Source organism: Macaca fascicularis, chromosome 20 (genome assembly GCF_037993035.2).
Source record: "Macaca fascicularis isolate 582-1 chromosome 20, T2T-MFA8v1.1".
NCBI classification, from domain to species: domain Eukaryota; kingdom Metazoa; phylum Chordata; class Mammalia; order Primates; family Cercopithecidae; genus Macaca; species Macaca fascicularis.
In genome coordinates, this window is record NC_088394.1 from 84,243,749 (window position 1) to 84,457,181 (window position 213,433).

A 213,433-nucleotide genomic window follows, 5' to 3' on the forward strand; every position below is an offset into this window, starting at 1 on the left:
TAGTGGGATCAAAGAACCAGATTTTTAATGGTACCTAATTTCAGTTAACTTAAATTTAAGTAGCTCCGTGTGGCCCAGGGCTTCCACATGGGACAGCACAGTCGTGATGGCCACACACACAAACGCTGGGTAGGTGACACCAGGAGCATGGGATCCGCACCAGGGCCCCTCTGCGGTCACTCACCATGAGACTCGGGCACGTCACTGCCCTCTGTAAGATGAGAGGCCTCTGCAGGCTGGCATGGCAGAACCCACACGTGGGCAGCTGTCCCCTTGGCCTGTGGGGTCACTCCAGGGTCCATTTCACATAAGCCCAGAGGGAGCCTCTGGCTCACCATGCAGGGAAGGGCCCTTCCCAAAGCCTTGCCTGCTTCCACCAAAACACTGGCTCCAGCTCTCCTCACGTGGATGGAACTCCCCCCGCCTGGAAGGAGGGTTTTATGAGAGTCAGCTTTTCAGAGGGGAGAATGCTCGCCAGCCCACCCGCCAGGCCCCACTGAGGCTGCCAGAGGTGACCTTCAGGCTTCAGCAACTCTGCCCTTCATCCAGAAGGATCTAGACCTGCTCCCTCGTCGAATATCACTATAATGACCTGGCATCGCATCGCCCTGGAAGGACCAGAGGAAAATGGCGCCATCTGTTCCCATTATTCTTGGCTGGGGCAGGAGCGTGAGAGGCGGGACTCTGGACTGGGTCAGGCTGTGAGCACACCACTCAGACTTCTGGCTAAAGAGTTGAACTTCGCAGCCGAGAGCATTACAAAAGAATTTTTATTCCTTTCCTACTCTTCCTCCGTGGGTGCCCGACAGATATCTCCCGGGATGGGAGTTCTCGGCTCCATCCCAGGCCCGATTCTCCAATGGTCTCCAGGACACGGGCACAGCCAGCGCGGGCTGTTGGGCGAGGGAGAAGCGTGGTCTCTGGCCCGTTCATTTCAGGAGAACCTCTGCCGACCATGAGGCCCTGCGAGTGCTCTGAGGACCCAGCTACGCTTGTCCACTAATCACCAAAACAGACCCTGGGTCCTGGCAGGGCTCGCTGGGAAACTCCAGGTCGGCTGCCCAGAGCCCCTCCCTCCCAGCCCTGGCCTGGACCTGCACATGCAGCTCCCGGGTCACCTCAAAGCCACAGAGCAAACCCCACAGCAGGACCCTTGCTCCTACTTTTATTTATTTTTATTTTTTAGAGACAGGGTCTCACTCTGTTGCCCAGGCTGGAGTGCAGTGGCGTGATCTTGGCTCACTGCAGCCTGAACATCCTGGGCTCAAGCAATCCTCCTGCCTCCACCTCCCAAGTAGCTGGTGCACACCACTACAGGTGCGCACCACCACACCTGGCTAATTTTTTAATTTTTGTAGTGACGGGGTCTCACTATGTTGCCCAGGCTGGACCTGTTCCTTCCTTTAAGAGGAAATGAGGAGATGAACGGCCCTGTGTGTGCGTCCCAAGCTGCTCAGGCAGCGAGCTGGCCCTGGACCCGCCCACTGCTGGACTTTCAGGCTCCCCTTGTGTCCACGCTGCCACATCCTCCCTCAGATGCTCTTCAGAACCATAGAACGAAAATCGGCGGCCGGGAAGAAACCGGCCCGCCTGGCCGTCTTCAGGAGGATGCCCTCGTTCCCAGGAGAGGCACACTGAGGTATTTAGCAAGAAATGTCATTCCTGCTGGTTCTGGGGGGAAATGTAAGATAAATTCACAGGGAAAGAGCAGAAATGTGGCAACGTGTGAACAGGCTGTACGGCTGAGCTTCGGTGGTCTCAGCGTGGTTGCACCTGAGTTGGTTTTGCTTTCCTGGGAGCAGGGCGCCGGCACTACCTCCTTCCCACCAAGCTGTGGGACCCAAACCCAGGAGGCAATGCAGGAGGCCCCTGAACGTTTGGACAAGTGAGACCCCATGTTCTGGTTACATTTGATCCCCTAAGAGATGTCAGGGCCCCACCCCCACACCTGTGCACGGGGCCTTCTTTGGAAATAGGGCTTTGCCGATGATCAAGTGAAGACATGGTCATTGGGCCGGGTCCTAATTCACTAGCACCATTATTCAAAGGTGAGATTTCCACTGAGCCGCGGGCACACCCAGAGAGACGGTCACACGATGACACCCGGAGAAGACAGCGTCGCCAAGCCCAGGAGAGAGGTCCAGAGCAGACCCTCCCTCCCAACATCCGCAGGAACCGGCCCCACCATCCCTTCACTTTGGACTTCCAGCCTCCAGAACTGCGAGAAGATAAACTGTTTTAACCACCCCATCTGTGGTACTTGGTTACGATGGTCCCAGTAAACCCATCCGCCCCACATCCACCCCATGTTAAGAACTGTGGGGAAGGCGGGGCCCGTCTCCTCCAATCACAGTGAAGAACCTGTGCTTCACGCCCACCCCTGGGCCTCCCATCTTCGCCTTTCCGGCCTTGGCTCAAATTCACCCCAAAGGCGTCTCAAGCCCTGGGCCACGCCCAGCACCCACCCACCTCCCGGTACCATTAGATGTGTTTGGGCCTCCCAGGACGACAGCAGAGTCCTGTGAGGGGTGTGCGGGGCACAGCTGGAGCAGGGGGGCCCCATGACCCCTGGGAAGGAGGATCTCAGACCAGGCAGGGCAGGGCCCGTCCCAGAGAGCTCCGCCAGGTGTCAGGTGCCCAGAGGCCCAAACAGCCTACCCTGCACCCCTACGTCCTCCCCACTGTGGGAGGCTGACGGGCAGAGCATGGCCGTGGTGGCCCAAGGGGCAGCAGCGGGCCGGTCACGGCTGCTCCCAGCAGAGGACAGAGCTGAGTCTTCTTGCCTGGCCCACCTGCCCCTCTGCATCTGTGTGCGTCCCCTGGGGCCTCCGTGACAGCAGCAGCAGAAGCGATCCTTTCAGAGCTCTGGGGCCGGAAGTGCAAAGTCAAGGTGGCTCAGGGCCACCTTCCTGCCTCCTATGGCTCCTGGTGGCTGCGGGAGCTCCCTGGCTGTGGCTGCATCGCTGCTGTCACTGCCTCTGGCTTCACACCACTGTCTCCCTGTCCTTACAGGGATGCCCGTCAGGATTCAGAGCCCCACCCACTCCTGTGCAATCCTACCTCCATCACACTAGCAAAGACTCTGGCTCCAAATGAGGCCACACCCACAGGTCCCCAGGGTTGGGACTTGGGCATATCCCTCAGGGGCCACCGTTGCACCTGCCTCAAGGCCCTGCCACCCTCAGCCCCAGAGCTGGGATGACCTGCTGATTTGCCCACAATGTCGGGGGCTGTACAGGGAGTGGGGGGCCAACAGTATCCCAATGGACCAGGTCAAACAGGTGAGGGACGGCACTGACCAGGGCCAGCCCAGGCCCTGCCCAGACCCCTGCCGTGAGATCTGGGGACCTCCTGAGGTGCCATTTGGGGTCTGGGACCTGGGGTGGATCCAGGGAGCCTGCCTCAGCCGACTCACTGCCCTGGGACGCCCACTGCCCTGGGACCACAACTCCCCAGGTGAAGAGTTGAAGACCTGTCGTCCGCTTCCAGAGACCCCGGGGGCTGTCGGGGGAATGGCCACGCAGGACCTCACAGGCTCAGCATCACGTGTGGGCATGTGTGTGTGCGTGCGTGTGTGTGGTGCACACAGCCACTCTCCCAGGACAGGGTAGGGCTCGCCACAGCCCCCACAGCCAGCCCTGAGCTGGGGGCAGCATACCAGCTCTCAGCCCCTGCCTCCCGCGCAGGCCCCAGGCAGACCGCGGCCTCTCTTACCCTTTCCATCACTTCACTCAGAAAGATCCGCAGGCCAGCGTGGCTCTGGGTAGGAAGCAGGAGGCTTCCAGCAACCTGGAAAAAGAAGCAAGAAGCCACTCGTCCCCCGTCACCAGCACCTCGGTTCCAGACGCCCAGGCCGGTGCAGCCTCCCCCGACAGAGCAGGAAACTGAGGCCATGAGAGACAGATGGAGGCTTCACAGCCGAGAGGGCTGAGCGAGGCTCAACGCGTCCACGTGACCTTCCGGTAGCAGCAAACACCACACATGCTGTGTGTGACATACACATGAGCACCACACACGCCACACACAAGTACACACACACCCTGCGCAATGCACACCACACACAAGTGCACATACACCCTGCACAATACACACCACACACAAGTGCACACACACGAGGCCCACACACACCACATACAAGTGCACACACATCTCACACACACACACAAGTGCACACACACCATGCACAATACACACTGAGACAAGTGCACACACACCAGGTGCCACACACACCACACCCAAGTGCACACACACCAGGAGCAATACACACCAACACAAGTGCACACACACGAGGTACCACACACACCACATACAAGTGCACACACATCACACATACACAAGTGCACATACACCAGGCACAATACACACCACACACAAGTGCACACACACCATGCACAATACACACCACACACAAGTGCACACACACCAGGCACAATACACACACAAGTGCACACACACCAGGCACCACACACACCACACCCAAGTGCACACACACGAGGCACCACACACACCACACACAAGTGCACACACAGGCACAATACACACACCACACAAGTACACACCCTGCACAATACACACCACACACAAGTGCACACACACCAGGTACCACACACACCACATACAAGTGCACACACATCACACACACACATACAAGTGCACACACACACTAGGCACAATACACACCAACACAAGTGCACACACACCCTGCACAACACACACCAACACAATTGCACACACACCCTGCACAATACACACCACACACAAGTACACACATACCCTGCACAATACATACCACACACAAGTACACAAGCACCATGCACAATACACACCAACATAAGTGCACACACACGAGTCACCACACACACCACATACAAGTGCACACACATCACACACACACACACACAAGTGCACACACACCAGGCACAATGCACACCAACACAAGTGCACACACACCATGCACAATACACACCACACACAAGTGCACACACTCCATACACAATATACACCAACACAAGTGCACACATACCAGGCACAGTACACACCACTCACGAATGCACATGCACACCCTACCCAGACCACACACCACATACTACACACACACCACACTACGCACAAACGCGCACTGCACACTACAAACCACACACTATACACACCTCACACCCCACACACACCACACAGAAGTACACACACATGACACTACACACAAACATGTGCTGCACAATACATATCACACACTACACACACCACACCCCATACATACACATTACATACTAACATGCACTGCAGACTACACACCACACACTACACACACCACACACCACACAGAGCACACACCACACACCCACCACACACACACCACATACTACACACAAATATGCACCGTGCACAATACACACTTGCACACATATCACACACAATACACACTACACACCACATACCACACAACACACATGAGACACAAACACGCACCATGAGCGATACATACCACACAATACATACCACACACACCACCATCACATGCAGTGTGCACAACACACAGACTGTGTGCACCCACACCACACACAGACACCCCCAGCTTCTGCGATGGCCCAGCCCAGCAGGCACAAGCAGGGCAGTTCCTCCTGCCCCCCTCAGGGCTGACGGTGCCATCACAGAGCTGCTTTAGTGGCCGAAGGTCAAACACTATCCACGTTTAAACACAAGGCAGCCATAGCAGCCACTCCAGGCTGATCTCCAAAGCTGTCACAGGGAGCAGCCTCCCGCAGCACTGCCCTCCTGTCCCAAGGGCCCCTCCGCTCCCCTCTCTTTGGCAAGATCCATGCAGGGACCTGGATGGTACCCACACCCAGGCTCCAGCACAAACGCCACATCCCAGCACAAGGCCATGGGCACCGCCTGGCACACCTGCCTCCCTTGGCCAGAAGCGGCTCGGGGAGGGCGGGACAGCCCCACCACCAGCTCACGCCTGGACTGGGCCACTCACCAGCACATGACCAGGCAGGTCACCTCCCTCTCAGAGCCTCACTTTCCCCTCCGGAAGATGGCCAGGACCTGAATTAACTGGGGAGGCCAAGCAGCCTGGACTCAACGCTCCACCTCCCTGGGGTGGGCAGAATAAGATCCTGATTCTAGAACCTCACGTGGTGAAAGGGGGATGTTCAAGACCCTGAAATGGGAGAAGATCCCAGGGCTCCTGATGTCATCACCAAGCTCCTCAACACTGAGCCAACCTCCCTCTCGGCCAGAAGGAGATGTTGATTATGGCAGCAGAGGTTAGAGACACGCGCTGCTGGCTCTGAAGGCGGAGGACTCTGAGCCCAGCAATGCAGGCCTCTAGAATTTGGAAAAGGCAAGAAACAGAATCTCCCCTGTAGCTTCTGGAAGGACCCAGCCCCGCCAATAGCCTGACATTCAGGGAAGCTTCCAGAAGGACCCAGCCCCGCCAACACCTGATGTTCGTGGAAGCAGTAAGAGTGATTTTGGACCCTGACTTCCAGAACTGTGCAGGAATAGATGGATGTTCCAAGCCTCCAAGTGTGTGTGGCCCATTGCAGCAGCAAGGCGACCTGCCATGCTCCCCCAGTGTGGCCCTGTGACCCCGGACACGTGCTGTGACCTTGTGACCTTGCTGGGCCAGTTTCCTGGTTGTCAGCAGGTCGGGGGCAATCACTCCAGGTGCTCAGGAGGGGGTGACAGGTGACAGGCAGTGTGGCCTGTCCCTGACCTCGACACACACCCAGCCCTCGGTGGCACAGCCAAAGGCTGGACGGCTGCTCCCTTGTACTGCTGGTCCTGGGCGCCCACCTGCAGGTCACTGGGCTGTACGGGCCTCCGTTGCCCCAGCCATACGATGAGGACGTTAAATGCCGGGAGTTTCTGAGACCTTCCTCTGCCCCACAGACCTCCGTGCAGGCCTCCATCACCCCAGCCATGTGATGGGGATATTAAATTCAGGGGGTCTGAGACCTTCCTCGGCCCCACAGGCCTCCGTGCAGGCCTCCATCACCCCAGCCATGTGATGGGGACATTAAATTCAGGGGGTCTGAGACCTTCCTCGGCCCCACAGGCCTCACATGGCCCGCCCTGGGCTTTTGGGATTGTTGTCTGACAAAACCGAAATCAAAGCACAGGCCCCAGAAAGGCCCTGACCCTCAGGAGCAAGAGCATCCCGGGCTCCCCAGGCGGCCTGTGATGTCCCCGTGTCCTCCAAGAAAGGGCAAAGAGGCCGCCAACGCTCTGACGACGCCCACCGAGCCCTGTGCTGTGGCAGCTGCCCTGGGCTGTGGATCTGTGGAGGCCCCCACCCCCGCCACTGGCAGCAGGCCCCAGCCGGAGCTCCTCCCCCACCAGCAGAATGCAAGGGGCTGTGTGGGGCCCCAGGGCTTGAGGCTGGGCCACACTTTGCCACCACCCACCACCCTCTCCCCACCCTTGCTTGTCTCCACTGGGAAATGACAAGTGAGGCCGTCCTCGCTCCAGCATCTCATTTGATGTCTACAGTGGGTTTCGAAACTGGGTCACCGGCTGCTGGAGAAACACGATGTGTCCCGTGTGAAGACAGGATGCTCCCCCACTCAGAGAAATACGACGCCGATGCTCACCACAACACAGATGAACCTGCAAGTGACGACACAGATGAACCCGCAGGTGACAACGAACCTGCAGGTGGTGCAGCCACAACAGGCCACACATGGTGGGATTCCATTTCTAGGAAACACCAGAACAGGCACGCACAGACAGCAGGTCCGTGGGTGTCGGGGGCTGGGAGAGGGGGATGGAGAGTGACCGCACAAAGGAACAGGTTTCTTTCTGGGGTGATGAAAAAGCTCCAGAACCAGCGAGCGGGGATGGGTACACAACGCCGTGGACAACTCACTGCCACTGAACTGCCACCGAACTGCCACCAAACTGCCACCGAACTGCCACCGAACTGCCACCAAACTGTGCTCTTTCAGATGGTGGCAGCGGTGACTTTTAGGAGTGTGTATTTTGTTGCACTAGAGAAGCTTCATACCAACCCAGAGGAATGACAAATTTGCACGGCGTCCTCGTGACTCATCTGAGAGAATTTCACTAATAAACCCGATGACAGAGGCAGGGCCTTTTGGAGGGCGCTACAGGTGCACAGAGGGAGGGGCTGCCTGTGCGGGGGCTGAGCACGATGCTGACGGGCACGGCAGGGCACTCCGGGAACCGTGGCTCAGCACCGGACCGCTGGGCTGCTGGGCAGGTTCCTGAAGCCCTCGGGCCTGTGACTTTGTCGTCCTTGTCTGTACAACCACAACAGGTGTGGGGCCAACTTCCTGGAGCTGGTGGAAGCAGCGGATGGTGGGCACTTTGGTACCAAACCTGCTGTGGGAATGAGCCCTTCGCCTCCCTGGCTGGTAGCAGCAGCCCCTGGGGACGTGGCGTGGAAGATTTCGAGGCTACAACCCCAAGGGCCTTCTCTCCACTCTTCTCCCTCCCTAGGCAGGTCCACATCACAGGGAGATGAGGGCACCTGGCTGCCCCGGCCTCACAGCTCTGACCCCATCCTGCTGCATGGGCCTGACCCCTGGGCACTGCCCCAGAGCCCACCGAGTGAGGCAGCTCCTCGTGGTTCCCGTCCACTGGAGAGGCCTAGGAGGTGGGGGCAGAGGGCCAGGCCCAGCCTGGGGTGGTGACCAGCCAGAGAGATGTGGCTCTCAGACCCAGCAAGCTGAGGTTGCCCAGACAGGCCCCGGTGAGGCTGCAGGGTGTGGGCAGGGAGAGACCAGGCTCAGGCTCAGGGTGGTGCCGAGCAGGAGGGAAACCCCCTGGGTGGGCTGACGTCCCAGGGTGGGATGGTCCAGAGAATGCTGGTCGCCTAACAGTCCTGCTGACAGTGCACCTCCGAGGCCATAAGTCTCACCGCAGAGAGAGCACTCCCAGGCCCGCCCCTCTCATCGAGACGTCACAGTGCCCTCCCCGTCATGCAGCTGGAGGGATCCTGACTTTATAATGTGAGTCAGCCGTGTCTTCCTCCACACGGGGACCACCGATGGCTTCTGCCCACCTCACGCAGAGGGCGGGCCAGCGTCACTCCTCCCATGCCAATGACGAGAAGCCCGTGACCCGGCACCCACCTCCCCTTGGAGCTCAGTCCCACCCAGCTTCCCCAGCCCCACCCTGGCCGCCTTCAAGCTGCTCGAAGCCACCGGCGGCTTCCTGCCCCAGGGCCTTTGCGCACCGCGCCCTCTGCCAGCCTCTCGCCCCGCCTCACTAAGGCCTCGGCTCACTGCTGCCTGCCCAGAGAGGCTTCCAGAGCCCATCGGGTGCCCTAGGCCTTCCCTGCTCCGTGTTGCTTGAGAGCATGCATGCGTGTCGTGGTGAGCCGTTCTCCCAGCAACTCAGTCCACACGAATCCTCAGAATGCGACCTCTGGAAACAGGGGCCTTGCGGGTGTAATTTACTAAGGATTGAAATGAGGTCATACACAGATGCAGGGAAGATAAGCCCAGGATGATGGAGGCAGAGATTCTGGAGCTGCGGCCACTCGCTAAGGACCACCTGGGGCCTCCGGCAGCTGGAAGGGCCAGGAAGGAAGCTTCCCTGGAGCCTCCGGAGGGAACGCGGCCCTCCCCTCCCTGCTGTTGGCCTCCAGGCAGCCAGAGGGTAAAGCCAGTTGTCTCAGCCCCTCTTCACAGCAGCCATGAGGGATGAATGCGCCCCTGCCTGCGCCATATCTACCTGCTCATGGCTGCCCTGGCTGGAATACAAGGACACAGGGCCAGGGACCGTGTTGCCAGGCTGTGGCTGCCACCTCAGCATTGGGGACAGTTTCACAAAGAGTGGGCACTCAGTGAACACCTGTGGACTCAGCGGCTGGGTGACAGCTCCTTGCAACCCAAGGGGTTCCCTTCTATGAGCAGAAAGTCTGCTGCGGGAGCTGCCAGCGTTTCAATCCAGGCCTGCAGCTCCCCAGGGGGACCAGGGAGAAGCAAGGGATGGTGCCTCGCGTCCTGGGGCCGGCTGCCTGCCAGCCCAGTGCCAGGCTCGGGGTCGGGGGTGGTGTGATATCTCAGCTCCTGGCAGCCAGGTCCTCAGCTCCCTGGATATTCTCTGGAACCCGGGGTGCGGGCAGCGGGAGTGGAGAGGGCTGTCTGCAGAGTGGTTACCAGCTCGTGTTCAGAATTGGATGCAGCCGGGATCAAGTCTGTGTTTTGCCACTGACCAGTCCTGTGACCTGGGGTGAGCCACAGGAGCTGACCGCACCCCCGTTTCCCTGCCTGTCCAGTAGGGATAGTGGGACGAAGTCGCAGCAATGACTTAAGGATGAAATAAGAGGGTGCTTGCAAAGGCACTTTTCAGCGTGCCCGGCTCCCTAGCTCAAATGGAATGGAGGCTGCTACCGTGATATGCTGATGTATCTAAACACTCCTAGAATTTAATTTCCATTCTCCGCCCAAGCAGCCTCCTGAGCAGACCAGGTTCCCAAGCCTCCTCGCTGCGGATAAACAGGGCTTCCTTTTGTTCACACTAGACCCACCTTGGTCAGCTTCAAAAGAGGCCTGTCAGCAGTAAGGCTCCAGGGTTTGATGGGCAGCCGAGATCAGAGCAGGGTGCTGGGAGGGAGGCCTGAGCTGGGTCAAGTCCAGGGTCTCCAGTGGGGGAAGGGGGCTGAGAAGAGACTTGTCCTTATCCAGCCCAGCTCATCTCTGGGCCCTTGTCCCCACTGGGGGAAGAACACGGCACTGTCCCACCTGATACGTAGGGAATGTGGACTCACAGCCCTGTCTCCCATGGGCCTTGGGCCTAGGGAGGGTGGGCAGGGGCACAGAACACTGGGCAGAACGCTGGCGGCCTGCCCACCTTCAGACACTCAGCTCCGCCAGCCTCGGCCTCCCAACTCTAAAACGAGACTATCACGCCCCCTCCCAGAGTCCACCGTGCAGACGGCTGAACACCCGTGGCTGGAGATGCTTAGGGGCTGGGCTATTTTCTCATCCTGACTCCAGCAGCGTGACCTTGAGTAGTCCCCTAACCTTCTCGGGCCTCGGTTTCCGCTGCTGCAAAACAAAGAAGCTAAACTGGGGGCCCCTGAAAGCACCCTCTGTTTCCTATCCTCCGTGTCCCGCCACCACGGCGCTCAAGGACGAATCGGTCCATGTTCATCTTCCCGCTGGACCCTTACCTGATCTGAAGGACGGGGAGAAACGTGAGCGTGGCATGGGTGACCTGGGCTCCCGCACCCTGCAGCAGCTGCTGCCAAGCCTGGGGACGGGTGAGGAGTCCAGGCCAGGCCCTCAGATCTCGGTGCTGGTCGTCAGATCAGCCTGACTGTGAGTCCACAGGCAGCCGTCGGCTCCGTGAGCGGGCAGGTGTTTCCGGGACCCACAGGAAGCCCAGGAACCCAGACAGGCCTGCCCTCCAGGTGCTTGGAGTCTTGCAGGGAGAGTCCTCTAGGCCACATGCTCAGATCCAGCGTGGTGACAGCTCTGCAGAGCTGTGAGTGGGGCCAGGGGACACGCAGGAAGCAGGATGGACCTGGACCCGAAGGAGGTGTGGGACTCCCAGGGGAGGACCAAGACCACACTTTGGGGTGCAGACGTGCCCTCAGTGGCCGCCTCTTGAGTCAGCCTCTGGGGCGTGCTGTGGGGGTCCTGCACAGACCCACACAGAAGGGGATTTTAAAGCCTCCAGCCTGGCGGGCGTCCCACGTGTGGCCACATCCCCCGAGCCTCTCTGAGGAGGAGAGGGCCCTAGAAGCTGGCACCACCAGCCATCATCATCACTTTCAAATGTCAGCCAATCAGACCGCATGCCCTGCCCTCTGCCACATCACTTCAGATCTATGTGTGTACCCCAAAATCAGACCTGTACCCTCCATCCCTCGTGCCCCTTCCACACAACTGGTGGGGACCTCCTCGGCTCTGGGCACAGAGAGTTCAACGTGGGAGCTGTGGGTCTAAGGTTGGAGATCAAAGGGGACTGGTCAGGGTCCAAGACTCCATGATGAAATCTCAGTCCTGCCACTGCCCAGCTCTGAGCCACCTGGTTTCAGCTCTCGAAGCCCTGGGGGCCTTCTCGGGAAACCTCTGCCCCAATGCACAGGGAGGGGGCAGGGCTCCTGGAGCCCCCGGGGAGGGCTGTGTTTTAGTATAAACAAATGCGTGTGTCACTGTGTGTTGATGTGTGCCTGTGTGTGTGTACATGTGCCTCTGTGTGTGTATTACTGTGTGCCTGTTTGTGTATTGCCGTGTGCCTGTGTGTGTTGACATGTGTGTGTGCACATGTGCCTGTGTGTATATTGCCCTGTGTGTGTGTTGATGTGTGCCTGTGTGTGTTGACGTGTGTCTGTGTGTGTGTACATGTGCCTGTGTGTGTATTGCCCTGTGTCTGTGTGTGTTGACATGTGTCTGTGTGTGCTGATGTGTCTGTATGTGTGTACATGTGCCTGTGTGTGTTGATGTGTGCCTGTGTATGTTGATGTGTGCCTGTGCGTGTGTGTACCTGTGCCTGTGTGTGTGTTGATGTGTGCCTGTGTGTGTGTTGACGTGTGCCTGTGTGTGTTGACATGTGTCTGTGTGTGTGTATACATGTGCCTGTGTACATATTGCCCTGTGCCTGTGTGTGTTGACGTGTGTCTGTGTGTGTTGACGTGTGCCTGTGTGTGTGTATATGTGTCTGTGTGTGTGTTGCCCTGTGTATGTGTATTGCCCTGTGCCTGTGTGTGTTGACGGGTGCCTGTGTGTGTGCACACCTATACCTATCATCACTGTTAACATCATCACCATCTGCCCGCTCCCAGTGGACTGGGCTCAGAACGTCCTCCAAGGCCGTGTCAGGGAGAGGCCGGATCAATGAACAAGGCACCACAGAGAAAACCTCCAGCCATGGTCTCCATTGTTCCCTGACCTTGATGCAGCCCCACGTGCAGAGGGGCCCGTCCTGGCACAGCCCACAGACTCGCCCATCTCTGCTGTTGGTCTGGAAGCTCCCCCGGGCAGGAGCCGCATCAGCTCGTGGAGATGGGGCGAGAGGCACCAGGCCAGGGTCTGCAGACTCGTGCTGAATCCCGGCTCTCCGGTTAGCTGTGCAGGGTTAGGCAGTGACAGAGAACCTTCTGGAAGCTGGACTTGCCCTGCTATGACACAGAGGTACAGCTATGGTGGCACATGGTGGGTGCCCAGGCAATGCTTGTGGGGGAGCTGCAGGGTACCCGGCCAGCCCCCCTCACAGGTCCCCTCCCAGCCCTCGGTGGTCCCCACCTGTACCCTCTGACCTGGGCCGGGCTGGCCCTTGGCTGGAGGTGTGGGGGCTGGTGGTCTTCCTGGCAGCAGGGACAGAACAGGGCTCCTTCTGGGGTGACGACAGAGCACTGGGCCTGGGTTTGAATCCCCACTCCCCACTTACTATCCCTTCAAGCCGCACTCATGGCCTCAGTTTCTCACCTGTACGGGGGAATGACAACCTCTCTGCAGAGGTGTGGGGACCAGCTGTCACTGCAGCATGGTGCCACCTCTCCACAGGTCCAGACACTGCCCCTAGCCGCCTGCAGATATCCGGTCCTCAACCGCGTTGACCCCCAGACCCTGGAATGAAGACTTCCTAATGGACGTGGGAAGTATAGGTTCGAGTCTCAGCCCGGCCCTGATCCTGGGAGGCCACCTCCCCTCCCTGGGCCTCGGTGGCATCAGCGGGGAAGTAGCAGGTCAACCCCAAGGCCTCTTTCCGAGCCAGCATCTCAGTGCACTGGGCGCTAGTGGGCAGGGGAGGCCTGGGCAGGGAGGCGATGGCTGAGACAGAGGTGAGGAGAGGGGCCCGGGCTTGGTTTGAGTTAGCTGTGGCTGGGCTCTGAGGCGCGCCAAGTCTATTTTGAGGCGGTGCAGGGTTATTTTATTTCCCATCGCGTTTACGGGAGATCATGATTCAATTAATCCTTTTGTTGCCCATGCAATGAAAAAATGTGCAGCATGTCCTAACTGCCTCCCAAACTGTGGTTCTTATTAAGCGAGTGACTCAGGCCGCGAGGTGTAGACAAGGGAGGCCTGAGGGAGCCGGTGGTGGGGCCCGTCGGGAGGACGGGGCGGAAACAAGAAACGCCTCTTCTGCAGGCGCCTTCCGCACCCACAGCGCAGACGCCTGGGACGGCGTTTGGCCCGAAACGTCCACTTGTCCTGGGAGGAAACAGGCACAGAGAGAGGGAACGAGTGGTCACAGGGACACGCGGGCGGCTGGGGCAGGTGGCCTCAAGATCCAGGCTCCTTGCAGGGCAAGCTCCGCTCCAGTGTGGGCTGCTTGAGGGCCCACCTCCCCCAGGCCCCCAGCCGGCCGCACTGCAGCGTGGGCGTCAGGCCCCGGGAAGAACAGAGGCGGGCATTGTAAAGAGGCCCAGCTAAGCAAACAGACTCAGCTCGGACCCCCAACGCCCAGGGGCTTGGACCTCAGACCCCCACCACGGCCCCACAGCTGGAAGGTCCACACCCGGGCGGGGCTGGTCTTCCCACCCGGCCTCCAGGGACCATCTTGGGCAGAGTGTCATCACGCGAGACCTCTGGGGGCTGGGTGCATTTCCTGTGTTGCGGGATCATTTATGTACAGAAAACCACACAACTTGAATGTCTGCAAAATGAACCTGCCCACCCATGTAACAACGACCGAGATCCGAACATTCCAGGATCCAGGAATCCTCCCTGGAGGCAGCCACGAGCCTGCCCACTCCCACCCAGGTCAGGCCCTGATGCTGAATTTTATTTCCATCAATGACATGGAGCAGGCTCTTTTGTGTCTGCCTCTCTTGCAGAGAACACCAGGTCTCTTGAGAGTCACCCCATCCTGGGGTGCATAGCATTCCACTGTGTGAAGGCACCACTTTTCTTTTGTTTTAATTAATTCATTTTAATTTTATTTTTTTATTTTTATTTTTTGAGACTGTGTCTCACTCTGTCTCCCAGGCTGGAGTGCAGTGGTGTGATCTCGGCTCACTGCAACCTCCACCTCCCAGGTTCAAGCTATTCTCCTGCCTCAGCCTCCTGAGTAGCTGGGACTACAGACACGTGCCACCGTGCCAGGCTAGCCTCACCTTTTCTTGTCCTTTCTGCCGTTGGTGGACACCTGGGATGCTTCCAGTCTCGAGCTCTTCTGACTTGCAGGCTGTGGGCTTTCTTGGACAGCTCTTGGGAGCATAAATGTTCACTCACTTCTACGGGGACTCACCGAGTCATGGGCCTTGCAGACGCTCTGCCCCAAAGATGCTGTCACACAGATATTCAGAGGATCTGTGGCAAGTTACGCACCCACCAGCAGCACGTGAGTGTCCCGGGGGCTCGGTATCCTAGCCCACATTTGCTATTGTCTGGTTTTGTGCTTTGTTTTGCTGTGTTTTCATCTGAGTCATTCGGTTTGTGTGGAAAGGATTTTGATTTACATTTTGCCGCTGCCTAAAGACGTTGCGAACTTTCTTAAACCTCATTGGCCATCGGGATAGCCTTGTGAGGTATCTGCTCAAGGTTTAGTCCACTTACCTAAGATCGCCTCTGTCTTTTTCGTATTGATTTTAGAAGTATTGAAAAACACTGTCTGGATACCAGTCTTTTGTTGGAAGAAAAACAAGGCGTTGCAAATATACTCTTTTACTCTGGGGCTTACATCATTTCTTCTTTTTTCCCCCAACATTGGATCTGAAAATGTTCAAATATCTAGAAAGCTTGAAAGAATTCTGCATTGATGATCCATATACCTGGATTGTAGAACTAACATTGAATAGACTTTATCATGTCTCTGTCCATCTTTCTATCCATTCGTCTTGTTTTTTGATGCATTTCAAAGTAAGTTGCAGACATTAATACACATTGCTCAAAATGCTTCCACATGTACATCATTAACAGAGAGGTCAATATTTGTATATTGGTTCTTGAGGGTTTTTTTAAGTAGAGATGGGGTTTCGCCATGTTAGCCAAGCTAGTCTCAAACTCCTGACCTCAGGTGATCCACCCGCCTCGGCCTCCCAAAGTGCTGGGATTACAGGCCTGAGCCACTGTGTCTGGCCTTGACTTTCTTTTCAGGTGAACTGTACATGCAATGAAATGCACAACTCGAGCGCCATTCAGTGAAGTCCAACAAATACAGCCTAAAATCTGCCAATGTACAGGAGAACCTCATCTCTCCAGACAGTGCCCGCAAGCCCCTCAAAGGCAGCCCACCCCCAGACGATGCCCACATGTCCCCCCAAAGGCAGTCCACCCCAGACAGTGCCCGCATGCCCCTCAAAGGCAATTCACCCCCAGACAGTGCCCGCATGCCCCTCAAAGGCAATTCACCCCCAGACAGTGCCCGTATGCCCCTCAAAGGCAGTCCACCCCCAGACAGTGCCCGCATGCCCCTCAAAGGCAGTCCACCCCCAGACAGTGCCCGCATGCCCCTCAAAGGCAGTCCACCCCCAGACAGTGCCCGCATGCCCCTCAAAGGCAGTCCACCCCCAGACAGTGCCCGCATGCCCCTCAAAGGCAGTCCACCCCCAGACAGTGCCCGCATGCCCCTCAAAGGCAGTCCACCCCCAGACAGTGCCTGCATGCTCCCACAAAGGCAGCCCACCCCCAGACAGTGCCCGCATGCTCCCACAAAGGCAGCCCACCCCCAGACAGTGCCCGCATGCCCCCTCAAAGGCAGCCCACCCCCAGACAGTGCCCGCATGCTCCCACAAAGGCAGTCCACCCCCAGACAGTGCCCGCATGCCCCTCAAAGGCAGTCCACCCCCAGACAGTGCCCGCATGCCCCTCAGAGGCAGTCCACCCCCAGACAGTGCCCGCATGCCCCTCAAAGGCAGTCCACCCCCAGACAGTGCCCGCATGCCCCCTCAAAGGCAGCCCACCCCCAGACAGTGCCCGCATGCTCCCACAAAGGCAGCCCACCCCCAGACAGTGCCCGCATGCCCCTCAAAGGCAGCCCACCCCCAGACAGTGCCCGCATGCCCCTCAAAGGCAGTCCACCCCCAGACAGTGCCCGCATGCCCCTCAAAGGCAGTCCACCCCCAGACAGTGCCCGCATGCCCCCTCAAAGGCAGCCCACCCCCAGACAGTGCCCGCATGCTCCCACAAAGGCAGCCCACCCCCAGACAGTGCCCGCATGCCCCTCAAAGGCAGCCCACCCCCAGACAGTGCCCGCATGCCCCTCAAAGGCAGTCCACCCCCAGACAGTGCCCGCATGCCCCTCAAAGGCAGTCCACCCCCAGACAGTGCCCGCATGCCCCCTCAAAGGCAGCCCACCCCCAGACAGTGCCCGCATGCTCCCACAAAGGCAGCCCACCCCCAGACAGTGCCCGCATGCCCCTCAAAGGCAGCCCACCCCCAGACAGTGCCCGCATGCCCCTCAAAGGCAGCCCACCCCTGCCCGACACCCCCTAGAGCAGCGATCCCCAACCTTTTTAGCATCAGGGACCAGTTTCGTGGAAGATAATTTTTTCACAGACAAGGGGCGAGGAGGATGGTTTTGGGATGATTCAAGCACATTACTTTTATTGTGCACATTATTTCTATTATTATTACATTGCAATATATAATAAGTAATTATGCAACTCACCATAATGTAGAATCAGTGGGAGCCCTGAGCTTCCTGCAACTAGATGGTCTCATCTAGGGGTTATGGGAGACAGTGACAGATCATCAGGCATTGGATTCTCAAAAGGAGCACACAGCCTCGATCCCTCACATACACAGTTCACAATAGGGCTCACACTCCTGTGAGAATCTAATGCTGCTGATCTGACAGGAGGTGGAGCTCAGGTGGCAACGCGAGCCATGGGGAGTGGCTGTAAATACAGAGCCACGGGGAGTGGCTGTAAATACAGATGAAGCTTCCCTCACTCATCTCCTGCTGTGTGGCCCGTTCCTCATAGGCTTGGGGGTTGAGGACCCATGCCCTAGGGGAAGCACACATTGTATGATTCTATTTCCATATCTATAGGAAAATCTAGAACAGGTGAAACTAACCTACCATGGAAAAATGAAAACACCAAATCAGATAGACTTTGCATTTCCCAGAAGACTGATGATGTTGACACCTTTCCATGTGCTTATTGGCCATCTGGATATCTTCCTTTTGTGAAGGTCTCTTTAAATTATTTGCCCATTTAAGAAATTTTCTGTTCTAATTCTTTATATGCCCTGGATACCAGTGCTTTGTCAGATACATGTTTTGAAAATACTTTCTCCCAGTCTGTGTCTTGCCTATTCGTTTTCTCAATGGTGACTTTTCATGAGCACTAGTTTCTTTTTTGTTGTTGTTGAAATCTAACTTATAAATAATTTTCTCGTATGTTCTTGCTTTTCATGTCCTAAGAAACTTTCTCCAATCCCTAAGGTGTGAAGATATTCATCTAAATTTCTTTCTTTTAAGCATGATTGGTTTAGCCTTTAGGTCTGCGGTTCATCCTGACTGAGTCTGGAGTGTGCAGATACTCAGTGGTGCCTGTGCCATTGGTTAGAAGATTCCCCATTGGATTGCATTGACACTTCTGTTGAAAAACAAATCATCATGTAAGTGTGCGTCTGTTCCTGAATTGTCAGTTCTGCTCATTGATCCGTTTATTGACTGCTCTGTCAGTTCCTGCTATCTGGCTTCTATAACTTTAAATTAATTATTAAATTCAGCTAGTATCAATTCTTCAACTTTGTTCTTTTCAATGTTGCTTTGGATATTCTTGGTCCTTTACATTTCCCTATCATTTTAGAATCAGTTTGTCGATTTCTACCGAAAAATTCTGGTAAGATTATCATTGGAATCGTATACCAATTCCAATGGTATGCAATCGTAAGATCTATTTATGGCTCCTGGTTTTTGCATAGAATGTCAAAATTTGGAAAGAGTTTTGCTCCCATCCTCACACTATTCACCCATATAGTTACCATTTCTGATGTTCTCCATTTCCTCCAAAAGACCTGAATTTCTCTCTAAATTCCTATCTCTTCAGCCTTGAGAAGTTTGTTTAGTATTTTCTTATAACCTAGGTCAGCTGCTGATGAATTCTGTAGTTTGCTTTTATCCAAAAATATTTCACCTTCATTCTTGAAGGGTGTTTTTACTGGATATAAAATTCTGGGTTGACATTTTTTTCCCCTCATCACTTTGAAGATGTTGGCCTACTGTCTTCTGACTTCTGGTGTTTTTAATGAGGATTTCAGGGTAATTTGGATCATTATTCCCCTGGATTTGTGGTGCCAATTATCTTCGGTTTTCAGAAGTTTGACTATAATATGCCTGAGTATAGCTTCTTTATATTCTTCTTTCTTCTTGTTGACTTTCTTATAGCTGTACATTTATCTTTCACCAAATTTGAGAAAAACTTAACTGCTGTTTGTCCAAATAATTTTTGACCCATTCTCACCCTCCTTTGTTTCTGAGGCTCCAATTACACACATAGCAGACCTTTTGATATTGTCCTGTAGATCTCTGAGGCTCTGTTAATTTTGACTTTCATCTTTATCTAGGGTTAAATCACGTCCATTAATCTATGTTCAAACATACGAATTTTTTTTTCTTTGTTATCTCCATTCTACCATAGAGCCCATCCAGCAAATTTCTCATTTCACATATTGTATATTTTAGTTCTAGATTTTTACTTGTTTCCTTTTTATCATTTCTATTTTTTGTTGAGGCTTTCTGTCTTTTTTATTTATGACAAGCATAATTTCCTTTACAACCTTGAGCCTAGTAAAAGAACTGCTTTAAAAATCTTTGTTGATTCTAGCCCCTAGGTCATATCAGACTTGGTCTCTGTTGATTGTCTTTGCACTTCAGAAAGTATCACATTCTTCTGGTTTTGTTTTTTGTTGTTGTTGCTGTTGGTTTTGTTTTTACATGTCAGGTAATTTCAGATTATATTCTGGACATTGTGAGTGACGTGTTTTAGAATCTCTAGATTCGGCTGTGTGCCTCCGAAGAGTGATGCCTCCAGACAGGAAGCATTTAAGTTGGATAAACTCAAAGTGAAAGAAAACTCTGTCTCCTCTGTTGTGGATGACAGCTCAAATCTTGATTCCAATTTTTTTTAGCCCCAGCCAGATTGCTTGGGGTCTACCCCATGCATGTGTGGCTTGGGGGAGTCAGCCAGATGTTCTGGCAAAGTTTAAATACAGGATCTTTCCCATGTTGTTCTCTCCGATTTAAGATCTCCCCTCCTCAGTTTTCGGTGTCTGTAGCTACCCTCAACTCTGTCTTCTGGTTCTTCCACCCAGCAAGACCACAGGTTTTGCATCAGAGTTTTAGCTGTCCCATGTGGCAGAGACTAGAGTTGTCTCTCAGACCAAAAGCTGTAAAACCCAGGAAACACCACAAATACTCATCCTTTTTCCCATGTGCAGATACCCCTCCAACATCAGCCTACCTTTATTCCCTCTCCGGCACCTCTGAGTGGTTGTTTTCTCATATTTTGTCTGCAGTTTATAGTTATTACCTGCCTGCAGGCTGTCTGGAAGGGGCTAGTTGGCCATTAGCAGGAGCAGAACTTGTGGTTTGCATCTCACTCTCTAATGATGTCTACTGGTGAACCAATTATTTTAATTTTAATGCACTTTTATCAGTTTTTTCCTTTATAACTAGTGTTTTGTGTCATGTTTAAGAAATCACTGCCTATTCCAAGACCACAAATATATTTTTATATTACCTTCTAGAAGCTTTGTTATTTTACCTTTCATACTTAGAGCTAAGATTCTGAAATTGAGTTTTTGGTATGATGTTAAGCAGGGCTCACCATTCAGTATTCAGTTGATCCAGCAGTGTTTACTGAAAATACTATCATTTCTCCTGTAATATTTCATTGGCACCTTTGTAATCAACCAGGTGACTGCATATGTGTGGATTTATTTCTGAACTCCAACTCCAAATTTTGTTACTTTAGCCTATCTATTTCTGTGCCAATATCACTGTTTTCATTACTTTAACCTCACAGGAAGTCACGATATCTTGTGGTGGAAGCCTTCCAGCATGTTCTTCCTTTATTTTGTCTGGCTATTATTGTTCCTTGCTTTTCCATACAAATTCTAGAATCAGCTTGTTGATTTCCAAAATAAAATAAAATAAAATAAAAAAGCTGCTGGGATTTAGATCGAAATTGTGTTTAATGCAGAGATCAATTTGAAAAGAATCAACATCTTTCCATTGTCATCTTGCAGTCCATGAATATGGCATCACCCTACACTTACTTGGGTCTTAATTTCACTCAGTGATGTCGTGTCATTTTCTGTATAAAAGTCTTGTATAGGCTGGGCGCAGTGGCTCACGCCGGTAATCCCAGCACTTTGGGAGGCCTAAGCAGTCAGATCACTGGAGGTCAGGAGCTCAAGACCAGCCTGGCCCATGTGGTGAAACCCCGTTGCTACTAAAAATACAAAAATAAACTGGGTGTGGTTGCAGGAGCCTGTAATCCTATCTACTCAGGAGGCTGAGACAGGAGAATCACTTGAACCCAAGGGGCGGGGGTTACAGCAAGCCAAGATCGCGCCACTGCACTCCAGCCTGGGCAACAGAGTGAGACTCTATCTCAAAAATAAATAAATAAATGAATAAAAAGGTTTGCACATGTTTCATGAGCTTATTCCTGGATATTTGGTGTTTTACGATGTTATTTCAAATGGTATCAATTTTTAAATTTCATTTTCCGATTGCATGTGGGGAAAATGAAATAGCATTATTTTGGGATCCCTGAGTCGAGTCTCAGCCCAGTTAATCATTAGCTGAGTAATCTCGAGCAGACCTCCAGGCATCAATTTTCCTATCTGCAGGATGGAAGCTAGGCCTATGTGCCAGATATTAGTTGTGTTTAACTCCCAACATCCACCCTTTTCTGGTTGATGTTGCTCTACTTGTCTTCTGGGGATTGGCCTGGTGTTGGCTCCCGGGGTGGCCCACAGCTAAGCCCATCCAATCAGAGCTCTACATTCCTGGCCACTGGGATGGACATGGGACCCACTGGAGCTGGTGGTCAGTCATGTCTTCTGGGACTGTCAGAAGGGGCCAAGCACCCGTCTGCTGCTGGACCAGGAGGTGGCGGGCATGAAGCTAGCATTGGGGGGCTGTCTTCCTGCTGCCAGGGGCAGGGCTCTGCTGGAAAAGAACGCTGGAGCTGGCCAGCAGAAACCCTCAGCTGTGCCTGGGCTTTCCAGTTATGTGAGCCAAGCACTGCCTTTTCTCAGCTGGTTCATTTGGGCCAGGGTTTCTGCCACTTGCTGCCAGAGGGCCCTGACCAGGAGCAGGTCCACTCCATGGCACTGGTATGGCTTCAGGGCTGAGTGTAGTTGCAGGTGTCCCCACCAACCTCGGAGTCCTTTGCAATTACATCTGTGGTCAGGGTAAGTGAGGGAGTCCCAGGGTTCCATTTACCTTAGCATGGCAGAGGCGATGCCGCCACACAAGCTACCAGACAGAGACTGTCAAACCCTGCCCAGATTGAGTTCTGCCTCCTCACTAAAGCCTCCTCCAATCAGCCATACACACATGGTGACAGCGCCCCCTGCAGAAATCTGGTGTTCCCCCACAGTCTACTATGTGTTGCAATTAAGATAATGTAGGCCCGGTGCGGTGGCTCACGCCTGTAATCCCAGCACTTTGGGAGGCCGAGACGGGCAGATCACGAGGTCAGGAGATCGAAACCGTCCTGGCTAACATGGTGAAACCCCGTCTGTACTAAAAATGCAAAAAAAAAAAAATTAGCCAGGTGTGGTGGTGGGCACCTGTAGTCCCAGCTACTCGGGAGGCTGAGGCAGGAGAATGGCTTGAACCCGGGAGGCGGAACTTGCAGTGAGCTGAGATCGTGCCACTGCACTACAGCCTGGGTGACAGAGCAAGAGTCCGTCAAAAAAAAAAAAAAAAGATAATGTAGACAATAAGTTTACAAGCCCTGGTATAAAGTGCTGATAAATGTGAGGTCACCATCATCACCACCACCATCATCATCACTATACCCATTATCATCATCGTTATCATCACCACCATCATCATCGTCACCACAACCACCATCACCACCACCATTATCATCACCATCATCACCTTCACCACTACCACCGTCATCACCATCATTATCACTGTCACCATCACCATCACCACCATCAGCATCACCTCCATCATCACCTTCACCATGACCATCATCACCTACCACCATCATCATCATTGTCACCACAACCACTATCATCACCACTATCATCACCATCACCATCACCATCATCATCATCACCACCACCATCACCATGATTGTCATCACTATCACCACCATCATCACCACCATCATCATCACTATCACCTCCATCATCACCTCCACCACTATCACCTTTACCACCATCATGATCACCACCACCATCACCATCATTATCATCACCATCACCATCATCCTCATCACCACCACCGTCATCACCATCACTATCACCTCCATCATCACCTTCACCACCATCATCATTGTCACCACAACCACCATCATCACCACTATCATCACCATCATCACCATCGCCATCATCATCATCACTATCACCATCATCATCATCACCATCATCACATCACCATCATTATCATCATCACTATCACCATCACCATAACCATTATCATCATTACCATCATCACCACCACACCATCAACACCATCACCATCATCATCACCAAGACCATCATTATCACCAAGACCAGCATCATCACCATCATCATTATGAGCAATAACAGTGCTAACATGATCTCTGTCATTAACACCATCATTGACACCTCCATCCTCATTACCAGCATCTTCGCCACCACCATCAACAACATCATCATTGTCTTCATCACCATCATCATCTTCACTTGAGGGCAAGATCCATGTCTTCCCCCTCTTTGTGTCCCCTCAGTGCCTGTCACAGACTCTGATTCCTCTGGGTACTCAGCAAATGTTTGCTAAGTAAATGAAAGAAAATAGCCTATTGAGCTCCAACTGTATACCAAGTTCTTAGTTTTAACGATAGCAGCAGCATATGTTGAGTTAGATGTTGGTCCCCGAGGTCTCATCTCAATGGTCATAGGCGAGACTCAATCCTTCAAGGCAAGTATTCCAAGCCCACTTTGCAGATGAGGAAATTAAGGCACAAGAGGTGTTAAGCTCAAAGTCCCAGAACTTGTGAGTGATGGAGCTGTGATTCGCATGTGGTGTGACTGGCTCCAAAGCCTTGCTTCCCCTACCCCAGGATAGCTGATGAAGGTCATCCTCCACCTTCTTCTCCCAGGGCACGGGGCACCGGAGCACTTGCCACAACAGCAGACACAGAGACAACTTTGAGGGCTTTGGAAGGAAGTGCAAATCCCAGCGCCTGTAATGAACTAAAGCAGGAATTTAGAAATCAAAGCAAAGCGACCATGGCCACAAAAAGGTGTTTGTGTGAGCGTTCTGTGTGCTGGAGCCAAGCCCAAGCATGCAGTGACCTCCACTATGCACCAGGCCCTGCACCCTTGGGCACCATCCTGAACCTGACTGGCAGCTGCTCATCGACTGGTCACTGGCTCCGGTCCCTGGGGTCCCGGGCTCATGGCCCCATCTGGAATTCTGAACAATTCCATGAAGAGACCAGCTTTCCAAGAGACATATTTATCAAAAAGCAAAAACATGCCTGTCCAAAGCAGCCCCCACGCTGCTGAACTGGTGAATCTGAGCCAGCATCAGCATCAACGCCAGCTCCACGGCAAACACAGAGACCCGCATTCTTATCCCGGTGCCCGCAGACGAAAGCACGCCCGATCCCAACTCCACTCCAGATGAGTGTCTTCCCTGCACAGGATGAGAGAGGAAATCCAATATTATTTTAGGATTTGCCTTCGCATAATAGCGGCGAGGGCAGAGAACAATCCCGCACTTATATCAAACACAAACAAGCCTGCTCCCTCAGCTGACACTGGGCCTCACTACTGCCCAGGGGTGAGCTTGGCATCAGATGCTGTGTCCTTCTGGACAGTGACCGGGTCTCTGGGTTGGAGTCCGGAGCCAGTCATAGCCTCCATGGAACCCAGGGGCAGGTACCGAGGAGGGGCAAGAGCTGCACATACGGGACAGGGTACAGGTGACCTCCTGGGGCCTGGACGCCATCCCTGAGCTGGCAGCAGAGAACTCAGCTCTGATGGGAGGCCGAGCTCCTTGCAGGGACTCTGTGAGGTGGGAGGTCTGTGAGGTGGGGGCCTCCATCCTTTCTCTTCGGAGGCTTCCTGAAACCATCTGGCTTCTTGGTCTTGAGAACAGAGTTTGGTTGTTGGCTGGGAGCAGCCTCTGGGGAGAGTGCAACCTTGGAGAGAAGGTGGCCTGGAGAGAGTGGCCAGGAGAGCATGGCCCTGGGAGAGTTTGTAGCCTGGAGAGAGAGTTGCCTGGGAGAATGTGGCCTAAGTGGGTATGGCTGGTAGGACGTAGCCTGGAGAGAGAGTGGCCCAGGAGAATGTGGCCTGAGAGGGTGTAGCTGGGAGGACGTAGCCTGGAGAGAGAGTGGCCTGGGAGAGCATGGCCCTGGAAGAGAGATTGGCTCAGAAGAGCATGGCCTGGGAGACTGTGGCCTGGGAAAGTATGGCCTGGGAAAGTGTGGCCTGGGAGAGTGTGGCCTCTGCAGTGCCACCAGCTCACTCAGCTCCTTGTTCTCCTTCTCAAAGGCCAGGGCAGGCCACGCACAGTGGCTCACACCTGTAATCTCAGCACTTTGGGAGGCCGAGACAGGCAGATGATTTGAGGTCAGGAGTTCGAGACCAGCCTGGCCAACGTGGTGAAACCCTATCTCTACTAAAAACATAAAAATTAGCCATGTGTGATGGCAGTCACCTGTAGTCCCAGCTACTCAGGAGGCTGAGGCAGGAGAATTGCTTGAATCCGGGAGGCGGAGGTTGCAGTGAGCTGAGATCGCACCACTGCACTCCAGCCTGGGCAACGGAGCAAGATTCTATCTCAAAAAAAAAAAAAGACCTGGGTAGCAGGTCTCCACAGCTGCCACCTTCTCTTCCTTGGGGGATCATAGGGAGTGGCCCAGCTTTATGGCAGGAAGTGGCCCTGCAGGCTTTCCAGAAAGTTCTGGGCCATGGTTTTTTCCCGCCACTCCCCCACCCCACCCTTGGGAATAAACCCCTCCCTCCGAGGTAGGCAGAACACCCAGCACATGCATCACTGCCCTTGGAATGCCACATGCAAATAAATGCAAATGACATGCAAATCCACCTGTTGCTCCTTCCCGGGGTTGCTTGGCATTGCCTGGCTTGCAGAATGGAGGCAACCCAGTAGGCTGGGGTCTGTGTGGCCTCCTCTCCCCACTTCTCCATTGCAGGGGGCACCCAAGCCACATGAGGAGAACATGGGAATTGAAGTAGGACACAGCAGGGCGTCATGTCAGCCCATGGCCCATTGCTGTGTGACCCTAGGCAAGTCACTTCACCTCTCTGAGCCCAGCTCCCTCAACTTGAGGCAGAATACTAATTTCATAAGCCAGGTTCATAAGCAGTCCCTGGGTGTGATGGCATTCTCACAGTGACTCTGAAGGGTGACACTGTTTCTCAGAGCAGAGCAGGCTCTCGCAGGGCTAGATGGAGAGGAGCAGGAATAAAGAGGGGCCCACAGTGAGGTGGGGCCCGCCCTGCGCTCCTCATGCCACAGAAGCCACCCCCGCGACCCCCGGCCCCAGCTTCCGGGGACAGTCACACAGTCTCAACAATCCGTCCCCACCGCGCCCTCAGAAACCACAGTGTCCGCTCCTTCCCTCCTGGGGACCCACCTCCCTGAGCGCAGCTTTGACCACTTGGGCCGAGGCCACTGCTTTTAATTGCATTGTTTTCCTGTTTCAAAAATAATACCTGTTCTTTACACAAAGTTTGGACACTCCAGCAAAACCCAAACAGGGAAATTTCAATGTTCCCCTTGATCCCGGGGCCGGGATGTCGCCGCAGCCTTTCTGACTGCTGTCTGTCTTCCCACTGTTCCCGGGAACATCAGCTTCTTTTTGTTGCCTTTTAACAAAATGAGTGCAGACGTCTCTTATAACCAGCTTTTTACACACACCTATTCGGCACAATTTCCAGTATCAATAAGAACAAGCCTTTTGCAGCATCTTCTAGTGAAAGCGTATGTATTTAAACCGTTTGCCTGTTGTGGGCATTTGTGCAGATTGTTGCCAACTCTGATACTATGAAGAGCGTGGGGTGGGCTCCACCTCATGGTGGGCCCCTCGTTATTCCTCAGGGAAAAGTCATGACAGAGTTGCCAGAACAGAGGAAGGTTCCAGAATTCAGTAGCATGTGCGTGCTCACTGTCCCCCGACTCACTAGCCCTGGGATCCACGTGCCCTGGACCGTGGACAATCGGCTAAGGAATAATATCTTGTCGTGTCACCCACGTCTAGGTTCCTCACAGGGGTGGATGTTCCGTGCAACTGGGCTGTATGTTCCATACGGCTGGGCTGGACATTCTGTGCAACTGGGCTGCTGTGTGTCTCACGTGTATCACATGTTTGTATCCAGGGCCCACTCCTGAGTCCTGAAGCATGTGAGTCTCCTGGGACTGCTGTCACAAATGACCGCAAACTGGGCGAGTGAACACAGCAGCACTCTGTCCCCTCAGCATGGAGACCGGAAGTCTGAGGCCGAGCTGTGGGCAGGGCGGGTGACTCTGTGGCTCCTGCCTTCAAGATTGGAGTCTTTCTCTCCATCCCTTGAAGTTGGCTTTGGTGACGGGGCAGTAGCAAGTGTGATGCAAGTAGAAAAAGCTTGGAAAGTTTTGCTTATGGGGGTTACGCTCTTCCTGAGCTTGGGAACCCTGCAATCTCTGCCATGTGAGTGAGCCAGGCTACCTGCTGGAGGATGGGAGATGCGCGGCCCAGTCATTCCTGCCGCCCAGCTCACAGCAAGTCAACCATTAGACCATCCAGCCCCAGCCAAGTGGCCGGCTGAATGCAGATATCAGCCAAGCTGGCCTAGGCCAGAAAATGGCCCACATGCTCCTCTGTATCTTGGGAAATAATCTAGTTACTGTTTAAGCCGCTAACTTTGGGACTGGCTGTTACACAGCAAAGGCTCACCGAGAGGGCATCCCACAGACATGGCAGCCTCCTCAGTCTGAGAAACCGACCTGATCTCTTCTGAGACAGGAAGAGGAGTTAGTCAATACTAAGTGCACACAATTCTCTGATAGATAAACGATTAGGAGAATCCAGGATGGAAGATGCTCATTTATCCTAAAACCCATGTACAGCCATATACATGAGCAATCAGCTTCTCACATTTACACAGGATGTGACAATTGACAAAGGGTGTGACACGTGTCCCCAGTTCAGTCCTCATAGTAACCGCCTGATACAGGCCAGGCAGGTCTGATCATCCCCATGTGACAGACAGGAAAACCAAAGCTCAGGGAGGTGAAGGGATTTGCCCAAAGCTTCCAGTCATGCTTTGTAGAGGCAGAGCTCCAATCTGGCTCTAGATCTCAGCCAGAAAGTCATGCTGTGGACAAAATGCATTCATGCTCATGCTCAGAGCAGGCTTGGTTTTGAGAATTTAGCATTCCTTGTTCCATCTCTTCCTCAGTGATGTAACCATTGAGCGAGCCTAGCCAGCCACCAACACCACAGCTTGGTTGTTTGTTCTCAGTGACATCAACACATTTGCGATGCTTAATTTGGTGTTTTCAGTGTACTACTCTGTGAGATCATCATCACCACCATCACCATCATCTCCACCATTATCACCACCATCACCATCACCATCATCACCATCATCACCGTCATCACCATCATCACCACCATTATCACCACCATCACCATCATCACCATCGCCACCATCACCATCATCACCACATCACCATCATCACCATCACTATCATCACCACCATTATCACCATCATCACCACCATCACCATCATCACCACCATTATCGCCACCACCATCACCATCACTACCATCACCATCATCACCACCATTAACACCACCATCACCATCATCACCATCATCACCATCACTACCATCACCATCATCACCATCATCACCATCATCATCATCACCATCATCACCATCATCACCATCATCATCATCACCATCATCACCATCACCATCATCACCATCATCATCACCATCACCATCACTACCATCACCATCATCACCACCATTAACACCACCATCACCATCATCACCATCATCACCATCACTACCATCACCATCATCACCATCATCATCACCATCACAATCATCACCATCATCACCACCATTAACACCACCATCATCACCATCATCATCATCACTATCATCACCATCACCATCATCATCACCATCACCATCACTACCATCACCATCATCACCACCATTATCATCATCATCCCCGTCATCATCCCCATCATCATCACTATCACCATCATCACCACCATCACCATGATCATCACTATCACCACCATCATCATCACCATCTTTACTATCTTCACCATCATCACCACCATCATTACCACCATCATCATGATCTTTACCATCTTGACCATCACCATCATCATCGCCATCTTTACCATCATCACCATCACCACCATCACCACTATACCAGCATCATCATCACCACCATTACAATGTCATCATGATCTTTACCATCTTCACCATCATCAGCACCATCATCACCATCACCACCGTCATCACCACCATCATGATGATCTCCACCATCATCGTCTCCATCATTACCATCTTCACCACCATCACCATCATCATCTTCATCCCTTCCTAACGCTGACAGAATCCCCTGGCTTGGTGCCAGGCACTCTTTTAAGTACTTTACATTGTTTCGTTGCATCATCATGACAATGTTTGAGGTGTCAATCTCTATTCTGTCACCTCTGTTTTCCAAAAAAGAAGACTGGGGCTCTAAGAGGAAACAAGACTTGCCCAAAGTCACCCAGCTGGCAACTGACAGGGCCCCTCCTGCAGTGGCCACAGACACCCAGTGCCAGCGATGCCCGGCTCCCTGGTGTATGGCTTGCAGGAGTCTCATTGTGTGATGGGATGTGTTAGGTGGCTTGGTGGGGGAGTGGAATGAAGCCAGGGTGCCTGGAGAGCCAGCATCTCAGGATGGGGTGTTGAGCTATCAACAGGATGAGGCGGCTGGGCTGCCCCTATGTGGAGGCAGATGGGGAGGCCACGTAGAGCAGAAAGTCCCCTGGGAAGAGCTGGTCCCGCCCTGCCTGTGCCCCACGTGGCCTCTCTCTCTCTCTCCGGGCCTCAGTTTTCATCTGTAAAGTGAAAAGCCTGGACTAGACCACCCCAAGAGGCTTTCTAGTGCCGACATTCTCCGATGTTCCGTAGACTTGCTCACATCACACAGTCACATTGGGTTAAGCACAGAGTGCTCCCTGCAGGGGAAGAATCTTGAACAGGTTTTGGAAGAGAGAAGAGACAGCAGGGAGCAGTGGCTCACACCTATAACCCAGCACTTTAGGAGGCTGAGGTGGGCAGATCACTTGAGGCCAGGAGTTTGAGACCAACCTGACCAACATGGCAAACCTCCGTCAATACTAAACATACAAAAATTAACTGAGCGTGGTAGCGCATGCCTGTAATCCCAGACACTTGGGAGGCCGAGGCAGGATAATCACTTGAACCCAGGAGGCAGAGGCAGAGGTTGCAGTGAGCAGAGATTGCACCACTGCAGAGCCTGGGCAACAGAGTGAGACTCTGTCTTTAAAAAAAAAAAAAAAAAGAGGCTTTAAGTGTCAGAGATATGAGCCATTCCAGGCTGAGGAATGAACATAGTGTGTGGTGAGGAATGAAAGAACAGACTCAGCCCGTCACAGATGCACATAGCCCTGCATGGGGTTAAGCACTATCTGAAGTGTAGGGTGGACAGAAATGAGTAAGGCCTGGCACCCTGTGGTCCAGCAAGGGAGAGCCAGTGCACAGCCAGACACAGGACACAGTATGACATATGTGTGTCAAAATACAAGGAAGTGGCATAGAGGAGCTGACTTCTGAATGGGTCTTGAAGGATGAATAGGAGTTTGCTAGGCTGGCAAAGCTGGCAGCAAGGGAGGGGATTCTAGGAAGGAGAAACATCACATACAGAATGAGTGAGGTGCGGGAGACTGAGGAGCAGCAGCTCAGGGTGGCCTGAGTCAGAGTTGGGGAGGCAGGGAAGAAGGGGCACTGAGACCAGGAACATAGCTGGGGGCCCCGACAGGGAAAGGCTGGGAGTCTAGAACTGAGTGAACATTTATGCTGTGGGCACCAGGGTGCCATGTGAGGCTTCTGAGCAGGGGCATGACACGACGAAGTCCATGTTTATTCCTAACCCCTTGGTGTTCAGGGACATTCTTGTGATGGGTAAGACATTGTTTTCTTATTCACACTAACCCAGAGTTTCATGAACAAAGAGCTGCGTGTGCAGTGGGCTGAGCTCAGCGCCGTGTGCCAAGTGGGCTGAGGTCGACACTGCTGAGCTGTGAGCAGCTGCATCTGCACTGAGACGTGCTGGTTTTGCCAGCAGCTTGGGCAGTGATACAGGCCCCAGCACAACTCACAGTTCGCAGCAGACGTAAAGGTTTTACCTGCTCTGAGGAAACGCCTGGCAGCGGTCAGCGTGGTGGAGTCCACGCACAGGGCTCCCGGAAAACACACGCCCCCGCTGCATTGGCAGAAACCGCCCAGGCACCAAAGCACCCGGACGGTGCACACAGCTGGGGCAGGGCCCTGGAAGGACAGGCCCGAAGGCTGCAGCAGGCACAGGGCGGGGTGGGTGATGGTCTCTCAGGCTTTTTCTGGTTATGAAATAGAATTCATGACCGGCGTGGAAATTGAAGGAGAAAATGAAGTCACCCAGAAAAGATTCCGAGAGGAGCCACAGAGTTCACCTCCATCCGGACCCAGGCCGGGCCGCCCTGAGGGCCTGGTGCAGGCCGCCATTCATCTCTCTCAGCACAAGGATGGGGAAACTGAGACACAGAGGGGCCAAGGCCACCAGCCCAAGGCTGCCAGTAAGAGGCAGAGCTGGGAGTGAACCCGGACGTCTGCTGCACTCACTACCTCTTAGCAAGCATCTGGGCCACTTAGCAGTGAGTTGGGTGAGTTACCAGAATGAAATACATTAGCACCTGTGACATCTTTGCACAGAGTACCACCAGGGACACAGGCCCGGCTGGCTACTGGTACCATTGCCATGAATGGTGCCACAGCATGGCCCCTGGTGTACCCAGACATCACCCCTACCGGTGCCTCTGCTCATGCTTCCCACGTTTCCTTCCAGCCGTTGAAGAATCTCTCTGTTCATTCATTTATTCAACAAAGACGAGTGCTCCTGGGTGCCGGGCGCCGTTGCAGGCTCGAGGCGCACTGTCCTCTGGCGCCCGGCCTGGTCACATCCGGCCACAGTGGGAGTATGCTGAGCCACACAGCCAGCCCGTGCAAGTCTCTCCAAAGACCAAACGAAGGAAATCGTCTGACTGCCGAACTTCGCCCCCCGGGAAATCAAACGGAATGATTGTTTGGGCTCCAGCAGCAGGTGGCAAAAACGGAAGCACGATTTTTCTTTAATGTCACTAAAGGGAAGAAGAGCTGGCTGACGTGTGGGCCGGACTGGAGTGGATAAGCCATTTGGAGAGGAAAAGCTCCCAGGGAAACTTGCCACATTTTTTCTAGAAGAATGTTGGAAGATTCAGTGGCCAGGTATGGAAAAGAAAACCCGCATACACTGAGGCCATTCATGGCAGGTTCAGGGCGGGCGGCACGCAGGCCCAGGTGCTGGGAGAAGGACGCCGCTGTTCACCGCGCGCCCGGGCCACAAGGGCCAGTTGTCCACACGCCTTCGCCAGTCGCCCCAGCAACACAAAAACACACATCAATGCGCCTTTTACTGCAGGCCTTTCTCGCAGGCTCCGGATAAATGACTGAGCTGAGCAAAATGTAAATGCGTAGTTATCCCCTGGAGACATAATTATAGGAAAAAAATGAGGACAGTGGCGAATCGGACTGCGGACGTCTGACTCCCTCACACAGCCCGGCCGGTGTGAGGGGGCGTCCAGGGTAAGAGGGGGAGGGAAGCTGCAGCCGACGCTGAAGGCAGCTGTCCCTCTCCTCGCCTGCCCTGGGCCTGCCCCAAGCACTGCCATTCCTTGGGCCCAGCCCGGGTGCCTCCTCCCGGGCTCTCGCTCTGCAGCCGCCCATGAACAGGCCCATTCATGCGCCAGCCGCTGGCTGGGGTTCCCGCAGCGGGCCGGTCTCCGCCGCCTCTGTTTTCTTTTCATTAGAAGGATTCCCATTTTGAAGGTCTGCGAGGACTTAGTCAGGGATGCTGTGGCTGAGCTTGTCTGGAGAGAGCAGCTGCCCAAGGCCCCAGCACATTCACTGGATCACCACGGCAGATGGGGAAACTGAGGCTCGCGGGGTGTCCCGGCCACACGGCTGGCAGACAGCAGAGCTGGGGCTTGGACCCAGGCCACCAGCTGCCTGCTGTGCCTCAGATTCCCAGAGGGGCTCCCAGGGCAGCCAGGAGGTGCAGGGCACGGGTGTGGTGTGTGCCCAGCCCAGGCGCCCGGCCTCCCCTGAGCATGCCTCAAGGCCCCTGAGGGCCCGGCCTCCTGCTGGGTAAAGGGGGAGGATGGCTCTGCCTGCTCAGGCCACCAGGAGGGCCAGAGGCACCAGACGGCCAGGCCGCAGCGTAGGCTGGCTCTCAGCTGGGTCACTTCAGCTCTGGCAAGTCCCTCTGTGCTCCCAGGAGGGACCTGCCAGAGCTGGAGGCAGAGCTGGGACTCGACCCAGAGCCCACTGTTAGCCGCCAGTCCTGTGTCTTATGCACGCCGGGCAGGCCACAGAAGTCTTCCCAGTGGGGCAGGAGCACAGACCATGTGCCCAAAAGCAGCCCTGCTCAGAAGGCAGGAGCCGGGGTTGTGCAGGGCAGGGGGGCTTCCCGGGGGAGGGGCGTTGCTGCTCAGAACCTCACAGGGTGGGCAAGGTGGGTCCTGCATGCCCAGACCCTCTGCCAGCCCGTGGGCCTGGTGCGTTCCAGCTACTCTCCTGCTGGGCCCATCACACACAGCAGCACGTGCGCGTGTGAGCCAGTGTGTGTGGCCTGCAGTGTGTGCCCGTGTCCCTGTGCAGGACACCCTCGAGGTCACTCCTGTCCACCCCAGCTTCTTGCTCTCGACTGGGGCCATTCAGATGATGGGGTAGAAACGCTTGGGCCGTGGGCATCTGAGTCACGCGCCACCATCTGTCTGGAATGTCTCCTTGGACCGGGCTCAGCCAGGCTCCAGGCCCTGACACTCCCTCCCTCGAGCTTCCCTCCATCCTTCCTCCCTTCCACACTCCCCACTCTCCCTCCCCTGTCACCCTCCTCCAGCCCTCCCTTCCCCCTCCCCTCTCACTTTCCAAAGCCTTCCCACTGTCCCAGCTGGTGTCCTGCACCCACACAGGTCCTTGGGGCAGGGCCCACACCACCCCTCAAGTGCTGACCTGCAGGTGCCGTGCTTTGCAGATGAAGATTGATTCATCCCCACTTTTGTATTCTAGAGCTTGTTTTTTGTTTTGTTTTGTTTTGTTTTGTTTGATGCCAGGAAAAAAAAAACAGTTTTTGAGCTCAGCCCTGGCCGGGTGCCTAGGGAAGCATGGGGAGCACCACAGCACAAGAGGAAGCCTGCCCCAGGGACGGGCACCTGCATCCTCAAAGGCTCCAAGTCCGAAGAACCACCTGCTCCTCCTACCTTGCACATACCTGTTATGTCCAACTGCCCCAGATGCCCAAGACCCCCTAGTTCCCTGCCAGGGAGTGGGGAGACCACAGCACCATAGCCTCTGGGGGCCAGCTCTGCCCCCCTGATAGGTGGGTGCCATGATGTCATCTCTCAGATGAGCAAGCGGAAACTCAGAGAGGCTACTGACTCACCCAGGCACACAGAGTGGGCAGGGAGCAGGGGGCACTGGGGGCCAGGCCCGTTTGTGCCCTTTTCTCTGCAGCACCCAGACCCAAATTCAGGGTCTACTCAGCAAAGTCCACAGGTATTGATCGTGTTCCAGAAATTCCAGGCTGGTAAAATAATTAGCGCCATATCAGCCAGGTTGCACGTTCTTGGAGAGGCCCCGTGATCGCTGTCCTCTGTGCTTGCACACATCGTAATGGGGAGAGGACACATGAGCCCCCACTCACCTCCTGCTGCACCCAGGAGCCGTCCTCGGGGAGGCAGGAGCTCATCAGAGGCCATCCAGGTGGGCTTCCTGCCCCATAGGGAGTGCCGAGTCTGCACCTCTGCCCAGCTGCTCACTCTGTATGTCGTGCAGATCCCAATGTTCAGGGGCCCCCAAAGCTGCTCTCCCCTCCACTCCCTCCCTGGACTAGGGAGAAGGTGGCAGCAGTCAGCACCTGGGACAGGCTCGACCACTAACTGCCACATCTTCGGGATGGGCTCTTTGCATCCAGCCTGAGTTTCCCCTATCTAGCAAATGGGATTAAGGAACCCATGAGATCACAGGTGAAACTTGCTTTGAAAACTCCCAGAGTATTTAAACATCCCACATGCCACATCTCGGTCACAGGTCAGGTCCTTGCTCAGAGGTCTCCTCTCTAGAGAGCCCGTCTGTGGCAGGTGTGGGGCCCACACATGGCAGGGATGCGGCCTTGTTCTCAAGGTGCATGGTTGTCGGGATGAACGGGTGTCCACGCACCCAGGCCATCAGCGTTGAGCTCGAGCGCCAATGACAATCGCCCCTGGAATCTGTCGGAGGCTTCTCGTGCCTCCCCCTGCACTGGCGCTGGTTACTCGGTTTCATTTTTACATCAGGCAGAAGTCCAGGGGGTGACTCGTGTGGACTGGCCCTCCTGACCGTCCACTGGGACCCAGGAAACCTCACCCCCTGAGGTTGATCAGTAGTAGGCCTGGAGCTCTGGGCAGCATGGGGGCTTGGCCAGGGCAGGAGACCTGGGCTCAGTGGCTGTGGCTGAGGGTAAGTCGAGTCAGTACCCTGCTGGGCCAGTTTCCTCCTGGAAAGCAGGGGCTCAGACCACCTGGGGGTCTTCCAGCTCTGCTGAGTTCACAGACACAGGGGACCCTTCCCAGCCCCTGGTCCCAGCAGAGCACCCCATCAAGCAACTCCCTCCAGGAGGGGTGGACGCGGCCCTCCTTTTTGGCTCTCTGATGGCTTTGAGGGCTATGAAGAGGGGGAAGAGGCGCTGCCAGGGCCAGGCCAGGGGAGTGACGGGAATCAGGAGGCCAAGCCTGGAGCAAAGCCACCCCTAGGAGGGCGTTGATACCAGGATTCTCACCTCCCACCATGGACAACTGGGGCAGGATGATTCCTGTGCACTGGTGAGGTGTGGCAGCAGTCCCTGCCCCCCAACTAGATGCCAGAGGTAGCCCCCAGTCTTAACAGTCCAAAGTGGCTCCTGACGCTGCCACTGGGTTAGTCAAAGCAGGAGGGTGTGAAACATGGGGACAGGGCGAGGGGTGGACGGTGGCTCTGGGGCAGGGGAGGTGTGCTGTGGACCTTGGCCATGTTGCTAGTCCTCCCTGTGAAAGGGAGGAGGCAGTCCCACCTCGCAGGGTTGTCAGAGTCCTTCACACAGTGACCCAGGTTGGGCACAGGGTCATCCCCTGTTGTCGCCATGCTTGTGAGCATGGGCTCGAGCGAGGGCTTCTGTCATTTCTCACGCCCAGGCAGCATTCAGGTGCCCCAGGGCTGGGGAAAGAACTTGTGTGCATGCACACACATGCACTCACACACACACACGTACTCACACACAGACGTGCACTCACACACACAAGCGCACTCATACACTCACAACTCACACGCACGTTCACACACAGACACGCACACACGCACTCACACAAATGCACTCACACACACATGCACTCACACAGACATGCACCCACACGCACGCACTCACACAGACATGCACCCACACAGACATGCACTCACACACACACGCACTCACACAGACATGCACCCACACAGACATGCACTCTCACACACACACGCACTCACACAGACATGCACCCACACAGACATGCGCTCTCACACACACACGCACTCACACAGACATGCACCCACACAGACATGCGCTCTCACACACACACGCACTCACACAGACATGCACTCACACACACATGCACTCACACAGACATGTACACACACGCACCCACACACACACAGACATGCACTTATGCACACACACACACACAAACATGCACTCACACACATGCACTCAGTCATGCACACACGCACCCACACACTCTCACACAGACATGCACTCACACACGCACACACACGCACCCACACACACATGCACTCACAGACATGCACTCACATGCACTCACATGCATACATGCACACATACTCACACAGACATGCACACATGCACACACAGAGAGACATGCAGTCACATGCATTCACATGCATACATGCGCACACACGCACACTCAAACGCACACAGACATGCACTCACACACACGCATGCACACACACGCACCCACACACACACAGACATGCACTCACACGCATGCACACAGACATGCACACACACGCACCCACACACAGACATGCACTCACACACACATGGACTCACACACACACACACGTGCACACACATACACATGCACTCACACAGACATGCACTCACATGCATACATGCACACACGCACACTCACACACACTCACAGACATGCACTCATAGACATGGACTCACGTACTCACATGCACACACACATGCATCCCACACGCACTCACACACAGACATGCACTCACACATGCACTCACATGCATACATGCACACACACACGCATGCACTCACACAGACATGCAGACACACATGCACTTACACACATACACTCACGCACTCACACAGGCACTCACACATGCACTCACATGCACACACACACACAGACATGCACTCACACACACACAGACACACACACAGACATGTACTCACACACACGTACTCACACACATACAGACATGCACTCACACACAGACATGCACTCACACACACACAGACACACATGAGTTTGGAAATTGAATTTCTTGGAAACAAGAACAGACCCAGTAGAAACGACAAGGAAGGAAACGCCCTCTGGGGTCTTTGTCCAGAGCCAGGGGACCCCTGGCCCTTGAAACTTTAGGAAACTCGCTTGATTGAAATCCTGATTAACTCGAGAGGGTTTCTTAGTTCTTCCCCATTTTCCATGGAAAGGGAGATCCCAGGACCTGGAGGCCCCAGGTGATGCCACGGAAATGTGAGCCAAGCCTCGAGCCTCTGGGGCCTCTCAGCCCCTGCCCCTTCTTCAATTTGCGTTTTCGCGTCTACTGGCAGGAATGCCGTGTGCTGCGATGCCCAGCACAGAAACCCCATTGCCATGTGCAGTTCCTTTTAGTTTATTCTATACCGTGCGTGCAGAGTCCGAAAACAGCTTCAGGAGGCAGACCAGATTGGGGGAGGGGGCAGGCCCACTCACTGGCCCCACAGGAAGGCCCATGGTTGGGTCACACCTTGCTTTACATAATAAAGGTGTCCCTTAAAGGGTGTGCAACTTGAACTTGTGTAAGTAAAGCATGCCTGACTTGCTCCCAGGGGAGCGTTGTCTGAAGGACTGATTCTGAAAGCGTTCCTTTCTGCGAAGGCCCCCCACCGCCACCCTATTTCTTAGAAGGCCACCAAGTTCATGACCTGGGATCCTCTGAAGTGGGAGAGGGCGATCCGTCCCCAGACGCTGCCCCTAACGCTGTACCCCTGCCCTTGGAGGAGGCCCACACGCCCCTGTCTGGGACAGCCAGGGACGGGCACACACTGGGCCGGGGGGCTCTGCCTGGAGCCATCTCTGCCATGTGGCCTTGGGCAGGTTCCTTGGCTTCTCCAGGCGTTGGTTTCCTTGGCTGGGAATGGAGATGTCGGACAAATGACCCGTAAGGGCCTCTCCCTTTCTAGGGGCCTGGATGGCTCCTAGCGCCCCACCAGCAATGCCACAGAACTCATGGGCCAGTCTGGGGCGGTCCCAAGGCTGGACAAGGGACCCAGGTCTGGGGTCAATGTTAACTCCCACCTACGAGAAAGCGTCCCACGGGAACCTCCTTATGGTGCCTTCGAGGGCCAACCTGAGCCACTCAAACCGAACTTGCCCAGGCAGGTGCCAGGTGCCAGTTGGGACATCCCCCAACCCCCAGACAGAGGCACAGGGGCAAGCGTGTCATGTGTGGGCACCTGGGGGCTGAAGTGGAGGCCAGGGATGGAGATAGTGCAGCCAGTGGAAGCCACATGGGTAGAATTATGGCAGGCGTTTTTTAAGTTGTGCTAAATCCAGTGTTTCCATCTGAGCAGCAAGGCCTGCCAGTCTGGGGTGGGCTGTCCGGGGAGTGTGGAGAGGGTGTTCAGGGAGCAATGCCTCAGGGCCCCCCATCTCCGGGGTGGGTCCCATGAAACAAACACCTAGGAAAAGCGGCGCTAAAAATAGCTGGGGGGAGGGTGCGGGGGTGGCGGAGTCTGTAACCTAAGCCGCCCCAGCCTCCGGGGGGCAGACCCCGCGGCCGCCGGCCGGCGTCCGGCCTTCCCAGCACCCGGCCCAGGGCTGGAGCTGGCTGCAGGGCTGGCCCGCGGCGACCTGGGCAGGGTGGCGGCTGCTCCCTCTCCTCCCACCCCGCCCCGAGGCGCAGCGCGCGGCAGAGCGGCTCGGTGCCCGGCGGGCGGGCGGCCCGGGCGGGCCTGCGGTCGGGATGAGGACGGCGCCTCCGCTGCAGAGCGCTGGGGCGGCGCGGGCCGGGAGCTCGTTGGCGGCGGCCGGCGTGGCGGGCGGAGAGGGCCTCGGAGCGGAGGTGAGTGCGGATGCGCCACCCGGGCGCGCGCGGTGCCTGGGGACCCAGGGCTGGAACGCGGGGCGGGGGTGTCACCGGGCTGCGCGGGGGTCCCCGGCCCGGCTCCCGCTCCTGCGCCCTCGGGGGCCGCTCCCCGGCGGGGCCGGACCCTCCCAGCGCTCGCGGCGCCCGGCCCGGCTCCCCGGACCTCCTCCGCCCGGGCCCGGACGTGCGGGGCTGCGAGCGCTGGGGCCCGGCGGGGGCCGCAGCCTTGCCCGGAGCGGAGCGTTGGCAGCGCGGGGTCCGGCTCCGCGGACAGTTTGGGAAGCGCCCGGGCTAAGTGCTGGCGGGGGCCGCGGAGCGGGGGGCTCGGGGAGCGGGGCCTCCGGGCGGGGCTGCGGGGAGCGGGGCCCGGGCCGCTCCATTCATCGCGGATCGGAGCGGGGGTGCCCCAGCCGCCTCCTCCGGGCCGCCCCCCGGGCGTGCTGGCCCCGCGGCGCTCCGAGCGCGGCACAGGCTTGCGGGTCGGCGGTGTCAGCGCCCCGGACGGGGGTGGGAGCTTTGGAGCCGACCCTGGGGGAGACCACACCGCGCCCCCCGCCCAGCCCCGCGCACCCCCAGAGGCTTTTGCAGAGCCGGGAAGTTGGCTGGACGTCTAGACCCGTGGGGACGCGGCGCCCCGCGTGGCGGCGGCCGGAAGGGAAGGCCAGTGGGGCTCGGGGGACTCCCGCGGCCACCCAGACCTTGTCCCTGCACCCTGGGCCGAGGGCGGAGGGGCCGCGAAGGCTGTGGGGCAGCTCGGCTGCCAAGTCCGCTCCTGCGGCGGAGGCGGTTAACTGCTTCATCCCCAGCCGTGAGCCATACTGGGCAAAGGGAGTGTGCCACGTGTTATTACGTTTAATCCTTACGTCCTGAGATCCGTGTTAACCCACATCTTAGATGAAGAAACTGATGGTCAGAGTGGGCTGATGCTGGGAAGTGAGCACAGCACGCGGTAGTGTCGTTGACAGCCCCTGCCCATTCTGCCAAGAGCAAGTCTAGCTCCCTTCTGCCGGTCGGTGGACAAAGGTGTCTTGAGGCTCTCTCAGTGCCCAGCCTGTCCTAGGTGCCCCCAGCACAGCCTAGAGCCCTGCATTCCTGAAAATAAACGAGATAAACAGGTAAATGCCTGGACAGCGTCGGGCGTGAGGGCTGAGCAGGGAGCTCAGAAGCGGGGCGGAGCTGCAGTTTTAGGAAGGGCAGCCAGGCACCCTCGGAGGAGGTGGCCTGGGAGAGACGTGCCTTCCATGCCATGTGCCTGGCAGGTCCCAGACCACAGGACAGAGCTAACCAGGAGCTGGTCATTCTGCCCTGCAAATAGAAAAGAGGGAGAAGGCCTGGCAAAGAGGAAGGCCGGGGCCTTCTGGAAGGGAACCCAGGGGCTCTGCAGAGTCTCAGCTTGGGAAGCGTAGGTGAAGGGTGTGTGGCTGTAATGCCCCGAGGCTGGCAGCCCTGGGCAGGCTGGCAGCCCTGGGCAGTGTGCAAACCAGGAAGTCCCAGGATTTCAGGGTCAAGGGAAATTTTGGGGTCACGAACTTCAACATCCTCATCAGTGCTTCGGTCTCCACCAGACCGTGCCTCCAGGTTACTGACTCTGCTTGAATACCTCCGGTGACAGGGAACTCACTCCCCATCACAGCAGCTTGTTCCAGCCATTCCAGCAGTCCTACCAGCTGGAATGCACTTAAGCTGGAACATGATGAGAAACTCTGCTTCAGGTTGCACCAACAGCCTCTCACCTGTTCTTTCTGCTGATTCTGGTCCATCATCCTGGGGCAGCAGGCAGCACATCAGCTCAGCTCGTCCACATGGCTGCCTTTGGAGAATTGTAATAGAGATGATCTCCCCCTGTATGCCTAATCTCTTCAGGTCATTTCTGACTTGACATTCCAGGTCAGGCCCCATCCTGCCACCTTCCCCTGGGAGAAATTCAGTGGGTTTCTGCCCTTTCCTCATGTTTGTTGAACAGAAGTAAACCTGAACATCAGGGTGACCTGGAAGCAGAGATGCCCTCCCCTTTCTCCTGGAGTCTTGCCACCACCTATGGTGTCCTAGATATCAGGCCATGGTAGATTCATCTGGAGCCCAGATGCTTTCAAGACAAGCCCTCCACCCTCCCTTCTGGTTCTGACTCCTACTAAGAATTTGGTTACCAGCCGGGGGTGGTGGCTCACACCTGTAATCCCTACACTTTGGGAGGCTGAGACGGGTGGATCACTTGAGCCCAGGAGTTTGAAGCCAGTCTGGGCAACATAGCAAGACCCCATCTCTACTAAAAAACAAATTAAAGTAAGTTAGGCAAGCATGGTGGTGTGCACCTGTACTCTCAGCTACTAGGGAGGCTGAGGAGAAAGGATTGCTTAAACTCAGGAGTTCAAGGCTGCAGTGAACGATGATCGTGCCGCCGCATTCCAGCCTGAGTGATAGAGTGAGCCTCTGTCTCAAAAAAAAAAAAAAAAATTCTGTTACATTGCCTGCCTCCTTGTCCAAACATGGGGCTGACGACATGGGGAATGGCTGTGTAGTGGTTGAGAGTCCAGGCTCTGGAAACAGCTATTAGCCAGGCATGGTGGTGTGCACCTGTACTCTCAGCTACTAGAGAGGCTGAGGAGAAAGGATTGCTTAAACTCAGGAGTTCAAGGCTGCAGTGAACGATGATCGTGCCGCCGCATTCCAGCCTGAGTGATAGAGTGAGCCTCTGTCTCAAAAAAAAAAAAAAAAATTCTGTTACATTGCCTGCCTCCTTGTCCAAACATGGGGCTGACGACATGGGGAATGGCTGTGTAGTGGTTGAGAGTCCAGGCTCTGGAAACAGCTATTAGCCAGGCATGGTGGTGTGCACCTGTACTCTCAGCTACTAGAGAGGCTGAGGAGAAAGGATTGCTTAAACTCAGGAGTTCAAGGCTGCAGTGAACGATGATCGTGCCGCCGCATTCCAGCCTGGGTGATACAGTGAGCCTCTGTCTCAAAAAAAAAAAAATTCTGTTACCTTGCCTGCCTCCTTGTCCAAACATGGGGCTGACGACGTGGGGAATGGCTGTGTAGTGGTTAAGAGTCCAGGCTCTGGAAACAGCTACTAGGGGCTGTGTGGCCTTGACTGAGTGACCAAACCCCTCTAGGACTTGATTTCTCATCAGAAAAATGGGGAGCCCTCACAAGGGTTCGTGGGACGGGCTGGTGTGTGGAGCATCCTGGCATAGGCCTGGCACACCACAAGTGCTTGGTAGGTGCCAGCTGCTGTGGTCACATCCCATGGGTTTCAGGAGACTCCATGGGACCTGTGGAGAAGGTTCTGAGGATAAGAAAGACCTGAGTGGTGCAATGTGCCAACTAAAAGTCCAGATGGAGGCTGCCATAAGGAGCAGTGATGCTGGCAAGACACATGCAGCCCAGTCCTGTGGACGCTGCCTTCCCCATCTTCCCAGCGCCTTCTCCATCTTCCCTCCTGGCCGGCCAGCCCACCATTGCTTTGGTTCATTCTCGACTTGCAGGGCAGGGAGTAGACCTGAGAGAGTGTGACCAGCCCATCCTCCTGCTCACTGTGGACAGTGGCCACACTCGGTGTCCTGCATTCCAGGCCACAGTCCAGGCCTGTTCTCCTCCCTGACAAGGGTCTTCATGGGTCCATCTCAGGATGCACGTTCTCTCTTCCCACCTCCTGCCTGGGACCCCACCGTCCTGCCCCATCTCCACTGGCAACTGTCTGCCTTACTCCCCCAGACGTCACCCCACCCTCGTGGAAACACCCCTCCTCTCCCTGCTGCCCTCACCCATCCTGCATCCCACCTCCCATTGTTGGTGTCCCATCTACCCTGCAAGGCCGTCCGCCTTGATGAAGGTGCCCTGTTCAGGCTGGATCCCTTCTCCCCAGGCTCAGCAGGAGCTGGCTGGTGACTCAGAGGGTCCTGTCACATCCAGGGCCCTCTAGTGATTCCTTTCCAGACACAGCTCCATCCACCCACCTAGAGAGACCAGCCGCTCCCAGGTCGAGCCTGTCTCCAAGTGGCTTTAAGCTCCCGGGCCTCTCAACTGACCCCCATGAGCCAGCCTCGTTCTCTGATGGAGCTGACCTGCTACGTGCTGGGGGCTGGACGGAGCATGGTGGAAGGCAGGGGGTGGTCCCGTAAGGATGGGGCTCTGTGAGGTGGCCTTGGAGTTGCTCAGGGCCTGTTTCTTTGGCCACTTCCTCCCCATGCTCATCATTTGCTGATGGTCATGGTGGGGGTGGCAGATGCTGTCCTTAGGGACTGGCTGCAATCTTATACTTCGGAGCTAAGGACTTCCATTTCCCTGGGTAGAAAGAAAGATGGGCCAGTACAGTTGGGCAGGTTGTTCACTGCACATGGGCATCCAGTCCATACTCTGCTTGTCAGGCCTCCCCACCCTCCAAGACTGTGTCCACCCAGAGGAGCGCCTTGTGCTAGACCCCCAGAGCCCCCGCGGCAGCCCTGGGTTAGGTGTGGACCGCTGTCCGTACCCCTGAGGACCTTCCATCCTGCGTGCCTGCAGAAGCGGCCCCCAGTGGTCAGAGGGTCGCGGTCTTGGCCCTCATCAGGTGCTATCAGCCGTCCAGCCCTCTCATTCCTGTGAGTCCACGTCACTCCCAGTTCTGCCCCCTTGGTCTGGGTTCACCAGGCCAGCTTTGGGGCGGGGTGGGAGCGGCGGGCAGGACCCACCCCCGGGTGCCGGGGGACTCAGGCCGCAGTCAGCACGGCCTCCAGATGTTCTTCAAAGCGCGCCCCACCCCCTCGGCTGCTTGCGGTTGCTGGTCCTGAGTTCAGAGGACCAGAAAGTGAGACCAGCGATGACACCGGGGGCAGCTTGGGGACTGTAACCCGGCGTCAAACTGTAGGCTTCCTGCTCGTCACTCACCCCAGCCCTGCCGGGAGTGAAGTGAGAATCACCCTGTTGTTGAAAGGGAGCTGGCCTTGGGGAGGAGAATTCCAAATATAAGCTGCTTTTGACCCAGCGAGGAGAGTCCGAAGGCCAGGCTGAGGAGGCCCAGCGTGTCTGGGGAATGCTGGGTGCTCACCTGGCCCACCCTGGTATGGTGGACCTGGGGCTCCCACCACCCCGTCCCCCCAACACCCAGCTCTTGAAGCAAGAGGAGCTCTGCCCCCTGCTGTGGAGGAACTGCGAGCAAAGGCCTGTCTTCTCCCCCGCCCTTGCTCCTCCAATCAGGGTGGGTGGCCCCTCAAGTGGAAAGAACATGGGCTTGGGGGCCTCAGAGCTCTGGGGCCAAGCTTCACTCAGCCCTCCCAGTCACACCGCCAGGACAGGGCAGCCACGGCTCCCAGCCTCAGTTTGTATTACCAAGTGGGGTGCATGGTACCTGGAGTCTCTTTACAACCCCAAAGTGGCTGCAGAGGGGCTCCCCAGAGAGGAGAGCAGCCGAGCAGGCGCAAGGGTATGGATAGTGGATAGGCAGGTGAGTGGAGGGATGAGTGGGCAGTGAGTGTGAACTCAGCGGCCCCGGCCGAGGGAGCTGTGCCCAGGGCTGCTCCTAACACTCCCCATCCTCAGCCCCTCCTGGTCAGCGGGCCAGAGCCAGAGGCAGGATGGGGGACATTCCGTCCCTGGCTGCCTGCTAACAGCGCCTGTCCTGTCTCTGGGCTGTTCGCAGGGCCAGCGTCCCAGCCAGCGGCCAAACAGAGTCCGTATTCATGAGCAGCCATTGAGACTTCCCTACCGGCCGGGCACGGCAGCTGCCTGCAGAATGTGACCATTGGGAGCGTCCCTGAGCGGGGTTTTCCGCATTCCTCCGGGGCTGCCGGGCCAAGGTGGCTGTGTGTAAACAGAGCCTGCATCGCCAGGCCTGGATGTGGCCAGCCGGGCACTGCCCACTGGGAGGCTACAGAATGGAGCTTCTCTGCATTCCGGGCAGGGGCAGGAATGTGACTTGCTAAGATCCCAGCCAGAGGGGGCGTGGGAGCCAGGACACCCAGGTCTCCATACTGGAGGAAGCCGCCCCATCTGTAGAAGCCGGGGAGCCGGGTGCCAGGGCCGTCCTCTGTGCCTTACACCAACCCTTCGCTGTAGACATCTTTTATATAGAGAGCGGTAGAGCGCTCGAGTCACATAACCAACCGGTCTTCTACGGTGCATGCTTCAGTGGTTTTCAGGATACTCACAAGGTTGTACAAACATCACCACCATCTAGTTCTAGAACGTTTTTATCACCCCCAAAAAAACCCTGTGCCCATGAAAAAGTCACTCCCTGTTCCCCTCCCCCAGCCCTCAGCAGCTGCTCCTTCCTGCCTGTGAATTTAAGCGTTCTGGACACTTCTAGTACATGGTTCCTACACCCTGCTCTTTTGTGACTGGCTCTGTCACTCAGCGTCACATCTTTAGGGTCCATCCTTGCCATGGCGGGAGTCGGCGCTTCCTTCCTCTTTGCGGCTGAGCGCTGTTCTGCCACGTGGATGGAGCTAGTTTTGTGCACGCGCCCCTCCTCCGTTGGACACCTGGCTTGTCTCCACTGCCTGGCTGTTGTGAATCGAGGTGCCGTGAGCATTTGTGTACCGCTTCTGTGTGGGCACCCGTTTTCATCTCTCCTGGGCGGGTTCCTGGGGGTGCAAGTGGTTCGTCCCGTGGCCACCTTGGCCTTCAAGGAGCTGCGCCACTGTTTCCCACCATTCGGCTCCCACCACTGTGTTCTGTTCCGTTCAGCACCGTTCCGTTCCCACCAGCGTGTCAGTGGTGGGAACCTGTTACCCCGTCTCTGTGCATGAAGCAACCAGGCCCGGGGAGGGTGAAGTGCTGGCTCAGGACCACACGACTGGGAATGGGGCCGGGGTTCAAACTCTGCCCTGAGTAGGGAAATCAAGGCGAGGGAGTGAGTGGCTGTCGGGACCCCAAGGCCATGTCTTTGAATGACAGTGCAGTCCCCCAGGAGGCTCCCCTACTGTGCCTCCTTGGTCCCCTGAGTACAGCACAGCCCTCACCTCCTGAGCACTTACCTGTCCACTCTCCACTTTCCACACGCAGGGCCAGGTGCTTCCTCACAGTGAGCCTGCTGAAGCCCTGAGCGAGGCCGGGTCGGCCTGGGGAGGGCCCCGCTGCACTGCCAGAGATGACGCTGTTTGTCCTTGCACAGGCTCCTCCCAAGGGAACCACAGCCTTTTTCCAGGGTGGCTATGTGTCAAGGAAAAAGAAATAATCAGACTCTTGGGGGCCACTAGACACTGGCTCTGAACTGACACTGGTTCTGGGAAACCCAGGACATCCCTGTGCTCTCCCGGCAGAGGGGCTCACGGAGGTCAGGTGGTCACGGGGTTCAACTCAGGCCTGTCTCACAGTGGGCCCAGCAGGTCCTGGGATCTGTCCTGTGGCACCTTCCCCAGTTCTGGATACACATGGGAGTAGGGGCACCCACCAACTGGCAGGGGCCCCATGGCTTCAACCCCACAGAGGTCAGGGCACCTGTCCAGAGCCCACCCAGCAGGGAGCAGTCAGAGGAGCTGGGGGAGGAGGCCGGACTGCGTAACCCCACGTGGGGTCCATGAGTACTGTGTGTCTTCTCCAACCAAACAGGAGGCGGCTGCTCTGCCTGGGAACCCCACTGCTCCTCCTGACCCACGTCTCACTTGGATACAACCTCGAGGGCCCTCAGTTTCCCCTTCCTAGGCAAGCTGACTTTTCCTGTGCTGTCAGCTACTCAGCTGGAGGAAACAGGAAGCAGGTACGGCCACAGTTCTAACATTCAGACGCCGCCGGGCACTGCCCCCAAGCAGCCCCTCCAGAAAGCAGAAGCCGGCAGATAGACTAAGGAGACAGGCCAGTGTGTGAGGATCCCACAGAGGCTCCCTGGGGGAAGGCATCTCTGATCTGGGTGGCTTTTCAAGGGTGACTGGGAGTTCTCTAAGCACGCCAGATGGGAGAGGGTATCCCCAGCAAAGGAAGCAGCGTAGGCAAAGGCACAGAGACACATTCCTCTTGGCAGAACTGAAACCTCTGGCAACTCATGGTCAGCAGTTCCGAAAGACCCGACCCAGGCAGCCGCCGCACCACAGGCCCAGGTGAATGGCCTGCGTCGTCCTCTCCAAACCAGGCTGCTGTCCTGGCAGTGGTACCACCTCCGGCTGCCGGCTGCCCACGTCATGCAGTCGCAGTTGGGAGGTGTGCTGTAGAATCCCACTGTGCCAGCTGCTGCCCGTGAGACTGTGGGGAAGTCCCCCACAGCCTCAGTTTCCCCACCTGTACAGTGGAGTGATAAGGTGTGGAGAGCACCCCAGTGGTGCTGAGGCGGCACAGGGTACCATGTGCAGGGTCTGGATGCCAGCCTCCAGTGGAGCGTGGAAAGAGCTGGGCAGCACACAGGGCTGGGATTCGAAGCTGCCACCTCTCGCTTGGCAGGAGGGGCAGAGCCAGGACAGTTGCTCCATGTGACTGCACTTAACTGGCTGCATTCCCCAGGTCCCAGCATCTAGAGGATCAAGTCTGACCCTGGGCAAAGCCCTGGGGAACGGCAAATTCAGGGCCATCATTTTGGATGGACTGTAAGGGTTCGCTGTCTCTGCCACCCAAGGCAAGGGGCATCCCTCTCTAGCTTTGGGGTCCTCTTCATCAGGTGAAGGGCTGAGTGGTCCCCAGCGGCATGGGCCCAGTGCCTTGGGATCGGGAGCCTCTGACCTGTGCAGGTGGGAAGGCTCCTGGGACAGGTAGGGTTGGGGGACAGGAGGCAGCAGGGAGCAGTGCGGTCTGTGGCCCACCGCGAGCACCTGACACATCTTCAGAAGATGCAAGGAGACAGGCTCATGGCAGCCACATCTCATCGGCTTTCAAGAGAAGCCTAACTGAACTTTTCTGTAACATCTCTTGGCTGGAAATTTTTACGAGCATTTTGAACCCTGTGCAGGCTGGGTTTGCAGCCTGTGGGTCAGAATTCACCAATAGAAATAGCTAGAAAGATATAGTATAATATGATATACAACATAATGTAATAAAGTATATATAATATAATCTAAAGATATGATGTATGACAACCTGTCATATAATACAGAACATGATACAGTATCATATTATGATACAGATACATTATATAACATGATACAATATCTTATGCAGGCTACAAACTCCAGCTATACAAGTGATTTTATAGCCACATTAAAAAATACATAAAGAAACAGGTGAAATTAATTGTACTGTATCTACAACATATCCTCATTCCACCATGTGATTGATACAAAGATCAGTGAGTTCACGTTCTCCTTGCTGCGCTCTCAGAAATCACCTGCGTTCTGCACTTGCATCGCGTCTTGATTCTGGCCAGCCATGTGCAAACACTCCGTGGCCACGTGTGCCCACAGCTGCTGCATGAGCAGCTCAGCCCTGCACCCAAGGTCTCTGAGTGCCCTTGTACCTTGCAATCCTGATGCCAGACGCCTAGAATAGGTGCCTCCTCCCCGGCCCAGCCTTCTCACACCTGACAGCCTTCTCTGTTTTCTCCGGGAAGCCGCACTCGACTTTTGTGTCCATCATGGACCTCTTTCTTCTCAGAGAGTTAGTTTCTTAAAATAGGGTCGGTGGGCCTGGATCAGACCCCCTCGGGGGCTGGTTAAACCACACATTCCCAGCTAAGTTGAAATCACTGGGGCAGGGCCTGGGGTCTGCATCTTAGGCTGCTCTGGTGATTTTTACCTATGTTGAGCTTTGAGATCCTTGTAAAGCCTCATCTCTCTGTCCCTAGATGCTGTTTCAGGCACCTGATGGCAGCTGCTGTCCCCAGACACCCCACTTCCTTGCTCACCACCAGACCGTTTTGCTCTTGCTATTCATCCCCACCTGGAATTCTTGGAAGACTCCTATTCATCCTTCAAAATCCATCTCCAACATTGCCCTGCCTTTCCTCCCAGAAGGCCTCCCTTCTCCGGCAGATTTCCTCCACAACCTCCCTTGCTCCTTGTAGATGTGTGGTTTGCATGCTGGTCCTGAGCCCCTTCCCAGGCAGGTTCCCTCCCCAACCTCCCTTGCTCCTTGTAGATCTGCAGTTTGCGTGCTGGTCCTGAGTCCCTTCCCAGGCAGGTTCCCTCCGAAACCTCCCTTGCTCCTTATAGATATGTGGTTTGCGTGCTGGTCCTGGGTCCCAAGTCCCTGAAGCACTGACACCTGCTGAGGGTCATTGACTGTCACCAGCTGAGTCCCGGAGTCCGCCAGGTCCTGGCCCAGACGGGCCTCAGAGTGTGGATGTGGGATAAATCCAGGCGTGTGTGGGTGGGTTGGTCTCTGCAATCTCAGTAAACATCTGGCTGCAGGGCCTGGCAGGAAGCTGACCTCGTGGGTACCACGCGGCTGGCAGCTGTGGTTGGTCTATAAATACATTCTAAACGCGGACCAGCCCGTGTGCATTCCTGCCTCGCCCGCCCTGGAGTGCCCTCCCAGCGGAAGAAAGGCCGCCAGCGGCCCTCCGCGCCCGGCCAAGCGGTCACTCCCGGTGAGTGGGAGCAAGCCCACAGCAGGGTCAGCCCAGGGCCCGCGGCATCCGATTGTTAGCTGAGTGCTCAGGGCCGGCCTAGAGATGGGAGCTGCATTTAGCTCTGGGAAAGGCTGTCCACACCAGCAGCCTGCTTTGCTTGGATGTCTGGGCTGTGTTTATGCCGCACCGGTGCCTGGGGAATAATTAGAGTCTCCAGAGGGCACCCGCGGGGGCCTCCCGTAGTCGGGAGGTGCCTGGGACCCAAAGCCCTGCTGTGCCCTGTGGCCCAGGAGCCCATGGAGGAAAGAGCGGGAGTGGGAGTTGGCTCGCCCCAGTGCTGAGCTGCCTGGGCAGGAGGAGGGGCTCAGGTGGGGGTCAGCCCTGGAGCTGTGGGCTTTGTCAAGGTATTTTACACCCTCAGCCCCAGTTTCCCCACCTGTTCCCTGGTGTCACAAGTCCTGCCTCCAGGACACAGGTGACAACCAGCAAGGCTGGCAATTGGTCTGAAAGCCAGAGGCCAGGGCTGGTGTGTGGCGACCGTCGCGGTTCCAACCGCAAGTAGGGCGGACACTGCCTCACCAGTCTCCGGCCAGCAGCTTGGAGGGCATATATCCAGGAGAGGTCACTGGGGACCCCCAAAGGGCGAGCCATGCTGGGGCCTCAGGAAGGAGCGACTCATGCTACACCTGCGCTGTCCGAGAGGGGCGGGGTTTGACACGTCTACACCTGCGCAGTCCGAGAGGGGCGGGGTTTGACACGTCTACACCTGCACGGTCCGAGAGGGGCGGGGTTTGAGCCACACTCAAGTTTCAGGTGGTCAGTGGCTTCAGATGAGAAAAGAGGTGAAATGAACTGTAATGATACATTTCATTTAGCCCAGCATAACCACAATAGTTTCATGTTAACATGTGGTCTGGATTTTTAAAAATTATCCGTGAAGCATTCTGTGTTCTCTTGGACTCAGTCTTTGAAGGTGCCTCCTGGTCGCATCGTGAGCACAGGAGGTGCACATGGCCAGGCGCCCTGAAGGACAGGCCTGTGGGGTGTGAGGTGCAGCTGACACTCCTGGCCCCTCCCCAGGTCAGGCCTGGCATCTCCGCTGCCACCTGGTGAGCTTGTCAAATGCTGGGGGTACCTTGTCATTTTTTTGGCCCTGGAGGCCAGGAGACATCCAGGTGTTCAGAGAGTGAAACATGCAGCGCCTGAGGGAACAGGGGGCTCAGGGCCTCTCAGAGCGTGACAACAGCATGTGGAGTCCCCTGGACACATCAGAGCCCTGTCACCATGGCTTTCATGTGGTCCTTGTGGTCCCCACAGATACCTGGGCCCACCACTGGGTGGGCACCCAATCCTCTTTCCCAACCTGTACTCACCCCCATCCCTCCCTGCTCTGCGGGACAACTTTGCTGTGTCTTGGCCCCAACAACAGCTTTGCCCGCATCAGCCTCTCCACTCTGGGATCTGGGCTTTGCTGTCATGTCTTGGCCCGTACAGTCTTAGGTTGGCTCAGGTGCCCCCCCGCCACAAGCAGTGAATCAGCCCCAGGGACCCTTCTACTTTGAGGTGAACTCTGTAGGCAGAACTTCAGAAAGTTGAAGCCAGGAGGAACTTTCTCTTGTAGCCATTGACAGCCAGCCAGGGAGCTCTGTAGGTTGGTGGGTATGTGGATGGATAGGTGGATGGGTGGGTGGGTGGATGGATGGGTGGATGGATGGGTTGGGTGGGTGGGTGGGTGGATGGATGGGTGGATGGATGGGTTGGGTGGGTAGGTGGGTGGATGGACGGATGGATGGATGGATGGATGGATGGATAGGTGGATGGATGGGTGGGTGGATGGATGGATGGATGGATGGATGGATGGATGGATGGATGGGTGGATGGATGGATGGATGGTTGGATAGGTGGATGGATGGGTGGGTGGATGGATGGATGGATGGATGGATAGATGGATGGATGGATGGATGGATGGATGGATGGATGGATGGGTGGATAGGTGGGTGGATGGATTGATGGGTTGGATAGGTGGATGGGTGGATGGATGGATAGATGGATAAATGGATGGGTGGGTGGATGGATGGATAGATGGATGGATGGATGGATGGATGGATGGATGGATGGATGGATGGATAGATGGATAGGTGGATGGGTGGGTGGATGGATGGATAGATGGATGGATGGATGGATGGATGGATGGATGGATGGATGGATAGATAGGTGGATGAGTGGATGGATGGGTGGATGGGTGGGTGGATGGATTGATGGGTTGGATAGGTGGATGGGTGGATGGATGGATAGATGGATAGGTGGATGGGTGGGTGGATGGATGGATGGATGGATGGATGGATGGATGGATAAGTGGATGAGTGGATGGATGGATGGATGGATGGATGGATAGATGGATGGATGGATGGATAGGTGAATGGGTGGATGGATGGATGGGTGGATGGGTGGGTGGATGGACTGATGGGTTGGATAGGTGGATGGGTGGATGGGTGGATGGATGGATGGGTGGACGGATGGATAGGTGAATGGGTGGATGGATGGATGGGTGGATGAATGGGTGGATGGATGGATGGGTGGACGGATGGATGGATGGATGGATGGATGGATGGATGGATGGATGGTTGGATGGTTGGGTGGGTGGATGGCTGGATGGCTGGATGGGTAGGTAGGTAGAAAGATACACACATATATACAGATATTATTGTGTGTATACCTAGGTAACATATGTTACACATATTGTATAAATATATAATTGCATATATGTACAAATGTAAATTATATAACTGGTATGTTATTGAGTTTGGGTGTGCCACTCTTGGGTATGACATACCAGGCACCTTGCTCTGACCTGCCCAGGTTCGTTGGTGTCGGGGATCCTCATGGAAACCCTCTGGGTAGATAACGTTATAATGTTATAATTCCCACCTGAGGCTCACAAGCTAAATGCCTCACTCAGAGCTGTATGACCAGCAAGGAGAAGGGATCAAAACCTGGAGGCAGAAGCTCTAGAGTCTGATCTTCACTCTATGCTGAGCCATTCCAATGCCAGTAAGAGCTGCCACCATGCGGGGTGCACATGGCACAGGATGTTGACACGCATCAGGCAGGCCACACATCTGGCCTGGATGGATCAAAAGCCCATGCTGTGTTCAGACAGGCCCCATGCCCGTCCTCTGCACTTGTCCCAAGGGTCCTGACCCTGGGCCACCCAAGTGAACTGTGGAGTTATCCCCACTGCAGGTGACAGCCTCCAGCCATGTGCCCACAGGCAGCAGAGTTTAGGTCTGAGGGCAGACCCAGGACCATCTGTCACGTGTCCACTCCACGTCCCTTCTCCCTGTTATCCTACCCTCAGTGTGACAGTCAAGCTGTGTTTTTCAGGTGCTTGTACTTCGGGTCTGTCAAGTGTGAGTGATAGAAACACAACTCATAGAACACAATAGAGAATTTCTTGGCTTGTGAGACTGAAAGGTCCATGGAATGATGGACTTCAGGCAAAGCTAAATCCAGGTTCTCAGACAGTGCCGGTGGGGGTCCACCTCTCTTCATCTCCTGGCTCTGCTTTTCTGCACATCAGTTCCAAACTCAAGAGACCCTCCTGCAGGGAGGCCAGGCAGAGACTCCCCTGAAGGGAGGCCAGGTGGTGACCCTCCTACATGGAGATCAAGTAGAGACCCTCCTGAAGAGAGGCTAAGCAGAGACTCTCCTGAAAGGAGGCCAGGCGGAGACCCTCCTACAGGGAGGCCAAGAAGAGACCCCCCTGCAGAGAGGCCAAGCGGAGACCCTCCTGAAGGGAGGCTAAGTGGTCCCCAGGGCTCAGGCCTCCATCTGACCTGCACAGCAAAAGTACCTCCTCCTATGAGTTCCAGCGAAGGACCCAGGGAAGCCTCTCATTGGCGGACCCGGTGCCCACCCTCAAGCGATCACCATGGCCCTGGGATGAACGTGGTGCCCTGGCTTGTGAGACTGGGCGATGCACCCACCCTGGGACCTGGGACAGGGTCAGCCCCACTCAGGGCTTGTGGCCTGGGAGTGCCTTTCCTTCATCATCTCCCTCCCTCTGCCACGCAGGTCTGCCTGCCCCCGTCCCAGCTAAGAAGACTGCTGGGGAAGGTCGGCTAAAGGAGATCGATGGAGCTGGCAAATTTCAGGATTCTCAGGGGGTTAAAGGACAAGGTCGTGTATCTCAATGTTAGCAGTCTTTGCCCCACCATATAAATCCAAATCTGAATATTTATAGAGGCATATATGTATGTGGTGTGTGTGTATATGTGCAATGGATGGATGGATGGATATAAATAAGAGATAGATAGATAGATAGAGAATGATAGAGACACATAGATATATATATAGATATATACGCGAGGAGAAAGAGAGAGAGATTCTCCTCTGTAAGATCTCTTCTTCTGGTCATTTGAACGACGGTGTCAGTGTCAAAGAATGTTGGATATCCCCGCCCTGGACAGCCTCTGACTCCCTGCATCCCAGACACTTTGGAGACTGTGCCTGGGAGTGAGAGTCAAGGTCAAGAGAGGAACTCAGCTTTTGCTTCATGGCCTGTCATCAAGCCCCTGGTGTCAGGGGCCTGGCTGTCAGGTCCAGGGTCAGAGGTTCTGCCCTGCCCAGAGCTGGGCACAGGAGATGGTGCAGCTCCTCCTCAGCCTGGCAGGGCCAGGCCTCCATTAACCTCTGGACAGGGCCAGGTCAGAGAAAGCGAAACAAAGCACCAGAAAGTGCTGGAGGAGGTGATCTCTCAACAGCCTCTGATCCCTGCCCCCTGCTGTGGTGTCAGACGTCCTGGCTGCGATGTGCAGCTCTTTAGAGTGACGGGTGGGGCTGTGCTCCCTCCACCACCCTCCTCACTACTGGTCCTGTGTTCAGGTCACACACGCAAGACACCACGAGCCACAGACTAAGGAAAACACATGAGCCACGGACAAAGGGAACACGTGAACCACGGATGGAGGGCCACATGAGCTGCAGATGAAGGGACACATGAGACACAGATGAAGGGACACGTGAGACATGGATGAAGGGACACGTGAGACACGGATGAAGGGACATGTGAGACACAGATGAAGGGACATGTGAAACATGGATGAAGGGGAACCCATGAGCCACGGATGAAGGGACATGTGAGACATGGATGAAGGGACATATGAGACACTGATGAAGGGACACGTGAGACACGGATGAAGGGACATGTGAGACACAGATGAAGGGACATGTGAAACATGGATGAAGGGGAACCCATGAGCCACAGATGAAGGGACATGTGAGACATGGATGAAGGGACACGTGAGACACAGATGAAGGGACATGTGAGACATGGATGAAGGGACACGTGAGACACGGATGAAGGGACATGTGAGACACAGATGAAGGGACATGTGAAACATGGATGAAGGGGAACCCATGAGCCACGGATGAAGGGACATGTGAGACATGGATGAAGGGACATGTGAGACACGGATGAAGGGACATGTGAGACATGGATGAAGGGGGAACCCATGAGCCACGGATGAAGGGAACATGCGAGCCACGGATGAAGGAACATGTGAACCAAGGATGAAGGGACATGTGAGCCACAGATGAAGGGACACCTGAGCCACGGATGAAGGGACATGTGAGACATGGATGAAGGGGGACCGATGAGCCACCGATGAAGGGGGGTATGTGAGCCATGGACAAGAGGACATGTGAGCCACAGATGAGGGGTGTGTGAGACACGGATAAAGAGAACGTGTGAGCCACAGACAAAGGGAAATGTGCCACAGATGAAGGGGGCATGTGAGCCACAGATGAAGGGACATATGAGCCACAGATGAAGGGCTGGTGTGAGCCACAGATGAGAGGACACGTGAACCACGGCTGAAAAGGGCATGTGAGCCACAGATGAAGGGAACACGTGAGTCCCAGACGAAGGGACCTATGGGCCAGCAGGATGGACTTGGACTTGGATCCTTCGCAGTAGCCGAGGGCGTCTGGGCTGGGATTCGTGACCAAAGGTCAGGGCAGATCTGAGGAAAGTGTCGCTTTCATGGGTCAGGGACAAAGCAAACGATGACAGTCACTTGTCTGCACTCACGGTGACCTGCACCACCTCATTTCATCCCCACAGCAAACCACCACCCCCACACACAGGGGTCTGTTTTTCACGTTGTTTAACAGATAAGAAAACACAGCATAGAGACGTTAACCACTTTCAACTGCTGCGTAACAAGCAGCCCCACCGCTGAGGTTCACACGGCAATGGCTTCCCATGTTCCAAGAGTCTGAGGTTGACTGTGGTGCTTCTGCAGGTCTCACCTGGCCACCCAGGGGCTGCATGTGGCTGGCAGTTTGGGAAGCAGCCCAATGGCCCAAGAGCCTCTGTGTGTTTGCCTGGCAGTCATCTGAGGCTGGGCCTGGGCCCCTCGCTCCCCTCTGCTCCCTCATGTGATGGCAAAGTCTCCAGACTCACATGACATCTGCCGCATCCCAATGATCAAAGCAAGTCTGGGGCCAGCCAAGTTCTGGGGACAAGGATACACTCCATGTCTGGATGGGACACAATGCAGAGACTAGGACCACATTCAATTACTTGCCCAGAGTCACAGGTACCAGATGGCAGTGTTGGAATTTAAACTGGGCCTGTGGGCCCACAGGTCACGCAGGCAGATGCCCGTGGGCCAGGCAGGAGGGGGCTGCGTGAGAAGCCCAGGTGTGGGTGGCAGGGGCAGACAGAGCCACCCTCATGGGACAGCCAGGCCAGAGCAGGGACAACCTTCTCACAAGAACCAGAAACGAGTGTCTGTGGTGCCTCCCGGCAGCTCAGAATCACCTAAAACCAAACACTTTCGATGGCAGAACACACTTGCTGGGGACAGGTATGAGCTGAGGCCCCACATATGTGAGCTGCCCCCAGCCTCACTCCTGCAGCCTGAGCCAGCTGTGCGCCCCTCTCTGCTCCGGATGGAGTTCCCAGTCTCCCAGTCTTTCCTTCTCACCCGAGGCCCAATCTCGCAGGAGTGCACAGGAGGCGTGGAACCTGGGACAGCAGCCAGGGTGGCAGCCCCTCTGCCCGCTGCTCCTCCCCAGGGCTCTACCCAGGGCTGGGGCCACCTCAGGAGAAGCAGATCCCTAGAGCGGCAGACTCCAGGAGCTCTGGGATCCCATGCGGGTCACTCCACCTCCCTGGGCCCGGACTCCTCGTTGGGAAAATAGGAGCCACCATCGTGCCTGCCTCACAGGATGAGTGAGGGCCGGCTGAAGCGTGGCAGGGACATGGGGTGAAGGGAGGCAGTGTTCGGGCCAGCCGTTCATCAGCAGCAACTGCCATCATGCCATCACTGGGGAGATGCAGAGCCGACAGCCCTCATGGCAAGTGAGGACGGGCACCCAGCAAGGAGGCTGGCATCTGGGTCAGCAGGCCCAAGTGCGAGCTCCGGTTCTGCCCTAGCTCACACAGGACCCCTTCTGCCCTCCTTGGAGCCTCAGCGTCCTGTGGCCCCACCCACGAGAGCCCAGCAAAATGTGCCCAGGCCTGGCAGCTTGAAGCCCTGCTGCAAAATTGGCCTGCTGCAAAAACGGCTCCATTTTCCAGATGGGGAGACTGAGGCCCTGCCAGTTCACACCTGTCAGAGCTCCCAGTGCTGCTCGCAGGAGCTGGCCAGACCAGGAAGGAGCACAATCCCAGAGCTGCTGTGGGTCTTGGAAGCAGTTTGCTCGTCCCTGCTTTCCGGAACCTCTAAGCCAGGCGAGCCCAAAGGCCTTCCTGGGACCAGGGACCCAACTGCTCCACATCAGTCCCTCCTCTCAGCTGTGAAAACAAAGCAGCAGCAACGGCTGGACCCAGAGCTAGCTCTGTCCCCATAGCCATGTGGTCGGCAGTGCAAGGCCCCATTCCAGAGGCTGAGGGCAAGCTGGGATGGCACCCAACGGCCGCCTGTGGGTCGACAAACAGTCTGTCTCTGGGCAGGTCACCCCACCTCTGGATAAAATGGGGAGAATCTCTTCAGATCCTGTTCACAGGATTACCTGGGAGCATCTTCGTAACACCAGGACAGTGGTTACCACAACTAGTGACCAAGCAGAGGGCCGGGGGGTGGCCAGGGGCAGGAGATGTAGGGGCCCAGAAACAGTCCTGCTGAACAACAGGCCAGGGGTTGCTTCTGTGGACTGGAGGGGGATAGAGGGGTATCCACAGAAGTAAAAAGAAGAGGTCATTGTCCCCCACCAAGCCTGGTCCCTCCACCCCAGCCCCTCCCTGACCCTGGCTGATGAGGCCCTTGGACACTCAGTAGTCTCAAGCAGAAAAGTACGTTCAGACCCCCGAAGGCTGGGTACAGTTTCTCTCTCCCATGGGACCCAGAGATGACCAAGGGTAAATGCAAGAGAGGGGCAGCTTATCTCTTCTCCCAGCATTGGGGCATGCAAAGCAGTAGAAGACAGTGCCACGGGAGCCATGCTGTCCAGCCTAACAATGTCAGGGCCTCTCTGGTTGAGGCTGGGCAGTGGGGAACAGTAGGGCAGTGGCTTACTCCAGGATGCCACCGCACCTTCAGCCCTGCAGTAAGCCAAGGGCTAGAATAGAGTACTTGTAGGCCCAAGATCCAGATTCTAGTCCTGATGATGGACAGATGGATAGAGGGATGAATGGATGGATACGTGGGTGGGCAGATGGATGGATGGATGCTGGGGTAGGTGGATGGGTCAGTGGATGAATGGATGGATGAATGCATGGGTGGATGGATGGGTGGATGGATGGATGGTGGATGGATGGATACATGGGTGGATGAATAGGTAGATGGACAGGTGGGCAAGTGGATACATGGATGGATGGATGCTGGGGTGGGTGGATGGGTGAGTGGATGGATGGATACTTGGGTGGATAGGTAGATGGATGGATAGATGGATAAATGGATGGATAGATGGGTGAATGGATGGATGGATGGATGGATGGATGGGTAGATGGATGGATGCATGGGTGGATGGATGGTGGATGGATGGATAGATGGGTGAGTGGATGGATAGATGGGTGAGTGGATGGATGGATAGATGGATGGATAGATAGATATGTGGGTGGATGGGTAGATGGATGGGTGAGTGCATGGATGGATGGATGGTAGATGGACAGGTGGGTGGATGGATGGTGGGTGGATGGATGGATACGTGAGTGGATGGGTAGGTGGATGGGTGAGTGCATGGATGGATGGATAGAGAGATGGTAGATGGATGGGTGGGTGAATGGATGGATGGAAGGGGGAATGAGTGGGTGGCAGATGCTGGATGGTGACTGCAGTCTGCCAGGCATTGTGCCAGGCACCAGAAACACAGTGGTGACCCTGTCCTACTCTACCGTCTCCTTCCGGAGTGTCCTGTCTAGTGGAGGAAGCAGATTCACCAGGTGAACAGGTGGATCGAGAACTCGACCCCAGTTATGCTGAGGATGCTGAGTGCTGTGAGCGGCACCATGGCTGGACCGTGAAGGCACAGGAGTGCAGTGGAAGGGAGGATGGTGAGGAGACAGTCTGGGGGTACCAGCATGGGGAGAGGATGCTACCTAGGCCATGTTGTGTTCAAAGGCCCCTGTGGAGAGGGACAGTGTGTCCCTGCAGGGGCCTTGGTTTCCCTCTGTGAGTAGAGACTTTCCCCAGATGCTGGTTTCAGCCCAGACCCCTTTGCTGTTGACCTGGGTCTGCCCCCATGGTCAGGGCTTCCACCATCACCTGCTTTCTCAGGGCCCTCTCTCATGCCAGGCCAGCCCTGCCAGGATCTGAGGGCACAGAATGGGGCCCGGCCCCCGCCCACCTCTGGACATTATTCCTCCGGCTCCAGGGCCTCTGCTGAGCTGGGCTCATCTCCCACTAAACTCCCTTATGCACTTCATCTTACCAGTGGGGAAAACTGAGGCAGGCCAGGCTGGGGCAGCGGCTGACCCAGGGTCACTCCACCAGTCAGGCTTTCCCTGGGCTCTGCTGATTCTTCCAGCTGAGAACCACCCCCCCGGAAGAGGAACACCCCATCAAAAGGCCGACCCGCCCTGGGAAAATGAAGCAGCAAATGGCAGCACCTGCCCTGCATACCAGATGCCGTGCACCTGCAGAGTGCAGATGCGAGGGAGACACGGTGCATCCAGGCACTTTTAACTTTACAAGGCCCAGACACTTAAGAAGGAGAGGCACGGGAGGGATCAGGGAGTCCAGGAGAGAACCTTGGGTGGAGGCCGAGTGCGGTTGGGAGCCCGCGGCCAGTGGCCGTGCCGGACGCTCCTGTCCGTCCATTGCCAGGGCTCTGTTCCGCAGGGTGGCCATGCATCCTGGTTGCCCAGAACAGTCCCTGCTGTCTCACACCTGTTCTGGGTGAGCATTTACCCTGGACTTCTCATTTTTTAACACAGTGTTATTAATGGTTATGTTAAAATCCTCTGCGTGGGTTTGGTGGCTCTGGGTTCCATCTCGCACTTGTTGAATGGGGTGAACACGGGCTCTCATTTGGACAGTGGTGGGATCGGGCAGGTCACTGCTCTCACAGGCACCACAGAGCTCACACCGCCGTCTCGGGAGCAGCTGCTGAAACACAGGGCAGAGGGCTCCAGGTCTCGGGGTCAGCAGCCGGGCCTGTGAGCTGCCATCCAGGCCTCAGTTTCCAGAGGACAGGGAGGGTGGAACCAGGGGCAGGTGAGGGTGGCAGAGCAGCTGCTGGGACAGGGCACAGGGCCTCCTGCCCTCGGCCCCCACAGTTTGTACCGTTTGTTTGTCTGGATCGTTGACCCTTTCCATTCTGCAATTGTTACAAACTTATAACTTGAATTGTTTTAGTCTCAGAAGTAGCCTGGTGCAGACAAAGCATTCTCCATCCTCCCTAGGGGCCAAGCCCTGGGTCTGTCTAGACGCCCCCGACCCCCTTTCAGTTCAGGTGCCCCCTCCCCTCAGTACCAGGACACTCCTCAGCCTGGTTCAAAAGCAAATTCAGGGGTTCCTGGTGGGCAAGGAGGGACCGCGCTCTTCCCACCCGCTCAGCTCTGTGGGTTGGGACGGTGCTGCAGAGCATCCCAGAGGCCTCTCCGCCCCCACACTGACAGTGCAGACAGAGCCTATGCACTGCCAGGGGGCCCAAAGCCCCCCAACTTAGCTCCCCTGCCATTCTGGGATTCTTAGAAAAGCAGTTGGGATGTTTCTGGTGATTGTTGTGTTACAGGACCTTTGTGTTTACACTTTTATTGTGGACCTTTTTAAACATACACAAAAGCAGCAAGTGACACGTCACAGCCCTACACCCCCAGCACCCGGCTGCAATAGGTGCTGAGCCTTGGGCAGCCTGGCGTCATCTGTCTCTGCCCCCATGCTTATCCTTGCTGTACTTTTTAAAGCAGATTCTAGATACCAGGTCATTTCGCCTGTAGGGACTTCAACAAGAACCGCAGCCAGCCCTTGAGAGGCACCACAGACTGGCCCTGGGCGGCGCTGGTGGTGCATGCGCTGTTTGTGACTCACCAGCACGAGTGAGTTGCTCACCTGTGTGATTTAAACTGGAGCTGGTTTGAGGTTGTCCACCCATATATCCCTTTGGCCGTGTTCCTTAGGCCCTCGTGGTGGGGAGAGGAAAGGGCAGCCGTCATGCCTGAGCCACGGTGGGGATGTCATCTGTGCTCAGGTTGCAGGGGAAGAACTGGGAGGCCTTGGAACAGGTGGAAGGCTCTAGTGCAGGGTGGTTGCCCGCGACCTGCTGCTATGCAAATGAGTGCATGTGCTGGCAGGGGCGGGCACAGAGGGACGCTGCAGGAAGGAGGCACAGACCACCCAGAGGGGTGAATGTGAGTGGCACTATGAAGAGAAAGGTAGCTAGGGCCACAGGGCTGAGTCAGGCCCTCAGGACAGCCAGTGCAGATGCACAGCAGACCCAGGACAAAATCGGCACCCAACTGGGTCACATGTGAGTCCCCATGTGGGGTCCTGTTGGTCAGGACACCTTTCAGCTTCAGGAGGACAGAACCCAACTCCAAATAGGCTTAGCAGAAAGAGGACTCTATTGGCTTACATAACCAGGCTGTGCAGGGGGACTTCAGGCATAGCTGGATCCAGGTGTTCAAACATCAGCATGAGGATCCAGTCTAACAGGGCGGGGAGGGGTCAGCCCCCCCGGAACCACAGGAACACGGGGCAGGGGAGGTTCGCTCCACACAGCATGCTTGAGGTGCTGTTGCCAACAATGGGAGATTGGTGGTGGGCACGCAAGGAACAGATGTCCGCACGGAGGGGACATTTGCAGCCACAGGATGGGCCAGGGCTAGAAAGGAGGATGAGGAGAGCAGAGCAAGAGCATCTGAGACCTGAGCCTTGGGTGTGGCCTCATACAGGACGAGGCTGGCACACTGGTAGCCCCTGGGCTACCGCTGTGGTTTGGCCACCGCTGTTTTTAAAATATTAGAAGTGCACAAGAATATCCAAGCTTCTGTTGGAAACCAGAGAGGAGTGGCCACATGGGCCCGTGGTACCTTCGGCAGCAGTCAGGTGGGGCTGGGCACTGCCGCCCCTTGGGATGGGCCGTGAGTTTCCCCAGCGTGCCCTGTGGTCCATCTGCCTCCCTGGCGTCCTCACCCAGCCGCTGGGGCATTTGCATCTGGGCCTCAGGGGCTGGAGGGGATTCCGGTGGGAAGGGCTGGGGAGAGAGTGGACACAGGTCCCCAGGGAAGTGAACACCAATGAGATTTCACCAAACACTCGTGAGAGCAGAGCAGAGGGTGCAGCTGGGCCCTGTGGACCCTGTGGGTGCTCAGAGTACCCCCAGGAAGTGCATGCGGGTGTGCAGGCTCCCGGCACTCCGAGCCACCTCGGTGGGGCCACAGCGTCCGTCCCGGTCGTAGCCCGCCCTGCCAAGCCCTGCCCAGCCCGCCCCACAGCCCAGGCCAGAAACGCCTCCAGCCCTGCAGCTCTTGGCCTCAGAAGCGGAAAAGCCTCTGCAGTTAGCAACGCAAGATGGTTTCTGCGTCCTCCCGACCCCCGCCCCCAAAACACACACACACATCGGAGCGTCTTGGCAGCTGGTGAGCGCTAACGTGGCTGAATTGCTTTTGGGGACTTTGAAGGAAACTAATTAAAACCAGCTGAGATGGGAAAGCTGGAAGGTGGCGGGAGCCAGGGACAACTTTCCACAGGGCCCGGGAGGGAGCAGCCCGGAGCCGACCACGCCACCACGAGCCACAGTGTCCAGCCAGGCCCGACGACCTGCCCAGCCTCGCCAAAGGTGGGACTGCCCAGGAAACCGCCCTTCCGTGGGGCCCAGAGCTGAGTACGGGAAATAGGGCGGGAGGGCAGAAACGTGGGTGTGTCTCAGGGTGGCCGTGTATGTGCGCACGTGTGTGTTCATCCGTGTACACATGTGTGTGTTCCAAGGCAGCTTTGTGTGTAGTATGTGTCTCAGGATGGCCCTGTGTGTTTGTGCCTCAGTTTACCTGCCTATCCAAGTGCCCTGCAGTGCCCCCCACGCTGGGAAGCCCCCGCTGCCCCCTGTGGCCATCCTGTCTTCCTCCCTGCCTCGGGGGCTGCCCATGGCCAGGGTCCAGGTAGCCTGCGCCAGCCGCCTGCAGCTCAGCAGACGATTTCCAGGTTATCAGAAGGACCCATGCTTTGGTTCTTCTCATTGCAAAAGCTGTCCCTGCCCAGGATGAGGGACTGAGACGCAGAGGGTTCAACAGGGAGAGGAGAGGGGCAGCCGCCCCCACGCGCCTGCAGTCCCTGCCTCCTCCGAGACCCACACAGTCTGCTTCGTGTGTGCACCTGGGCATGGAGGTGCCTTTTCTTTGCCTTTTTACAAAGATGGGGTTGTGCCTGGAGTACTGTTAGTGTTTTGCTTTCTTGATTGGGGATGACACAGGGTTGGTGCCACAGCTGCCCCCGTCAGCCCCCGGGTCTCCCGATTCGCGATAGCGGCTGCTCAGGGCCCCTCAGGTCACCCAGTGCCTCGTGGGTCCCCCTCAGTGGACATTTTCTCTCATTTTCTACAATCTTTCTGCCTTAAAAATCAGCGAAAACATGTGTTTTAAAAGACCAGGAGTCGCACCTGTGATATTGGGGACAGTGCTTATCTGAGAAGCCCGCCCTGACCGCTGTGACCGCCATGCCTGCGCCGTTGCTCTCTCTCTACCCCCTGTGGCCCCAGGACTGAGGCGTGTGCCCAGCACTCTGCGGCTAGCTGTCCCTGAGCGGGCGGCTGCGACTCGGAGCTCCCAAAGGGGTGAGGTTGGGCTGGGCCCCCAGAGTGGGAGCTCCTGAGTCACTGGGAACTGTCTCAGCTGCGTTCACACTTCCAGGGATCCGTCCGGAACCTGTGGCCAGCACCTGTATGCAGCTCTGAGCTGGGAGCCGGCATCATGGCAGGGCTCATGATCCCCTCTTCCCAATGTTACTCGAAGGAAGGAGCGAGGCTGGACGGGGATGGGGCGGACCCACATCGGCATTTCTCTCTATCTGTAGCATGGCCAATAACGCACTAATTCAGAATCCTGACTGATCATTTTTAGTGAGGAATCACCAAGTGCCCAACACCGAACAAGGCCCTGTGCATCGGACGTCTGATCTCATCTTCATTTCAACCCTGTGTGGCTGTGTCCTTGTCCCCATTTTTTGCAGGGGAAACTGAGGCATGGGTAGAGGCGAGTCATTTGCCCAGATGGCTGGCATGTGGCAGAGCCTGGGTTCCAGGCCTGGCATGCATTTCAAGATGGTTTCGAGCCCCCAAGTCCCACCTGTGGGCCCAGGTTTAAATTACTCCCCCCAGGGTGGTCACACCACAGGCCCTGCTGCTACTCAGACGTTGCCATCTGTGAATTGAGGGCGTGGGCATCTCCTGCGGAGCCCTGCTGGTGCCCACTCTCTCTGAGTACGGGTTTGTGCAAATTAAGACAATATCACAGGTAGGACATAGAAACCACGTGCACACGCCCAGCCATCCCTGCACATATGTGCCTGTGGCGTCACCCGAGTGCATGCATCTGAGCATCTGACACACGGGCACTCACTCCCCTTGCTCAGGTCATAGAACAGACAAGCTCACTGTGTGTTGTTCCCTTTTTGCCTTGGTGGCCAGGAAGCTCAGAGCTTAGACTTCCTGTAAGCTTTTTGGTTTGTGGTTTGTGTCTCAACCTCTTAAGGTGTTGGCCTCATTTTCCCTGAGCACCCTTTAGTACTTTCTTTTGTTTTTGTGTGTGTGTTTTTTTGCAAAGGAGTCTCACTCTGTTGCCCAGGCTGGAGTGCAATGGTGCAATCTCAGCTCACTACAATCTCCGCCTCCCAGGTTTGAGCAATTCTCCTACCTCAGCCTCCCAGTAACTGGGACTACAGGCGCACACCACCTCGCCCGGCTAATTTTTGTATTTTTAGTAAAGATGGGGTTTCACCATGTTGATCAGGCTGGTCTTGAACTCCTGACCTCAGGTGATCCGCCTGCCTCGTTCTCCCAAAGTGCTGGGATTACAGGCGTGAGTCACCGTGCCCGGCCCCCTTAGTACTATTTGGAACAAAGGGAGTGCAAGTTTTCAAGAAACAAAGTTGGAAGGAGAAAAAGATTGAGGAATGAGAGGGAGGGGCTGTCACTGTGGAACCCTCACCGAAGCAGGGTCAGCACGAGGCTCAGGAATGCCCGCCCAGACTGCCAACGCCCCGCCAGCACTCACTGCTCAGGACTGAACTGGTGTCTCCCCGCTTTTCTTCCGGAATCGTCTCTCCCTTCCAAGCTTACTGCCGGGGCCACATGGGCTTCCCAGGCCGGCCCTGACCCTCCCGCCCGGCCGCCGTCCCTGCAGACCCCAGCTGGCCCGAGAGAGGGGCCGCCTGTGCCCAGCACCCAATGCACCATTGAAGGAAAACATGGTCCCAGTGCCTTTTCCAGCCACTGGCAGATATCCCTCTTTCTTCATTTCTTCCCTACTTTTTCTCCAAATGATGAAAGAAAAACACTCCCAGGGAAGCGGGCAGGGAGGGGTTTTCTGTTGTATCCTATCCAGCCTCACTGAAGCCAGCAGCTGGGGCTTGTGTGGGCTGAAGGTCAGCCCAGCAGGGGGCCCTCCCTAGCTGCAGGGGAGATGGGGTTGGGGCTGGGCCTGCAAGGAAGCTTCTCCCTGGGGTCCCCTCTGCTGTGGGGAGGGTCATGGGACCAGAGACCCCGGGAGTGTGGCCTGGAGTTGGGGGCTCTCCCACCTGTGATGTGATGTGTCCAGGCTCAGGTCAGCATTCAGGGAGGGCCAGTTCCTGACCGCATGGTGACTCAGTTTCCCCACCTGCAAAGAGGCGATGATGATGGGGTCTCTTTGGGCCAGCTGTGAAATGGAGGTAGAGGCAGGATGTCCATCCTTCCCTCAGAGACACTCAAGAACTGGAGGATGAACAGAGACTGAGCACGGCTGGACAAACGTGAAAGCGGGAGGGCAGCAGCTGGGACAGAGGCTGGTCACTCGAGTCCTCAGGGCAGCAGCCAGGACACAGGCCAGTCACCTGTGTCCTCGGGGCAGCAACCAGGACACAGGCGGGTCACCCACGTGCGCAGGGCAGCAGTTGGGAGTGTGGGAGGAAGAGACCCTCACCAGGGGCAGGGGCCAGCCGGGGAGGGGTCCTGGGTGTTCAGGGTGGAGGACACTCTCCTCATAGGCCATGTGCACCCCATGGAGATGCACACCTTTTGAATGGAGATGCAAAATGCATGTGTTCACACGTATGCAGCACTGCGTGAGGAAAATGCAAACAAAGCTCAGAAAAGCAGGCCGGGGCCCACATGTGCGGGCAGGGCGTCCAGGCAGCTTGGGCAGGGTGATCAGAGGTCCTCACTCAGTGGCCTGTGAGTGGAGGCCTGAGTGCAACAGGTGCGGTGGCCATCTGGCAGGGGCAGGGCAGGGCAGGGCGTTCGAGGGCTCTGGGGGGTGGGCCCAGCGCAGGTCTTCCAGGCCGGCTCTGGCTGCTGGATGATGGTGAAGCAGGGTGTGCGGGCAGGGCGTCCAGGCAGCTTGGGCAGGGTGATCAGAGGTCTTCACTCAGTGGCCTGTGAGTGGAGGCCTGAGTGCAACAGGTGCGGTGGCCATCTGGCAGGGGCAGGGCAGGGCAGGGCGTTCGAGGGCTCTGGGGGGTGGGCCCAGCGCAGGTCTTCCAGGCCGGCTCTGGCTGCTGGATGATGGTGAAGCAGGGTGTGCAGCAGAGCCCAGGAAGGGGATGCCAGGTGTCCAGTGGGAGATGAGAGTCAGGGGGTTCAGAACAGATACTAGAAAAGGCTGGGTTCTAGAAGGCAGAGCTGCTGATGGATTGGATGTGGGGGTGGGGAAAGGAAGGCGACTTAGCAGATCAGGGAAGCCCAACTGTTCACGGTGAAGTTCACGGGGCAGGTCACACAGTTCACAGTGGCGTCTATGATGCCGTTGACAGTGCAGGTCACGTGGTCACGGTGAAGTTCACGGTGCAGTTCGTGGTGAAGTTTGCAGTGAAGCGATGACCTGACAGGTGTGGGCAAGGCCACCTCCTGCTCAGGCCCCTGGAGAAGGTCCCTCCCACCTCCTCCTCCTCCAGCCCCTGGAGGTCCCAGGCATTCCTGGCTCGTGGCCACCTTACTCCGTCTTCGCGTGGCCTCCTCCTGTGTCTGTCTTCTCTTCACGGGCCTCTCCTAAGGACACATGTCTTTGGATGTAGAGCCCCCGTAATCCAGTGTGACTCCTCTTAGCTAACCGCATCTGCAAAGACCCTGTTTTTAGGTAAAGTCACATTCACAGGTGCTGGGGTTAGGACTTGCTTTTGGGGGACACACCTCGGTCCACACCTCACTATTCCCCACCCGCCACCCAACCTCGGCAACGACAACTTCAGAGGGTGAAAGTGCCACACAGACAATGACACAGGGACGCAGGTGGGCGGCTCCGTGGGGGTGGCTCAGACCCCAGCGAGCCAGCATCTGGGCCGAGGGCTCCAGAGCCCAACGCAGCCCCGGCGGGTGGTCCAGGGGGAGCGGCGAGCAAGAGTGGTGGGGCAGCAGGGGCAAGGACAGGAGATGTGTATGCTTGGGCTCAGGCAGGCAGGTGAGCAGCCAGGGGTGCGAGCGGGCAGGGGTGCGAGCGGGCAGTGGTGCCAGTGGGCAGGGGTGTGAGCAGGCAGGGGTGTGAGTGGGCAGGGGTGTGAATGGGCAGGGGTGCAAGTAAGCAGGGGTGGGTGTGAGCATGGCACTCGCGCATGGGTGCAGCCTCAGGTGTGTTTGGAAGGACCCCTCGGCCTGCCTCAGGTAAAATGGGGTGTAGGAAGCCCCAGGAAGCTGGAGACAGGTGTCAAAATCTTCTGGGCAGGAGACAGCAGTGGCCTGAGGTGGCGCAGGGTGGATGCCAGCCCAAGTGCTCTGGGGCCTGGGGCCTCTCACTCTGTGTCCATGGTGAGTGTCTCACCCTCTCTGAGCTTGGTTTCTTTATCTGTAAGGTGTGCATGAGGCCCCCACCTGGTTTCCCTTTCGGTCACAGCTGAACAGGGCCATAGGGGACCCCACACCTGGGGTCCCCTTCTTCCCTTCAGCATCCTGGGGGCCTCACAGGGCCCCCACCAGCCTGCCCTGCCTTCTCAGAAGAGACGAAACCCTGGTATTCATGGAGCCCTGGTGCAGTGTGGGACAGCAAGGCCAGGTCCAGCTGCTGGCTGTGGACGTCCAGGGCCCTGGGAGGGGAGGCCAAAGGCTCTGGGAAGGAGCTGGGGGCCACTGCCCCACTGGGCAGACCTGAGGTCCCAAGTCCCTGCTGGTCTCGCCTCGGTCTCCTGACAGAGCCAAGTCAGCCTCAGGCCAGGGAGGTGCGGGGGGCGGTGGGGGAGGCAGGAGACAGCATAGAGCCCCACCCTCCATCAGGAGCCCACCAGGCCCCTGCCCCAGGCCCACCCTGCTCTGCCAGCCCCTCTCCAGTCCCAGGCCCACCCTGCTCTGCCAGCCCCTCTCCAGTCCCAGGCCCGAGGTAACACACGTCCGCCAGCCCCACTTGGCCATGCAGGCCTCTGCGCAGCCTGGTGCCCACCTTCCCTTCCCAGTGCCCTCTCCACAGCCTGCTGTGTGACTGTAGGCACCTCGCTTAACCTCTCTGAGCTGCTGCATCGGAGCTCATGAGGTCTTTGCCAGTGAAGGCTTTTCCTGCTTCGATGGCAGTTCCAGAAACCCTTGACGTTTCCTGGGCACAGCAGCCCAGACCCAGCCAGAGTCAGGGACCTTTGTTCCGTCCTAGAATTGCCCCAGACTGGGCCCCCGGGATGTCAGCATGCGGCCGGAGTGGGGAGCAGGAAGGGCTGTCTGTCAGTCTGTCTCATCCACAGCAATGTCTCCATGCTCGGTTAATCCACCGGAAAGAGCGAGTGGGTGAATGGGGGACCTCGTCGGGGCGGGGACGCTTGGAAAATGTGCAGCCCAGAGAGAACGCTCACATGCCATAAGCCACGCCCACGGCTTTGGCCCACATAGTAGTTCCTTGTTTTACATGAATTCTTGCCAAAGTTTTAAAATGGGGAGATTTCACTTTATAACCTGGATTTCTGGCTTTTCCTGAAAAATCAGAAAGCCTGCCACTGTGCTCTGTGTCCTGGCAGCCACAGCCACAGCCACAGCCACAGCTGGGGTCCGGGCAGCAGTGGCCGCTTATCCAACTGCGGGCATGGGAGCCCTGTGACCCCCACCTGAGTGGGAGGGTCACCGAGAGACCCAGGGCCCACCACGGTGTCACCAGGCCAGGTGTCAGCGGTGTGGCATCCCCATTGCTCCCTCCTTGAACAAATCTGGGTCATTATCTCTGCCTTATCCAAGGCACGGGGGCCATAGTCGTGCCTAAAGCTAATTAAAATCTGGGTCCCCGCACGCACCTGATAAATGGGACAGCTGCAATCCAGTGTGCATGAGAGGCCGGGACCGAGGAGGCAGAGCAGCTGGAGATGGCTGGGTGCTGAGACTGGCGGCCTGGGCAGTGACACTCCAGGAGACCAGCTCTGTCTCTCCCCTCAGCCCCTCCCTTCCCTTCACCCCCAAAACACCCGCCTGTGGGCCCTGGAGGTGGTAGAAGGAGCACGGGAGTGAGGAGACCGCAAAGGAGAGGCCAGCGGGCACCCTGGCAGACCGAGGCCCGGGGCACCCTGGCAGACCGAGGCCTGGGGCACCCTGGCAGACCGAGGCCCGGGGCACCACGGCTTTCCCGGCACAGATGTGTTTTCTGAGTTTTTCTGAAATTGGGGAGCCCTGGGCTCTGTGGCAGCCCTGCTCAGCCCCACTGGGTCCCGCTATCCTGCCTGCCAGTGAACTCAGGCCTCTGGAGAAGCAATTCTGTCCGGAGCGAGCCTCGGAGGGTGTCCTGCAGAACTGGAGGCAGAGTTATAGACGGGGTTCAGTCAGTCCCACCACTGCCTCTAGCTGGGCATTGAGCTTAGTCTTCTCAGCTCTGAAATGCGGTGATTGTGGCAGTGCTGACGGCAGCTGTGGTCCAGAGGGTGCAGCACCCAGGGAGATCCCAGCTCCTGGGCTCCATACCTCAGCGCCTGGACAGTGCCACAGAGGCCTCCACAGGCTCTGCAACAGTGGGGAGAGCGACTGGGCCAGCCCCCAGGGCTGTGTGCATGCGGTGGCCGGTGCGGTAGAGGCAGGTGCCGTGGAAGCAGGCGCTGTGGTGGCACTTAGAGACAGTGACCCTGAGCCTCTGCCGAGAGCGGTGAGGAGAAGGGCCCTGCCACCACCTGGCCAGTGACACCCCCAAGACTGTGCAGCGGAGCCGCCTGGGACCCTCAGCATCCAGGCGTTCCCTACACCCTTGGGTCTGGGACTCCCTGAGGATAGCTGGAGGCTGCAGGCGCTCAGGGCTGGCTCCCTGCGGTGGGTCCACACCCTGTCACCCTCAGGGCCTAGATCCTGAGTCCCCGGGAAGACAGAGTAGAGTCCAACCTTGGAAGCCCAAAGCCCCCACCTGGGTTCAGGCTGCTCCCCACAGGCCACGGGCCTCCAGGTCGGACATGGCCACGGATCCCATCACGCCCGGGCTTCAGTTCCCAACACAAACGCCTGCTGGGCATCGGGAAATGGGAGCAAACGTGGGTGCGGGGTGAAGGCATCTGGCCTCGGGGGCGCCTGGAGGAGGCCACGGTCTCCTTACTTCCACCCTGAAGAGCCCTGGGGACCACAGACTCGAGTCGCCGGAGGCCCAGGGATGCTGCGGAGCCGGGATTTGAAAGGTGGCAGCCTCCCGGGAGAGAGCCGTGAGGGCAGAGGCCCCCAGACCCAGCAGAGCTGCCTTGGATTGGGAGCAAGCTGTGGCCTGGGAGCGGGCCCAAAGCAGGAGGGTCTGAGGGAGAGGCAGGCCCTGTGGCCTCAGGTTGGCACCATAGAGGCCTCCTCTGTCCTGGCTGTGGCCTCCTGCTCTCGAGAACAGGCCAAACCCAGGAGGATGTCCCAGTTGGGGGATAGCTTCCCCCACCCCAGGGAACAGGGCTTTTCAGTGCCCAGGCGGCACAGGGCCGCCCCTCGCCAGGCCACTGTGGCCAGAGGTCCACGCGCAGGACAGCCCCGTCCAGATGTCCACCACCACCCAGCCTGGCCTTCCCAGAGCCATGGGTCAGCCAGTTAGGGCGGGGCCGAAGGGAGCACAGCCAGGCCTCCGGTTTCCAGCTGCCCAGAGACAAGCTGAGGCCACACAGCGAGTGGGGACAGCAGGGTCAGCCACACCAGGACCCAGGTAGCCTCGAGGAGACACTTGCAACAGGGAAGGGCTCTGCCTCGGCCTTGCAGAGACTCCGGTCCCGGGTGCCACTTCCCACTGTGTGGCCTTGGAAAAGTCCCTTCCCCTCTCTGAGCCTCAGTTTCTCATCTGAGCAATGGGGAGGAACAGAGCCACCTCGTGGGGCCTTGAGAGGATTCAGGAGGCAGTGCTGGCCCGGTGACCACCCAGAACATCAGGGGCCCTCTGGGATCTCAGGGTCGGTCAGGCCAGTGCCAGTCACAGCTAAGCAAGGGTCCTGGAGAGGGGCCAGGAGCCCCCACCGCAGCCTGCCACCCAGGGCCTTGAACAGCCCATCGCTCACTGCACTGCCACAGGACCTCAGGAGCCAAGGCCCTTCCCCCAAGCCCCTCCTCAAACCTCAGCAAGACTCCACCCCTGGCTGGAGGAGGGAGGAAGGCTCTGTGTCCTAGGAACCCAGGGGCCTGTGCAGCGGGGGCAGTGCTGTGCCCATTTTACAGCTGAACACACTGAGACTGAGCCCCCAGCGTGGGAATGGCAGGGCAGTGACAATCCCCATCGCTCAGGCCCCCTTTGTGAAGTGTCTGGAAAATCACAGATGGCACTCCAGGTGGCCACCCAGCAGGATGTCTTCCAGGGGCAGGAGGACACCGACCCAGCTTGTCCAGGAGCAGCAAGAGAGCCCGGAAGTGGCCAGAGTTGGGTGCACATCCCAGCCCCACGTCTAAGCCATGTGCCCTGGAACCCAGCACTAACACTTGAGCCCCATTTCCTCATCTGCAAACCGGCACCGACAGCTTCTTCCAGGCGTGTAGCTCCCAAGCCCGGCATGATCATTGGACCGATTGCCTGGAAGGCCACGCCCGGCACACAGTCGGTGCTCATGGCGCCCTTCCTCGAGCCGGGGCAGCAGGCACACAGCCCAGCCCCTCCCAGGACGGCTCACTTGCCAGCGCTGCAGAGCCAGAGTGCGGACACCCCATCCCCACCCAGCTCCCACCCCGGGCACTCCACTAATCCTCTTGTCCTTAGGAGGTAAAATTATAATCACTTTTAATTGAAAAAGAGGCTGATATGATTCCGAACCCCACAGCGGCAGGAGAGTAATTAACACAGCCACCAGGCCTCGGAGAAGCCCATTAATCATGTCACTCAGGAGACAGCTCATTAAACCTCTGCTGGGGCACTGGGAGGACCAGGTGACCCCACGTGGGCCTCATCGGTCCCAGTTTCTCATGCGGAAACCTCACTCGAGGCGGGATGGACTCCGTTCCCAAAAACCAGAGGCCGTGACCTTCTCAGGAGGCCACTTGACGGCAGGGAGGAGTCCAGGCGGCTGCTCGAAGTTCACTTGCGCTCTGGCAGCCTGGGCGTCCTCATCTGTGAGATGGGCCTGCTGGGCCTTCCCCACGCTGGAAGACAGAAGACACTCCCAGGCCTCCCGTCCGACCGCCCACAGACCAGCTTCGCAGTGTCACACCGGAATCTCAGCCGTGTGTGACTTCGGCAGGATCTCCAAGGCAAGCTCTGGACCTAGCCCGAAGCTTCTGACCCAGAGGGTCTAGGTAGGCCCCAGAAAAGGCCACTGAAAGAAGCCACTTCCGACGGCACCACCATTACCGAGAGAAACGGCACACAGGGCTTCACCGGGAAAGAGTAATGGAGAATAACGACGGTTTCTATCTTCAACAAGCAGTCAGGTGGTGATCAGTGGTTTTAGGGGAGGGACCGTGACAACCTTGCCCATAAAATCAAAGCCCCGCAGGGCCACACATCCTTCACCCTTCCAGGGCTCCCTCCACAGGGCCCAGCCTGCAGAGGGTCCTGCAGGGAAACGGCGCACTCACTCCCTGGGAGGAGATCCAGGGCTCCTCTTGGGGGACCAGAGCCTGAGCAGGCGCCTGTCCTGGGGTCGGGTCTACCTCAGGGCCTGGGGACTGTCAGGTCAAGGTCAGCCACCCACCCACACAGGGCATCCTCCTGGGGTCCCATGGAGTCTCCCTGGTCCTCGGCTTCCTTCTCTGTGGTACGGGGTGAGGGCTGCAGCTCCGAGAGAAAGGCAGACCTGGGCGCCGCCTGCCCTTTTCCAGAGCTGCTGCTTGGCACCTGGAGGGCTGCTTGTCTTCTCTGCCTTCCCCGGGAGGCCGAGAGCAAGGCCCCCAACCACCCTGCCCTGAGCGTGTCTTCTCTGCCTTCCCCGGGAGGCCGAGAGCAAGGCCCCCAACCACCCTGCCTGAGCATCACTGAGAGGGAGCTCAAAGCCAGGGGCGAGAGAACCCAGGCTCCGCCACTGTGTGGCCCGGGGCAGGCCCGCACCCTTTCTGAGCCACTGTTCCCCTCTGTGAAGTGGGCACACCGAGATACCCTCAAAGATCCTCGTTCTAGAAATCCAAGGCTCGAGCGGCCAATGAGAGAAAGGCACCCCCTTCTTTAGTTTTTAAAGTGGGTTCTGGGGCTGTGGGCACCGTCGCCCGTTCTAACCACCTGCCGCCTCCACGCCCTGGACGAGCCGTCTCAGCCTTGGGACACCCGCCTGGCTTTATTCACCTTGGCTCCGCCAGAAGGTTCCTGAGGCCAATGAATCCCAATCCAGTCCCCACAAGCCAGATGCCTGGCAGGGCGGCCCCCAGACAGTTCTCACTCCCCCCACATGGTCCTTCTTCCTACACCCTTTGGGCAGGGGAGAAGGACCCTCAGACAAATGTGCTGATGGAGGCAGCTGGCATTTGCTGGGCTCTGGTACGGCATTTACATTTAGAGGGTAGGCTGTGTCTCCAAAGTCATTTCTGGACAGACTGCTACGGTCGCACGCCCACCTCTACTGGACAGTGCCTCCACCTCCCGGCGCTGGGGAGCTCTCAGAGTCTCCTGTAGAAATGAGGCCCCAAAGCCCCCCACGGCCCGGCAGGGGAGTGTGTGTGAGCCCACTTGTGCATATGCATGTGCAGCTGTATACATATATTAGCGTGTGTTCAGGCGTGTGCATGGAAGAGCATGCATAACTGTGCACACACCTGTACATGTGTGCATGAGTGTGTCCACGTGTGCGCTCACAGGGGAGGCCTGTCCCCACCCTGCACCCCACCTGAATTGGTCCCTTGCCCTAACCTAGAGCCCCAGGTTAGAGGAGCAGCTCCCAGAGACCCCAGGAATAACAGCTGCCCCAGCTGGACCCCCCGCCCCCGGGCTCCTGAGCACCAACTCTCTGCCAGGCCCAGGATGGGGGCGAGCAGAAGACCTGCGGCCCTGACCGGTGTGATGCCAATAGTGAGGACAGGGGACAGTACAGCAGCAAATGGACACCATCTACAGAGCCAGGACCAACAGCAACAGCTCTGTGGTCAGGGAGGGCTTCCTGGAGGAGGCGGCATTGGAGCTAGAGCTGAAGGCCCATCTTGATGAGGCTGTGGAGGGTTGTCTAGGAGACTGGGCAGAGCTGGGTTGGGGCCTGGCCACTGGTGAGGTCCTGGTGTCCTTCTGGGTAATGACCCCCTGAATATTGGCCTTTGTGGCACGGAGCGGCACAGAAGGGGGGATTGCCGTTCTCGCCTGCCTCTTGCCGTGTGCCAGCTCTCAGCAATTTCAGTGGGTGGCAGGGCTCCGTCTTTAAGCACAAATCCCCACCGCCCCCAGCCACCTCCCTGTCATTTTCGAAGACATCATTTTCTTTCCATGTGCCCCCTTATCTCCCTCCTGTTAAAGGATCTCAAATAGGCACCCCGATAAGGTAGGACGAACACCATTCCCCAGCCCCTCCAACACCGGCCTCTACTTTCCCCCAAAGTAATTAAGATAAATGCAGCTGATAATTTGCACCGTATTCTTAAACGTACCCTCCGGGCCATATCTCAGATATAATTTTACCTGCAAAGGTTTATCTGAGCACTCAGGTAACAGATAGTTTTTAAGCAAAGCAGCAGCGTTTGAAGCAAAAGGAAAGGAGAATGTTTGTGAAATAAATGTCAGAAGGCAGCAGCGCTGCGGCCCCGTATGGCGAGGACTGCAGACGGGAGGCCCCCGTGCTTTTCTCCTGGGCTGCTCGTCTCCGCCAGGGTTTGGGGTGATCCTGGCTGCCTGCCCACGCTGTGAATGGGGCCAGATGGGTGTGATGGGCAGACACGATGCTCAGGATGAAGGCCGGGGCACAGAGGCTGTGGACACAGCCGAACTCCTCCCTTTCCCCAGCCTTGCTGTCTCGGGTGACCTGGGACCGGAGGCCCCTGCCCAGCGGCGCTGGCACACATGGCGTCTGACTTTGTGCTCCACACCCATCAGGGTGAGGCCAGCTGGCTGCAGGGGCCGTGCCAGGCCATGGAAGGGGATGCAGACAGCAGGGGATGGTGCCCAGGGTGACACAGCTCGGGCAGGCTCAGCCCTGGTGGGCAGCCAGAGGCCGGAGAGAACCGACAGAGTGGACCGAGCTGCTCCCAGGACGGGCTGGTGCCTCCCAAACAGACAGGGAGAGCTCAGCGCGGGAGGCCAACATCCTGACCCCAGCTTTGCTCTCCAGACTTGCGGTGTGACCTTGGGCAGATTCTGTGAGCCTCAGTTTCCCTCATTTGGCCTGGAAGCCCAGCTGCTCTTCCCAGCCTGGTCCCACCCCATGGCACATATTTCTTGGCCCTTGTTCGTGTCCAGGGTAGGACAGGTGGGGCCCTGGGATTGGGTGTGGACAACCTCCCTAACCCCAGCAGCCTCCCACTCCCTGCCCCCGAAGTCCATGCTGACCCCACCCCTTGAAGCCATGTGCCCCTCAGTAGCACTCCGCCCCTCCTCAACGTTCCTCCAACAGCCAGGAATGCCCCCAACGCCATGCCTGAGAGACCCTCACCCAAGGCCAGGCCTCAGCTGAGGGTCATGTCATCAGAGCAGCCGCTCAGGTCACCCAGAAGGCCCTAAGTGCCCACCCTTCTCTCTCAGGCCAGGGCCTTGGAGCTGGGATTGAGCCAGGCAGGACTCGGGGGCCTGTGGGGCTCACCCAGTGCCCTCCTCTGCCAAAGGGCAGAAGGCACAGAGAGGGATGGAGGCCGGCCTGAGGTCACACAGGACACAGTGGCAGACCCTGACCACAGGTGGGAGCCAGATCCCGACTGCAGGTTCAGCTCTCAGCCATGCCGTCCTTCCCCAGTGCCATGTCCAGAAAGCAGGGGCCACACGCAGGTACCATGTGTGGGGAAGACAGGGCGTGTGCACCAGGCTCCATTCACACGGATGGGGACAGGGGAAGAAGGGCAGCTCTCCCACAGCTCCCCCTCGCCAGGAACCCCACACTTCCCGCTCTTCCCACAGAGGGGTCGAGAAGAAAGGGAGAGCCAGTGCCTGCTGTTTGGGAGGGCATGGGCCAGCCCTGACGACAGCAGAAACAACCAGGGGAATACAGCCTACCCCAAGCCAGGGACGGCTGCAGCTGAAAGGGCCGGGACCGTTCGCAAGGAGGAGGAGCGGGTTGCTCGGGATGCCTGGCTGCGAGTGGGATTTCATGAGCATTGATATCAGGGTGTCACAGACAGGCCCAAGGACCCATCAGATTCAACCTCCATCTACAGTTGGGGAAACTGAGGCCAGAAGACCCGATTGGACAGTGGCACTCAGTTGGGCAGTGCAGCCGAGTGTGCAGGGCTCCCGGTCCCCAGGGGATGGCCACCAGGATGTGGAAGGGCAGGCGCCCTTTGAGAATTGCGGGATCATGGAGACACATGCCCAAGGAGTTCATACCACACGCAATCCAGGAGGGCTTCCTGGAAGAGGGATGCCATGCTTCTGAGCAAACGTCTGCGGGGCACTCACTGTGTGCTGGTTTGTGTGCTCCATAAGGTGGTTTGCGTTGTTCTGTTTAACCCTCTGACCACATCCTGTGAGGTCAAGACTCTGATCATCCCCATTTTACAGGTGGGAAAACGGGCTTAGAGAGGCTGGGACAAGGCCTGGATCCCACAGTCAGGGAGTGCCGGAGCTGAGAGTCAAGCCCAGGTCGAGCCAGCCCCAAAGCCCCCTGCATGGTCGGCCAGGAGCGAGTGGGGGTCGGGAAGAAGGGAAAGGGGAGGGGCAACCCAAGGGATCTTCTCCAGCAGAGCAAGGGGCTGGGGAGGAAGAGCCAGGGGTGGGGCCGGGGCGAATCGGGAGAACCTGACCCTCAAGGGTGGAGAGGCTTAAACTGAGCAGGTTGAAAGAGGAGGTGAGGAGAAGAGGGTTGGGAGCAGCGGCCAGGTGTGGGGCAGAGGCATGGGGGCAGGAGCCCAGGTGGGGGCACCCCTCCTCTCAGGCACTGACGTTCCCCACACCCCCAGCCAGAGCCACCCCGACCCGCTCTTGAGTTACCAGAGCACTTGGCCGGCTAAAGAGGGGCCAGTTCCTGTTTCTGAGAGAAAAGGAGCCGCTCACACTCCTCCGGGGTCTCCCTGGGGCCAGCCCTGGATCTGGGGGATAGGATCTCCCGACTTCAAAGGGGTCCGGCCTCCTGTAACCCACACCGACGGGCTGGCACCAAGGGGCTTTGCCAAGAGCCTGGGCAGGGCCAGAACCCAAGGCCTGGAGCACACGCCACCCCCATGCCCACCCACCCCAGGTCCGAGGACTGGGACACGACCGCAAGCTCCTGGAGGGAGAGCTGGCAACTGGCCCTCGAGTGCCCCAGGGTGCTGCAGGCAAATGTCCCTGCTGTCGTGGGACAGAGGAAAGGGGATGGTATGGCCAAGTTCTGCTTGCAAGCTGGGCAGGCAGAGGCAGGGCCACCCCAGGGGATAGGAAGGACAGAGGGACAGGCTGTGGAGGCAGTGGGGCAGGGCCACCCTTTGTTCAGCACAGAAGCAGCACAGTTACAGGCAGTCCTGCCTTCAAATCTGAGCTTGGCTGTGTGGGCTGTGTGACCTTGGACCCATCACACCACCTCTCTGGGCTGTAACTTCCTCATTTGCAGCAATTTCTTGACTCACTGACTTTCTGGTCAGCCCAAGGTTGTGAATCTGTCACATCACTGTGTGCCCAGTGCCTGACACAGCATCCGACACAAATTCAAAGACTCGTGGATGGATGGGTGGATGGGTGGGTGAATGAGTGGGTAGATTAGGGGGGATGGGCAGGTGGATGGATGAATGGGTGAGTGGGTGGATGGGTGGATGAATGGGTAGAAAGGTGGATGGGTGGGTGGGTGGATGGGTGAGTGATGGATGGATGGGTGAGTGATGGATGGATGGATGGATGGATGGGTGAATGAGTGGGTAGATTAGGGGATGGGCAGGTGGATGGATGAATGGGTGAGTGGGTGGATGGGTGGGTGGGTGGATGGATGGGTGAGTGATAGATGGATGGATGGGTGGATAGGTGGGTGGATGGGCAGGTGGATGGATGAATGGGTGAGTGGGTGGATAAACGGGTAGGTGAATGGTAGAAGGGTGGATGGGTGGGTGGATGGATAGGTGGGTAATGGATGGATGAATGGATGAATGAGTGGGTGGACAGATGGGTGAGTGATGGATGGATGGGTGGATGGGCAGGTGGATGGGAGGATGGACAGGTGGATGGATGAATGGGTGAGTGGGTGGGTGGATAGATGGGTGGATGGATGGGTGGGCGGATGGATGGATAGGTGGGTGGATAGATGGGTGAGTGTTTGATGGATGGATGGGTAGATGAATGTGTGGATGGGCAGGTGGATGGGGGGATAGGGGGATGGGCAGGTGGATGGGGGGATGGGGGATGGGCAGGTGGATGGATGAATGGGTGAGTGGGTGGATAGATGGGTGGATGAATGGGTGGAAGGGTGGATAGGTGGGTGGGTAAATGGATGGGTGGGTGGATGATGGATGAGTGGGTGGATGGATGGGTGGGTAGATGGATAGATGGGTGGGTGACGGATGGATGGGTGGGTAGATGGATGGGTGGGTGGGTGATGGATGAGTGGGTGGATGGATGGGTGGGTAGATGGATAGATGGGTGGGTGACAGATGGATGGGTGGGTGGGTGGATGGATGGATGGATTAATGGATGGGTGGATGAATGGATGGGTGGATAGATGGATGAATGGGTGAGTAGGTGGGTATCTGGATGGATGAGTAGGTGGGTGGATGGATGGGTAGGTGATAGATGGATGGGTGGATAGATGGATGATGATGGATGGATGGATGGATGGGTGGATGGATGGATGAATGGATGGATACATGAACAGATGGATAGGACAGTGTGGCAAAGGCTTTACTGCTGAGTCCCAGTGGCTTCCTACAGTTCTTCACCCTCCCTGAGCCTCAGTCTATCCATCTCTTGGTAAGGTCACGCTTCCTCTTGTGACACAGGGACTCACATTAGGGCCTTTGCATTCTCTACATTGCTAGGAGGGGCATGAGCTGGTTGTCTATTCCCGTATAATAAAGAACAGACTGGAACAACAAACCTTTACTATCTCTTAGTTTCCAAAGGTCAGGATGCAGGTACAGCCTAGCAGGTGGTTCTGGCTCGGGTTCCCTCACAAGGTTGTGGTCAGAATGTCAGCATGGGCTGCAGCATCATCCAAAGGCCCAACTGAGGCTGGGGAAGCCACTTCCAAGGTGGCTACCTCACACAGCTACAGGCAGGAGGCCTCTGTTCCTCACCTCATGGCCTCTCCACGGGGCTGCTTGAGTGCCCTGAAAGCATGGCAGCTGCTTCCCCACATGTGTGATCTAAGTGTGCAAGGAGGTAGCTGCAATGCCTTTTAGAGCCCAGTCTTGAAGTCCAGCACCCCCTCTTCCAGCATATTCTGTTCATTAGCGGTGAGGCAGTAAAAAAAGCTCAGCTGTGTTCAAGTGGGGAGAATGAGGCTCCACCTCTTGAAGGGAGGAGGGTTAAAGAATGTGTGGCCATATTTTAAAACCATCACAGAGATTGACAATTGGACAATCTCCCTCCAAATGTCAAACGCAGGTGCCCTTTGATGCAGCTAGGCCCGCAGTGTTTGCAGCACAGGCTGTCACCACATGAAGACCATTGCTGTGTTGTTTCTAAGGGCCGAATGCAGGCTGCAGCCCAGTGTCCATCCAGACAGGTCTAGGTGCTCTGCAGCCTGGATGGGAGGACAAGTGGACAGAGAGTGAGAAAGCTCTTCATGGAATATTGTGGAATTATCTCCAGGATATATTGTTAAATGAAAAAAGTCAGGAGCGCAACAGTGAGTGTAGCCGATGATCTTCTGATCAAGGAAGGAGGAAAGGGAGTGTGTGTTCCTGTGTGCTGGTGTTTGCATCAAGGGACTCTGGGAGGAAACACCGGAAGCTCCTCTAGTCTTCCCAGTGGGGCTGGGGAGGGATCGTGGCAGGGATGGGAGGGGCAGCGTTCTCACTGACTTGTAATAGAGTCTTGAGCTTTGGAGCCACGTGAATACACAATCTGTGCATACAAAAGACCCAACAAAAAGAAATGTAAGATAGCCATCAAACCTGCGGCTGAGGCAGCCAGGTGACCCCCAAACCCTTCGGGGTCCCCCAGACCGGCTGAGCTGCCCGCTGACCTCTGGGAGGAGCTCACCCATCTCCCGGTGGCCCTTGGTGGCTTCCTGGTGCCCTGAGGTTGCAGCCGGCTCTGCCCGGGAGCTGCTCCCTCCCACCTGCTCCTCCCGGGGCTCTTGGCCCACAGTCAGGCACCACATCAGTCCTGACATGCTTTCCATTTTCTTTGCAGCCAAGAAATTCTCATTCCTCAGGAAGTTGTGCGGTGACCCAGCTGAGGGGCCCCCGACTCCCCAGGTATGTAGAGGCAGCAGCCTGCGCCGAGGCTGGCCGGAGATGCTCTGGTCTTGATGGTCCTGAGGCCCCCTCCAGCCCCACCCGCCCGGCCTTCCTCTCCCTCTCAGGACAGTAATCGGGCCTGCCCACTGCCTCCCGAGAGCCATCTCCTGGGGCCTGCTGGGCAGGGCTTCCAGCCACAGCTCTGAGCCAGCAGGTGGGCGTGTCACCTGATGTTCCACATGGCAGCCGCTGAGCCAGCAGGCCTCACTCCTTCCCTTGATAAATCAGACCAACTCCTTTCCTTGACAAAGGCCACTGGGCACAGCTGTGTTCTCAACACTCCTCTCCACATCCAGGACTCAGTAAAAGCCACCTCCTCCAGGAAGCCTTTCTGATGTTCCATCTGGGCTGAGGCCCCCGCTCTGAGCCCCCTCCTCCTCCATCACCTCCTGGAGGACTCTGGCCATGGGTAGGAGGTCTGACATGTGGGACTGGGCTTCATGTGGGGCCTGGCTGTTGCTGTTCCTACCCCCTGCAGCCTGGCCCCAGTGGGTGTCTGAGCCGTGCAGGACACGGCTAAGCCCAGTGCAGGGCAGGAGATGTGCAGGGCTAGGAGCCAGCCCTCCCAGGAGGACCCCGCCTACACTGGCTGAGGCCTTGAGTGGGTTCCCCACCTCTCTGTGCCTGGATTCCTCACCCATAAATCCAGGGCGACAATCACAGATCACCTCTGAGCCACCATGAGCACAAGGGAGGCAGTTCAGGAAGGTGCTCAGACGCCCAGCGTCATTTATTCACTCAACAAACCTCACCTGTGAATCCTGGCCCCAAGGACTCCCAGGCCTTTGCCCCCTGGCAGTGAAGCCCAGAAGAGGGAAAGGGACACTCCTCCTGGGGTCATGGGACAGGAGGTACCTCAGTGGTGGTGGCAGAGGAGGAAGGGGCACCCAGGCCCCCCCACCCGGCATGACTCTTCTTGGTGCTGTGATGTGGAGCTTGCAGGCTGGGACCTTGCCCACCCTGGAGACCTTGGCCCAAATTGGGCAGGACCCTCCTCCCCCGGTGCAGGCAGTCCCTGGGCACAGCAGGAAGAGCCGGCTGGAAGCGCAGGTACCAGTCTCGTGCTGGGGACAGAGGGCCTGCGAGCCTCTGCATTAGGAGTTCCCAGGCAGCTGTAGTGTGGGAACTTCTGGAGGGGCGTGAGATACCACCAGCTCAAGCTGGTGGGAGGGTCCTGTGACCGCAGGAGGCAGCCCCCCGACTCCACAGAGGCAGCAGGGTCTCTGAGAGCGCTCCAGGCCTGAGGCCTGTCCCTTCAGCTCCCAGCTGCTCTGCTGTTGGCTGTGTGACCCTGGCCAAGTCATCTGCCTCTCTGGGCCTGCCATGAGGACCCAGGGGTCAGTGGCAAGGATGATGCCCACAAGGGCTGAGTCCTTCCTCGCTTTCCTGTGTAAAGGATGCCCAGTCCCTGCTGGGCAGATCAGAAGGGGCCCCCACACCTAGCGGCCTGCGCACCGCGTGGCCACAGCCCATGGCTCGGGTCTGAGTCCTGTCCGCACAGAGGACAGTCCTGTATATCCTGACATGAGAACAGACATGATCAGCGTGAAGCCAGCCCTGGGTGAGCAAGGGGCCAGGCTCCTCTGGGTGGGCGGCCCCTGCTACATCTGGCATGTGCCAGAATGGGAGCCAGAACCGTCCAGAGGCTGGGGGCTTCCCAGAGCAGGGTCTGGAGGTTACCCTGTGAGACCTGGTGGCAGGGAAACCCTGGCTGACAGCAGGGGAGGCTCCGCTCAGAACCAGCCACCCAGGCCTGGAGAAGGTTCAGGTTGAGCCTCTGCTACCTCAGTTCCCTACGTCCTGCAACGCAGCCTCCTGCCGCAAGGCCCTCCCCATGGCAGGTGTAGGCATCTGCCTGGGCCCTCCTGGACGCTCCCAGGATCCTGCCCTGGGGCAGTTCCTGCAGGCCCGGAGCTTGTGCCCCACACAGGGGCCTGTCCTCTCCACAGCCTGGCAGGTGGGGCCTGTCCTCTCCACAGCCTGGCCAAGGACTGCTCTGAGGCTGTAAGCGGCCTTCTCACACCCCAGAAAGCTCCCCACTGCCTCCCCCCTCCACTCGCTCTCTACGCTCCACCGCCCCTCTTCTCCCTGAGATGGGGAAGGATCCCTGCTCCATCTGGCGGGACGCCCTCTCCCTTCCTGCTTCTCCTAGGGGCCAAGCCGAGCATCCCTGCTAAGCTCGGAGTTTCTGCGATGGCTGCACGTAGCATCTTCTGCTTCCGGCCCAGCCACGCTCGCATGGAGAGCCTGGAAGCTCCCCGCCTAGGCGAGGGCCGCCCAGCCCCTCCCCCCCACTCACCCCTGACCTTTCCTTCCAGGCTCCACTCAGGACCATGAGCGCAGGCTTCCCTGGGGCCCACCGAGGGCTGAGGATGGCCGTCCAGCCCACTACCCGGGGCCCCACTCGGACAGCTGCATCGTCCTAGCGCCAGGACGGAGGGGCCATGCCTGGTGAGCGCCCCCGAGGAGCGCCACCCCCCACCATGACTGGAGACCTGCAGCCCTGCCAAGTTGCCAGCAGCCTGGGGCGCCCCTCCCAGCCCCCACTGGAGGACAACACCCCAGCCAGCAGGACCACCAAGGATGCCAGGGAGGCTGGCGGCCGGGCCCAGGCCATGGAGCTCCCCGAGGTCCAGCCAAGGCAGGCCAGGGATGGGGAGCCCAAGCCCCCACCCCTGAGAGGCCAGGCCCTGAGCAGCACCCCTGGGAATGGGGGCAGCCCCCAGACCCCACCGGGGAGAAGCCCCTTGCAGGCTCCCTCAAGGCTGGCGGGCAGGGCAGAGGGCAGCCCCCCGCAGTGCTACAGTCTGAGCATCGCCAGCTCGAGGACCAAGCCCATCCTGGACGAGACACCAGAGAACCCACAGCTGGAGGCTGCCCAGCTCCCTGAGGCGGAGGCCCCCCGGGCCCTTGGGACTGGAACTCCACTCAGGCCGGGCCTCCCAAGGACTGAGGCCCAGTCCACCGCCGAAGAGCTTGGCTTCCACAGGTGCTTCCAGGAGACACCCTCCAGCTTTACCTCCACCAACTATACCTCACCAAGCGCCACCCCCAGACCCCCAGCCCCGGGGCCCCCCCAGAGCAGGGGCACCAGCCCCCTCCGGCCCGGTTCCTATCCCGAATTCCAGGCCAGTGGGGCCGACTCCTGGCCTCCCGCTGCTGAGAATAGCTTCCCAGGTGCTAATTTCGGGGTTCCCCCCGCCGAGCCGGAGCCCATTCCCAAAGGCAGCAGGCCCGGCGGCAGCCCCAGGGGAGTTTCCTTCCAGTTCCCCTTCCCGGCACTGCATGGGGCCAGCACAAAACCCTTCCCTGCGGATGTGGCTGGGCACGCATTCACCGATGGGCCACTGGTGTTTGCCTTCCACCAGCCCCAGGGAGCGTGGCCGGAGGAGGCCGTGGGCACGGGCCCTGCCTACCCGCTGCCCACCCAGCCTGCGCCCTCACCCCTACCCTGCTACCAGGGCCAGGCAGGTGGCCTCAACCCCCACAGCAACCTCAGTGGTGCCCTCTCTCCCCCTGGAGCTGCTCACTCGGCCCCGAGACCCTTCTCCGACAGTTTGCACAAGAGCCTGACCAAAATCCTTCCCGAAAGACCACCTTCAGCCCAGGATGGGCTGGGGAGTACCAGAGGGCCCCCTAGCTCCCTACCCCAGAGGCACTTTCCAGGGCAGGCATACGGAGCCAGCGGGGTGGACACCAGCCCGGGGCCTCTGGACACTGAGCTGGCTGCCCCAGGGCCCCCACCTGCCAGGCTGCCCCAGCTGTGGGATCCCACAGCAGCCCCCTACCCCACACCTCCCAGGGGCCCCCTGGCTGCCACCAGGAGTGTGTTCTTTAACAGCCAGCCCAGCCCAGGCCAGCGGCTCTGCCTGCCCCAGAGTGCCCCCCTGCCTTGGTCCCAGGTGCTCCCGACCACTGGGCCAAGCCCCCATGGAATGGAGATGCTGAGCCGGCTGCCTTTCCCCGCGGGGGCCCCCGAGTGGCAGGGGAGCAGCCAAGGAGCCCTGGGCACTGCTGGCAAGACACCGGGACCCGGGGAGAAGCTGCCAGCCGTGAGAAGCAGCCCAGGCGGCTCCCCAGTGCTGTTCACCTACAACGGAATGACAGACCCTGGAGCCCAGCCCCTGTTCTTCGGGGTGGCCCAGCCCCAGGTTTCACCCCACGGGACACCCAGCCTGCCCCCACCCAGGGTGGTGGGAGCCTCCCCCAGCGAGTCCCCGCTGCCGTCACCGGCCACCAACACGGCCGGCAGCACCTGCTCTTCCCTGTCGCCGATGTCCAGCAGCCCCGCCAACCCCAGCTCAGAGGAAAGCCAGCTCCCCAGCTCACTGGGGCCCCCGGCCTTCTTCCACCCACCCACTCACCCCCAGGAGACGGGCAGCCCCTTCCCGTCCCCGGAGCCCCCCCACTCCCTCCCCACCCACTACCAGCCAGAGCCAGCCAAGGCCTTTCCTTTTCCCGCAGATGGGCTGGGAGCCGAGGGTGCCTTCCAGTGCCTGGAGGAGACCCCATTCCCCCACGAGGGCCCCGAGGTGGGCCGGGGAGGGCTGCAGGACTTCCCCCGCGTGCCGCCCCCGTACCCCACACACCACTTCTCCCTCAGCAGTGCCAGCCTGGACCAGCTGGACGTGCTGCTGACCTGCAGGCAGTGCGACCGCAACTACAGCAGCCTGGCGGCCTTCCTGGCACACCGGCAGTTCTGCGGCCTGCTCCTGGCCAGGGCCAAGGATGGCCACCAGCGGTCCCCAGGCCCCCCTGGGCTCCCCTCGCCCACCGCTGCCCCCAAAGTCCCCGCCGACGCACATCCGGTCCTGCTCAACCACACGAAGACCTTCCTGTTGGCCGGGGACGCCCAGGCGGAGGGTAAAGACGACCCACTGAGGACGGGCTTCTTGCCCAGCCTGGCCGCCACCCCCTTCCCGCTCCCCGCCTCGGACCTGGATATGGAAGACGACGCCAAGCTGGACAGCCTCATCACCGAGGCGCTCAACGGCATGGAGTACCAGTCGGACAACCCCGAGATCGACAGCAGCTTCATCGACGTCTTTGCGGACGAGGAGCCTTCCGGGCCCAGAGGTCCCAGCACTGGACAGCCCCCCAAGACCAAGGCGGGGGTGACTCCGGAGAACAAAGCTCCGCCCCCGCTCCCAGCAGCCACACCGGACCCCCAAGCCCCCCGCCCTGGGGACAGGGGCGGCCCAGCCTGGGGCAGGCCCAAAACGCGTTCCCTGGGTCTGGCCCCCATCGAGGCGGATGCGCCCAGCCAGGGCAGGCAGCAGAGGAGAGGGAAGCAGTTGAAGCTGTTCCGGAAGGATCTGGGCACGGCCAGCGCAGCAGAGGGGTCGGGCGGGGGCAGCAGAGCCTCCGGCCTGAGGCCCAGGAGGAAGGGCAGTCTCGGGGAGCGGCCCCCACCCCGCCCCCGGGGCCTTAGAACTCAGGGCCCCGAAGGCCGTGCAGACCCCGCCCGCCAGTCTCGGGGAGCCGCCGCCCTCCCCGAGGAGACCCGGAGCTCCCAGCGCCTCCGGCTGCCCCCCAAGAAGGACCCCAGGAAGAGGAAGGCTCGGGGCGGCACCTGGGGCAAGGAGCTCATCCTGAAAATCGTGCAGCAGAAGAACAAGCGCTACCGGCGGCTGGGGCTGGGGCGGCAGACGGGCAGGCGCAGCTCGCTGGCGGCGGAGAGGCCCCAGCCCGGTGCCGAGGACCGCAGGCTCCGCGAGTACGACTACGCCTCGGAGTCCGAGGAGGACGAGCCGCCTCCGCAGCGGGGCCCCGGCTTCAGAGGCCGGCGGTGCCGAGGCGAGAAGAGGAAGGAAGTGGACTCGACCCCGGGTCCCAGAGAGGATGGAGAGCAGCAGATACCCCGGAAGGCAGTGAGGCAGGAAGCCGGCGGGGACAGAGCCCCCCCGAACCCCGAGGAGCCAGGCAGGCCTCGCCCAGGCCCGGGCAGGAGCCCTCAGGCCCATGGCCCATCTCGAAGCCTGGAGCCGGGAGTGGCCGCCAGGGAGAGAGGCCCCAAGTGTGCTGATCGCCCCTCAGTGGCCCCCAAGGATCCCCTGCAGGTCCCCACCAACACCGAGACCCCAGAGGAAACCCCCCCATCGCTGGACTTGCCCCAGGAGGCCAAGGAGCCTGAAATTGCCAAAGAGTCACCCCCAGACACCGCAGAATTCACAGAGCCTTTGCGTTCTCCTCCAGCCGCCTGTGTGGGAGAAAGCCGCCGTCTCCTGACGCCAGAGCAGCCACAGCCCAGCAGACATGACGCCGGCACCCCCGAGTTATCCGGAAGCCTCGCCAACACAGCGCCCCACGGAAGCTCACCAACGCCAGGTGTGGGCAGCCTGCTGGGTGGTCCTGGGTGCACACAGGCCCCTGTCTCCCACAACAGCAAGGACCCCCCTGCCCACCAGCCTGGAGAATTTCTGGCACCCATGGCTAACCCCTCAAGTACCGCCTGCCCCAAACCCAGTGTTCTGTCTTCAAAGATCTCCAGTTTGGGCTGTGACCCTGCTGGTTTTAACGAAGACCCCTTGGGGGTTCCGGTTGCCAAAAAGGGGCCTCAGTCCTACAGCAGCCCCCACAGTGAGTTGTTCCTTGGACCCAAAGACCTGGCTGGCTGTTTCCTGGAAGAACTGCACCCCAAGCCCTCAGCCACAGATGCCTCGCCGGCCAGCAGCTCCTGCCTTTGCCAGGATGGCGAGGATGCCGGTTCCCTCGAGCCACAGCTGCCTAAGAGGCCACCTGGCATGGCTGAAACGGACCCAGGCAGAGCTGCATCGCCACTGACCTTGGAGTCCACATCCCTTTTCCCGGACCTGCCGGTGGACAGATTCAACCCACCCCTCTATGGCAGCCTGTCTGCAAACAGGGACCCCCAGCTGCCATTTGCATGTGCCGACCCTCCCCAGAAGACGCCACCGTTAGATCCACCGTACCCCTCTTTTTTGCTGCTTGAGGAAGTATCCCCGATGCTGCCTAGCCATTTTCCTGATCTCTCGGGGGGAAAGGTGCTCAGTAAGATGTGTCCCCCTGAACGGAGAGTGGCTCCCAATGCCCCGCCTTTGCCTGGGAAGGGGAGCGGATGTAATGTCACTGTTATGAGTCACCTGTCCGAGGACGAACTGGAGATCCAGAAATTGGTCACCGAGTTAGAAAGTCAGCTGCAAAGAAGCAAAGAAACCCATGGGGCCCCGAGAGAACTTGGAGAAGCTGAGTCTGTGGGCCGGGTGGAGCTGGACACAGGCACAGAGCCACCCTCCCAACCGCACACGTGCCAGGCCACTGTGCCCCACAAGGACACGTTCTCAGCAGCTGACCTCACGGGCGTTGGGGAATCTACCGCACATCGAGAGGGTGCGGAAACGGCTGTGGCCACCGTGGAAGGGGTTCAGGGGAGGCCCGGGGGGACGTGGCCCTGCCCAGCCTCCTTCCATTCGGGAGAGGCAGCCCTTCTCCCCTGTGCCCAGGAAGACCTGGTTTCTGGGGCTCCTTTCAGCCCCAGGGGAGCCAACTTCCATTTTCAGCCGGTGCAAAAAGCCAGAGCCTCCGAGACTGGACTCTCCCAGGCAGAAGGAAACAGCGGGGTCCCCCCAGATATCTGCCTGCCTGACCCCAGCAAACAGCCGGGGCCACAGCTGGATGCCGGGAGCTTAGCAAAGTGCAGCCCCAACCAGGAACTTTCATTTCCTAAGAATAAGGAGGCCGCCGGCTCACAAGAAAGTAAAGACTCCCTGTGGCCGCTTCCCTGTGAACAGAGAGGAGGGTTCCTGCCAGAACCCGGCGCAGCAGACCGGCCCCACCGAGAGACTCCTGCTCCAGAAGCTTTTGGCAGCCCTGCTGTCCATCTGGCCCCTGACTTGGCATTTCAGGGTGACGGGGCTCCACCTCTGGATGCCACCTGGCCTTTTGGTGCCAGTCACAGCCATACTGCCCAGGGACATTCTGCAGGCAAAGCAGGTGGGCGCTGCTACCCGACGGCAGGGAGGCCTGACTTTGAGGATAGTGAGTTTGCACCGGCAGGGGCCTCCTCACTGACTGCCCCCCGGGGCAGGGAGGCTTGGTTGGTCCCTGTACCAAGTCCTGCTTGTGTGTCCAACACCCACCCCAGCAGGAGGTCCCAGGACCCAGCTTCGAGCCCCCTACGTCAGCTCCCGCTCCCAGAGCCCGGAGCAGCTGAGAGTGCAGATGGCATCCTGGGCTTGCAGGAGCCGACACCTGCTGCCCAGAGCCCTCGGCGAGTGAACCTCTCAGGTCACAAAGGGGGCACTGTAGAAGGAGGGAAGGTGGCCTGTGGCCCTGCCCAGGGCTCCCCAGGGGGTGTGCAGGTGACAACTCTCCCTGCAGTGACCAGACGTCAGCTGGGGCTGGAGGCAGATGGACATCAAGGCTTGCTTGGCCAGGCTGAGAAAACCCAGGGCCAAGGCAGAGGCAACCAGCTTCAGCCAGAGAACGGGGTGAGCCCAGGGGGGATGGATAACCACGCCTCAGTCAATGCCAGTCCCAAAACAGTGCTGGCCAGCCCCGCCGAGGGTGCAGTCCTGCTGGAGAAGCACAAGGGAAGCAGGGCAGCCACGAGCCTTCAGGAGGACGCCCAGCCCACCCCGAGCCCCCCATCCCCTGATAGGGAGTCCCTAGCGCTAGTCTTAACAGCAGCCTACACCCAAAATGGATCTGAGGGCCGGAATCCAGAGAGGGCGTCCAGCGCTGGCCTGAACAAGCCACTGCTGGCCGAAGGGGATAACCCAACACCCTCTGTTGGGGACCTGACCGCCTGCGCCCCCTCACCCACTTCAGCCACCCCCATGCCCTGCAGCCTCGGGCCCCTCCCCCGTGAAGACCCACCCACCTCGCCTTCCAGTGCCACCAAGGCCCGAGGTGGGCTGGGGGGGCAGCTGCCAGTATCTCCATCCTGCAGGGACCCTCCCGGCCCCCAGCACCTGCTGGCCTGTTCTCCGGCCTGGGCACCTCTGGAAGAGGCAGATGGTGTTCAAGCCACGACAGATACTGGAGCTGGGGATCCCCCAGTGGTTCCCCTGTCTTTGACAACAAGCCCCTGTGATCCCAAGGAAGCCCTGGCTCATTGCCTTCTCCAGGGTGAGGGCAGCCCCCTGGAAGACCGTTCCTCCTGGCATCCTGGCTCCGTCAGCGCCATAACCTGCAGTCGCGGCAGGGACAGCCCCAAAGACAGCACTTTAAGAATTCCAGAGGATTCCAGAAAAGAGAAGCTGCAGGGGTCTCCTGGCCAAGCCACCTCTCCTCCTCTGGCGGGGGCTGTCTCCCCCTGCGTGGCCATCAGGGCTGCTGGCCTGTCGAGCACTCCCACCGAAGATGAGGCACAGGCAGGCAGGGGGCTCCCAGGGCCAGACCCCCAGAACAGGGGAGCCCCGCCCCACACCAACCCTGACAGGATGCCCAGGGGCCACTCCTCGTATTCTCCAAGCAATACTGCCCACCTCAGCCACAGGGAGGACCAGGTTGTCACAGCTGTGCCCACTGAGCCTCCCATGCTACAGGGTACAGGGCCAGACTCCCCCACCTGCCTGGAAGCTGAGGTGGGGAGCAGCAGCAAGGAGCCAGAGGACCCAGGGACCCCTGAGGCCGGGCGCTCTGGCGTTACCAAGATGCCCAGGGTCACCTGCCCTTCCACAGGACTCTCCTTGGGCAGAACCACAGCTCCAAGCAGCACAGCCAGTGACTTCCAGTCTGACTCCCCCCAAAGTCACAGAAATGCCTCCCACCAGACTCCCCAGGGGGACCCCCTCAGCCCCCAAGACCTCAAACAGAGGCCTCGTGGCTATAAAAAGAAGCCTGCGTCTACAGAGAATGGCCACTGGAAGGGCCAAGCTCCACACGGACCTGTGACCTGTGAGGTCTGCGCAGCCTCCTTCCGCTCCGGGCCGGGCCTGAGCCGGCACAAGGCCAGGAAGCACCGGCCACACCCGGGAGCCCCTGCAGAGGCAAGCCCAGCGGCCTTACCTGCTCAGCAGCCTCTGGAGCCCCTAGCCCAAAAGTGCCAGTCCCCCAGGAAGAAAAGCCGCAAGGTGCCTGGGAAGGAGAGACCAAATCACTCACGAGGAGACCCCAGCCACGTGGCCCAGCCACCGCCTGCCCAGAGCCCAAAGGAGGTTCTCAGAACACAGGGGAACACGGGCTCCCCACATAGCCAACAGCTGCAGCCTCCAAGCCCTACTGAGCATGGGGTGAATGTGAAGGCTCCGGCCTCCAAGCCCAGATCAGACCAGGCCAGGGAAGATGAGCTCCATCCCAAACAGGTAGAGAAAAGAGAAGGCCGGAGGTGGCGCCGAGAACCCACCGTGGACTCCCCCAGCCACTCAGAGGGGAAGTCAAATAAGAAAAGGGGAAAGCCAAGAGGTAGAAGGCTCCGGGAGGAGAGCGCTCGTCCAGCCTCTTCTGATGCGATTTCAGATGGACGTGGCTCCAGACCATCCCCTGCAACGGCCAGTTACGCAGCCCCTCTGAGCCACTGCCTCTCTGTGGAAGGAGGGCCTGAGACTGACAGGGAGCAGCCACCTCGCTTGGCCACGCCGGGGCCTGTGGTGATGGAGGGTGCAGCGGAGACCGACCTGGAGGCTCTGTGTGCAGGGGAGACTGGGGTCCAGAAGCCACCTGGAGATCAGATGCTGTGTCCAGGGAGGATGGATGGTGCAGCTCTGGGGGAACAGCCAGCTGGGCAGAAGGGAGCCTCAGCAAGGGGGCTCTGGGGACCGAGAGAGACCAAGGCGTTGGGTGTGTGCAAAGAGTCTGGGAGCGAGCCTGCGGAGGACAGCAGTGGGGCCCACAGCAGATCAGAGGAAGGCGTCTGGGAGGAGCACACGCCCGCCTTGGGCCCCCTGGGTTTTCCTGAGACTTCCGGTTCTCCAGCGGATGGCACTACCAGCAGCTGCCTCCAGGGCCTCCCGGACAACCCAGATGCCCAGGGTGGAGTCCAGGGGCCTGAGGGCCCCACTCCTGATGCCTCCGGCTCCAGTGCTGAGGATCCTCCAAGCTTGTTTGATGATGAGACCTCTTTCTCCCAGCTCTTCCCTCCGGGTGGCCGCTTGACTCGGAAGAGGAACCCACGTGTCTATGGGAAGCGCTGTGAGAAGCCGGAGCGCCCGCTGCCAACCCAGCCCAGCTTCGAGGAGGGCGGCGGCCCCACGCTGGGCCCAGCCGGCCTGCCCACGGACCTCAGCGACTCTGGTTCCCTCTGCCTCTGCCATGAGGACCCGTGGGAGGATGAGGATCCCGCAGGTCTGCCCGAGTCCTTCCTCCTGGATGGGTTCCTCAGCAGCAGGGTGCCTGGCATTGACCCCTGGGCTCCCGGCCTCAGCCTGTGGGCCCTGGAGTCCAGCAGGGAAGCCGGTGCAGAGAAGCTGCCCTCTCACTGCCCCAAGGATGATCAGCCCGAGTCCATTCCTGAACTGCACATGGTCCCAGCGGCTTGGCGAGGCCTGGAGCTGCCCGCCCCTGCCGATGACTCCTCCTCTTCTCTCGGAGACGTGAGCCCCGAGCCCCCCAGCCTGGAAAGAGAACGCTGTGACAGTGGGCTTCCCGGGAACGCCCACCTGCTGCAGCTCGGGGCGGCGGACTTTGAGGTGCTCAGCACCAAGTTTGAGATGCAAGACCTGTGCTTTCCGGGACCCTTTGAAGACCCAGTGGGTCTCCCCGGCACCAGCTTCTTAGACTTGGAGGCCACGGCGAGCTCCCAGGGGCCACAGAGCCTAAGGACAGAGGAGGCTGCAGGGGCAGGGAGGGCCCAAGGCAGAGGCCGGCCGGCCAAGGGCAAGCGGGCCTCCTACAAATGCAGGGTGTGCTTCCAGCGCTTCCGCGGCCTGGGCGAACTGGACCTGCACAAGCTGGCCCACATGCCCGCGCCGCCGCCCACCTGCTACATGTGCGTGGAGCGCAGGTTCGGCTCGCGGGAACTGCTGCGGGGGCACCTGCAGGAGAGGCACGCGCAGAGCAAGGCGGGGCCCTGGGCCTGCGGCATGTGTCTGAAGGAGGTGGCCGACGTCTGGATGTACAACGAGCACCTGCGTGAGCACGCCGTGCGCTTCGCCCGCAAGGGGCAGGCGCGGAGGTCCTTGGGGGAGCTGCCCAGAGACCTGGAGGGCAGCAGCGCCATTGCCCACCTTCTGAACAGCATCATGGAACCCGTGCCCAAACCCCACAGGGGCAAGCGCTCCGTGGGCAAGGCCGCCAGGAGCCCGGGAGACCCGTCGGGGAAAGAGGGAGAAGCCGGGAAAGAGAGCCCCGGAGAGAGGGCGAAACCCCGAGCGCGCAGCACCCCCAGCAACCCCGAGGGGGCGGCGGCACCAGACAGCGCCTCTGCCAACGCCCTGGCTGACGCCGGCAGCCCTGCGGCCTGCGAGAAGCCCGCTCCGGCCGGCAGCCTGGGCCTCCCCAAGACGACCCCCAGCCCGTCCCCCGACCCCGGGGCCGGCGGGGAGCCCCTCCTGCAAGCCGCCCCGGTGCACGAGGCCTGCAAGGACCCGTCCCGCGACTGCCACCACTGCGGGAAGCGCTTCCCCAAGCCCTTCAAGCTGCAGCGCCACCTGGCGGTGCACAGCCCGCAGCGCGTCTACCTGTGTCCGCGGTGCCCCCGGGTCTACCCCGAGCACGGGGAGCTGCTGGCACACCTGGGCGGGGCGCACGGGCTGCGGGAGCGGCCGGAGCTGCAGCACACACCGCTGTACGCCTGCGAGCTCTGCGCCACGGTTATGCGCATCATCAAGAAGTCGTTCGCCTGCAGCTCCTGCAACTACACCTTCGCTAAGAAGGAGCAGTTCGACCGCCACATGGACAAGCACCTCAGGAGAGGGCGGCAGCCCTTCACGTTCCGCGGCGTGCGGAGGCCGGGAGCGCCAGGGCAGAAGGCCCGGGCCCTCGAGGGCACACTGCCCAGCAAACGGCGCAAGGTGGCCATGCCCGGCAGTGCCCCCGGGCCCAGCGAGGACCGGCCTCTTCCCCGGGGAGGCAGCCCCATCCTGACAGAGGGCTCCTTCCCAGCCCTGCTCCACCTCTGCCCGGAGGTGGCTCCCAGCACCACGAAGGGATGGCCTGAGACCCCAGAGAGGCCTGTAGACCCCGTGACCCACATGATCAGTGGTTGCGATCTGCCATCCGACTGCCGGGAGTGTCCTCCGCCATCTCTGTCTCCCTTCCCAGCTGCCTTGGCTGATGGCAGAGGGGAGTGTGCGCTGGACAGAGCCCTGAAGAGGTCAGAGAACGAGGCTTCCCCAGGCAGCCCCAGGCCTCTTCTCCAGCAAGCTCTCCCTCTGGGGGCATCTCTGCCGCGGCCGGGGGCCAGAGGCCAAGATGCGGAGGGAAAGAGGGCTCCTCTCCTGTTCTCAGGGAAACGCAGGGCCCCGGGTGCCCATGGCAGATGTGCCCCTGACCATTTCCAGGAAGATCACACCCTGCTTCAGAAAGAGAAGGAGGTGTCCTCAAGCCACATGGTGTCTGAGTGGGGGCCCGGAGGCCCCTTCCACAAGGGCAGCACCACCAAGCCTGCGGGCTGTCAGAGCTCGTCAAAGGACAGGTCGGCAGCGTCCACCCCCAGCAAAGCACCCAAGTTCCCAGTGCACCCAAGGAAAGCAGTGGGGAGCCTGGCACCCGGAGAGCTGGCCCGTGGCACAGAGAATGGGACGAAGCCCGCCACCCCCAAAGCCAAACCAGGCCCCAGCTCCCAGGGCAGTGGAAGCCCTCGCCCCAGCACGAAGACGGGAGGTGGCAGCCAGCCCCAGCCAGCCAGCGGGCAGCTCCAGAGCGAGACAGCCACCACCCCAGCCAAGCCCAGCTTCCCCAGCCGGAGCCCTGCACCAGACAGGCTCCCCCCTCGAGCCCAAGCCAAGAGCTGCACCAAGGGGCCAAGGGAAGCTGGTGAGCAGGTGCCCCGCGGGAGCCCAGGTCCCAAGGAGAAGGGAGAAAGCAGTATGAAGAGGAAAAAGGGCCAGGTTCCAGGGCCAGCCAGGAGTGAAAGTGTGGGGGGCTTCGGGAGAGCCCCCTCGGCCCCTGACAAGCCCCCCCGTACCCCTCGGAAGCAGGCAACTCCCAGCAGAGTGCTCCCGACCAAGACCAAGCCCAACAGCCAGAACAAACCCAGGCCACCACCCTCAGAGCAGCAGAAGGCAGAGCCAGGCCACACACACAGGAAGGACAGACTGGGCAAGGCCTTCCCCCAGGGGAGACCCCTGCTCAGGACCCCCAAGAGGGGCAGAGCTGTCCACGGTGCTGAACCTGCCGAGCCGCACACCCACCGGACGGCCGAGGCCCAGAGTGACCTCCTCAGCCAGCTCTTTGGGCAGAGACTAACTGGCTTCAAAATCCCTTTAAAGAAAGATGCTTCTGAGTAATTTTTAGGAGCAAGAGCCTGGGAGCGGAGCTGGGGGTTCCTGTCTGGGCCTGCCTCCTTGGCCAGCTCCAGCTCCCTGAGATGGTTCACTCTGTGGCCACTTGACTTCTTGTGCGACTGCTCAGTTCTTGATGTCAGAGCTGAGGCTGTGACGCTTTGAACAGGGCCCAGGGTAGGCAGCATTCCCTTTCTTGCTGGAAGGCTGCGGGTGAAAGACGGGGCCACTGCAGCCCCTTTGAGATCATACAGCTGTTTTCTTGGTACCAAGTACTTGAAGAGACAGCAGCCCATCCCCCTACCCCCACCCCTGCGCCCTGTTGGCACCGACACCATAGAAGCCAATGTTTGGAGATTTGCACACCCTCCCGTTCCCCATATGGAGAAGGGAAGTAAGTTGAGGCAGCCGTGGGATGGTGGCAGGTTCCCTCTTAGTCTTGCTGCTGTTGCTGGAATTCCAAAGTGACCTTAGAAACCACGTTGGGGAAGGCAGTGCTCACTACTTAGAAGAGCTGCTTCTGAGCCGCCTGGTCCCCCAAGAGCACAACATGCCTCCTCCCTCTGACCACAGGGTCATGCCTCCTCCCTCTGACTATAGGGTCATGCCTCCTCCCTCTGACCACAGGGTCATGCCAGCCTCCATTTGCGCTGCCAGAGAAAAGCCCATCTCTAGCGCACCTTGACCCCGGGAACTGGGTTCCCATATGGAACTGGGAAGAAACTGGCCCTGTGCCAGCTCCTGCGGGCCCTCCCCATTCTCACCCCCCACACCCCAGCCTCCATGGCCGCCCTGTAGAGCCTCCCTGCTGTACGGAGTTCTGGGCTCCACCTATCTGCAATGTTACTCTGAAGTTTCTGGTGCTATTTTCATGTTGTAATGTGAATACAGGCTTCCTTGATTTTTTTTTTAATGGGGGTATTGGGTGGAACAGACGGGGTCAGGGAGGCCCCACCACGGCTGCATTGAGGGCACGGGCACCCACGTGGTGGCGCTCTCCCTGCCTCCCCTGCCAGGCTGCAAGCCCGAGGTCCGTGCTGCCAGACGGGGATGCTCAGGGCTGGCGCCGCAGAGCCGCTGCCCCAGCCAGGGCAGCCTCGTGCACTGACCTGACCCAGGCCCAGGACGCACGTGTCCTCTCAGAGTTGTGCCTGTGAAGGTGGGTCAAAGGGTGGGAGGGCTTCCTTCTCTCCGTAAGTATCTTGAAGATCCATGGTTTGTTTTGCTCTATTGTTTAGTTTTTACCTTGGGTGCAATGTGTATGACAAAAGTTTTTATTTTGATATTTGAAAGAGACCAAATCAGGCCCAGACTGCCTCTCTGGAAGGTGTTGTGGGCCGTTCAAAATGCCTCCTGCCTCCGGAGTGTCGTAAACCAAGCACGGAGGGGCCCTGAGGTTGTACTGTAAACATCATAGTGACTTGTCTTTTCAAATATATTCCCACTATTTTCGCAGAAAACCTCCAGCTGTGTGATGTCTGTCCTCCCGCCAGTCGCCCACCCCTCGCCTGCACCTCCCTGAGCCTCAGAACTTGGTTCCCAGGGTGTCTGCACCGGCTGCCACTCTCAGGCCACCGTGGGCCAAGTGCCCGGCCAGGGCTGTGGGGCCTCGTGCGGGACCCAGTGATGCAGCCATGGCTGTGTCCTAAGCACACCCCTTCAGCAGTGGGGGCTGGCCCAGGTTTTCCAGAAAGGGGCAAGCCCACCCCAGCCATCCTCGCTGACGCCCCCCCTCACCCTGAGGAAGAACAGAGGGGAGGCTGAGGTGCCCTGGCGCCCCTCCCCTACGTCAGAAGCCCAGGGAGTGATGGGGCTGGGCTGAGGGAGGGCGGGTGTGGGGCGTGGTCTCTGCCACCCTTGGGCCTCCCCACTGGCACCCGTCTGGTATGAGTTTTCCAGCCTTCACATGCCAGGATGCAGCCCTCCCAAACTGGGGAGCTAGGCCCCCTCACCCACACAGAGACAGCCTTGTCCCCTCCTCTCTCCCACACGCTGGTCCCTGCAAGTGTTCACATGTCCCTGCCTCAAAGCCTGCTCCCTCGTGTGCCCTTCCAGGTTTCTCCCGAGACTGTCTTCTGGAATGTTCTGTGGAAGCACCTGCCACTGACCATCACAGCATTCTCTCATCTTCTTGGCCGCTGGACTTGGTCAGCTTTCACCCCTCCCCCAGGTGGGCGCTGGGCCTCCCCTGCCTTCCACTTGTTGCTGGTGGAACTCACACCGTGAGGGCGTCTGCGAAGGGACCCGGTGTGGGGAGGGCAGTGCCTGACCTCGAAGCCCTGCTCTCGGGTGGATGGCGGATGCGTCATGCCAGCTGCAGGGCTGGGAATATGGGGAGCTCCAGACCCCAGCAGGACCTGGGCGGGATCTTACAAATGATTCCCAGCAGGGCAGCGACACCTTCCCTCTTGTTAACACAGGAAGATCATGAGGCCGCCGGCAGCAATGCGTCAGTCTTCCCCTCTGTTTCCAAAGCTTCTTGGCTCTGGGATGGGGTCCTCAGGGAGCAGAGTGGCTCCACTGAGGGGGGCAACGCAGGGAAGGGGCCAGGGCCGCAGGAGGAGTGGAACCAGGAGACCCTCCCCACCCAGCCTCCTGTGTCCTATAGAGCCCCTCAAAGATCCCAGTGTCTGGGGAACAAGTGACCCTCCCCAGTGAGGGTGGGTCACAGTAGGCCTCTGACTGGGCAGATGAGGAGGCTGCTCAGAGGAGTCCCCAGCCCTCCTTGCCTCACCAGGCTCTCTTTCCTCCCCTCTTCCATGGGAAGCGGAACTCCTAAATGAGATACTTACCAGGGTCTCACCACTTCTGTCCAAGCACACGGTGCCCCTCTTCCCTGATAGACGGCAACTTCACCTGCGGTCTGTGGCTGTGGCCCACCCACCCCCGCCGCCTCCCCACCCGCCAGGCCCCTGCCTGCAGGGTTCCCTTGGCCAGGAGCACTGTTTCCAGGCCCTCACAAGGCCCCTTCCCTCCTTTCGGGCCCCTCCCCTCACACCTGCTGTCCTCTGCCCAGGTGGCTCTCTGCTTGGACCCTGGTTTTTGGGTCTTCCAGGCCCTGATGGTGGCAGAAGCCACAAGGCAGCCTGGGCCAGGCCTGCCTGCGGGAGGGGCTGGTGAGTGGGGGTGAGGCCATCTGCCCTCCCTCTTTGCTCACATTGTCCACCCACTGTGCAAGGAGCCCGGCTCAGGGAAACGCAGACGCAGCCCCCAGGCGGGGCCTTCTGAACAGGTGCTGGTCTGGCACGGAGACGATGCCTGGCGGGTGAGCGGGTGGCTTCCTCTCCAGTGAGGAGGCCCCGCAGGAGGGCTGTAGACGGGTGTTGGAGGGAAGGGCGTGGAAAGGACCTTGCGCCCCGCACAGGGCTCTGAGTTGGTGTTTTGGGGCAGCGGTGGGTCACGGGGCTGCCTGTCTGGGCTCGGTATGTGAAACGGTCCCATGGACTTCATGGGTGAAGACCCTTGAGATCCCGCCAGGTCTGCAGTCTGGGACACTTGCTCCTGTTCAGTGCAGCGTGTCTCAGGCAGGGCCCCGGCCAGCAGCATCCAGGGTGCCCCACTTGGGTCAGCGGCTCTGGGACGGGGCTGGGCACTCGCTCCCACCAGCCTCGGGGGCTGACATTGGAGGGCCGCTGCTCTGAGCCATCTGAGGCCCTGCTCAGGGACTGCCAGGAGTGAGCCCTGCCCCTAGACACTCACCTCTTCTGCTATGGGGCCTGAGACCACCGTGTGGCCGGAGACCTAAGGCGTGGATGGCCCCCGCCTGGCCACCAGGTGGCAGCATTCGCCTGGCCAGGGGGCCTGGCCTCCACCTGGGCAGGGCGGCCGCCTGCAGCCTCCAGAGGCACCGCACCTGCCGGCCCCACACCCACCCGACCTGCCCACCATCCACGTGCACACCGGGACCTCCACACACTAAAGGGGACAGACAGGCAGGAAGCTCTCGACTGCACATGTGCACACAGCACAGCCTCACCTATGCGGACACCTGGGGCACTCAGACGCACGCCCACAGACACACACGCCTGCTCAGCCCCAGGGTACACTCAGGTGCCTGCCAGTCCACTCTCACAGCCACAGGAGCGAGTGCTGCAGAGTTCCTGCAGGGTTCCCTGAAGGACAGGTGTTTGAGCTGGGAGCAGAGGACCACTGGGCGTGAGCTGTGCAGGCCCCACAAGGACCTCTGCAGTGGGAGTGGACACTGAGGCCCGGCCTTGTGCACAGCCAGGGCCACTCTCCATACCAGTCCTCCCCCTGGTCACAGTCAGGGCCACCGTCCACACCAACCCTCCCCCTGGGGACCGTGTCTCTCCCACCCAGGATTCTGAGGCCCAGTTCACCCCAAGAGTGCAGAGTCCCTCTGTGGCCAGCACCCCCGATGGGCTGCCCCAAAGCAGCAGGGGGAGGCGGGGAGGCCATGAATATGCAGAGAGCTCCCATAGAAAGCAGCATTATTTCCCAACATCCACGGCTAGATTCCAAGGCCTGACCCCAAAGCCGCTGGGGAGGTGGGGTAGAAGAGAAGTGGGTGCCCTGGGCCAGGCTGAGGAGACAGAGCGAGTGGGCAGCCGTGGAGGAGACGCAGGCAGGGGAGCACGTGCCAGGTGCCTGCCCCTGGGTCTCAGCCTGTGGGGTGAGGAAGCGGAGGGAGGGCAGGAGGGTGCCAGTGGTGAGCGGCAGGCCCGGCTTCATCCCCTCACCCCGCCACACAGAGAGGAGGTGTGCAGGGCAGGGTCGGGGGTTCTGCGGGATGGGGGCACACCCTCCTCAGGGAACAGATGCAGGGACGGTTTACCGGGAAACTCATTATTGAAAGCAGGCTCTCCAACACGCTCCTACACCTTGAAGCATCTGGTCTCCTAAGAAGACATGTGGATGGCCAGGCTCACACAGTGAGGAGAGGGGGATGGAGAGGGTCGGCCCCAGGGAAGGGGCTGTGTCCTGGTAACTGTGTGGATGGCCTGGTAACTGTGTGGATGGCCTGGTAACTGTGTGGATAGCCCGGTGACTGTGTGGATGGCCTGGTAACTGTGTGGATAGCCCGGTGACTGTGTGGATGGCCTGGTAACTGTGTGGATAGCCCGGTGACTGTGTGGATGGCCTGGTAACTGTGTGGATAGCCCGGTGACTGTGTGGATGGCCTGGTAACTGTGTGGATAGCCCGGTGACTGTGTGGATGGCCTGGTAACTGTGTGGATAGCTCGGTGACTGTGTGGATGGCCTGGTAACTGTGTGGATAGCCCGGTGACTGTGTGGATGGCCGGGCTCACACAGTGGGAAGAGGAGGATGGAGAGGGTCAGCCCCGGGGAAGGGGCTGTGTCCCGGTAACTGTGTGGATGGCTGATGTGGCAATTCCTTGAAGCGCCTCTGAGGTGATGGGACTTGGAGGCCCTGGAGCCTGTGGGGAGCTCAGTCCTGCCCACGTGCCACATATGGGCCACAGAGATGCAGCTGAAGCTGGGGGCTCCAGCCCCAGTGTCTCCCCCTCCCAGCGCAAGGACAGCAAGCAAGTCATACCAGGTTCCAGCTGGGAAGCAGCGGGAGGCAGTCCCCACTTCTGGGTAAATCGCAGCCCTGGGACAGCCACACTGAGGCCCAGGGGTGTCTGTCTTTCCAGGTCTGCCCTGGCCTGGCTCCCAAGGCCACGGCCCCTTTCCCCAATGCAGTGTCTGTCTCACTAACCAGCTGGCGTGGCCTTGAGGAGAGGAGGCAGAGCCCTTTCCCCAGTGCAGTGTCTGTCTCACTGACCAGCTGCATGGCCATGAGGAGAGGAGGCAGAACTGGTCCTCCCCGAGGCCCGGGGCACGACAGGGAGGTGAACACACTACCCCTTGGCCTGCACTGCCCGAGAGAACCCCAGGGCTGCTTCTGGCCCCAAGGAGGGGGCAGATGTGTTCTGCCAGCACAAGGAGGTACCCAGGAGCAGCAGAGCCCTGAGCTGGGGGCCAGAGGCCTCAGGCTGGTCACCAGCAACCCCCCTCCGGGCCTCAGTTCTTCGATCCATTAAATGGACAAAGTGACCACCAAGACCCTTTCCAGCCCTGGCTCCCAGCAGCTCCCTCAGAGGGTCAATTCCAGGCAAGGAGCTGTGGTTCCCTGCGCCCAACTGGATTTCACAGATGCAGGCTCAGTTTCCCCTGTCTGTGAAATGGGCTCAGTGAGAGCTCCCAGGACTGTGATGAGAAGTGAGATGGCGTTTGTGAACTGCTGGCCTCGCGCCAGGCAGCGGCGCTCTCTCTGTGAGGAGAGAAGCGCACACCGCGGCTGGCGCCTTCCACACTGACCTGGGCCCCTGTTGAGAGGCTTGCGGAGTCAAAGTCACACGGTGGTGCTTCCTCGCCCCCCAGGGCCTGGCGAGGCTGGGGCCCTGCCTCTCTCTGACTCCATCTCCCACCCTTCCCACCCTTCTGTCTCAGTCATCTCTGGCTGCATGCAAAACCACCCCAGCCTTCAGTGGCTCAGAACAACAATCATGTCTTTTGCTCACAGACCTACAGTTTGGGCAGGGCTGGTTGGGCACAGCTCGTCTGCTGCCCGTGGCATCTGATGGGGCTGGCGTCTCCAAGTGAGCTTCCACCCAACATGGTGATTGAGTTCCAACATCGAAGGCCCCAAAAGATGAGACCCAGACGCCACCGGACTCTCGAGGACTGGGCTGGGAGCCAAAATGGTGTGGCTCCCTGCACATCCTTCCGGCCAAGCAGTCCCAGAGCCAAAATCCAAGACAGGGCCTGGGTCTCCCCGCCCACGTGGAGGTGTGTCACAGATCCGGGGCCATGTTTTAAAACCATCACCGTTGCCCTCTGGCCACAAATTATTTATATTCCACCCAGATGCAGGGCACACTCCCTCCTCCGAAAGTCTCCCCAAAAGTCTCACTGTGTCTCAGCGTCAGGCTCAGGCCCAGGGCCCTGACATTTAGATAGGGCCAGGCGTGCCTGAGGCCCTCGAGTCATTCCTCCAGTGAAGCATGCCCATGCCTCGGGGTGCAGGGCACGGGACATAGGACAAACGCCACCGATGCCCCTGTCGGGAACTGGGAGGAGACAGGTGGTTCCAAACCCTGGGTCCTGCCCCTGACAGTGACTGCGCTGTTAGCCCAGCTGCCTGGGGCCTGGTTCCACACTAATGTGTCCTCTCCTCGAGGTGGCTGAGTCCACCATTCAGGGACCTCCCGTCGCTCCCCAGCCTGGTGTCCTCTCCTCGAGGAGGCTGAGTCCACCGTTCAGGGACCTCCCGTCGCTCCCCAGCCTGGTGAAGGTCATGGGGTCCCGGGCCTCTTCACACTGTGTTGTCTCCACCTCCTTCCATCTCATCTCATGGCACATCCACCAGAGCAAGGCCCCTTCAACCTTCACAGACAGACCCTTCTCCATGGCTGCTGTGTGGCCGAGCTCTTCAGATTCCGGAGGCCGATGTCCAGATGAAGCAACAGGGTCTTCCTGGGGCCAGACACGCGGTCTTGCAACCACACCTTGGACCAGCTCCTCACTCTGAGGCCAGGGCTCCCTTGGGGCATCTTTCTCTGATGAGACAGAGTGGAAACCTGCAGCAGTTTTATTTCCAGCCTGGCATATCCACGCTCTCACATACTGCTCCTAAGTTCTGCTTGAAAACCAAAGAGGTCTTCCTGCAGTATCGCCAAGGACGAACCACACAGGCCACGGCCGCTTTCAAGGTCCTGCCGGGCCGAGCTTGCTGCGGCGCACAGGTTTCCTGGCTCCTCGTCGTGCCTCAGGTCCTATGCCAAGAGCTTCCCCGGCGGTGCCAGATGCACGGCCACTGCATCCCGCAGCTGTGTGCAGCCCCCACCTCCACTCACCCGCGTTCGTCTGCACCATCCACGCCCGTGTCACTAACAGCCCCCAAGCTGGTATCTGAAAACAGAAGGGCTGACGACAGGCCAAGCTTCCACAGGTCGGCTGGGCAGCCTTTCTTCTGGCCTCACCTGGGCTCATTCTGGCAGCTGCCACCCACCAGCGGGTCAGCAGGGGCAGGGCGGCACGCCCCCTGCCTCCAGGCAGTTTTTCATCTTCAAGGCCCCAGGTCAGGCGTCCTCAGGAAGCCGTGCACACACCTGCTCCGTGAGCCTCTGCTTGCCTCCGATTTGCTGGAGCTCCACTGACCGAAGTGGGTCACAGGGCCACGGGGTCAGGCTCAAGGTGGACAGAGACGGGCGAACTGAGCTGCAGCCCACAGCCTGCCTCGGCCACGCGCTGGCTCTGCCCTCCTCCCGAAACCCTCCCCAAGCATTACAGGGTCTCCCCTAGACACCTGGTCAGATGGCAACTCCCACCCCACCTGATTTATAGCACATGGGAGCCCCTGTCGTCCGCTGTCCACTCACTGCTGTTAGCCACCACCTCAACCTGGCACAGTCCATCACACACAGTGACGAATTGTGTGTGTTCACTGCCTAATTTCAGTACCTGGGTTGGGAGCTCCAGACATATTTGTGGATGGAAAGAAGGAAAGGAGGCTGGGTGCAGTGGCTCACGCCTGTAATCCCAGCACTTGGGAGGTGAGCTGATCACCTGAGGTCAGTAGTTCAAGACCAGCCTGTACAACAAGGTGAAACCCTGTCTACTAAAAATACAAAAAGTAGCTGGACATGGTGGCAGGTGCCTGTAATCCCAGCTACTTGGGAGGCTGAGGCAGGGAGAATTACTTAAACCCAGGAGGTGGAGGTTGCAGTGAGCCGAGATCGCACCATTGCACTCCAGCCTGGGGGGCGGAGTGAGACTCCTGAAGGAGGAGGAGGAGGAGGAGGGAAGGAAGGAAGGAAAGGAGGGAGAGGAGAGAGAGAGGAAGGAAGCGAGTCCTATCTGTGATGTACGTGACCCACACTCTCAGAGATTAAGAAATGTCCAGATAAGATTTCCTGTCTGCACTGGTATCACCTTGCCCCACCGGATAAATGGGACGGATGGGCAGTTGTGTGAAAAGGTCACTCCCGGCTGATATCCAAGGACGGTCTCCAGGCAGAAGCCTGGCCATTGGCTCTTGGAGGGCAAAGCTTGTGAGACCCACAGGAGAGGGGCTTGTCCAGTGTGGTCCCGGGCCAAGCCCGCTTTCTGCTGTCCTTGGATGTCTGATAGATCAGATGGGTCCCTGGCTGAGGGTGGGACTGCCGGAGCCGCGTCTCCAAAGCCAGAGTCAGCTCCAGTGACGACAGGGCCACAGCAGCAGCCCCCGCCCAGGGTGGCCCAGCATCCCAGAGCCGGCCAGACCACCCCCCACGGCGGGTGGCCTCCCGATTCCTAACTTAATTTATTTTGACATCTTTGCTGCCGCCTGACCTCCTTATGGAGTCACGTGGTGTTTAAAACTCATTATCCCCCCACTGAAACAGGAAGTTAATTAAACCCTTCACAGAGCCAGCGTTGACAAATGTCAGAATGGGCCCCTGGCACGGCTGCCCGGCGGCACCAAGGCCTGGGGATGACTGGCAGTGGGGGAAGTGAGTCCTGGCCCAGGCAGGGACCACAGGACAGGTCCTGGGCTCCCTTCCCCTAACTCGGCCGCCCCTGTGCATTTCAGAGCATGCACGTCCCCGGGAGAGCCCTGCTCTGCACTTCCCTGCTTTGCAGCTTCAGGCAAGTGACTTCCCCTCTCTGAACCTCTGTTTACAAATCTGGCAAATGGGAATTCTGACAGCTCCTTCTGCAGAGAGCTGCTGTGAGCAGAGTGTGCTGACGTAGGCAATGTGCAGCCTGGCTCAGAAGGGCCCTCGGCAGTGTCTGCTATGGCTGCTGCTGTAGGAGGGCAGGACTGACTGTGGAAGAGGAGACAGCTAGGCCTGCCCTGCGTGCTGGGACAGAGAGGCCTGAGCCTGCCTGGGGCACTCAGGGGATTCCCTCAGGAGGGGTGGTCAGGCCAGTCTAGGCAACAGAGGGAAGGGTGCACCCAGCAGCCCAATAGCTTGTGCCAAAGGGGACCCCTGGACCCACATAGAGGGAGGCTCCAGGATGAAGGAAGGGCAGAGCCTGAGGCTATCACACATGGCTCTTAGGAGGCCCCACTGGCTTCAGCCTTCCATCAGGGACCAGCCAGGGTTGGGGAGAGTGGGCAAGATTAGGCTGATGAAGGTTTGGAGCAGGGTGGGAGGGGCCTTTCAGAGCCATAAGGAAGTGAAGTCACCGATCCTGGTGATGGGCCGGCTGTGGGGAGTGGTGGGGAGCAGACAGAGGAGTTGGGTACAGCCTGGTTCCGAGGCCCTCACATGGCCTGACCTCCAGGTGCACCAGCCCTGCAGCTGCTGGGGCCCCGGGTCCACCTTCCCCGGCCTCCAGCTTCTGCCCCTGCACCCTCTCTGCCAGAAATGCCCTTCTCTCTCCCATCACTCTTTTTTGAGCATCCTCCTCATCCTCATCCTTCAAGGTCCAGCTTAAGTTTCTAGAACATTCTGTGGCTCCTTGAGTCACAGCTTAACAGTCGGCCTGGCACATAGGTGGTGCCACAATTAGCCCCTCACCCATCCACAGCTGCTGCCCAGCCCCGGCGGCCCTCTTGGGCTGGGGCAGCTAGGCACTGGCCTGTCAGAGGAGCCAGGTCCACAGCCGATAGCCCACAGGTCGGAGGGAAAGTGGCAGAACCAGGACTCAAACCCAGTTTTCCCAACGTCCCATTCAGGGTGAAGAACATGGGCTCTGGAGTGAGAGTTCCTGGGCTCCCTCCCAGCTCCAGCACTTCCAAGCCGTAGGACCCCGGAAAAGCAGCTGGCCCACTCCAAGCCTCAGTTTCTGCATCTGTAATATGGGGATAACTTGAGCCCCCACCCCAGCCAGTTGTGCAAAGGTGGCACGGACCTGGCACAGCCTGGAAGCACAAAGGCAGTGCAGTGCTGGTGATGCTGACACAGGTCCCAGAAAGGAGAGGGGAGGCTGGGAGGTGGGGATCCCTTAGGTCACCTCAGAGTGCCTCCTCCCTGACCTCCAAATGTACAGGGTCAGCAACGCACAGGAAAACCCCCCCACCCCCCCACCCCCTGCTGAAAACCAACCGAGCATCAGGGGCAGGGCTGAGGCAGAGTAGAGGCATAGTAAGGTATATACCCCTCACACCCCTCTACCACAATGGAAGGCTGGACTTCCATGTCCACTGGCCCAGCCCACCCCTGCACACCCTCACTGCTCAAACCCCAAAAATGTCTTCTTTGGGCTGAGGTTGTTTTCGGAGGAGAGGTGGTCTCCAGGCCACTGCCAGACAGCACTTCCTATGTGTTCCAGGCCCTGCTCTCCCTGGGAGCCAGCAGGGGAGAACCCCATGCGGGCTGAATGCAGTTCCAATTTCCCCACCAGTGACTGGATGTGAATCTCAACACACCCCGAGAACACGCAGAGGCAGATGGAAACTAGGGTTCACAATGGGCAGCAGGTGGGGGGCGGAGGTCCCAGGTGGGCTCAGCCTAGACAGTCTCAGCAACCCCACACCCTGTTCCTCTCCCACCTGATCAGGGACCCCTGAAAGCCCCACTTGGATGTCACCTCCTCCAGAAAGCCTTCCCTGATTTCCCCAGGCAGAGATGGCCGCTCCTGCTCTGGGCTCCCCCAGGCCATCATCTAGACAGCATGCCTTGTTTCTCTTCCTCAGTGTATGGCTATCGTCATGACCTCCCTGAGGGTTTAGTGGTGTGTGCAAGGTCCTGCGGCTTTACCACTCAACATCAGCAGGCAGCCTCCCCTCTCGGCCGCAGTTTTCTCATCTGTAATAATGCCTCCCTCCGGGACAGGTAGAGGGACAGCGTGTAGAAGGAACGTGCTACAAAAGCAGCCCTGGCAGGGGTAGGGGGCCTGTGACCGATGCACCACCACAGGGCCTGAGCTGTGAAGGGGACTACACTGGGCTCAACATCCTGCCCTTGATGCCCTGGGGTTTTGGGGTTTTGATCCAGGCGGCACCACATTTTCATATTTTCATTTTGCATGGGGCCTTGCTAGTGACGAGCTAGGGCAGCAGGCTGTGGTCTGGACCTACCGCCGGCCCCCTTCGCTGGCTGCCCTGGGAGTGTCCCTCCATGTTTTCATCTATATACGGGCTCATAGAAATCTCAGCTCAGGCAAAGAAGCATCCAAAATGATCCCATCATCTCCTCCTGCAGCCTAGACAGACATCAGTCATGGATGATCATGGCTATCTCCTGCTGACCTTCAGAATCCACCCCAACACAGATCTCCACCCGTTCCAGCAGCACCAGCCCGGGTGCCACTTGCTGTGCGTGGACCCAGCTGAGCTTCAGACCCAGCCCAGGTGCCAGCCCATGGCCACCTCCTCCAGGAACTCCCCTAACTCCCAGGTCCACATACTCTAAATTGGCCTCCTTTTGGGAAGGAGGTGAGGTCCAATGGGAAACCCATACGGGTAGGGGCTCCATCCAGTTGACAAACATTGGGTGGGGTGGGGGCGTGGGCAGAGGTCCTGGGTTGAGTGAACCAATCAGACATGGGCCCCACCCCTTCCAGAGAGCAGCTGTGGGAAGGCTGTGCCCACTGGACCCTGGCAGAGAGCAGGAAGGGCTGGAGGACCCGTATGCCCCTGGGCAGCTCTCTTGGCCTCCTGGTCGCAGTGTTCCTGTCTGTCTATGGTGGTGGAGCAGGGGAGAGGGGGCGCGGCGTGTATCCAGTGACGTACCCTTGTCTTTCCTACCCACTCACCACTCTCCTGTGCCAGGGAGAGAGACCACTACTCCAGTTCCTTGGAGCCAGGGAATAGGTCACAGGAGTCGGCATGAGATGGGGTCTCAGGAGCTCCCAGCAGGCTGGCAGGTGGTGTGACAGACCTGCTGTGCCATGGTCTCGTCGCCACATGGGAGGGGTCCTTCCTGTCTGCCCCTGGGCCCACTCACCCCCGTTTCTAATGAGTATGGGGATGGGGAAGCAGGCAGCAAGTGCAGGCCGAGAACATTAAAAGGAAATGATACAACTCAGCTGGGAGTGGGGGACACCCCCCAGTGCGTGACCTTGAGCAAGTCCCCGAGCCTCCATCAGGTGGGGCTCTTGGGCGCCATTAACACACCCCAGAGGGCAACAGCCCGGTTCTCCATTTCCAGGCCTGAGCTGACAGCACAGCGCCCACAAATCTCGCTGACCTCTGACTGCCCCGAGAGGGGGCTGTGGCCCGGGCGCTGTGGGCACCTCCTTCGTGGGTCTCCTGCGGGGCGCCCTGGAGAGGCTCGGTGAGGAAAGAGGCCCCAAGGGGCAACGCCCAGGGCTGCCGGCTCCCGCACCCCCTCCTCGATTTCCAGCCTGGTCTGAGCTCACAGGGGAAGACCCGAGATCCCGCTCTCCTGGCTGTCCTGAAGGTGCGGACTAACACCATTTGGGGGCCATGGCAGGTGGCGGACCCCGTGCTGCTTTCACCGCAGTCTGGGACGGAAGCCCCCTTCCCGACCCGAATCCGCTCCACACCCCAAGTCTGGCCCAAGACAAACGTGGGCGTCAAGGCCTCGGGCTTCCTGAGCCGGTCATCACTGCCCCCACCGCGCACGTGGAGCGGGCGGCGGAGCCCAAGGGTCTGGGAAGGAACCACGGGATGGGGGCGGAGTTACAGGGCGGGGGCGGAGCCTCGGCGTCTCAGGGCCCAACCAGGTCGGGTCAGGTTTGGGGGCGGAGCTGGCACCAAGAGGCGGGGCGCGGGATGCCGTGCCGCGGGGCAGAAGAACAGAACAGAACCGAATAGGTCTCAGAGTCCCAGCCGGGCCTGGGACGTGGCCTCCGGGCAAAGGAGGAGTCGGGGAGGGAGGCTAGAGGTCTCCCCGGGACTGGGGCAGGGCCGAACCAGGAAGGGGCGGGGCATAGAGCGGGGCGGGGCCAGTGCCTTGAAGGCCCAGACGGACAGGGGCGGGGCCGTAGCGCTGGGGGCGGAGACAGCGCCGTGAAGAGCCGGCGGCCTGGGGCGTGGTCGCGGCGCTGGGGGCGGAACCTGAGCGGTGTAGGGCCCAGCAGGCGGAGCGGGGCGGGGCCGGAGCTCGGGGGCGTGGCGGGGCGGGAGGCGCGGCGGCCGACAACGCTCAGGCCCCGCCCCGCCCCGCGCCTCCTGCGCCTCGGAGCGCCCTCGCAGTGGCCGCCTGCTCCGCCGCTCGCCGCCCGCGGGTTCCATTGAGAAAAGCTGAGCGGCGGCGGCGGCGAGTGCGCGGAAGCGGAGGAGCCGGCACCCGCCCGCCGGGCAGTCCGCGCACCCGCAGCGCAGGACCGTGGCCTCTCAGGCCTCCGCGGCGGCGCCAGCGGCTCCGGGGCTGGACGTGCGGGCTGGGGGCGCGGGCCGGGGCGGCCGCGGAAACCGGGGGCCGGGGGCATGAGCGGCCCCGCGGCCCCGCCGCGCCCCCGCCGCCCGCCGCCGCCCGCCCGGGGCTAGAGGCGGCCGCCGGGAGGGCGCGCGGCGCCGGAGACATGTCCAGGAGGAAACAGAGCAACCCCCGGCAGATCAAGCGTGAGTCAAACTTTGCCCGTCGTCCCCGCCGTCCCCGCCGCGCGCCCGACCCCCGCTGGGGCCCTGCCGCCAGCGCCGCCCCCGCCTGTCCCCGCTCTGCCCCGGGCGCAGGCGACCTTCACCCCGCGCCGCGCCCCCCGCGCTGTGCCAAGCGCGCCGTAATCTAATCTCCGCCGGCGGCCTGGGCCCCCGCGTCTCGGCTTGGGCACCAGGGGGTCCAGCCCAGGAGGGGGCCGCCCGGAGGCCGGGAGGAGGGTGGTTGGGGGCGCGGCCCGGGCAGCGCTTGGCCCCTCGCGGCCTGCCCCTCCCCCGCATCTGCGAGATGGTGCGGCGATAGGGCGGCCCCGATCTGGGCTCAGATAAAGTTTAAAATATTCCATTCTGCAAGTCCCGTCCTGATAAGATCGTTCTGTCGGGACGGGCTGAAATTGTGATCTTATCTCGCGCGGTTGACTCTCCCAGGCTTTGTATCTAGAAGCGGAGAGAGACCTGGGAGGGAGAGGGGACACCCGGGGCCGCGTGGAGATGCCTGGCCAAGTGGCAAGGACCCGCCCGCGCCCACCCCCACCGGTGCCGTCGCAGAGCGCAAGGCAGGGGAGGGGGGAGCGCGCAGCTGCTGCAGTCTAGGCACTTGGCTCCAGCCCCCCAGACATCTCCACCCCGTGCCCTAGTGCTGGGGTCCTGAACCCAGGCCCTGCCTGCCTGGTGACACCTCCTGGACCCTGCAAATGTCCCAGCCAAGGCGGCATGGGCAACGAATGGTGCCCTCGGATGCCCGCGGGTACCCCCTGGCATCCCAGGGGGCTGCTCTGAGTCAGAGAAGGGCCTCCCAGGACGTAGCCCCAGGCCAGGGTCGCCCCTGCACGCAACCAAGTTTCTTGCTGGTCCGGCTCCCTGCGGGGTCAGAGGTTGCGGCCCCACCGCCACATTGCCAGTGCCCCCACGATGAGAACTGCGCTCTCGGGACCACTGTCTGGCCTGGGCCTCTGGGCTGTGCCAGGAGGGAGCAAGAGCACAGGAAGCTCCCCTCCCCACCCTAGGCCAATAATAACTTTGCGCCTCATGGTTAGGGCCCAGGCACAGGTCTTCCTCCCTGGGGCGCCTCCCCGGAGCCTGACGGGCAGGTCGTCTGAGCCCTGCCAGGAGGCCACGACGGAAACCGGCCCGCTGCCCAGCCGCAGGCGCCCGGGCACTGCCTCCTTTGTCCACACGACCACTGCCACCAGGACCCCTTGCGCGGGGCCTGTGGGAGCTTCCCTACTCAGGAGGTCTCCTGAGGCGGGGGTCACCGGCATGAACCGGTTCCCGTAACCCAACTCCCTCAGTGCAAACGGGACCTGTTTCCCGAAAGTCGCCGTCTATCATGTCAACTCAAGTATTAAAAACCACCCACAGGTCCCGATCCGCGCTTATGCTCTGGTTTCTTTTTCCTTCCTCCCCTGAGCGCCTGTGTTCGGTTCTGGGGTGTGTGTGTGTGTGTGTGTGTGTGTGTGTGTGTGTTTCGCTGTGATGAGAAATGCAGATAGCTCGGGCAGGGAGATCGCAGGTTGGGAACCGATTTCCAGCGCCGATAAGGCAGCCAGCGCCTACGAGAGCCCGTAGCCCAGCCCAGCGGGGCGGGCAGAGCGCGCGCACTTTGGGAACTGGGACCGCGGCGGGTGCACGGTGAGCCCTAGCGGCCCATCCTCGTTGTGGCCTGGGACCGGGGCAGAGGAAGGGCCCGGACGAGGGAGGCGGGGCCGCGGACCCTCCCTGTCGCTCGCGGCCCGGGGCTCCTCCTCCCCCTGGCAGATCTCAGCACGTTAAGATGCGAAGGCTGATTGTCACCAAGCGGAGGCGCCCGCCCGCCCTCTGCCAGCGCCTGTGCGTGCCCGCTGCCCTGGCCTCACCTGCTGCCCGGCCGCGAGTGCAGAGCGGAGGGGGCCGAGCGCTTCGGGCCGCCCACCCCCCACCCGCGCCCCCATCAAAGCCCTGGCGCAGCTGCCCGCGCCTCTGTGCGCCTTTTGTTCCGTGCGGAGATAGATGTGCCGCGCTGATAAGGCGCGCAACCGATGGTGGCTGCGATAGGCGCTTCCATTTATTAACTTCAAACGTGGGAGCGGGGGCAGGGCGAGGCGGGAGCGCGGCCTTGGCCGGCCAGATGGCGGAGGCGATAGGCCGGGCCGCCGGCGGGGAGCGCGGGGCCGGGGCAGCTCGGGACCCCCGGCGCCCCCAGCCCGCTGGGCTTTCCTCCCGCCCGAGTCGATGTGAGCTCTGATAAGCGCCTGGCGGGTCGGCCCGATGGCGATTGCCAAGAGCGATAAGGGGCCTTATCTTTGGCCACCAGGCCCGGCCGGGTTGGAGAACAGCGCGGGGGCGTCGCGACCGGGGCGAGTGGGGGCTTGGAACGGGCCTGGTTGGGGCCAGGGAGCCGGCGTCCCTGCGCTGTCTGTCTGGGGGAGTTTTCTCCCCAAACACACTTAATTGCCAAGAAGTTGATCCTCCCCTGTGGCCGGTGGTACAGTCCGTCAAAATGAAAGAAAACTGACTTCGCCTGGCCAGGAGGGGGAAGGGGGAGGACACCCCGCCCCGATTCCTCATAGACGGTACAGAGGTGGGTTTGACACCTCCAGAGGGAGAGAGGCTGTTTCCCCCTTGAATCCTGCTGGCGTTGCTGGTAGTTCCTGGCAAGAACCAAGTGTACACTGCTTGGAGTTTTCTTGAAAAAAAAAAAATATCAGGGTGGTTTCCATGGCCCAGGCTGCTTTGGGGGAGGCCAGTGTGCCCTGGTGAGGAGGCACCACAGACCTGCCTGGGCTGAGCACTGTTTGCCGAGCACTACTGCATACAGGCCCTGGGTCCCAGTGGCAAATGAGAGGGGCAGAGGGGGCAGCCAAGGGGAGCAGGGGGCACGTCCGGTGGTCAGGGACACTTCTTGGAAGGGGGTGACCTTTGGCGTTGTAGGGCTGGCCTCAATTTTCCGCTGCTGTCAGGGGAGCAAGGGCTGAGAGGCGCCTGGGGCTAGGGGGCCAGCATGTGCCAGCAGGTGTGAGTGAGGTCGGGAGTGGTGGAGTCAGGCAGGTCCTTGGCCTCCCGCTCTGAAAAATGGAGTCAAGAATAGGTCCCCAGGGCTGTGGGGGTCCCTGGGTCAGTCTGGAGATATTGAGGGTCCACAGGGGCATTTTGCAGTGGAAGGGCTCATGGATCCCACAGACCAGACAGAACCCCAGGCTGGCTGGTTAGGGCCTTCCGGAAGGAGCCCGGGTGCGGGGCGGGGCAGGGTGTCCCTGAGCCCCTCCTGTCCCAGCCCAGGCAGCTGCCGCAGCTCAGAGGAAGGTGCTTTTCACACACTCTCAGACTTTGATTAAACAAATTATTGGTAGCCACAGGATGACTAATTCACTCCAAGCTTCAAAGTCACCCACCTGCTCTCCCCAGCAGCCCAACGCCCACCCGTGGGGCTGGCAGTGCCATCTGGCAAGGGCCAGTTCCAGTTCCAGAGAGGGCTGGGCTGGGCCCAGAGGGCGATAGGGTGGTTTCTGTGATGTGTTATGAACATGAGTGGGATGTCTGCACAGAGCCATCCACAGTGGCCTTCCATGCGTGGGAGGCGCCTGGGTGTCGAGGCTCTCAGAGGCCACCTTACCATGCCCACGACCCAGGGTGGTAGCAGAGCATCCAGGAAAGAAGGAGCTTTGGCAGCCTGGCTGATCCTGGTGCCAAACCACGGGAGACAAGTTACTGTGACTTCCATAGCTCTCAGTTTCCCCCTGCTGGAAAAACGGGTATGATAGTGTCTGCCATCCAGGGGCTGCAGGTCCTGCCCTCAGCTTACTTGGTCCTTGGCCCAGTTGCCCCATTGCCAGTCACCACCCTGAGGGAAATGGTGCCTGCAGCTGGCTTGGTGCTTAGGCTGCAAAGCCATCACTGTCATCTCAGAGTCCTGATCCCAGCTACGTTTTTCTCCCTTTCTCTCTTTCTTTTTAGTTAATTTTTAAAAAAAAAAATAGACATGGAGTCTCACTATGTTGCCCAGGCTGGTCTTGAACTCCTGGGTACAAGCTATACTCCCAGCTCAGTCTCCCAAAGCACTGGGGTGCCAGACATGAGGCACCACACCTGCCCTCAAGCCACATTTAGCAGAGGGAATTAGAGATCGGGAGGTACTCTTGAGGCCCCCCACCCCTAAACCTGGATTCCAGCAGGATCTGCCGGACCCCGGAGCCCACGCCGTCACCCAGCTCTGGGCCAGTTGTGGTTTGCCTGCTTTCCTGGGCCTCAGGGAAGGCAGACAGCTGGTGTTTATTTGATGGTAAGAATAATATTCATAACAGCCAATGCTTAAGAGCCCTCTCTGTGCCAGGCTGTGTATTAACTTAAAGCAGGTCCTCTTCTGATCACTATTTTACATCTGGGGAAACTGAAGCACAGAGAAGTTTCTTGCCCAAGCAAGTGATGGAGCCAGAGTTGGAACCCAGGTGGCTGGGCGTGCGCTCCTTAAGGGTGTGTCTGTGAACACCACGCTGCCCCCTCTCCATCCTCTGGCTTCTGTCTGCCCCGCCACCTGGGCCTCTCTCAGCCTCAGTCTCCACATCTGTGAAATGGGCCTTTGGGACCAGAGGCCCTCTGAGGTCTTTCCCCAGCCCCTCCCTGGCTGACCCCCAGACGGCCTCCTTCCTAAGACATTACTGCACGGAGGGGGAGTCCCCTGGGAGGCTTATCCGGGCCCTCCCTGGGCCTGGGACTGCCGTCAGCCCTGCCAGTCCCTCCCCGGAGGTCACCAGGAACCCAGCGTGGCATCCAGCACCGCTGGGGATTTAAATGGGTCAGTTGGGGAAGAAAGGAGGAGGGAATGTGATGCCATTAATTGTGCCCCTTATCTCCTGTTTCTATGCCAACCAGACGTTCCTGGGCTTGACGGGCTTGTGAATAATACTCCCGCTAGCCTATCTGCCATCGACAGCCTCCTCCTGGAGGCAGCTGTTGCCTGGCCGATTGGTATCGCCAACCCCATGGACCTGGCCCGGCCACACTTGGGGCCCTGGTGGGGCTCCTGCCCACCCGGCCACCATACCCCTGGGTATTCCTGGAGGTACCCAGTGGCTCCTGACCCCACTTCACAGAGGGGGAAACTGAGGCTACAGCCACAGGTCTGCTCTTCACACCTCGTCTGCCACCCTAAACTCAGGCAGGAGTGGCCCAGACTGAAGGGAAGGGGGTTCGAGAACCTGCAGAGGGGGTCGCCTGCGCCCCGCCTGGCTGCGCAATCTTCATGAGTCCCACTGCTCTGGATGCGCTGTCCTTGGTTGTGTCATTAGGAGGCAGATGACCCCATGGGTGAGGGATCAGCCACCTACAAGCTGCAGGCAACGCATGTGGCCTTATGGACCAGGGGAGAGCTGGTGCCCGTCAGGGGTGAGCCCCTCGTTAGGGCCTGTGTGCAAGTCGAGACTTGGGTGGCTCCTCTCTGGCTCCTTTTGGCCCCTGGAATTCGCCTGTATGCAGGCGGCCCCCATGCAGCTCAGTGCTCCTTCGGAGGCCCCGTCCACACCTGCCTGATGGCCTTGCCAGCCCGTCCCATCACCCGCTCCCCGCTCAGGCCCGCAAGCTCCCTGAGAGCAGGACTGGGTCAGTCCTGTCCCCACAGAGTGGGCCTGCCGGAACTCTCTGTCAGATAAATGACCAGATGGACGCTCAGCTCAAAATAGACATGGCCTGCTCACACCACAGCTCTGCCACTTACTGGCCATAGAACTATGGGCAAGGCCTGCCCATGTGAGCCTCCGTTTTCCCATCTGCAAAGTGAGTGTAATGATAGTACCTGCCCCCTGAGCATTGTTGTGAGAATGGAAGGAAAACACCTGTTATCCGAGACAGCTGCTACTAACCCTCTCCCCCTCCTCCCCTTCCTCTTCCTCCCCTTCCTCCTCCCCTTCATTCTCCCGCCCGCTCCTCTTCTTCCTCCTCTCCCTCCTCCTCTTTCTACTCCCCCTCCTCTCCCTCCTCCCCAGCAGCCTAATGCCCACCCATGGGACTGGCAGTGCCATCTGGCAAGGGCCTTCCTCCTCCCCCTTCCCCCCTTCCCCTTCCTCCTCCTCCTCCTCTTTGCCTTCCTCCTCCCCCTCCCCCTCCTCCTCCCCTTCTTCCCCTTCATGGTCAATCACTTGGGTCAGATCTGTGGTTTCCAGCTTATCTGAGATGGAGAAATCCCTCTTCCCAGGCTGTCTCCCAGGACAGTCCAGCATGTGAAACACACAGGGTCCCTGCTGCTCATGGAGCTCACCGCGCCACCCCAGGTCGGGGCAGCCCCTGACACCCACCCTCTAGCTGGCTGGCCTTTCCCTCCAGCGCAGCCCGACTCCCCAGGCTGTGTGGCCCTCTCTGGGCTGGGGCTTCCCTTTGGCGAGGGCAGCACGGAGGGGCCGAGATGATGCTCCTGCGCGTGCCTCTCCACCTCCCCACCCGGCTCTGGGAGGGCCTGGACCAAGCCAAGCCAGAAGGGCTGTGGGGCCAGGCAGCCAAGTGAGAGGCCCAGGGCTTATCGAGGGTCCCCAGCCCGCTGTTGGCAGGGCCAGGAGAGAAGGTGGGTCGGGAGGAGTGGGGGTCCTCGCAGGAAGGCACACTGGCAGTTCCTGGGGAGCGGCCATCTTTCTGGGCCCAGGCGACGTCATGGTGGCGGCCCTCCCTGCCTCAGTGGGTTCATTGGGCACACCCATTTTTCAAACCAGGATGAGAAGGTCCTACGAGTTCAGCCCCTGTACGAGGAGGAAGCGGGGGTGGTCTGGTCCTGCCCTCTGCCTAACACCAGCTTTCATGTTTAGCATGTGGCCCTGACTTACGGACCCCAGAGTGAGGACAGGGGGTGTGGCTCTCAGCCAGGTGGCCTCAGCCAGTGTCTCCCAGATGCCCGCCTTGGAGACTCCTCTTTAGAGTGGGAGTAACAGGGTCCCTCCTATCCGAGCTGCGTTGAGTAGTCTAACAGGGCTGGTATACAGTGGGTGCTTAATAGCAGCTGTTTGGAGCAGACCCAGGGTCCCGGGTCAGGAAGGCGACCTGAGTTGTTCATGCCAAGTGACATGGTGCTCCCTGTTCATGGGGTCACGGGGTGGGCTGAGGACAGAGGGGTGGGAGGCCCGGTGAGGACCAGGATGCTCAATGGGGAGGCCCCAGGTTCCCACCCCATCCCCACTGCAGGGGCTTTGCCCCACCACCTGGGCTGCACCCTCAGGGCTCCGGGCTGATGCCGGACTCTGGAGAGGGAGGTGACCAGTCTGGGGACCACTTCCGACAACAGTGCAACCTCACGTCCTGGCCTGGCCTTGCTATGACCCTGTGGACAGTGGCTGTGTCTGGGGCCTCTGTTTCTCTGTTGATGGAGGAGCTTTTTAAGAACACCTCCTGCCTGGCTGCTGTGTGGGGCGCGGGCTAGGAAGGGCTGTCCTACGGGCACGTCTATGAGGGACTTTGCTGCCTCTGGAGCTGCTGGTTGCATCACTGATATTTTGCCAAAAGCCCTGAGGGCTGGACATTTAGCAGAGTGCCACTGCCCTCCCCTCCTTCAGTGTTAGGTTTTGAAGGGAGGAGGGACTCTGCCTGAGTGTGCCACACCCCGGGCTGGGCCGGCCTAACATCCCAGCCCCAGCCGTCCTCTTCTTGCCCGCTGCTAAGATCATCATTGGCATTGGCCAACCCATTTTACCGGCAAGGAACGGAGGCCCTGGAGGCGTGACATGAGTGAGGTTACGTGACATGGGACGTGTCACATGTGACATGAGTGAGGTTACGTGACATGGGAGCTGGGGCCGTGGACCCCGGGGGTGGGCCCAGCTGTCTCTGGGCAGTGCCCACTCAGCCCCCTCAGGCCACCAGCCCCAGTGCAGCCTGCAGCCCAGAGAGGCCCAGGTTCCTCCCCATCTCCTCCTCCCTCCCCAGCTGCCTCGTGTTTTGGGAGAAGGCAGTGGCCCTGCTGGGGCAGGAATGTGGCGGCTGACCTTGGGCAGAGCCGGGTTAGCAGATAAGCAGGCCCCTCCCCTCAGCCTCCTGTGCCTCCGTCTGCTTCCCCAGCTTCCCCTGGGCCACTGGCTGTGGTCTTGGGAGCCTCGGCTTCCCCACCTCTGAAATGGGTGTTGGGGGCTGGAGGGCAGCTTCCGAGAGCCCAGGCCCTGGCTCTCCTGGTTCCCTCAGTTCCCCACCTGGGGCTGGAGTGAGCCTGGTGTGCTGAGGGCTCCTGTCTGCTAAGCGCCTATGGGCATCCCCGTCCTGCCCTTCTCCAGACCACTTAGCTTTGGGTTCTCCACCCATTTCGCACATGAGAACCTCGGGGGTCAGAGAGGGTGGGTGGCTGTACTAGAGTCTCGCAGCACACAGTGGTGCTCTGGCTGTGGAGGCAGCGGCAGGGCAGCGTGGCCCTGCCCTAGCTCCTGGGCGGGCTGCCTGTGCCTAGGACCTGCTGGACTGTCAGGGGTGTGGCTTCCTGAGAAGGAGGGGCGGCCACTGCGGGCTTCCGGGTTCCTCCGGGAGTGTCCCTGTGAGCAGCCATGGTTGGAATCCTGGAGTGGAGAGTCCTAGATTCTCTGTCATTCTAGGCAGGTTACCTTGCTTCTCCAAGCCTCAGTCTCCATCTCTGCAAAATGGGGGTATCGTGGGGCACCAGGCTGGGTTCCAGGGTTGCCCGGTCCTCGTGCAAGTCACTCAGCCACCCTCAGTTTCCCCACTATAAAATGGAGCAGTGATGCTCACCTCACCGGGCTGTGAGGAGGGATGCCACCCAACACGAGAGGCGCGGCCTGGGCCAGGGCCCGTGTGGTCTGTGCTGTGTAACAAAATCCACACACACAGGGCAGGGGCCCCCTCCCCTCCCCAGGTTGCTGACGTCCCTCAGGTGTCTCTGTCACAGCCGGCCTCCCGTGGGCCCGCTCCTTCCCACTTCCTCCTGGGCACTTGTGCTCATCACTGCCTCCTGCCTCAACTTCCCTTTCTTCCATCAAGCCCCAGCTCCCCAAGTCAGATCGAGGGAGCAGGAGCAGAGGAGGCCCTGGGCTGGCTGGTCGTGGCTCCTTCCTGAAGTGGTGCATGAGGAAAGACCTGCTGGGGAGTCCTCCAGGGACAGGGGACGGGGCCTCACGGTTGATCGTGCGTCTGTCCTGGACATTGTCAGCCCCCAGTGAGGGACCAGGTGCCTGCAGCTGCTCCCTCAGCCTCTCTTGGGGTTCCTCTGGCATCAGGCGCCCAGACCCTGGTGATGGGAGGGGAAACCGAGACTCAGAGCCATCAATGGCCACAGGGCCCTCCCCCCGCTGTGATCCCAGGGCCTAAGCCCCTCTCCACACTCAGCCCCCAGGCTCACCGGCGTCACAGCACTTACTGGGCATTTACTAGGCCCCTGACTCGCACTCGGCCACCGCACCCAGGATTTGATAGATGTGGCTGCACGTCCTCCCGGCAGCCGTTGAGGGAGGCCCAGTGTGCAGATGGCGAAACTGAGACAGAGAGTTTCAAGGTCAGCCCCAGCCCTGGAGCTTGAGCTCCTAGATCTGGGCGGAGAAACCACCCAGCAAATATTTTGAGGAGGGAGCGAGAGGAGGGCAGCAGTGGTGGTTTTTACAGGAGAACTTTCCCTGCTCCCTCTGGGCCAGGGGACGCCCGTCTTCAGGCTGAGGAAACTGAGGCCTTCCTGTGTCTCCAGGCAGATCCAGCTGTGGCCTCAATACTGTGTCCTCTGGCTGTGTGACCCTGAGCAAGTCCCTTCCCCGCTCTGGGCCAAAGTGGCCACTGCAGAGCCTTAGAGATGTAGGAAAGAGATCAGAGCCACGACTAGACCTGGCCCACGTAGGGCAGGGCCAGCCCTGGGCATTTCCAGCCAGCCAGGAGCCCTTGATCAAGGCTGCTGTTCTGCGCCCTGTGGTCCGTCAGTCAATCCTTGGGGGCTGGAAGGAGTGGATTGGAGGCGCCTTCTTCCCAATGGACAGAGGTGCTCTGTTTAGGGCCTGGGTGCCCCGTCTCGAGGAGGGGCCCTGAGGACAGGCGAGCAACCCCTCAACATTTAGGGGTTCGCTGAGCACACCTGGGCCCGAGGGGCCGAAGCATGTGAGCCATGTCTCAGGTTGGGACCCACAGGGGCAGGGCCCCCAGGTGCCCCCAGGCTGCCTGTTTATGATTGATAGTTCCTGAACCCGGGCCTGGGCCCTGGATATGCTCCCGGAGGGGACGGGACACCCTGCAAGTCCCAAGGCAGGAGGATGGGGTGTTTGCACCTCAGTCCTGCTGCTGTCCCCAACACCACCTACCCTCTTTCCACTTCATGGGCCTGGAACAGCTCAGGAAGGCTTGGGACTACCCCAGCCTTCTTGGGTCCCTGAGGCAGTCGGCCTCAGTTCCCCCATTGCTCATAGGCCCACACCCAGCTCTACCCAAACATTTTCCCAGAGAGCAGAGAGACCCCCTTCCCCCGCCGTGGCAATGGTCGGTGGGCACCCAGGCCCTCTGGGGCCTGGGCTCAAGCTGACCATCTCCATACCCTTCCAGCTCTGCAGGCTGTGGCCTGGTCCGCCCTGCACTGTCTCCTGGTCCGGGCCCCTGGCGGGCACAGGTTTCAGCTCCTGTGATAACTGGGAAAGTTGAACTGGCCCCATTACTGCGCCAAGATGGTGGGTGAGATACAGCCTTGATAATGGAGGAGATACCAGCTTCTCGGTGGCCAATAGCCCAGCCTCTCCACCCATTAACATTCCCCACCAGCGATCCGCCGCCTATCTCCTCCATTTCCACTCCTCCCGAAGATAAGAATGGAAATTCTGACTTCATAGCTCACTGATTAAAGTGTCTGGATTTCTTGATAATACACAGATAAATTATGTTTTTGAAAAAGAAGGTAGGGAGGAGGGTGAGGAGGATGGGGGCCTGGGGTGGGTGGGAGCCCTTGGCTGTCTCTCCCAGTCTTTTTTGGCCTCTGGGCCGGGCCGTGAACCACAGAGTGTCCGGCCTACACCGCCGCGGCCTCTGCACAGACCCTGTGTCCAGCGGTGCAGAGTTAGCTCACAGCAGGGCCCAGGCTGGGGAGGCACAGGCAGGGCGCAGCGTCTGCTCAGAAGAGAAACAGCAGGAACACGTCGTAATGCTGGAAACTCGGGAAAGTTGGGAGCTCGTAACCGTGGGCCACAGGACTGTGAGGAAGCCCTCTGTCGGGGAAGTGCTCCTCCCAGCAGCCTGGCGGTGGGCAAAAGGTGGAGGAAAAGCCAGAAGTCTGGGCCTGGCTGGGCTGCGCCTGTCTTGGGCCATGTCTCCGTGCCTCAGTTTCTCCACCTGTCAAATGAGTGGGAGCACGGGGCCCTCCTCACAGCCTTGCGGGTCATGCAATGCCCCAGAGCGGGCATTTCGCCTGTTTGGATCCCTGGTGTCCCCCTGGTGCCTAGAACAGTGCCCGGTTATACAGTAGGTACTTAATAAATGTGAAGGGCCCAGGCAGAGCCCCATTGGCCAGCTGGGGAGGGGGAGGGGCTTGCCTGCATTGAGAAGCCCTGTGTGCTCCCCAGATGGGCTCCCACCCTGTCCCCAGCCATCTCTGGCCCTGCTGCTGCACCTGACAGCTGCGCCCAGATGGGACTCAGGTGCCATCGCAGCGTCTGTCTGGATAAAGCCGCCTCCTTCAGCTGATCCGAGATCCGGCGCTGATGGAGCGATTAGCGGCGATTAGAGCCCGGCGTGCAGCTAATCCTCCTGCTGAGGGACAGGTGAGGCAGCCATAGGGGTGGAGGAGGGACAGGTGAGGCAGCCATAGGGGTGGAGGAGGGACAGGTGAGGCAGCCATAGGGGTGGAGGGGGCCAAGGGGCCCGCTGTGCAGGGGGGAAACCGAGGCCCCGCAGCTACGATGTCTCCTTGAGGCAGTGGCCCAGCCGTTCTCTCGCCTTCCTGTGGAGCCGCCTGGGGTCCCAGTGGGTACAGGCCGGTTTGCCATTTCCCGCTTCCTGGATTTTATTTTTTAAGTGACTCTTGAGAAATGAGATCCTCTGGGATCCCAAAGGCAGGATCCCTGGGGCGGTGTGGATGGCGGCTGTTCTGGCGGTTCTGGGACCCCCAGTTGTAATAATCCTGATGGTGGCCGTGGTTAGGCAACAGCTCCGTTACCCAGCCCTGGCAGTTCTGGCATGGAGTACTCTGCAGCCCTGGGAGGGGTGCCTATGACCTCATTCTCCTTGGAGAACTGAAGGCTCAGCGAGGTTGAGTAACTCACCAGAGATCACACAGCATGAGGAGAACAGAAGGGACCCTGGCTTCTGGCTTAGAGTCTAGCCGAAGTGAGAGTCTCCATCCTGGCCGGAGGTTCTGGGGTGTTTGCAGTGGGGGAGCCAGCCCACGAGCCTCCCAGGGGGCTTATCCCTCCCCTTCAGGGAGAAAGGCCAAGCACAGAGAGGACAGGACAGGGGAAGGCTGAGGGCCACACAGCCTGTCCTGGCAGTGGGAGGGGATGGGTGGAGGCTGGCCTGCCTCTATTCTTGTTTCTTGGGTTCATCTGTTCCCAGAAAATAAGCTCCTCTGGTGAGAAAGTTGGTTTCTTTCTAACTTTTGAGTTTTGTTTTGTTTCAATATTCTAAAAGGAAGTCAGCTATTTCCAGTACAGTGGGGTGTGTATGCGGGGGAAGGGGGTAAACGTCAGCTCCAGTGACCAGCGTTTAAATCCTGCCCCCTGGCCGGCAGCCTCTCAGTTTCCCCACCTGTATCACGGGCATGATCATAGTTTCAGCCTCCTTGGCCTTTGAGGAATTAGACAGGGCAGAACTGGGAAAGCATCTGGGGCCCTTGTGCAGCGGGTCTCAGTAAACCCTGAAACAGCGGTGGTATTAATGGGGGACACATGCCAGGGCAAGGGTCCCTGGGGTTGGGCCACCTCTCCAAATCCCTCTCTGCCCGCAGCCCCCCCTCTCTGAATCCTGCTGGCATTCTTCCTGCACGGTTTTCGGCCAGTGGCTCCAGTGTGCAGATGACCTCAGTGATGTCACCTAGGGCCTCGTCACATCACACAGCGGCCAGAATGGCTCCAGAACATTTGTCCCTGTGATCCAAGAGTCCACCCCTTATCAATCCCCCATAGTTGCCACAGTCACCCAGACCGGGGACCACAGCAAACAAGCAGGGGGTACAGCATTTGCCCCCATGGCCCTTGTTCTCACACACATCCCAGAGGCTCAGGCCTCAGTTTCCACATCTGTCAAATAGGGCCAATGCCACTAAGCCTGCCCTGCAGGCCATGGCCAACCCCCCTGAGGTCTCCCCGCCCCTCCCAGCTGTTCCCACCAGGGCTTCTCGAGGAAGGAGCTCAGCACCCCCCCCAGTGACACTTCACTTCTCTGGGCCTTGCTGTCCTTTTCTAAAAAATGGGAGGCCGGTCCCCCTCTCGGAGTCCTTCCTTTTTTTTTTTTTTTTTTTTTTTTGAGACAGAGTCTCGCTCTGTCGCCCAGGCTGGAGTGCAGTGGCTGGATCTCAGCTCACTGTAAGCTGCACCTCCCAGGTTCACGCCATTCTCCTGCCTCGCCTCCCGAGTAGCTGGGACTACAGGCACCCGCCACCTCGCCCGGCTAGTTTTTTGTATTTTTTTAGTAGAGACGGGGTTTCACCGTGTTAGCCAGGATGGTCTCGATCTCCTGACCTCGTGATCTGCCCATCTTGGCCTCCCAAAGTGCTGGGATTACAGGCTTGAGCCACCGTGCCCGGCCTCGGAGTCCTTTCAAGGAGCTGATGGTGTAGACCGTGAGACCTGCCCTACAGGGCACACGTGCGGCTGTTCCTGTCTTCCTGTGCCCTCCAGACCCCGGGCCTCGCAGCCGCCTGGGATCCCCTCCCTCCTCCCATCGTGGGCTCTGGGCTGGCTGCTGGTGTGTTGGGCACAGCAGGCCCTAAGCTGACCCGCGCTCTTTGTGGCCGGGGCCTGAGAGGGAGAGGTCCCCATCCCTAGTTCCATGGCTGTGGGAGGTGGGGATGGGGTGTTTTCTACCCTACCACCCCCCAGCGAAAAAGAAAAAAGGGGGCCGGGCGCGGTGGCTCAAGCCTGTAATCCCAGCACTTTGGGAGGCCGAGACGGGCGGATCATGAGGTCAGGAGATCGAGACCATCCTGGCTAACCCGGTGAAACCCCGTCTCTACTAAAAAATACAAAAAACTAGCCGGGCGAGGTGGCGGGCGCCTGTAGTCCCAGCTACTCGGGAGGCTGAGGCAGGAGAATGGCGTGAACCCGGGAGGCGGAGCTTGCAGTGAGCTGAGATCCGGCCACTGCACTCCAGCCTGGGCGACAGAGCGAGACTCCGTCTCAAAAAAAAAAAAAAAAAGAAAAAAGGGAACTTGATGAAAAGGGCGATGCGTGCTGTGTGGTGGAGGAGGTGCTATCGCCGTTATCTATCTGCCTGCTCGAGCTGAGTGGCCCCCCTTCCCCTTATCTCACCCCACCCAAATGCCAGGAACAAAATCGAGAACACACTTTCACCCGCACACACACCCGCGAGCCCACCTCCCCTGACGCACCCGCGAGCCCACTGCCTACAACACACACAGCCTAGAGGGAGAGCTGAGCACTTGGGGTGCTCCGAAAGTATCATCATCATCGTTTTGCAAAGAAAGCCCCCAAATAGCCCTCCCTGAGACAAGGCAGCCAAAAATAAGAAGTTGCCCTAAACAGACCCCCCCAGGAGAAAAGAGGCCAGCCTTGGAGAGGGGCCGGGACTCGGGGCCAGGTCCCAGCTATGCCGGCCTGTTGGCTGTACGACTTTGGGCCAGTATCTTTCCTGCTCTGAGTCATCCCTGAATGGATGTCAGGGAGCCTTCGAGGAAAGGGGAGAGCCTACACTGTAACTAAAGCCCCCCAACACCGCCATGCAGCTTTCTGACCCTAGACTTGGGGCTGGGAGGAGTCACCCAGAATCTGATACCCCCAGGGCCCCGTCCCCCAGAGCCCCACCCCCATGGCCAGGGCACCACTGTCCTAATCAATGGACAGCTGGCAGCCAATGGAAATGGAGTATGCAAATGACCAGGGGTGAGGCTCAAGGATTGGCTGAGCTGCTGTGTGGGGGTGGGGCCTCCTCCAGAGGCTGGCCTTGACCTGGGGGAGTAGTTCCCACCCCGGACCCTGCCCCAGGAGGGGAGACCTCTGCCGCCACCACCACCGGCTCTGGAAGGACCCGCCTTTTAGGGGCCTCGCTGCCTGGGCACAGGTGGATGGACAGGCTGGCCTCTGGAGGACCTGCCAACCCTCAAAGCCCAGACCCACATGGCCTGAGTTGGGGGCCAGGACCCAGGAGTTCCCCAGAGGAGTGCAGCCAGCAGCCACTCCCAGATGGGAATAGCAAGTTTCACAAACCGGCAGGGACGGCCCGGGGCCAGCCAGCCTCCCTCCCGCCCCCATGTCTGGGCCCACTGCAGACCCTCCTGCAGGCTGCCCACCACCACTCCACCCTCTCCCCGCCCTGACTTCCGTCCTGAACCTCATTCTGCCAGACTTCTGAAGTGCCGGCCGGGCTGGGAACGTGGCACCATCTTAATGAATGACAGTCCCAACCCCTTTGCCCACCTCAGCTTCCCCCTCTGTAAAATTGGAAGGCGGTCTAGTAGGTTTGCCTCCCAGGATAGTTTCTGAGCTCTTCGGCAAGTCCCTTGCCAGCCTGGGCCTCAGTTTCCCCTTCCACACCGTGAGGCTGAGGTGGCAGTTTCTCTGGGGGTCCTCCTTCTGTCTGTGGCTGTGGCATAGCCTGGAAACCTGGGGTCTTCCAGATTTCGCATTGTCAGAAATTCACATGCCAGGAGACCATGTCTACAGGGGGGCTCAGGACACCTTGGGGGCGTGCGCCTGTGTTCTGAAACCACCCATACTGCACAGTGGGTCTTGTTGGCAAGACCAGGCTGAGGTAGGCTCTACCGGCCTGAGACCGACCTGGCTGGAGGCCCAGTCAGCTCCCACAGCACCTGAAAATCAGCCACAGTTGTGGGTGTTTGTGAAAAATGTGTAAGTGGAAAATAGTGGCAGGGCGAGGAGGGAAAGAGTCTGGGCTGAGATCTGAGGAGAGGAAGTAGGGAGGGGTTGTCCGACCAGAACCAGACATCACCTTGGCCAGGGCCCCACCCCCTAATATGGGGTGTGGTGCCTCTCACGTGGTGAGGGTCAGAGGTACGTGCCCAGCCCCGAGGATCTTCCCATCAGCCCTCCCAGTCTGCAGGGGGGTCTCCACGCATACGGGCAGCTCTGTCCTCCCCAAGGACAGTTTGGGGCATACAGTAGGTGCTCCATAAATACTTCCCCGCTGATTTCTGGATCTGCTCCCTGTGCCTGGCCCTGTCCCCAGAGGCAGAGTAAGCAGAAGGAAAAAGGAAATGGAGAAAAAGCCAGGGCTTCCAGAGCCAGCGTTGTGGGCAAAGGCCCCTCCAGTGTGGGGGCATCACCTGCGGAGAGCCAGGGTCCTTGTCCCTGTGCCGGGGCTGTGACTCACTCCTGCGGGGTCCTTGCTGTCAGGGCCACCCCACCCGTCCTGGGGACGGGGCTGCTGGACAGGCTGGGGCGGGCAGCCTCTGGATGCTCACGGGTGTCCCCTGTACTCTCCAAACCTGTACTGAGTGCCTGCTGTGTACTGGGCACGGACCAGGGACCCCAGGTGACCTCATGGAGCCCCAGCCTGATGGGACAGAGTGAACACAGGGGTCTGTGTGCTCTGTGGCAGAGCCACTGGGGAGGCTGTTGGGGGACTGGTGGTATGGAGGACCGGGTGGTGACACTGAGTGACGGGTGAGGATGTGGCATGGGGAACACGTCCTCGCCAAGCACACGGTAGGAGCTCCAAGCAGGGAATGAGGTCACCCAGGAAAGGGCGGGAGACGCAGCGCGACGCACTGACCCAGGGCCCAGCTCAGATGCCAGCACCTCTCCCGGCGGGGTCCAGCCTCTGCGACAGGCATTCCCTTCCCCGTGTGCCCTTGCCAACTACATAGTGGGCTGCCCAGAGGCTGCCTTCTGAAGGAGCAGAGTTGGGGGCCGGGAAGAGGAAAGTCCAGCTCCCCTGCAGCCATGGTAGACCAGACTTTTCCTCTGTACTTACTCCACCCTGACTGCAATGGGTGCTGAGAATTCAGACAAGAACCGGACTCCCGGAGCTCCCAACCAGCTGACCCTCCAGGGCTCCAGCTGTGTGTGGCCTCCTCGCTCGCAAAGGCCAGCGGCCACAGGGTCTGACTCGGGCTGTAGCATCTAGGCTCTGAGATGACAGTGGCCGCAGTGGCTCCCGCTCACAGTTCAGGACCCTGAGATGACAGTGGCCGCTGTGGCTCCCGCTCACAGTTCAGGACCCTGAGATGACCGTGGCTGAGGTGACTCCCGCTCACAGTTCAGGACCCTGAGATGACCGTGGCTGAGGTGACTCCCGCTCACAGTTCAGGACCCTGAGATGACCGTGGCCGAGGTGACTCCCGCTCATAGTTCAGGACCCTGAGATGACCGTGGCTGTGGTGGCTCCTGCTCACGGTTCAGGACCCTGAGAAGACCGTGGCCGAGGTGACTCCCGCTCATAGTTCAGGACCCTGAGATGACAGTGGCCGCGGTGGCTCCTACTCACGGTTCAGGACCCTGAGATGACTGTGGCTGCAGTGGCTCCCGCTCACAGCTCGGGGCATCAGGACCCCGAGATGATCGTGGCTGTAGCGGCTCCCACTCACGGAGGTGGGGTCAGGGCCCCAAGATGACCGTGGTCGTGATGGCTCCTGCACACAGTGGAGGGGTCGGGATCCCCAAGATGGCCGTGGCCATGGTGGCTCCAGCACACAGTGGAGGGGTCAGGGCTCACGGCTCTGAAGCCAAGTGGCCTGGGCATGAATCTCTGCCTACCACTTACTCACAGTCAGATCTGCCACAGACACCTGAGCCTGTGACTACGACTAAGGCTGCGTCTCCATCTCTGTGAATGGGGGTGCGCACGGGCTGGGAGGGCTCTGAGCCTTGGGCTGGCTCCGCACCCCGTTCCAGTGGGTTATTCTTTTTTTTTTTTTTTTTTTTTTTTTTTGAGACGGAGTCTCATGCTGTTGCCCAGGCTGGAGTGCAGTGGCGCGATCTCGGCTCACTGCAAGCTCCGCCTCCCGGGTTCCCGCCATTCTCCTGCCTCAGCCTCCTGAGTAGCTGGGACTACAGGCGCCCGCCACCGCGCCCGGCTAATTTTTTGTATTTTTAGTAGAGACGGGGTTTCACTGTGGTCTCGATCTCCTGACCTTGTGATCCGCCCGCCTCGGCCTCCCAAAGTGCTGGGATTACAGGCTTGAGCCACCGCGCCCGGCCTCCAGTGGGTTATTCTTGAAGGGACCTGCAGGTCCACAAGAGCCTTGGGTGGGCTGGGGCAGGGGCCGTGTGGGCTGCAGGGGGTGGAGCCAGAAGCTAGGGCCTCCCTGGTAGGAGCCCGGCAGGGCCAAACCCTGATGGGTATCGGAAGTTTGTTGGGACCACTCTCGGGACAGGTCACCTTATCTGGGCTCCCACCACGCATGGCCACCGGCAACCCCACCCTATCTGCGGACCCACAGTTCACGGAGGGGGGTGCAGGGCTGAACCCCAGCGAGCCCCAGCCTCAGTGTCCACACCCACAGTGGCTGGAGGCACGGTGGTGGGCAGGGCAGGTGCCCGCAGGGTGGGGCGCACAGGCAGGGATGTGCCAGCTCTGTGCTTCGGTCCCAGGAGAAAGGGAAGAGGCACCCGGAGCGCCTGCTGCGCCCACAGCACAGAGAGGGCGGCATTTCCTGCTTTTTTGTTTGAATTTTCTTTTTTTTTTTTTTTTTTTTTGAGACAGAGTCTCTCTGTGTCGCCAGGCTGGAGTACAGTGGTGCGATCTGGGCTCACTGCAACCTCTGCATCCTGGGTTCAAGCGATTCTCCTGCCTCAGCCTCCCAAGTAGCTGAGACTACAGGCGCCCGCCACCACGCACAGCTAATTTTTGTATTTTTAATAGAGACGGGGTTTCACCATGTTGGCCAGGATGGTCTCCATCTCCTGACCTCGTGATCCGCCCGCCTCAGCCTCCCGAAGTGCTGGGATTACAGGCGTGAGCCACCGCGCCCGGCCTGAATTTTCTGTTTTTTATTGTGGTAACGTGTACATCACATTTGCCATATTAACCATTTCCAGTGTGCATTCGGTGCTGAGAACCCGGCAGCAGTGGGTCCCCAGAACTCCACGCGCTCCCGGCACAGGCTCCGCCTGATGGTGACTCCCACCCTTGCCACAGCCCCACTCCGGCATCCTAGGCTCCGCCTCTGTGGGTTGGAGGCTGATGTGTTAACTCCTGGTTTCAGGCGGGAAGCAGGCCCAGGGCAGGCATCACAGAGCTCAGAGCTCTAGTGTCCCACAAGCTTCCAGGACGCCGCAGCCCTGGGCCCCACCGGGACGAGGGGTCAGCTGGGCAGGAGGTCTGGACGCAGGCCCTGCAACTCTGCCGTCCCCCCATGGGACCGGGAAACCTCTGTTTCTGCAGCTGTGCGGTGGGAGCGGTTGATTTGCTGCCGGGGACCCTGGAACGAGGAAAAGGCTGAACCGAGTCAGAGGGCGTGACTTCCTCCTTTCTGAAAGGCATCTGAGGGTCTGGACGTTAGGGTCCCTGGGTCTGGGGTGAATCCTGCTCCTGGCCCCTGGGAATCTCCGGGATGGCCCACCGGGAAGAGGATGGCAGCTGTGGTTCCCCATCCTCGGGCTGTGGTTCAATTCTGTGAATGAAACCTGAAGTCTCCTGGGCTCACGAGCTCACCCGCTGCCCCTCAGGCCTCAGCCCAGCTGTACAGCCGTTGATGAGGGGCCCCTCTCACCATGGCCTTGAAGGCGGAGTGAGGTGACCCCACAGGCATGGCCTTGAGGACCCCAGGGCAGGAGGAGGGTTGGCTGCTGGGAAGGTCCGTAACCCCCCGCTGCCCCGGGGTCTGGGCGCTGCGCCCACCTCTCCCATGGCCGGGCCGTCCTGCTGGAGCCCTGCCCCCTTCCAGGGAGCCAGCTGCCTCCACCCGTCTGACACAGGCTGCGCGGCGACAGCTCCGTGAGCCGCGGCCCCCCCGTCTGTCAGCCCTTATCACCCATCCGAGGATGGGGTCGCTCCCCAGCCCAGATACTCGGGGCCCTGCTGGGACCTCTCCTCCTCCCTGGGCCTCCAGCGGGCTTGCGGCCGTGTGCAAGGCCTCAGCCACCCTGCCACATATATGGCCTGACCCCACCCTCACCTTCACCCTGGGCCGTGGTCTTTGCCCCCCACGGCCCCACGCGGCCTCGCCCCCACATCCCATCCCTGGGCACCCCCTCGGCTCTTCCCCAAGGGGGTTAGGAATCAGTTCTCCGGAGTGAAGCAATCTCATGTAATCTATCAGTGGCTATCGGGCCCATCGGAGGGCCGGGAGTGGCCGGGCCCAGAGATGGCGCCAACCTTCAGCGTCGATAAAGTTTCCGAGTTCAGCGGTGATGAATGTTGAGTAAACGCAGGCCGCACCGATAGGATGTGGACTTGGCAGGCCGCGGCTCCGGCTGAAACCAATCTCTCCCCTATCAGCCGGGCTGGGCTTTCTCAGGCCCCGGCTCTTTCTTCCCTCCTCCTCCACCTCCCTTTCTCTCTGCCTTGCCCCGCCCGGGCCCCTGCCCCTGGGGACACGGGTGGGGGACAAGCCCACTGGCCCTGGCACCAGAGAAGGGGCAGGCTCAGGGCAGGGGGAGGATCCAAGGGAGCCCAAAGAGATGGCCAGAAGCTGGGGGGCTGCCTGGAGGTGGTGGCAGATACAGCAGCTGCCGGGCCAGGGTTCCCCCCAGCAGCCCGGTGACCCTAACACAGTCTGACAGATTTTGGCATTCTGCTCAGCGTCTGATGGTGGCTTCCCACGGTGCCCAGAATAAAACGCCAGCTCCCTCTGACGCCTCCAGCCCCCTGCCTCCCCGCCACCCGCCTCCTCCCATTCCTGGGCTGTGCGGGGCTCCTTCCCACTTCGGGGTGGGGGACTCTGTCTTCAGCGCCCTCTGCCCAGGGCTGTTCTCAGCCGCAGGTAAAGGTCACCTTCTGAGAAGCCCTGGTGACCACCTCGTCTGAAGCCAGCCCCCTACGCCAGCCCACTCTTCTCTGTCCCGAACACTGTTCGAGCCTCCTCGGCATCCTCCGTCCCCACACACAGGACGTTCATTCGCTCCCCTCTTACCGCCCCTGCTGCAGAACCCCCAGGGCTGTTGGGAACCCGCATCTGGGGCCCCTCTGCCTCCTGCAGAGCCTCCCATCCTCTGTTCACTGCAGCTCTTCGAGACTGATGAGTCCATCCCCATCGGCCAGATGTGTAAACCAGGACCTGGGCAGCCCTTACGCCCAGAGCCAGGCACCGGCTGGATTCCACTTGTCCCTGAATGGCAGCTGGCCTGAGGCCCGTGTTGGGACCATGCTGCTCTCTGCCTCAGTTTCCCTACAGGCCTGTGCTTGATCCTGGCAGAGCTTCATAAACTGTGAAGAGCTGTGCACCCGTGTTGATGGGGATCTGGTCAGAGGGAGTCACAGCTCTGGGAGGAGACGTGCCCGGTGCCAGCCCTGCACCACAGCAGGCGAGGCAGGTGGACGCTCCCATGGGGTGTTGAGGGTGCCCTGGCTTCAGCCACGCAGCGGGCGCCTGGCAGGGCCCAGGCCTTGGGGAGCTGTCAGAGGGGAGGGTGGACAGTTGCACAGGGACCATGGTGAGGGCAGGAACGCACGTGATGGGAGGGAAGGTGTGGGACCGGGGAGGGCCTTGCTGAGCTGTGATCTGCCTATGACACGGAGCCAGGAGGGGAAACTGAGGCCAGCAAGGGGAGAGACCAGACTTCGGGCCTGGGAGCTGCACAGACCTGTGTCCCAGTTCCACCCAAGTAACCCTGAGCAGGGGCAGGAGTCTGGGGGGCACGGCCAAGAAAAAGGGAGGTGGAGGAGGAGGAGAGAGCGAGTTGAGGCCTGAGAAAGTCCAGGTTCTCTCTCCTGTCTGTGAGGACCCCAAGGACAACGCCAGGTACAGGGCAGGGCTCGGGAAAAGGTGCAGGCAGTCTGCTGGGTCTGGACACCTGGATCTGTGCTATCTGTGTGGCCACTCCAAGGCTTGCTGGCCACTGCCTACTGTCCGCTGCCCACCACTGTTACTTCCTCTGCCCAGGGAGGGGCCGGGCTCGGAGGAGCCCCATCAGCCTGCAGCCGATGCTGCCTGGGACACACAGGTGCAGGAGTGCCTGGGCCCACCCTTGGCCCTGCGGACGGCTGCTCAGCCTGGACACCATGCGGCCAGAGGTTGGGCGTGGCTGTGGGCCCAGGGCAATTAAGCCCACCAGGTCCACCCCTCAGTTACTGGGTCGGCCACAGGAGGAAGTAGTGGGGCTGAGGGGGGTGCAGGACCCCCTCCCAATGTTGGTGCCCCATGACCCTGAGTCTCATCCCTCTCCTTGTAGTGCCCCCACACCCACCCAGGCCTCAGACCCCACAGGGGCAGGCAGCCAGGTGGGACTCAGTCTGGGCTCACCCACCCCAGGATGAGCAGGCTGAGACCCGAAAGCCCCTCGCTGGAACCAACCAAGCCCCCATCCCTCTGCACAGCCTCCCTGCTCGGGGAGCCCAGGATGACCTAGCCACACCCCGCTCCAAGCCAGCCACACCCCACCAGCCTGTTTCCAGCCCTGACCCTTCCCGTGTCCATCAGCATTTGCTGGGTACCTACTGTGTGCCAGGCACCGTTCTAGATGCTGGGGGTGCGGCTGTGAGCAGAGGTGAAGGGAGGGAAGGAGGGCCGCCAAGTGGCAGGGCAGCCATCGTGGGAATTGGGGAGGGCTGAGGGAGGGGGAGGGCCGAGCAGGTGCCTGCTGGAAGTTCTGGCAGAGGGGGCAGCCAGGGCAGGGCCATTTTCAGAAACCAGGCGGGAGCTGGGTAGGGGTTTGGCTTTTGCTCTGAGATCCCTGGGGGCCCATGGGAGGCGTTTGAGCAGAGCAGGTGAGGGGTTGGGGGCTGCTTAGTGAGCATGACCACATGGCCAAGCGTGGCTGGGAAGACAGGGTGATAGTCCTTCACACAGCAAGTGTGTCGTGGAATCCAGGCTGTTGGCACCGAGGGAGGGAGCTGGACTCGACTCGAACATACGATGGGCCAGGGAGGGCTTCCCAGAGGGGCAGGGAAAGGCAGGGCGTTTGAGGGCCCGAGATGGTCAGAAGCTAAGCCGGTGGCCTGAGGGCTCCCAACTCCTGGCCGGGGACCGCTTTTGGCTGCAAGACCCCAGCCCCCCAAGGCTGTGCTTACGCTAAACACACAGCGTGAAAGGGATGGAGAGAAGATTTGGACATGCGCACGCCCACATGCCGGGTCCCTTCTCCACACCATCTGCAGACCGGGGCCACGCAGAGCTTCCCCACAGCCCTGAAAGTGAGTTCTGGTCTCTGCCAGCCCGGCACCCCTACCTTCCATGAGGGAGTCGGAACATGGACATAGAGGGAACCACAGGAGAGGAGAGGAGGGAGAGAAGTGGGCACAGTTCACATGAGTGCCGGGAAGGGAGAGCTGAGCAGCCACATGGGCTGGGCGTGTGAGCTTCAGCCAGTGAGGGCCCCGGGTCAGCGAAGAAGGGCACGGGAAGGTGGCTGATATTAGAAAGAGTAAGATTTTCAGTGACTCCTTTAATACTCTTGAGAAACAAGCACAGATTTGGGTCATTTCGGTGTGTTTCTTTGCATGAGACTGGGCCAGGTGGGGCCTGGTTTGTATTTAGGTTGCATGTTACCACCATACCCATTTTCCAGCACACTTTCCTGCCTTTAAAAGCCAAACACGGCTGGGTGCAGTGGCTCATGCCTGCAATCCCAACACTTTGGGAGGCTGAGGTAGAAGGATTGCTACAGTCCAGCATGGTGGCGTGCATGCATCTGTGGTCCCAGCTCCTCAGGAGGCTTAGGCCGGAGGATCGCTTGAGTCTAGGGGTTTGAGGATACAGTGAACTGTGATTGCACAGGCGTACTGTAGCCAGGGCAACAAAGCAAGACCCTAACTCAAAGAAGAAAAGAAAAGAAAAGCCAAGAGGATGCTTTTGGGGGTGCAGTTGATTGTATGTGAATTCCATCTCAATGGAAAATTTGAGCCACAAATTTGGGCTCAAATTTATGTGGCCACATAGCAATGTGGCTCAAATTTGGGCTCAAATTTATGTGGCCACATAGCAATGGCGGCTCCAGGCCACACCGGGGTGATGTGTTGGACGTGAATGAAGCAGGAGGGTCCAGGGGTGTGTGCTGAGCCTGGGCTCCCTGGTGAGTAGGTAGGTAGGCACAGAAGGCGCCGTCTGCTCTGGGCTCTCCCAGGCTCTGCCGCCCGCTCCCTCAGCTGCCCTTGTGCCTGGAAGTCAGCCTGGCTGCTCGATGGATTGCGTGTGAGGTAATGGCCACTTTTCCTGAGGGTGTGGGCGGTGAGTCCTGAGTCCCTGCCGCGGGGCTGGGCTCCCCACGCAGGTGGTGATGGGTTGGCGTTGCCAGCAGACCCCACTTTGACGGTGTGGCTGGGCTGCTGCTACTGCTGCTCTCTGTGCCTCGGTTTCCCTGCTTGGCGAGATTCACGGGATGAGAGATGCTCCTAGATGGGCTGGGGGATGTGGAAAGCATCAGCCACTCACCAGGGACCCGGGAGGGGGCCATTCGGCCAGAGGTCATGCTGCCTGCCGGCCAAGAGGTCAAGCTGTAGACTCAACTCGGGTCAGCTTGGGGGACCCAGGCCCTCTGTGATGGCTCACCACGGCCCCCAGACCCGGCCTGGGCCCCAGTCACCCTGCACTCCCATAGCGTGGCCTCCACAGAGCGAGTGGGACTGTCCCTGTCTCCTCTCTGTCCCCACCGTGGCCCGAGCTGCCCGCTGCCCAGCTGGTGGGAAAGTCTGAATCTGTTGCTGTTTTCTCTCCGTTATCAGGGCCTTATCTGGCCGCTGTGCCGCCAGAGGCCAGGGTCTCTCTCCTGGCAATGCTGTGACCCCCCCACCGCCCGCCGACCTGCTGCCCAGGGCCAGCAAGACCAGGAGGCCAGCCCTGGGGGTCTTTCTCTTCCGCCTCCCCAGCCCCACCCGTCTTCCATCTCCCCATCCCATCCTCTGCCCCGACCTGTGCCCCTCGCCGCTCCCCTCCCCTTCCCTCCCTCCCCCACGCTGCCCCCCTACAGCACTCCCTCCCCCAGCCCTGGCCTTCACCCACTCACACCCACTGCCGCAGGGGGAAGATGCGGCACGTCCCTGTGGAGTAGAAACAGTAACAGCAGCTGTGGTGACAACCTCACATCTGCGCCCAGCGCCCGCTGCCAACACCTGTCTGAGTCCCGACACCAGCCTTTGGCAAGACAGTTTCATCCCCTGAAACCAGGCTCAGGGAGAAGCTGCTTGCCCTGTGCCAGCCTCAGCTCCTGCTGCTCCCTCCTCCTAGAGTGCTTTTCCCTGGACCTGGTGCTGGCAGCCTCCTCCTCTCCCCATCCAGATTGCCACCCACTTGCTACTTCCTCCAGGAAGCCTTCCTGGATGGCACCTCTGACTCTTTCCTGTGGTGCCCACACTGGCATCTTCCACTTTTTTGGGGGGGTGGGGCTGGTCACTGCAGGATCTCCAGCACCTCATGAGGGTGGGGCACACCAAGGGCTCAGGAAGGGGAAAGGAGCCAGCAAAAGCGAAGGAGGAAGAATTGAGTGCGTGAGGGGGCGGGCGAGGGAGGGAGCCGATGAATGAGTGAAGGAAAGAGCCATGGTTCTGGTGGGGGAGGAGCGGGGCCATGTGGCCGCCAGTGGCCACCCACCCCACCAGCTGCTCACATGGGGCCTGGGCAGGCACCTATACTTCCACTTCCTCCCCTCTAGACCGAGAATGAGAGGACCCCCAAGAGAGGCCAGCATAGGCACCTGTGTCCCCTGCAGGCACCCACTGGGGACTTAGGCTGGTCTCGAACCCTGAGCTGGGGCAGGGTGCTCCCTGGGCCAGGGCTCTGGTTTTCAGGAGGCTTGCCCAAGGCCACAGAGCCAGGGGCACCTCAGGGGCCTCCCCAGGGGCCTCAGACTCCTCATCCACAGCCCCCATCTGCGCCCCACCTGGCATGGCCACCTTGGGGCCCACATTCTGAGGGATGTCCCCCCTCTCCTCAGCGACTGGCTCTGGCTTTCTGCAAGGCATTCGTTCAAAGGAGCCCCCCAGTGCCTTGCCATCAAAGCTGGGAGGGGCCACCTTAATCGTCAGCACCGGGAGTTGGAAGGGAGCTGGGATCATCCCACTGCACAGAGCCAGCTCCGTAATTCAGTTTTAAAGCATGAAAAAAGGGAGTTGATGAAATTCCGCTATCAGCGCCAAGCCAATATGCAAAATATCTCACCCCCAATCAAATAGCTATTATGTTTTCATTTCCATTTTGGCGTCCGGCTTAATGAGCAGGAGACGGATGGGCGCGCGGGTGTCTGCTAGCTGTGATAACCAAGGGGCTCCGGGCACCGCAGGGGCTGAGCCCAGCACTGCCCTGGCCACCGGTGACCACCACCATGGCCTGTGGACACCCCCAGGCAGGTGCGGCCTTGGCCACTGACCTCTCCCGGGCCAGGCCATGGGACTAGCATCACCCTCACTGCAGGTGGGCCCGGGGCGAGGGAGGTGTGGGGGCTGTGTCTGGCCTGGGGAAGGGCTGTGTGCTGGGTGCAGGTCTGAAATCCAGCCCCAAGTTCCTATCCCACCGCCCCCACCTCTGCCTCCTCGCCAGGGGCCCTGGACAGGGCAGCTCACAAGTCGGCCTTGCTGGGCCTTGGTTTACTCACCTGTAAAGTGGGCATGACTCGGCTTCCTGCTGTGGGTATTGGGATGTGGCTGGAGAGTGGGATTTCCACGATGGCTGCCCCCAAGGTCCTGCTTACCCCACTCCACTCCACTCTGCCACAGCCATCACCAAGTCCCTGTCCTGGTCCCCCCTCCTCCATGCACCCTGTCCCCATGAACTTTCCTGACCGCCCCTACCTGCTGAGGTCTGAGTGGGCCGCCACCCTCCACACCCCAGGTTCCCCATCCGAAATGGAATTGGAAGACCACCTCGCTGGGCTACGTGGGTGGGGGCAGTTACGGGTGGGCATTTGTAAAGTGCTGAGCGCCGCCCGTCCGGTCTTAACCATTCACACCCTCGCCCATTTCCCAAAATCTGTGCTAGCCACAGTTCATGTTCACTGCGCACCTGCCCCGTGTCGGGCTCTGAGGATGCGGGCAGGCTGCACGTTTCATCTCCTGAGATGGGAGCTGCTGTGGCTTCATCTGTAGACCAGGAAACAGCACAGAGAGTGGAGTGACTTGCTCAAGGTCACACTGCAAGGACGCAGCAGCTGTCAGCCTGCCTGGCCATGGGTTGGCCTGGTCCGGCTGTTGGCACAGAGAGAGGGTCCCCAAAAAGGCTCGGAGGAGTCTTTGCTAGCCCAGGGGGAAAGCGACAGAGAGGAGATGTGGCTCACAGATGCCCCCAGCCAGCAGGGGCCCAAGTGCTCTGTCGCCCATCTGGACAGTCCCCACGGACCCCCGGTGGACCACAGATGGGACCGGTGCTGACTCGGGCTCGGCGGGGACCGGGCAGCTGCTCTCAGACGCAGAGGCAGGCCCAGGGCAGCATCCGCCTCGACACACCCTATTTGTGGGCTGACAATTGTCTCCCGCATTATCAGAGCTGTTTTAATTGTGCTGGAACTGAAATTACCCTGGCAGCCTCTTTTCCACGCTCGTCGTCACGGCTTTGTGTAGAGCAGGCGCCTTTGTTCTCCTGTAAATAGGAGAACCCATCGCCAGCCCAGCGCCCCCCTGGGTGTCTGAGGCCCACCTGGGTGGGGCATGGAGAGCCAGCCTGCCTTCCTGGGGCTGCGGCAGCTATGCACAGGGCTGCATCTCCTGTGGACCCCAACCCCAGTGCTCTGGTCCCCAAAGTCCCTGAAAGCAGGTGGCCTCGAGCCCATTTGCCAGAGCAGGCGACTGAGGCCCTGAGGCCCTACAGCTGCTCAGCAGGAGGGACCTCAGCTCCTGGGCAGCCCCTCCGAGCTCCATGACAGCCATGGAAAGCACAGGCCTCTGGAATGGGGAGGAGCCGGGCTGAGCTGAGTGTTTCACGTGCTGCCGCCAAGGCGGGACGGCTGAGCACCTCCTGGCCTTGTGGATGGCATTGCCCAGAGGTAGGGGGGTGGAGCCACCATGGCTGCTTTTCTGCCCTGGCGTGTGCTGAGGGAGGGCACTCGGGTTGGGCCTCCTGTCCCAGGGGCAGGAGTTGGACCGGTCAGGCGTGTGCCCAGCCCGCCCTGGAGCCTGCCCGTGTGGGCGCTTTGATGGGAAGCTGCGAGCCCTTGCCTGGGGCTGGCTCCTGTGTGGTCTGAGCCCAGCCCCCTCCTGTAATTACAGCTCTGAGGTGCTCTGAGGAGGCCTGGACTCATGGGTCCCAGGTAGAACCCCGAAGGCAGCAGTTGGGAAAGTCCAGCCTGTCCCTCCTGTCCAGGACCCCCCATGGCTCCCCGGTGGCCCCAGGATGAGGGTCGCCTCCTCCCCTGGCCTCCCCGTGGCCAGGACCCTGCCTGCCCTCAGCCTTGGCTGCCAGCACACCCTGGCCCCCAACCTCCCCTTCCTCCACCACCTCTGTCCCCACCCGGGGCCTTTGCCCATGTGGCCCCCTCTGCCGGAGCTGTCTTCTCAGGGGCTGGTCTCGAAACAACCACACTGTTCCCTCCAAGATCTGCTGGTGGCAGCCCCTCCCCTCCCCGTGTTTTTTTCTCTTTCTCTCATGGCTCCTTCCCTCACTGCACTTCTAGAACTTGCCATTGTTTTTGGTCAGGGCCCATCTGTTGTTCTCTGACTGTCCCCACAGTGGCCTGGACGCCCCGGGCAGTGTTCAGCGATCTGGTGCACCCCTGCATCCTGGAGGGGCACCTGGCCCTCAGGTGTCAGCAGAAGGCAGAAAAGGCGTCTGCCCCTCTAGGAGCAGTTTGGTTTGATGGCATCAGCCAGCCACAGCCTGCTGATGATCAGAGAGGGGGCTGGAGTCCAAACACAGAAAATCCACCTTCCCACCTCCCTGCTTCGTGGAACGGTGGGGTCAGCCTCGGACATCAGCCTGAAACTCAGTCACAGCATTTCTCATTCTCTCGCATCTTTGGGGGTCTCTGACATGAGGCAGCCTCTGAACCCGGCGTTGGACGCTGGCGGGTGGCACGTTTGTTACTGGCTGGGCAGGTGTTTCAGGCGTCAGCAGGCTCCAGCTCTGACCTGCCCTTCTCCCTCCCATCTTCTGCCTTTCCCTGGAGACATGGAGCAAAGCAGGGAGCATGAGGGGCTGTGAAGGAGGACGGCGGGGATTTGGAGAGAAGCTCCTGAAGCTGGGCACATGTGGGCGCCTCGGCGTGTTTTTCTGGGGAGGAGTCACCGGGTTTCATCAGATTCCCAGAGGGGCCGTGAGGCAAGAAAAGCCAGAACCACCAAGCCAGAGGCACACACCGCGAACAGTTCTCCATCCGTGCGGCTTGCTCGCCTCCAGGGATGGGGAGCTCAGCCCTCAGGAGGTGGTGGTTCCAGCCTGCAACGCTTAAGCCTTCCTTCTGGTGTCTTTTGTTCTGCCCCACCCCCCCCCCGGCCAGAGAAGCCCACTCTGCCCCTTCAGCTCCCCTGACACATGAACTCACAGACACTGACGCAGTTTCTAGACTTTTCTTGTTCGTATTATTCTGTGACTTGGGAGCTGCAGGACCTGGGGCCTGGGCTCAGGAGGGCCTCGGCCCCTCCCACTCCTGAGTGGGTCTGGAGGCTCTGCCCCCATCGTGCCTCACACGGGACAGTAGAAGGCTGGGCAGGGCAGGCCAGGCCTTGTGGAGGATGGGTGTGGAGGGGGCAGTCCCAGCATGCCGACTGAGTCAGGGCCTGGGGGCCCAGGGAGCAGTCGGGCAGGATACAGAAGGACACCTCTGTCCTCTGTTCACACTGGACACCATCACCCATCACCAGCCCCCCGGGCAGACATCAGCACGCACGCCTGCACTCGGCGCCACTCCACAGCCACTGTGGGGTCCGGGGCAGCTGCCCCCACACTTGGGCCACATGGCCTTGTCTCAGTCTGCCTCGTCACCTGTAAGGTGGGCCCCTGGAGTCCCCCACCCCGATGTGTGAGTCTCTGAGGGGCCCAGGCCCTGAGGCACTCCACCCACCGGTGCTGCAGACACCTGTGCCCTGCTTGGTTTGTTCGCTCAACAAGTCTGTGAGCGTCTGCTTTGTGCAGGGCCTGTGCTGGGCGAGGGCGTCACCCCAGGGAATTCCCAGACCGAGGGAATGAGTGTGAGGGAAGCGCACGGGGACTGGGCCCCTGGGCAGGGCATTGGAGGATGATGCCGGGCGGAGGCCGTGGTGATGGCGACCCTCGGGGCCTGGATGGACACTGGGCCTACAGGACAGGGAGGGCCCCCTCGCTGCTCCACGGCTGCCAGAGTGGGTGGGGACCTGTCCCCTGGTGCTGGGGGGAGTAGGTGGGAGACAGACACAGGGGTTGTGACTCTTCTCTGGCAAGAGTGAAATCCGTGGGCACAGCGGAGGCCAGGGGTCAGGGCAGGTAAGGGTGGGTGGAGGCGATCCTGCAGCTTTGGAATTGTTGCAGAGGATGGGGGTTCGTCAAGGATCATCAGGTCGTTTCTTTTTTTTTTGAGACAGAAGTCTCATTCTGTCATCCAGGCTGGAGTGCAGTGGTGCAATCGCGGCTCACTGCAGCTCCAATTCTCAGGCTCAAGCGATCCTCCCACCTCAGCCCTCCTAGTAGCTGGGACTACAGGCGTGCGCCACCACACCCAGCTAATTTTTGTATTTTTTGTAGAGACAGGGTCTTGCCATGTTGCCCAGGCTGCTTTCAAACTCCTGGACTCAAAGCAATCCTCCCACCTCGGTCTCCCAAACTGCTGGGATCACAGGTGTGAGCCACCATGCCCAAATGTCAAGTCTTGAGGGACCCAGAAGGAGCCCTCGGCTAACAGCTACCTGGTCTCTGACCTCGTAGGGGTGGATGACCTCACCCCTGCCCAGCTGCCAACTCCACCTGGGCACCAGGGCTGTGCCTATGCCAGGAGGGGTCAGGAGGCAAGAGGCAGACACCGTCTTCCCAGAGCTCCTCCCGAACCGCCTTCGTCTTGTGTCCACAGGTTCCCTTGGAGACATGGAGGCCGGAGAGGAGATGCAATTGGTGGGCACCAGCCACACGGAGCAAAAGGCCACAGCGCCTGAAGCCCTGAGCCCTCCCAGCACAGGTGAGTCAGACTGAGCCCTCTCACCATGCCTCCAGCTGGGGCCTCCTGCTTCCCCGTACCATGCACTCAGAGTTCAGTGGTGTCTGAGCGGTGTGGGCCAGCCATATGCGAGAGTCCAGGACAGGCGTCTTCCAGCCGGAGGCCTGTTGCCCAGAGGCCCTGGGTGGGGCTGGGGGGTCTCTGGGGAAAGGGAGATGTGCACACCTACCGCATGTGCGGCCTGAAATCTGGCCCTCATACAGATGAGCAGACCGAGGCCCAGGTGGGGCAGGTCTGGCCCAGGGTTGGACAGGAATCCATGCCCCTCCCAGCCTCAGTAAACCCTCTGTGAAGTGGGGACCACAAGGCCTCCTCCCTGGGGCTTGGTGAGCTGAGGCCCCTGCTGGCATGCTGCTTGGGCTGAGTGCACAGTGGGTGCTGGGTGCAAGTGAGTGCTGGGTGCACAGTGGTTGCTAGGTGCACAGTGGATGGGTGCTGGGTGCACAGTGGATGGGTGCTGGGTGCACAGTGGTTACTGGGTACAAGTGGATGCTGGGTGCACAGCAGATGGGTGCTGGATGCACAGTGGATGCTGGGTGCAAGTGGGTGCTCGGTGCACAGTGGTGTCTCCTGCTAAGGCAGCACACCCCACTCACAGACCAGAGAAGTTTGGTGACTTGCCAGGGTCATTCAGCTGGCAAGTGCCCCAGTGGGGGTCCCACCCAGGTCTGGGTTTAGCCTGATTTCCTCCACCCTCGTCAGCACCTCCATACTCCCTGGGCCCTCCTGGTGGCCAATTCCATGGGGCAGGGCATTTTGCAAGCCGAGAAGAGGGCCTGCCCTCCCAGGAGAGAGTTAACCTGCCATAAGGAGGTCTGCTAGAGACAGCTGTACCCCAGACACACCCAGAGACCCTGGGAGAAGGGGCCTCCCTGGGACAGAGGTGCCAGGAGAGGTCAGCATGCTCACCCCCTTTTTCCAAGGTCTGAGAGAGACAGCAGCAGGTTGTGGGGTGGGCTCTGCCCAGCTCCCCCACACTCCACTTGCAGCCCCAGGCACCAATCTCATACCCGTGCCATGAAACCCTTTGCACACAGACTGTGAATTACCCTCACTCCAACGTGGAGGAGATGTGGCCATACCCGGACCGTTTGGGAGGGTGCTAGGTGGGTGACGTGAGCTGGGGTGGAGGAGAGATGGGTGCGTGGGACTGTCCCTGATGGGCGGAGGGATGCCAGGAGGCAGTGACAGCAGGTCCAAAGGCTCCAAGGCCAACGGGGGTGGGGGAGAGGTTACAGAGGGGTCTGTAGCCGAGGGGCTGGGGTGGAGATCCCAGGCAGACCTTGGTCCCTCGCTTGGGAGGGGGGCTTCTCAGTGGGGACCCCCACCCTAGCATTTCCCAGTCTGAGTGTCAGAGTCCCCTCTGGGTGGGCCACAGCCCCAGGAGCCCAGCAGGCCTCATCACCCCATCTGCACACACCCAGCCTGCTACGCCTGGGCCCCTTTTTCTGGCAGCAGGCCCCGGGGTCACCAGAGCCAGTGGGACTTGACCCCAGGACTGGGTCCACCATCTCCCCCAGCTCACCCAGGGACATCCCTGCCCCAGGACGGCCAGGCTGGGTGCAGGTGTCCAGCCCAGCCTCTGGTGAGGCCTGGGACCCGCTGGCTGCCACTCCTCCCTGCCCTTGCTGCCATCACCATTGGCACACACTGCTTGTGGTGCAGTCAGAACTCTGCCTGGCCGGTCCCGGGGCCGGGCTCTTAACCCTTGCGGAGCCTCAGTTCCCGCACATGTGAGCCGGGTGCCAGTCCCTCAGTGGCTATGGGGAGTGAGCACGTGTGGCACATGTGGACCCCGAGGCCCTTGGCTGTCACCGCCGCCAGCCTTAGTGCCGCACACAGGTGCTGCCAGCCAGCGGCAGGAGCCCTGATGGAGGGGCCACAGCAAAGGGCAAGTGGTGGACTTTGGCCCAGGCCGGCTTCCCGGGGAGCCAGGCTCCTTATCTGATCTAGGAGCCAGGGCTGCATGGGGGTGGGGGTGGGGCCCGGGAAGGAGCTGGAAAAAACAACCAGGGCTGCACCTGGCACAGGCCTGAGTGATAGCGTGGCGATGGGTGCGATAAGACAGCAGCGCGGGAGCTGTGTCTGCCGCTTGGCGGGTCCAGTGAGGCTCCCTCGCAGTGGCTGGAGCTCAGATGCCAGCCACTTTGATTTATAGCCAAAAATAATAGGACTTTTATACTGTGTGATTGACTTATTTGATGTTAATCACAGCCCTTATCGCGGGTATTAATAATCTGTGGGCATGTGACGTCACGGGGTGGGGGGGCTTTATGGGATCGCATCGATCGGGGCCGAGGTGGTTATCAGGCCAGCTGGGAAGGCAAACATGCCCTTTGGGCTGGAATCGGTGCAGGACCTGGTGGAGGGGCCCCCAGCTGCCAGCAGAGGGGACCGGGGAGCTGGCGGCCGCGTGTGTGCCTGCTGGCCGGGGCAGGCCGGTCGGGTCGGCCATCCTGTGCCCTAATTATCAACAGCAGCTGGAATAACAATTATCATTGCAACAATTAATGAGGGATGAGGGGTTTTACAAGACCAAGAGGAAAACTTGGATGTCTGTCTCACCCCAGTGAGAGTGAGCCAGGAGGTGGGGGTGGCTCTGGGCCCGAGCTCCCCAACCCGGTGCCCAGTGCCTCAGCATCCCTCCCAGCCACAGGGAGGGGCAGCTCAGTGCCTGGCACTCAGCAGGGATGTGACGGTGTTTTCCTCTCTGCAGATGTTAGCTCACCCCCACCGCCACCGACCCCCACATCCCCGGGAGGCCCCAAGGAGCTGGAAGGACAGGAACCGGAACCCAGGCCCACGGAGGAAGAGCCGGGCAGTCCCTGGAGCGGGCCAGGTAACCATGTGGGCAGTGGAGGCAGCAACATCGCCTCCCGGGCAGCCTGGCCCGGCCCCCGGGAACAGGGCCACGTGGGTGCTGGGGCAGGTGTGTAGGTTGCTGGAGACCCACCAGGCCCAGGCCTGTGCCTAGTCCAAAGCTCAGCTAACCTGTGCAGCTGGTGGTATCGCTGCAGCTTGGCACCCTCGGGCCAATCCCGGGCCTCACGTGGTGTACAAGGAAGCTCTGGGGGGTTCCCTGGATCAGAGCCTGGTCTGGGCCGCAGAAGAGGAGCTAGTGTGATGGCCAGGAAGGAGTCCTCAGCGGTGGGAAAGGCAGGGAGGTGGGAACAGGAGGCTGCATCTCAGCGGCCTGGGCCCGCGGCCTTCCCAGCTGGGCCGGGATTCAGAGCTGTGCTGAGGTGCCCAGGCAGGCACTCAGGCCTGAAGGGCAGGAGAGGACCCCACCCCACTCCAGAGTGGCTGCAGGCTGTGGGGGACGGAGTCCGAGCCACACTGCCCCGCGGGGCCTGGGCCACAGGGTGTGTCCTAGAGGGTGATTTGGTGACTCTGCTCCGTGATTTGTAGCTAGAGTTCTGACCCCAGAAGTCCCACAAACGTGTTCTCCCTGTGGCCCTTTCGGGGACTGTGAATTCCATTCATTTATGAACGCAGGGAACACTGGTAGTCAGATTGTTTCTGTTGTTCCTAATAAATCCCGCGGCCTGAGGAACCAGAGTAGCGTCTGGGGTGGCTTCCCAGGGTTGCCCGACCGAGGCCGTCCTGAGAGCTGGTGGGTGAGGGAGGGAGGAGGCCCAGCAGAGGCGGAGTGGGGGTCGCAAGGTCCCCGTGGAGGAGGGACGGCGTGAGGAGGGGCAGGTGCTCGAGCCAGACGCATGTGCAGATGCAGCAAACATTTATTGAGTGCCTGCTGTGTGCCAGGCATACAGCCGGGAGCAGATGGCCGTCGCAGAGCACGCAAGCGGCCGTAATGACACCAGCAGGGCCCCCATCTGTGGAGAGAAGACGTGTGGTGAGGCGCTCGCCGTCCTGGGGAGCAGGGAAGGCTTCGCTGAGGCAGAGGGACCCCATTCCTTCCCGGGGGCCAAGATAGAAAGGGGTCAGCGAGGTCCCAGCAGCAAGGGAGAGTGAGAGATGGGTCCACGGGCCCGCTGGTGCAAGTAAGCAGCGGCACGTGCGTGGAGAGGCCTCTCGTTCAATACAGCCCCTTCCCGCAACGGGACAGCCGGGACCACAGAGAGAGGGGTGGGCCTGGGCAGCCACAGCCAGGAGGATGACCCGGCCCCAAGGGGAGGCCGAGTCACACCTGCACGGGCTGCGGGGCTGCCCAAGGCAATGCTGGGGCCTCGTGGCCACCGGTCCTCATGGGCTCCTCCTGCTGTTCCCCAGGAAGGGGGGACCGGGCATCCAGCACAGCAGACGATGTGGCTTACCCACCTGGGACCCAAAGATGGTGGGGGGCCCAGGCGCCGTGGCAGAAACGTGCTGGCTGCGTGCCTTCTCCTCAGGGACACCAGGTGGGGGGAGGCCCAGGACACACCTGTCGGGGGTCGGTCAGACGCTGGTGTCTTTGGGGGTCTTGGTCAGGTGCTGGTGCCTCAGGCCCTCACTGCGGGGTCAGCCTGACAGGCCTTTTCACGTGCAGGGCAGCGCTGTGGGGTTGGGAGGGGCCGCCCTGACTGCCTCAGTGTCCCCAGCTGTAGAACAGGGTAGCAGGGAAGGTGCACATAGGCCCCCCTCAGGCCCTCAGAGCTCCCACACTCTATCAGTGGAGACCACCCACACAGTGGCAGGGACCATTGTGTACCTGTGGGACCCAGTTGGCCACTGGGCAGACAGGGGGTGCTGGGCGGTCCTCACACCAGCCCCAAGAGGGGCCGAGATGGTGACCCCAGTCTCTGGAGGAGGAGGCCCAGCCCGGGGATGCAGCACATGTCCACCATCATGCGGCTGGGAGGTGGTGGAGCTGGGTTTGGGCCTGGAGTTCATAGACAGTGGTTTGATCGTCACCCCACGGGTCCCTGTCCACCCCTGCAGTGTTGAGAGGGGTTAGATCATCCTCCTGTTCTCCAGACGAAGGAGGCCCTGGGGGATGGAGCCTGGCGCCGGGAAGGGCTGGGCCCCTGAGGCCGGCCGTGGTTTGGGGCTGGGGCGCACCCCCGAGCTTCCTGTGCTGTGTGCATCCTCTGGACCGGGCGGTGCCCTATCGGCTCCCGCAGATATGAATTTCTGTGCAGTGGGCGGTGATGGGCTGATACGCGGCTGCTGGCCAACCGCTGCAGTGGCCACGGCCTATCAGGCCCACACAGACCGAGCTATCACCCACGGGGAAGCCAAGGAGGTTCTGTGGGCTCTTATCTCTCAGGGCGGCCCGTGCGTCGATGGCCAGCAGGGTCAGTGGCCCCAAAGGCAGTGCCTGGCCAGGTGACCAGTCCAGTGGTTGGGATGCAATAGGGGATTGGCCACATTTGCCCTGCTGGGCCTGAGTGTCTCTCCCTTCTGTCTCCAGACCCTCTCTCTGATGCTCTGTCTTGTGTGAGCGCCTCTCTCTCCCCTCTCCCTCCCCGCCTTCTCCCTCTCTCCCTTCCTCTCTCCCTCTCTCTTTGCCGTTCTCCTTCTCTCTTCCTCCATCCCTGCCTCTCTCTCTCTCTCTCTCTCTCTCCATGCCTCTCTCCCTCACCCCTGTCTCTGCCCCTGTCTCTCCCAATTTCTGTTTCATGGTCTCTGGCCCACAGCTGCTCCCCACCCCACCCATCCCCAAGTGTGGGAAACAGTGCAGGCCCCAGCCCCTCTGAACCTGCCCCAGCCCCTCTGAACCTGGCCTGGGGCCCTGTTCTCGAGGCGGCCTGGGAGGCGCCATCCTCCTTTCCTATCTGGGGTGGAGGGAGCGCCAACTTGGACCAAGGTGCACTCTGCACCCTGTGGCTTTGGGGAAGTGACTGGGCCCTGAACCTGTTTCCCATCTGTCCTGCATGTGGGTGGAACCCGGTCACGCTGCAGAGCCTGGAGCCCAGGGCCCTCATCTGCTGGCTGGACCCGGGCTCACAGGTGTCCTGGGAAACCCCCCAACCCCAACCCCGGTTAGACCCATTTCCCAGGGACACCCAGAAGGTAGACAGGGTTAGCCTGGTGGAGAGACCCGGCCTTGGCGCCTCCCCCAACAGCTCCACCATGGGTCCAGCCAGGCTGCCCTATCCCTGGTGGTCAGGGACTCCCTGGAGGCACCATGTAACACTAGGCAGAGGGGAGGCCTCCCAGCCCCTCCCCTCCTCCCAGGGGACACCGAAGAAGTCCCCAACACCTACTGCAAACGTAAGTGAGGTCCTGGGCACACAATGACTTTGTAAGCACCGGAGAGCTGTCCCAAGCTGTGGGGAGCTGTCCCAGGGTATAGAGAGCTGTGTCGGGGTGCGGGGAGCTGTCCTGGCGTGTGGGGAGCTGTCCCGGGGTGCAGGGAGCTGTTCTGGCGTGTGGGGAGCCGTCCTGGGGTGCGGAGAACTGTCCCCGGGTGGGGAGAGCTGTCCCGGTGTGCACGTGGCCATTGTCTTGACTTCCTATGATCTCCTGGCCCTGTTACTGCCCCCACCTCAGCCCCCTCCTGGCCCTACCTGATACCTGGTGCTCCCAGAGCCCTAAAAAGAGATCAGGGAGGCACTCAGTGGGTGCTGGTTTTTGTTCAAAAGTTCTGAGCTCTGTATGCTGCAAGCGGCTTTGCTCTGGAGCGCCACGACTTCAAATGGGGGCGCCTGGAGCTGTTCTGAGACGGGAGCACAGACTCTACAGCCCAGCCTCGCTGAGTGACAGCAGGCAGGCCGCCTGACCTCTCCAGGTCCCAGTTTCCCAATCTACAAAATGGATGTAAGGAGAGCCACAGCCACAGCAGGAAGCCTCCATGAGGAGGGGGACTGAGGAGTGTGTAGTGCAGTGTGGCTGGAGCCGCTTCCCAGACCTCAGCTGTGGGCCTTGAGCTTGTCGGCCACCCCAGGGCGGCCTAGGTTCTCTCGGATTAGGGGGTGCAGGTAGGTTTTGCCGGGAGAAGCCACCATCTGCAGCCTGGAACTCCCCTTTTCGCGGCCAAGAGAGGTGACCAAGCAGGGGCCTGGAGCAGCCACCTTGCGCTTCCCTGTCAGTGGCGGTCATCATGGCCTCATGGCAGGAAAAGCTCACCCCCCAAACCCCGTTACCCGCCCAGCACCAGGGAGGCTTCCAGGCGGGAGCCGGGACCCACCAGTGAGGTCGTTGCCTCGATGTCCAAAGCAGGACACCCGCCAGGGTGAGAGGCTGCCATGGGCAGAGCCTCCCATCACAGGGACCAGTCACACCTCACCAAACCCTGCCATCACCACCCAAACCAAACCCGGAAGCAATGGGGAAGTGGGGAAAGGAGCTGATTCCAGGAGGGGTGTCCGCAGGCCTCCAGGGTGAGTCGGGGCCCTGCAGTAGGGAGCAGAGGGAGTGGGAGAGGGCACAGCCCTGCATGGGAAGGATGCCGCAGGGCCTGAGTGGGGGGCGAGGCAGACGTGGACGCGCAGGAGTGCGGCCTGGTCACTGGGCCTGTGGCCTTGGATTCCAGTGAGGCAGCAGGAGGCGCCGGCAGGAGGAGAGAAGGACCAGGGTCTGAGCATGATCCCAGGAGTGGCCACAGAGAAGGGACCTCGGCTGGAGGCAGAGCTGGGGCCGCCAGGGCCTGGACTCCGTCTTCCTCCCTGGAGCCACCAGTCCGGATGTGAAGGGAAGGATGGGCGGCAGGAGGTGGAGAGCTCCTATTTTATCTTTGAAATGACCTTGTTTGCCTGAGGGGCAGCTGCTTAAGATTTCGCTATGCAAATGGCTAAGCCATAATCTATAATCCCTGCACGTGCTCGGGAGCAGCTCGGCCGTGGCGCGTCCTGCAGGCCTGTCCCATTGTGGGATGTGGAGCCGAGTCCTGGAACTCCTGGGCATCCCACTCCTGCCTTGGAAAATGGAGTCGCTCAGACATGCCGTCCTACTAGGACTTGGAGGGGTGGAGCTGGGGTCCCATTCGACTCCCTGGGTCCTGTGCTGGCCCATTTCACGGGCCCTGTGTGGTCGTCTGCCCTGAGAGTAATCGTGCAGCCTGGGCCACAAGGAAACAGGTGCAGGAAGAAGCTGAAGAGCATGGGGGCTGGACCTGGGAGTGTGGAGTCCCCTCCCCCTGGAACAGGCCTCCCCCACCTCCCTCTGTGAGGCTGGGCGGAACTGAGGGGAACTGGGCTGGGAGGAAAGCTTCTTGCCCAGAGCCGCCTGCAGCACCAAGGAGGCCTCACTTCTCCATCCTGGGGGCTTCAGGCTGTGGAACAAAAGTCCCCACCTGCCCTGGCCCAGGGTCAGCCACAGGGGAGAGAAAGCAACAGAGAGGGGGCTTGGGGTGGGGATGGGGACGCTCACCCACATACTGCTGGGCATAAGAGCACATCAGCACGGGTCATGTACACCGGACTTGAGGAGATCGCCTCTCACTGGGCATTTCCTGTGAGGGGAGCTCTCGAGTCCTGGTACATAGGGTCCTGCAGGGGAGGTCTGAGTTGGGTCCCACTCTACAGTTAAGGAAACAGAGGCTCAGCGAGGTGAGGTGGCTTGGCCACAGTGGTCCAACCCTGAGTGGACATGGGGCTGGGACTTGAGCAGTGCTGCCTGTGGGCAGGGGGCTGGCAGGCCTGCTCTTGCTTGCCCAGGATCCGCAAACACCTGCTCCTGGCTTGCTTCACCTGTAAGTGCCTCAGGGCCTGGAGCTCTTTCCTGGAACCACTATGGACAAGGTGAATTCCAGCTGATCACACAAGTCATGACTTTTCCATCCCCGCTCTGTCCTGGGCCCTGGTGGCAGAGATGGGAAGGCTGGCCATGTCTCCAGGGCACTGCTGGCCAGCAGAAGGGACACTCAAGTGTCAGGCTGGGTGTGAGAGATGGGAGGGGCAGCAGGTGGACAGCCCCGGCCCCAGCCCCACGCTGAGCCGTGACGGACACGGTAGAATGGGTTTGGGTGTACACAGGCAGCTAGCTCAGGGCCTGAGGTTCAAGTGGTCAGTCGTAGCTGGAGCATTCCGGCCCAGGTGTGGATGGGGTTCAGAGGGGTCAGGGCGGGGCTCAGTGCCAGGGACTGCAAGGAGCCGTCTCGGTTTTCTTGGCTGTAAAATGGGTATCCTGAAGGGTTTTGGGGGGGCTGTTCGTCCAGATGCTGTGCCGTGAGTGATCTGGTGCAGCGTCCCGGCGCTGGGAGCAGGCGGCTGCTGTGAGTCCGGAGGAGGGCTCTGTCCGCTATTTCCTGCCTGAGGCCCACAAAGGGCCCCCACCCAAGGGTCCTGACGGGGCCTGCCTGAGGCTGGGAATCCTCACCCAAGTGTGTGAGGGCGTCGGGCTGGTTATCTGGGCCGAGCTCCATCTGACTAATCTCGCCGGCCGAGCGTCTACGCAAACCTCAAGGCCTGCTATCGGGAGGAGGCTGAGGCGGGGGCCCGGCCTGATGGACAGCGGGGAGATGGGCCGATAGGCGGCGGCGCTCCCTCCCCACCCGGCGTGCGTGGGTGGGAAATCATTCCAGCTATTCTGCCTTATCAGCAGCCCGGCGCTGCCCCCGATAGCACTATTAGTCTTAGATTAACGGGGGGGAGGGGACCCTGGCGGATGGCAGGGGTCAGCCTGGGGTCACCTCCATAGACCAGACCCAGTGCTGGGTCAGGAGCTACCACCTCTGGCTGTCCTAGGGAACAGGAGCCCACCTGAGGGGTCCCCAGAGGGAGCCCCAGACCCCACCCCACTTCACAGCGGGGCAGAGGGGGCCATGGGGAGCTGGAGCCAGAACCCGAGGAGGGGCTGTGTGTCTCGCAGCCACACCCTTCCCTGGAGGTTTGCTGAGCACATTGGGGCCAGGCGTGTATCAGGTGCTGGGAATAGACAGGGATGGGCCTGCCCTGGACGTGTGTGGTGGAGGGACATGGGCCCTGGAACCAGAAAGAACATGGGTGTCCCGCCCGGGAGCGGTCAAGAGAAGGAGGTGGTGTGTTCATTCAACCAGCGTGTGTATGAGGGACATGCTCAGGCCAGCACAGCCCAGGCCCTCCAGGATCTGCTCTCTGGTGAGGGAGACACCCCAAATCATGACGAGGTAGGAACGCCACGTATCCGAGGGGCAGGCAGAGCTGGCCTCGCTGAGCCAATGTTTGAGTCCCAAACGAGTGAGGGGCGTCTGGAAACGGTGTCCCAGGCTGAGGGCGCAGTCCCTGAGCCGGGGGCACCCCGCCCATCTGGAGTGAGCGCAGAGGTGAGGCAGCAGCGAACTCAGAGCCTGAGGCCCCAGCACGTCCGGCCTGCGGTGGCAGAGGGTAGTTATCTTGGAAACTGAGTTCAGAGGTCGCAGGCTCTGGCCGGCGTGACCCTGGGTGGTTGGCATGGACACCTTGGCTGCCCCTGGCCCTGAGCCTTCCCATGACACCCTTCCCTCCCCTCTCCCAAGCACTGGCCCCAGGCTTGGGTGGGGGCCGCACCCGGGTCCTGCCTGCACCACCAGACCCCAGGCCTGCCTCTCCATGCAAGGCCCTGTGGGCAGAGCCCCTGGTCAGGGTTGAGGTTGGGGCCAGAGCCATCTGCAGCCCCTGAGACCGGCTCCTCTTCCTTCATCCCCAGCTCCCCCATGGCCCTTGTGGCTTCCCCATGGCCAGGCTGCCAGCACCCCGGGGCCTGGCTGACCTCCCACACCCACCCCAGCCCTGGCCATACAGAAGCTGCCTCCTGAGCCTGGCCCTGACTTCAGCCTCCACCCCAGGAAAGTCACCTGGGCCTCGAGGTCCCGAAACTGCAGGCAGAGCCGGCATTCACTCACTCTCTTGTACTTCCATTTATTGAGCACCAACTGTGTGCCAGCCCTGCCACAGACAGGGGGATGCAGCGTGAGCAAAACAGACCCTGATGCGGCCTCCAGAGCAGCCGCCGAGGAGGAGAGAGCAGTCGTGGGGGTGACGCTGGAGATGCGGGCTGGTGCAGAGGAAGCCCGGTGCAGAGGCCTGGGGTGGGGCCGGCCCAGCTGACTTTGGGAGCAGCAAAGGAGCCAAGGGGCAGGCAGGACTGGGCACGTGGACAGGGGGGAGCCTGGTGCCTAGCAGGCTGGGCACGGGGCAGGTCTGTGCACAGTGTGGGGGACCCCACCTGGGTGGCCCCTGAATCCCGCTGGCTGGGTGGAGGACAGCTCAGGGGCAGACGGAGGGAGATCCAGGAAAGTGCTTGGCTGAAGTGGGCACTGTGTCCCCTTCACAGATGGGAAACTGAGGCCAGGAGAGGTCAGGTAGCCACCGCACCCCCATGCTGGGGAGGGTCCGAGTGGGCACAGAGTCCCCAGGCCTGCCTCCCAGGGAAGGGCCCAGGCCCACCCATCCAGTCTCTCCAGGCCCAGCCCCCAGGGTCCTGTGGGCTCCCCGGGCCCCTCCTCGGCCCCATGGCAGCAGAGGGTGAGGGACACTGGATGCCCCATGAGGAGTGCAGCTGGAGCCCTGGGTCTCTAGCCGTCCCCATGGTTGGGGGGCAGGGGCCGGGCCTGGCTGCCTGCCGTGCTGCCCACTGGCCTCACCACCTTCCGGGAGCGGCTATCTGTGGCCAGGGCAGCCTATCTCAGCCGCAGGCGCTAATCAAGCTGGCTTCCTCCTCCGCCCTCCCACCCGGCTTCCTGCCCCGGCCATCCCCCACCACCAGCCCCCACCCGGGCCCCCGCTGTTGCCCTACCGGCCCCTCCCAGACATCTCGGGGGCAGGCCCACCAGTATCACCTGGGCGAGCCCCTGGAGCCCCGGCTGCTGCCCAGAAGCTTCCCTCCCTGCCCCTCCTGGGCCTGCCGCATGGCCGGGGACACAGTCAGCTCCCCGCCTGAGCTGGTGGCCTCCTCAGGAAGATGGCCACAAGGCGCTCTTGGGAGGACCCTTGGGACAGTGGGCAGGCGCTGGGCAGGCCACAAGCGTGTCGCTGGCAGCTGCTGCCCCAGCTGCCCTCGTTCCCACCACTACGCCCCATGTTGCCACCAGTGTGGGCACCGTGACCATCACTAGCACAGGAACAGTGCTGTTAGAGAGAGCTGCTGCTGGCCTGGCCGCTGTCACCTTGCTGGTGCTGTCACTGTCACTCTGGGTCGTGCTGTCACCTCGCGAGGACTGTTGCTGTTACTGGCACCAGCCCTCCCGCTGGTACAACGGCAGACCCAGCTTCCAGGTGTCACCTCTCTCACCACAGACCTGGGGCCTGTTGCACCCTGTTCTGGGCTCAGGGTCCCTCATCTGTGAGACGGGGACAGGACAGTTCAGGCTGCCTGGAGCTGCTGGGGCAGGGCAGGGCCCACAGTTTCTCTTTCCCAGCATGTCTGCATGGTCAGCTCAGATCTTGGCCACCCTGGGCTAAGCTGGGTCCTGGGCACAGTGCTGGGTCCCTAGACCTTGGTGTCCTCACGTCACCAACAGGTACAGCAGGCCCTCCCTGTGGGGTACAGCCTCAGCTGGGGGACATGTCAGGGTCTCTAAGGCCGGCCCCTCCCCACACTGGCCTGACTTCTCCACCTCCTCCTGCCCAGGAGGGAAACTGAGACACCACTGCTGGTGATGGAGATAGCGGGCGTGGGTGCAGGGCCCTCCCGCCGGTGCTGGTGATGATGGAGATAGCGGGCGTGGGTGCAGGGCCCTCCCGCCGGTGCTGGTGATGATGGAGATGGCGGGCGTGGGTGCTGGTGATGATGGAGATGGCGGGCGTGGGTGCTGGTGATGATGGAGATGGCGGGCGTGGGTGCTGGTGATGATGGAGGTGGCAGGCGTGGGTGCTGGTGATGATGGAGGTGGCGGGCGTGGATGATGGAGATGGCGGGCGTGGGTGCTGGTGATGATGGAGATGGCGGGCGTGGGTGCTGGTGATGATGGAGGTGGCGGGCGTGGATGATGGAGATGGCAGGTGTGGGTGCGAGGCCCTCCTGCCAGTGCTGGTGATGATGGAGATGGCGGGCGTGGATGATGGAGGTGGTGGGCGTGGGTGCGGGGCCCTCCTGGCACTGCTGTTTGCCATGGGGTCAACCCCAGCCTGGGAGGGCTCCTGGGCCAAAGAGCGAACTGAGACGCAGTGAGTTCACATGGCTCGTCCGAGGTGGGGACTAGGCCGGTGAGCCCTGACCTCCTGACCCCAGCCCTGCAAGCGCCCCCACCCGTGGTTTAACCCTCCCAGCAGCTCCTCCACCCCTCAGGCGGCTGCACCCGCCCCCTATTTATTTATTTATTTATTTATTTATTTATCTCTCCTCCGTCTCTGCATGTAACTTTTTATTTCCTCACCGTGCTTTTCCATTACAGCGGCCGTGGATGCAGCCGATAAGATCGGTCCCCGGAGATGGGACAAAGGGGCCGCCATCGGCTCGAGGGCTGGTCATATCCTGCCCGAAAGGGCCGAGCAGGGCCTGAGATGCGGCAAGATGCTATCTCGGGGTTTATTGTGTCTCGTGAGGGTGCCTCCCACCCCAGCCCCCCGCCCTCTCCCACCCTGCCCAGGGCCCGGGCACCAGACACTCAGGACCCGCCTCTGCCCCACAGGCGTGATGCTTCTGTGCGTGCCCCTCCATGTCCCCCAACCTAGTCCCTGTGCCCTGTGGGTGGCCTGGGGCCATGAACAGGGGCTTTGGCCCCAGGTGTCCGTTTGGATCCACCCTGGAGTTACTGTGGGTCTCGGGCTTGCCCCCAGCCTCCCAGAGCCCCATTGTCCCTCCCCAGCCGGTGCTGCTGGAGGCAGTGGCCTTGGCGACCCCATCCCAGCTGAGGGTCCCCACCTCGCAGGTCAGAGCCACCCGGTCCTGGCTGCCCCAGCACCACCAGCTGCTGCCTCCCTTGACTCAGCAGTTGGCTCCTGGGAATTTATCCCAGAAAAATCATCCCAGCATGGACGGGCTCAGGGCAGCATGTCGAAGACGGCAAGTCATTTATTTTTTTAAAATTTTTGCTGTCCTGCCACGTTTCCTCCAGAGAAGGAAGATGGTTCTAAGGGCAGCGGAGGCCACGTGGGTGCCCGTTTGTGGGTTGCTCTGCACACACAGTGGCCGAACGGCAGATCCGGGGCTGCCCTCAGAGTGGTCACCACCCCCACCCACCTTTAGCTGTTGTTCCCCCAACCCCGCGGGACTGGAAGGCTGTGCGCCGTCTCTTCTGCGGGTAGCGGGACTGGAAGGCTGTGCGCCGTCTCTTCTGCGGGTAGCGGGACTGGAAGGCTGTGCGCCGTCTCTTCTGCGGGTAGCGGGACTGGAAGGCTGTGCGCCGTCTCTTCTGCGGGTGGCGGGACTGGAAGGCTGTGCGCCGTCTCTTCTGCGGGTGGCGGGACTGGAAGGCTGTGCGCCGTCTCTTCTGCGGGTGGGGGTGGTGCTCCTCAGCAGGGCAGGGTGGGTGGATGAGCACGCGCCCCTGGGACAGGAACCCCCATTGTAACACAGTGCTTGATTCAGGGGCCAGTGGAGACTTCCGTGGTTCCTGAGCAGAGGCACAGGGGAGGGAGCTGTGTCTGGGGGACCCCCGGTTCTTGAGTGGAGGGATCTGTGTCTGAGGAGGAGCTGGCCTGTTCTGCCTCCAGAGCTCCTCCTGCTTCCTGGTCTTCCCCACCCTCCCGAGCCCCTGCCTGGCCTGTATCTGACTCACAGCCAGCTGCCTCTCTGTGGGGCCAGGTCCGCTCTGTGGGGCCAGGTCCTCTCTGTGGGGCCAGCTGCCTCTCTGTGGGGCCAGCTGCCTCTCTGTGGGGCCAGGTCCTCTCTGTGGGGCCAGCTGCCTCTCTGTGGGGCCAGGTCCTCTCTGTGGGGCCAGCTGCCTCTCTGTGGGGCCAGGTCCGCTCTGTGGGGCCAGGTCCTCTCTGTGGGGCCAGCTGCCTCTCTGTGGGGCCAGGTCCGCTCTGTGGGGCCAGCTGCCTCTCTGTGGGGCCAGCTGCCTCTCTGTGGGGCCAGCTGCCTCTCTGTGGGGCCAGGTCCTCTCTGTGGGGCCAGCTGCCTCTCTGTGGGGCCAGCTGCCTCTCTGTGGGGCCAGGTCCGCTCTGTGGGGCCAGGTCCTCTCTGTGGGGCCAGGTCCTCTCTGACCTCGGTCTTCTCATCTGTGTTGGGGTGATTGGGGCCATGACAGCTCTCTCTGTGGCTGCCCATAAAACCACACATAGCTTTTAGAAGAGGAGACACATTCACAGTTCACAGAAGCACCTTCTGCCTCTGGGACTCACATGGGGCTGGGCTCACCCCGGGGCACAGGCTCCATATCCCAGTTAGAGCCTCAGGGTGCTAGGCAGACCTTGGGCTCCTGAGGCCTCAGTCTTCCCCTGGTTAGCACCTCCTCTGTGGAGGTGACAAGACCGAAGGGTCAGTGAGGGCTCAGGGCAGCAGCCTTTTCTGGAAGGGACTTTTCCATTCTCGGGGGGTGGCAGTGTCCTGGTGCTCTCGGTGGGCACCAGCGTCCTCATCAGCACCTGCCTGGGTGTCCACAGCTGCCCCCGGTGGGGGTGGGTGCCTGCCAGGCTGGGTAGGATGGTCTCACCCAAGGCTGGGGCAGCACCCTGGGCCCTCACTCACCCTCTCCCATTTATGGAGCACAGACGGAGCCCCCAGAGGGCAAATGAACAGGCTGAGCAGGGGCCTGGTGGGAAGAAAGGGCCTTCAGGGGCATCTAGACCCTGGAAAAACAGGGCAGAGGCCGGGGCGCCCAGGCCGATAGGACACAGATAAGGTAAAGAAAATACGTCCTGTGTAAACAGCTTATCTAACATCCTGTTTCCAGCCACTGATAGGATGAGGCAGGGCTGGGGAGAGCCAGGGACCCCCACCCCAGTTCTCAGGCCTCAGGGTCCCCGAAGACCAGACTACTAGGGCCTGGGGGTAAATCGGCTCCCTCTCCCCACTTCCCAGGCAGGAAGACCAAGGCCCAGGACCCAGGGTGTTTAGCCTTCCAGAAGCCCGGAGAGGCTGCCAGTCTCCCAGCTTGGAGGTAACACGAGGCCGTGGCCCTCAGACTCCTCAGCCCTGGGGAGGCGCTGCAGAGTGGCAGAGATGCCCCCCAGGGTGCGGGGAGAAAGAGTCCCTCGCTGGGCCCCGTGCACAGACCCCTCGGGGACACATGGAGGGACACGGGCCCCCCTGTGCACCATGGGGCTCTGCCTGCCAGTCCAGCTGCCCCAGAGGGGGCCAAGGTGGTGGTGTCTGAGAACACAGCCCCCAAGAGAGCACCATGGAAGCGGTTCAGACAGGCAAGACCTGGCTCCGAGCTGCCCTCGAGGCCTCTGAAAGGGCAGTTCTGGGCCTGAGCACTGCCCCACTGCCCCCGTAGGGTCAGGTCCTTGCCCCTTCCCTTAGAGACACCCCTCCCCAGGACAGGCCACTGGGCTTGCAGGTACGAGGGCCCCCAGGTACCTGCAGGGGAGTTTGGCCCCACCCTGCCTTCCTTGCTATTCCCAGGCGGTCCCAGCTCTGCCATTAGCTGGGGCCAGGGTTCAGCCCGATAAAGATGGGCTGTTGTTCTGTGTCAAAAAATCAATAATCGCAGCGATGTTCCAGGCGATAGGAAGAGAAGTTCACAGGCACCAGCTGGCGGGTGGGCGGGGCAGAGCCGGGGGCTGCGGCACCTGTGGCCGGCCCTTCCTGCTGCTCCCTCACCCGATGGCTGACGCAGCTGCTCCACAGTGGACGCCAGGCCCAGGCTGGGCCAAGCCAAGCCGTGGCCCTTGTGCCTGCCGCTCCTTACTGCCCGTTTGTAGCCCAGAGCCGGCCAGGGCCTCGGCGAGGAGGTCGGTCCCTCCCCAAGGTGCGCTGGCTGGGTCTTCTCCCAGGAGGTGGTGCCGTCCTCCTCCAAACACAGGCACTCAGGTCCCCGGTGTTCCAGTGCCTTCGGGACACAGCCGTCAAAAGCCAGCCCTGAGGGGCTGACCGTCTAGCAGGAAGACAGAGTTAATGAAATCAAGACCTCTGCCCCTGGGTGCCCCCAGGAGGTGGTGAACACTCTGGGGACCTGGGAGACAGGGAGGAGGTGGGAGGGGCTGGCATCACCCTCCGCACGGATGGCTTCCTGGGGTCCTGGCACCGTGCCATGTGGGCTGGCCCTGAGGCAGCACCGTGCCTGGCACCTACCATTCCCTGGAGCCAGCACCCCCTGCCGTCAGCTCCCAGGAACGATGCCCATGCCGCCTGTCTGCTGATCCCAGCCAGGCCTCCTGCGATGTGGGCCCTGAGCACGACTTGGCAAGGAGACCACCATGCCGAGTGGGCGGGCGCTCGGAGGGTGGGCACACAGGGTGCGAGGCCCACCTCTAGCAGAGAGAGAGCCTCGGCAGGTGCAGCTACTGGCAGGGCCTCCACGGGGCTTTCCGGCCACGTGCCTCACCCCAAAGGAAGGCACCCCTCACAGCCCCAGCCCCCCGAAGCCCTCCCCCGTGAGTGCAGGGTCCGAGGGAAACATCTCAGGAAGGCAAGCTCTGGCGTTCGAAGCCCTTTGTTAACCTCTGGCCTGGGGTGAGAAGAAAACCCTTGTCCAGGAGGCCTGGGGCTCTGGGCCAACCCCACCCTGGGCTCTCCACTGGCCTCCGGGGTGCTCTGAGGTTTGTGGCCCAGCAGAGGCCAGGCACCATGGCCAGGAGGCCAACAGGGGCCATGCCAGGCAGAAAGCAGAGGAGACTAGGGCAGGAGGTGGGGAGACCAGGGCAGGAGGCGGGGAGGCCACAGCAGGGGGTGGGGAGACTAGGGCAGGGGTGGGGGGCACCAGGGCAGGGGTGGGGAGACCAGGGCAGGAGGCAGGGAGGCCACAGCAGGGGATGGGGAGACTAGGGCAGGAGGTGGGGAGACTAGGGCAGGAGGTGGGGAGACTAGGGCAGGAGGTGGGGAGACTAGGGCAGGGGTGGGGAGACTAGGGCAGGGGTGGGGGGCACCAGGGCAGGGGATGGGGAGACTAGGGCAGGGGTGGGGAGACTAGGGCAGGGGTGGGGGGCACCAGGGCAGGGGATGGGGAGACTAGGGCAGGGGTGGGGAGACTAGGGCAGGGGTGGGGGGCACCAGGGCAGGAGGCGGGGAGACTAGGGCAGGGGTGGGGAGACCACAGCAGGGGTGGGGAGACTAGGGCAGGGGTGGGGGCACCAGGGCAGGAGGACCAGGGTGGAGGAGCTGGAAGCTTCCCAGGAGGTGGTGGGTCTGGGGTCTCCCGGGGCGGGGTGCTGGGAGGCCTTGAGCAGGCCCCTCCTCTGTTTCCCCTCAGTGAAATGGACCTGGGTCTTGTGCTGGGGCTTGGCTCCACTGCTGGGCACACAGTAACACAGAATAATCCGGAAACGACTGAATGGGGGCTGGCCAAGAGGCTGCCCCAGAGCGGGCGCGCAGGGCAGGCTGTGCACTGAGTGTGCGTCCACAGGGCGGTAGCCATCACTGGGTGTGCACGGGCCACAGCTCTGAGGAGCACAGCCATTTCCCCAGCATGGCCGGAGGGCCCAGATATATGTGACATCTGGTTTTTCAGCAGCAAAGCTGATCCATTTTTCTACCCATCCTGGGCATGCAGCTCCCAGGCTCCTCTGTTGCCTCTCCCAGACTCAGCCCTGCTGCCAGGACCTGGACCCTCCGAGGGGCGCTGGGGGGACCCAGGGAGAGGCAGGGTGGGAACCCTCATCAGGCCCCCAAGAGCTGGGCTAATCTGCAGAGCCCTGAGTGGCTTCGCCTCTGAGCTTTGGTGCATCCATTGATCCCATCGCCCGCGTCTCATCCGCCTGCGGCTCTGTCTCTGTGTCTCATCCGGCGGCTCCGTCTCCCTTCTCACTAGCCCATGTCACGTTGTTCCTTCCATCTCGGCTGTCCCGAGTGCCACAGCCAGGGCCGCTGCCACGAGTGAGGGCTGTGGTCCTGCTGACCTTTCCAGGTGGCCTTCTGCCCACTCTGCTTGGTGGCTCCTGTCTGTGGACAGGGAATGGACTTCACGGAGGGCCTACTGCCCAGTGGGTGGGACTCACTGCAGGTGGGGGTATGGCCTGGGCTGCAGTCATGGGTTTGCGATCAGAAGGACCTGGGCTTGACTCTCCCATGCCACTTGCTGGCTGTGTAACCTCCCACGTGGCCCCCAGCTTCTCGGGCCTTGCTTTTCACAGACAAGAACAGGAGAAACAGCCCCCATCATCCCCCGAGCTCTTGGCCTCGTCCCCTCAGCACCGTGTCCCAGCCTCCAGAGCTCAGAGGTGGGGAACTGAGGCCTGCCCAGAGGTGCCATGGCCATCAGTGACCCAGCCAGGGCTGGAGTCAAGCCTGGGCCCCTTTGCGTTTCTTGACTTGGCATTCAGGTGTGGCGTGATCCAGGGAACACACTGACTGACTAGTGCCGCATAGATCTGGTCTCCTGGTCCCAGACCTGGGCTGCCTGGGTGTGTCAGCCTTCTCCATGCCCTGGCAGGATGGCTGAATGGGGTACGGCTCAGAGGACGATGCCCAGCCTCTGTCCAAAGGGTGGGCTGGGTCTTGTGGGTTCTACAGGCCTGGGAACACCAGCCCCCATGGGAGATGCCATCCAGCTCCGGCAGATGTGGGCCTTGGGGAGAAGTGGCAGCCCTGCAGGGCCCACATGGCTGCGGGAAAGGCCCCCTGCAGACAGCCAGCTGCCCACAGTGCACCTTGACCTTGCCCGTGCACCCAGGCGTTTGGACGCTCACAAGGGACCCTTGTGAGGCCCCTCTGCAGATGGACCAGCCCCACCACCTGCCTGGGAGGACACCCTTGCCCAGCCCATCCTGGGCTCCACTCGGGGGCCTCCAGCAGCCACTCCCTCCTCTGAGCCTTGGTTGCCCTATCTGTAAGCAGGAACCTAAAAAGGGGGCCACAGTAAGGGGCCCAGTGGGTCGAGGATGTGTCAAGAAGTTGCTGGTGGGCCGGGCACGGTGGTTCACACCTGTAAGCCCAGTACTTTGGGAGGCTGAGGTGGGCAGATCGTTTGAGGTCAGGAGTTCAAGACAAGCCTGGCCAACATGGCAAAATCCCTTCTTTACTAAAAATACAAAAATTAGCCGGGTGTGGTGGCATGCACCTGTACTCCCAGCTACTCAGGAGGCTGAGATGAGAGAATCGCTTGAAACCGGGAGGCGGAGGCTGCAGTGAGCCAAGATCGCACCACTGCACTCCAGGCTGGGTGACAGAGCAAGACTCTGTCTCAAAAGAAAAAAGAAAGAAAAGGAAAGAAGTTGTTGGACCCCCAGCCTTGTCCCCCATCCATTTCTCACCAGGCCTGCGTTTGTTCCCAGCCAGATCTTGGGAGGATCACATGTGAGGGAGGCCATGATATCCACACAGGACCACGCTTTTCACTGCCCAAGAGGCTTCTGAGGCCACAGAGAAGGCCACAGAGTCCAACCACAGGCCTTTGGCTCCACGTGGGCTCCCCTGGCCTCTCCTTGGCACAGGCCCATCCCAAGGCTCACTCAGAACCTCTCCCAGACGTGGCCTTCGGTGCCCGCCGTGGGCCGTGGTTGGTGAATCCTGGGAACCAGGGCTCTGCCTCCCGTAGACAGCTGCAGCACACAGGCCCAGGGCCTGCCGCTGAGGCTGCAGAGGGGACACAGACCCTGCGTGGAGGTCACAGGGCGGGGGAGGAGCTGCTTAGCCTCCACTCCCCTTCTGTCACCTGTCTCTTGTCCTGGGGCCTCAGCTGCCACCCAGATTACAGGCTTTTCCATCCAGGAGGGTCTGACTTTGGAGCTGGTGACCGTGGGCAGGTCCCCTTGCCCCTGTTAAATGGACTCCGCAGGGTTGGCCTGCGTGGGAGCCAAACACGTGACCAGCAAGCAGATCCGAACGTGGCGCGTCGTGGTGGACAGAGGGGCCGGCTTGCCCCGCCCCACGCAGTCGACCCCCGGCCAGCCTGGTCTGCCTCCCGTGTGACCTTGGGGAGCCGCTCACCCCTCTGGCCTCTGTTTCTGTGTCTGTGCAGGATGTGTTCTCAGGACCCACATGGTCTGTGCACCGGCCTCACCTGCTGACCCACAGAGACTTCCGGAACCCCGCCAGCCTGGGGGAGGGAAGCTCCTTTTTCTTTCCTTTTTTGTGACTTTTATCAAAAGCAAACAGCATGATCCCTGAGACAGGGCCGCTCCCAACAAAGCCGGGCCCAGCTGGCCTGTGGGAGCCACAGGGCGGGACAGGGCGGAGCGATGGGGTTGATTAGATAAGTGGGTGCTGGGGTGACCCCACGGTGGGCACCAACCACAGAGCCCACCGTCGGGGGTGGCCGGACTTTGCGCTCCAGAGGCTACCAGCCATTAGGCACAAACAGAAGCTGGCCCCTGGAAGGCGGGAAGGCCAGCTGTGTGCAGGAGGGGCCCCGGTTCCCGGACGTCCACAGACGCACAGGGTGACGCCTTCACCTGCCTCAAGTCAGAGCTGCGAGCCAGCCTGCCAGGGCCGTGGTTCAGGTGGGGAAACAGGCCTGGGGAGGCGGGTGGCTGAGCAGCGTCGGTTCAGGAGGCAGATGGTCCTGGGTGGAGCCCTGGATCCTCTGCCAGAGAGCAGCTTCGGGGTCTGGTCTCGGGGGCAACTGCCTTCCCTGCTGTGTGACCCCCAGCTGGTTGCTGGAGTCTCTGGGCCTGTGGGATGGGAGCAGACGCTCCTCCACAGGCTTGCTGCCACATGTGCATCAGGAGGGGGCCGCGGTGCCTGTGCTGGGCATGTTGGCCACGTTGTTGAGGGAGGCCACAGGGACCTCTAGGGCCTCTGGGGCAGAGCCAGAGCTCAAGGGTAGAGGCCAAATCCCAGGGGGCAGCCCTGGGCTGGGCCCCAGGCCTTAGGATGCCCACCTGGTGCAGTGTCTCAGCCCATCCGGGCAGCTGGGAGAGAGAACAGTGCTGGCTGCACCGGCAGACACACCCCTACCCTCATGGCATGAGCCCAGGGGAACATCATGGGGGCACCCCCTTCTCCGTATGGGTAAACCGAGACTCAGAGCACACACAACCACTGGCGAGCTGGGCAGAGGCAGGATTGGCCCCAGGCCTGTGGATTCCAGACCCCAGCTCTCCCTCCCCAGGCACCCCCAAAAGGCCCTGGACCCTGGCCAGACCCACCAGGCTCCCCTCAGCAAGGCTCCCCACTCTGTGGGGTTGGCCCAGCCGGCAGCGCTGAGCTCTGCCTGGTCCTCAGCCCCCCACTGCTTCCATCCCCGCGAGTGTCACCAGAGGGTTTTAAGACCCATGTGGACGTTTCAATCATATAAATATGCAATGGCTGGAACTTCTCATTTGGTTCCTCGCAGATGCTTGGGGGTGAAATTGAATCCCAGCACGGCGTGTTTGTTCTGGAGATGGCGTGTGCAGTCCTGTTTGCCTGAATAAATTAATCCTTGTCCCAGTGCTGTGCCTATAGTGGCGGCCCCATGCCCCCTGCGGGGCTCACCTATGCGGCTTCGGGCCCGCCCCCTCCTCAGGAGACCCGTCTAGAGATGGGGAAACTGAGGCCACAGCTGGAAGAGTCAGCCACGGGGCCACCAGCCGCTCCCTCCCACCTCAGCTCAGAAGACCCCTGGGGCTCTGGTTCTAACCCACCCACCCGCTGCCTACCCTTGGGCCAGAGACGGAACCTCTTGGATCTGTCTCCCCCACGTGTGTTGGGAGGAGTAACTTCAGAGCAGCTGGGAAGAATCCCCGCAAGTCCTGCTGGGCCTGGCTGAGGCTCAGTCCGTGGGGCAGGCACTCATGTTGGGTCCGTGGGGCGGGCACTCACGTTGGGTCCGTGGGGCGGGCACTCACGTTGGGTCCGTGGGGCGGGCACTCACGTTGGGTCCGTGGGGCGGGCACTCATGTTGGGTTCGTGGGGATTTGGGAGCCGCAGCTGGTGTCCCCATTCTTCATCTGCAGAGACAACCTGGCTGGAGCTGGCATCTCTGCTGGGCTCACCCCAGTTGCTCTGGAGCTGGGGAAGAGGCAGCAGAGAGACCGGTCACAGGAGGCTGGCAGGGAAAGACACCTCCCCCTGGAAGCCCACCCTGACTGGCCTGCCCTCAGAGCTGTTGGTGCCATGGGGGTGTCCGGCCACTGCCTGTGTTTTCTGGGAGCCCCAAGGCCAAGACTGTGGCTTGCCTGTTGCTGCCCCGGGTTCCCCACAGGGTTTTGTGGTGGGACAAGCACAGAGCTCACCATGGGTTCTGGTCCCACCTCCAGCCAGAGCTCCCAGTGTGGCTTGGGCACTCCTCAGCCTCGCTGGGCCCCGGGCTTCCTAGTGGTGGGGTTGGGTGCTGGCCATCTCCATGGCTGCCACTGTCTGGATCCCCCAGCCATTTTACAGACCGTTTAAAAAAACATCTGCCTGTGTCTTCCCGCCCATTCCCACCCAGCTCAGCATCCCTGGCCCCCAGTCCCAGGCCTCTCACCCTCACTCACGGACATTTCTATCCATTCTCAGCCTTGAGTCAAGTCCTCAGGAGGCACCCCATCTGCCTGGAGTAGGAGCCTCACCCACCCCCACTTTCCAATGCGATTTTGTTTCTGGTTGGGAGAGGGTCTCTGCAGGAACAGGGGGCTGGAAATAGGTTACGTGAGCAGATGAGTGTTGCGAACCACGACGGCCTCCATGTTCAGTTGCACAGGTTGTAAGCTGCACAAGGGCACTGGGGGTGAGCTGGGGCTAAGATCAGCCATGCTCCCCTTACCAATCCAGGCACCTTCGTGACCCTGCATCCACCCCCAAGAGGCACCTTTCCCATGCACAGCCCCTTGGAGACGCAACCTGAACCCTGGTCCAGGGAGATGGGTTGTCGTGGTGACCATCGCCCTGGTCCCCAGCCCCACACGCCTCTGATCCCTGGACTCCCTGGAGGCCCCTCGCCCAGCCCCCGGCCATCCCTGAGTGGTGGGTTCTGCCCCTGGGCGAGCGGAACGGCCACCTTTATCGGAGCCAGCCCTCTCTGGCGGTGCGTGATACCCAGAAGGGGCGGCCGCCACGGGAAATGCCAGCCACACTCTTATCTGGGAGGCTCGGCCGGCTGGCCCTGGAGCTCCGATTAGGGAGCAGGACCGTTTGCCTGTGGGTGCAGCATGGACCGGGTAGGGTGGGCACCAGTTCTGCCCTCCCCCTTCCCCATGAGGGCAGGGGGCAAGCGAGAGCCCAGGGCCACCAGGACAGGGACCTCGACACCCTTGAGGTGTGACATGTGGCAGGTGTGGACACTGCAGGCCCAAGCTCCTCCTACCCCTGGAAAGGTGGGCACCAGCTCCAGGTGCACGGCAGTGTCTCAGGAACAGCAGGGGCGCCCAGTGGGGGCCCCGTGCCCAGCAGGCCCAGGGACTCTGGTCAGGAATGTTCTGGAACCTGAGGGGAAGGCATGCGACCCCTTCCCTCTCTGAAAGGAAGTCACAGCACTCATGGGTCCAGATGTGCCCTCAGGGGCTTCTCAGACAAGGGTCCTCTGCCCCCCACCCCGCCCTGCCCCGCCAGAACAGAGGCCCGCACGCAGGGCCCCACCCACGAAGCTGCGAGTGTTTCTGACGGTCCGGATGGGATTCCACATGCTTCCCTGTGGCCCCAGCCCTGACTGAGGGGTGGCACTCACGACCCACCAGCGACTGGACAGACAGAGGGACGGATGAGCACACACTGGGAGCTCCCCTCTGGGGAGTCTCTTCTCTCCCATGTCCACCCCTGAGGCCTGACCAGGTAGGGGCCAGAGACGCAGGTGCAGCCAGGACATGAGGGGCCAGGCCCCCCACCACTGTCACACACAGGGTGCCCCTGGAGCCAGGCCTAGGGCTTTGGACCCCAGTGCCCTGCTGCTAGCCGCATAGCCTCTAGGGGCCTCAATGTCCTCGTCTGTACAGGGGGATGACCCCATAGGGCCGTGTGGTGCTGGCTGGCCCATATGAATGGGATGCTGGGACCCAGCTCACACTGGTCACCCTCTTGGTGCCAAGCCCTGCAGGGGCAGGGGCAGGGGAGGAGGGAGGCCCAGTGGTCAGAGCCCTGGGCCAGGACCCAGGCATTCTGGGTGGGCTGGCAGCCACGAAGCTGAGACGGCAGAGCCGCTCCTGCTGCCCCCAGTCCGCTCGTCCCCTCCTGGGGGCTGATAAAGGGACGCAGGCCTCCTCAGCCTCTCAGTCCTGGTTCGCTGCCATCTTATCTGCCCTGGGGAAGACAAAGACCCAGTTAAAACGTTTTAGCAGGGCCTCCCGGCGTATTTACATGTTATCTCTGCCATTAGGCAAGCAGCTATCTGATCATCAGGCCCATTAAGGCCACAGCCTGCCCAATCGGGGCTCCAGGAAGTGGGGCTGCCACAGCACTGCGGCCAGGGGACCAGGCGAGGCCACGTGAGGCCTCCGTGGGCCCAGGCAGCCCTGGCCACGGGAGAGGTAGAGGTGACCCGGCCTTCCTGGGCAGAGGGTGTGTGGCCCGGAAGGAGCCACGTCCCTGTTGTCCACCGAGGAGGCTGAGACTCCAGAAGGCGGGTGAGGGTCAGGTGTGTGTGTGTCCTGGGCTGAGTGCTAAGTTCAGACGGCGGATGTGTGTCCTCTCACAGTCTGGAGGCTCCAAGTCCCAAGTCCAAGTGTCGGCAGGGCCAGCCTCCTTCCAGAGGCTCCTTCCTGCCACTCTCAGCTTCTGGGGGCTTCAGGCAACCCTCATGGCTGCCTCCCATCTCCACCTCCATCTTCTCATAGTCTTTTCTGTCTCCTTTTCTGTGTCTCTTAGAAAGATACTTGTCATTGGTTTTAGGACCCACCTGATAATCCCATTGATCTCAAGAGACTTAATCTAATTACATTTGCAAAGACCCTTTTTCTAAATATGAGCATGTTCGTAGACTGCAGGCTGGTGTATCTTTTGGGGGTCACTCGTCAGCCATGACACAAACTCATGCCAGCATTGCACCGTGCGGCCGGGCTCTGTGGGCCCCGTCTAACCTGCAGCCCTTGCCCTGGAGAACGACCATCGCAGGGCTCACAACCCAGCCGCAGGCATCCTCCGGGCTGCGTCGCTATACCCCACAGTGCCCTAGAGATCATGCTGCAGGGCTGCCCAGGCCCCCGGGACCCAGCACCTGCCGGCCCCTGCCACTCAGCCCAGGCCCCCAGGACTGCCACGCTCCACTGCCCCTTGGGCCGACCCTGGCGGGAGGTGGGCTGGACAGGCCCAGACCGGGCACGCCTCATGCCTGCAATGTCTCCCTGCAGACGAGCTGGAGCCGGTGGTGCAGGATGGGCAGAGGCGTGTACGGGCCCGACTCAGCCTCGCCATGGGCCTGTCCTGGGGCCCGTTCCACGGGAGTGTCCAGACCGGAGCCTCATCGCCCGGGCAGGTGGAGCCGGTAAGCAGCCCCCACCCCCGCCCCTGCCCACCCACCCGATACAGGGCAACACCGACCCAGGGGACAGGCCCAGCTTAGACGCCAGCCCAGGAGCTCTGGCCACTGTGTGTAGAGCCTGTGGGAAGATTTGGGCCTGAGACACTGGGACCTGGAGGGCAGGGAGGGATTCACTGCCTGGGGGCCCATGGAGGGCTTCCTGTAGGAGGTGATATTGGGCCTTTGGTGCCTCAGGGAGGACTTCCTGGAGGAGGAGTTCTTTAAGCAGGACCTTGACAGATGACTGGGCATTGGGACAGGGGAGAAGACCATTCAAGGGGAGGGAGGAGCAAAGCAGTGGCCCCGGCCTTGGGGGTACTGGGACAGTGAGGACGCTGCAGCAGAGGGCGAAAGGGTAGTTCAGCGTCTGTCCCCGCAGACCCTTCTGACAATAGGCACGGCCATCAGGCCCGTGGTCTCCATGGCCTCGGCACGAGTGCTCACCTCCTTGGTGATAGCACCTGCCTGGCAGAGCCTTCCAAGGCAGCCCCTTGCTACTAGACACGAATGCCTGTGTGGTTTGTCTTGGATGTACTTCTGGGGCCACCTCCGACTTACGACAAGTCAGTACGGTTTCCTCCGAAGAGGGTATAACAGTTTCTTTTAAAACACGTCTCAGCTAAGAAAGGGCACTGATATATAGAAACCTGTAAGTACGCGTGGGGCCACGTCATGGGCGGCATAGGGTCTGGGGCCTCCTGGGTCGTTCACACAGCCTTTTGCCGCTGAGCGGGCAGATGCGTGTCCCAGGCCGCTCAGGGATTCCTTGGGAAGCCGGCCCAGGACAGAGGGTGTCCCCCTTCGCTAGGCCCTGGAGTCTCCTGCCTTTATGCCATTTCCTTGCAGGCAGGCCCCTGCCCGCTATGAGCCTCCACTGCCTCAGCCTTTGGGACCTTGGGTGAGACACAGGGGCGCCTAAAGCTTCCTTTTACGTCTGAGCCTGCAGACCCTGAGAAGGGGCATGGGCAGGGCTGCAAGCTTGTCTGTGAAGCAGGGAAGCCCATGGCACCCCTGCCTGCCAGGGCAGCTGGGCAGGTCACGTGAGATGTTCAGGAGTGGTGTTTGACACGGGGCATGGCTCGGTGGGCGCTGCGGCCGGCAGCCTGGCAGGAGGGGTGGCTCCCTGGCCCCGTGGCCTGGAGCAGGGAGGTGGAAGAATAGCAGTGGAAGCTCAGTGGTGGTCAGTTTTCTCCATGGAAGGAGCCACATTTCAGCTCCACCACAGGAAGGAAGCCATGGTGTTCAGAGCTGGCTCTGTGGGGCGTGAGCTCCCCATCACTGTACGTGTGCAAGTGGCAGTCAATCCTTCTGGAGTGCTGGGATGTGGGGATGTTGGCAGGCGTTTATGGTTGCCAGGAGGAATGAACGGATGGGCTGGGAGCTCCGTGGCTCTCATCTCTGAACTCTCAAAGTGTCAAGAAAACCCATAGGTAGAGACCAGGGGCAAAGGCCGTAGGGGCTGAGATTAGAGGGCTCTGTGAGTTCCAGACACACCACAGGCCCATCTTCACTTCCTCCTCCCTGCATCCTACGAGGTGGGTCCTGCCACTCCATTTGACAGATGAGAAAACTGAGGCTCCAAGACATTAAGTCAATTGCCCAGGTACGCAGGATCAAACAGCAGAGGGAGCACTAGAACCCACATCTGCCCATTCCTGGAGACCCTCTCAGACTCCTTAATGACGGGGCTGAGGGGCTGGCACCAGCCTGGGAGTCATCCCCACGGGCTGCCCTTTGCCCTGGCTGCAGTCACCCCTCCCTGCCTGCCCTCCTGCCTCCGCATTTAGTCCTGCTCTGGCCTGGGGCACAGGCCATTCTGGGGAGACGGGCGCAGGGTTAGAAACCCTCCCAAGTGGGGAGATAACGTCTGGGGGCACAAGGGGAGCGAAGGCCAGAGGAGCCGCTGAGGCTCTGCGGGGAGCCCGGGGAGGAAGGAGCCCCCGCTCCACTCTTCCCTCCTCTGCTTTATCTCCTGCAGAATTAAATCCTTGATTAACCCTTATCTCCCCAGCGAGGCGCTATCTCCGCCTTGGCGCCGAGTGTCCAGACACACCGTACAAGATGATTGATTTCTTCAAGATATGCACGCCTTTCCGATACTTCATTTATTGTCTAAATATTTTTGCGTTTCAGCGGGCCCCTGTGGCTCTTGGCTGATAGGTCCCAGTTCTCTCCCCGACCCCTCCCTGAGGAGGACGTTGCCTCCTGCCCCGGATCGCCCCAGCTGCTGCCGGTTTTTCTTCTCTCTTTGTAGAAGGAGAAGGGGGAGGGGTGCAGATGCGACCCTGTGACCCTCCCCGCAGCCTCCACAGGCCTGGGGCTCGCTCACAGGCAGGGGTGAATGGGGCCAGGGTGGCATCCCCCTCAGTCCTCCACCTCTGGACAGTGGGGGGTGAGCACCCAGGGAGGAAACTGAGTGCCCGAGTCCCCAGCCAAGTCAGGAGTGTGGACTCTGGCACCGACTTGCTGTGTGACCTGGGGCAGGTCGCTTCCCTGATGTAGCAACTGCTCCCACCTCTGCCACACCTGGGGCTGCAGGAAGGGACCCGAGGGGCCCAGCCAGCTTCAGAATTTATAGTCAGTTACAGAAACACTCATGGTGGAGGGGTAGGTGGATGGATGGATGGGTAGATGGATGGATGGATGAATGGATGTGTGGCTGGAGGGGTGGATGGACAGATGGATGAATGGGTGGGGGGATAATGGGTGGATGATGGGTGGATGGGTAGATGCATGCGTAGATGGATGGGTGGGTGGTTGGGTGGGTAGATAGATAGATGGACAGATGCGTAGGTAGATGGATGGATGGCTGGGTGGATGGATAGATGGATGAGTGAGTGGATGGATGGATGGATGGATGGATGGATGGATGGATGGATGGATAGGTGGGTGAATGGATGAGTGGGAGAGTGGGTGAAGGTGGGGTGGGTAGATGGATGAGTGGATAGATTAATGGATGGATGGATGGATGGATGGATAGGTGGGTGAATGGATGAGTGGGAGAGTGGGTGAAGGTGGGGTGGGTAGATGGATGAGTGGATAGATTAATGGATGGATAGATGGATAGGTGGATGGATAGATGAGTGGATGAATGGGTGGATAGGTGGATGGATGGGTGGGTAGATGGATGGTGGATAAGTGGATGGATGGGAGGATAACCAGGTGGATGGCTGGATAGATGTATGGGTGGATGGATGAGTGGGTGGGTGGATAGATGGATGGATTAATGAATGGGTGAGTGGCTGAGAGGATGGATGGATGGATGGATGAATGGATGGATGGATGGAAGGAAGGAAGGATGGATGGTGGGTAGACAAGTGGATGGGTGGGTAGATGGATGATGGATAAGTGGACAGATGGGAAGATAACCAGGTGGATGAATGGATAGATGTATGGGTGGATGGATGAGTGGGTGGGTGGTTAGATGGATGGATGAATGAATGTGTGGGTGGCTGAGAGGGTGGATGGATGGATGATGGGTGGATGGGTGGATGCATGGGTAGATGGATGGGTGGGTATATGGGTGGGTAGATGGGTAGATGGACAGATGCGTAGGTAGATGGATTGACAGCTGGATGGATGGATAGATGGATGAGTGGGTGGGTGGATGGATGGATGGATGAGTGGGTGAAGGAGGGGTGGATAGACGAATGGATAGATGAATGGATGGGTAGATGGATGAATGGATGGGTAGATGGATAGATGGATGGATAAATGAGTGGGTGAATGGGTGGATAGATGGATGGGTGGGTGGGTAGATGGATGGTGGATGGATAACCACATGGATGGATGGAGAGATGTATGGGTGGATGGATGAGTGGGTGGGTACATAGATGAATGGATGAATGAATGAGTAGGTGGCTGAAAGGATGGATGGATGGATGGATGGGTGGATGGATGGATGGATGGATGGATGGATGGATGGGAGGGTGGGTGGGTGGGTGGATGATGGGTAGGTGGATGGATGGATGGGTGGATGGATGGGAGGGTGGGTGGGGGGGTGGATGATTAGGTGGGTGACTGATGGATAGGTGGATGGATCGATGGATGGATCGATGGATGGGAGGGAGGGTGGGTGGGGGGTGGATGTATGGATGATTAGGTGGGTGAGTGGATGGATGGATGGGAGGGAGGGAGGGTGGGTGGATGGATGGGAGGGTGGGTGGATGGGTGGATGGATGGATGATTAGGTGGGTGGGTGGATGATGGACAGGTGGATGAATGGATGGATGGATGGATGGATAGATGGATGGATGGATAGATGGATGGGTGGGTGGATGGGTGGGTGGGGGGGTGGATGGGTGGGTGGGTGGGTAGACATATGGATGGCTGGATGGATAGACGGATATATGGCCTGAGGCCAACCTCATTGTTCCCCCCACCGCTGTTACCCCCTACTCCGCGCTGTTCCCCCACCACCATGCTGTTCCCTCCCCCGTGCTGTGAAAACTAAAGGGAGAGTAGCCTGACTCAGCTCCCCAAGCCCGGCCTTCCCCTGCTATGAGATCAGGTTCTGCCATGACGATGACCCTTGACGCCAGGCTCTGGGGCTCCCTGCATGGTTTCAGAGGACTGCTCAGACCCTGTGGTGTCTCCAGGGGTCCCAGCCCCATCCTCAGGTGAGAAAGCCTCAGGCCATCATGGGTCAGGGACCGCCTGCTAAGGTCTCCTGAGCACAAACACCGTGTTTCCTCCCCCATGCTGTTCCCTGCCCCTGTGATGTTCCCCTCCCCCGTGCTGTTCCCCCACCCTGTGCTGTTCCCTCCCCTATGCTGTTCCCCCTCCCCCATGCTGTTCCCCCTACCATGCTGTTCCCCTTTTTCCCCCAGGTGCTATTCCCCCCATGCTGTTCCCCTCTCTGCTGTTCCCTCCCCCGTGCTGTTCCCCCACCCCGTGCTGTTCCCCCACCCCGTGTTGTTCCCCAACCCCGTGTTGTTCCCCAACCCTGTGCTGTACCTTCCCCGGTGCTGTTCCCTCCTCTCTGTTCCCTCCCCATGCTGTTCCTTGGCCCCCTCATATCCACACCCTCCCTTCCTCACCCTCCAGGCCTCAGCCAACATCCTGGCACAGCCACCCCCACTTCCTGTCTCAGCCTGTCCTGTGTCTCTGTCACCGCCCCCTCCAGTCACCTACCTGCTGTTTCTGGCCAGCTCCACACTCCAGCGGCCACGGGAGATGCAGTTCTGTTCACTGTGTCCCCCACACCTGGCAACAGCTGATGCACAAGCCCTGCCTGTCGGATAAGGGAGTGAGTGAGTGACTGAGTGACTGAGTGGATGAAGTGGCAGCAGCGAGGTGGCAGGGGTCTCACAGACCTGGCTTTAGTCTTGCAGGCCTCAGGCCCTCACCTGGGAAATGTACTTCTTGCGTGGTCGAGGGAGACAGAGGCACTGAGGGACCAGCTGGTGTCTCTGGTGAGGTGACGGGGAGGTGGAGGACTTCTCAGGATGGGCTCAGCAGCCTCAGCCTCAGCCCCCACTCTCCCGTGAACCCGCTGCTGGCCTGCTACCCCGCAGTGACCTGGGGATGGCCGAGCAGGACACCTGCAGGGGCTTCTGCAGGACCAGCTGTTTGGCTCCCTGGGCCGGGCCACCTCAGCAGCCCTGCAAGCTGCACAGCGAGGTTTGGGAACGGCCTCAGATAAAGTTGTCACAGCGGATGCGGCGCAGATAGGGTTTCCGATAGCTATCGGTGCCACCGCAGAATCGAGACACTGACCTCTTTGTTGGAGGAAACAAGGAGTATTCTCAGGTCCACCCGGGGAATTTAAAGTGGCCGCCGCTGGTGGGGCCGGCCAGGGCCCGGAGGGGGGACAAGGCAACCCCAAGGGGCGGCAAGCAGGGTGGACTCTAGGGTCCTCCGCGGACCCTGGATACACCTGCCTGACCAGGATGGGTGCCGAGCCTGGGGCACCCTGGGAGCCATTGCCATCTCCGAGAGTCTTGGCAGAAGGGTCGGGTTGGGGCCGGGCGCGGTGGCTCACGCCTGTAATCCCAGCACTTTGGGAGGCCGAGGCGGGCGGATCACAAGGTCAGGAGATCGAGACCACGGTGAAACCCCGTCTCTACTAAAAATACAAAAAATTAGCCGGGCGCAGTTGTGGGCGCCTGTAGTCCCAGCTACTCGGGAGGCTGAGGCAGGAGAATGGCGTGAACCCGGGAGGCACAGCTTGCAGTGAGCCGAGATCGCGCCACTGCACTCCAGCCTGGGCGACAGAGCGAGACTCCGTCTCAAAAAAAAAAAAAAAAAAAAAAAAAAAAAAAAAAAAAAGAAGGGTCGGGTTGGGAAGTTAAAAATAGGCCCCCTCCCAAGGCCAGGCACGGTGGCGCACACCTGTAATCCCAGCACTTTGGGAGGCCAAGGCGGGCGGATCACCTGAGGTCAGGAGTTCGAGACCAGCCTGGCCAACATGATGAAACCCTGTGTCTACTTAAACTACAAAAATTAGCTGGGTGTGGTGGTGGGTGCCTGTAATCTCAGCTATTTGGGAGGCTGAGGCAGGAGAATCGCTTGAACCCGGGAGGTGGAGGTTGCAGTGAGCCAAGATCACGCCATTGCACTCCAGCCTGGGGACAAGAGCAAGATTTCGTCTCAAAAAAAAAAAATTGGCCCCTTCCCCACTCACTCCCCACTGCCCACAGGCAGAGCAGGGTCAGGAAGGGCCTGCAGCACCAGAGAAAGGCTTCTGTTGCAGGCCTGATCAGAGGTGGTGAAAAAAGAAGAGAGAGAAAAAAATCAACAGACAGACCTGTGCCCAGCCAGCCCCTCCGAAAGGGAAGCAGGAGCTGAAATTGGCTTCCTGCCCCAGCGTCTCCTGGCCCCGGCCCCAGCAGTGGCTCCCAGGGTGGGCAGGTGGCCCCAGGCTGGCTTCAGGGATCCTGCCACTCGGCACCGGGCAAGACACTGGCTCAGGGCTGGCTGTGTCCACGCCACCTCCAGGCCGGGGACCCTGGTGGCCTCGGGTGAGGCTGTGCTCCCCTCTCCCCTGGGAGGTGTTGGGGGTGGCCCCCGAAGACAGGGCAGACTGGCAGGGAGGCCCTCACCCCTTCCCAGCCTGTGGTCACAGAAGTGGGAGTGGCAGGACCCTCTGAGAGTGTTTGCAGGGGGGACTGTGGCAGGGCGGCCCGAGCTTCTTGTCTCGCACCCCTAGTTCTCCCACCTGTTCCCTCCCGGGTCGGGGGCGAGTGCCAGACGTAAGCCTTGCCCTCCTTCCCCATGCCCCTCCCCCCCTGCACCCCCAGGGCAGGTGCCCCATCGTGCCCCACAAACGTGGGGTACACTCGGCGGGGCCAGGTGGGAACATGGCGCCTTCCCTCCACTCAGGACTGCCACAGAAAAATCGGGGGGTTGTGCAGCGTCAGCAAAGTTGCGGCGCGTGTTTTTATCATGCTGTGAACACGCTGCTCCTGGGAGTGATAAGCATTAAACCGACCGGGAGGCTGTCAGTCTCAGTTTGAGGGTTTAGAAATATTGGGACGAATAATTAGATTTCATATCGTTACCGCAGCACCCATCGGAGGATCAAGCAGATTAATTTTTTTCACCCTCCACTACTCATTAATATTCATTAGAGGCTCGGGAAGGCCAGAGTGGGGAGGGCCAGGCCCCAGCAGCCTCTCCAAGCACTGACTGCCTGACCTGGACGCAGCCGGGACACAGTAGCCGCTGGTCACCCACCTTTGTGCCAGGAACGTGCCTGTCCATTGCCCCTGGGGTTTGCCCCCAGCCTGCCCCAGCAGAAGCCCCCGTCCAAGCTGGCCGAGCCCCACAGCTGGCATGCAGCTCCGGAGCCCTGCCCTGTGGCCCTGGGAATCACTGGGGTGTCCTTTAAAAAGGGGGCACCCACCCGATGCCAGCCTGCACAAAGCATCTTCTTCAGGGGAGCTGTTCACCCCAGTGGACACCCAGCATGTGCTGCCCCAGATGTGCCCCATGGACGGCATCCCCTGGGGCCTGGAGGCACCCCCTGCCCACTTTGTCCTGCCAGGCCAACCCAAAGCAATAGCCAGGGCTGGAGCTAATACACATCCTGTGCTGGCAACCTGCTAGGCTGGTAACATGCTAGGCTGGCAACCTGCTAGGCTGGCAACTTGCTAGGCAGGCAAAAGGCTTCACACAGATCACAGCCTCCCAACATACTGGGAGGAAACTGAGTCAAGGGAGATGGGACTGACCCCCCTGAGGCTGCCCCAAAGGCTAGTGGTGGGCTTGGGGTGGGTCCAGAGTGAGCAGGGGCTCGGTCTCCCCTCCGTCCCCCTAACAGCCATGTGGGAGAGGGCAGAGCCCCATCTGCAGAGAAGCAGGAACTGGGATGGCTTCACACTGGGACTGCAGGGTTGCACCCACCCCGGCCAGGGCCAGCTTAGCTCTGCTCACCTGTTCTGTGGCTGAGCCGTGTGGAAGTCACCTGCTCTGCTGGCCAGCCTGCCCCAACCTTGCCTGAGTAGTCACTCAGCATCCCAACCCAAAGGCTGTATCTTGCTAGATTCCTGAGTGCTCTGCAGATGGGCCGAGAGGCAGGGGTGGCCCAGAGGGGTCCCTGCATACGGGTCTGGCCGTGCCCTGCCCATGGTCGCAGCAGGGAGGCCGAGCCTGGCTGGGACCCCGCTGCCCAGCTCTGCGGCCCACAGGGTCCCACGCGTGGCTGGCAAAGGCCAGGAAAGCTCATGGGCTGGCACCTGGTGGGGAGGTACCCCAGACCCACGGGGGACACCCCTGCACTGTCACCAGCCCGGCCCCTTCTACCATGGCAGGGTTGGGCCAACTGCTGTCCTCACCACAGGGCTGCACAAACCTGTCCAGTGCCAACAGCAGCATTTGTAGGTGACACTGGCTTTTCAGTCAAAGGTCATGATGTAGGAAGTTTCTGATTAAAAGGCATTTATTTGTATAGAAAAAGTGAGTGTGTTTACAGGAAGTGCTGGAGCACGTGCGTGTGCTGTGCCTCCGGATTGGGCACCCAGGTGGCTGAGCCTGGGGACCACCAGTGCAGTCAGCAGCACAGGACCGAGGGTCAGGGCGCTGAGGCTGAGTCAGCCTTGCAGGAGGGACCAAGGCCTGAGGGGCAACGGCGGTCACCCCTTCCTCCACCACCACTCTCTCCCCTTGATGGCTGACCAGTGTTGGGCACCACAGAGCGAGGCCACGGACTGCCCGCCCCACCTCGTCCTGTCCCAGCCCCAGACTGCACTGGGATGGGGCCCCTCACATTTCCTCTGCCATTCGGCTGGGGCCCAGGGCGCAAGGGACACAGGAAATGAGGTGGCCTCCACGGGCTCCGCTGGCAGCCACCCCGAGGGCTGAGCCCAGAGTGTTTTCCTTCTAGACTTAGCCTAAGCCACCGCCGACAGCACGGCACGGCCCGAGGCACTGGCATGAGCTCTGTCCTTCCCCTTTCCAGGCCTGTTTCCTCACCCATGAGATGGAGAGGAGGGCGCTACCTGCTTTCCAGGGTGCCGGTGAGGCCAGGTGGGCCAGGGCTGATCCAACACAGTGCTGGTGTCTCAGGCCCACAGGAAGGGGGCTGACCAGCCTCAGGTTGGGGACAGACCCACTGAGTCCAGTAGGTGCTCCCTGGTGTCCACTGTGTGCTGGCCCCGGAAGGGAGCAGGAACGCAGGTGGCCCTGCCACACCCTGTGGCAGGGAGGGGAGCCATGCTGTCAGGGGGACACTGAGGCCTGAGGGTTGCTAGGGAGGTGCTGTATCTTCTGGGCTAATCTCGGCTCCAGTCACAGAGGTCATTCTGGAGGTATCTAGGGCCTGTGTGGAAGGAGCTTCTACCAGGTCCAGCCCGTGTGGGAACAGTGGTTCCACACTCAGCACACCTGGGGCCAGGGTGGGCGAGCAGGGGGGAGAACACTGATACACAGATATGCAGACACGAGTGTGACTTCAGGCTCTGCTGCTTATTGGCTGTGTGACCTGGGGCATGTTGCTTGACCTCTCTGGGCCTCAGTCTCCACAAGAACCCCGTGCCCAACCCTGGAAGGTACCACTCCCTGCCAAGCCTCCCAGCCCCAGCATGGTGTAGCCATGCCGGCCAGCTATGGCACAGATGGCCCATGCCACAGCTCTGCAGGCTGTTGGGCCAGTGACTGTCCACAGCTTGGCCTAGCAGCCAAGCCGGGAGGCAGATCCATGTCACGGATGCCCCACATACCCGCGGGCACCCCCAGGCAGGCTGCTGACGGACCCCTCCCCACGTGTTCCTGCCCCCCCAGAGCCCAGCCCTGACCCTGCTGCTGGTGGACGAAGCCTGCTGGCTGAGGACACTGCCCCAGGCCCTGACCGAGGCCGAGGCCAACACAGAGATCCACAGGAAGGGTCAGTATGACGCGGCGCCTCCGTCCCAAGCCTTCCGGAAGGTGGGGGTCACTTGGCTGTCCCTGGGCTGGGCTCTTAAAGGGAAACCAGACTGCTAGGGCCGGGGATGGGGGACGGGGAACTGCTGGAACCAGCCACTGCAGCATGAAGCAGACACTCCCCTGGGACCAGTCAGCCCAGACCACGAGTCCCTGTATGAAGGTCTCGCCTGGCAGGCTGAGCCACGACAGGTGTCTGTGGCAGGGGGAATGGGGATGGCTTCTGCCCCTCTGGGGGACACCATGAGCCCCGTATCTCCTCCCTACCTTGGCTGCGCCTCTGGGAACCCACCAAGGGCAGCAGCAGGGACCCCAAAGCCAGGCTGGCTGGCAGGTGCCACTGGACCAGGGCTCCACGTCGTCAGGCTGGCTCCAGAACAGTCAAGGTGGCCATCCAGGAAGGACAAGGGGCCTTGCCATGCTGCTGCTACTGAGGGTAGCACGTCTGGGCGGCCTGCACCTCTGGACGCCCGGGGATGAAGCGAGAGGCCCTCTGGGCTTAGGCAGGTCCACTGGCCAGTGGAGTCCCTGGCCCCAGCACAGGGTGGGGACGGGCTGTGGTGTGTGTAGGCGGGGCCGGCTCAGGCCTGAGGCCAGCACCGCAGAGAATGCACAGCCCGGGCACCCCAGGTGAACAAGCCGGCCCGCGCAGCCTGGGCTTTGTGGGCTAAGGCTGCCCCCTTCGGGCCACAGCAGGAAGAACGCCCTTGGACGGTTTCCCAGAGAGCAGGGTCCACTCTAGGGCCCCACCTCTGGCTGCCTTCCCTGAATGGTCTCCCCTAGTTACTCCACCACCCACCCTCCATGACATCCCTTTCCTGGGAGACTTCCCTAGGGCCCTCCCACTAGGATGAGCGCAGGGCAGGGAGAACTGGAGGCAGGCAGACTGTGAGCACCCACAGGGGACCACCCAGCCTCGCCCCCGAGGCAGGATAGCCCTGGCAGCCAGTCAGCCACAGCTGTGAACATGGGGTGGGCTCTCCTGACCCCATCCTCCACGTGTCGTTTAAGATGGGACAGGGAAGTGGGGCACAAGGTCCTAGGTTTGGACACCTGTCTCCCTCCAGATGACGCGCTCTGGTGTAGGGTCACCAAGCCAGTGCCCGCAGGGGGACTCTTGAGCGTGCTCCTCACAGCCGAGCCCCGCAGCACCCCTGGCCACCCTGTGAAGAAGGAGCCAGCAGAGCCCATGTGCCCAGCCCCCGCACACGACCTCCAGCTCCTGCCCCAGCAGGCCGGGATGGCCTCCATCCTTGCCACCGCAGTGATCAACAGTGAGTGCTGGGCTCCCCAGGCCCGGGGCGGCTGCTCAACCAAGATGGGGCAGGCAGGGCAGGAGAGGGTGGGAGCTGAGGGTGGGAAGCTCAAGGGCCCCAGGCTGCCGACAGAGTGAGAGGGAAGGTGGGGAAGGAGGTGATGTGGGTGGTCCCAAGTTCAGAACACACAGGGACAGGAGGGTCCCCAGAACCCGGGGCCACCACAGGGAAAGCCCCTGCCAGTAGGCAAGCGGGCTTAGGCACAGACCCAGCTCTGCCCTGCATACCACACCAGAAGCCTGTGCTTTCCCTGGGGGCAGCCCTGACTGCGGGACCCTCACCTCGGCCCTCCTGGTGTTTGGGGCCAGGTCATTCCACAGTGGAGGTCTCCTGGGCACCATGGGTGGTGAGCAGCAGCCCTGGCCCGGGCCCACTAGGTGCTGCCACCACCTCCACCTCCAAGTTGTGACAACCAAGACACCTGTTGGTTTTCTGTTGTTTTTCCAGACAAGGTCTCACTTTGTTACCCAGGATGGTCATGAAGTCCTAGTCTCAAGCCATCCTCCTGCCTCAGCCTCCCGAGTAGCTGGGACTTCAGGCACATGCCACCAAAATCTCTCTACACGTGGCCACATGTCCCTGGGGACAGAGCTGCCCCTGGGGACGCCTGAAGTGGACAGACATCACTCCTGCAGCGACTCTCTCGGAACCTCTGAGGGTGGCTGTGGGAATCAGGAGTCACTCACCCCCAGCCAGGTGCAGGAGCCACACCTGTGATCCCAGCACTGTGGGAGGCCGAGGCAGGAGGACCATTTGAGCCCAGGAGTTCAAGACCAGACTGGGCAAAACAGCAAGACCCTGTATCAGCTAAAACTTTTAAAACTTAGCCAAGAGTGATGGTGCACCCCATGCACCTGTGTGGCCAAGGACAGCGTGTGGCCACCATGGATAGGCAGAAGGCATGCAGGGGACACACGGCAAGTCTGGCTCCGGCCAGCAGCTGGGACTTCCCAGGGGAACAGGGACTGCGCCAGAGAGCATTTGGAGGGGGACGTAAGACTCGGGTTTAGCTTTGGTGACTAAAGAGTTACAAAACTGGAAGAAAAGCGACCCTTGTGAGCAAGTCAGATGTGAAGACAGCTTGAAGTAGGTGGAGACAACCAGTGGTTAGGGCCAAAGGGACCTGCAGGGCCAAGTGTGCGGCTTTGGTGTGACCACTGGAGGGATGTCGGCCCATATGGGAGTCTGGGGAGCAGATCCCCACTCTTTGAATGTCCTGACCTCAAGACACCTGCCAGATGCACAAGAGATGTCACAGAGTCTGTCGAGGGACAACGACAGACTTCAGGGAGCCCTGGGGCCTGTGGACCCTGGAGTCAGGGGACAGGGGACATCTCCCAAGGGACAGAGAGTGAGTTGAGATAGGTTAGAGGGGGCCCTGGAGGGCGGCAGGTGGTCTGCCACATCCAGGCTGTGGCGAGACCAACAGCAGAGAAATGACTGCTGGTCCTGACAGTGCAGAGGTCGCCATGACGCTGACCGAGGCTGCTCCAGTGAGGGTCAGAGAGGAGGCCTGAGCAGGGGCCACCTGGCCAGAGGGGGCTGGGCTTGTGTGCCTGGTACCCAGGACATAACGGCCCACGTTATGTGCTGGTGGCAACGGCTGGTGACACTGGAGAGAAGGGGCAGAGCGGCCAGGTCAACACCCAAGCCCAGGTTGGGGGCTGGGTCTGGGCAGGGCAAGCCACTGCCCGAGGGAGCCAGGAGGGCAAAAGAGAACATGGGCCACAGGTGACTGAAAGGAGCCGGGAGCAAAGGGGGTCCCCATCTGCCTTCGTCTCTTCCCTGGAAGGAGAAGGCACGGAGGGAATGGGAGGCCAGAGTGCTACTCCACCAGGATGGGGAGCAGATACCCCTGTAGTGTCTCAGGGTGTCCGGGAGACCCAACTCCAGGGGAGTGCCCCGCTGATAGAGACAGTGAGACAGCGGGGACAGTAGGCTGGGGAGGGTCCCATCCTCCAGCCGGGTCCTTGCCCACACAGCCTGCGGAGATCAGCTCCCGATCTCTGAGGGGCAGCTGCGGGTGCCCCAGGCTCAGCCTCTGCCTCGGTTTCCCCCTCATGGGTCTGACATGCCTTATCCCCAGGCAGCAGTGTCCTGGGAACGCTGCTTTGGAAGGTCACCACCGAGGGCAAGACGTCTTGTTGACATTCCTAACTCCTGCCCTAGCGCTTCTGCAGGTCCAGGGCACAGCCGCTGCTTGGCTGCTGCTCTGGGAGAGCCGTAGGAACCAATTCCAGAGTCAGATCCAGTTTAATTCTTGAGCCTCCAGCACTCTGGGCCCGTCTCACCTGTGAAGCGGGATGCAGAGGCACCTGCCTGGAGGCCCCTCCACAGGCCACCGGACTTGGCCTGTGGTCATCAGCAGGCAGGCAGCCTTTCTAAACTGCACGGCTACAGCCCCTCTCCCCACATCCCTGCAGCAACAGCCCCCACAATAACCTGGGAGATGCAGAAACAAACCCCCCCGGTGGCCTCCCAGATCTGGGACCCAGCTCAAGGCCTCAGCTGAGACAGGACAGAGCCGCCTGCAGCCCCCAAGTAAAAGGAACCTGAGAAACATTAATCAAGAGCACAGGAGGGAGACGTGAGCCAGAAAAGTCGCCAGAACAACTAGGTGCAGGAGGAAGAGCCACCTCACCCAGGCAGGCACTGAAATTCCTCCCGAGAGGCGAGCGGTGGCAAGCAGGCCGCAGGGGGTAGGGCGCGGGGGCAGGGGCCACCCCTGCGTGCTAACTGCGGACTCAGGATAAACGTGGGAGAAGCCGGGTGAGAAACCAGCACTAACCTGCAGAGGCAGAAACCAGATATCACATCGGGCTCTAAGTGGAACGGGCTTGAAAGCCAGATAAGGAATCCCAGGGCCCCTGGGTTCCACACGGAGGCCAAGGCCAAGCTGAACAGGCCCTCCCCCTCCGTGTCTTCAGCCAAGGGGCCACGGGCAGATGGCGGGGCAGGGCTCTGGGTCAGAGAACATTCCTTAAACTGCTATAAAGACAAACTGAGAACATGCCAGAGAAGTCCTCCCCCGCTAGCAAAACCACCCTAAGCAGAGTGCAAGCCCCCAAAACTCTCAACAGTTACAAGCAGCCCATTTGGGGTCAGTGTGGTGAATGTGGCAAATCTGAGCAGCCAGGCAGTCGCTGACATGGAGCCACCCAGGTGTGTGGGCGCATGGGGGCTTCCTAACTTCTGCACTCCTAGTCTCACGCCCCACATCCCCAGAACTCCAGTCAGCAGCCATCGTGTGCCTGAGTGCTCAGACTGTGCACATGGGTCTTCTTCGCAGCCTGGCACTCCCACGCACCTGCACGCACATCTGTAGACACGTTTCCTCTTCCACGGCCTCCCGGGTCCACACGGTCACCCCAGTATGTCATAGATGCTAGCCTCGCCCAGCGGTGTCCACTTCTTCCTTCTGCCCCCATGAGGCCAAAGCGTCTCCTTATGGGGCTTACCACTGGAAGGGGACCCATGGGGGTTCACTCAGACCCCACGCCCCACAGGTCCCAGGGCTTCTGGGATCTACGGAAGGGAGTGGGGCTGTCACAGGACCATCCAGGAGGCTTACGGTTACAGGGAGGGGTCAAAGCCTCAGCTCCTGGGGTGGGGAGGACGGTGGGGTCTGTCGGGGCCAGGCCCTCCCTCCGCCCACAGCCTTGCCCTGGCTGCCCGGCTGGCCCTCAGCCTGCCCCCGCCTGCTTCCCACCCCACAGAAGACGTCTTCCCCTGCAAGGACTGTGGCATCTGGTACCGCAGCGAGCGTAACCTGCAAGCACACCTGCTCTACTACTGTGCCAGCCGCCAGGGCGCCGGCTCCCCGGCCGCAGCTGCTGCGGACGAGAAGCCCAAGGAGACCTACCCCAACGAACGTGTCTGCCCCTTCCCCCAGTGCCGCAAGAGCTGCCCCAGCGCCAGCTCCCTGGAGATCCATATGCGCAGCCACAGCGGTGAGCCCCCACAGCGGTGAGCCCCCACCCCAGACGCGGGTCCTCAGGATGCCGGCTGCTTCCCCACCCAGTCCTGCAGGCCGCCCCGGAAAACCCACATGCAAGCACCCACAGTGCCACGATTCACCTGTGTGGTCTCCGGCACACCCAAGACCCCCGCAGGGGCCCAGAGCAGGCAGGCCAGCCTGTGGGCTATCTGGGTAGTCAGCTGAGGGCTGGGCCCACTGCAGTCCCGAGAGACAAAGGGCCAAGGAGGGGGAGGGGTGTAAAGAGCCTTCAGCACTGGGTCCCCCCCTCCGGCACAGTTCATGGCCCTGGCCCAGTTGCCTTCCTCGTCCCTGGAGTCCCAAGGTCAAGCTGGCCCGGGCACCGCTCTTATGCGCCCTGTGTTCCAGGAGAGCGGCCCTTCGTGTGCCTGATCTGCCTGTCGGCCTTCACCACCAAGGCCAACTGCGAGCGGCACCTCAAGGTGCACACGGACACGCTGAGCGGTAGGCGCCACAGGAGCCGGGGGATGTGTGGGGCCCGCCCTCCGCCCTGGGCCCTGACCAACTCGCCATGGCCCACAGGTGTCTGCCACAGCTGTGGCTTCATCTCCACCACAAGGGACATCCTCTACAGCCACCTGGTCACCAACCACATGGTCTGCCAGCCAGGCTCCAAGGGTGAGATCTACTCGCCAGGGGCCGGACACCCAGCAACCAAGCTGCCCCCAGGTGAGCAGCCCTGTGGGGGCCACCCCCTGCCCCTTGGGCCCCCTGAGCAGAGGGAAGGGAGCGGGCTTGTAGCCCAAGACAGGTGTAAACCATTTCCGCCCACCCCTCCCCTCCCTGAGCTCGCCCTTCAGCTCTGACCGGCCAAGTCCTGCCCCAGGCCTGAGGTGCCACCCCTGCGGTCTCTCTGCAGACAGTCTGGGTAGCTTCCAGCAGCAGCACACGACCCTGCACGGCCCCCTGGCCTCTGCGGACCTGGGTCTGGCGCCCACCCCATCGCCAGGACTGGACAGAAAGGCCCTGGCAGAGGCCACCAACGGAGAGGCCAGAGCAGCCCCCCAGAATGGAGGCAGCAGCGGGCCCCCGGCGGCCCCCAGGAGCATCAAGCTGGAGGCGGTGGAGGAGCCGGAGGCCGCCCGCGCCCCGGGCACCGGAGAGCCTGGGCCCCAGGCCCCGTCGCGGACGCCGTCGCCTCGCAGCCCCGCCCCGGCCAGGGTGAAGGCCGAGCTGTCCAGCCCCACGCCGGTCTCCAGCCCGGTGCCAGGCGAGCTGAGCCTGGCCGGGGCCCTGTTCCTGCCGCAGTACGTGTTCGGGCCCGATGCGGCGCCCCCAGCCTCGGAGATCCTGGCCAAGATGTCCGAGCTGGTGCACAGCAGGCTGCAGCAAGGCGCGGGCGCGGGAGCCGGCGGCGCGCAGACCGGGCTCTTCGCGGGTGCCCCCAAGGGCGCTACGTGCTTCGAGTGCGAGATCACCTTTAGCAACGTCAACAACTACTACGTGCACAAGCGCCTCTACTGCTCGGGCCGCCGCGCGCCCGAGGACGCGCCCGCCGCGCGCAGACCCAAGGCGCCCCCCGGCCCGGCCCGCGCGCCCCCTGGCCCGCCCGCCGAGCCCGACGCGCCGCGCTCGTCCCCGGGCCCCGGAGCGAGCGAGGACGGGGCCGGGGGTGCGGCCACGCCCGAGGACGGCGCGGGCGGCCGGGGCAGCGAGGGCAGCCAGAGCCCGGGTAGCTCCGTGGACGACGCGGAGGACGACCCCAGCCGCACGCTGTGCGAGGCCTGCAACATCCGCTTCAGCCGCCACGAGACCTACAGCGTGCACAAGCGTTACTACTGCGCCTCGCGCCACGACCCGCCGCCGCGCCGCCCGGCCGCGCCCCCGGGAACCCCCGGGCCGGCCGTGCCCCCGGCCCCCGCCCCAGTCGCGCCCGTGCGCACGCGCAGACGCCGCAAGCTTTACGAGCTGCACGCGGCCGGCGCCCCGCCCCCCCCGCCGCCCGGCCACGCCCCCGCTCCCGAGTCGCCGCGGCCCGGAAGCGGAAGCGGAAGCGGCCCTGGCACCGCCCCTGCGCGCTCGCCAGGCCCGGCGGCCGACGGTCCCATCGACTTAAGCAAGAAGCCGCGGCGCCCGCCCGCCGGAGCCTCGGCACCAGCGCTGGCCGACTACCACGAGTGCACGGCCTGCCGCGTGAGCTTCCACAGCCTCGAGGCCTACCTGGCGCACAAGAAGTACTCGTGCCCCGCTGCGCCACCGCCCGGCGCGCTCGGCCTCCCCGCCGCCGCCTGCCCCTACTGCCCCCCGAACGGCCCGGTGCGCGGGGACCTGCTGGAGCATTTCCGCCTGGCGCACGGCCTGCTGCTCGGCGCACCCCTGGCCGGCCCGGGGGTCGAGGCCCGGACGCCGGCCGACCGCGGTCCGTCGCCCGCACCTGCGCCCGCCGCCTCCCCGCAGCCCGAGCCCCGCGGCCCCCGGGACGGCCTCGGCCCGGAGCTCCAGGAGCCGCCGCCGGGCCCGCCCCCGTCCCCGGCCGCCGCGCCCGAGGCCGTGCCACCCCCGCCGGCGCCCCCCTCCTACTCGGACAAGGGCGTCCAGACCCCCAGCAAGGGCACGCCGGCGCCCCTACCCAACGGCAACCACCGGTACTGCCGCCTTTGCAACATCAAGTTCAGCAGCCTGTCCACCTTCATCGCCCACAAGAAGTATTACTGCTCCTCGCACGCCGCCGAGCACGTGAAGTGAGCGCCACACTACAGCCGCAGACGCTTTGCACGCCCCCCGGCGAGGCGGGGGGGGGCCGCCCCCAGGCCGTACGGACTCTGGCTCCTGGGAACCCCGCCATGCACAGGCCTGGGCGGAGGGGCTCGCAAGGGACAGCGCCCGCCTGGACCCTTGGCACTTAATAAAGAAGTACAGTTTGATGAGCATGGTGGTGGACCAGCCTAGTTCTCTGAGCCGGCAGGCACACGCAGCCAGCGTCACCTCCACCCCCGGTTTGTACACAGGCCCCTGCGGCCCAGAGTGGCTGGGCCCCTGCAGGAGTCACACCGCAGGTGGTGCTAAGAGCTAGACCGACCCTCAGGTTGGAGACCACAGCACACACTGAACCACTGCAGGGCCAGCCGCTCTGGGCCCACTCCACCCCACCCCTGTCCATAAACCCCTAGGGAGGGCAGCCTCCGCACTGCTGACCCTCTCCGCGGTCTACTTGGCCACCAGACACAGAAGGGAAAGGCACTGTCCTGGCTGACCATCCCCCAACCCTCCATGGTCCTGGGGGTCCGATGTCCCCCATCCAGTCACAGACCACCAGGGATGGCAGGGGTGGGGGCGCCCTGGGGAGGATGAAGCCCTGTGGTCGCCAAAGGGGGGGGAAGAATGGGCGAGTAGGTGGACAGGAGAGGAAAACGAAGGGCAAAGCATTCCCTGGCCTCCAGGGGGTCCTGATGCTCACTGGTGGGTGCACCTCTCCCTCAGAACCAGGGCTGGGGACAGCTGTGTGATGGCGGAGTCGGTGCAAGGACCAGGGCACCCCACCCTGTCTTCCCTGCCGTGCTGGGCTGTATGGGCCGGCAACACTGAGGGAATACGTGGCTGACCACAGTGAGCCACGGCGTCACCTTGCCGTTTGCAGCTGGGCGGCTGTGGGCAGCCTCCATCGTGCTTTCTCACTGGAGAACAAAAACATTTCTCCACTCCCGACGTCACTTTTTTTTTTTTTTTTTTTTTTTTTGAGCCGGAGTCTCGCTCTGTCGCCCAGGCTGGAGTGCAGTGGCACGATCTCGGCTCACTGCAAGCTCCGCCTCCCAGGTTCACGCCATTCTCCTGCCTCAGCCTCCCGAGTAGCTGGGACTACAGGCGCCCACAACCGCGCCCGGCTAATTTTTTGTATTTTTAGTAGAGACGGGGTTTCACCGTGGTCTCGATCTCCTGACCTTGTGATCCGCCCGCCTCGGCCTCCCAAAGTGCTGGGATTACAGGCGTGAGCCACCGTGCCCGGCTATTTTTTTATTTTTGGAAACGGGGTCTCACTCTCTTGCCCAGGCTGGAGTGCAGTGGCACACTCACAGCTCACTGCAGCCTGACCTTGTGGGCTCAAGTGATTCTCCCACCTCAGCCTCTTGAGTAGCTGGGGCTCCAGGTGTACACCACCATGCCCAGCTAATTTTCGTATTTTTTGTAGAAATGGTGTCTTGCTATGTTGCCCAGGCTGGCCAACCCTATTTTTTTTTAGAGCTGAGGTCTTGCTCTGTTCCCCAAGGCTGGAGTTCAGTGGCACGATCGTAAGTCACCTGCAGCCTCAAACTCCTGGGCCGAAACCATCTTCCTGCCTCAGCCTCCCGACTAGCTGGGACTACAGGCTTGACCCGCCACACCTGGCTAACTTAACAAATTTTTATAGAGACAAGGTCTTGCCCAAGATGGTCTCAAACTCCTGACCTCCAGTGCTCCTCCAGCCTCAGCCTCCCAAAGCATTAGGGCTACAGGCGCGAGCCACCATTCCCAGCCCATTTCCAGCTCTACTTGAACTAGCTGCATTTTTTTCGGCTTTGCCCAGCAGCCCTGGTGAGTGCAAGCGAACGAGGCAGTGGTCTCGCCTCAGAAGCCCAAGGCACTTCCCAGCCGGTCCAGGGCTCACTCTCCCGCCCGCAGCTCCTGGGCCTGGGTCTGCAACGCTTTCAGTGGTGTCTGGTGTCTTTGTCCACCTGCCCACTAGGGTGTCTGGCCAGATGGGGCCTGTGGCCAAGGCCACTGGACAGACAGGGCTCCCACCCCCTCCCAGGGGCCTGAGCTCCAGGGAAGGCAAGCAGCCTCTTCCTCACAGACACCCCTTTTGTTGAAGGCCAGGTGATCATGGGGACGGGAGGCACGGACCCCTCAGCCTGCTCGTCATTTGCATTGTTCTACATGAATTTGCATGGAGGGTTCAGGAGGCTCTGCCCCCAGGTCCTCCCCAGGTGCAGGCAGAGGGTACAAGATGTTCTAAGAAATAGAAACCTTGGGCCGGGCGCGGTGGCTCAAGCCTGTAATCCCAGCACTTTGGGAGGCCGAGGCGGGCGGATCACAAGGTCAGGAGATCGAGACCACAGTGAAACCCCGTCTCTACTAAAAATACAAAAAATTAGCCGGGCGCGGTGGCGGGCGCCTGTAGTCCCAGCTACTCAGGAGGCTGAGGCAGGAGAATGGCGGGAACCCGGGAGGCGGAGCTTGCAGTGAGCCGAGATCGCGCCACTGCACTCCAGCCTGGGCAACAGCGTGAGACTCCGTCTCAAAAAAAAAAAAAAAAAAAAAAAGAAATAGAAACCTTGGTGGGGGTTGTAAACTGTGTGTTCATTTAAAAGTAAACTTCTTAAAGGTGCCTAGAAACTTTTAAGGATACAGTCTCTGGTGAGCGACAGGTGCTCAAAGGGGCAAAAAAAACTCCAGCGTCCTCACCCACCTTGAGCCCCACCCCAAACCTGACCAAGTGAGGCCCCGTAATGGAAGACACAGAGGAGAGGCTGGAAGACAGAGCCCAGCAGCGCTGCACAAACCCACCCTGCACCACAGGAGTGGGAGTTCCTGGGCCCTGCAGCCCTTTCTGGGAGCTCACCTCAGGCAACAAGGACCATGTGACCGGGACCCAGACCTGAAGTCACCCCAGAGAGCCCCACCATGGCCCGGACGCGAAGCTTTAGGGCAGCACACTGAGCCTCATGAAGGGCCCTGCACCTTTCCTGGCTTGCATGACCCCCCACTGCCCCTAGCATGCAGGGCTGGGTACTGCTGCCCTCGCCCATCCCAGGTAATTTGCGTGCGGCCAGAGCCCGTCCCCACTGCACCCAGGACTCGCCTCTGGCTCGCGTCTTCTGCACAGACCCTGGGGCCCCCACACCTGGCAGACGCCATCAGTCACCCCTACTCCCTCAAGCCATCACCCCAGTCCCCCCCGACCAGACCCCCGCCTGGACCTCCACCCTATGCCTCCCCTGCAGCCACTGACGCGGTGGTGGCCCAGGCCTTCTCTGACTCTCCCCAGGAAGCTGCCAGCCCTGCTCGCAGATGCCCCCTCGCCCCCACAGCTGGTTCTCTGCTGAGCCAGGTTCAAGGCTCTGAGTCTGCCCCGGTCTCCCCTTGAAGTTCTCCCTCCACACTCCTGGGGTGGGCTCATGGTCTTCTCTCCACTAATTCTCTAGTGCAGCCACCCGTCCTCTGAGCCCTAGACCTGCAGACCTACAGCCCCGGTGTCCCTCCAGGCCCTTGATGTACCGTGAGTGACTGCACCTCCCACACACCTGTGACTTCTGCCCACACCTGCGCAGGCTTCCCTCCCACCCCCCGCCAGTCCACCTGTCTCCCCACACCTGTGCAGGCATCCCCTTGTCCCACCTGTCTCCCGTTACCTGTGCAAGTATCCCCCTGGCTCACTGTCTCCTCCCCTCACCTGCACAGGCGTCCTCACTGGCCCCCGCCCCTGAAGGGGGAGAGCACTCACCCTTCATTGTCAAAGCAATGCTTGATTTGTCCAAAACCCACCGCTTCCCAAACCCATCCACCATCGCCGACTCCCAGGCCTGGGACTTCACCCTTGGGTCTCTGAACAGCCGCTTCCAAATCTCGAGGGTCCACTCCCCACACAGCTGCCACCTCTCCCCTCTCCCCTGCTCTGAGGCCCGGCCCCACCCCCGGGTGCCTGTGCTTCACATGTGAAACCCCTTCGTTACTGGCCCCACCTTCAAAGATCAGAAGTCCCCCCTTCTCTGCCTCCGCACAGAGGAGAGGAGCCTCCCGACGGTGGCCTCTCCTGACGGCAGCCCCCGACCCCGCCAAGTCCACCACCCTCTGGACCCCCTGCTGCAGCTGGCTGCTCCAGGCAGTGCCTCCTGATGCCCTCTTTCCTCCTCGGAGGCTGCCCTTGTCATCCGGCTGTCAGCTTATCTGGCCCCCAGACCTGTCCACGGCTCACTTCCCGCATAGGAACGGTCACTCTGCATCTCTGTCCCCGGCTCACTCCGTGTGGGAACGGTCACTCTGCATCTCTGTCCCCGGCTCACTCTGTGTAGGAACGGTCTCTCTGCATTTCTGTCCCCGGTTCACTCCGTGTGGGAACGGTCACTCTGCATCTCTGTCCTCTTGCCCGTTGCCTACTGGCCTATCTCCTGTGAAAGCTGGGGCTGCGCCTGCTGGACCTCTGCCTCCCAGGCACCCACAAGTGGCCGGCACCAAGGAGGGGCCTGCATCCATTGAAGTCACAGGGTGTGTGTGGACCACAGACAAAACAGCCAACCCTTCCCCACGCCCAGCAGTCACTCCCACTGTCCCAGCCACACGGTCCACTGGTCTCCCCACGCCCAGCAGTCACTCCCACTGTCACAGCCACACGGTCCACTGGTCTCCCCACGCCCAGCAGTCACTCCCACTGTCCCAGCCACACGGTCCACTCGTGGCACATGGCACACAGCCACCATCACAGCCCACTCTCCAGTCACACTGTCCACTGAGTCCCTTGTGTGACTGAGCTGCTCAGACCCCTGCATTCCAAGCTGCTTCCTCCCCCCTCCTCCCCCCACTCCCCTTCCCCCTCCCCCACTCCCCCTCCCCGCACCTTTACCTGTGAAACTCCTTCTTCCCTCAAGACTGGCTTAAAAGTTCCCCCTTGGGGCCACCCAGCCAGGCTGTGCCTCTCCCCTGCCCTGCACAGGATTGGCCTCCCACCTCCACCCTCCTCCTTCCGGGAGGGCTCCTGCCCCCGTCTACCTGAGCTGCGTACAGCTCAAAGCCGCGTGCAGGGCCGGGCGCGGTGGCTCAAGCCTGTAATCCCAGCACTTTGGGAGGCCGAGATGGGCGGATCCTGAGGTCAGGAGATCGAGACCATCCTGGCTAACACGGTGAAACCCTGTCTCTACTAAAAAATACAAAAAACTAGCCGGGCGAGGTGGCAGGCGCCTGTAGTCCCAGCTACTTGGGAGCTAAGGCAGGAGAATGGCGTAAACCCGGGAGGCGGAGCTTGCAGTGAGCTGAGATCCGGCCACTGCACTCCAGCCTGGGCGACAGAGCGAGACTCCGTCTCAATAAAAAATAAAAAATAAAAAGCCGCGTGCAGGCTGGCAACCCCTAGGCAGGGTCAGCCCAGCCTGCCGGGAGTCCCTCACACCACTTGGGACTCAACGTCCACGAGAAAATGCAGGGCAGCCTCGCCCTCCTGAGGCCCCTTTGTCTGCCAGGCACAGCGACTGGCCCCTCAGCCACACCATGGGCTGGCTGCCCTGACTATGCACGAGGGCACCAAGGTTCCATCGGAACACGCCTCCTGCCCAGGCACCTGGCGGCCACAGCTGGGCCGAGGCATGTCCCACTGCCGGCTTTCAGCACCCAAGGGTTCTTGACCACCAACCATACTGCTGGGTTCTGGCTCCCAGCCACGCCCTGGCTTACAGAAAGCTCAGGCCCAGCAGAAGCCCACCCCGGCCTGCCTGAGGAAGGGTGGGAATGGACAGGGCCCCAGCTGCTGGCCCTGTCTCCCACACCGGGACACCAACATGCAGAGCAGGACATCATCTGTGGCTGGGGGGCTGCATGAGCCGACAACCATAGGATGGGTCTGCTCTGAAAACCCATCCGCACCTGCTCCTCCCCCAGCCTGCCCCTGGGAGAGCCCAGCTTTGGAGTCTCAGGCGGAGCTTCAGGACGCCAGGAGGCATCTGCAGGGGCGTTGCAGAGGGGGAGGGAGGAAGGGTGGGAGGAGGGGTGGGAGGAGGCGGCCCCACCCCCTCAACACCCAACCCCCTCCTCCTTGGAGGCACCTGGGAGAGGTGAAGAGAACAGCAAACCGTGTGGCTGTGGACAAAACTCTTCTCGGGACCTCGGGCTGGGAGTGTCTCAAAGGTGAGCCAGGCAGGGGCGGGGAGGGTCGGGAGCTCCAGGCTGGGGTTAGGGTTAGGGCAGGACGCATGGAGGAGGGAGGTGCAGAGCAGGAGGTCTCACAGCATCCATTTCCACAGTGAGGGAAGGGGCAGGGGAGGTGACCGGCCATCCGGGAGGAGCTTGGCCGCCAGACGGCCCGGACCTGGGGAGAGTGGCGAACCCGACAGAATCCCAACCTCACAGGGCTGCTCCAGGCTGCTTCCAACACGAGCCTGGAGGCACATCCTCTGATGCTGTCCTTGGGCAGGGAGCAGGGGGCTCACAGGTACGGCGACTTGCCCAGGGTCACAGGAGTAACCATCAAGATGCAAGGGAAACACACACAGCCCAAGCCCTGCCTTGCACACGGCGGCCTTCACGCCGGCATGGCCTCCCCATCTGGCCCCAGGGTCCCCTCAGAGCCCCCGGCCTCCGCAGCGCTGACCAAAGTGTAGTTCTGTCTGGCTGCTTCCCTCCCTGCCAGCCAGGGCCTGGGAATCTGCCTTTAACCAGCTCCCAGCAGATTGCTCTCTGGCAGGTGTGAGAACTGCACACACAGCAGGTGCCCAGACCGTGGGCGCCGACCCCACTAGCTCACCAGCAGGAGCAGACACAGCCCTGCTCACCAGGCCTTCGTCAGCTGAGGCAGGGACAGGGCAGGGAGAGAGCCAGACCCAGATCTCTGCCCAGGGGCCATGTCCTGCCCTGCACAGAGTGCATGCTTGGCCCTCCCCTTCTCTGATGCTCCTGGTGAACAGGGTATCGAGGGCAGTAGCCCCACCCTCAAACGCAGGGCACAGGCTGAGGCTGAAGGAATGCCTAGGAGAATGTGGTACGTGCAGGCAGGAGGCGCAAAGGGTCAGGGAAGTGTGAAGAGGGCCTTGGTATCCTGGTCCTCCATGTTGAACCACAAGCCCCAAGCAGCCGGGAGAAGCTGGAGCAGGCATGGCACACACCCTAACTCCAGTCTGAAATTCTGGGCTCCTCCTGCAGAGCCCAGCTCCCCCCAGGAGGCCGCTGATGGCTCAGAGAAAGTCTCATATGCTCTCATGGGCATCTGCCACCAGCCTGAGGCAGAGCCAGGCAGGTGTGGTGCCCGAGCCAGAGACCCAAGCCCCACATGCCCTGTTATTGCTGTGAGCCGGCAGCACGTGGCCTTGATTCTCTTCTTGATGCAGGACAGGTGGGCCACGCGATTGAGGCTTAGCCGGGAAAGAATTCAAGGGCAGGCTGGGGTGTCAGACGGCAGCAGTCTGTTACTAAACAATTTTACTCTTTGCAGAGCGAGGCTAACTCCCTGGCAGTGCGCCCAGAGTCCACCGTGCTCTTGGCCACTGTAGTTATAACCACTTAAACTACTTTCAATTACATGCAAATTAAAGGATGGGTTAATGCAAATTGAGGAGCAGGTTACTTAGGACTTTCTTCTCTTTCTTTTTTTTTTTTTTTTTTTGAGACAGAGTCTTCCTCTGTCACCCAGGCTGAGGTGCAGTGGCGCGATCTCGGCTCACTGCAAGCTCCGCCTCCCGGGTTCAAGCGATTCTCCTGCCTCAGCCTCCCAAGTAGCTGGGATTCCAGGAGCCTGCCACCACGCCCGGCTAATTTTTGTATTTTAAGTAGAGACAGGGTTTCACCATGTTGGTCAGGCTGGTCTCGAACTGCTGACCTCAGGTGATCCACCTGCCTTGGCCTCCCACAGTGCTGGCATTACAGGCACGAGCACCGCACCTGGCTGTTACTTAGAACTTTCTAGGCAAGGGACAATAACTTCCCCGTCATTGCCATGTAAAACGGTGGTAACTTCCAGGCCGTTGCCGTGGTATTTGGAAACTGTCATGGCGCTGGTGGGACTGTGTTACGCCAGAGAACGAGGCAGCTAGGGATCACCTTCCTCGCCATCTGCTGGTTCCTGCTGCTTTCCTTACTTTATCCTTGCTGGACCAGATCACGTTTTGGTGGCCAAGGTTGTGACCGGAAAAGTCCTGCTAGTTGCCGACCTCAGGACAGCTCGGAGGCTGCGTGTGGGTGGCCCGCCCTTGGCCCTAACAGGGTCTCTGGCTGTGGAAAGTAGGCATGGGCCTCTCAAGAGGCTGGGGGCCCTCCCTATGGGCTGTGCTCTCATGCCCCCTGCAACGGGTCTCTCCCACCAGCCTGCCTGGCCTGGGCACATGGGTTGTTGGGCAACTGTCACTCTGGCTGCTGTCACCTCCCCCCAGGTTCTCCCCATTAACCAGCTGGCTGCACGCCTCGTTAGACCCTGCCAACTGGGGGCTCCGAAGGGGCACAGAGCCAGCAAGTCTCCCTCCTGCCATCTGGTGGGAAGGGCCAGAGAGCTGGCCCCTCCTTCCTTCCAGAATCAAACATGGAGGTGGCAAGGAAGTCTCCAGAGCCTGGGCTTGAAGTTTCGAGTCCTGGCTTGGGATCCGGTGTCTGCACATCCCACAGGAAGGCCAGAGACAAGGAGGAGCCTGGTGGGAAGATGTCGTCAGGGGAGGGCAAATTATAAATGAGGAGATGAGGCTCACACCCACTGGATGGGCGGGGCGGGAATGGGAGGCACCAGGTGCCAGCAGCAGGTGGATAGGCAGCTCCAGCGCACCTGGCAGGCAGGTGCAGCCCCCTCAAATGCCGCCTGGCCATGGATGGTGGTGCTGGGTCACAAGCCATCCCAGCACAACTTCCTGGCATTGCGTTCTTTCTTCCTTAACAGCATTCTGTCGATGTTCCATTAATGAAAGTCTGACTATGCAAAACTATACTCCTGTTTTATCTGAAAAGCCTTTATTGTGCCATAATTCTTGAATGAGAAGTTGATGGGACACTCCATCCAGCATGACAGCTAACTTTTCTCATTCTTCGAAGATGGGCTAGGCTGGGCACGGTGGCTCACACCTGTAATCCCAGCACTTTCGGAGGCTGGGGCAGGCAGATCACAAGGTCAGGAGATCGAGACCAGCCTGGCCAATATGGTGAAACCCCATCTCTACTAAAAATAAAAAAATCAGCCAGGCGTGGTGGCAGGCGCCTGTAGTACCAGCTGCTCGGGAGGCTGAGGTAGGAGAGCCACTTGAATCTGGGAGGCGGAGGTTACAGTGAGCCAAGATCGCACCACTGTGCTCTAGCCTGGACAACAGAGCGAGACTCTGTCTGAAAAAAAAAACAAAAAACAGGCTGGGCGCCGTGGCTCACACCTGTAATCCCAGCACTTTGGGAGGCCGAGGCGGGCGGATCATGAAGTCAGGAGATCGAGACCATACTGGCTAACACGGTGAAACCCCATCTCTACTAAAAACACAAAAAATTAGCCAGGCGTGGTGGCAGGTGCTTGTAGTCCCACTACTCAGGAGGCTGAGGCAGGAGAATGGCGTGAACCCAGGAGGCGGAGCTTGCAGTGAGCTGAGATCGTGCCACTGCACTTGAGTCTGAGCGACAGAGCCAGACTCCGTCTCAAAAACAAAACAAAACAAAAACAAAAACCCTACCAAAGATTCATCATTGTGGGCTGCACTTGTGGCTTCATGCAGGTAGCCTTGGCGAGTCCGTTCATACCCCATGATCATTGGAGCTGAGATTTGCAAACTGCTCAGTACAGCCCTGAGTCCCTGTGAGTCAAAAGCCACTTTTCACACCATCAGGAGCTGTGGTGTTTGTTGGGTGTCTGTGTACGACTTTAGTTGTTATTGTTTTAAAGTTCTACTGTGTGTTTTTTTAAAGGACCAGTGAAATTTGAAAATAGCCGAAGAAAAGGAAACTGGTTCCCACAATCACAGACACCACCACAGAACACACCAAGGCAATTTCTTTATTATGAAAATTTTATTAATAAGAGACAGGAGCCGGGAGCAGTGGCTCACGCCTGTAATCCCAGCACTTTGGGAGGCTGAGGCAGGTGGATCACGAGATCAGGAGATCGAGACCATCCTGGCTAACATGGTGAAACCCCGTCTCTACTAAAAATACAAAAAATTAGCCAGGCGTGGTGGCGGCGCCTGTAGTCCCAGCTACTCGTAAAGTCCCAGAGGCTGAGGCAGGAGAATAGTGTGAACCCGGGAGGTGGAGCTTGCAGTGAGCCGAGATCTCACCACTGCACTCCAGCCCAGGCGACAGAGCCAGACTCGGTCTGAAAAATAAATAAATTAATTAAATAAGAGACAGGATATCACTATAGTGCCCAGGCTGGTCTGCGAACTCCTGTGCTCAATCAGTCCTCCCACCTCAGCCTTCCAAAGTGCTTGGATTACAGACATGAGCCACCGCGCCTGGCCAACACTGAGGCAATTTTTGATGCAATGTCTGCAGTGGCTGGAGGGAGCTGGGCTCCTGCTCACATCACGCTTTGTGCTTCGGTGGCTCCCGCTTCAGGGCTGCACTCCCCCTCCCTCACCACACCTCAGACTTGGAAGAGGCTGCCATGAGGGTGTGTGGCTTGGTTTAGTCCTTGTTAACAAAGAAGCCAGTTAATCCCAAGTTCAGTAAAGAATAAACATCAGCACGTGATAACACACAGTCTAACTGCTTAGTTTTTGGGGGGTTTCTTTGTTTTGTTTTTTTTGTTGTTTTTTTTTTTTTTTTTTTTTTTTTTTGAGACGGAGTCTGGCTCTGTCGCCCAGGCTGGAGTGCAGTGGCCGGATCTCAGCTCACTGCAAACTTCACCTCCCGGTTCACGCCATTCTCCTGCCTCAGCCTCCCGAGTAGCTGGGACTACAGGTGCCCGCCACCTCGCCCAGCTAGTTTTTTGTATTTTTTAGTAGAGACGGGGTTTCACCTTGTTAGCCAGGATGGTCTCGATCTCCTGACCTCGTGATCCGCCCGTCTCGGCCTCCCAAAGTGCTGGGATTACAGGCTTGAGCCACCGCGCCCGGCCTCTTTGTTTTGTTTTTTGAGACACAGTCTTGTTCTGTCGCCCAGGCTGGAGTGCAGTGGCTCAATCTTGGCTCACCACAACCTCTGCCTCCCAGGTTCAAGCGATTCTCCAGCCTCAGCCTCCTGAGCAGCTGGGATTATGGGCCTGCGCTACCATGTCTGGCTCTGTGAGTTAGCACAAAGAATCTTAGCATGGATGCTGCGAGGAGATGCAGGCCCACTCAGGTGCACACATGCACCGGATTCAAATCCGGGCAGCAGACATAGACAACGATGCCGGGGGAGGGGTGGCCGGCAGAAGAACGGCCCCAAAGATGCCTGTGTTTTCATCCCAGGGTGCACCTGTGAAGGCTGCAGCCTCACGCAGCAGAAGGGAGTTAAGGCTGCAGAGGAAGTTGGGGTTGCTCATCAGCTGACCTGAGATATGGAGATCACCCTGGATCATCCCGGCGGGCACAGTGGAACCATAAGGTTCTTATCAGCGGAAGAGGGGTCAGGAGAGAACAGCAGAGAGGTGGGATGGGAGGACTCAATGGGCTTTGAAGATGGGGGAGGGGCCGTGAGCCAAGGAACAGGGAGGCTTCCAGAACAAGGAGCTGGTTCTCCTCGGGAGCTCCCAGCTGGGGCCAGCCCTGCTCACGCCTTGACCTCAGCCAGTGAGACCCGCGTCAGCGAGACCCACGTCAGTGCCACCCTCAGTGCGTGAGGGAATCGGTGTGTTTGTTGCAAGCCACAAACTTTGTGGATTTGTTGCGGCCACAGGAGGCTCCTGGAGGCCGCTGCACCCGACTCAGGACAGCAGGGACTTGGAGTAGGGTGGGACACAGGACAGAGAGGGCCTCCCAGGGCTGCAAAAAGATCCCAGTGGCACCTCATAAGCTGGGGGGGAGGGGTCCTGTGCCCGACCATCTTGCATCTATTTTTGTTTATACCCTTGCAATAATAATAATACAAGTAAAGTCAGATAAAAGTTCAGAAAGCATGAACATGGGATGCTCCGGTCTCCAACCAGCATGAGGAAATCATCTCTCTCCAATCAAAGGAAGAGGGAGTACAGTGGTGCCAACACGGCGCACTGCAGCCTCAACCTCCTGAGCTCAAGGGGTCCTCCCACCTCAGCCTCCTGGGTGCCAATGACCACGAGTGCCAATGACCACGAATGCGCACCACCATTCCCAGCTAATTTTTTTTACTTTTTGTAGAGACGGCATCTCACTATGTTACCCAGTCTGGTCTCCACCTCCCTACTTAAGCAATCTTCCCACCTCAGCCTCCCAAAGTGCTGGGATTACAGGCATGAGCCACCGCACCCAGGCCTGAGGTTTAGCTTTTGAGGTGCTGTCACCCTGCTTTCCACACCAGCCACAGTGTTTGCTGTTCCCACCAGCAGCGCGTGCCAGGTCTCCACATCCCACCAACACACGCTGGGGCACTGTCTGACTTCAGCCTCTGAATGCATGTGAGGGGCATCTCACTGGGGCTGTGATCTGCATTCTCCAGTGACGGGCAGCGCCATGCAGCCTTCCCCGTGCTCACCGGCCACCGTGTGTCTTTGGAGAAACGCCTGTCCAGACCCATTGCCCATCGCTGCACCGTTCTGCTCATTCTGAAGGTGAGAAAACAGAGGGCGAGGAAGGTGAGGGGACAGAGGGAGAGGAAGGTGAGGGGACAGAGCATGAGGAAGGTGAGGGGACAGAGGGCGAGGAAGGTGAGGGGACAGAGGGCGAGGAAGGTGAGGGGACAGAGGGCGAGGAAGGTTGAGGGGACAGAGGGCGAGGAAGGTGAGGGGACAGAGGGAGAGGAAGGTGAGGAGACAGAGGGCGAGGAAGGTGAGGGGACAGAGGGCGAGGAAGGTGAGGGGACAGGGGGTGAGGAAGGTGAGGGGACAGAGGGTAAGGACTGCCCAAACATGAAGCTTATGTGTATGTGCTCGGGCTGCAGGCACCCTGGCCTCACCCCACCTTGGCCCTTTTGAGCTGTGAGACTGCACAGTTCCCCTCCAGGACCCTTGGTTCCCCCAAGACCCAGGAGGCACAGAAGAGGCAGGACATCCTGTGGCCAGAAGGATGACCGGGGGTGTCAAGGGCACCGAGCCCCCACCCACCCGCTGCAGTAGGGATTGACTGCAGCCTGACCGCCACCAGCCTTTCCCCCCGTAAGGTGGGGTTCCCAGTGAATGGCCAGAGGATCCCAACCCAGTGGTTCCAATCCCCACCCTCCACATCAGCACCAGCCAGATGGTCACCGTCAGTGACCCTGCCACCCTCCCAGGGGAAAGGGCTTCCAGGGCCCCAGCCCTGGCAGGTTTATGTGGCGGGGCACTGGGCCTCTTCCTGCCCCCATCCCCCACCAGCCCTGTGGGCTGGGCGCCTGGCTCACACCTCCCTTCCTCCCATGCACACCAGCCACAGGCTCCAGGGTCTCAAAGGAACCCCTGGGACATCCCTTTATCTGGGACCAAGTCTGGGGCAGGGCCTGCATGTTGACCGACTGCCTTCTCTGTTCTGGCTGGACTGCACAGCTGGGCCCAGCTCCCTCCCAGGGACCCTGCCCCCGGCCAGGGTTCACCTGAAGGCACCAGTGAGGCAGCGCCACCCAGAACAGGTGTCCCCAGACTTCGGAAAAATCACAAACCAGAAAACAGTCAACAGTCACTTCTGGGTTTGCATGCGACTCTAACCTTACTTTTTCCCAGATACTGACATTAATTTTTTAAACTATTGCTTAACAGTCTCAACATTTCATCAAAGCACCTTTTTGGCACCAAGTACAGTAGGATGGCAAAATATCTGAACAAAAAGCCTTTTACATGAAAGTGTTTTTTTTTTAAAATAGAGACAAGGTCTCCCTATGTTGCCCAGGCTGGTCTCAAACTCCCGGGCTCAAGCGATCCTCCCGCCTTGGCCTCCCAAAGTGCTGGGATCACAGGTATGAGCCACCGCGCCCGGCCCACATGAAGTGGTTTATTCCACTTGGCACTCCTTTTCCTCATTTCACTGCACACCAATGAAAACATTGGCACCAACGCACAGTTCCATGGATCAGAGTTGAGGAAAGTCTGTTCCAATCTTAACCCTTCCGGTGCCAGCTTTGTCTTACTGAGGAGGAAACAGAGGGTCCAAGTGGTTAAATCCCGAGCGCCAGCAGTGGCTGCATGGGGCAGGACTGCCTCCAGCTCTAACTGTGGTGCACTTGCGCCCACCAGCCAGGGTCCACCACTTTCAGCCGGAATCCATGGACAATTCACATGGCAAAGAGAGGAGACCACGGTTGGGTTTCAAAATGAGCTGAAATACCAAAGCGGAATAAAGTTACTTCTTTAAACGTGGGGCCATTTCAGAGTTAATTTCACAAAAGGAAACATGGTGCTGCTTCAGCTGCAGCACAAACATCAGAGCGACTTTGATTATTTAAGTCTCGGTCAGAAACACTGGCAGTCACTTCTGATCTGTGTTAGATTGTAAGTGATTTAGTTCTTAGGCAAATCCTCCTTTAAATAGCAACAAGAGGCCGGGCACAGTGGCTCATGCCTGTAATCCCAACACTTTGGGAGGCTGAGGCAGGCAGATCACGAGGTCAAGAGATCAAGACCATCCTGGCCAACATGGTGAAACCCCGTCTCTACTAAAAATACAGAACTTAGTTGGGCGTGCTGATGCACGCCTAGAATACCAGCTACGTGGGAGGCCGAGGCAGGAAAATCACTTAAACCTGGGAGGCAAAGGTTGCGGTGAACTGAGATCGCGCCACTGTCCTCCAGCCTGGGGACAGAGTGAAACTCCATCTCAAAAACAAAGCAAAACAAAATAGCAACAAGAAACGCTGAAGTCAGTCTGACGCCTGGGAGGGACAAAGGTGTTTTGCAGGTTCCTGCAGCTCAGGCACCCAGCGGGGCTCACTCGAGAGGGTTAAGAGGGTGAGCGCCTGGGAGGAGCCTTCAATCAAAACTTAGTTGTGGCTAAGCCCAGCTGTGCGAGTGCCTCCCTGGCACCGCCCTCTGACCTGGGAACAGGCCCAGAGAACACAGAGGGAGAGAAGGTTGGTTGTCTCCCCCTGCGCTCCTACCCCTGGCTCCTGATCCGAGCCCCTGCTGTCAGGGAAGACAAGAACCTCACACTTCCGAACACGCACAATGCCCCTATGTCTCCCCAAAACACGGGAGGTGCAGGCAGGCCTTCGGTCTCCTTCTGCTCCGTGCTCATTGCCATCTTCCGGAAGTCACACATGCCTGTTGCCTCCTTCCAGGCCAGGCCAGGGGAGAGGGCGGCCCCCACCCCAACCCCAACTCTGCTCCAACAGCAGGAGCCTCCTCCTGTGCACACCCCCGCCCCAGGCACGGTGCAGCTCTACCACCGAACAGGCAAAGCACAGCCAGCTCTGACTGACCCAGGGAGGTCGGGGACCTCGCCCTCTGGAGCAGCCCACGTGGCCCACGGATGGCACAGTGGCCCCCAGGCAGAAGGTTGGCCTTGGGCTCCTTTCCGGAGCAGTGTGTCCAGGAGGAAGCGGCCAGGCACCAAGGCCAGGCTACAGTGAGCCTGGAGGAAAGAAGAGGAAACGGGCGTGGTCACCATCTCCTCCTTTCTGCTGGACTCAGAGCCCCGGGGACTCAGGCAGTCTGAAGGCAAACTTGGCCCATGAGAACACGGAGCCTGAGGAGCTCCCGGGAGAGGACAGTCTGGGCTCCGAGCCCAGCTCAGATGAGAGACTGCCCGGGGATAACGACCTTCAGAGGGCTCTGCTCATCATTGCCTGAAATTATGCAAATGAAGCTCTCTTGTATTTATTTAAGAGTCTCTGTCACCCAGGCTGGAGTGCAGTGGTACAATCTGGGCTCATTGCAACCTCCACCTCCCAGGTTCAAGTAATTCTCCTGCCTCAGCCTCCCAAGTAGATGAGGTTACAGGCGTGAGCCACTCTGCCTGGCCGAGACTCTTTCAAAATGCGTATTCAGGCCAGGCACGGCGGCTCCAGCCTGTAACTCCGGCACTTTGGGAGGCTGAGGCAGGTGGATCACCTGAGGTGAGGAGTTTGAGACCAGCCTGGCTAACATGGTGAAACCCCACCTCTACTAAAAATACAAAAATTAGCTGGGTGTGGTAGTGCGGGCCTATAATCCCAGCTACTTGGGAGGCTGAGGCAGGAGAATCGCCTGGACCCAGGAGATGGAGGTTGCTGTGAGCTGAGATCGCGCCACTGCACTCCAGCTTGGGCGACAGAGTGAGACTCCGTCTCCAAAAATAAAACCCACCCCATTAGCAGCCGCCTGCCTCTCCCCCTCCCCAGCCTAGACACCCCCAGTCCTCCTCCCTGCTGTGGGTTTGCCTGTTGTCCTATTGTGGGTGTTCCAGAGACACAGGGGAACACACGCGCAGCCTCTTGTGACCAGCTTCTTTTACTCTGCAGAAGGGTCTCAAGGTTCGTCCCTATGGAGCCTGTGTCGGGGTTCCGCTCCTTTTTTTTTTTTTTTTTTCTTTTGGAGATGGAGTCTCGCTCTGCTGCCCAGGCTGGAGTGCAGTGGTGCGATCTCGGCTCACTGCAAGCTCCACCTCCCGGGTTCACACCATTCTCCTGCCTCAGCCTCCTGAGTAGCTGGGACTACAGGTGCCCGCCACCATGCCCGGCTAATTTTTTGTATTGTTTAGTAGAGACAGGGTTTCACCGTGTTAGCCAGGATGGTCTCGATCTCCTGACTTCGTGATCTGCCCGCCTCGGCCTCCCAAAGTGCTGGGATTGCAGGCGTGAGCCACCGTGCCCGGCCTCTGCTCCTTTTTATGGCTGAAGAATTTTCCAGGCACAGATGGACCCCGTTTCGTTTTTCCGTTCACTCATCAGTGGATACCTGGTCTCGCCACATTTTTATTTTTCATTTACTTATTTATTTACTTTTTGAGACAGGGCCTCACCCTGTCACCCTGGAGTGAGGGTGGAGTGCAGTGGTGTGATCTCAGCTCACTGACACCTCAAATTCCTGGACTCAAGCCATCCTCCCACCTCAGCCTCCTGAGTGGCTGGGACTACAGGTGTGCACCACCAAACCCAGCTAATCGCTCTGGTCGCCCAGGCTGGAGTGCAGTGGCGCAATCTTGGCTTACTGCAACCTCCACCTCCCAGGTTCTCCTGCCTCAGCCTCCTGAGTAGCTGGGATTACAGGCATGCATCACCATGCCTGGGTAATTTTTTTTGTTTTTTAGTTGAAATGAATTTTCACCATGTTGGTCAGGCTGGTCTTGAGCTTCTAACCTCAAGTAATTCACCTGTTTTGGCCTCGCAAATTGCTGGGATTACAGGCATGAGCCACCATGCCAGGCCTAATTTTTTTTATTTTTATTTTTTGCAGAGATGGGTGTCTCACTGTGTTGTCCAGGCTGGTCTTGAATTCCTGACTTCAAGCAATCCTCCCACCTCAGTCTCCCAAGTGCTGTGTTTACAGGTATGCGCCACCACCCGGCCTCGTCACATTTTTTAATGTGCTCCTTGGCTGGTGACAGGTGCCAGCTCCGGACTGGGTTTGGTAGAACTGAACCCCGAGCTCGAGCCCAGCTCCTTCCGCTCCCGGCTGAGCTCCTCCTTCTCAGGGCTTCGTGTCGTTGTTCCTGAAATGAAGGCTGGACAAGCCCTCTGCCTCCCACAGGGATACTTGTCCAGGGGCCCCACCGCTGGGAAGCCTGGCCTCGCTGGTCCTCTGGCCTGTCTCCCCCCGCAGCACGCTTGTCCCTGGTCACACCTGCCTGCCACAGATTCTGTGGCTCCCAGCCCCACAGTCCTGAGCCCTCTGGAAGACACACTGTCCCACACATGACCTTCCACGCCCACTGGGTCCTCAGGGCCCTGCTCCTCCTGACGCATGTCTCCACCTGTGGGCTGTTCCGAGCAGCTGCAACGCCCTTCCCATCCAAATCCTCCACATCCAAACCCTGCTCAGCAGAGGGGCTGGGGCAATCTTCCTCTGAAACCCCCTCATTCAGAAGCTGTTGCAGGCTGAGCTGTGTCCCTAGCCCCAGGACCTGTGAGTGTGGAACCAGGGTCTTTGCAGAGGTGATGAAGGTAAGATGAAGGGTCACAGCCCTGGGCCACTATGGCTTATGTCCTTATAAGCAGAGGGAGACAGAGACACAGAGGAGGGGCCGTGTGAAAATGGAGAGCGAGGAAGCCACCAGCCAGGAGCTGGAGAGGCAGGAAGGGGCCTCCCTGAGCCCTGCAGGAAGGGCGGCCCTGAGACCCCTTGGTTTCAGATTTGTGGCCTCCAGAGCTGTGAGAGAATAAATTTTTGTTGTTTTAAGCCTCCCACCTCCTGGTTGGTGGTCATTTGTGACAGCAGGGGCAGAACCCGAGCTCCGGGCCTCACAGCTTTGCACCGAGGTTCTTTCTACTTAAGCACACACTGCACCTGTGACAGCAGCGGGGAGGCTCCTCCAAGACCCAGCTGCATGGTGGCCCTTTCTCCCGTGACACAGTGTGGCCAGAGGCCCACCGGACGCCACAGAGGTGGTGCCAGCCGGGCTCCCTGGGCTCTTCACAGACCTGGCATCACAGCTGCCACTAAGAGGAAACATTTCGCCAAGTCCTTCATTCGGATCGTGCTCCCCAGAGCCACGGTCGTTGCTACTTTATTTTTCTCAAAGCCACGGTTTCAGGTGAGAGAAGAGTTTTCTCTGCCTCCCTCAAACCTGCCATGAAGAGTGAGTTAATTTCACACTCGGGAGTGACAGTATTGGTCACTTAATAAAGCTGCAGGAACTTGCCTCACTTCAGTGCAGTAACCAAAATTAACGCGTTTATACACTTTCCGCTAAAAGACACTTCATGTGAACGTGGAGGGCCGAGTGGAGATCCACTGTGGTTCTGTGGGATCTGGGGAGGAAGGAGTCAGCCCTGGTGGGTTCCTGCAGGGCTGCCGTCTGCAAGCTCCAGCCGGGGCTGAACGCACTCAGCGCAGAGCTGGAACGGATGCCCAGCTGGAATTCCAGCACCGTGACCTCCTCTCTCTCTGACTTGAGCCTGGGGCAGGGGATCTTCAGTGAGGTCTGGAAAAAAATGACAGAGATGTTATTGCTTCCGTGAACACCCCAGTCGCCTGGGGACATCGACCCAGGCTCATCGCTGGGCCAGCGCCGGAGGAAGGCCTCCGTGTTTCCTGGTGGCCTCGTCACAAGTATAAAATGTTTACAAGCCCCAGCTGGCGGAGAGGTGGGAGCCCAGGCAGGTCACCAGGGAGCCTCGGTCAGGCTGGGGTGCTGGTCCCTGGACGAGGGTCCTGTGGCTGCTGGAACAAAAGACCCCAGAGTTAGTGGCTTGAAACCACACAGCTTCATCCTCTCACGGTTCTGCAGGCCAAAAGCTGACACGGGTTTCTCAGGGCTAAAATTGAGGTGTGGACAGGGCTGCTTCCTCCTGGAAGGGCTCCGGGGAGCATCTGTTCCTCCCCTTTCCCAGCTTCCAGAGGCCGCCTGTGTTCCTTGGCTCTCAGCCCCTCCTCTGTCTTCAGAGCCAGCAGGGCAGCCTCTCCTCTCTTCTCTGACCTGCTGCCCGCCTCTTATGAGGACCCTTGTGGTTCAGGGGGACCCGCCCGGATAATCCAGGGTCATCTCCCCTCTCCTGATCCTTAACTCACTCATACCTGCAAAGTCCCTCTTGCCAGTGGGGTCCCAGGGGAAGAACAAGGGTCAGGTCTGGAGCACACAGGAGGAGAGACTCGAACCTGGAGGTTATGGGTGAGTTCACACCAGGCCCCTGCCCTTGCCTTGTATCTTCGGAACCTAGTCTCTGTCCCCAACCCTCCCTCCTACTCCTCCCGCTGGTCCCGCCGCCTCGGCCAGGCCCCTGGGAGTATCCGCATCCTCATCTGAAGACCCGCAGCAGCAGCCTCGGCCCCGCCCACCCCCAGCCCAGCTGGGCCTCCCTGACACAGCCTTCCCGCCTCCTCTCTTGAGCAGGGATGGGCGGTGGGCAGCTGGGAGCCAGGGAGGGAGGGACAAACGACTTCCCTTCCACGGCTGGCCCGAGCCCCTCCATGCTGGTGCCAAAGGCCTGGAGGGAAGCCCCGCAGCTCCCAGCCTCCCCGCTCCCTCCCCCAGCCTCCAACCCTCCACCAGGAAACCCTTGTCTGAGCCACAGGCCACCCCCCTTCCCCACGGCCTCCCCGCTCCCTCCCCCAGCCTCCAACCCTACACCAGGGAACCCTTGTCTGAGCCACAGGCCACCCCCCTTCCCCATGGCCTCCCCGCTCCCTCCCCCAGCCTCCAACCCTACACCAGGGAACCCTTGTCTGAGCCATGGGCCACCCCCCTTCCCCACGGCCTCCCCGCTCCCTCCCCCAGCCTCTAACCCTACACCAGGGAACCCCTGTCTGAGCCACGGGCCACCCCCCTTCCCCACGGCCCCATTCTTCCAGCCTTGTCGAGGACCCCAGTCATCTTTCCAGGGACATCTCTCTCCCTTGGGCCTCGTCCTCCTGCACACCTGACCTTTCCCATCCCGGGTGATACCATAACCTTTCAGCAGAATTTTGCCTTAATTCCCAGCATTTTCGGCTTTTTTTTTTTTTTTTTTTTTTTTAAGATGAAGTTTCACTCTTGTCATCCAGGCTGGAGTGCAGTACAGTGAGGCAATCTTGGCTCACTCCAACCTCTGCCTCCAGGGTTCAAGCGATCCTCCTGCCTCAGCCTCCCAAGTAGCTGGGATTATAGGCGTGCACCACCATGCCTGGCTAATTTTTTGTTTTTAGTAGAGATGGAGTTTTGCCATACTGGCCAGGCTGGTCTTGAACTCCTGACCTCAAGTGATCCTCCTGCCTCAGCCTCCCAAAGTGCTGGGATTACAGGCATGAGCCACTGCACCTGGCCCCCATCCCAGTGTGTTACCATAAACTTTTAGCAGAATTTCGCCTTAATTCCCAGTATTTTTGGCTCTGAGTCTTAACACCTCCCCTCTATCTTAACCTGGCTCCAGTGGCCCTTCCTCTGTCCCCTGCCCCTTCCATGCCTCCCACCCCATCCCCACCCCTTCTGGCCACCCCATGGCCCCTCCCCCCACCCCTCCCCCACCCCTCCCCACCCCTGGCCCCTCCCCTGCCCCCCACAGCTCTTTGGCTCCACCTCTAAGACTGGGGCTCCTGGAAGCCACTGATCCTCATCTTATTATCATCCTAGTCCCCACAGAGCCCAGGACGGAGACTCACACAGCTCAGTGGAAGGTCCCCAAGCTCTGAGGGCACGCAGCACAGCACAGCACTCTAGCGGCACCTGCCATGGCCCCTGTGCTCGCTGTCAGAGGGAAGGAGATGATGGCCCCAGCTCAGGGCCCAGAATTCACGCCTGACTGTGCCCGCGTCCGGACCTAAGGAACACCCTCCGCGGTGCTGGGGCTGCCTATGCCCAGACAGAGCGGGGCTCACTCCCCCACACAGGCTTCCCCAGAGTGTGGCCCCATCCCCAAGGTCCTGCCGCCCCCGCTGAAAACGCGCCCAGCCCATGGTGAGTACCGCAGAGTTCACGGAGCGCTTCCCACAGACACTTTCTCCCAAGGGGGCCGCGCCTGCATTGCTACTCACATCTCCTGAAAGCCACTGATGTGGTCTGGGTCTGTGTCGCCCCATCTCGTGTTGAATTGTCATTCCCACGGTCGGGTCTGTGTCGCCCCATCTCGTGTTGAATTGTCAGTCCCACGGTCGGGTCTGTGTCGCCCCACCTCATGTTGAATTGTCAGTCCCACGGTCGGGTCTGTGTCGCCCCCACCTCGTGTTGAATTGTCAGTCCCACGGTCGGGTCTGTGTCGCCCCCACCTCGTGTTGAATTGTCAGTCCCACGGTCGGGTCTGTGTCGCCCCCACCTCGTGTTGAATTGTCAGTCCCACGGTCGGGTCTGTGTCGCCCCCACCTCGTGTTGAATTGTCATTCCCACGGTCGGGTCTGTGTCGCCCCACCTCGTGTTGAATTGTCAGTCCCACGGTCGGGTCTGTGTCGCCCCCACCTCGTGTTGAATTGTCAGTCCCACGGTCGGGTCTGTGTCGCCCCCACCTCGTGTTGCATTGTCAGTCCCACGGTCGGGTCTGTGTCGCCCCCACCTCGTGTTGAATTGTCATTCCCACGGTCGGGTCTGTGTCGCCCCATCTCGTGTTGAATTGTCAGTCCCACGGTCGGGTCTGTGTCGCCCCCACCTCGTGTTGAATTGTCAGTCCCACGGTCGGGTCTGTGTCGCCCCCACCTCGTGTTGAATTGTCAGTCCCACGGTCGGGTCCGTGTCGCCCCCACCTCGTGTTGAATTGTCAGTCCCACGGTCGGGTCTGTGTCGCCCCATCTCGTGTTGAATTGTCAGTCCCACGGTTGGGGGAGGGGCCTGGTGGGAGGTGACTAATCTCAGGGCGGTTTCCGCCTTGCTGTCTCACGACAGTGAGTTCTCGCGAGATCTGATGGTTTTAAAGTACATGGCGCCTCCCGCCTCGTGCTCGCTCGCTCTCTCTCCGGCTGCCGTGTGAAGGCGTGCCTGCTTCCCCTTCCCCTTCCACCATGATCGTGAGTTTCCTGAGGACTCCCAGCCACGCTTCCTACACAGCCTGTGGAACTGTGAGCCAATTAAACCTCTTTCTTCATAAATGACCCATTCTCCAGTAGTTCTTTAGAGCAGTGTGAGCCTGGACTCATGCAGTCACCCATTTCCAGGAGCTTTACCACCAGGCCAGGCAGCCGCCAGTCACTTTATACACAGCATCTCGTTTCCTAGCACCTGGGCGAAAGAGCTATTTTCAGCCCTACTTACAGGCAAGGATGGAGAAACCCAGAGGGCTCAGCCAGCCTCACCTGCTTGGGAAGGCACAGCTGAGCTGCCTGTGCTGCCTTAGAGGGAGAAAAAGAGACACGGAAACAGGTTCCACGCTGGGGTCCACTATTCTTACCTCACGTATAACCTCATAGGGACTGAGCACACCACAGGGGCTCAGAAACCAGGGCCTGGTCCCCTCACTCACACTTGCCGTGGCCACTGAAAATGGCCCCTAAAAGACATCCACGTCCCTAACCCTAACCCTAACCCTGTGAACGTGACTGCGTGTGAAAGGTCTTTGCAGACATGATTGAATTAAAGATGGAGAGAAAAGGAGCATCTGGACAGACCCGACGTGACCATGAGTTCTCCTAAGAGGGAGGCAGAGGGAGATTGGACACAGACGGAAGAGGAGAGGCGTGGGACCACAGAGGCAGAGCGGGAGCAATGCAGCCTCAAGGCATGAGAGCCATGGATGCCTGGGGCCTGGGAAGCTGGAAGAGGCAGTGGGAGCCTCCCCTGCAGCCTGCGGCCCTGCCCACGCCTTGACTTCCACTTGGTGACTCTGCTATCAGACATCTGGCCTACAGAACTGTGAGGTGATATGTTTCTGGGTGTTTTTGTTGTCATTATTGTTGTTTGAGACAAGCTGTCACTCTCTTGCCCAGGTTGGAGTACAGTGGCGCAATCACGGCTCACTATAGCCTTGACTTCCTGGACTGAAGCAAGCCTGCCACCTCAGCCTCCAGAGTAGCTGGAACTACAGGTGTGTACCATCTTTTTTTAGAGATGGGGGTATCACTATGCTGCCCAGCCGGGACTTGAACTCCTGGCTTCAAGTGATCCTCCCACCTCGGCCTCCCAAGCGCTGGGATTGCAGGTGTAGCCACTGGGCCCAGCCAGCTTCTGTTGCTTTAAGCTGCCCATTGGTGGTCACTTGTTACAGCAGACCTGGGACAAGCCACTCTGCTGAATGAGTTGAGAGTCTGATTTTACCCTTTCTGGGCCAGGAATTCCCTGCGGGGCAGGTGGCTACAGCTGAGCCTTCTAGGCCTCTCTCTACTAAAAATACAAAAAAAGGCGGAGGTTGAAGTGAGCGGAGATTGTACCACTGCACTCCAGCCCTCCATCTCAAAAAGAAAAACCAAAGTAGCCGTGGAGTAAAGGGAAATGATCGAAGAGTCTCGCTCTGTCCCACAGGCTGGAGGGCAGGGGAATGATCTCGGCTCACTGCAACCTCTGCCTCCCGGGTTCAAACAGTTCTCCTGCCTCAGCCTCCCAAGTAGCTGGGATTGGGAGTTAAAGACGTGCTGTGAGTCCCCCGTCCCCCATGCTTCGGGGGTGTGAGTCCCACGTCCCCCCATATTCCAGGGGTGTGAGTCCCATGTCCCCCCGTGCTCCGGGGCTGTGAGTCCTGCATCCTCCTGTGCTCCGGTGCCGTGAGTCCCGTTTCCTCCCATTTCTGAGGGTGTGAGTCCCGCGTCCTCCCATGCTCCGGTGCTGTGAGACCCCTGTCCCCTCATGCTCTGGTGCTGTGAGTCCCGAGCCTTCCTGTGCTCTGGTGGTGCGATGCTGAGTTTGGTGCTGAAACTCTCTGAGCTTCATTTCTTACCATCAGTAAGTACCCTGCTTCCCAGAGCCTTTGGGAGGAGTGAAGGAGAAAGTTGGGCCAAGGCCCTGGCAAGAGGCCGGGCCTTGACAGGTATTAGCTGGACTTTGTTTCTGTCCTGAGACAATGCAACTTCTGAACCACACAGAGCACTGTTGACCAGAAACTCAGAATCAGATGGGTCCCCATATCTGTGTTTTAAAAGTCACTCCGGACTTCTCCAGGGGACAGCCCTGTGCTTCCAGGGCCTCCAGGTAGGGGAAGTGGGGAGAAGAGGTAGGCTGCCGGGGACACTCACAGGCAGGCACCCTGACTCCCCTGGGCCCCTGCTGTTCTCTCCCTTTTCTTTCTTTCTCTCCCTTTCCTGTCTTTTTTTTATTGAGTGAAATTCACGTAACATAAAATTAACCATTCTGGGCTGGGTGCGGTGGCTTATGCCTGTCATCCCAGCCCTTTGGGAGGCCAAGGTGGGCAGATCACCTAAGGTCAGGAGTTCAAGACCAGCCTAGCCAACATGGGAAAACCCTGTCTCTACTAAAAATACGAAAAATTAGCCAGGCATGGTGGCGGGCACATGTAATTCCAGCTACTCGGGAGGCTGAGGCAGGAGAATCACTTGAACCAGGAGGCAGATGTTGCACTGAGCTGAGGTCCCACCACTGCACTCCAGCCTGGGCCACACAGTGAGTCTCCATCTCAAAAAAAAGAAGAAGAAGAAAAAGAATTTTTTCAGCATCCCAGAGGCCCCTGGCCTCCCAGCCGCTGTCCCTCCCTCCCTGGAGACCATTGTGATGAAGAGAACCCCCTTCTCTCCCTCAACATCCACCCCCAAACACCATCCTTTATGTTGCCTGTTTGTGATCCACACGGGATCACACAGAATCGAGCCTGGCCACTTCTGTTCAACGTGATTGTTTGAGAGAGGCATCCGTGCTATGCATAACTGCAATTCGCCGGTCTTCACTGCTGCATAAGAGTCCAGTGATGGGATATCTGTCTTCACTGCTGTGTAAGAGTCCAGTGATGGGACACCTGTCTTCACTCCTGCGTAAGAGTCCAGTGATGGGACACCTGTCTTCACTGCTGCATAAGAGTCCAGTGATGGGATACCTGTCTTCACTGCTGCGTAAGAGTCCAGTGATGGAATAGCTTGCAATTCACCTGTCTTCACTGCTGCGTAAGAGTCCAGTGATGGAATAGCTTGCAATTCACCTGTCTTCACTGCTGCGTAAGAGTCCAGTGATGGGACACCTGTCTTCACTGCTGCATAAGAGTCCAGTGATGGGATACCTGTCTTCACTGCTGCGTAAGAGTCCAGTGATGGAATAGCTTGCAATTCACCTGTCTTCACTGCTGCGTAAGAGTCCAGTGATGGGACACCTGTCTTCACTGCTGCGTAAGAGTCCAGTGATGGGACGCCTGTCTTCACTGCTGCGTAGGAGTCCAGTGATGGGACGCCTGTCTTCGCTGCTGCGTAAGAGTCCAGTGATGGGACACCTGTCTTCGCTGCTGCGTAAGAGTCCAGTGATGGGACACCTGTCTTCGCTGCTGCGTAAGAGTCCAGTGATGGGACACCTGTCTTCACTGCTGCGTAGGAGTCCAGTGATGGGACGCCTGTCTTCGCTGCTGCGTAGGAGTCCAGTGATGGGACACCTGTCTTCACTGCTGCGTAAGAGTCCAGTGATGGAATAGCTTGCAATTCACCTGTCTTCACTGCTGCGTAAGAGTCCAGTGATGGGATATCTGTCTTCACTGCTGCGTAAGAGTCCAGTGATGGAATAGCTTGCAATTCACCTGTCTTCGCTGCTGCGTAAGAGTCCAGTGATGGGACGCCTGTCTTCACTGCTGCGTAAGAGTCCAGTGATGGGACGCCTGTCTTCACTGCTGCGTAGGAGTCCAGTGATGGGACGCCTGTCTTCGCTGCTGCGTAAGAGTCCAGTGATGGGACACCTGTCTTCGCTGCTGCGTAAGAGTCCAGTGATGGGACACCTGTCTTCGCTGCTGCGTAAGAGTCCAGTGATGGGACACCTGTCTTCACTGCTGCGTAGGAGTCCAGTGATGGGACGCCTGTCTTCGCTGCTGCGTAGGAGTCCAGTGATGGGACACCTGTCTTCACTGATGCGTAAGAGTCCAGTGATGGAATAGCTTGCAATTCACCTGTCTTCACTGCTGCGTAAGAGTCCAGTGATGGGATATCTGTCTTCACTGCTGCGTAAGAGTCCAGTGATGGAATAGCTTGCAATTCACCTGTCTTCGCTGCTGCGTAAGAGTCCAGTGATGGGACGCCTGTCTTCACTGCTGCGTAGGAGTCCAGTGATGGGACGCCTGTCTTCGCTGCTGCGTAAGAGTCCAGTGATGGGACACCTGTCTTCGCTGCTGCGTAAGAGTCCAGTGATGGGACACCTGTCTTCACTGCTGCGTAGGAGTCCAGTGATGGGACACCTGTCTTCGCTGCTGCGTAAGAGTCCAGTGATGGGACACCTGTCTTCACTGCTGCGTAGGAGTCCAGTGATGGGACGCCTGTCTTCGCTGCTGCGTAAGAGTCCAGTGATGGGACACCTGTCTTCGCTGCTGCGTAAGAGTCCAGTGATGGGACACCTGTCTTCACTGCTGCGTAGGAGTCCAGTGATGGGACGCCTGTCTTCGCTGCTGCGTAAGAGTCCAGTGATGGGACACCTGTCTTCGCTGCTGCGTAGGAGTCCAGTGATGGGACACCTGTCTTCACTGCTGCGTAAGAGTCCAGTGATGGGACACTGTCTTCACTGCTGCGTAAGAGTCCAGTGATGGGACACCTGTCTTCGCTGCTGCGTAAGAGTCCAGTGATGGGACACCTGTCTTCACTGCTGCGTAGGAGTCCAGTGATG

The 213,433-nt window shown here is 59.9% G+C and overlaps 2 protein-coding genes and 3 long non-coding RNA genes across 8 annotated transcripts; 3 read left to right on the forward strand and 2 right to left on the reverse strand.

The window, feature by feature from the left end:
* The first annotated feature begins 39,431 nt into the window (after window positions 1–39,431).
* On the forward strand, window positions 39,432–97,413 carry ZNF469 (zinc finger protein 469). Its single transcript, XM_015443250.4, has 3 exons — window positions 39,432–39,727; window positions 81,502–81,566; window positions 83,927–97,413. Exon 3 carries the CDS (start codon window positions 84,053–84,055, stop codon window positions 95,957–95,959), a length of 11,907 nt encoding a protein of 3,968 aa, XP_015298736.3. The 5' UTR covers window positions 39,432–39,727; window positions 81,502–81,566; window positions 83,927–84,052; the 3' UTR covers window positions 95,960–97,413.
* Window positions 97,414–109,978: 12,565 nt separating this feature from the next.
* ZFPM1 (zinc finger protein, FOG family member 1) lies at window positions 109,979–186,380 on the forward strand. Of its 4 annotated transcripts, none has more exons than XM_045382947.3 (10): window positions 109,979–110,381; window positions 141,521–141,625; window positions 144,381–144,503; window positions 167,668–167,801; window positions 178,059–178,161; window positions 179,267–179,473; window positions 183,232–183,465; window positions 183,861–183,956; window positions 184,035–184,181; window positions 184,372–186,380. In XM_045382947.3, exons 1-10 carry the CDS (start codon window positions 110,342–110,344, stop codon window positions 186,195–186,197), a joined length of 3,015 nt encoding a protein of 1,004 aa, XP_045238882.2. In that variant the 5' UTR covers window positions 109,979–110,341; the 3' UTR covers window positions 186,198–186,380. The 4 variants fall into 4 exon arrangements, with proteins under 4 accessions (XP_045238882.2, XP_065393422.1, XP_065393420.1 ...); XM_065537348.2 differs by lacking the exon at window positions 109,979–110,381 and adding an exon at window positions 129,330–133,754; XM_065537350.1 differs by lacking the exon at window positions 167,668–167,801 and having other exon boundaries at window positions 110,301–110,381.
* A 1,181-nt stretch (window positions 186,381–187,561) lies between these two features.
* LOC141409245 (uncharacterized) lies at window positions 187,562–188,822 on the reverse strand. The gene is made up of 2 exons (XR_012428718.1): window positions 188,761–188,822; window positions 187,562–188,453 (listed from the first exon to the last, which is right to left on the reverse strand). It is a non-coding gene; the product is annotated as an uncharacterized lncRNA (long non-coding RNA).
* A 9,866-nt stretch (window positions 188,823–198,688) lies between these two features.
* On the forward strand, window positions 198,689–209,466 carry LOC141409246 (uncharacterized). Its single transcript, XR_012428719.1, has 4 exons — window positions 198,689–198,813; window positions 203,542–203,634; window positions 207,353–207,676; window positions 208,592–209,466. It is a non-coding gene; the product is annotated as an uncharacterized lncRNA (long non-coding RNA).
* Window positions 204,774–207,964, reverse strand: LOC123570476 (uncharacterized). Its single transcript, XR_006694670.3, has 2 exons — window positions 207,754–207,964; window positions 204,774–205,228 (listed from the first exon to the last, which is right to left on the reverse strand). It is a non-coding gene; the product is annotated as an uncharacterized lncRNA (long non-coding RNA).
* Window positions 209,467–213,433: the final 3,967 nt, after the last annotated feature.

Bases quoted from the DNA above. Each gene is read 5' to 3' on its own strand.
- ZNF469 (XM_015443250.4), top strand. From the start codon at position 84,053: ATGCCTGGTGAGCGCCCCCGAGGAGCGCCACCCCCCACCATGACTGGA.
- ZFPM1 (XM_065537348.2), top strand. From the start codon at position 133,655: ATGGAGAGAAGATTTGGACATGCGCACGCCCACATGCCGGGTCCCTTC. The intron at 141,626-144,380 runs GTGAGTCAGACT...TCCTCTCTGCAG, and splicing joins CCTGAGCCCTCCCAGCACAG to ATGTTAGCTCACCCCCACCG. The intron at 144,504-167,667 runs GTAACCATGTGG...GTCTCCCTGCAG, and splicing joins CAGTCCCTGGAGCGGGCCAG to ACGAGCTGGAGCCGGTGGTG.